The sequence below is a fragment of the Ochotona curzoniae genome, unplaced genomic scaffold, assembly GCF_017591425.1.
Source record: "Ochotona curzoniae isolate NIBS_2020 unplaced genomic scaffold, NIBS_Ocur_1.0 contig_3520, whole genome shotgun sequence".
Lineage (NCBI taxonomy): Eukaryota > Metazoa > Chordata > Mammalia > Lagomorpha > Ochotonidae > Ochotona > Ochotona curzoniae.
The window spans coordinates 9,309,862-9,594,950 of NW_024465894.1; the positions used below are offsets into that span (position 1 = coordinate 9,309,862).

At 46.3% G+C, this 285,089-nt stretch overlaps 3 protein-coding genes across 4 annotated transcripts; 2 read left to right on the plus strand and 1 right to left on the minus strand.

Annotated features, from left to right (window-relative positions):
• Positions 1 to 19,538: 19,538 nt before the first annotated feature.
• On the plus strand, positions 19,539 to 181,061 carry CHD6 (chromodomain helicase DNA binding protein 6). Of its 2 annotated transcripts, XM_040981460.1 has the most exons (37): positions 19,539 to 19,642; positions 67,743 to 67,798; positions 75,136 to 75,656; positions 83,227 to 83,374; positions 84,845 to 84,994; positions 96,973 to 97,035; positions 97,837 to 97,895; positions 98,561 to 98,678; positions 103,748 to 103,834; positions 104,005 to 104,139; positions 107,057 to 107,178; positions 109,852 to 110,095; positions 111,000 to 111,176; positions 111,793 to 111,936; positions 114,860 to 115,115; positions 115,929 to 116,139; positions 126,404 to 126,599; positions 137,441 to 137,605; positions 138,839 to 139,018; positions 140,041 to 140,151; positions 141,783 to 141,985; positions 142,645 to 142,844; positions 143,580 to 143,739; positions 145,079 to 145,168; positions 145,926 to 146,029; positions 147,663 to 147,792; positions 149,307 to 149,367; positions 157,367 to 157,427; positions 158,676 to 158,892; positions 160,216 to 160,424; positions 161,821 to 163,392; positions 165,431 to 165,582; positions 167,929 to 168,135; positions 169,201 to 169,653; positions 170,212 to 170,403; positions 171,347 to 171,466; positions 177,905 to 181,061. In XM_040981460.1, the coding sequence occupies exons 2-37, from the start codon at positions 67,766 to 67,768 to the stop codon at positions 178,799 to 178,801; spliced, it is 8,148 nt and encodes a 2,715-aa protein (XP_040837394.1). In that variant the 5' UTR covers positions 19,539 to 19,642; positions 67,743 to 67,765; the 3' UTR covers positions 178,802 to 181,061. The 2 variants fall into 2 exon arrangements, with proteins under 2 accessions (XP_040837394.1, XP_040837395.1); XM_040981461.1 differs by lacking the exon at positions 171,347 to 171,466 and having other exon boundaries at positions 19,573 to 19,642.
• A 27,993-nt stretch (positions 181,062 to 209,054) lies between these two features.
• EMILIN3 (elastin microfibril interfacer 3) lies at positions 209,055 to 213,418 on the plus strand. The gene is made up of 4 exons (XM_040981103.1): positions 209,055 to 209,221; positions 210,247 to 210,369; positions 211,106 to 211,329; positions 211,487 to 213,418. Exons 1-4 carry the CDS (start codon positions 209,055 to 209,057, stop codon positions 213,241 to 213,243), a joined length of 2,271 nt encoding a protein of 756 aa, XP_040837037.1. The 3' UTR covers positions 213,244 to 213,418.
• A 1,509-nt stretch (positions 213,419 to 214,927) lies between these two features.
• LPIN3 (lipin 3) lies at positions 214,928 to 225,693 on the minus strand. The gene is made up of 20 exons (XM_040981104.1): positions 225,678 to 225,693; positions 224,913 to 225,106; positions 223,889 to 223,984; positions 223,025 to 223,284; positions 222,745 to 222,828; positions 222,153 to 222,273; positions 221,622 to 221,967; positions 220,917 to 221,016; positions 220,662 to 220,810; positions 220,308 to 220,401; positions 220,149 to 220,218; positions 218,583 to 218,675; positions 218,457 to 218,500; positions 217,603 to 217,750; positions 216,499 to 216,647; positions 216,224 to 216,310; positions 215,686 to 215,838; positions 215,430 to 215,544; positions 215,245 to 215,348; positions 214,928 to 215,072 (listed from the first exon to the last, which is right to left on the minus strand). Exons 1-20 carry the CDS (start codon positions 225,691 to 225,693, stop codon positions 214,928 to 214,930), a joined length of 2,568 nt encoding a protein of 855 aa, XP_040837038.1.
• Between the last annotated feature and the right edge of the window lie 59,396 nt (positions 225,694 to 285,089).

Genomic DNA, 285,089 nt, shown 5'->3' on the forward strand with positions numbered 1-285,089 from the left:
AAAATTCTCATATGTAATTTATTTTATTACTTGAAAAAAAGAGAGACAAAGACAGAGAGACCCTCTCTTCAATTATTCACTCCCTAAATGCTCACACAGCTGGGGCTGAGCCAGGCTGCATCCAGAGTCAGGAACTCAACACAGGTCTCCAACAACAGTAGCAGAGACCCAAGTTCTTGGGTCATCATCTACTGACTCTCAGGGTGCACATTAGAAAGAAGCTGGAATAGGAACAGAACTGAGACCTGAATCCAGGTACTCTAATACGGGGTTCAGGAATCCCAAGTGGTACCTTGATCATGGTGCCAGATGCCTACATCATCCATTACTTTAAACTGAAATCAACTGTCCCAAGTCTCTGGCTAATGCACTGTCCTCTCAACCACACTTCACACAATAAAACTTTGTACTTTTCTTCCTCTTTTTATATTTCCTTCCTGTACAGTCTGAAATGTGCTAACATCTTCATCTACTAGACGATAAACCCTTTTGGAGCTAGAATGATGAGTCAGTCACCTCTAGGTGTATGAGGATTTCAAGAATAACTCAAGGACGAGTGCTGTAGGATGATGCCTACAGTACTGGCATTCCATACGGGCACAAGGTTAAGTCCTCGCTGTTCCACTTATGATCCAGCTCCCTGATGGTAAAACAGTGAAAGATGACCCAAGTCCTTGAGCCTTGCACCCACGTGGGAGAGCTGGAAGAACTTCCAGGCTCCTGACTTCAGGCAAGCCTAGCTCCAGCCTGCAGCCATTTGATGAATGAATGAGTCAATGGAAGATTGATATATATGTCTGCCTGTCTGTCTGTCTCTCTAACTTGACCTTTCAAATAGATAAATAAATAAGTGTATGTATGTATGCTGAGGAAAAGAATAATTCAGCGATAACCCTAAAACATTCTTCCCTTAGAGGTAGGACCTAGTCTTGTGTTACTTGCCTATCTTCCAGCCCAGCTACTTACTTCCAGGAGGTACACAAAATTGAGGATCCTAAATGCAGCTTGGTGGGGTCCCTCTCTCCCCTGTGATGGAGATTGCTCCGATGGGAATGGATTAGGTACTGCAAACATCTCTCTCTCTCTCCAAAAAATAGCAGTAGCTGACAGGCACTGTTATGACCTAGGTGGTCCTTGGCCTGACCTCCCAGGGGCTGTGAGCTGTCTGGTTGCTCAAAGCGCCTCTCTGTGGAATTAGCTAATTTATTCTTGCTATGTTGAGTTCTCTTGTGATGCTGTAGGACTCCTACTCCAGGAGTGATTCAGCTATTTTTGCTTTCTCTCGTGTCTGATGTGTTGCAGCAAGAGGGAGCAGAAAAACAGAGGGCCAATTTGGAACCAAGGTGTAAACCTTATGGTCATGAGGAGGCCTAGTCCCTTGCCCTTAAGGCCATGGAGGGGATTAAAAGGTTTAGGAGCAGACCCTGGACTCAGTCTGGAAGTGTGGCAGAGGCTGTGGGAATTCTGTTAGTTTGGAATGGAATTAAGAGGTTGCAGTGTTTTTGCTGCAGCCCAGGTTTCAGAAACCTCCAATCAGATCACCGGAATGAATGATGGGTGGTCCAGCTCAGAGGGAATACAATCAAGAAGTATATCAGGTCCATCAAAACAGGACTGAAATGAGAACCAATATTCATAGAAAGCTGAACAAGGAAGTATATGACTGGCCAATCAGAAATTCAAAGCAGAAAGTAACCCTGTGCATCTGAGAACAAGCTGGGTGGGGAAAAGAGACTACAGGTGCAGAAGCACCTCTTTCCTTCATTCTTGCATCTTTTCCTGCTGACCACCAGGGAGGCACAGGTCATGCTTCCTGTCCTGGAGGAAATCCATGCCTGAGGTTGGCGGTGAATCAAAAAATAACAAATAAATAAATGTCGTGGTAAAAGTCAGCACTGGGGCTAGGAAGCACACAGGATGAGGACTTAACTCTGCCATTTGGAAGAAGTTTCTGGAGGTGAGTGGAGGAGAGGATCTAGAGGTAAAGGTGACTTGGTATGAAGGATGTGAAAGCATTGCCAGGTGGAAAAGAGAAACCTCCGTGGGGAAGTGGAGTTAGAGCAGAGCCTGTTTGGAGTGCTGCAGCTGGCTAGGTGAGTCCCACTATACACTGGTGCCTATGAGCACATGGTAGCAAATGGCGTAGATCCTGACAAGAGACAGAAGCAAGGGCCATGATCCTGGTGACCCTGACAGTGACACCCATATGCATTATCTGCCCACACCCTGGCGTCGGATCCACTCAAATGACAGTCTTTTTTTTTTTTATTTTTTTTTTTATTTATTTATTTTTTTATTATTTTCTCATTGGAAAGGCGGATATACAGAGAGGAGAGACAGAGAGGAAGATCCTCCATCCGATGATTCACTCCCCAAGTGAGCGCAACGGGCCGATACTATGCCAATCCGAAGCCAGGAGCCTCTTCCGGGTCTCCCACGCAGGTGCAGGGTCCCAAAGCCTTGGGCCGTCCTCGACTGCTTTCCCGGGCCACAGGCAGGGAGCTGGAAGGGAAGCGGGGCTGCCGGGATTAGAACCGGCGCCCATATGGGATCCCGGGCGTGCTAGGCGAGGACCTTAACCACTTGCGCCACCGCGCCGGGCCCTCAAATGACAGTCTTGAGAAAGAGGGATGGGAGACAGCTAGCTTCTGTTTAGTATCAGTTTCTTCTTCCAAAGTGTAGGGGGTTGACTTGGCCCCCCCTCTGAGGAAATCCTGCCCAGTTGATGTTGGTTTAAGAATGAACCAGAATTAATGTGCAGCTGGATCCCTAGAAATTATAGTAGGGGAGATATTAGCTGATAGAAAAGTGGGAGACTTCAGGAAAGGTAGTTGCATGACTGAGAAGAAAGAGCACAGATTTAGGTTCCAAGTTTAAATACAACTTACTAGGTATCCTTGTGCAAGCAATTCAACCTCTAGCCACCGGGTCCTTAGCTGCAAAACAGGGACCACAACACCTGTGTCTATGATTGCTGAGCAGGCGAATGAAGTTGTCTGTATGAAAGAATTGGGTCTGTACCTAATGTGTAACTAAAGGGAATTCTCTCAGTCACAAGAAGCCCAGGGACGGGGCCAGCACCAGTTCACGTCCTGGCTGCTCCACGTCTCCTCTAGCTCTCTGCTTGTGACCTGGAGAAGCAAGCCAAGAGTAGCCCAAAGCTTTGGGACTCTGCATCCATGTGAGAGACCTGGAAGAAGCTCCTGGCTCCTAGATTTGGATTGGCTCAGCTGGGACCATTGTGGCCACTTGGGGAGTGAGCCAGCAGATGGACAATATTTCTTTCTGTCTCTCCTTCTCTCTGTAAATCTGTCTTTCCAATAATAATAATTTTTTAAAAATCCCAGCGAAGAGGGTATAGAAAAAAACTTACTCAACACATATAAAAGGCAAATACCCAAATATATAAAGAGCTCTTTTAGATCAAAAAAAGAAAAATTCCTCCCCCAAAATGTTCAAAATACAGAAGTAGCTAATAAAACTATATTTTAATAATTTTTAATTGTATACAAATGTACTGATATACATACAACTATATGCCCATATACACAAATATTTCATTCAAAAATTGTATTTTAAACGCTTGAAATTAATTGATTATGAAACAGTTTATACATTACTATAAATAATTTTGTTAGTGTGGGTCTGCAGTAGCTACGAAAAAAATTAAACTTCTGAGCTTTAAGTATGAGAATCAGACTCAGCTATGTTAATTCATTTAGATCATCAGACTTACCATCTTTTATTGAAAATAATCCCCAATATTTCCATGGTTCTACAAATACCTTTTTAAATAACAAGTAGTGAGAGTGAATGTGCCAGAACCCTCTTGTTAACAATTGAGAACTACATCTACCCTGTAACTAAGCACTTTCTGGGTGCCTTACACTGCTCTTGGCACATTTAATGGACACAATGAATCTATGGTGTAAACAATATTAGCTCTTAATTTACAGAAAAAGGAGGTCCAGGGCAGACATTTGACACAGCAATTAAGATAACACTTGGAGCATCTGTATCCCGTATGGGAGTGCCTGGGTTCAAGTTCTGGGTTCACTTCCAAATCCAGCTTCCCACTGATACACATCCTGGGAGGCAGAGCATCTTGTCAGGAGTTGGTTTCTTATCACTCATGTGAGAGATCCAGATTGAGTCCTGGGATCCTGGCTTCAGTCTGACTCAGCCTAGCTGTTGCAGGCATTTGGGAAAGCGCTCTCTCTATCTCTCCCCCTTTTCAAACAAACAAACAAACAAACAAATAGCATCCTTAAAAAATAAAAAGAAATAGAGGCCCAGGGGGGTGGTGTCGTTTGATCAAGTTTACCAAGTCAGTAACTCAGTGATCCCATCAGTAGTTGAAGCCTGAATCACACGCTTTCCTTGGCAATAATTGATTACGATCCTGTCTGGAAATCCTTTAGCTTAGGGAGGTTTATTGTTATTTCTTGTGCCACTAATTATTTCAATAGTAGGAAGATAACCTCCTTCCCAGTAACTTCTCCATTTCTGCCTGGATGTTCCAATGTTACGCCCTAAATTATGCACATGAACACCCTGTGGGTAGCACACAGAACTCTACTGCCATATCCACTTCCCAGAAAATGTAAGCTACATTCTTCTACCAGCTCCAAGGCTGCGGTGTCAAATTAAAAATATAAAGGGTTTTTTGTGTATTGTCTCCTCGCCAGCAGGATTTGCTATAGGCTGATGCATTCCATATAAGGTCTTAGGCCTCAAGGAAAACGTCTTTCCCTCTCCATGTTCCAAAGTATCGATTCAGCGCTTTATGTTCTAAATGTGAGTATAGAACTTTATTTACCAATTTCTGATGGTTTGGTATTGCTCAAATAACTGAAGTTGACCAGTCTAAAATTGAATGTTTGGAGGATATAAAAATCTACGCAATTTTGTTTTATGTGGTGCTATTTTTTATGAGAGCTAAAAAACATTCTGCAGCCAGAAACGTGCTGCAGGAAGAAGCAGAAAAGGAAAAACCTGGGCGAAAGAGGTTGAGTATTATTTACTGTTACCAGTCACTGTGCTAGATGCATTCTTATCATCTTGCTTAATCCCTTCAATCCCCACCCCCCCGGACATAGATTTATTATATTCACTTCATGATTAGGAAACTGCTCAGAAAGGTTAAGGGATTTGCTCAAGGACACCCAGCTAGTTCAGGCAGAGCTGGAATTCAAGTGCAGATTTCTCACACTTTTTGTGTGCTGGGTACAAAAACAAAGAATGCAATGTAGAATTCAGACTGAAGCCAAGCACATGCTAAAATGATCAAAGCAAAACTAATTATGAGAAAAGAGGATGACCAGAGCAACGGAAGAGATTCATACTCCAGTAAGAAGTATGCCTTTTCATTCTGCCAGCCTAGAGCAGGGCAGGTGCAGGTGTCTACAGCTGGTACTGATGGAAGCCAGGATGGGATACCACAAAAGGGTCTCAACAAGTCAGCGATGATGCTGGTTCAAGTACAGCTGAGTCAGGAGGATCTGAATGAAGACAAAGAACTGGTTGATCTGTTGGTGAGACAGGGCTCTGGACCATTCTGAAATAGAAAGAATTCTGAACAGAGAGAGTTCTAAGCTCACTGGTTGTTCTTACCTCTTTGAAGAACATTCCTCTTGTCAACGTCTTGCATCAGGAAAGCCAGACTTGATTGCTATGGTGTCCAAAATGCCCTAGCAATCCATCAGGATCTTTCCTGATGTGAATGGGAGTGCCACTGGAAGGTTTCCATTCATTCAAAAAAAGTACTTACTGGGAACTTTCTTATGTGCCAGGCATGACTTAAGTGGATAAAATTGCATCCCAAAATACTTGGGTTCCTGTTCTTTAGGATCCCATAGTGTAGTGAGAGGGACAACATGAATCTTGTGATAATGCAAATAAATGAGAGCTGAGTAGTTTCATAAATTTTCCAAGGAAAAGGTACACAGGACTACAAAAGCACGTTTCCTTAAGAAAGTAGTGCATGTGCCAAGAAGAAAGGGTAAGTGAATTATTTGAAGAGAGGGTCTTATAGTCCAGATTAAAAAAAAAAAATCACCAGTGCAAAACGTCACCTTATTTTAACTGATTTATTCTAAGGATGTAGAGTTAGTCCAGGACCAGGGCTTCACACACCTTTTCTAGTTTATCTGGAGGTCTCCCTTTCTAATTGAAAACTTTGCTGGCATTCAACAGGTGCACACTATAGGTGAAATATACTGCTTGCATCTTTAAGCATAAGAGATTTGAATTTATTCATATACACACTCAAGTACTCATTTCTCCAATTAGATTTTTCTACCAAGTATGCATTCATTTCTCTATTTATTAGTTACCTACTTATATCCATTTAGCCATCTCCTATAGCAATCAGCAGTTCATGTGTCTGTCTTCCCTTCCACTAGATAATCATTCTTCTTCCCATGTATCTATACACCTACCCTTATTTTTATCTCTCTGTGGTCTTATATAACCAGTTATCTATCCATGTTCCCGCCTATTAGTTCACTCACTTGTGTTTCCATTCAATCCTTTATCCATTCATCTATTCATTTATCTCTTCATCTAACCAATCCTTTACTCATAAATCCATGAACCCATCCTTATATGCATCCAGGCAGCCTCCTACCCAACTAAATTTTTCTGTCCATTCCTCACTCAGCCCTTTAATTAAACAAATTCATCTTCTATCATTTAGTTACTCATGGATGTATTCACCAATTTTCATTACTGCTGTGACAAATAACTGCAAATTTGGTGGTTTGAGACAACAAAGCCATATTATTCTAGCATTCTAAAAGTCAGAAGTCCAACTTAAGGAGCTAGAACCAAAGTGTTGGCAGAAGTGCAATCTTCTGGATGATCTAAGGGGAAATATGTTTCCCATGTTTTCCAGTTTGAGGTTATCTGTATCCTGTCTCATGGCCGTGAACCTCCACCTTCAAATGCCGAGAACATAACACTGCCAAATCTCTTCCTGACTCTGTCCCATCTGCTTTTCTCTTGTTTTTATAAAGACCCTTGTGATCATATCGGGCCCACCAAGATAGTCTTCCTTCTCCTCAAGGTCAACCACTTGACAATGTTCAGTCTTCTTTGCTATGCAATCTAACTTATTACTGTATTCTAAGAATGAAGTTGGGAACATTATTAAGAAATTTTTGTTCTGTCTTCCAAACCTTCCATCTGTTTCTGCCTTTTTCCATCCTATCTTTTTTTTTTTTTAAGATTCATTTATTTTTATTGGAAAGGCAAATATACAGAGAGAAGCAGAGACAGAGAGGAAGATCTTCCATGTGATGGTTCACTCTCCAAGCAGCCACAATGGCTGGAGCTGAGCCAATCCGAAGCTAAGAGCCTCCACCAAGTCTCCCGTGGGGGTGCAGGGTTCCAAGGCTTTGGGCCGTCCTCAACTGCTTTCTCAGGCCACAAGGAGGAAGCTGGATGGAAAGTGGGCCTGCCGGGATTAGAACCAGCAACCATATGGGATCCCGGTGCGTTCAAGGAGAGGAATTTAACCACTGTGCTATTGTGCCAGGCCCTCATTTGCCTATCTTTGTTTTCATTCATTAATCCATTCCTTTGGTCACCCATTTGCTCATCTATGTATTTGTGCACATATTTATATATTCATGCAGTAGCTCACTTATCCGTCTTATCCATTCACCCAACAATTCATTTACTCACTACCATTCCGTATCAGTCATCCATCCCAATTTCATTACATACATTTATCCATTCAATTGTCCATTCGCCCACCAATAATTCATAATTCAATTTATCCTTTTATTCTGTTCTAATCATTTGTGAGCTGTTCTAATTTGCCTTGCCTCTAACTGTTTAAGTAATCAAACAATGCCCTTTCAAGACCTTAAACACACACACACACACATTCCATTTTGAACCTGCTTACGAAAACAAGTGGTTCTCATTTGTTCTCAACCACCTCTTTTCCTGATCCTTGTTCCAAGTTCTCATTCCATTTTGCCTGTGGTGTTTTATGATGACAATATGGCAAAGGGTCTTCCTGGAATCAAACTTAGTTTACAGAGCCATACCCGTGTTGATTTTCTCTTTGTTGACTCTAACCTATCCTTTCCTAGTTCCAAAAGGTGCAAGTCAGTAAGTAACCATGCAACGTGAGTTTGTATGCATACCTGCCTGCATGCCTGCGTATGCATGCGTGTGTTTAGAAAGGTTCCAGACTACAACTACATGTCTCAGTGTGTCATTGCTACACTCTTCTCTCCAAATTCCACATAATAAAGAGGTATGGATAAAACCTGTACTATTCCCCAGGAAATGAGACAAATAGTATTGTTAAAAATGTTTGTAGTGCGATGGTCAGGAGAGCACTTTGCAAACACATGAAGAATGAAAAGACCCATTTAAACACAGCAAAAATGGTCATTATATAAGAAAAACCTAAATAAATATGACTAACTTTCTTTTTACCAACAAATGCTATTTTTACCCAAGATTTCCCTCCCTTATCCCCAAGGTACTATGAATAAGACGAGAAAACATATACTACTTTGAAGCAAAAACATAAATAGTGGCAATAAGCACAAAATCACCACACACAAACGCTACCATAATGCATACTTGTCAGGCCTGTTAGTGGTCACTCACCACAGACCGAGGCAGAGATAAGGTGGATTGTAGCCTGGGAGACATTCTCAACTAGTATGCCATCCCTGCCCCTCTGCTCAAGAAAACTCATCAGAATGCAAGTGAGTAGGAGTGATTTTATAAAAATAATTGCTCCCATTTATTTTTTCAAGAAAGTTAAACCATTCAGATGGCGGTATTTTATATAGGATTAGTGACAAATCACTAGCCACATACTTCATGACTGACCATGTCAAGACATGACCAATGAAAACTGTGGCTAAATGACTTAGTTTCCTATATAGTTTCAAGGTCATGAATCTACCCTGGGCACAAATTCAAACTGGAGTGAAGAGATTTGGCCAAGTCTGAGTAGTTCAGCTTCTCTGCAGATATCACTCATGTGTTGGGCAAGCAGAAATGTTGAGCTGTCAGCAAGTTCAAAACTGTTCCATGAGGGCATGGTTCATATTTCTTCTAAACCTTTCAAGAAATAGTTAATGGAAAAATGTCTTTTTATTAGAGCCTTGATCAAAAGAATATTTCAGAAATGAATGAGGAGGGGTAACTCCTGGTGACAGATCAGCAGTCTGATCTGGGATGGTGTCAGTCCTGAGCTGTGGGAAGATCCCAAGGTCCTGAGTCAAAGAGTTTTGAAGGCATTGACATTTCAACAATTTAAGGTCACTGGTTTGTAAGTACAGGCTCTGAATGACACTAAGATCTGTAAAAAGCATACTTAAAGGGCATGCACTTTGATGTTCCACACATGAGAAGCTACATTTTGAGGTAGGCATTGCGGTGTCAGAAGTTGCTTCTTTGCCTGTGGTGCTGGTATCTCATTTTAGGCACTATTTTGTGTTCTGGTGGCACCACTTCTGATCCAGCTCCCTGCTTATGGCAGTGGAGGACAGCTCAAGTTCTTGGGCCTCTGCTTCTGGCTCCTGGTTTCTGATTAGCTCAGCTCTGGTCATTGTGGTCATTTGAGTAGTTAGTCAGAAATGGAAGACCTCTCCATCTCCCCTCTCTGTAAAATCTGCCTTTCAAATAAGGGTAAATCGATATTTGATGAAGGATGCTATCTTTGAAATCTACATTAATAAACGCTTGGGTCTACACTAATGCTATTTCATAGTCAATATCTTAGTTTATACTTATAACAATGATTTTAAAAATTGCCTAGATAGGACTTAAACCCATTTTACAGATGAAATGACTACAGTCAGAAGGTCAATATCCAGCGATGTCAAATAGATTCCACACTGTGAGCCATTCCTAGTTCACTGATAATGTCTCTGTGGAACACTGACTTAATACGTTTTCTGGGACTGCATCCAAGATCAGCAAGAAGGAATGTAGTGAGCTATCTAGAATTTCTCCATAGGACAGGAAGGGAAAAGCAGAAATAGGTATGTCACATATTTCCCAGCACTTTTCCAGCATTTTCCCTCATTTGAACAACATTTCTGAGCATGGCAAGGTGCTTGTTACCTACTGAGAACACTGGTGAAAAGGAACAAAACATACTTTCTCTCTTTTAGGAACTGAGAGGCTCATCATTACACTCTGTCCCTAAATAAGAAATACCTTCTTATCTCTATCAAAATTCACTGCTTCTTCATCCTGGGCACACAGGTAGACTACATTATACAGCTTCCCTGTGGTTTGACATGGCCACGTATTTGAGTTCCACCCAATGACATGTAAGAAGCGATGTGCATCCTTGCGTCTAAGAAGGGGGCGTGTCCTCATCCTGATCACAATCTCGCTTCCTGCTCATTGGACATAGGTGGTAACAAAGCCTGGATCACCAGCTGGATGGGTGTCATGTGTCAGTAGAAATACTCTTCTTGAAATACTCGATGAACAAGAAATATACTTCTTTGTGTTGGAGCCATTATTCTTTTGTGGGAACACTTGTTATAGCAGTTAATAGATATAATACTACCTGATATCACTCTACTGTAACCAGGTCTCTTTCAGTCTCCTCTCAACATGGCTTCCATCTGCTGTCATGGACATCTATCCAATATTTTAAACTTTCATCCTAGCCCAGGAATCCATCTGTGATAGGGAGCACTCACAGCCTGTGGAGGAGCCCTGCTTGACTCCATGCCTGGGGAAGAAGGACGGCCACATTTCTTTTTTTGGCTAGGGCAAAATGCCTTTTATTGCTTTTGTTAAACTCCAAAATTGACACTGTAGTGACTATTCCTAGTTGTCCTGAGCTCTGGAATCACAGCCCAACTTTAGCGAGGCTGGTCCCCCAACTCAGTAGATTTCCAACTGTATAGCATGCATCTAAGCAGATTGCCAGCCTCATCCCCAGGTTTTCTGGTCCAGTTGATTTGAATCAGAGTGCGAGAATTAAGGTCCCAGGATGCTGCTGTTGGTCCAAGAACTACACTTTGAGAGTCATTGCCCTCAACTAAGCTAGTCAAGCTAAACTCTGTCTAGCTTCTGAAATTAGTATAAGACATGGGACCAGTACAATGATTCACCTGGTTAATCCTTCAGTATCCTATACGGGCACCAGTCAGTGGTCCCAGCTGCTCCACTTCCCATTCAGCTCCCTGCTTGTGGCCTGAGAAAGCGATGAAAGAGGGGCCAAGTTCTTGGGGCTCTATTTCTGTGTAGGAGACCCAGAAGTAACTCCTGACTCCTAGCTTTGGATCGGCTCAGCTCCAGCTGTTGTAGCCATTTGGGGAGTGAACCAGCAGATACTTCTTTTTTTTTTTTTTTTTTTTGCTATCTCTCATCTTTGTAAATCTGCCCTGCCAGTGAAAATAAATAAATAAATATTCTAAAAAATGAATAAAGACATCTGCATTAGTCACTGCTTTCCAGAGAAACAGAAGCAACACACACACACACACACACACATTGAATTTATTGTAAGAACTGGCATGTTTGATTATGAAGACTGAGAAGGTCCATTATCTGCCATCTGTAGAGTGGAGATCTAGGAAAACCGGTTGTGTAATTCATCTGAATCCAAAGGCCTGAGAAGCAGGGAAGCCTGGTTCTGAACACAAAGGGTGGGAGCTGCAGAGGGTGCAGGCCTAAGCCCCAGAGTCTAGAGATATGAGAATCAAGAGCTTCAAGGTACAAGGGCTGGAGATGACAGATATCCCAGCTCAAGGTGAGGGTGGGAGGAGGGAGAGAAAGAGAGGAAAAAAGGAGAGAATATGACATGAGATGAATTTACTGGTTACTCAGTACTGATTATTGCTGATACGAATCTTAATATCTTCAGAACATCTGTATATACACAGCCGGAAATAATGTCTTCCCAGTTGTTTGGACATCCCTTAGCCAATTCAAATAGACGCATAAAATGAACTACCACAACATCTGTGTTCTGCAAAATATACAGTCATAATTTAGCAGGCTCCTATTGGTGGATTTGAAGCAAGCAATTTTCAAAAAGGTACAGATTGATGAGCTATATGGCGGTGAATGTTATCAAACACCAGGTACTTCCTGAGGAGTGGTCTGCCTACATGACCTGCCGGGTGTCACATAGACTATCAGGCCTGAAGTTCACACAGCTCCCCGCCAAGCAATTAAGGCAGAAAACATCTAAGTTCTTCATAGCCAACACACGTCCCTTGAATGAAATGGAAGTCACGCTTTACATAAACACTGAGTTTGTGATGATCTCACTTCTGTCACCAAAGGAACACTGAGTATATGCATTATCCATGGCTGCATGACAGATTACCCCCCAAGTCTGGTTTAAAACCAACCATAAATATATATTATCTCACATAGTTTCTGCAGTTTGGAAATTTGAGGACCTTTAGTTGAGAGACAAAGGAATCTCTTGTGAGGTTATATTCAAGATGTTGGAATGGAGTGCAGTCTCATTTGAAAGCTTAACTACATGGAGAATTCACTTCCAAGGTGGAAATTCCTATGGTTGTTGGCAATAGGCTCAGATCCTTACCACATCGAGCTATCCATGAGACTGGTTGAATATCCTCACGCCACAGCAACTGACCTTTTCCATTTTAAATGATCTGAAAGAGCTACTAGGGACCTGCAATGTGGTTTGTGATCTGACCTTGGAAGTCACACTGTATCATCTCAGCAACATCCTACTGGTCACACAAATCCTCCCTATTCAGCATGGGAGGGGACAACAAACAGGTTAGAATCTCAGCAGATGGAGATCCTCTTGGAGGGTAGCTAATAAGTTTTATTTCAGCCCAAACATGGAAACTACTTAATTTTAAGAACTACAGTGTTTTGCCCCTAGAATATAAAATAGTATTGCTTCTTTTATTGTCAATTTGCAGATGGTAGCTTTCTAAATTGGTCAGTAATGTTGCTGGTAGAATTGCACACATAAGGGAAAATATTCCAAACAACTTGAAGCTTAGTAGAAAGCCTCAATTTAAGCAAGTTTTTATGGCAAAAATTGTGTTAACAGTCTGTAAGAAAGTACATTGCTGAGTGACAATGAAGGATTTATGGAACTGTTTCAAGGTAGGGTGACTGGTGTTTTTAAAAGTTCCTTCCCTAGAACATTTGAGATATGACTTTCCATGAATTATAGTAAGTGAGAGGGATCATAGTCATTTATATGAACAAACTCAGATTTTAAGAAATCAAAAAACTATTAACAGTGTTATACATGGGCGAGAATGAGTATCCTGCATCAATTTAAGAGTTCAATCAGATTAATGTATAAGGTTTGGCGGTCAGACACAGCAGAAGGCATTCTGAAGGACAGAAGATCCCTCAGGCCAAGGCAAGAACAGAGACAGACTTCAGTAAAATCCATGGAAGGAACATGGTTTAAAAAGACAAAGTCAATGAAGGGAAAAGTTCATACAGAACCTGAGGAAACCAGAGCCCTAGGAAAGGACATAATAACAGTGCAGTTGTGAGTAATTTGTTCAGCAGTTACCAGGTGTTAAGTACTGGGCATGAATCACTTCATCTGCACACCAACCCTATTATTAGAATCAATTGTCTCAAAGTGAAGTGACTTTTGTAAGGTCACTAACGAAAGGGTTGGGATTTGAACCACATCTGTGGGGCTTCAATGTCTACAGGCTTAATTATTTTTTTAATTCAGTTTTTCCTTGGGTCATGACGCTTACATGGGAGGATAGGGCAGACTCACCTGTATGGTGGAGATACAGGCATTGGAATGCTGTAGCATCCCTGGCTGGTAGTCTCAGCCTTAGTGCTGGGTTCTGGTTTCTCTTCCCATAGACAGAATACAAAGTTAGCATCCAACAAGACAGGCAGGGCTGCTTGGCACCTACGAATTTTCAAGAGAAGTAAAAATGTATTTTTTAAAAAGGTTCAATCATGAACTTTTGGGAAGGATTTATTTATTTTTAGTGGAAAGGTAGATTACAGAGAGAAGGATTCTCAAGAGTGGGGTCTTCTGTCCAGCAGGTCCCAAGGCCACAGAAGGATGAAGCAACAGTGGTCATCTGCATCAGAAACTCTGGAGACAAACCGGTGGTGAGGGGATGTCTGTTTATTTAAGAGAAGTCACAAGCTTATATATGGCAGGAGGAGGGGGAAGGCAGAAGGGTGGTCCCAACAGTATCTTCACCCAACGACCCTGCAACTGGCTAACAGATATGTCAGTCTCTCTGGACGCTCCAATTAAGTTAAAGGTCATGAAGCACAGGAAGCTGTGTCTCAGGGCAAACTTGTTACCTGTTGAAAAGCAGGATGAATGTAACATCTGACTTCTTAGAGTTGTTTATCAAGGGAATTCTAGCACAGTTGTTGAAGAGCAGAGAAGAGAGACTTGGGTGTAGCCTATTGCTTTTGCTGCACGCCCAGTGAACGTTGATGGGTCTCAGGACTCCTGTCAGGGGTCCCCCCTCCGGGGACACAGTGTGCTGTATGCCTGTGGAGTCCCACATGGGCTAGACAGGGAGAGATACAGGGGCAATTTTCCACAAAGAAGAGATGGAGAGAAAGATTTTCCATCTGCTGGTTTACTCCCCAGGTGACCATAATGGCTGAAGATGAGCCAATCTGAAGTCAGGAACCTGGATTTCTTCTGGGTCTCCCATGTAGGTGCAGAGTCTCAAGGCATTAGACCATCCTCCACTGCTTTCCCAGGCCACAAGCAGGAAGCCAGATGTGAAGTGGAGCATCTGGGTCATGAACCGGCATCCATATATAGGATCCCAGCACTTACAAGGAGAGGATTTGCCAGTTGAGCCATCACACAGATGCCTCAATTATATAATGTTACAGAAAATAAGAAAGGAGATTGCCAGAAGAGCTCCTGGAAAAAGAAAGGCAAAGTGGAAAACGTGGAGCTGAGGCCTACCCTAAATAGCCTTCCTGGAAATATGCCACATCAGTTTTACTTACATCTCATGTGGCAGAACTTGGTTCCATGACAATAACAAACTGCAAAGGAGACTGGGAAACACAGTGGTTCATTTTCCTTTTCTTTGTGCCAAGTTAAAAACTGGACCTGTCATGAAAGAGTTGCGACTCACTAGCAATCTCTGACAGCAATAACATTCCTCAAAACGTAAGTAGGGATAAAATGACTAAGTAAGGAAATTGATTTTTTTAAACATTCCTCGCAGCTTTACTGCAGTATAATTCATGTACCATGCAATTTGCTTCCTGCAAGTGTATCGTTTGAGGATGTTTGCTACCATCACCACAGTCCAGCTTTAACACGGGCCTCACCCCCATAAGTTCCCTTTTCCCCTTTGCATCACCTCCCACTTTCACTTCTGGGTCTAGGCAATCACTGATCTGCCTTCTTCTTCACATATTTGCCTTTTTTTTTTTTTTTAGAAATTTCAAATGCATGGAATGGTATAATATGTAGTTGCTATTATCTGACTTGTGTAAGATAATATTGTGTTTCATGCATAGTATAGCAGTTGCGTGGATTTATCAACATGCCATCTTTTATTTATCCACTCAGTCCAGTGATGGATTGTTGAGGAGAGCAAGAGAGATCACACTGGACCCAAGTGTCGGATGTTAGGAGGAGTCTTTATTTCCCAAGCGTGGTGACTGCAGCTCCCACTGCACGCCAGGAGCCACTGCAACGAGCCACCAAAGTTTTCTTGTAGTTCGCCTGATCTAGTACAATAGAAGGCAGGAGGGGCCAGGTGCGTGGAGTGACTGATAGTTAACTGATCAAGTTAACTGATAGTGACTTCTGCGCTATCAGTTGTTCTGAATGGTGTGGAAGGCAGGAGGGGCAGGGTGCACTTTTCGTGCCTTCAGTTAACTTGAATGGTGTGATGGACGATGGGGGCCATCAGTGGCTACACCCAATAACAAAAGGTGATGGATGCTACAAGGCCCTGGAGGGCTGCTGCGGGGGTGATACCAGTGCTGTGTGTATTTCTGTCCCATATAGGATGTCCCCATTTCTAAAGTGTCCCCAAAGAACAATCCTCAAGAGTCTGAAAGGAGCCACAGAAAGGCTTCCTGTGGTTCTAGAACTTTCTAAGAGCAAGTGTACAAATACAAGTTGCATCCTGCCTGACTATTCCTAGGGACAGGGGCTGGGCCTAGCACAATTCCTCCCTACCCTCGCCAGCCTCCCCAGAAGCAGATGCTGTCCTGCATTTATTCATTTGTTTCTTTCATTAGACTGTGAACTTGTTTATCATTCTTTTTTTAAAAAAAATTTATTTATTTTTATTACAAAGTCAGATATACATAGAGAGGAGGAGAGACAGAGAGGAAGATCTTCCATCTGATGATTCACTCCCCAAGTGACTGCAACAACCGGAGCTGAGCCAATCTGATGACAGGAGCCAGAAGCCGTGGCCTAGCAGCTAAAGTCCTTGCCTTGCACGCCAGGATCCCATATGGGCACCGGTTCTAATGCCGGTGGCCCTGCTTCTCATCCCTGCTTGTGGTCTGGGAAAGCAGTCAAGGACAGCCCAAAGCCTTGGGTCCCTGCACCTGTGTGGGAGACCTGGAAGAGCTCCTGTCTCCTGGCTTCGGATTGGTTCAGCTCCAGCCGTTGTGGTCATTTGAGGAGTGAACCATCAGACGGACGATCTTCCTCTCTGTCTCTCCTCCTCTCTGTATATCCGCCTTTCCAGTAAAAAGAAATAATTCTTAAAAAAAAAAAAAGAAGATGATCACTGAAGCTGAAGCAGTCAGCCACACTTAGTGGAGACCGTGTCCATGACCATCCTAGTACTGACACATCCTGCTCCTTTGGCTCTGCATTTGCCCCACACCGTCAGCCTCCGCTCCTGGAGAGTGCAGGCAAAGACATGACCATAAATGGCTCTGGCTGAACACAATGCAGCTGCTTCTCTCCCCTCGGGAGCCTCCCCCTCGGTCCCTGGGCACTCCGAGTCCACAAACCCCTCTTAATTCTGCAAATCTGACGTTGCCAAGGTCGGGCTGGTGCCTCCACCTAATGTGGCCTTCAGACGTCTTTGCCTTTTCTTCCGTCCCACTGACTTGTGAACCAATCATGGGCTCCTACCTAACATGGTTTCTGTGTGTATTTAACTTCGTAGGCGCTACTGACTTTGCTCGATGTTTGAACAGCAACTGCTGGCAAGCCTACCTTCCCCGACCATCTCTTGCCTCTCCGCTGTGTCACAGACATGCTTTTCCCTCATTCTAGAAGACCATTTCTCCCCATCTCGTAAGAGGACAGGTTTTCAAAAAGTTCACAGAAAAGGCAAGCTATGTAACAACTACATATGGATTTCTTTCTTTCTTTTATTTTTTATTTGAAAGGTAAGAAGAGAGAGAGATATGAAAATCTTTCACGTGCTGGTTTACTCTTCAAATGCCAGTAACATCCAGCGCTAGGCCCAGTGGAAGCCAGCGGTCAGGAACTTCACCCAGGTCTCCCATATACACGGCAGAGCTTTAATCACTTTAAAAAAAAAAAAAGATTTATTTATTTTTATTGGAAAGACAGATTTACAGAAAATTCCCCATCTGTTGGTTCACTCCCCAAGTGGCTGCAATGGCTGGAGCTGAGCTGATCCAAAGCCAGGAGCCAGGAACTTTCCTCTGGGTCTCCCACAGGGGTACAGGGTTCCAAGGACATGGGCCATCCCCACTGCTTTCCCAGGCTACTGCAGGGAGCTGGATGGGAACAGGAATAGGCAAGACCTGAATCTGCACCTATACGGGATCCTGGTGTGTGCAAGGTAAGGATTTAGCCTCTGAGTTATCACGACTGGGCGCCAAGATTTAATCACTTCAGCCACCACCTGCTCCTTCCCCAGGATCAGCCAAGCAATCAGATGGATTGGAACTGCAGTAACCAGGACTAGAAACAGCTCTCTGATGTAGAGTTTGGGTATCTCGAGCAGCAGTTTAATCCACTGCACCATAACCCCTGCCCCACGCACACAATTCAAAATGTTTTGCACCAATGTGAAATTACGCTTTTGTTCCATTTTCCATCTCAAAAGTACATATTACTTCAGTTTTTATGGGCAAGGGGACTTGATTATGCAAAGGGAGGGCCACTTCACACATAGGACCCATCAAATCTGTCTCTCACACGATTCTCATGGACTTTAGCCCCAGCAGGTGTGCAGAGAGCTGGGGCGACCTCGGTCCTGTCTTTAGTCCACAGAAGCCATGACCACCAGCTGCCTGTTGCTGCCTCAGCTGTTGCAGCAGCTGGTGTAAGGGGTCAGGTAAGCTGTCCTGAGGCAGTGGGACAGGAAAGAAAGCGCTCTGCTAAATCATGGTAGCTACATCGAGACAGTTAAACCAAGCTTATCTCACACGCACTGGACAACCCACGCATGGAATGACTGATCTCAGATTCTTCCTGCTTTAAATGAGCTAAAATGCACCTCTTCCGATGGAACCCACGCAGCTCTTTTTGATGAGCGCTAGGGCAGGGAGTGAGGTGGAGCAGGTGGTTGCCCTGTCTTGGGATGGAAGGAGGCCGTAACGAGAAGCCAGCCACACAGAGTATTCTGCCAGCAAGGGCAAACGTCCCATTCTTCCTTGTGCAATCGCTTCTTCCCATTTCTTGTCTAATTTCCCTCTCCTTCCTCCATCTATTTAGTTTATGGTATATCTGGAACTGCCCCAGGCATTTGCTATGATTATTTTTTCAACCTGTTGCAAAAGAACAAGGGCTTTGTCCTACGGACCCCTTGTTTTAGACGACTGCCTGGCTTTCAGTGGGCACTCAAAAAATTTGCTGCTAGAAGAACGCATGACAGAAGATACGAATAACAATCAGTTGAATCGCTGCCATAAGCTGGGCCCCGTCCTTGAGGAGGTTGCAAGGATAGCGCGGGAGATAGGCCCGGAAGCAAACACAGCACAGCTCGACACCTGATTTGACACGGGTCTTTCCAAGCGGCAGGGAAACTCCCGGTGCGGGGGTTGGGCGGTGCGAGGCCTGGGGAAGCAGCAGCGGATGCTCACCGGCTCCTCGTCTCGCCTCGGTCTAACAGCATCTGCTTTTCCTGACCTGTTAGGACGCTGGCCGCTCCTCGCCAGTGTCCGTGCGACCTCGCGCCCTAGCTGCAACCCCCTCTGCCGCAGGACCCACCCCCCCAGGCACCATCCGTTCCTGCACCGGCACGGCCCCCGGCTCTTGCAGAGAGCTAACCCGCTACCTGCGAGACCTCCAGCTGCGGGTTAAAGCCCCCCGGGGTGCGTCCGCGCCTCGTGCCCCCTGCGCCCGCGGGACCCCCGGCCCGGGATCGCCCCCGAGGCCCTGCCGCTCAGCCCCGGGGGGCGGGGCCGCGCGCCGCGGCGTCTCGGAGGCAGGGGGCGGGGCGTCTCCGCAGCCGACCAATCAGCGCCGCGATCACATCCATGCAAATACGAGCACAATGGAGCGAGCCCATCACTCGTCCCCGCAAGCAAGCTTGAAACGGGCTTCTTCCTGAGCGACAGCCAGAGGGACCAATGATGTCGTGTTTGGGGCCGGCCGAGCCCAATGGCGCGGCAAGGAAGGCGGGCCCGAGCAGGGTTAGGGTGTCCTTGCAGGGTGTCTGAGCTAAACTTCACCAAATAATAGCTGTTTGTATTTTGGCTGCTGCAGGAGCCATTTTAGGTAAGTTGTTCTCTTAACTTTTTTATTTTCCTCCCCGGCCTCGGCGGACCGGCTTCGTCCGCTGGGCCCCGACCCCGCCCCGCCAGACCGGCTGGAGTGCCCCTATGAATGGAGCCGGGCTGAGGGGCTGCGGCGGCTCCCGAGGCCCGGCCGGGCTGGGGTCCGAGCGGGGCCGGAGGGCGGCCTGGCGCAAGGGCAGACAGCGGCCTGGAGGCCTGAGGCGAGGGGCCGGCGCCCGGCGGGCCGCGTCCTTGGGAGTGCGCCGCTGCGGGCCGCGCGGAGGGGCGGGGGTCCGAGGGCCCCGGGGTCGCGGGCCTGGCGGGCGGAGGCGGGGCGTGCCGCCGAGGGACCCCCGGGGTGCCGAGCCGGACTCGGGGGGTGCGCGCCGGGCTTGTGGGGTGCTGTCTCGGCGTCCTGCGTCTGCTTGCAGGGGTGGAGGAGGGTGGGCTGGTGCGGGGTGCTGCGGGGGCCCGGCGCGTCCCGGGGCCGCGCGCCCCTCCGCCCCCTTTTTTACGCACTAGCGCGCACCCGCCTCGAAAATGGGAGCCCTGGAGGGGTCTAGCGACGCCACTGCCAAGTTTTCCTGCATTATTAGATTGCATGTTTTGAGCTTGGAGGGGAAGAGAGGAAAGAGAGAGAGAGGAGAGAGAAAGCATCTGTTCCCTCCAGGGTATTTGTTTTCTTTGCTGTTTTAAGAAGTAACGGGAGTAGGTTGCGCCCAGATTTTCAGGGACGTGTCTTGTCAGAGGTGTTGCAGCGTCGGCAGCTCCCTGGTTTTTAAAAAGGCGTTATTAGGAAATCCCCTCGTTGGTGAGATAATTGAAATTTGAGTTTGTTTGAGGCTTCGGTTTTATTTGATCCAATTAAAAATGCATAAGCGGGCACTTCATGTGTAGGTACAAGTATTCCTAGCGCCAGTTATGACTAAGGTGACTGTGGTTTCAGTACTGTGGGGTCTAATAAGACAGCATCATTCAATTGTGAGCATGTACGTCCATGTTCCCCAAATTAGGGTTTATGCACCATTAGTAATCTGGCCAGGGTTTCCAGTGAATCCTTGGCATCCCTCTGGCTGTCTTTCTCTGGGGCTGTGTGGGTGCCGTCTTCCTCCGCCTTCTGACACTGCTCATTTCTGTTGTAACAGACCCATAGGCAGAGAAAATATACCATTTTAAGTATTTGCAGCTTTCCAGGTGTCTGGAATATTGCCTGAGATGCGGATATCGCTTCCTAAATGATACGCAGTTTAAGCATGCGACCAGATAGGACATAGCCCGTGAGGTGAGGAGGCTGGTGGCTTTTGGAAAAATCCGGACAGCGATTGCTCTGCAGGCTTCCCAGGCTGATTGGGAGCTGTCTGACTTACTGGTGGGTATGTGTGTATCCCATGGGCTGCAGAGTAAGTCACACTGAAGGCCATGCTGACAACCTCAGAGTTTTGGGGCCCTCTGAAATGTTTGAGAAAAGGAGTAGGCCTGAATTGTTAAGTGAAACGGCCTCTGCCAAGCAGAGCAGGTGGTTTCTTGCAAATAGTGCAGGACTGCAGCCAAGGCTGGGGGAAACGTGGGGTGGGCAGAGGATGAATGTTGAAGGTCTCTCTGTCTCAGAGCAGATTTTATAGATGAATTGCGATTTTTGGTCTTTGAACTTTTAGTGAACTGTTCAAAGGTGATGCGAGCCTCACCACCACCCTGCTTTTGTCTGAGCTGGAACCCGCCGTGTGGTAACCAAATGGGAAGACTGTTGGTGTAGTCTTATGGACAAAGCCTGTGCAGGTCTGGGGTGAAATGCCAGTTGTTTCTTAGTGTTGTGTCACCGGCTCCCAGACTCGGGGTTTTTAATTCTGAAGTTTCTTTGCTTCTCATAGTGGACTGTTCTGTTACATAGCACCATTGCTATTTGGACAAGAGGCACTTCATCACAGCTTTTAAATAGTCCTTATCAATATATATATATTTACAAGAATATATATATATTTAGCGAGTTAACTCTTCTTATAACGATGTCAGATACCACCCCCTCCCCTCACAAAAATAAAATCCGAAACAGAGTGCTGTCCTTTGGAAAGCCCATCTTCTCCCTGATTTTGCTCCCGTATTGCAGAAAACTTAGCAGATTGAGCAGCTTCTGGGCTACTGTGTCTTGCAGGTCTCTTAGTTTGACAGAAGTCTCGAAGAAAGTGTGGCTTTGCTTTAAGAAGCTTGTAGTTAGGCCTGCTGCGTTAAACGGTGACGTTCCCAACCTCAGGGTTGCTTCTCACTCCAAGTGCCTGATTTTCAGTTTTTCACAGAAAGACTTTGTGTTGATAATGCCCAAATGGACCACACCTCTTTTTGCACCTATTTGCACAGGTTTAAGGTTCAAAAACTACCTGCACTTGTACCTTAAAATGTCATAGGATGGTGACTGGGTAAATCAGCCAAGACAGCCTTCCATCATCTCAGCCTCCTCCCCCGCCCCGCCCTATGCCCCTAGTACAGCAAGACTTGCGATAGTTTATTTTTTTAAATAAATATTTATTTGTTTTCCTCTTATACTTCGTTTCTCATACAAGGCTGTAGTTAAATTGAAGTGAAAAGCTACAGTGAATTTCATGGGACTGGCTGCATTCTTCTATACCAGGTTATGACTTTGAAAACTGCTTTTGAAATACAGGAATAATAGCTAGGGTTTAGGTATCTGTTCCCCAGAGAGCATTCTTGTTTGCAGTGGCAAAGGGATACCTAGGGTGCCTGGTACTGAGCCAAGGCACTAGGGGTATAGAGATGGAAAATTAGCTCTGCTCTTGTAGCCCCTTCCTGAGGCTGGGCCATAGATAGTTCAGAGAAGTCAAGAAGTGTGCCCGAGGCCAGGAAAGCCAGGAAATGCTGGAGCCAGGGGGGCCTTGTTCAGCTGGGTCTAAGGCACGTGGTCTTTTCATCAGCAACTTTGTAACGGAGTCCTTACAGGCTTACAGGTGCTGTCAGGTTTTCATGTCTGGTCCTAGGTTCTAGGTTACCAACATAGCCATCTGTGAGTGTCCATTTTTACTTTTCCACTTCAAAAATGTGTCTCTGAAGAGAGAGGTTGGACCCCGGCGAGGGCACTCTTTGCCTCCTGCCTCCCTGGGTGTAGGAGTGATCCTTCCCTGGGTGCTTGGGAGTGGAGGCACAGCCTGGCACGCACATGCACGCACATGCACGCACACACACACACACGGAGAATGCAGTCACTTTTTTTTTCCTTGCCAAAATGTTCTTTTCTTTGGTTCACATTGTGGAGGCGTTGATACCCTCATGAGAAACTCTGTTACTTCCTTATAAGTCCTGAAGGTAGTAAAATGGAGTTATTTTAAAATATCCATCCTTGTTCCCATTTCTGTACTAAGTTCTGTGCATAAAATCCAGAGGAAGAAAAATGCTTTTGCCGTGGTACCTGTGTGTGTTGGTTTTCCGTGGTCTTTGATAGTGATTCTGCACCTCCTCCTGCGTTTACTCTGTATGTCACTTGCTGTCATTGTTCTATTCCGGGACCCTTAGGATCCGTCATGGTGTTATGTGATAGAACTTAAATAGCTCCTGTTTTGTAGAAGCATTTTTTTTTCTTCCTGCATAATCCTATGGAAGTGCTTTAACTTTTTATCAAGGAAAACACCTGATTCTTTTTATTCTAGTAGATTCACATAGTGCTTTTGTCTGCTATTTCAGAACTTGATGTACTAAGGCAGTATTTGAAAACTTCAGGAAAACTAGGAAGTAGAATTTTTAATTTAAAAACTTTTTGTAGGTGTAAAGATTGTATATTTTTGTGGGGTAGTTAAGTGACATTTTGGTAGATGTAGTTTTTTTTTGTTGGTTTTTTTTTTTTTTTAAAGATTTATTTTTATTATTTTTTCATTGGAAAGGCAGATATACAGAGAGGAGAGACAGAGAGGAAGATCTTCCGTCCGATGATTCACTCCCCAAGTGAGCGCAACGGGCCGATACTATGCCGATCCGAAGCCAGGAGCCTCTTCCGGGTCTCCCACGCGGGTGCAGGTTCCCAAAGCTTTGGGCCGTCCTCGACTGCTTTCCCAGGCCACAGGCAGGGAGCTGGAAGGGAAGCGGGGCTGCCGGGATTAGAACCGGCGCCCATATGGGATCCCGGGCGTGCGAGGTGAGGACCTTTAACCACTTGCGCCACCGCGCCGGGCCCCTTTTTTTGTTGGTTTTTAAAGATTTATTTATTTTTACTTGAAAGGCATATATACAAGGAGGAGAAACAGAAAGATCTTCCATCTTCTGGTTCACTCCCCAAGTGGCTGCAGCGGCTGGAGCTGAGCGGATCCAAAGCCAGGAACCAGGAGATTCTTCTGGATCTCCCATGTGGATGTAGGATCCCAAGCACTTGGGCCATCCTTTTCTGCTTTCCTAGGCCGCAAGTAGGGAGCTGGAAGGGAAATAGAACAGCTAGTACGCAAGCTGGAACCGGATGGATGGGATGTCAGCACTTGAAGGTGGAGGGTTAGCCTGTTGAGCCATCATGCTGGCCCCAGAAAGGAGAATTTTAAGAAAACGTTAAGAAATGAACATAGAAACTGATGAATATGCATTTGAATGTTCTAAATACATAGAGGGGGATTTCTTTTAATTTTTTATAGACAGATTAAGAAAAAGATCCCTGTATTTCTGTTTGAAAGGCAAGATTATAGACGGAAGAAGGAAGAGAGAGACAAGCCAAGAGAATCTTCCCTCACCGGTGCACTTCCTAAGATGCTGGAGCTGAGCAGGTCAGAAGCCTGGAGGCTGGCTGGAGCTTCTTGCAGCTCTGCCACACAGGTGCAGGGTCCCCAGAACTTGGGCTGGCCTTTGCTGCTTTCCCAGGCACATTAGCAGGGAGCGGGATGGCAAGCGGAGCAGACAGGCACACCTATTGCTAGCCGTGCCACAGGCAGATTCTTGAAACACCACACCGTGACTTGAGCCCCCACACAGATTCTTGTAGGGGGTATTTACTGCTGACATTTGATGGATCAAATATATGGGTGTGTGGGTGTGTGTGTGTGTGTGTAGCAGCAGCAGCAGCAGCAGCAGTAGCAGTAATAGTTTTTAGTATATTTTGGATTTACTTACAAACTGTGTGACCAAGGAACTTGTCTTCAGAATCTGTCTCTCTCTCTCTTTTATTCTAAGATTGCCTTTATTTTAATGCACAGGCTTCTGGTTTAAAAAGGTTTTTACTGTTTTTGTAGCATTGGCTTTTGGTTTATACTTGCTGAGTTTGAGACTCCTTATCCTGTGTTTTCTGTGAACTTTCTAAAGTGGTATGCACAATTCTGTTTGTGTCTGCATTCTTATGCAAAGGGAGTCCACTGCTTGTTGTGACTCCTCTCCAACCTTCTCCTTGCCCCCTGCTCCCATCTCTTCCTACCTGCATGCCAAATAAAATAAAATAGAAATCTTAAAGGTCTTTGGTCAGGTCATCCCCAAACAGTTGCTTGGCGTGAGCAAAATTGTGTGTCTGAACACTGACTTTGAGGGGGTCCTCTTGATGCCCCTTGACGAGTCCTGCAGTCTTGGGCAGCTTGGGCCAGCTTGGGGCAGAAGCTGCTTGGTCTGCCTCTGGCATTCCTTGGGATGAGCCCCAGAATTCTTCCTCTCCTTGGTTGCTAGGGAAGCTGTTCCGGACTCTCTGAGCCTGAGGGAGGTAAAGGTTGCTGGGGGAGGGTGGGGGCGTCTGCGAGAGAGTCGTGGAGGGTCCCGAGCCTCTTGGTTTCAGCCTGCGGTCGGCCTGTGCAGGTGGGACCGGAAAGATGACTGGCACAAGTTCCTGACGTTTTGTTGCTATGAATACTACTACTTGCTCATTCTGTTCGCGCTCCATCCAACATGATAGGAGGAAAGCAGTTTTCTCTTTTACATTGAAGACCAATGGTGAAAAAGAATACCTCCATCTTTTTTTTTTTTTTTAATTCCCTAGACTTTTGTGAAATGCCTGGTAGCTTCTCTCAATGATAAATTTTTAAGTGGAGATTTTTCTTAAAATTATGTCTATTTGAACTTATACAGTTATTGTACAGAGGATGTGCATGTTTTATCAAGTTCTGTCAAACCAAGTGTTACTGTAGAAAATGGGCAGCTTATTGAAGTTCTTGGCCTTATTTTATGACTTATTTAAGTAAAAGTTAAGCAGATTGGCAAAAAATGGTCTAGAATAACAAAATATTCTAAGAACAGCTCTACAAAATAGTTGAACTTAAAGTTATCCTGGAGATTTTCTTTTCTTTTTAAAGATTTATTTATTTTTATTGCAAAGGCAGATTTACAGGGAAAAGGAGAGACACAGAGAAAGATCTTCCATCTGCTGGTTCACTCCGCAAGTGGCCGCAATGGCCAGAGCTGAGCTGATCCGAGCTCAGGAGCCAGGAGCAGCTTCTGGGTCTCTCATATGGGTACAGGGTCTCAGAGCTTTGCTCTCCACTGCTTTCCCAGGCCACAAGGAGGGAGCTGGATGGGAAATGGAGCAGCCAGAACACAAACTGGTGCCCATATGGGATCCTGGCACATACAAGGTGAGGGTTTAGCAGGACCCCTGGAGATTTTCTTATAATAGGTGCAGTTGTTGGGCCAAACCAGAAGTTGAATAGTAGAAAAATCAGTTTATTTGGTTTTATTTATGGATTAGGGAAATGACCCCAGCTCTCAGCGGTTTGATAAAGGGCATAGCAAGATTATATTTGAGTTGTTCATTCTTTATGTACATAGGACTGAAGATATGTACTTGGGTTGTTTACTCTGGGTTCAAGAAAACCATCAGTAGTCTAAGCAATCCTTTCAGTGATTGTGTCTGGCTAGCCACGTCTAGAGGATAGATTGTATTTCCTGAAAGCAATTTTAAATAATTAAACACAGAAACTTTATTATTGCTTATTGTGTATTGTGTAGTCTTCCCATTTTACATTCAATGGTTTTAACAACATCATTGTGGGTCACATGACAAGAGGATTGCATTGTAACTTACAATACCGTTGGATTGCTGTATGAGCAAATGCCGTGTGGAGTCACGTTAAGGAGTTTAGGGGTGTTCTACAGAAAGGAATGAACCATTATGTCTTGTGTTATAAACATACCCTGAGGAAATGAGTGAGAATGTGGCAGGGATTGTTAGTGGCCAACTCCAGACAGACACACCTGTGCAGATGCAAGAAGAGACTTGTCAGAGTCAGCTGCACTCACAGCTCTGGATGGTCACTTCTTCATGGCCAGAGAGGTCTCGGGCTTGGAAGGAAGCAAGTGGATGCTTTTAAAAATGATTGACTCATTTAAAGATGAATCTAATAATGCATGGAAATTTATATTATAGTTCTCAATTTTGTTTTTCCTCATCATTCATTTTTTCCAGTATTTTATTTACACAATATTGCCGTATGATGGGTTGGGAAAGAACAAAAAACTATAACTCATCCTTCACTATGCAGAGCAAAACAGGGCAGCATTACTGTTTCTTTGGAGTTGATTAGAAATACAAGTTTTCAGGCCTGGTCCGTAGCCTAGTGGCTAAGTCCTTAGCTTGCATGCACCAGATCGCATATGGGTGTTGGGCTCTGTCCCAGCTGCTCCACTTCCCATCTAGCTCCCTGCTTGTAGCCTAGGAAAGCAGTAGAGGATGGCTCAAAGCCTTGGGACCCTGCACCAGCATGGGAGACCCAGAAAGAGCTTCTGGCTCCTGGCTTTGGATTGGTTCAGCTCTGACCATTGCGGCCAGTTGGGGAGAGGAAGCAGCGGGCAGAAGATCTCTCTGTCTCTCCTTCTCTCTGTAGATCTGCCTCTCCAAGTTTTTGAGTCCCATTCCAGACCCGGGGACGCGGATTGCCTGGGTGGGGTTTAGGAAACTTTTCACAGGAAGCCTCCCAGAAGCCGTGTTAGTGATTTTTGTCCAGGTGACATTTGAGCACATCACTAGATCAACACCATGCGGTACGGCCTCCTGCTGTGCTGCTGAAGCCGTGTTCACCTGCAAGCTGCTGCCACGCAGGACTTCTGAGCCCTGAAAATGTGACCAGTGCGACCGTGGATAGTGTGAAAAGTTTTAATTTAGTAATTAATTCATTGTAACATAAGCAGCTGCCACCTGACTCTTGGTGGTGATTTTGGAGAGCACGGCTTTGGTGGTTTTTTTTTGTTTGTTTGTTCTGTCTTAGCTCTTGAATCCCCTCTGGAGCAAAAGTAGATTTTTTTTTTTTCTTAAACTGGAATGGAAATACAATAGGGAACAAGACTGTCCTGTAGCCTAAAATGAGAAGTCATGCAGTAAAACTTGGCACTACTTATCCATTTATATTTATCTACTTATTTTTGTGTTTAAGTTGATTTGAATTTGCTAAAAATTGTAGGATCAGAAAATAAACTTGGCCACGTTTCTGAGCAGACATTGGAGTAGCTGTGGAGTAGCTGTTGCCGTGAGGCCGTATGATGAATGCTGTGTCTTGAGTGAGTGTGCGTGATGCTTTCAGCGGAGTTTCTTTTTCCCATTCATACAGAGATTGAGGACCTGGCACTTTTTAATTGCGGTGGTAGAGTTCTCCAGTTCTCAGTAGAAATGCTGGTTGTAAGGGTTTGTATTACTTTACAGTAGTTCATAGAGGTTTTTACTATAAAGTATTTCATTTTATCAGCTAACCTGGAGGGTGATTTTTTTTTTTAATTTATAAAGGAAATTGTGTGTGTGTGTGTGTGTTTTCAATAATGTTGGGTCTCCCTTGAAAGACTGGATCTTATATCCTGTGTACTCTGCAGTAAATTTAAAAATTGGCTTATTAAAAGGCAAGAATTTATTTTGCTTATTCAGGGTTGCGTGTTCTTCTCCTGCTCCTCTATTCCCCTTCCTCATACTTCAAGTGTTAAGCTTCTAAAAATCAAGGATGGCATTGATTATTGCAGATTGGTCAGTATCCTTTGCATAATTGGAAATTATTTTGTGATTAACAAGTGGGAGGAATTTGGTTTATAGTAGAAAATGAAGGACTGAATGAAAGTCAAGGCTAGTCATAATAAAATAAGTCTAATTGTGCAGTACTTTTATTAAATATATTCACTAGATTTTTATACAGGCCATTGTTAGTCATTTAGATGGGGACCCTGGAAGTGAGAGGTGGTACAGGGTGCCCCTGTGGCTTACGGACTCAGGGAATAGAAGAACCAAAGGTTTCCTGTACATCCTGGATAGGCTGGCAGCGCAGCAGCGTGTGTGATGTGGAGTGAGCTGCATCGCGACTAGACTCTTCTAAGAAGTCAGAGCTCCCTTCTGGCTTCTCATGATTGGAGGAATAGTGTTTGAAGGTACTTGTCAGACACATAGTCCAGTTTCAGGATTTTATGCATGGTGGAGCAAGGTTGTAGTTATGCATTTTCTGAGGCCATAGATATCATGATTAGAATTCAGTTCTCATTGTAACTGCACAGGATCTGTTCCCTAACTCCTTAAAGGTCCCCAAAACACAGAGGAGTACTTTCCTTAAGACATCAGGGGTAGGGGGAAGGGTGGGCATGGTGGTGTAATGGGTTAACTCTGGGATCACACTGGGTGCCAGTGCAGGTCCCTGCCACTCCACCTCTGACCCAGGGCCCTGTCCCAACCTTGGACACCTGGTTGAAGTGCCTGGCTTTGGCTTGGCCTGGCCTCAGCCATTGCAGCCGATTGGCGAGGGAACCGGTTCATGGACAGTGTCTCTCTTTGTAACTCTGTCTTTCAAATAACAAATTTTTTTTGGGAAAAATATGAGGAAGGTTTGCTTTGAGGTTAGGAGTGACTCTGCAAGGTCTATGTAATTTTTAAATGTTACTTAAAACAGAAGAGTAAAGATACTATCAATGAAATTTCACATATCATGAATAAGAATGAATGGTGGTGTTTGGGTAACTCTTTCAGAACAATTGTGGTGTAATAGCAATGCTTGGGCATGTCCCTCTCCTGTTCCCAGTAAAGCACTATTTGTATTATTATGTTAACTCCTGCTTGCCTACTAGAAACTTCTTGGCATGTTACTCCTGTATGTCGTGGGGAAATAATTACAATAAGTTTACTTTGGTTTTATTGCACATAAGGTACATGATGAGATTGTTTTTTCACATGTGCATACTTCATCCAATTTTATGACTTAAGATTTGTTGAAATAGATTTCTGTTGGACCCATCAGCAGTCAGGATAATAGGGATAGGTATCAGTCCCTGAGCGCTTCCTGTGTGCTAGGCTTTTATGGTGTGGTAGATACTACTGCTTCACACCACTGGTCTGGTTCTCTCTCCTGGGCACAAGCAGGTTGGTACTTTTGTGTCACTTTGAAGTTGGGCACAGTTGTGTGAGTTGCTTTGCATTCTGAAATTTGGGTAGAAGTGGTATGTTGTTTCTCGCAGGTGCAAAGGGAGCAGGGGATGGTTATTTAGTATAGTCAGATAAACCTTTACTTTAAGGCCCAGCTCCCCCCCCCCCTGGAGTTTTTTGTGAATATAGCATAACTAAGTCCATCTTGATGAATACATGTAAATTATTATCCTGGATCCTCATGGATCAGGACCCACTAGTTCATTTTACAGTCGAGGAAACTGAGACAGAAGGGTTAGTTACTTGTCCCTCATCACAGAACTGGTAACCCAGGCAGTTACTGTGAGCTCTGCACCCTGAGGCTCTGCTGGTCGCTCTTGGCACCCACTATTGCATACAGGACAGAGGCTCTGATCACGCTAGCTTCGCTCCAGAGCTTATGTTCATCTCTTCAATCCTTCCCTTCTTAGACATTGTTTTTAAGGTTTGAGTCCAGGAGTGACTATCTCTTACAAAGTTTATCCTTCCCAGTGTTTTACTGCAGAAACCATTCCTTTTTTAGTCTTTTGTCAAATTTTACTGCCTCCTGAAACTCCACTTTTCATAACATGATAAGGTTTGTTGCTTGCCTTAAGTATTTTTGCATCTCTAATATTTTGGAATTAGATTTCTCAGAAGGCCATGATTACTTTACCACTAGGGTGGCTGCAGAGCCCTAATAAAGGCATTACACTTTGCCTCAGTTTCCTCATCTGTAAAGCAGTAACAACATATGGTTGTTTTGTGGAATAATTGAGTCAGTTTATGTACAGCCTTAGAACAGCGCCCGGGACACTGTAAGCTTGGAATAGCCTTGGCATTGTAATAGTGAAGAGGGCCAAACTCAGTAAAGAAAAACAATGACATGTCAGACTTTTTTTTTTTTTTTTTTTGGAAAGGCAGGGTTACATGAACAAGAAAGAGAAACAGAGAGACATTATATCCACTGGTTCATTCCTCAAATGGCCATGAGGTGGAACTGGGTTTGTCTGAAGCCAGGAGTCAGGAGTTTCTTCCAGATCTCTCACGTGGGTGCAGGGATTCAACCACTTGGACCATCCTCTGCTGTTTTCCCAGCCACCTTAGAGCAGAAACGGAGATGCCAGGATTTGAACAATTGCTTACTTAGGATGGTGACTCCACAGGTGGAGGCTTAGCCTGTTATGCCACAGCACATCCCCAGATATGATTCTGGTGTTAATATTAAGGTATTAAAGTTTTAGTATCACCTTTAATTTTTCTTTGACTCAACAGGGATTACAGAGCAAGACTCTACAAGGTACTACTGTACTTTGGGAAATGATGTAGGGTTTGCCTTTAAAGAATTTTCACTATACCTGGGAGATGAGATATTTATAAACACCTGACATAAGGTAAGAAAGATAGTCTTGAGTCAGACCTGACTTTGTAGCATTGAGGAGATAGGCGGAGTTTGGCTGTGTGGAGAGTGACAGAGGCAGGGAGGAGGTCTGTCGGTGGAAGGAAGAGTGGGATCAGAGCCTGCGATTAATACAGCGGATACCTTACCGAACATCAGCTGCGTGTCAGGTGCCGAGCTGAGCCTGGAGTTGAGTGCACGAGGTGAAGCTCCTGTTCCTGGGGAGCTTGTGTTCTGTGCAGTGAGTATTTGCACATGCACAGCCATAGTGTTTCAAGTGATGATAGCACTAGGAAGAAAAGTAGCGTAACAAGGCAGACTTACGCAACTAAGAAGTATGTGGCAGGCAATTTTCTAAAGATTTTAAGGGCATTTTAAAATAAAGATTTATTTACTTGAAAGGCAGAGAGAATTATAGAGAATTATACAGGAAAAAATGTCTTCCATTTGCTGGTTTGCTCCCCACATGGCCACAGTGAGCAGGACTGGGGCAGGCTCTCCCATGTCTCCCACATGGGTACCGGGGCTCAAGAGTTTGGGCCGTCCTCTACTGTCTTCCCAGGTGCATCAGCAGAGAGCTAGAGCAGAAGTGCAGCAGCCAGGACTGCCAGCTAGACCACTGGACTCAAACCCTGGCCACAGGGAAAATCATAATGTATATGGTCCAGATTGGGGTACATGTGTTGGGACTGGGCTTCCTCAGTTTCTGACGCCCGCACAGTGCACACGGGAGACGTGACAGCCAGCTCATCTAGGCCAGCAGAGGATGTCAGGTGCCTCGTCAGAGGAAGGAAAGCAGAAGAGCTTGGCCAGCTCTCCTGGCTAAGCTTTGCAGCAAGTGTCTGGGTCTGTCTGTGGATGCACTAAAGTGGACTTCGTCATTAATAGACCTTTGGAAAGATGTTCTCAACCCTGATGCAGCAAAGCTGACAACATATCAGAACTATCAAAACCACTCAAGTAACACCCTTGGAGCACAGCACTTTTCCCACATCAGGGAAGTTCCTGCCTCTCAGCTTTGGATCAGCTCAGCTCTGGCTGTTGTGCCTGTTAGGGAAGTGAACCAGCAGATAGAAGATCCCTGACTCTCCTTTCCTTTCTGTAAAATCTACCCTTCAAATAAAAACAAATAAATCGTTTATAATTTCTGCAGAAGAATTTTGAAATACCTGTATAGCCTTTAAATCATTTTCCTCGAACTTTTTGCAGACCGACATGTATCTGCTGAAGCGATCTCTGTCCCCACAGCACTCTCCGGTCGGATTTTGCCTGTGTCATTCATGTGTCTTTCCCTTTTCTTAGTACTGGTTAGCCATTGTTCCACAAGAACGTCAGGCTCCTTTGTTTAGTCAGCAGTTACTGAGTCATCGTGTTTCAGTTGTTCTTGGGCACCGGGAACTGAAGGGAAGTGCCCGGCAGGAGATGTCGAAAGGCAAGCTACCTGCTACAGGTTGAATAACCTGTACCCAAAATGCCGGGGACGGGAGGGCTTCAGACTCTGGAATATCTGTATAGACTTTACTGGGCGAGGATACTGAATCCAAAAATCTTAAATACAGGATGCTTCCAAATCCAGGCATCATTTTTGTCCTCCAGAAAATGCAGATTTGGGGATATTTTGGATTTTTGATCCAGGACTGCCTGTGTAGTTTATGCTCAGCCTAAATTACAAACGCCATGGTAGATGTCAGTGCTAGCTAGGAGGGAGCAGCCATCAACGCAGAGGACTTCTCTTGGGCTTTTGGAAGGTAGGCTTATTTTTATTTTTATATTTTTAATAATTTTTATTTCTTTTTATTTGAAAAGCAGAGGGAGAAAGAGATCGCTTGGTCCTCCATCTGCTGTTGCAGTCTCCAAATGATTGCATCTGAAGCCAGGACTGCAAGGACCTGGGCTGTCTTCCACTGCCCTCTGGGGCCATTAGCACTGAGCTGAGTCAGAAGTGGAGCAGCCTGACTGGGCGCTCACCACAGGTGGGAGCCTAACTCTATGCCTTTGCACTGGCCCCAAGGAAGGAACTTTCAAATTTTGTTTTTCTTCCTTTCTTCTCCATTTCCTTGCTTCCTTCCTTTGTTTCTCTCTGTTTAGGATTTTTTTTTTTTACTTGAAAGTCAGAGTCAGAAAAAGAGGAAGAGAGAGATCCTCTACCCACCATTTCACTCCTCAAGTGACTGCCATGGCCAGAGCTGGGTCTCTTTGTAGATAGGAGCTCGGAGAGCCTCCTATGGGTTTCCCACTTGGGTGCAGGCGCCCAGGGACTTGGACCGTCCTCTGCTGCTTTACCAGGCCACGGTCAGAGAGCTAGATCAAGAAGTGGAGCAGCAGGGGCTCAGATCAGCTCCCACATGGGATGTCAGCGACACTGGCAGATGCGAGACTCTCCATGCCTCTGCACCTGCCCCAAACAAGATACTTAAAAGAAGCTCACTAAAGTTGATTTGGAGTTTGATAATCAGAGATGGGAATTGGCATCCATGAAACTGGAAAGAGGAAATATCTTAGAGGGGCACAAAGGCCAACAGTGTGTTCCTGTGGCTAGAGTATTATGGAGATCTGCTGGTGGGCAGGGGGCTGTCGGGGCGGGTTGGAGATGTTGGGAAAGGCTTTCAGGATCGTGTCGGAAAGTTTGGGTTTGGTATTTAGGAATCAACAGAGATCTCAGCACAGGAGAGAGTGTGTTTTTGTATTCTGTGGCTTTTGACAGGTGAGGTTTGAGCAGACCTTGGGGGGGTGTACCAGCCCGTGGAAAATCTCCGACTCTCCCTTTCTAACACTCTGCCTTTCATATAAACAAAGTGTCTTGCAGATTTGGTTTATCGTACTGGTCTCAATATTGACAGAAATAAATTTGCCTTTAATTTTTGGCATTTGTGTGAAACCCATTAATCCATCTTTTAAAATGAAGGATTCAGATATGCTAACTAACAGCAGTTAGAAAGCGTTTCTTACAAATAACACCTGAATTCTGTTAATTCCTGCAGCGACGCAGTGTCTTTGCAGTGCAGTTTAAAGGCCGACTTGAATTCTGCACGTGAAATAATTTTTCTTTGCCAAGTAAGTGTGTTCCTTGTGAACAGGGCTAGTATTTGTTGAAATACAATGAAGGATATTTGTGTCAGCTCTTCATTCTCAACTATCATAGAAGGAAATTAAAGCATACATTAAAAACATTTCTAGTAATTGAAGGCGTTTATATTCTCTGCTTGTATTATCTTGAAAAACATCAAACCTGCAGAGAATGAGGGGCATGGTGCCATGGACACCCCTGTGCCCCTTCCCTCGACCCGGCCGGTGTTAAGTCGGAGAGTCAGGTTTACTGTGTGGCTTCCTGTCCCTGTGTGTGGGGAGCTGTTTTGGCTATGCCGTTTGAGAGGTACCTGAGGTACATGCAGACTTCGTTGTAATTCACCCCTAAAGACTTGTTCATATACTGATCCTGAGAAAGAAGCCGTTTTCCTGTATATCTACAGTGTGACACGGAAGCAGTACGCAGTCTGTGTTTAGAAGCATCCAGTTGGGGTTTATCCTGACCAAATCGTGTGTTTTATTAAGCTGTAAAGTGTCTTTACCTTTCAATATTCATCCATCTGGTAGTCATGGGACTTCAGAAAACTGGGAATCAGACTCCTCATGAGAACGGAATGGCACAACTTCTGCATCCTTCCTCCTTGTCTGTGTCTCTCCCAGCGCCCACCACATGGAGATGCCATCCGTGCGGGGCGTTCAGCCCCCTGCCACATGGAGATGCCATCCATGGGGGCATTCAGCCCCCCGCCATGGGCTGGGAGATGCCATGCATGCGGGGTGTTCAGCCCCCTGCCACATGGAGATGCCATCCATGGGGGCATTCAGCTCCCCGCCATGGGCTGGGAGATGCCATGCATGCGGGGTGTTCAGCCCCCTGCCACATGGAGATGCCATCCATGGGGGCATTCAGCCTCCTGCCACAGGCTGGGGGATGCCATCCATGCGGGTGTTCAGCCCCCCGCCACGGGCTGGGAGATGCCATCCGTGCGGGGTGTTCACTCACACCTCCCTGCTGCTGGGGAGGCTTTTTTTTTTTGTCTTTGCAGAGTTGCTTTTTTTTTTTTTTTTTTCCATTTAAGGATTAGAGCCATTCAGGTCACACACTTGTTTAATTAAGAAAGTGTGATGGTGTTAATGAGACTTTGGGAAAAGATTTTCATAACCGGCTTTTAATTCACCTGAAGCATTAAGAGTTAGGAGAATTGTACTACTTTAAAAAAGAGAGAGATATCTTTCATTCTGTGGTTTACTCCCCCAAATACCTGTAGCAATCAGGACTGGGCCTGGCTAAAACCAGGAACCCAGAACTCACTCTGGGCCTCCCACTCGGGTGGCAGAGCCGGGCACTGCTGCCCAGCTCACACAGCACATTTGGAGGAAGCCCGATCAGAAGCAAAGGCACTTAACCCATTCCTGCTACTTTCTAAAAAAAAAGGTTTATTTTTATTGGAAAGTCAACTTTGCAGAGAAAAGGTGATACACAGAGAAAGATTTTTCCGTGGGCAGAGCTGAGCCGATCCGAAGACAGGAACTGGGAGTCTCTTTGGTCTCCGACATGGGCACAGGGTCCCAAGGCTTTGGGCTGTCCTGCACTGCTTTGCTAGACCACAAGCAGGGAGCTGGAAGGCAAGTGGAGCAGCTGGGTTATAAACAGGCGCTCTTATGGGATCCCAGCACATGCAAGCGAGGACTTAGCCAGTAGGCTACTGCGTGGGGCTCCTCCCTGTAAAAATTATTGAAGACCTTTTTTTATTTTTCTTTAAGTATCATATTCTCAGGATTTTTTTTTTTTTTAGCATCATATTCCTTCCTGAGCAGACTCATCTTCTTTTAGAGCCACTGGCTCTAAAAATCTCTTTTTCTGTCCCTATTGTCTCTGGTCATTCGAACTTTAATTTCCAACCCTATCCTTGGCAAGTCTGACAATGCAGAACTGAACCCGGCATCTTTTCCCGGGAATGCCAGCACTGGTAGAGTCATGAGGAGCCTGCTGGGAGTGAGATCAGGGGTCCAGGAACGTAGGCTCACGTCCTTGGCCGGGCCTGCTCACCTCGACTTGTTCCCCTCCATGTGCATGCGCTGCAGCAGAAGGCAGGGAACCAGAATTAGGCCCTTGCTGACAAAGCCTTCCAGCTGGAGAGGGTGTCTTAAAAGTAAGGCTTCATAAGTGTTTTTTTTTTTTAAAGATTATTTATTTGAAAGGCAGAGCTACAGGAGTCGGGGTGAGGGTAGAGATAGAGAGAGAAATCTCTTCCATCCTGTGGCTTACTCCCCAGATGACTGGCCAGGTCTGAAACCGAGAGTTGGGAGCTTCTTCCAGGTCTCCCACATGGCTGCAGGGACCCAAGTACTTGGACCATCCTGCACTGCTTTCCTAGACACGTTAACAGGGAGCTGGATCAGAAGTGGGGCAGCTGGGACTTGGAACTGGAACCCACATGCAATGCCAATATTGCAGGAGGCAGTTTACCCCACTAGGCTGGAGCACCAGCCCCGAAGTGAATTATTTGGGCCGGGGGTTTCTCATGCTTTTATATTTTATAGTCACTTCCCAAAGGAGCCTTTTCAGCTCATTTTTAAAACCATTATCCTCCTCCTACCCATGAAAATTTAATGTCACAAATACACTGTGTGTCTATTTACATATTGTGTATATCTACTTAATGTATAAGCAAGGGAGATAATTTCACCAGCCAGGAACTAATATTTTCCCAGATGGGGCAATATTGTTCTATTGAGATGCCCGTTTTAAGCTAGCAGCAGCCCAATACCTAAAAACAGGTCGGCCCGAGAGCCTGCTGTCTCCTCCCTCAGTTTCTTAGCTCGCACCTGTCTGATTGCTGAAACTAGTCTTTTGTGGTGTTATGGCTTGACTCACAGTAATAGAATCACTATATGTGTGTGTAGTTGATTCAAGATTAATACTCAGTGTTTATTCTTACTTGGGATACACTCAGTTTTATTAGAGTACAATTTATGTATCATGAGATTCACCTGTTATTCCATGCCTTTTTTTTCCCCCTTTAAAAAAGAAATGCTTGCATGACCCACTGACCTGTATGAGGTTGCAGGGAGCAGCGCATAGGCATGGCTGATCCAGAGACCATGCGCAGGACAGGTGAGAGGAGGGTGAGGCTCTGGCCTTGAACCACTGGGCTCACTGCGGTCATTGGACTCTGTTTCAGTAAACACCCTTAAACTCTACTTCCCATCCAGCTCCCTGCTTGTGCCCTGGGAAAACAGTACAGGATGGCCTAAGGCCTTAGGACCCTGCACCTGCTGAAGAGACCCAGAGGAAACTCCTGGCTCCTGGTTTCAAATTGGCTCAGCCCCAGCCACTGTGGTCACTTAGGGAGTGAACCAGCAGATGGACGATCTTTGTTTCTCCTCTCTCTGTAAATCTTTCTAATAAAAATAAAACAAATAAATATTTTTAGGCAGCCCAGAGGTTTGCCTCACAGAAATGGGAAGTGGGCTCCTTCGCCCCGTGGGTTATGATACCAGTATCCCTCACCCCTCCTTGAAATAAAGAAGTTGCAGGAAGGGAAGGTTGAGCTCAAGTAAAAGCCTGCAATTCTTGGTGTTCTGATTATTTAACTAAACTTACTCAATTTCTGTTTGAAAATGCAGTTATAGGGACCTGTGTTATTTGATCAATTTGCTATTAGTAATCTTTTCAATAAAAGGGAGATAGAAAATGAAATTTAACAAGCCACCAAGTTTTCATCAGGAGTGCGGCTGTGCTTCATTGAAGATGTGTTTGTGGACGGGAGGAGGCTTTGTGTAGCTGGAGAAATGAGCCATGCAGGCAGAACAGCCAGTGGTGGAGACCAGAGAGCGGAGTGTGAGGGAGACATGGCCCCAGTGCCTGGGAGGACCAAATGAAACCCAGGCGTCCCTCTTCCGTCTCAGGGCAGAAGAGCTAACGTTCGTTGAGTGCTCAGCCAGGCTCGGGACAGTTTATTATGTTTGTCATCTCATTCAGTGCTTTAATAGAGTGAGGTGCAGATTCTCTTACTACGCCCGTTTTGCTAAGGAAGGAACGCGGCGGCAGGCAGTGTTCCATGTGGCATGGTCACTATTCTAAGGGTTTGTAAATGCAGGCATTGGACACCAGGCCTTGGAGTGAGCGAGATGCTCTTCCTGGGATCATGTTGGCTTTAGCATTACCTGTCTAAGGGGGAGGAGCCTAGCTGGCAAATTCCTCTGAACTTGTTTAGTCTGCAGGTTGTAACCCTGAAGTTGGCTCTTAGAGACCAGTGACCACAATACTATAAATAACATCGCCCTAGGGAATATTTATAGTTTTATTCACTCCCTCTTCGTGAGTACAGACTGTGCCTTCTCTGGGAGATACCACTTATTTTGGGACTGTAGAGTTGGGTATTTAAGTGGTGGTGCATGTCTGGTGGCAGTCATGTTTCAGGCCAGCTCTGCAGACGTGGCATGCTCCCTCAGTCTTGCCATGCTTGTTGGTACAGGGTGACAGACAGGATCACAGGGCAAATGTATACACAGTAGCAATAAATAAATGGCAAGGAGACAGTCAGTAGTACAGTAAAAGGAACCTAGAGGAGGTTGGGCAGATGAGAATGTCTGTGTTGGTTTTGTACGATGAGTCGTTTGCTGACAGACAACATGGAAAAATTCAGAGAATTGCTAGGAAGATGGACAGAGGCTTTCTTCTGATGTGATCACCAGTGCGTCTTGGTTTTTAATGTAGTAGAATGCTGGTTGCAGTACTCGCCTTTTTGCCTCTGGGATCTTAAAATATTCTTGGGCTTGTATGCGTCAGCCATGGGCTCGGATGCCTAGCTTGCAGCCAGTTGCAGGAGGGCAGAATGCTTGCCGGGTGGCACTGTGGACAACAGCAGCTCTTGGTGCCCGCACGTTTTCAGCTTTGTGAGGGAACGATGGTATTCCTTGTAGGATACCTGGAACCCAAGTGCTTGGCCTCCTGGGCTAAATTTTTCTTCTATGAAAGTAGCCGGTGGTGTTTGTTTTTCTGAGGGTATCCAGGCATTCATTCACAAATGTTTATTGAGCGCTTTTTGGGAGGGGAGTGAGGCGTGACAGAGTCAGGGATTTCAAGTTTGAGTCTTGGAAATACAAAATGCTTTGCAGTGAAGTCTGTTAAACTCAAGCTCAGTGCTCGGTGGGCTCTCCCATGGGAGGAACATTCCAGTTAACCTGTGAAGTTCTCATTCCTTTAAATGTGCAGTGAACTGTGGGGATCGAGAATAAAGCCGGGACTGCTCTATCCCAGTTGGGCTGTTGGTCATCACTGAGAGCAGGGAGGAGGAAGCCAGCAGAGCTGCGAGCCACTCAGGTCGTAGCTTTGTAGCCCAGAACCTGGCGTGGTCCCTGTGGGTGCCACTTGGCTTGGGCTTGTGCACATGCAAACTCTTTGGTGGCATATCTTAATTCCCTGTGGTTTTTCATAAATTAATGAAGTTTAAATGTAGAGACTTAGAAGAAACTGAACTATAAAGACCAGGTAAGCATTACTTTCATAATTTGTAATAATCTGTTTCAGTGTTGGACAAATCATATCCCTCCCTCTGTTTTGCCATTTAAACTCTTCTCAGTGGTTGGGCAGGGTTGAACAGCCTTGGCATTCTCCTTATCAAACTTTGGAATACCACAGAGTTGTTTTTAAAGCAGAGCTGTCTTTCTCCCGCTTAGTCGCAGCAAATTGTTTTCCTTAGAGGTATTATGTAGTATTTTGAATTTTCTTGCCACAAAGAGGGTACAGGGATGGGTAGCAATTTTCTTTCTGTTTTGAGCAAATGTTTTAGAATTGTTTTTGTGGAAATCAAGAGGAATCTCCTTAAGATGAGCTCCGGAAGGATTGTTTTGGTTTTGTGCTCATGGGAATTCCGTGGAAGCTTGTCTTAGGCACCTGAGAGCCGGCATCTTTGATTTTGTGTGTGATAGTGTTTTGTTAAAATGGTGTGTGTCCTGGAGTTGGTGTTATAAAGTACTTTTCCAGAATTAGAACATTAAGGCTTCTAGATTATTAAGAAAACTCTTATACAATCAGTATTATATTAATATGCATACTTTTGTCATCTTTGATTCTGCCTGGCTGTTTTATTTATTTGCTTTTTTATTTGTTTTTTTGAGGAATTTGGTTGTTTTAACAGATATCTCTGAGTCATTGCTAATTCCTTTCTTTTTAAATTTGATAGGGAAAGAACGGGGATGAGGGAGATGATGCCGTCCACTGGTTCACTTTCAGATGTGACAGCGGCCTGGGCTGAAGCTAGAAACTGGACACTTGGCCCAGGTCTCGCACGCAGGTTCAGGAGCATGAGCTTTTGACCAAGGCTGCCGGCTTGTCGGATCCACTTTAGCAGGAAACGAGGGTCAGGAGTGGGAGCCAGGTGTCAGACTCAGGCATTGCAGAATGGGATGCAAGAGTCTTAGTGGTGTGTTAACTGCCAGGTCAGACATGAATGCTCATTGATTCTTTTGTTGAGGTGAAAGTTAACTAAAATGGGTTATAATTCAAAAGCATTCCCTAAATTTTACCCACAAGATTTTTGTGTGTAAGACAGTAAACATTTCCCTGTCTCCCACGGCAGATTAAATGCCTTACCTTCCCAGATTGTCCCATTTGGTTTTCATTCTTTTTCCGACCATCGTGTTGACCTGTGTCTTAAATGAATGAATGAATGAGAGTGAATTTGTGTATATGTGGGGGGGGAGGAAGGGGTGAGAGAGACTAAGAGAAATTGATTCATGACTTTTTTTTTTTTTTGGTAAATATCAATCCTAAACAGAGAGTTTTGTTTTGCTTACCCGTGAGGAGCCGATTGTGCTCAGGAGCTTTAGGAATAGGGAGCTTTTAGGCTTGGGGCCACGAGAATCTGGTCCGAAATTCTGTGCATCTTGGCAACGTGGTCTGCATGTCATGGAGTGGTTGCTGCTGTATTAGGTCTCTTGGCTTAATAATTGAAATATTTCCACAAAATAATTCTGAGCATACATTAACCTCTTCAGGGAAGAAAGGGGAGATGAGGGACGTTGTCCATAGATGCAACGAATCAGAGTAAGAGTTAGTGTAGGATGCCTTGCTCAAAAGGATTTTTTTTTTCTTAAGAATTATTTATTTTTGTTGGAAAGTCAGATATACAAAGAGAAGGGGAGACAGAGAGGAAGGTCTTCCATCCGCTGGTTCACTCCCCAAGTGGCTGCAATGGCCGGAGCTGAGCTGATCTGAGGCTAGGAGGCGTAGGGGACTTAGCCACCCTATAGCGTCGCAGCGTGGGCGAGGAGACCTGCCAGTCACAATCAGTTGTAAGTTGTGCTTACTTAGAGTTGTCTCGAAGCATGTTTTCCATACTATTGTAAATAGTACTTAAAAAAAAAAGATATCAATTTGTACTGACACCTTCTAGTATATAGAGATAAAAGTGATTTTTCAGGATAGATCTTACACCCTGTGACCTTGTTTAAACTGATTTGCTAGTTCTGAAAGTTCTTTTTTGTTTGTTTTTAATTTTCTGTGTTAATACACCTTGTCTCTTCCTGTTAGTATTTATACCTTTGATCTTTTTCTTGTTTGCTGTGCCAAGAGCCCTCAGTGTGGCAGGGGGCAGATGGAATGAGGGTAGACCTGCTCACTGGGCTCACTTGCCGTCGGTGCCTGACTTCGGTTGAGGATGCTGCCTTCTGTTGCTGATTTGCTGAAAGTTTCCATCATAAATAGATGACTGAATTTCATCAGATATTTTTTCATGTATCGAGATGGTCAAAAAAGTTATTTTCATTGTGAATATGATGAATTACATGGATTGATTTTAAAGATTGAATCACTTCGCCTTGCCAACATAAGTCTTCATTGATGTTGCTGCATTCCACCTTTTATACACTGCCATATTTCAGTTTTCTTTTATTTTCTTAAAGAACTTAGTGCCATTCTTTTCTCTGCCTCACATCTCATACTACGACAGGAGAAGGCAGAGTGACATCAGCTTTTGCAGTTAAATTCTGTTGGGGTTTTAATGGGCCACAGGTTCACTGAAAGTTTATTTTGTTGTTTGTTTAAGAGTATTCAAAGTTGGACTTTATCACTGTGAGGCCCATGCTCATGTTTTTATATACTACAGATTCTCAAACTGGCAAATGAGAAAATTTAAGGGAATAGTTTTTGTTTTGAAAACACAAAAATGACATAATGTTGAGATTAGCACCTAAATAAAATCTGGGGCTGGGGCATAGAAAGTTTGCTCACATCCCATATCGGTGCCGGTTCATGCCCCAGATTTTCAACATCCCATCCAGCTCCCTGCCTGTGGCCTGGGAAAGCAGTGGAGGACGGCCCAAAGCCTTGGGACCCTGCACCCACATGGGAGACCCGAAAGAGGCTCCTGGCTTCGGATTGGCTCAGCTCTGGCTGTTGCTGCCTTTTGGGGAGTGAACCAGCAGATGAAAGATCTTTCTGTATCTCTTCTTCTGTAAATCTGCTCTTTCTGTAAAAATGAAATACATATGTATATTTTAAGAAGGGCTTTATTCTAAAGGGAAATTGGTATTGTCTGCTGCCTGGTCAATAGAGCTTTCACCCTCAGGCATTATGGATGTGGGAATCCAAGAGCCGGAAAAGTCTTGCAAAATAGTGTTTCTCCCCTGTGCTCTGGCATCATCTTGGAAACCACTCTCCTTAGGAGGATGATCTGTTTGGAGGTGGACTCACTTTTTTCCTGTACTTGCTGAAATCAGTGGAGGGAACCACAGAGGCAGCTTTGGCAAATTGGATGATTCTCAGTGGAAGCACAGCAACTCCACCACCCTGCGACCTGTGTCATGCCAGCAGCAGTCAGCACAGGCAGTTCCCCTGACTGCTGTCACATGGCCCATGGAGACAGACCTAGGTCTGTCTGTCAGTTCACATCGCGCCAGGGCTGGTGGGCAGCATGGGCTCAGGGCTCACACAGGTCCAGAACCAGGTGGGCAGGTTGCCAAGCCTTGGAGCCTTCGTTTCCTCAGTGTTAAATGAGAACAGAAGCAGCACCGTGCCTTAGCTTACCAGGACTGCTTTGCCTGGACTGTCATCTGTGTTTTCATATGTTGCCTTTGCTGGTTTTGGTGCCAGGGTAACACTGGTCCCATTAGATTAGAAGTGTTCCTCTTGTTTATTTTCGGCAAGAGTTTATGTAAAGCTGGTGTTATTTCTTTGTTAAATACTTGGTAACATTTACCAGTGAAGCCGTCTGGGCCTGGCGTTTATTGGAAGGTTTTAAACTACTACACATTTTCCATCTTTTGTAGTTATAGAACTTTTGAAGCTCTCTGTGAGCGAGCATTTGAGAATTTTGCCCAGTTAATGTAAGCTTTTCACATTTTAGGCACAAGATTGTTAGTGATGTGTGATTAGTTTTATTTTACTATTTTCTGTTCTCAATTTCACTGATTTTTTTTTTAATGTAGTGGATTATCTTCTCCTTTGGATTCAGTTTAGTCTTCATTTTTAGTTTACTAGGTGACTTGAGGCCTTTCTTCTCTGATAGAAACTTTAGTGCCATGAATTTGCCTCTAAGCAATGCCAGATTGCATTCAATAGATTTTCATATGATGAATTTTCATTTATTTGAAATTTTATTTAAAAGATGTATTGATTAGAGAGGCAGAGTAATAGGATAAAGAGATCTCGGGTTGGCTGGTTCACTGCCCAGATGGCAGCCATGGCTGGGGCTGGTCCACACAGGTGTCAGGGGAGCAGAGCAGTGAGGACTCCAGCCGGTGTGCTGGGATACGGGCTGCTGGCCTCACAGGTGGAGGCGTGGCCGACTGTGTCACAGTGCTGGTCCCGATTCAGAATATTTTCTCCCTTCCCATATTACTTCCTTTTTGGCTCCTGTTGTTTAGAAATGTTTTATTTCTAAATATTTATGGATTTTTTTTTCCAGATAGCTTTCTGTTAATGATTTCAGCTGTAATTTCTCTGTGGTCAAGTAATATACTTGGCTATAATTTCTAATATTTTTAATTTGTTGGGTTTTGCCATTTTGGCCAGTGATTCAGGCTGTGTTTATGAATGTTTTGTGCACACATTGGAAGGAATGTATTCTGCTCTTGCAGGTGAAATATTTTGTAAATTTTAATTTTATCAAATTGGTGGATAGTGTTCATGCCTCTCCTCTATAGCCTTAAGTTTTTGTTTTTTTGCTTTCTTGATAAATTAGCAAAAGAAAATGCTGAGGAGCTGGTACTGTGGCACAATGGGTTAAATGCTGCTTCTGGACCCCTGGCATTCCCTGTCGGTACCACCTTGAGTCCTGTGGCTGTTCTGCTTTCGATCCAGCTCCCTGACAAATGAACGTGAGAATAAAGTACTTGATCTCTTGCTTCCTGAGGATGGGGCTCTAGGCTTTGGTCCATCCCAGCCCAGCCATTGAAGCCATTTGGGAAATGAACCAGTGAATAAAACACATTTCTCTCTCTTAGCTTCTTTCTTTCCCTTTGCACCTTTTTTTTTTCTCTCTCTCTGACACTGTGCCTTTGAAATAAAATAAATAAATAAAATAAGTAAATAATAAATAAATATATATATTTATGTGTTTGTTTGGAAGGCAGAGTTAGGAGGAGCAGACAGAGATCTTCCATCCCCAGATGGCTGCAATGGCCAGAGCCGAACCAGGCTGAAGCCAGGAGCCAGGAGCTTCACCTAGGTATCCCTGGTGTAGGATCTCTACTTTTCCAGGGGCGCATTAGCAGGGATCTGCGTTGGAAGTGGAGCAGCTGGGATTCGAACTGACACCCATATGGGAGTGTGGGATAACTTGCTATGGCACTGTGCTGGCTCCAAATGAATCAATCTTCCTCTCTGTCTCTCCTCCTCTCTGTATATCTGACTTTCCAATAAAAATAAAATAAATCTTTTTAAAAAAAGTTTATCTCTCTGTCACTCTGACTTTCAAGTAAAAGCATAAACATAAAAGTTTCACAATCCACAATTATTTGAAATTTATTTTTATTGCAAAGTCAGATATAGAGAGAGGAGGAGAGACAAGAGAGAAAGATCTTCTGTCTGATGATTCACTTCCCAAGTGACCACAGCAGCTGGTGCTGCACCAATCCAAAACCAGGAGCCAGGAACTTCTTCCTGGTCTCCCACGCGGGTGCAGTTCCCAAGCCAAATTGGACTGTCCTTGACTGCTTTCCGAGGTTACAAACAGGGAGCTGGATGGGAAGCTGGGCAACAGGGATTAGAACTGGTGCCCATATGGGATTCAGGTGTGCAAGGCGAGGACTTTAATTGCTAGGCCACAGTGCCTGGCCCCTGAGAGGTAAACTTTGATCTGCTGGCTTGTTCCCCAAATCCCCAAATGGCTGCCCTGGCTAGAGCTGAGTGCGTCTAAAGCCAGGAGCCAGAAGCTTTGTCCACATCTCCCAAGCACTTGAGCCATCCTCTGCTGTTTTCCCAGGTCATAGGAAGGGAGCTGGATCAGAAGTGGAGCAATTAAGAACAAACGGACACCTATATGAGATGCTGGCAACACAGGCAAAACATTAACCTACTGTAGCACTGACATGTGAAGGTTTTGTTTTTTTCTTTCAGTACAGTAATGATGTATCTCTTTCATTGTCTTAGGGATTCAAAAATTCAGTTGCCTGAAATTTTCACTTTAGTTTTTTTCTGTGGAAGGTGATGTCATGCCCCCTCTGGCTGCATTTAGTAACACTCTCATTCCTGTTCTCAATTCATTCTCTTTCTCCCACAGTTCCTGAATGCCTTCTGTTCCCTCCTAAAACTCCCACCCCCAACGCTCTGGTTTGTTTTTTTTGGGGGGGATGTATTTATTTTATTTGAAAGGTAGATTTACAGTGAGGAGGAAAGATACAGAAAAATCTTCCATCCACTGGCTCAACTCCCAAATGGCCCCAACGTCCAGCGTTGAGGCAATCTGAAGCCAGAAGCCAGGAGATTCCTCCTAGTGTCCCACGTGGATCCAGGGGCTCAAGGACCTGGGCTATTCTCTGCTACCTTCCCAAGCTGTGAGCACAGAACTGGATCGGAAGTGGAGCGGCTGGGATATGAATCAGCACCTATATGGGATGCTGGCACCACAGACAGTAAATAAGCCTGTTAAACCACCTTTTCTTCTGTATTTATAATTAAGTTTGGAAGATTTTCAAGTGACCAATCTTTAATTCATTGATTTCTTCCTTGACTATGTCAAGTATTCTTATGAGCCCATTGAAGAATTTTTTGTTTGAAAAAAATTGTAGCATTTCCATTTGGCTCCTTCTTACATGTTTCGTCTTTCTGCTACAGATTCCCATCTGTTCATGCATGTTTTCTACTAGATTATTCAATATATTAATTGTTATTTTATAATATGTCTCATGATTTCAAAATTGGGTCATTTTTTTTCTCTCTGTTCTTTTGATAGTTGTGTGTGTGTGTAAATTTATTTTATTTGAAAGGTGGCGAGAGACAGAGATTTTCCATTTGCTAATTCACTCCCCAAATACCCAGGACTAGATCAGACCTAATCCTGGAGCCTGGAGCTCAATCTGTCTTCCCTGTAGGGAGCAGTAACCCAAGGACTCAAGCCATTACCTGCTGCCTCCTAATTTGTGCATCAGGGAAGAGTTGGAATCAGCAGCAGAATGAAAGGGAGTGGGGGGTTGTGTTTTAGTTTAGCAATGCCAGTATCCTATGTGGGTGCCAGTTCCAGTCCAGCACCCTGCTGATGGCCTGGGAAAGACAGCAGCGGATGGTCCCACATGGGAGACCAGGAGGAGGCTCCTGGCCCTTGTGGCCATGTGGGCGTGAACCAGCAGATGAAAGATCTCTATTTAATTCTGGCTTCCAAATAAATAGATAAATTTTAGGGAAGAAAAAGAAAGAAAAATAAGTGATGTCACACCCAGGCCCTCTGTGGGATGCAGGATTCTAAAGAGGCATCTGAACCAAGCACCTAACTTTGTCTTTGCCAGTCTCTTCCTTCCTTTTACTTGTGTGTGTCTTCTCTATCTATCTGTCTATCTATCTATCTATCTATCTATCTATCTATCTATAACAAACCCACTTTTTTTTTTTTTTTACTGTTCAGTAAAACATCCCATAGATTCTGGTCCCAGTGGTCTTCACAGGAAGGTAGCTTTGAAATTGAGCCATACCACTCTTTCCATGACCAGGAACTTCCTCCCTTCCACGCTCTGATTTTGTTAGGGTTTGCTGCCAGGAGTCTCTGGGCTGTTCTTTGTGTATGTAAGCACATCTCTTGCCTGAATAGAATTCAGTTTCATCTCAAGCATCAACACTTTCAATTGTAAGAAGTGCTGTGTGTGTTAGTTCCAGAGCTCGCTTACACGCCAGCAAGAATGGCCTCCCCGGCACCTCAGCCTTCCAGATGCACTTCCCTTGCAGAAGCCCCGTTCCTAGTAGGTCTTCCAGGTGCCAAGTTGATGGAAGAGGACCATCTGTCTAAGTAGTATGTGCTGGACATTGTTGTAGAACAGTAGGGACTGACAGCATCCAGTAGTGCTGTTGGGTTTACCACTGTACATTAGGGATCCCTAATCTAAAATCTGAAATGCCCCCAAGTCTGAAACTTTCTGAGTACTGATGGGATTGTGTGAATGGAAATTCCATACCTGACCTCACAATCAAACCACAGATGCATGAAAATAGCGTGTGAAACGTCCCCTGGCTGTGTTTGTACAGCGGATATGAAGCACGGACCTGGGTCCCCTTCCCCAGGACACCTCACTTGGCAGCCTCTCCACAGTCTGCACAAATCCCAAGTCGGAAGCACTTGTGGCTCTGAGCATTCCAGATTGGGAGTTTTCAGCCTGTCCTGTATCAGAGATGGATGTTCAGTGGGGTAGACAGCAGGCTTGTGTTTGTAAGATATTCAGGCCCTATGAGCACAATTTATAACAGAGCTTAATGATAAAATCTCACATCTGTGTCTTATTTTTCCTTTTTGGCATCTCTAGGAATCACTTTGTCAATCACCCGTTGCCCCTTTATTTCTGCGTTCACGTCACTAATGACCTTCTCGTTAGTTATAGCATCTCACACAGATGACATTTGCTGGCAAGTTTTTTTTTTTTTTCTTCAATAGGATAGTTTTTTAGAAGTAGTGTCTCATTTGGGGTTGGAGAAGTCATTTTTATCATTTAAAATCTTTACATAGTTTTATGGTTTTGAATTAGGATTGAGTTAAAATTACTCAGTGATTTTTTTTTTTAATTCCTTGGGCAGAAATCCACACTGCCCCATCCCTAGTATATGTGAGGAAATCCCCTGTCTGGCTTGAGGTCTCCACCCTGGCTGAGTGGGGAGAGCTAGCAGTGGGTGATTTTATGAGTCAGGAGCTTGCACACCGGGAAGACACTTGTTGCCTCTCCTGGTTTTGTGTTTTGTCTCTAACTACCTTAACCGATGACCAGGTCAGCTGATGACCAGCTCTGTTTCTTTGCAAGTTACTGTCGGTCAGTTTCTTCCTCTGTGATAGCAATGAGAGTCTCTATCACATGAGATTTCATGGTGATTTAGAAAAAAAATGTGGTGACGTTAGATGCTACATTCTAGGTTATTAAGAACAGTGAATGCTAGAAAGACGAATCAATTTTATGTTATTTGAGTAGGAAGACTTTCAATATCGGAAATTCCTACATCTTAGTATGGATGAATGTAACTACTGTATTAATTATGGAAGTAACCACCTTTCCTTGGAGTATTAACAGGAAGAAGGGAGCAGAGCCAACTGATTTCTGCTTCTCTAGCACTCATCTCTGTCTCCTTCCTTAGGAACAGCCTTCCCTGTTCCCAGGGGGCAAGATCAATGGAGAAATAGATTTCCCAGGTTGGCGTTTCCAGTGGTCAAACTGACTTTATCTAACAGCCCGTTTTCAATGATATGTTAAAACTGTATTCATCCTTGCCTTTGGGCTTCACTTACTGGTTGTATGAGGTTGTTTTCGTTTTGCTTTGTTTTTATAGTGTCTCTCTTCACCATTGTATAAAGCAGAGAGTCACCGAAAGGGAAAGGCAGCCTGGTGAGACTTACTCAAAATGTTTGGCAGACAGCTATTGGGAAAATATTGTTACAGCTGCTAAGGTGCAATATTTTGGACTCACTATTTTTCTTACCTAAGAAGAAGGATTATAAAATAGTAAGAGATCAAAATGCAGTGGCTATTCTTTGCATAACTATGGTACTTGTATTACTGAAGCCTTTAATTAGATCATAGTAGTTATAATGAGTGGTGCCCTCTTCCATAAATGCAGTACACTAATGTTATGTATATAAGAGTATAATACACACACATACATATAGTGTGTATAACACTACTGTTATATATCAAGTTTTGAAAGGAAACCGGTGATATATTTGACCTGTAAGTCAGTAATATACTCAGTTTTTCTTTTTTCTTTAAGATTTATTTGAAAAGCTGAGTTACAGAATGAACCATACATTGGCTCATTCTCCAAATGGCCACAGTGGCTGGAGGTGGCCTGATGGGGAGCCAGAAGCTTCCTCCAGGTCTCCCATGTGATAGAGCCAAGTGCTTTGGCCATTCTTAGTTGCTGTTCCTGGTGCAGGAACCTAGTGGCTAAAGTCCTCGCCTTACACATGCCTGAATCCCATATGGACACCAGTTCTAATCCTGGCGGCTCCACTTCCCATCCAGCTCCCTGCTTGTGGCCTGGGAAAGCAGTTGATGACGGCCCAATGCCTTGGGACCCTGCAGTTGCGTGGGAGCCCCAGAAGAGGTCCTGGTTCCTGGCTTCAGATTGGCTTGACTCTGGCCGTTGTGGTCACTTAGGGAGTGAATCATTGGTAGGAAGATCTTCCTCTCTGTCTCTCCTCTCTGTATATCTGACTTTGCAATAAAAATAAATAAATTTTTGAAAAAAAGCAGAACAGTGCCAGCTCCAGTTAATATTTTAGTGTTTCCTTTTGTGCTTTAAATTTTTTCTTCATTTTTAGAAGGGAAACCAATTTCATATAATTCATATATATAAATTTAAGAGGATAATGACATTCCCCACCCCTCCCTCTTCTTCTTTTCTTATTTTTCTTGTAATTTTTTACATGGTTAATGTTTTAACTGCACAGATACCAAATGTGAGGTGTTAATAGCCTGACCTCATTTGAGAATGATAGACGTGTAGAAGAGATTGATTTAAATTCACTTATGTTTTTTAATCAGAACTATTTTTTATTCTGCCAAAGATTAATTTTTTCAACTTGGAAAGTATGAGTATGAGAGAAACTTGAACAGCAGTACACAAAGGCAAGCTACTAATGACTTAGAAATGTGTACACTTCATTAGAAATACACGTTTTACGGCGGGCGTTCAGCCTCGTGGTTGGGACATGGACAGAGTCCGCCTGTGTCCCGGGGCCGGCAGCCTGCCTTCCGTAGCTTGTCCCAGCTCCTGCCTGTGGCTTCCTGCCCCATGAGGACAGCAGTGGTGATCGCCCCGGAGTCCTGAGTTGATACCCTGACCTGGGGACTGCTGAAGGCGTTGGGGGAGTGAACCGCCAGAAAGGAAAGGTCTGTCTGTCTGTCTCTCTCTCTGCCTCTCAAGTAAATAAGTAGAAAATATATTCTGATACTATTATATTGAGGCTCCAGACTTGCCCATGACTGAAACAAATAATGTTGATAAATGTTCCTGTTGTAACTTTGGCCAGGAAAGAGAGGCTAGGGCCGGGCAACGCTGGCGTCTTGGGATGCTTCACTTGCACTTTGGCCTTAGAGGTTGTGTGATGGAAAGCATGCTGCCACAGGAACGCAGCAGGGACAATGTCTGCTGACAGAGGAACCTGCCCAGAGCAGCTCCTCGGTCTGTGCCTTGTCTGTTTTATATGTGGAGACTATGTTATTTTCAATGCCTCATGAATGAATGGCAGCCACACTTAGGACTCGTTATGAATTCCAGTTTGCTTTTTCCCTTTACCTTTATGAAACTTTTAATGGAAAATTTCAAATATATGCAAAAGTAGAATAATATACCGAATCCTCATGCTACTTTTGGTTTTTTTTTTTTCTGTCCCTTGCTGCTCTCCACTTCCCCGGAATATTTTTTTACAGATAACACTATAGATAATAATGTGTCACTTCACCTACACACCTGAAAATTGTGTATTTAGGAGCTAGATGCAAGTGCTGGCGTTCCTGAGTGTGAGCAGCAGTTTGATTTCAGTCCACACCCTGCTCATGGCCTGGGAAGGAGCACGTGATAGCCTGAGTTCAGGAACCCCCGTCAGCCTCTGGGGAGAGCCTTCTCCTGGCTGCTAGCTTCCGTCGAGCCCAGCCCTAGCCACTGTGGCCAACTGTGGAGCAAACCAGCGGGTCAGACATTCTCATTCTCTCGCTCGCTCATTTTCATTCAGGCAAATTCAAGCAAATATTTTTTAATTTACTTGAAACTTTTGAATTTATTTGAAAGAGAACTGTCTCTCATGCATTGGCTCACTCTCCAGAGCTGGGACAGTTGGAAGCCCAGAGCCCGGGAGCTCAGGCTAGGTCTCCCGTGTGTGGAACAGGGACCAAGATACTTGAGCCGTCGTCTTTTGCCTCCCACAGTGCCCGTGAGCAGGAACCTGGGATCAGGAGCGGCGCTGAGACTTGAACCCAGGTGCTTGAGTATGGGATGCAGGCATCTCAAGTTTTCCTCATTGTTATCAGGTTTTCCCTGTAACCTTAGGTGGCTGTCACCTGCGTGTTCATGGTGGTGATGAGCCTGTGTCATGGTTCCTGCTGTCACCTGCCTGTCCATGGTGGTGATTAGCCTGTGTCGTGGTTCCTGTGTGGTCGAGTCTGTGCTTTGCATTCCGCAGGTGTTAATGTAATGATTATCATCCCTGTTTTTCAGGTGAGGAAACTGCTAAGGAACAAGTAGTCAGGGCCAGGAATTAGACCTTGACAGTTTGTAGAGCCCCACTGTCAAGAGAACAAGGGCTGATTACGCGGTCTCTTGTTACTAAAAAGCACCTCAGTTGTCATGCTAGCCTTGGAGGCTAATCTGTGCACACCATAATTTGACCTTAGGCAGTGGAAACAGAACTAGCACTGGCATGGTCGTTTCAGATCGGGAGAGATCTGTAAGGTCAGCATAGACCGAGCAGGTCAGGAGAAATGCAGCAGGTCATGGAGTCTCCCAGCTGCCACTCTGGCCTTTGAATCTGAATCTCATTTGCCTTCAAGTTAAAGCTGCTTATTCTCTAAATAGCCACCCGGATGGATCTTAGCAGCACCCTTTCAGTCTGTTTTTGGAGCACACAGCTATATGACAATTATCTAATACCGTAAAACCACTTAAAAAATGTAATAGTAGCCACAGATCTGTGATTACAGAACCCAAAGTTATATTATAGAGGCTGTTGTGTTCCAAGTTTATCTCTTTGCTGTCTTCGACTTTTCAGTTGAAGTAGTATGTCTCGTATCTTAGCAGACTGTCGGATAATTCTCTTCCCGTTTCCATCATTTCTGCCAAATATTAGGTCAGATGGGAATAGTAAGTAATTTGGGCAAGGCCTATTCGTTGACAGAAAGTCTGTTTTATCTGTGTTTCTGTGTGAGTTGTGTTTGCTGTATTTTGGTCTGATGAAGGGTTAATCTGTGTGGATCAATTGCTGAAGCCCCAGGAATCTGGACCTTAGCATCCCCAGATAGCTGAGCCACAGCTGGGTGTCAGAGACAGGGAAAGGCCTGCCAGAAGGAGAGGAGGCGTCCGTGCGTCTGGGGCTGACGGAGCCCGAGCCATCCACTGTGTCAGGTGTGTGCAGCTCCGGGCTGCGTGTGCCCGGAAGGGGGTTAACAGGAAGGGCCTCTAGGTGTGATGCTGGGCCTGGACTTAAAGACAGCCCGTTCTCTTAATTTCCTGTACAGATTCAAAGATTACACGGCATGCAGTCTTCACCGTTATTACTCTAGGGCCAACTGTTCTCCGAATGTAGAAAATTTCTTCACGGACTAGCATGTTTTGGTAAAGATGTTTATGGCAGAAACAGGCTTCCTGAATCATCTTCCTGATTCCAGTGCAACCTTATCTTTTTAGTTGGTTTTGCTTGAAGAACAAAATGATTTTGTTTTTGCCTCTGTATGTTAAAATACAGAATTCTTACCCAGAGAATGGGAGGATCCCTAAACAGAGAACATGTTACTGTTGTCGCGGAAGGATTTGTCCCCCACCCCCACTCCCCGTTATCCCTCCTCCCTGTGTGATCCGTAGTTTTAGGTACTGGAATCGTAGGATATTAGCATGCAGGGCCATGGAATCTTTGGGAACGCATCTTTTAATTTAAAAACAACAACAACAAAACCCTTACATCTTATGATAGAAAAATAGAACTGATGATCATTTGCGAATGCGTGCATGTCTCCTCATGTTGCTCAGTAAGGCGAGCAGCTCATCAGAGACTGGATAAGCCGTAACGTAGGAGCGTGGACTTTGAGAAATGGTGGTTTTTTATGTAATAGAAATCCAAGATGAATATTGTGTTGGTCATATAATAACATAATTCTGGGCATGCTATTGAAGGCAAGCCAAACAGGAGTTGCATTTGTGGGGCAGGGGGTTGTCCAGAGCATCAGTTCCTGTGTGTTGCCAAACTGTCCAGGAGCTTGGCTCACATCTGGCCCACGCAGGTGGGCCTGGCTGTCACAGCTGCAGTGGTAGGATTGACTGCTGCTGCTGTGCAGGGCTGACCCGCACCAGTTGCATGTATGTCCCAGGTTGGAGGTTTCTTTCCGTAAGTTAAGGATGTTTGTTATCAATGTGTTTTTGCTGGCCATCTGTAAATGCTTTTCTTGGTTCTCATGGTTTTCAGCTTGCTTCTTAAGACTTACAAGTCTAACAGCCAAGCCACTTCATATATAAATAACAACTGCGTATTTCTGTTTGTGTGTCTGAGAAGCTTGCTTCATATTCTATAGGAAGTTGAGAGCAGTGGTGACGATGGACATTCTTATTCTCAGTTTCAAAATGGAAATTCCAGGCCCAGCACTGATGGCTCAACAGCTAAATCCTCACCTTACAAGTTCCAGGATCCCACATGGGCTCCGGTTCACACCCCAGCTGCTCCACTTCCCATGCAACTCCCTGTTTATAGCCTGGGAAAGCAGTCAAGGATGGCCCAAAGCCCTTCGAATCCTGTAGGAGATTCAGGAAAAAGCTCCTGGCTCCTGGCTTTAGGTTGGCTCAGCTCTAGCCATCTTGGAAAATCTTTCTGTCTCTCCTTCTTTGTAAGTTTGATCTGTCTTCCCAATAAAAATAAATCAATCTTTTTTTTTTTTTTAATGGAGTGCCTTTAGCACTCACAGTAGAATCTGACTTGGTCTCAGGTGAGTATGGTGGGATTCATGCTACTTTAACCTGATGAAGTAACTTAATTCAGCTTGACTTTGCAAATTAAAGAGGATGCAGGTCAGTAGAAGATTCCAGAGAGTAGAAATCATGTGGATGACTGAGTGATATCTGGATGGCAAGTATTTGCCCTTGAGCAGAAACACTAGGTGATCATTTCATTGTCTGCAGGGATAGGTTGGATGTGTGCTGCAAATTTAAAGCTTCCACATCACCATTGAGTGGGGGCGGGGGAAAAGTGCAGCTTCCTTTCTGTGCAAACCATTTGTCCAACAACAGCAAAGGATTGTACCTGTCACTTTAAATTTAGGAGGAACGTTAGATCTGCTGTGAGATCTTCTGAGAGTTTTGCTTTACTCACGCGTGGATACAGATCAAACCCCACTTTTCTGCCTTTGTGTGACTGTCGGGTCTGGAGCCGGGAGCTAGCTGGCGGATCTGTGTTTTCCAGTAGCCGTGCCTCACCCGAGCTCCTTCGCTAAGGGCCGGGGCACCTTCCCTAGAACAGTGCAATGTGGTCAACTTCCCGGCTTTTCTTCCCTTTGCCTCCGGTCCTCGCTGACCTCTTGCTTCCTGTAACAGATTCTTCAAACGCTCACTAATGTAGGAGCATAGTCTCGCGTGTAGCTCTTAGGCTTTTTGTTTGTTTGTGTTTGGTTTTAAAGCTTAGCGTTTCATTAATTGGGTGTTTTGTTTTTACTTTTTGCATCTGCTGTCCATGGTGATCATCGATTCACAAATTTCATCCCTTGCACCTTAATTCCAATTTAAGACTGAGAGTTTAGCTCAGCCTTTCCACCTTGTCTGGGTATTCCTGTGCATGTCATCTTTTTCCTGGTTTTAAGGTTATAACATTCATAAAACAGGCTAAAAATGACTGAACTTGAGAACTTGGGTAGTCTGTCACTCGTTACATAGAGCACCGTCCACGTGTCAGGCACTGTGCAGAGAAATAGGATACCAAAGCAGGTGTGATGCTGTCACCATCTTCATATAATTTAGAATGTGCTGAAAAGTCTTTAACCATCTAGACTGATGGCTAAGGATCAGCGGAAGGATTTGTCCCTGAGGTGGTGCTCTAGAAAGTGGGTTGATATTGTTGGCTGAGGGATCACGTGTTCTGGCCGTGTGACAGGTGGAACACCAATCAGAAGTCCTTCCAGACCCACCAGCAACCTGAGGGGCAGGAGCAAGCCCAGGTTCCCTTCTGCTTGCTGTGACCCTCCAGCGCCCTCTACTGACCAAGCCTGGCATCGTGCTACCTGTGAATGAGTGTTTTCACAGAGCTGACTTTGAAAGATTGATTTGGAGTTGAAGGGCAATAAATCAATAAGTGGCACAGAAGCTGGACACAGTATGTGCTGTACAATTAAAAATTTTTTATTGGAAAAGAAGATTTACAGAGAGGGAGAGAGAAAGATCTTCTATCCACCGATTCATTCCCCAAGTGGCCACAGCAGGTTGGAGTTGAGCCAATCCGAAGCCAGGAGCCTGGAGCCTCTTCCAGGTCTCCTACGTGGGTGCAGGATCCCAGGGATTTGGGCCATCCTCAACTATTTTCCCAGACCACAAGGAGGGAGCTAGAAGGGAAGTGGAGCAGCACTGGGACTCAGACTGGTACCCATATGGGATCCTAGAGTGTGCAAGGAAAGGATTTAGCCAGTGGGCCGTTGTGCCAGGCCTGTGTGTACAATTCTACTTTTAGAAGGTTCTAGGTAAAACTGATCTCACTGTTGGCCAGCGGCTGCTTTGGGGGGAAGGAAGGAATAGTGGTGACTGGAAAGGAGCCTGAAACGGGCTTTCATTGTATGTATACTGCCCTCTTTCTGGGTGTGGGCGCTGCTGACACGGCCGCATGCAGCTTGAAGAGCTGTGCTTTTTAATGTATATTATGCTCAATAAAAGTGAGCATGGCATGATTGGACTCATAGGGATTCGGTGCAGTGTTCAAGTTGACGCTTGAGACACCCACAGTCTGTGTTGGAGTACCAAGGTCAAGCCCCTTGTGCTTGCAGTCCACCCTCAGGAGACAGCAGGCGAAGGCCCAAGTGTCTGCGATCCCGTCTCCCACGTGGGAGGCCACGACGGAGGGCCAGGCTTCTGGCGTCAGCCTGGCCCACACCTGTCTCAGCCAGTGATTGAATGAGCTGCCATGTGGAAGTTCTCTTTCTGCCTTTCAAATCAAAATGAAGATAATTATTTTTAAGTATTTTAAAGTTTTTTTCTTTATTTTTGACAATCTTTACATAGTTAATTAGGGCACAAAGATTCAAGGGCTACAGGAAAGTGGGCAAGACTATTATTTCCACATTATTTTTTTCCTGTATCTGGGGTAAAGGGGTAGATAAAGGGAGAAGCCCCACCCAGTCTCCCACCCACCCCAGGTCTCTGAAATGGGGCATGCTCCGAGGGTCCTGCTCAAATGGTTTGATAGTTCCACAGTTATGAATTGCTGCCAATCTCACCATTCCATGCACAATGAAGCTGCTGCATGATCCACTGATTGACATAGTCCACCTTAGAGTCTGTGTTGGCCCAGTTTTTCACTGCCAACATATGACTGGGTAGTTGATTAGTTCTGTCCTCTGTTGTGGTGCCAGGCATCCTCTGCAGGTTCTTATAGACTGCCATCTCCTCCATGCGCGCCTGATTGTGCTGTCCACTGCTCCGTCTGAGCCCTCTGAGGAGGCTCGGCTCTGGCATTTGCACTCCATGGCAGACCATGGGTTCTGAGTACAGCAGTTCGATTGGGGAGATCCCAAAAGAAACTTTGTCTGAGGTGATCCCAGACCATATTCTTGTGTGTACTTGCCAGTACAGGGTCCGGCACAGTCCATTGCCCCACTCAGCTGGTGGTTACATTTGCTGGGTCAGTTCTCTTTCTTTTTCCCTGTCTTCCACATGAACCAATGGGTGTTGCAGTTAAGCCTGATTCTGCCCAGCACACACTCAGCCCTCACATAAACCAGTGGGAGCTGCAGCCTAATCAGAGTGACCCACAAGGTTATTTTAAACTTAAAAACAGAATCTAGTTTAGCAAATAAGAAATAATACTGGAGTATCTCAACCATTTAAAAAAATATGTGTTTGAGAAGTAGTGAGATAGACACTCCAGGGGAATCCTGGCTCCCCAGCACATCTTAAACGCTGTATTCAGTGCACGCCCACTTAAAAACTTTTTAAAAAAGCATTTCAGAATTACCTAACAATGACCAAAAATATCAGTCATCATCTTTTGAAATCAAAGTATTCAGAGAGTTGATATGGAGCAGCTTGTACTTCTCTTAGCTTCTATTCTTACCAAGCCTTTGAGCAGCATCTTCTTAGATTTAATTGTTTAGCTTTAAAATGTTACTTCTTATTTATTTGAGACTCTCTCTCTCTCTCTCTCTCTCTCTCTCTCTCTCTCTCTCTCTCTCCTGTCTGCTGAGTCATCCCAGCAGTGTCTGCAGTGGCTTGGAACTAAAAAGCTGGATTCAGGATTCAGAGCCTGGGGATCAAACCCAGCTGCTCCTGTATGGAATTGCAGTATCTAACCAGTGTCTTAACTGCGGGGCCAAATCCTGCCCATGAAAGCTTTCCTACAGCTAACCAAATACCTTTTTTTTTTAGACATGTATTTTATTTTATTTTTATTGGAAAGTCAGATATACAGAGAGGAGGAAGGACAGAGGGGAAAATCTATCTGTTGGTTCACTCCCCAAGTGGTTGCAGTGCCTGGAGCCACACTGATCCGGAGCCAGGAGCCACTTCCAGGTCTCCCATGTGAGTACAGGGTCCCAAGGCTTTGGGCCGTCCTTAACTGCTTCCCCAGGCCCCAAGCAGGGAACTGAATGGGAAGCGGGGCCACCTGAATTAGATCCCAGATGGGATCCCAGTGCGTGCAAGACGAGGACTTTAGCTGCTAGGCTACTGCACCAGGCCCATACCTTTGTCCTTATGGTTCTTCTTTGTAAGCATTGTCTTTACCTATCTCCTTTTCAGAGCAGCCAGCAAAATCCCTTTTTCCTAAGACATTTGCGAGTCCTCACTAGCTCCCATAGAGGAGTTACTGGTAACAGGAACCATGGACTTTGGTTCATAAACTATTGGAGATAGGAGTGACTCGCTGCAAGGCTAGGGATTAGTCCAGGAGTGGGCAAGTCTGGTGGCAGAATCCTGCGTGTCTGCCCTGTATCAAGTGTGGGAGTGGATGTCAGACTCACAGAATGCCGAGATTATTGTGAAACTCCGGTGTTACTCTGTGGACAGTATTCAGGGTGAATTTCAAAGTGGAACCATTTGCTGAAAACTCAGTGTTCTTAAATGGAATTAAAGCAATTAACAGTAATGGAGTGCAATTACCTACTTGTGTGGACAGAGCTTGATATCTCAAAATAGGATATGTGGTTTATTTTGTGTGTTGAGTAGCTGGTGGAACGCTTAGATGACTTGTCCACTGCAGGTACCTGACTCAAAAGACTAAGCACCTGGGGTAATTCCCTTGTAAAAAATTGTTTCTTTTTTTAAAAATCCGGAGTCATTGGGGGTACCGAGTACAAGCCAACCAGTGGGCCTTTTCATTCCAGTTTGATTCTGCGTACTTGCCCAGTTCATGTATGTGCACCCAGTTTGTCCTCGGCCTGCCCTGGGTTTGGGGGACTCCAAGATGAGTTGAAATGCCATCCCTGAGCCCTCAGGGTGCGGTTTCGTGTTCCTCTCTCCCAGGGTTGCCTTGGTCACAAGTCTGTGACACCCAGCTCTGGCACTAACGCTGTAGGGGTCTGCTGAGCCTTTAAGAACTGATGCTTAGATTTTTATATCCAACCTGTTGAGAGAATTTGTTGATTTTTGTTGATTCCATTTTATTTCTAGCCTGGGCCTTTATGGCCACCAATAAAGAATTTCATCTTTTAACTTAGCATCTTGAGCACAGAGGACCAAGATCAGAGAAGAACCACCTTCTGCACTTGTATTCCAGAATGGCCATTTGGGAGTCGTCTGTGCTCCGGACTGAGTCTGCAAGAATAAGCACTTGCATGAACTTGTTGAAGATCCCTCATATATACCTCGAAAAATCCTCAATTTGCCACTGTGGTTGGTTCTCAGTGCTTGGTCTCATAGTAGAAGCAAGTATTGAAACAAGTAGTGAAACGATGACATAGTATAAATAAGGAATGATGTTTATTAAATTATGTTTATATTTTAAGTGATTGTCTTTTGATCTGAGAATTGACGCTATTGGTTCTATTTACTAAGAGTCTAACAGGCCCCTTTCTGTGTATCTTTTCATCATTCTGGGCATTTGTTGTCTCAGACCAGACCCTCTAGCGTAGTGCCCTACACTAATCTGAAAGCTTGCCAAGTTTAACTTCCAGGCAAGTAATAACTTAATGAGTTGGAAGTTAATAGTTGTAATGTAATTCATATTATTTACTAATAAAACATGAATTTAAAGTGGATGACCACATCCATACTAATTTGTAGGGCAATTCAACGGATTGCATGTAATGTAAATAATGTTTACAGATTTTGGTAGTTGCCTTAAATCTGCCTAAAACCATCTCTTAAACATTCTCTGCATCGCCTGCGGTTTCCGTGGTGTACCGTGTTTGGAGAACCAGCCTGTAACTAAATCCTTGCCTTCCATGCACTGGGATCCTGTCTGGGCACCAGGTCGTATCCTGGTGGCACCACTTCCCATCCAGCTTCCTGCTTGTGGCCTTGGGGAAAGCAGTAGAGGAATGCACAATGCCTTGGGACCCTGCACCTGCATGGGAGACCTGGAAGAAGCTCCTGGCTTCTGCTCGGCTCAGCATTCTGGCTGTTGTGACCATCTGGCATGTGAACCAGTGGATCGAAGATCTTTCTGTCTCTTTCTCTCCGTGAATCTATCTTTCCAATAAAAATAAATAAATATTTTAAAAACAAACAAACGGGGCCTGGCATGCTAACTAATGGCTGAAGTCCTCGCCTTACACATGGCGGGATCCCATACAGACACCAGTTCTGATCCTGGAGGCTCTACTTCCCATCTAGCTCATTGCCTGTGTCCTGGGAAAGCAGTCAAGGATGGCGTAAAACCTTGGGACCCTGCACCTGCGTGGGAGACCCAGAAGAATCTCTTGACTTTGGATTGGCTCGTCTCTGGCTGTTGTGGCTGCTTGCGGAGTGAACCAGCAGATCGAAAATCTTTCTCTCTGTGTTTCCTTTTCTCTGTAACTCTGCCTTTCCCATAAAAATTTAAAAATCTTAAACAAATGAAATCTTAGACGTTAATGCAGGAAGTGCCCAAGTTGAAGGATTTTAGGAGGCCAGAGTGAAGATGGAATCCACAGCACCCTGCTGGGCTTACAGAGATTTGCTGAAGATCTGGAAGTGAGGTTCAGCCTCTGCCTATAAAACCTTAATAAAAAGGCAATTTGTGTCAAATTAAAAATCCAGTATTATTTCTTTAAAAAAGAGGGAAAGGACTGAATCTTTAAAACAATTTTTTTTTTTTACTTTAATAAAGCTAAATAATAAAAAATGGGAGAAAGGTCATGTGTTAGTGCTAGGAGCTGGCAGGTTGCACCCGAGCTGGCCTGACTCTGCTGTGACCTGTGGAGTTGGAGAGTGCCAGGCCGGGGTCTGCGGGTGGGTGATTTTCCATTGCTCCGCAGATGGAGACCTTCCCTCTGCCCCTCTGCCCTGTGGACTCTTCCCCTTTCCTCGCTCTGTGTACGTTTCCTCAGAATAACGTGGATTTCCAGCTTTGTGAAATCACAGCTCTCTGTTTCTGTCTCCAAAATGTCCCACCGAGGAAGTCCCGCGGTTCCATTCCTCCCGTGTGGCTTCTCCACGTTGCCTGGCTAAGTCGTTCACGGCTGGCGACAACCGTGATTTGAAAAGACCTCCAGCAGTTGTGAGAATTTGTTTTGGTTTGGTATATGTTTTTTTTTTAAAAGATTTATTTTTATTATTTTTTCATTGGAAAGGCAGATATACAGAGAGGAGAGACAGAGAGGAAGATCTTCCGTCCGATGATTCACTCCCCAAGTGAGCGCAACGGGTCGATACTATGCCGATCCGAAGCCAGGAGCCTCTTCCGGGCATCCCACGCGGGTGCAGGTTCCCAAAGCTTTGGGCCATCCTCGACTGCCTTCCCAGGCCACAAGCAGGGAGCTGGAAGGGAAGCGGGGCTGCCGGGATTAGAACCGGTGCCTATATGGGATCCCGGGCGTGCAAGGCGAGGACCTTAACCACTTGCGCCACCGCGCCGGGCCCTGGTATATGTTTTATATGCTTTCTTGGAAAGCACAAAGAGAAGAGTCCCAGTTAATTTTTATTTTGTCCCAGACATATTTTTAAGTTGCGTTTGTGGATTGTACTCACTTTTGTTGACAGAATAGCTTATTTTTTTTTTTAACCCTGACACGTCTGGTTTTTGTATCCATTCTAGCAAAGATGAAGCAGAAACCGTGGGAGATTGAATGAATCTCCTAAGTTACACAGTCCTGGAGCTCTCAGCCTAGACTGCTTTGCCTCTGAGTTTATGGGAATTAACTGTTCTGGCATCAAAGGAATTACAGACTAATGAGTCAGAAGGTCTTGTGTCACGGATGCGGCCTCCTGAGGATGAACAAGAAGTGTGATCTGTGAACACTTTTGTCTTCCCATCTGACACTGTCAGAGTTTTCAGGGCCCTGAACCTTGAGTGGGCGTGGCCGGGTTAGAGACTGGTAACCCAGTACCGTGCTCACAGGTGGTGTTTGCTGGCATTGTGATTCAGCTGGTACCCTGACCACATTAGAGAGGAACCATCGGGCGTTGAGCTCTCCGTGTTGTGGGAAAGCTCTCGGTTGCCTGGACGTTTGCTTCCCTGCTGTCCTTATTAGCGATTATTACCAAACAGGTTGATTTCTAACAGCACATTGCGAGTTAGAAATTCTCTTAACTGAAGTGATGAGCTGGACTTTGGAGTTGATATTTTGCTTCATGAATTACGCAAAGTCTCATTTATTATTAAAGATCAGAGTATGTGGCCATGTGACTTCAAAGTCCCACTCAGCTCTGATTTTGTGAATGTGTAATTGTTGAAATGTTTCTGAACTATAGCGAGCTTCCTTAGGTCACAGTGTTACATCATCTTGGGTACAACGGATGGAAGTCAGTAGTAATTAAATAGCTGGAAAAGATTCGCTTCCTTAGTAAATCCTTGTTCTTCAACAGTTGGCCACCAGGCAGACTCTTTTTTTAGCCTTCTTGGTTCCAGAATAGGAGTTTATTGTGTTACTGTTGTTCCTACTGCTGATTCTGTCTTCTCGTTGGAATCATTGACAGGGATTAAAATCAGAAATACCCTTCTTGAAGCCTGGCATCCAGTCTCCTTGCTGGAGGTGTTGTTAGGTAGGTATTTGACTTCTGTGTTACTAGCAGCTGCTCGTGTGAGGGTGGCTGGAGGCTGTGTTTACACAGAAGCACCTGCTGCTTTTCCTGGAGCTCAGAAGTTGTACAAGTGATTTTCCCTTGTTGACAATTTTCCTGGTTTGCTCACACAGTTCAGGTTTTCTGCGTGTATTATGTTTCCAATTAAATGGCAGGACCCTGTAATTACTGTTTGATTTCTTTTTTTTTTTTATCAAGCCATTAGAATCTAATCACAACTCTTGAATGATGGCAGTACCACAACCGAAACTGGAAAACCATTTCTAGTGTTCAAAAGTACAGGCCTGGCGTGTCTCCATTCACCTATTACTTACTGGTACTTAGAATGTAGCCTTACAAAAAGATTATATACCGTTTGTACTTTTGAATGTATGTCATAAAAGAAGTTTGAGAAGTGTTCATAAATTATGGGGTGCTGTTTGGAGAAGTACATCAGCCAGTGTGTAGTGATTGCCGATTGATGTTTATGACACCTGTTGTTGGCAGGGTGACGGCATGCTAGTGTATAGTGGTCCACAGGGATGCTGGGAATTATTTGACAATAACTTGAAGTTTGCCAAAGATTGATTCAAGTTTACCCGAGCAGTTGTTTTTACAAGGATTGTTCTCATTCATTTGCGTTTTTCCTTCTGTCTGCCTGTCTCTCTCTCTCTCTCACACACACTAAAATAGGACTTTGAAAAGTTCATGGGAGTAAAGGATAATGTGCATTCCTATGAACTTACTGAAGTCCCATCATGTGTCAGGGGACAAAAAGAAGTCGGAAAAGATTTCATTCACTCTTTTTTTTTTTTTTAATGTTTTTACTCTTAAGAAAAAAAAAAAGATTTATTTGTTTTACTTGAAAGGGTTAGAGAGGGGCGGGGAGAGAGTGAGATGTACAGAGAGGTCTTCTATCTGCTGACTCACTCCCCAAAGGGCCACATATGGCCAGAGCTGGGCCAGCCACAAAGCAGGAGGAGCTTGTTCCAGGTGCTCCGTGGGTGCAGACGCCTAAGCAGTTACTGTTCTCCCAGGTCGTTAGGGAGCAGCTGGATTGGAAATGGAGCAGCTGGGACTAAAACCTGCACCTGTATATGCGGGGTTGGCACCACAGGCAGAGAATTAGCCTGTTATACCACAGTGCCGGCTCCAGTTTATACTACTGGCTCTTTCCCTCCAAGCTTTCAAGCTCAAGTTCTACTTGCTTCAGCCCCTTCTCCCACGCGGTCTCTCAGGCTTCCATTCATTTGCTGTCTCTGAGCTGAGCCAGTGACAGTGTGGGCCTAGGAAGAGAGAATCTTCTCCAGTGTCCAAGCCTGTGCTGTGAGGGAAATTGCCACATTCACCCTGTGTTTCCTTAAAGGCTCGTGTTTATTTCTACTGGCTGTTTCTTTGAGGTATACAGGCATTCACATGGAACTGACCAATAGATGGATTATAAGAGTTTATAGAGCTGATGGTAGGTTGCCTGGGTGTTCTTCTGAAAGCTAGAAACCGTTGAAAGTGCCATTTCTGGTGAGCAGGACCTGTTTCCCCACATTCCTGGCAGTTGGGGCCCTGAGTATCTGCATGCTAGGTTGTAGTATTGAACTGGAAATTGTGGCTGTCTGTATCTTCGCTGCATTTATACGTGCATCAGTTCTTTACAAAGGAATTTGCAGAATTTTTCTCTGTTTTAAAAATTTATTAATTGATTTCACTGTATTTACTTGAGAGAAATGAAAACAGAATTGCCATCTGCTGATTGACCCCCTAAATTCCCTCCACGGCCAGGGCTAGGTTAGGATGGGGCCAGGAGCCAGAACTCAGAGGTCCTTAAGCAGCACGTGCTGCATCCATGGCGCGCGTGAGCTGGAAACTGAGGTCAGGAGCCGAGCTGGTACGAGAACCCGGATGCTGATGCTGCAGTATAGGATGCTGGCATCCCAAATGGCTTCTCAGGGCCTAGGGCAAATGCTTGCTCCTATATTGTTTAATTTTGTTGAGCAGAGTTTTGAGTGCACACAACTTTTTATGGATAGTACCTTTTGTCAGTAGCTGGCACTTGTCTCCGGACTGTGAGAATTCATAGCAGTTTGTGATGTTGAGAATGTTGGCGGTGTGTGGTCAGAGAATCACCTGGAACTGACTCGTGCAGAATGAAGCTCAGGGGAGATTATTCTTTTAATGTTTAGTCGTTCTGATTCAGAGCAGTTACCATTTCTCTGGAATTTATACTTACCTGAGGTGAACTATTGCTCCGTCAAATGCTAATCCTTGTATGAATTCTTAACGGATCCTTTACTAACTGGACTTGGGCTGTCCTGATGTGGTCTTCTCTAGTCTCCTCGTCTTATCCTTGGTACGGCATCTGTACCCGGGCCTTCCAGCCTGTCCTACTGTTTTCTTGGTCACAGATAGAAGGACCTGGTAGTGTCCCTCTAGGGAAGAAACCCTGGCATGGTCTTAGAGAATGCCTCTAATTCTTAGAAGGAAAAATGTCAATTAAAAGACGTTAAAATGATAAGCTGTTATTGTGTTCCAGAGGTGATTATAATCATGTCTTTCGGCTTTCTGTTTACGTCAGATATGGCCATGAACTCACAGAGTTGGAACCATCTCACTCTTCATTTTTGTGAATTGACAAATTTTATTCTTGGGGTATAAAGTGTGTTATTATTTATTAATATATTGTAGAATAGTTGAGCTAGTCAACATAGTCTACCACCTTGAATATCTACCTATTTATTGCAGACACATCACAGTGGTTTGATATGAGAAAAAATTATGAAGCATACGGGTAATTAAGTGCCATAGAATGGCTTCCTACGCCAGTGGCTTTCTGGAGCTGTGTGGGGTGTTCAGTCAAGCAAAGCGAGCTTCGGGCCATACCTGCATCTGAGCCGTTACCAGAGCCAGTGTCCGCCAGCCCTCCGGTTTGTCGGTGGAAGGCGAGGGCTTGGCCTCAGGAGTGCTGCTTGCAGGGTTCTTTTTGGGGATGCCTTAGCACCTTGCTAGACCTGTAGAGGCAATTGCTCAACTTCTGTTGTGTTCATAGTCATTTATGAGAAAAAGTTGTATGTGTTGAAAGACACTATTACTGGAATGGGAAAGGGCCTTAAATCTCAGGTAGACTAAAATCAGTCATTTAAAAAATTTTTTTGTTGGGCCCGGCGCGGTGGCACAAGTGGTTAAAGGTCCTCGCCTTGCACGCCCGGGATCCCATATGGGCGCCGGTTCTAATCCCGGTGACCCCGCTTCCCTTCCAGCTCCCTGCCTGTGGCCTGGGAAAGCAGTCGAGGACGGCCCAAAGCTTTGGGAACCTGCACCCGCGTGGGAGACCCGGAAGAGGCTCCTGGCTTCGGATTGGCATAGTATCGACCCGTTGCGCTCACTTGGGGTGTGAATCATCGGACGGAAGACCTTCCTCTCTGTCTCTCCTCTCTGTATATCCGCCTTTCCAATGAAAAAATAATGAAAATAAATCTTTAAAAAAAAAATTGTTTTGTTTTGTCAAGTCACACATTGACGCCTGGGAGAGCTTATGAAGTACAGAAGTGGTATGTCCTACTTTATCCTGAGTCCTGTCTCACTCTTGAAATCACTTTGAATTCTTTTAGCTCTTTTTTATTGTCTGTGTTTCTATTTCTTGGATTTCTGCACTGTGGATATTATTTACTGATTTTCTTCTGAAAGGCTGAGTTCTTCCCTCATTTCCACAGATCTTTTCATTCTTCTTGAAAAAAATCATGTAATTTAGGTTCCTCTTTTAGTTACCTTTCTAATTTTCTTTCTTTTTTTTTTAATGTTTATTTCTTTTTATTGCAAAGTCAGATATATAGAGAGACAGGAGGAGAGACAGAGAGGAAGATCTTCCATCCAGTGATTCACTCCCCAAGTGACCACAATGGCTGGTGCTGAGCCAATCCAAAGCCAGGATCCAGGAGCTCTTCTGGGTGTCCCACACAGGTGCAGGGTTCCAAGGTGTTGGGCCATTCTTGACTGCTTTCCCAGGCCACAAGCAGGGAGCTGCATGGGAAGTGGAGCTGCTGGGATTAGAACTGGAGTCCATATGGGATCCTGGTGTATTCAAGGCAAGGACTTTAGCCACTAGGCCACGGCGCCGGGCCCCTAATTTTCTTTTCTTTCTTAATTTGAAAGGCGGAGAGAGAGAGACAACGATCTTCTATTCGTCCGTTCTTAAGATATCCACAAAAGCCAGGAGCCTGGAATTCAGTCCACGATTCCCATAAGGATGCCAGGGATCCAGCTACTTGAGCTGTCACTTTCTACCTCCCACAGTGGCTCGAACCTGGATTTGGATGTGGGACTTGAATCCAAGCACTCCTGCTATGGGCTGCTGCCATCGTAGGTGGCATCTTAAACGCTGTAGGCAGTGTGCACCCCACCCAACTTTAGTGCCCTCATCTTATTTGATCGTCAGAGGCAGCGTGTGTTTTATTCTGTCCTGACAAATGAGAGTCTAGGATATGTGCGATGAGAAAGGCCTAGGGCTGCACGTGGGGCGGTGGGAGTCACTGGACGTCAATGTTGTGTGGCAACAATCCTCTGTTTCATGGTTTCCTCGTGTCATTGTTAATCTGGAAATAATCTAAAGTGTTTTCTTTGGCATTTATCGTAATCTTCACGATTTTTATGTGTTACAGGTAAAACTACCTTCCTCCAACAGATGAAAATGAAAATACAAAAGAAAGAGAAGCAGGTAAGGGACTGCTTTTCTTTTAAGTGAGTGCATGCTGAGTGCTGTGCTGCTTTACTTACACAATGAGCCACTGTTAGTGTTGGTTCTGCTGTCTCTGCTTCTCGTTGTTCACAGGGAAGCCAGGGGCGCTCTCAGAAATGATTCCTCGTGCAAGTTTTTCCTTTTGCTGAAGTCATCTCCATATGGCAATGATGTTATAAAACTGTAAATCGGAATATTATTCACGGTTAACAATGCAGATTCTTTTTTTCTTTCTTGGAACAGCTTCTCACATTTCCCTAAAAGAGATGTAACCAATTCTTTACATGTTTATTATTTTAGGTTTTTGAGTTATGCTAAAGCCTTATATACAACATTCTTACAGTGATTCCTTCCCAGCTGTTCCAGGAGGGAATTGTGACCAAGCTGGAAGGATGTGAGCACTGCTTGGCCTTTGCTTTCACTTTTATTTTTCCTTCAAATATAGCTTGTTTGTTCATTTGTTTACTTACCTATATCTATTTATTCATTTATTTGGAAGGCAAAGTGACAGAGGCAGATTTTCTATCTGCTCATTCACTCCGCAACTGCTTACAGTAGCCAGGACTGGGCTAGGCCAAGCCAGGAGCTGAGAACTTCATCCCAGTCTCTCAGGTGGATGGGACCTAAATGCTTAGGTAATCATCCACTACATTTCCAAGTGCATTAACAGGTTCTAGATTAGGAAGTGGTACAGCCAGGACCGGAATCCCAAGTGGCAGCTTAACCCACTGTTCTGTAGTGCTGGTCCCTGGCCTTTGGTTTTTTTTTGAAAGGGGTGGAAGGAGGAAAGGGCCATGTGATTTATCCTGCCCTAGGTTGTTCTATATTCAAAAGAACTCTGAGACCCCACTTACTATGGCTCCATGAGAGGTGATGGGAGACCCTGTCTCTCCCTCTTTCTCTGCAATAGACTATGTCTGCTGGGCTGGATTTCCTTTAACAGGGTTGAATGACAGTCTGGTAAACTGGGAGAAACTCGGCATCTTTCTCTGGGACCTTGTGCAGAGTGCTTCGATCAGGCCAGGCGCTCTCTACTCCCCGTATGCTTCTGAGTAGCCCCAGTCAGAAGTGGTAACGAGGACTAACTTCTGACCCATCCCTAATAGATAGGTCAACTTGGCGAGATGGTTGACTGTTGCCAGTTTGTAAGAAGAAGAGCAGGTGCTAAATTATGTCCACACACTGGACCTGTCTGTCAGCTTGGTAGAGTTGTCAGCTGGTAGGTCCATGTGCTGGTAGGAAAAAAAGGAAATTTTTCCTTTGTGTATACAGAGGTAGGCACAAAGATTTGGTTTTCAGTTTCGTCTATGGCAGCAAAAATGAACAAGAACCCTCAACCTAGAAAAGCCACTGCTTTACGCGTTAGTGCATCTGCTTCCTGGAATGTTACATCTCTGTGACGAAGAACACGAGAACACGTTCTTGGAGGGTACTGCAAACCCTCGGAACTTTTGTGATACGTGGGCAGGTTTATGTATCTACTGCAGCAGTCTGCTCGTTTAATTTTTAAAATATGTTAAGATGCGCTTTTATTTAAATACAAACATTTTGTGGCAGTTAACCCTCAAGCACATTCTAATTTCTTTCCTTTGAGATAAAAGCTCATGTTATCCAGCTGCTGCATTGCCTCAGACAGACGGGTTTTCATCTTCGACCTCATAGTATTACTGGTGAGCAGAATGGGATTTTTATTTAAAGCTTTATGTTAGATATCGTAGAGAAGCAGGTTTAATAAGTAGAGCAGCTTTCAGGAACAGTTGCTCCTTTTCCTCTTAGAAATTCAGACTGATGACTGAATTGCAAGATGTTACAAGGTATGAAAATAGGAAATTATGTTTGCGCTAAAGCAGTCTGTGGACTCCAGGAGTGAACTAGAATAAGAGTTCAGTTCCCGTCAGAGAAGAGCATGTGTTTTGGAAAATACTTGAGCTTTGTTTTCAGTAAAACAGAATCAAAACTATCATTTAGTCAAGTAAGGCTGGACAAGTTGGATCTCATTTCCCTGTCTCTTGCATGGCAATAGTCAGACATGCCTCACATTGTGGATAGGATTAAAGGAGGTAATTTGTCAAATACTTGGGACTCAACATGTCAGGGCAAGAAGACCATTCAGTGTAACAGAAGTAATAGCCATCAAACTTCTCTTTTTCTCTGATTGTAAGGTGTCAAAAACAGCAGAAAATAAAGCATTGACTTTTTAAAAAAAACCCTTTTCCTATCTTTTTATCTTCTCTGGCAAAAAATGATGTGCAAATGCTATCAAGATATATTAAACAGGTTATAAATTTTGCAGATTGGTCAAAACTCTGTAATAAATAATCTTGCTTCTTGTTAACCAGAAGTAAATTAAGAGGCATGTTCCAAGAATACAAGATTTAGAGGTTGACTTTGTGTTGTCTAATGAAATGTTACAAGAAAAATAGAGTTTAATAAAACATTTAAAAATGAATCACTGGAAGTAGGGGAAGATGATAGTCGTTATCTATGTAAAAAAAAAAAAAAACTTCTAGGAGTGAGTATATGGTTTAATTTCCCAAGATGACTAAGCAGTATTAGGCAGGGAAAGAATTAGCTAGAGGAATATAACTTGAAATCTAACCGCCAAAAGCCTGTGTGCAGTATTGAAGTGCAGTGCAGCTGACAGTACTTCTTTGTAAGACAACATTCCTGACATTGGGAATGACGAGCCTGTGATAAAGGAATATTGATTTTTTTTTAAATCCATCTCAGCTCTTTGCTTGGAACTGAGAGTACAAGATATGAGAAATATTATGTAACATATGTTACTGTTTATAAGAATTTTAGTCTTCAGGGCTAGGAGGATTTTTTTCCTTGCATGTGTCCAATGTAGAAAGGTGTTTAGTAAGCAGTGAATACAGTCAAAATATAGACTATTAAAACTTAACACTACCACAGGAAGTAACCCAGATCTGGGAGAACCTTGCTTCCTGATCACCCCGTGACCAAGAGGCAGGTCCTACAGAAAACTCAACAGTGGGATGGAGAGGGTTATTTTTTGTGGATAAACGCTGGGAATCTTGAAGACCTTCACCTTATTGGGCCTTGTTTGCTGCCCCAAAGTGAATATGGACGTAATTTATTTTCCAAATACCTATCTGTTGAATGTTTTCAGTACTTATTCATCTAAGAAATGTTTTCTGAGTCCTTGAGGCCAGATCCAGCCATGCCTTAACAAGATTCTTCTTAAGGAATTCATGGTGTAGGTATAAACAGGCAGTTGAAGTGGGGGATTGTGTATCCCCAGAAGAGCCACGGTTTTAAATTGTGGGTAGAGTTTACGTTTTAAACTGGAGGATGTGGGGGCTCCAGACATTGAGTGTTTTCGGCAAGGTGGTGTCCCCTGCGGAGAGCCAGGTTTTATGCTGGGTGCTGCAGAGAATTCAGAAAGAAAGCTCTAGAGGGAAGAAAGTCCTGCATGGATTGGTTTCAGAGCACAAAGTTCTTGGTGATGAGGGAGAAAGAAAGACAAAGCCTGGTGGGGCTGCTGAGTTAGCAGTGATGACCAAGGGGGAGCCAGGACGAAGAGTGGTGGATTTAGCTGACTGCCAAGTTCTCAGAACAGGTCCTGGCAGTCCTCAGCAAGAGGAGTGTAAGGACTGAGAGATCTAGGAAGACATGGGATCCAATTCTAGCCCTAAATCACAATTCAACATAGAAGAAGAGGAACAATAACAAAGTTGACATTCTGAATGAGTGACTAATTCATTTCTGAGACTTTCCAACCACGCCCTTCACATGAACACAAGATTATGGCTCATCCTAGGCAAACCTTGAGTTTGGTATTCACTGAAAATCCCTTTCTAGCACGTGTGAAGTGGTTGGTAAATTGCTCAGTGGAACTAGGTTTCATAACAGCCTTACCCTGGAATCGTGTTTCAGAAGACGTAAAGTGGGCCTTATCCAGTTCATCTATCCCCCCACACCAAGAGGAAGATGGACAGCATCAATTCGTTTACTGTTACCATTACCTTAAAGTGTACTTTTCATCGTTCTAAATCATTTTATGTTCTGAAACATACATATTCAAGGCCAGAATAAAGTGACCAGGATGCTTAAACAAGACTGACTCACTTCACTTGAAGTGTGATGCATGAAGTGACAATGTCAGGGCATCCCATGGAAAAGAGGCTAAATGGACCTGGGGCTGGGCCTGTGGACCTCTGGGTACTCAGATTACTTATGATTAAATGTTCGCGATCCAGGAAAAGAACGATTCCTTATCCATGAAGACACATTTCTACTTAGGCCACAGTGTCGCCTGGTTTTGTCTGTGGCACTGATTATAGGCCAGAGTGGGTTTCTGTGGGAACCGTTGCCCCGAGCTGTAATATTTCCAGGGATTGAGTATTTCGAATCAAAGAAACGGTCTTTGTTAGAAACTGCAGTGTATGAGCTAGCATCCTTGTATCTGTTTTATTAGTCAGCACCTCTCCAGCTCACACTTGTTTTCCTAGATTTCCACCTTTTATTTTATACTTTTAAAGATGTGTTTATGTTGGAAAGGCATATATGCAAAGAGAAGGAGATACAGAGAGAAATATCTTCTACTCACTTGTTCACTCCCCAAGTGGCCATAACGGTTGGAACTGAGGCAGACAAGCCAGGAGCCAGGAACCTCTTCCAGATCTCCCACACAGGTGCAGGATCCCAAGGCTCTGGACTGTCCTCTACTGCTTTCCCAGGCCACAAGCAGGGGGCTGAACAGAAAATGGGGTTGCCAAGACTAGAACAGCCACAGCTGGTCCAGGATGAACCTAGCTGTCTTCCGTTTGGTGTTGGGGCCCAAGTACCTGGACAGTCTTGTGCTGCTTTTGCAGGTGCGTTAGCAGCAAGCTGCATCGGAAGTGGAGTGACTGGGACATGGCCCAGCACCTGTATGGGATGCTTGCATCAGACGTGGCTTAACCTCCTGCACCACAGCACGATCCATCTTACCACATTTGAATTCTTAGTGAATGCTATTCTCAGTTCTCAACAATGTGCTTTAAAAGTTAAAGAAAACATCTCTGGTAGATTATTGGGTTCTGAAGTTTAATTTTAAAAACGTTTTGTTCTTCATTTCTGCCTTTTGGGATACTTACCCCTTTTTCATCATTGATGAGTTGTCCAGCAATTCCTTTCTCCTCCTAGGACGTCCTTGCTATGCCACTTGCGAGGGAAATAATGTGAGCAAGTTGCTTTATGTCTCTGAACTGATAATCTTAGCTGGTGAGAAGGTGGAAAATCCCGAGGTATCAAATGGGTGTATGTTCTATTTCATGAAGAAGCTTCCCTTAGCTATGTGTACACTATCGAATTCAACGTTTTTTTAGAGTGCACAAAATGAGCACCTTTATACTGACCTTGTCGCAAAGAAGAGAACTCACATAGCTGCTGGTATATGTATGTGGTTGTGTAGTGTTAGCTGCTGCCCTTGTGGCTGCTGACTTAGTACTGACTACCACCTGTCCCCAGCCTCTTTAGGGAGCCTTATCATTCCGGAAAGACCTTGACATGGATTATGGATTGAAGGGAGGGTCTTGGTCTGACCTGCAGGAGAGCTGTCTTAGTGGATCCAAGTCTTTTCGGTGTGTTATTGTTGAAGACCTCTTTAAAAAACAAACCTGTTTCGTGTTTTTAGTGGATCCACCCTCGCTTGGTAAGCAAAAACTTGTTCCTGAAGGTTGATTGTTCCTGGCACAGAATTCAGTAACATCCTGGGGCTGGCTGTGTGCTCAGGGTCTGAATTTTTGGTGGACGCTTCTCACCCTCCTGCTGGGTTTCCTAGTGACTTCTGTTTCATTTAAAAACTTACTTTTAAAAAATGATGATAAAAACCACCACATAGTATAAAATTTATCATTCTACTATTTTACTTGATTTTAGGTTCACTTTAGATCTACCTAGTTCCTGCTTTCCATAAGTGCCCTTAAGTCCTGCTTCAGCAATGGTGAAGTCAACTGAATCATCTCTCCACCGCCCACCCACCTACCCCTTTTGTCTTGCGTAGTGAGTCCTGCCAGAATGACCAGTTCCCTCTGGATTTAGGCTTGTTTGTGTGTGGCTAGATTTTTATTTGTGATTAAAAAAAAAAATCCCAAGGAATCTTTCCCCTTTCTTTGATCTTTTTCTTCTGGGATTCTCAGTGTCTTCCCTCTGACTAGGGAAAGAAATGGGTAGAAACTGAAGGCTAGATAAGGCAGCTGAATTTTGCAGTCTCCATCACTCCCAGAGCGCAGATTGGATCAGCAGCACACCAGAGGAAAGCCACTTGCGTTTGCCTGTGCACTGGCCTGTTGTCACACAGCAGGCTATTCAGATGGTGCTGCTTCTGAGCCATCATCCAAAGGCTGTGGTAGCTGCAGTGGCTACGTAAGTCATTCCTTTTTTTAATTCTTCTTCTTCTTCATTTTTTTTTTTTAAATTCCAAATCAAGGGGAGAATACTTTTCCCTGAAGCTAGAACTTAACATTGTTACCTGCTGATTGCCAACATTAGCTTGATTATGAAATGCCATCTGTGTTTTGCAACACCAGACCTGAAAATATGAGGTGGAACTTCTGCTTGCAAAGGGAGGTTTCCATAAACGTGATGCTTTGGGAAGACTGCGCTTTTGTTTGGTGCTCGGCAGCAGTTTAGGACTACCTGATTCAGCATCTTTTTGAGTGGAGTCTAACGCAGTAAGGCCTCCTCCCACGTGGAGAATGTGTGTGATTTTCTGTTTGCTTGTTTTGTTTTGCTTGCAAGTGCTCAAAGGTTACTTAGTGCTAAACCAAACGATTATGCAGAGCAACATCCTTTGTAGTTAAAATAAAGGGCAAAACTTTAAGTGACTGTGATTTTCCTATTGAAAGTTAGCCAGCTGCTTGATGAGAGGCGAGAATGAAGATTTGGGGAAATAAAACAGTGTGCTGAGTTTGACCGTGCAACCCGGTGTTGGCACCTCAGTCTGTGATGGGAGTCTCAGAACACACTCAGCCATGTTCGTGTATTTGCGTGGTAAATGCCTTCTGTGTGTGCCTAGGGCTTTTGTTTTTGTTTGCATCTAAAGATACTTTGTAGAAGGCTGTAACAGCCAGTGTTTTAGACTTAAAGCCTTATAGGTGTTTCAGATTTCTGTATAGAATGTAGAGATCCTTTGGGATTTTATTTGGTCATCTTTGACATGGTTTTTAAGTAACACTTTGTATAGGTCCATAAGTGTTAAAGGGCATGTGCGTCCTCCAGCTTGGTAGGCACAATGTATTCAGACTGTATAGCACTGTTGTGTGAAGCATACAACAGAGGGTGACGGATTGCTTCTCTTTCTTTTACAGTTGTCAAGCTTAAAAGTTCTGAACCACTCCCCGATGTCTGATGCCTCTGTCAATTTTGACTTGAAATCCCCATCCCCATTTGACTGCAGCACTGATCAGGAAGAGAAGGTTGATGATGTTCCTAGGCACTGTCTGTCACAGAGGGACGTGTATACAGCCGAAGAAGATGCAGACACCCTTTTTCCTAGCAAAATGACGTCCCACAACGGGATGGAGGACAGTGGAGGAGGGGGGACCGGAGTTAAGAAGAAACGGAAGAAAAAAGAGTCAGGAGAGCAGGCCAGTGCAGCGAAAGGAGCTAAGGACAGGGAGCCCAAGCCAAAGAGGAAGCGAGAACCTAAAGAGCCCAAGGAGCCCCGGAAGGCCAAGGAGCCCCGGAAGGCCAAGGAGCCCAAGGAGCCGAAGCAGAAGGATGGAACCAGGAAGGCGCGGAAGCCCCGGGAGGCCTCGGGCACCAAGGAGGCCAAAGAGAAGAGGAACTGCTCCGACTCTACAGCCAGGACCAAGTCCAAGAAGGCCAGGTATGTACTGTCCACACCAGCCGCAGCCCCCAGCGGGACCTGAGTGAGGTCGCACGGGCCTGAGTTTGCACCTTTCCTCTGTGGTTTGGGGAGCAGGAGGCTGTCCGTGAAGGTCGCTGTGTTTTAATTGCATTCCTGGGTGTTTTTTTGTAAGTTTGTTTTCTTCAAAAACCACTTGTACTTTAGGACTCCAGACATTTTCCACCCCCTTCCCACCCCAGCCATCCTTTTCATACTTAGTATTTACTTAGCGTTCTTCAGCTGGTGACTGGTATCCTGCCCATGTGTAAATGTAACCCTAAATCCCAGGCTTATGTACTTATAATGTCCATCTTCATTCTCAACCAAAAATGAACCAGCTAATGAAGTGAAAACTTAGATTAAATGGTCATTTAGAGTGTTTATCAGCTTTCCATTATTTTAAGATGCCTCCAAAGAGCCATTTAAGAGGGAAGATTTGTTTCAGTTCATAGCTCTGGAGGTTCATAGACCAAGGTTAGAGAGCCCCATGGGTTTAGGCATCTGGTGAGGCTCAAGGATGATAGAGAAACTGTCCTGTAGTCAGCCAGGAAGCAGAAAGGAAGGACATACCTCACCTTCCCTCTGTGTGTTCTCCTTATGACACCATCGAGATTAGGTCATGGGCCCTGCCCCAGTGGTCTGATTCAATCTGTTCTCTTCCCACAGGTCTCCCTGTCAGGCACTGTAATTGATTCCGGCCTCCGCCCTCAGCATTAGTCAATTAATCATTAAGGCTTCGGGCTTAAATATTCAGTTGAGTTTAGGGAGTCAGATCTGTTCGGATTGTAACATTATTCCTTTGAGGTTAAGAAGAATTAAAATGTTAATAGACATGGAATTTAAGGATTGGGACATCCAGGTCTGTTATAGTGTCAGGATAGAGGGTCATCCATGAAGAAGGTGTGCCCTTATGGTAATCAAAGGCATAGACAGCCTGCCAAGTTCCAGATAGTAATGATTGATTGGCTTCCACGGGCTCTGAGCTCTGGCACAAGACATTCTTGACCTGTGTCTCTAATGAAGTTCCTTTCACAGTCCTGGCATATCAGTAGATACTATGAACGAAAGAGGCCACAGTGACTGGTGGAAAAAGGAAGGCATAGGTATTTACTATGGAGTGGGTGGTGTGAGGGACCTGCCTGTAAATTCTATCAACATGACGAATGTCCAATTTATGCAGAAAAATCCATATTTGTCATGTATATATAAAAGTAATGCTTTTGTGTTTTCTTCCTAAGTTCTTTGTGCAGAACAGTATTTTTTAAATTTTTGAAGAAAAAAAAAACATAGAACGCCTATGTTAAGGAATTCAAATTTTTTAAAGTTTAAATGCAAAAACCAGGATATTTGTATCTATCTTACCTATCTATCAGGCTAGTAGCATCGATAAAAACCTAGAAATTGGTGTGCATGCTAGCAGAACATAAAGTAATGAGGCCATCACACCTGAGCTGGGTCAAGCATACAAGATATATGTTTTAAAGAAATAAAGCATTTGAACATGTCTAAATTTATTTGAAAGGCACAGAGACAGAAACAAAGGGAGCTTCCATGCATTTCTCTCTCAGTCCCCAAATGCCTGCAATACCCAGGGCTTGGCCAGGCCAAAGACAGGAGCCCACAGATCTGTCCAGGTCATCCACAGGGGCAGCGTGTATTTGAGCCATCACCTGCTGTGGTCAGGGCATGCATCAGCAGGAATCTGAAGTCAGAGTGGCGTCAGGGTTTAAACTCAGGCACTCTGATATGTGATGCGAGCTTCTCAGACAGCATCTTAATCTTAACCGTAGCATCAAAGGCCCACCCCCAGGAGAAAGCATTTTAAGTGGTGTGTGCTACAACTTGGAGTTTACTTCAAAAGGACAGTGTGTTGGGACCAGATGGATAATACTCTCATCCAAATTTAAATTTTGCTCGTGATATTCATTTGTTTCTGCCTGGCATAGAGTTTACATCTTTAGTCTGTCAAACAGGCTTGGGTGAGTTCCTAGAAATATAGTTTACAGAGATTGGCCACTTTGAAGCTATTCCATCCTGAGCCATAATCTAGCAGAATTCTATTTAGCTCCACTAGGATTCTGAGCTAATAACCCTTTGCTTTTGATTCCTTTGTGTCTTTAGACCCATGTATTTCATGGTTCCTCCACATGTCAGCACAAACAGGTTTATAGAAAGAAATTAATTTAAAAAAAAATCTTCATAACTAAGCCTTAGCTTTCTATGCACTGTTCTTGCTGATTGACTCCATTTCATGTTTTGTTTTTTTAGTTTTCAAATTAATTTATATGACAGAGGAAGAAAGAAACTTAAGACAGCTACCATTTGCTGATTCATTCCTTCAATGCCCACGATGGCCAAGGCTAGGTTGAGGCTAAAATCAAAGCCAGGAACTCAGGCTGGATCTCCCCCATGGGTGGCAGGAACCCAAGAACTCGAGCCACCACCACTGACAGGAAGCTGGAATGAGAGGCTGAAACTGGGTGTGGAACCCAGACTTTCTGTTGTAGGATTCTCGGTACCTTAACTGCTGGGCTACAGGCACTGCCCACACATTTATTCTAATTTGAGCAGGTATTGGTTAGGCCCTGAATAGTTCTTGGTGCTTATAAAAAATCCACCAAATGCTTGCGATATAGTAGCAGCTCTACAGCCGACTTGGAGTTCCCGCCCTCTCTTCATGTGTCTTGCCAGATGTCACCCGGCCGGCCAATCTCTGAAGCACTGCTGTTACCTTATTTATTCGACAGTCAAGTGATGGTCAGTTCTAAATCAGTTAGGAAGTCATCAGCAGAGAAGGAGATCCAGGTGTTAGCTTTACTGTTGAGTAACTGGATGGAAAACCTTCCACTGGTTTATGGCTGGAAGCTGGCTTTTCATTGCACCCTTGCAATCACTGAAACAGGAGGGATGTTCCTCTGGGTAACCAAATTAAGCTGTTATTCCCCTGACCCTGAAATTAAGATTTCATTTAGTTTGGCTGTTTGCTTGTTCTATTTTTAAATTATAGAACCTCTTTCCAAAGACAGTCGAGGTCACTTGCATAAGACGATGCATAAAATTGTGTGTGTGTACATGCACCCACAAGCTGTGCACAGAGCTACATGTGTTCGTAGGCACACATGGCTGGTCTTGCTGCAGCAGGGGTCAGAAAGGCAGGTGTCAGATCATGAGGTCATGGATGTTGGTAAGGGCTTTGAAAAAATGCTTTAGTATTAGAAAAACAGTGTACATTTCTCGGGGAAGCTAAATCTTTACCACTTGGTATGGAAATTTCTCAGTAGGGAACATGATGTAACAGATACTGTCCTCAACAATAGTCTGTACCTAATGCCTTTGTGTCTGGATTGATGTTCCTCCTTGGAATAGCCTGAAGAAAAGTCAGCTGCATGACGTTGGAAGCACAGCTTGGTGAGTGGAAAGACGATCCATTCTGGTTGTGCCAGGGCCTTATTGTTCTTCTTCAGTATCCAGGGAATGAGTACTTGAGGAACAGGTTGATGGCCAGACCTTTATTATTACTATTACTATTCTTTTAATTTATTTGAATGGCAGAACAACAGAGACAGACATGTTGTGGGCATGTGGTTCCTTCCCCACATACACAACAGCCAAGGCTGGGCCAGGCTAACCCAAGCTAACCCAGGAACCCAGAACACAATCTGGGTTGCCCACAGTGGCAGCAGGGGCCTAAGTACTCCTGGCTCCCAGGGTGTATACCAGCACGAAACTGGATTGGAAATGGCGGAGGGACTCAGTCCCAGGTACTCTGACTTGGAATATAGGAATCCTAAGCAACGTCCCAATCCTTGGCAACAGCCTATCCCCAACCAACTCTGTAGCTTGCATCTGTTACATAGGGAGCAAAGGATTTTGACTAAGTTGGAAGTTACCCTTGGAATTCTATTGTTCATGTGAAGGGGTTAGCACACAGCTTAAGTTTTGGAATTTGCATGCATGTCAGTGTCAACTGCTTGTATTCTCTTGGAAGTCCAGAAGTTAGTGTGCTGACTTAGGCAGGAAGCTATCATTCTGAGTCTATGGTTCTCAGACTTTGGTGGGCCTAGAGTATCGTCTGGATCACTTGTTAGGAGAGCAGATTCTCTGATCTCTGTGGAGAGAATGACTTGCTGGGCATGGGCTGGAGCCCAGAAATCCACAGTCGAAATGCCTCTCAGACAGTTGGAGTAGAGCTGGTGCTTAGACCAGACTTTGAGAAGCACAAGTCCCAGAGAGATCATGGGCAAAATAGAGCATATACAGGTGATTCAAAAAGCTCATGAAAACTTTGTCTTATTTCCTAATTCAGTTTTTCTGTGAACTCTTTTTTCTTTGATTTTTGTTTATTTATTTAAAAGACAGAATGACATACCAAGATCTCTTGGTTCACTCCTCCAGATGCCGACAACTGGGGCTGGGAGCTAGGAAGTCCATCCAGGTATCCCACATGAATAATAGGATCCAAGCACTTGAGTTATCATCAGCTGTTTCCCAAGGTGCACATCTGCAAGAAGCTAAAATTGGAAGTAGTGGGACCCAAACCCAGATAATCCCATGTGGGATGTGGTGTCCCACGCCAGCCCACTTTTAACAGCACCTAGAGTACTTCTTGCATAATGATTAGGACTTAGTTAAGGTTTGGTATGTAGTAGAACTTTCCCAAATCTGCAAGGAAGCAATTAATGATCTTATTGTATACCTGTTCTTTTTATTTAGGGAGCATATCTTTTGTGCCTCTTGCATATTTATTCATGAGTGTTTTATTGGGAATGGAATAGTAAAGGCAAAAGTCCCAGAGAATCATCATCTATGAGTAGTTAAAAAACTTCACAAGTTAGAAAAACAGTCTTGGAAGTCTCCAAGAAACTGGCAAAAGTATAAATGAGTGAAGGAACTGCATGTAGAATAGCTAAAGGGATTTAGAAGATTAAGACTGTTTCAGTCCTGGTCTAGGGAGTCCCTTGGGGAAGGTGAGTATTGAGCTAGGAATTTAAGGAATTAGTAGATAGAGAAAGACTTAAAGTAAACAGACCACAGGACATTTACACAAATATTCCTTGAAGGGCTTCCAGTCTTCACATGGTAGACTCAGTACACTCTTATTTTTTTGTTTTCCAGATCTTAATGAAATGACAAAAAGAGTAGAGAGACAATTTATCTAAAGATGAGAGGTGTAGATGAATTTATGGGCAGGAAAGGCCAGTGGTTCTGTACCCACATCTAGCTCCTGGCTCCCAGTTTTCTGCTAATGAGGAGCCCTGGGAAGGTCAGCAATGATGGCTCTAGTGCGTGGGGTCCTGCTACTCACGTGGGAGACCTGGATCGTGGTACTGGTTGGGGGACTGAACTAGTAGGTGGAAGTCCTCTCTGTCTCTCGCCCCTGTTTTTCTTCCTTCTCTTCTCCCTTTTCTCTCTCTGCCTCTGAAATAAATAAATAAATAAAACCTCAACTTCCATTTTCTAGTGTGAAATAGAATTGCTGCCTCATGAGATTGTCTCTTTAGCAGCTGAATGAGAGAGCGTAAGAATGCCACAGAATGTAATTAAGTTTTCATAATTAGAAGTCATATAGCTTGAAATAAATGCTCCTGTAAAAATTTAGCATCTTATAAGACTATTTTTCACCTGAGTCTCCCATTCTGCTAAGAATTTGATAGAACTTTTTCATTTTATCCCCACTAAGCGTGGTACAAATTCATTATTAAATCTGTCATCTTCTAACTTGGTAAGATCCCCTTGGGTTTTACTTCCTCAGATTGGATTCAGCTCTCTTGTGAACTTTTCTGGGGAACAGGCAAATCAGTTCAGCCTGGAGTATTATAAGTGGAGTGAGTTTGCGCTGGCTTTCTTGGGAATGTGTGGAGAGTGAAGGGTGTGTAGGGAGGCAGTTCAGCACCAAGCCAGTGGCCAGCTCTGCTGGTATGCAAACTGAATTTACCCTCCAGCGGAGCAGTCCAGCTCTTCCCCTCCTCTGTCCACAACTCTGCTGAGGTTAAATACCAACCTGATTGGCTCTTTCCTCATCCTCTGCGTCATGGGCCTCTCCAAGCACTGTCACCCTTGAGTTGTCCTTGGTCTTATTTAGCTTAGCTCCAGTCCCTCTTGCCTGGACTTCTTCACAGCTCATTTCCCCCCAGAATGAAGTCTGAACTCTGTCCTCTTGGGTACCTTTATGACTTTTCCTTTCCAGTTCTATAACATGATGATTTTGTTGGCTTGCCCAGTTGTCCAGCCACACAGCTGTTTCTTTCTGAATACATCCCAGGGTTAAGGATGTAGATTCTGCCTGTTGTCTCCACTGTCTACCTAGGGCATTACCCTGGGAATCAAACTGAACCTCCCTGTACCTCAAATTCCTCATGATGAAAATGAGAAGGGGAGTATGGTCTGCCGTAGAGAGTGATCCGGAAGCACAAAGGAGATGAGCACATGGAGAATTCACCTGCATCTAGTCAGTGCCCTGCCGCAGTCATTGTGACTAGCTGTCATCATTATCTAACAGCTGTCAGCATTCTAGCTATATCTCAATTCAGTGTGCTTTTCTAAATTTCTCAAAACGAGAATAATTTTATCCAATTTATTAATTTATCCATCTAGCCATTCTCATGAAAAAGGTGTTTTGTTTTAACATTTGGTAAATATTTTGAGTGCTTCCTGTGTATATGGTCTAACCCTACTCAATGTGAGGAATGCAAAACTGAACAGAAACCTGTTGTCTGCCCTCTAGGAACTTTGAGTCTGTTTGGAGAGATAAGGGAAGTATAAAATATCCCTCCTTCCAACAGTCCTTACTGAGCAACTGCAGAGGACCAGACGCTGTATGTAGGAGCATCTTCTGAGCATCCTATGGTGAAAGGGCGTTTTGAGCTCCTTAGGGAGTGCACAGTGGAAGTGCTTTGGGAGTGCAGTGAAGAGACTTTTACGGGCTGGGAGGGTCAGGAAGGATCATGGCTAGAGGAAATGTTCTCATCTTGGGAGGGCCTTGGGTGGACTTTTCCTGGCTCTACCTCCCTGTGGTTATATTCCTTGAGCTGTGACAGTAAGTGGAGTGCAAGATTTTTGGAATTGTAAGCTTCTCCAGGACAGAAACAGTGTTGTATTCATTTTTTAGTTCCATAGTGCTCACTGTAGCTCTTACACATAGATTGTGTTCAGTAGATGATGTTGACAGATTAGGCCCGTGTTTCTTGCTATAGGCAATATAACTTAAAGGAAAATTGTAATTTGTTATATTTGAAATATCTCTGAACCAATTAAACATTCTAGTGTAAACCGAATGTTAGATTTTTAGAGATGTTCATAATTCGTTTTTACTAGGTTAGTCATAGCTGTAGTAGTCACTCAAGGGGATTAATAAAGTGAATTCTGTCTCAACCTGTGTAGATATTTCTTCTCATATTTCTGTATGTTTCTGGGAAGAATCTCACAGGTTCTTTGTTAGAGCCTGCCTTGCTGTAGAGTTTCCAGAATATGATTTCACGACTTTGATCCCATGAGAAACCTTAATTGTAAAAATTTGCCAACAGTTTTAATTCTGAATTTGTCCTTGCAGCAAGGAGCAAGGACCAACTCCTGTGGAGAAAAAGAAGAAAGGAAAAAGGAAAAGTGAAACCACAGTGGAGAGCTTAGAGCTGGATCAGAGCCTGCCGAACTCATCCCTGCGGAGTGCTGAGGAGTGCGCCGAGTCTGCAGACAACCAGGTATGGTTGTGACCGGGAACCTGGTGGAGGTCACAGCTGCCACATGGGCTTGTTGACACTGGTGTATTCTATGCCTCTTTCTATCTAGCCTGCTGCCCTTACACACAGATCTGGGCTGGGCTTTTGCAGTTTTGACTAGCAGATAGAATATAGACTTTTAAAAAAAGATTTATTTGTTTTTACTGGAAAGGCAGATATGCAGATAGGAGGAGAGAAAGAAAGAAAGATCTTCCGTCCGATGGTTCACTCCCCAGGTGGCTGCAGTGGCTGGAGTTGAGCCGATCCGAAGCCAGGAGCCAGGAGCTTCCTCCAGGGCTCCCATGCAGGTGCAGGGTCCCAAGGTTTGGGCTGTCCTCGACTGCTTTCTGAGGTTGCACGCAGGGAGCTGGATGGGAAGCAGGGCCACCAGGATTAGAACCAGCATTCAAATGGGATCCCAGTGCATTTAAGGCGAGGACTTTAGCTGCTAGACTACTTGCGCCAGGCCCAGAACATAGACTTTTTAAACTGCCTGATCTCTGCACTAATATTACACCAGCTTTTTTTTTTCCTTTCTTTTTTTTTGATTGTATTTTTCCTTCTTGGAAAGTAGCATACCAGGCTGGATGATCTTCACTGTAAGAAGGTATCATCTGGCATCAGACAGGAAAGCCTTCAGTGCCTGTGAACTGGGTCTGGTGATTCTCAGACTTCCAGATTGGCAGAGGAGCTAAAGATGACAAGACGTGACACAGCGGTCAGATGGTGATCTGTCTAGGGATGGGGAATAGGTTTCACTCAGAGTCACTCAAAGTGAAGAAGGGATGGGAACATGAAGGTGAGGTTACGCGTTTGTCTTTTCATTTTTACACTTTAAATATTTGAGAATGAGCTGGCTGGTGACCCTGCTGCTTGGATATAATTAGTTGAAATGTTTGCGAAACGCAAAACTCCACTACTTTGTTGATCAATGCTGTCTCTAAAAGGTACAAGATACGTAATTAGAAATGAGTTTGTAGATGACGACTCATAAAACTTGCTGTGTCACACTGGAGATGTCTCCCTACATTTCAGCAATGTTATGAGTCTCTCAGAGTGAGTCCTGATGAAATTGGTATTTGTTTTTCAAATTACATATGTAGGATTAACAAGTGTAGTGAATTTGAACACAACAAAATCTATCATCATGTCTTAAGAATATGAGCTTCCTGTAATCCTCGTTTTGCTGGCATAGAAGTGGTTCTAGAAAAGAGGGAAGGTTGCTGCTCCTGGGTTGCGCACACCCCGTCTGTGGTAGAACATGACAGCTTGGAGACTGGTTTCTTATTTGCCCCAACCGTGCCACAACTAGAACCCTTCTTGAGATGATTCAGTCCTTCAGGGAGTCGTGTTTACACTGAGAAGTTTTCCTCGTCATGTTCAAGGATGTTTTTGTTCCAGCTGTTGCCTTTGACTCACAGAGCTACTCTGACAGGTGTGTTTGCCCTGCAGAAACGACGCTCAGGACGTCAAGTGAAGCGCAGAAAATACAACGAGGACCTGGACTTCAAGGTGGTGGATGATGATGGGGAAACAATTGCTGTCCTTGGAGCTGGCCGGACATCTGCGCTCTCAGCCTCTACACTGGCTTGGCAGGCAGAGGTACGTGCTGCACATGAGACTGCTGACCATGGCTGGAGACATTTGGTCTTGGACGATGGAGCTGTTCTGTGGCCTCTTTGATAAAAAGCCTGTTAGATTGTTGTAAGTGCTATTCACTACCTTTCATGGGCTATGTGCTGGACTTAGAATAAAATTCAAATCCTTTCCTGTGCCCAGTAGGGCACAGGTTTATGTTGGTCACATACACTCATTTCGTCTTTTGTATCTTGGAAATTTTAAAAATTTGTTTTGAAAGTCAGTTATAGAGAGAGAGAGAGAGAGGAAGAGAGATCTTCCATCCAGTGATTCACTTTGTAAGTGTCTACAATGACCAGCATCGGAAGTGGCTGAAGCCAGGAGCGAGGAGGTTGATCTGTATCTCCCATTTGGGTCCAGACGCTTGGGCCATCTTCCACTGCATTTCCAAGGCCATCAACAGGGAGCTGAAAGCAGCCAGGACACAAAACAACATCTCTATGGCATATCAGCATCTCATGCTGTGGCTTTACCTGATATACCATGATGGCATCTCCATCCAGGCTTTTCCCTGTGTTAACATCCCAGCCGAATGACTTGCATTTTTTTTTTAAGATTTATTTTATTTTTGTTGGAAAGTCAGATATACAGAGAGGAGAGAGAGAGGAAGATCTTCTGTCCGCTGATTCACTCCCCAGGTGACCACAACAGCCGAAGCTGAGCCAGTCTCAAGCCAGGAGCCTCTTCTAGGTCTCCCTCACGGGTGCAAGGTCCCAAGGCTTTGGGCTGTCCTCGACTGCTTTCCCAGGCCACAAGCAGGGAGTTGGATGGGAAGTGGGGCTGCCGGGATTGGAACCAGCACCCATATGGGATCCCAGCACATTCAAAGCAAGGACTTTAGCCGCTAGGCCTGACTTCCATCTTTAAATGAACAGACAATCCTTCTCCACATCCAGATTTTTGCTGGTGCTATTCCTTCTGCTTGGGATGCTCTCTCCCACACCCTTTGCACAGGGGATCCCCTGCTGTTTATACTCCCCTAAGATGATGCCTGCTGAGAGCTATCTTTCTAACTCTTGAAATGCACCTTTGCCACTCATCTCAATCACATCGAATCAATCACAGTAGCATGTGTCCAGTGTTTAGATTTAAGTCTTTGTCTCTCTCATTAAAATGAACCAGTATCAAAAGAGTTGTTGAGTGAATAAAATCAGATGAACTGGTAATTACAGTTGGAAGTTGATTTCAACAAATGTGTGAGGAGCACCTGCTCCAAGGCCAGGTGCTTGAGGATCATGGCACAAACCCTGCCTCCCAGAAGTTTGTCTAGGAGAAAGGATACATGACTGCTAATGTTGTGACAAGTGTAGCCCTACAAGTGCGTGCTCAAGGAATGTGGGGATATTTCAGCGGATAAGATAGGAGTTGCATTCCAACCATGAACTAAAGCCCTGGTGCTGAACGGTGTACTAGGTGTGATATGCTAAATGGGCAAGCTTGGCTAGATGCCAAGGGATAATGGGTGATGAGGGCTGGGCAGTAGAAAGGGTTCCTGTTTTTCAGGGCCTTGTGTATCAGCGTAGGTGTTTGGCCTTTATATATGAATTGAGCAAGAGGTAGGATGGGTTGATGGGTTTAAGCAGAGGAGCAGAATGACTGGATTTGTGTTTTAGTGATTTCCATCAGCAGCAGGATGAAAGAGGATGGTGATGGGATTGGAACTTGACACCAGTGTGTGAGACAGGAAAGGGTTTCATGTTGAAAAGGAAGAGGTCTGTGCCACGGCACTTACAGAGATTTAGGCTGTGCCTGGAGGAGTATTGTCACCAGCAGTGTGTTCTGGGAGGTGAGCTGTCTGTTGTTGCAATTACAGCCGCTGACTTGGCAGAATTCACATCGCCAGTGTGCAGTGGCCACAGCATAGATTCCTGGCCTTCCTCCAGGAGGAAGCTAATGATATTTTATCTTCCTCAGCCACCTTGCCACCCAACTTCATTTAATTTCGCATATCCTCTCACTCCGTCTCTACATGGGTTATTGTCCCTGTTGTAACCATCACGAAACAGAGGAACAGGACAATCGAGGTCAGGGTTACTCACCAGCAGCTAATCAACAACTCACATGTGAGAGTTGATTTCATGTCTCTGGTAAGGGTTATCCAGCTAACGAATATAACACCAAATAGGAGTAATGATCTGATGTATTATCATTATATTTCTTCTTAGCTACCTAATGTTTAAATAGCTGATAGATGCTAGAATTGTGTTGCTTCATTGTGAGTTTTCCCTAGAGATTTTGTGGTTGTCTTGGTAGTTAGAATGATTTGTAGGATTTCATATTCTCCATTTAGTCTATACCGTTAACCACATTTCACAGTATTTGATCTTACAGATAAAATTCAGGAAATTTTATGTTATTTTATCAAGGATCTTTTCTTCCTGTAAAGGTAGAGCAAAGTGAGGGTTCATATAAGGGTAAACATTATATACAATCTGAATTTACTTTATTTATGTCTTTTTTTAAAGTATATTAAATTTATCAGGCAAAGAAGAGGCCTGACCTGGTTGTAGCTTTCATGTTCAGAGAGGCAGCCATGTGGTTCTGGCCTCTGAGCCAAAGGCCTAGCCTCGCTCACAGACAGGCCGTACGCATGCAAGGGCACTAGAGAGATGAGCTTATCAGGTATTTTTCAGATTCTGTGCCGTGTGGAGCCCTGGCTGCTACAGAACCAAAGCAACTCCACTTGCGTCTGTTTTGCACACTAGTCTTCCTGGTGAGGTTTGGATAAACATTTCCCAGGCTAACAGAAAGGGTAACAGCCCTGGGTCTCAACCATGGTCCCTAGCAATCCTCAGGGCATCTGTTAATGCAGATATCATTGAGGGCCTGGACTTTTTCTCAAGTCTGCTTCCCAGCCTCTGTAAGTTAACTTGCTAAGCCACCCAGCTACTTGCTGGCTTTATTCTGAGGCAGAGAAGTGGGTGTAGTGAGCATCCAAAAGGCCCCTGTGCCCTCTCTCTGCAGATCAGTGCCCAGCCCTGTTCTGTGGTGACAGGCCCCGGTGCCTGCCCCAGCATTCGTTTCCTAGTGTGGAGATGACGTCATGCATGAGTAATTCCAGCGCATCACAGGCACTTTCTCATGGCTTTGCTTTGGAATCCACTGACCATAGTGAGCTCCTGGCCTGGCCATGGGATTCAGGGGCTGACAATAAGTTTCCGTCTCCACTGACTCCACTTTTTATGCTTTGGCTCACTGATGCTGGTGCCTGGAACAAAAACAAATGTTACATTCCGAGGTCCGTTCATAATGTATAGACTTCTAGAAGGCTCTTAACTTGGACTTGAGAATTTGAATGATTTCTGTGATTTTTGTGTTTTGGGAGAAAAGGGTGTTGGTTTGAGTAAGACTTTGGCTCACTGCCCTCTGCTGTGCCTGGCGCTGTGTCTTTGTGCCTTTCCCTATGTTTGGCATGGAAGGGAGCATGCCCGTGCAGAACTGAGGGCCCACGCCCCCTCTGTGTGCCCTGACAGTGTTTCATTCTGTCATGGTCCTTTGAGTACGCTACTGTATTTGTTTGCTTCCTGTGTGTCAGGAGCTACTTTAAGGTGGGATTTGTGTCTTTTCTTCTTCTTTGTAGCTCAGGCTTGGGTTTCAGTAAGATAACATTTACGTTAGCTCCCAAGAACCATTGTGGTGACAGCCTGCTTGGAGCAATGTTCGTCTTCTATGACAACTGTTGTTGTTATGTTGTTTGTTTTTCAGAGTCAAGTCAGCTGGAAGCATGCTTGCTCAAAGCCTAGGACTCCTGATTTTCAGTCTGCCATCGGTTTTGATGGTCATTCTTGATTTTTCCCTTAAGCAGGTTATGCACAAATAGAAAATAGGCATTGCTTTTTAATTTTTCACAATATTTACTTAGCATAAGCAGAACTTTATGTTAGATAATAGGTAAAGACTCACACTTAGGGCTGCTTATTAAATGTTTAGTGAATAAATTGTTAAAAACCCATGCATGATGCAAATAGGTTGGTTTGTTTTAATTTCTAGATGAGGAAGAAAATGAAGATGGTTTTCTCTGCCCAGCCCTTATTTTCTCCATTCCCGTGTGTTGGCGTATTTCTTCTCCCCTGCATCCGCCCATTTCTTTCACTGTAAGCAGTCCTTCAGCTTGCAGACAGGTTTCCCCAGTACTTTTTGCTGCCACCGGTGTTGCTGTAACTTGGTCCAGCCTATGGGACTGCGGTTGTACCTGTGTGGGGCCCTTCCTCTCCAGCTCTGTCTCTGCCTGGTTGGTTGGTGTCTGCATCTTATTTCATCACGGGGAACAGCCCCCGTGCCCCAGGTTCTGTTTCTCTTCAGTTTGATTCCAGTGTTTGCATCCTCATGGGTTGGCCGACCCCCTCCCACCCCCCGTGCCAAGGACTGTATTCAGGGTACTGCACCACTCAACCTCTGCACTCTGCCACAAGCCTCCATCCTCCCTAGTCCCAACAGCAGAGCACCTTAAGAACTGTTGATGCTTTTCAGTCTCATGTAACTGAGATAGTTACTTAGATCCTGCATTAGGTCCAAACTCCTGTCTTTTTGTTTTGTTCTAATCACAATTCCTGAGAGCCCTAAAATCTCGCCTGTTCTGTAAAATATAAGCTACTTCCGCTTTCTTAACTCTCACTAGCATTTGCCTTAGGACATTTCTAAGACGTATGTTCTCTTTGTCTTCCTTGAATGAATGTAAGCCCTTTGAAATGGGTCATCAGGAGTGCTGCGATTTTGGTACCCACCATGGCGCTTGGTAAATACTGATTTGGACAGTGATTTGTGAGGCTTGCGTAGTGGCTCAGTGAGTTAAGCTACCATATGTAATGCCAACATCCCATATAAGCACGTTTCTGTGTCCTGGCTCCTCTTCTGATCTAAACCCTTACTAATGCACCTGGGCAAACAGTGGAGGATGACTCCAGTGACTGGACCCTTTCCACCCCTGTGGGAGACCTGGAATGAGTTCCTGGCGGTCTGCGTAGTGAACTAGTGAGTAGAAGATCTTTCTCTAACTCTGCCTTATGAATGGATGAGTAAATAAGTCTTTTTAAACAAGCACTTTGTTTTCATAAAATATTATGGTAGATTTCCTGCAAAAAAAAAAAAAGGTAAGAAAGTGATTTACTTGGATGGGAATTTGGCTATTGGATAGTCAGGTGGTTGAGATGCCTCTTGATGGGCCCATGTGCTTTCTTGGAGTTCCTCATTCAGGTTCCAGTTCCTATTCCTCTGCCTCTGATTCAGCTCCTTGCTAGTAAGTACCCTAGGACGTGGCATGTAACGGCTCAGGTACTTGGATAACTGCTGCCCCCACAAGACCTTCATTGAATTCTTGACTCCTGCCTTCAGTCTGGACCAACCTGGTTGTCACAGGATAAGGTGCCAGCAGATGAAGGATCTGTCTCTCAATTTCAAGTAAAATGAAAATAATTAATTTTAAGATTTTCTTAAAAAAGAAATGGTTTGTTTCTTGATAGGTTCCTTCCTATGGTTAGCTAAATAGAAGCAACTGAAAGGTTGGTTGAGGTTAGGGGTAAATAGAATTGAGGGTTTTGAAATTTTTCCTAAGAATAAAATTTTAAAAGTATATGAATCTGACATGTGAGTGAATTAAAATGGTCTTCTTTAAAGGATAATTTGAGAAAATTTCAAGCATTTGAGAACAGATGGTTGTTATGGAAGTGTGTTTGGCAAGCAGATTCAGTTTATATCTGTGTGTATCTGTATACACTTCATGTTTATACACAGATGATATGCACAATCTCTGTTTAAGGGGGAAAAAATCCCTTTGCAGTTTGCTTTCTTTGATGTGTATTTTGAAAACATTGCTCCTTTTATTTCATTATCAGGATAAAATTCTCAACATTTTGATGAACAGCACTGATTGTTTAGCACTAGCATTCACGCTCATTCTTTAAACTGTGCCAAAAAATAAATTAAAAATTTTATTTCAAACCACTTTATACTTGAAAATTTCCTGTACTGCAGAATGTTTTAACCTGTTCATCCTTTCAATGCTCATAGTCCTGTGCTTTCTGCTTTCATGTATTAAAATTTTCTCAGTTTTGGTCTTAGTCTAGTAATCGGAATCCTTTTCTCAGAAACCATCTTTAACTGTTGTTCACAGTAAGGTAGCAATACAGTGGTATCCAAAGCAGTCTGATGAGGAAGATGACAGTGTTCCTTTCCCTGTATATACACATCTGGATGCTTGATTGCTGTTCTGGGGTGCACAGGCTTGGGGACAAGTAGGGAGAGTAGTCAGCAGTTGTGAAAGTTCAGTACTGACCTGTGGATGTCATTTGCAGTCACTTCATTTCTGGACTTCTAGCTGCCTGAGGGCGCCGGCTTCCCATCCTATCAATATTTACTAATACTGACTGACATACTTTGTTGAAAAGGCTCTTTGATATTTTTTCTGTAGACCTATTTATTCAGCACCCACTACATGCCTAGCACTGTCTGGGTGCTGGAGGTACTGCCCAGGAGGAAAGCAGGCAAAAGTCCGTGCCTTCAAGAGGGCTGTATCAAACATCAGCCAGATTTTAAACATGCATGCAGTGCAAGGCTGAAGGCCCAGCCTCAAGACTTCCAAAGGGTGGAAGTAGATAATAAATCTGAAGAAATAAGAAAAGTATGTAAAATTTCAATAGTAATAAGTGCCTTACAGAATGAAAGTGATAACGAATTCCGTCTTAGGGTGCTCAGAGTTATTTGCCTTCGCTAAGAAGATAAAATCTGAGCAGAGACTTGAATGTGCAGGAAGGAAAGGAAGGGGTTAAGTAAGAAGAAGAGCATCTCAGGCAGGAGGAGCAACCTTTTCCAAGTTCAGTGATAGATAAGGTCGGGGGCGGGGCGGGTGCCTATAGATCCCATAGGTTTTATGGACAATCTGAAGATCCCTGGCGTTACTCCTAGTTAAAAGAGAAGCCCTGAAGCAGCGTAGTTTTGAGGGTCATTCTGAACCCTGACTTGAGAATAGACTGGAGGATCAAGGACAGAAAGGGGAAGACTACTTAGCACCTGGGAGAAATCGGGGTGAGAGAGGGCGGAATGTGGATTAGGGTAGAAGCAGGCTGCATTCTGGGCTGCTGACAAGATTTGCTGGTTTAAGGACCAGATGGGAGGGAGGTTTCCTTTAACCTAAGGTAGGAAAGGATTGTTAGTCATGGAATAGAAACGGGTGTTCATCAGGAGACCAGGAGTTGAGCGTGGAGAATTATTCTCCCCTCCCAGACTGGAGATATTTTAAATTTGAAATGCATGTAAATGCTCAGAGATGGCACGTCACAGAGGGACAGTGAGAGGGATCTGCGCTGCGTGTGTAAGCAACCGTAGCCAGGATTTATAGCCATGATGCTGGATGGAATCACCAAGAGAATGAGAATACATTTAAAAATAAAAAAAAAAAAAAGAAGGAACTCCCAAAGTAGACCCTAGGCCACTCCAGTAGTAAGAGTTAATGTTGGAGAATTTCTGCTGCCAAGCAAGGGGAACACGAGAGACAAATTATTCAGGTAACTGTGGAAGCGAAAAAATATGCAGATTAGCTGCAACTCTAAGCACCGAGTGCCGTTTGTGGATGAGCCAGCAGTCACTAGTATTACCTCTGGGTAACCGTTTCCCAGTCCTGGGAGCAGGCTGAGCATCAGGAGGGCCCAAACAAAGAGATAATTCTATTAAAGAGAGCCATCCTGGTCGAGCATTGTGGCACAGCAAGTTAGTGATACCAACATCCCACCTGGGAGCCCCTGGCAAGTGTCAGCTGCTCCACTTGCAATCCAGCTTCTTGCTAATGCATGTAGGAAAGCAGTGGAAAATGATCCCAAATGCCTGAGCCCCTGCCATCCATGTTGGAGACCCTATCGTACAGCTGCTGGCTGCTGGGTTCAGCCCGGCCCAGTCCCAGCTGTCGGGATCAATTGGGAAATGAACCAGCAGATGAAAAGTCAGTGTGTCTTTCATGCTGTGACACTGTGACTTTCAAATAAGTAAAATAAATCTGTACAAAAGGAAGGGAAAAATCATCTGACCATGCTGGTGAAATGGTCGTCAAGTAAATGGATTCCCAAAGCAAGGAGATGATCCTAAGACACATGCCTTGAATTCTAGAGTGCCTGGGAACTAGGAGGTCAGCCAGTAGGCGATTGACAGCACTAGGAGACAATTTTACTAAAGGGACAGGCCTGAAATAAAAAAGGTTCCATTCCCTTACAGTATTTATCAAACTTTTAACCTGCTTGAGATGAGAGACCAAAATGTTTAATCCATAAACTCCAAAGGCATATGTTTCAGGGTTCAAGAGAAAAATGATCTTCCGGTCAGTGACTTGAACATTTGTGCTGAAAGAACAAGGTAAAACAAGGGCTGGATTAAGTCTCAAAACTAATCTCACGCTGACCCACATCAGTTCCTTACTGGATGAAAGGTATCACCTTTTCTGCCTATTTGTCTAAGAAGAAAGAGGAAACATTTGTGGTAGAGAATAAATGCTTAGCTGCCCCAGTTGTTTCATCTGCAGTATCCATCATAAAATAAAATTATATTACATGTTTAAAGATCCTTTAGAAAATGTGGCTTAACAATCAAGAGATTTGGCATATAATAGAATCAGCCCCTATTTTTACTCCAGATATTGGCGTAAAAAAAAAAATCAGATTTCTGATTAGTTGGTCAAGAAAATAAAGGAAAAAAGAGACCCAAAGAATGTTGAAGTGAAGACTTAGACCAAGAACTGAATCTGTGGATAGATTTGCAAGCAGATTAGATAAAGTAGAAGATAAGGTTAATGAAGACAGATTGGTGTAAGATTCCTGAAGCAGAGAATTAAGAATGGGTAGAACAGAGTGAGACAAAAGCATAAAAAAGATACAAATGGGGTACAGTTAAAAGGTTTAATGTATTTGTAATTGGAATCCTCCTGAGCATAGAAACTTGAGACAGTCTTGAAAAGGAAGTTTAAAGGCTTACTGTAAATGAGCCTGTAATTGAGTTGCAAGAATGGACATAGGGTAAAATTGCCACGGAGCCACATGGGCACCAGCCACGCTTTGCTCTTAAGCAGTTGGTCACATATCCCTGGTCCAAACTGGGATAATTCAGTGAGTGTAAGATACACACTGTGTTTCTGAACACTTGGTTTGAAGAAAAGAATACAAAAATTTTGTGTTGAAATGATAATATTTTGGATATACTGGTTTAAATAAAAGTTTTATTGCAGTCACATTTGTTTCTACGTTTTTAACATGGCTACTAGAAAAATTTTATGCGGCTTTCATAAACTTGGTCGCAAAAAAAAACTTTCTTAAACTAGGCTGAGAAATACTAATCGTAAAAGATTGATAACATAGAATGTGTAGAACTTTTATTTTTCAAAAGACGCACAGAGAGACTGAGAAGGCAGTCCATAGGCTGTTAGGAAATGTTGTAATCTCTGCATGCGATTCTGATCGAAAAGTTTTTAACATCCTGGAAGTAGGTTTTTTTTTTTTAAGCGAACAATTTTTCTTAAATAGACAACTTCCATTAAAATTAGCATATTTATGCAGTTACCCAGCATTTTCACTCTTAGGTATTAAATGAAGAACAAATCAGTATATTCGTCTACCCAAACATGTACAGTTTATATTAACTTCATACATAATATAAAAATTGGAACCAACTCAAATATTCCTCAACAGTAGGATGGCTAAATAGTGCTATATTTATATAACAAAATGTTACTCTGGACTGTGAACAAATATGACTGGTTCTTCAGTAACGCACTTGTGAACTACACAGGTCCCACCCACCTGGGAGACCAGATGTAGAGACTAGCCTGGTCTAGCCCAAGCTATCATGGCCATTTAGGAGGTGAACCAGCAGATGAAAAATCTCTCTTTTCTCTGATGTCATTTTGCCCTTCAAATAAACTTTTAATAATAAATACATAAAGACCCATGCATGTACATGAAAGTTGCTCAGCAGATTGCTGTGGGTTTGAAATTAAGTAGGACGTTGGTCGATTCGTGCAGTTTCTCTTAACCTAGCACTGGACCCTTTACCCTGCATCCCTGGCAGCAGTCAGCTGTTTGTTGCCTGCAGCATTTATGATAGCAGTCATGAAAGTAGAAAAACGTGCTTGTCTAAGGACAAGGTAGGCAATAAACAGTAAATTGCATCCTTCTTTACTTACCTGTGCTTTTAAGGATCAAGTAGAAAAGATTATTGACCAGAAAAGCAAGTCTTACTTGTATCCCACCCTTTCCTTCTATTATCTGGTTTTGTGGCACCTAGTACAATGCTTTGCATCCAAATATCTGTAGCCTTTGAGAGCATCTGGCTGCCTACTTACTGGTTTCTATAATGCACCTTCCTCATCTTTCTTCTTTTTTAAACTATCAATGCTTTTCTCAGGCTTGATTTTAAGACCATAGGAAACTGGTATTTTCTGTCTTGGTTGGCTTTAGGATGGTTAGTCCTAGAACGGGGAGGCTGAGGGTGGTACACAGCACCGATCATCCTGGATGCTCTACACAGGAACCTAGGCTGTGAATTTGACAACCAGGGTTGTTTGAATGAGTGTTCTTTGCATATGCTAATTTAAACCTCATTGTGATAGGTCTGGAGAGGTTGTAATGTGTGAAGCCACTAAAATAAAGCTGCCCAGAGTTTCAGAAACAATGTTAAGATCAGGGTTTTCTAACTCACTACATCTCTTTTCAGTTTTTTAGTTTGAACTTTTTTTTTAAGATTTATTTATTTCTATTGGTTAGACAAACTCTACAGAAAAGAGTGACAGAGAAAAAGATCCTCCATTCGCTGGCCAATTGCCCAAACAGCTGCCATGGCCAGAGCTGAGCCAATCTGAAACCAGCAGCCAGGCACCTCCTCTGGGTTTCCTACACGGGCCCAGGGCCCCAAGGCCTGGGCCAGCTTCCACTGCTTTCCCAGGCCACAAACAGGGAGCTAGATGGGAAGTGGAGCAGCTGGGACATGAACCAGCACCCATACAAAACCCTAGTGCATGTAAGACAAGAGTTTAGCTACTAGGCCATCCATCACGCTGGGCCCTAGTTTGAACTTTTAAAAATCATAAATGCTGGGCAGAAAGATTTTATGGAGATTAGGAGCTTAGACATTTTGATGTTTTTCCAAGCTAGAAAAGAAGTTAATTTTTTTTCAGTTAAAATTTGCATTCCAAAGATGATCAATGAGACTGAAAGCCATTGTCAAGTACAGAGGTAACGGGTGCAGTTTAGTAGAGAATAATTATACTTTGTTTTCACACAGTGTTCACTGTTAAAAATATATTTGCATATACTGTTGTATGCTCCTGATAGCCCATTGGGGTATGTGTGTGTGTGTGTAAATCTTGTTGTGATATAATTGGAAGCCAAGAAGTGTCAGTTGACTTGTCCAAAGTTACTAGCTGATAGGTGTTAGAATTGGGACCATCTGATTCGAAGACCACCAGACTCTTCTGTTGGAGCTTTCTGATACTCTTAAGCAGCAACGGGTATATTCTGGGACCAACTTTAGTGATACTGGAGGCAAATCTAAAATCGAATCCAATCTCTGCTCTTGTGCTAGGGTGGTGTCCGGAGGTGTGAGCTGCCTCGTTGAGTTCTAGCTGAGCAAACTGCTGCTCATCCCGCTGGCGGGAGGGGATCGTCAGCAGTCAAAGGTGAACTTGTGACAGTACAAATCGAGCATCCCCAGTCCAAAACTGTGGATTGTTCCAAGATACAAAGCTTTAAGCACTGGTGGATTTTTTTGGAGCATGTCAGATTTTTTTTTTTTTTTTTTTTTGGATTAGAGAACCTCAAGCAGTAGTTTATACAGAAATGCCAAAATTTGAAAAGCAGAAACATTTCCAATCCAAGCATTTCAGATAAGGAATATTCAGTTTCTGTTTCTTGCTGAGTTATTCTTGTCAATTCTCTTGTTACAGTAATTTTTTTTTTCATCTCTGCCTACAGGAGCCTCCAGAAGATGATGCAAACATCATCGAGAAGATTCTGGCATCCAAGACTGTCCAGGAGGTTGGTGGCCTGTATTTCTAGTGTTCATGTGTCGCAAGCCCAGAATGTTCGTTCTTGACTGAGAACTGGGCAAGAATGTTGCCTGCCTAGTCAACAGTCAGCTTTCCTCCCACGGAGGATTTTACGACACGAAACTTTTCAATACCTAGAATGACTCAAACTGATCATTTTTGCCGTTGTGATCCTAGCAAAGGTACTTTTATCCCCTCAGTTTCAGTGGCTCATTAAAAGTTACTGTAAATCCAAGAACGTGGAAAGACTCCTGATGGAAACATTATGGGGTGTTTTTCCTTTAGACGTCTCGGGCCACTGTAGGCATCCACTAGAGAGAATCGTGCAGCTGGGAGCACGTGTCACTGCTGGTGAGACTGTAGTTCATCTTGACTTTGAGTGCTTACAGGAGCACAGTCCATCACCTGGCGAGCGAGTACCTCTGTTCTTGTGAGGGCGAAGGGCCTGGAGGACTGTAGAGATTGGTCCTGATGTGTCTCAGAGCCCTGGGCCACTGGTCACCCGTCAGCTCTGCACTGTGCCACGCCAAGCCTTGGAAAAACGCCTTCCTTCTCCCACCTTTTCTTTTTTCTTCTTTTCTTTTCTTTTTTTTTAAATTCAGTTTAGCTTTATAGCTAGGGAAAAGATGAGCAAAATCTATCAGGACAGGGTCTGGAAAAATGAAAAATATCCCCAAGAACTCCTTGCTGAAACCAGGCAGAGGTGTCAGGTTACCTGTTTCCGTGTGGCTCATGAGGGTGGTCTACCTGGGGGCCAGGCTGACAACTAACTGCCTCTTGTTGGTTACAGGTTCACCCAGGAGAACCCCCGTTCGACCTGGAGCTATTCTACGTGAAGTATAGAAATTTGTACGTCTATTTAATCGCATTATGTGTATTTGGATTTTATATGAATCAATCTTCTTTCCCCTTGTCACTTGATTTTCTTCTGTATTTCCAGAGACTGGCCCCTAAGGCCTGACCCGCAGATCTTGGCCAAGTCAGGTTCACCTTAAGCTGCATGTAGAATGACCTGGAGAGCTTTTAAAAACAGCCAAACCCCTTGACTCACATGTTGAATGGGTCCCAAAGTCCAGCATTTTTTGTTTTTGTGTTTTGTTTTGTTTTTAACACTCTCTAAGGAATTCTCATGTATATACAGTGTGGAAGAATCACCATCCTGTAACAGATACCCTTTTTCCCGTATGAATTCTTTTTCCTGTTCATTGCCAGCCCTTTCACTAATATGTATTAATGATAGTGTGTCCACACCTGCCCTTTCTCTGCTCTGAGCCAGTTTTTCTAGAACCTACAGAAAGATCACTTGCTCAGAAGGGCTTTATTTTGTTTTTTATTTATTTTTTCCTTGGTTGCTGCTAAGGGCAGGGCCTCTCCCTAAGCTGCATCTCCAGCAGTTTCCCAAGAAACCACTCTGCTGTTTCTGTGTCAGACGACCACCCTGTGTATCGAACACCTCACGGTTCAGTTGTTTGCTAGCTATGTGCTTGTCTGACTATTTGTGTGTTTTTGGGTAGTTCCTACTTACACTGTAAGTGGGCCACGATGGAAGAGCTCGAGAAGGATCCTCGCATCGCACAGAAGATCAAGCGATTTAGGAATAAACAAGCCCAGATGAAGCACATTTTTACTGAGGTGAAGCAATATTTCCTGACTTGTTTGCTGCTTTTCCTACAGCTCTCAATCCTGGGTTTAAGTTTCAAAGTTCTAGTTAAAGTAATGTACAGCTCTGTTGTTCAAGTTGGAGTTATAAAGTATGTGCTGCTGTGCAGCAAAGCTAACCTAGGTTTAAGCCAAAGAAAACAAGTCATCCACTGAGCTGTAGGGATCCAGCCGTTTATACTGACAGTTCCCCAAACCATGCATTTTGGGCACTTGACAGGTTAAGCTGCCACCTGGGACACATGCATCCCGTATCAGAATGCTGGGTCTTGTCCCAGCCGCTCCACTAACATACTGCAGCAGGCAGCATATGATGACTTAACTGCTTGGTCTCTGCCAGCCATGTGAGACTCAGACGGAGTTCTTGGTGCTCCTGGGCCCGAATGTGTGGGCATCTGGGTCGTGAACCAGCAAATGGAAGATTGATCTCTCTCCTCCCCCTTGTCTTTCACTCTGCCTTTCAGATAAATAATTCTTTACAATGGCAACATACCTCTTAGTCCCAGAAAATGTACAGCTCTTCTTAATTGAGAATACTAGGCAGTTTTTTCATATTTGCCCCAAAATGGTCATTCAAAAAAAAAAAGGCTTAAAATTTGAATATAAAAAACAAGAGACTAGAAATATTACAAAATAAACGATTACATTTTTTATAACTTGGCAATTTTTAAGTATAATAAGAGGAAAAACTGGTAGATTTAAATATAAAATGGATATGTCAAAATACTATAAATTTTAAGTAAATAATTAAGACATGTACATATAAACATGTCATTTTTATTAATTATGCATATGTATATACTTATGCCATGCATTCATTTTTATCCAGTAAGAATCTTTTCCTTTGTATTTATAGCACAAATTTAAATCACATGCATATACATAAATACATGACAGGTGGCTTTTATGATAAAAAAAAAATTTGATAGCTCAATAAGAATATATAGAATGTCAGATAGAAATGATAAAATTAGCCAGGAATTCAGAAAGAAGGAAATATTCATTAGCGATACAAAATTGTAGTCAGTTTTACTAGCAATCAAAGATACGCAAATTAAAATGAGAATATTCTGATTTATTTGTTTATTTGAAAGAGTGAGAGAGAATCTTCACCCACTGGTTCATTTTCCAGAAAGGCACCATGGCCTGTGCTGGACCAGGCCAGAGCCAGGAGCCCAGAGCTTGTTCAGCATCGCCTGTGTGGGTGGCAGAAGCCAAACTGCTCATGTTCCAGGCGTGTCAGTAAGGAGCCGCACGAGCTGCAGAGCCACTGGGACTCAAACCAGCACTCTGATCTGGGGTGCCTTACTCTTCCTCCCCTCCAGGCTCACCCCCATTCTCAGTTTCACTTGCCAGGTGGTTGAAGGTTTTCAGAACAGGCATTTTCCCCTTGCTGGTGAAGGTAAGGAAGGGACACTCTGAGAAGCCCTAGGGTGGGAGCTGGACCTGTCAGGAGAGCCGTATGGCAGCAGGCATTGATTGTCCCAGAATCTGTAGATGTTTCTGTTACTCCTGAATTCCTGCTATTGCATTTTAAATGTCCAAATTTACACAAAGGCTTGCTGATCAGTCATTGTTTGTATTGATGACAAACTTAAAAACAAAGAGTTAGCTAATAGATATTTTTAAGATACATCTCATAGAATGAAATATTGCACAGCTTGTAAAAAATACTGTTACAAAGTGGAAGTTACTGACAGTTTGGAAAAATGCCCGATGCTGTTACTGTAACTAGGTTCATTTTGAAGGGAGGTATACAAGAGTAAAAACGAACCATTGACAGTGCCTGGGGAGTATCTCACCTATATAACAGCAATACCGATGTCATTTCTTTGCTTAATGGGATTGTGGTAAATTCTCCTTTATTAAACATGCAAGTTTCAAATTGTATAAAAAAAAATCTCTGAAGAAAAGAATAGAAATTCTTACAGGCTGAAGTGTGTGGGGCTGCACCCCGAGAGTGCTGGCAAGTGCCGTGGGATCCTGCTGGCGGCAGTGCACACCCACCAGCCCGCTCTTCGTGTGGCAGAATTATTCTAGGAAAATGTCAGTGAGCATTCACCTTATTGCAATTTGGAGTCCTTCCATTTAGCCATAAAGTGTGGCCCCAGCCTTCCTAGCCAGTGTTTTGAAGCCTGTTAGAACGGTTCCCCAGGGCACCGAGCCTCTGAGAGAGTCAGGGAAAGGAAGGTGATGACTGGGATTGAGAGAACCATTCTTGAATCCTTGTTGGATGCTCTCCATATTTCTTGGAACATTTTATTCACACCTCTATTTTAGCAAGTATTTCCAGTGAAGTGACTTGTTTACACGTCTGGTTCTTCCATTTTAAGCTCTGTGAGACAGACAGCCCATATCTTCCTTCTGCTTCCATCACTGGTAGTAGGCACAGTGTCAGCGCTTGCTTAGCCATCATTTGGTTGTCCCCAGGAAGGAGAGAAAGGCTTGCTTGCTCCAGGCCCTTCTTTGAGACCCTTCAGCACATCCCATTTTCCTAGGATAAAGACCAGTTTCCTCATTGGAGTCTTTACAGTCCTGTATGTCTGTTTTCTGACGCCTTCCCATGGGAGTGATTTCCCCCACCCTTCACCTACCCCCACCTTGATTGAGGATAGAAAGTAGAAACTGTTAGGTTATACAGAAATAACAACAGTTCATTCTTTTGTTGGTAGGAATAAATAGCCTTGAAGAAGGTTAGAACACATCATGAAATGTGGAATAAGTTGTAGGAGTGGCCAACACCGTGGCATAGTCGATTAAGCCTCTGCCTGTGGTACTGGTATCCCAAATGAGTACTGGTTCAAGTCCTCGCTACACCACTTCTGATCCAGCTACTTGCTAATGGCCTGGAAAAGCAGCAAAGGATGTCCCAGCTTGGGGCACCGATTTGGGAGACCCAGAAGTAGCTGCAGACTTCCTGGCTTATAACCAGCCCATCTCTGTGTTTTTGTGTCAGTTTGTGGAGTGGACCAGCGGATGGGCGTTCTCTCTGTCTCTCTTTCTTTGTCTCTCCTCCTCCCTCTGTAAATCTACTTTTCAAATAAGAAGAAATCTTAAAAAATAATAATAATAAATGATAGGAGAGAACCGTTCCTATAGCATGATCTTTGGTCTTGGCCTACTCAGCGCTTTTATTAGTAATGTGGAGAAATAATAATGTGCTATAAAAAGTAAGTCTGGATAGACCAGCTGCCAGCTGCTCTGTGAGGTAATCAAGGCTTGTACAGAGGGGACTCGGGCTCCAGTGTCTGCAAGCCCTCCAGTCATAGAGGAGAGGCCTCTGTGCCCAATTCTTGACCCGCAGAAGGCCGGAGGAGTCATTGCCAAAGTCAACCCCAGGTTTAGCCATGTAGACTAAGGTGGGTAAGATGCAGACATCAACGTGGAATCCTGCTGTGGCATTTTAAGAATATTAACCATCTTGAAGTAGGGAAAAGGATTGAATGGTGATTCTGGGGAGAAAAGACACTGCCAGTTTAACGAGCTATGTTTTGCTGTGTGCCATGAGTGGGGTATGGTTTCTTGAAAAGTCGCACCAGTCCTAGACTACACCCCATCTCCTTTTTCTCCGTGTGAGGTCGTCTGGACACCAGCCTGGAGGGAGGAAGTTTGCAAAGCCTGAAGGCGGCTGTAGGAGCACAGTCAGGGTAGTGAAGGGGCAGAGGTGCAGTTGAATAATGGAGTGGCAGTGGGTAAACCTGCGGAATATTGAAGACCTGGGTGGCCCTGGCCCACTTGCATCAGCCTTTACACTCTGCATGTGCATGTGTGTAAAACTGGACTTCGTACTGTCAGCTTCACAGAATGCCTGCCAAGAAAAAAATAATATGGGGATATTATTTTCCACCTTTATTTAAGTACAGTTGATTAAAAAAAAATTGTATGTGTAAAATATACAACTTCATGTTCTAATATGCATATACAAGGCATAATGATCATTATAGCCAGGCTGTGGTTAGCGTGTCCATCACCTTGCATAGTTAGGATTTTTCTCTTTGTTCTCCCTAGTATGGTGTGATCTTCCCTCTTGCACATTTTAAATTTAAGGTCAGATGTTCATAACAGTACTGCAGATTTGGCTTCTGGAACTTGAATCAGTCATAAACTTGCAGGTTACAATGGCTGGTTGATCAAAAGGCACAAAGCTTGTTTTATATTGTACATATAAGAGAAATCATACAATATTTATATTTCCATGTCTGGCTTATTGTATTTAGCACAATGCCTTCCCAGGTGCATCCGTGTTTTCAAAAATGGCAAAATTTCATCTTTTAGTATATGTGCTGCCAAAGCGAACACAGCGTTTCTTCTTTCAACACTCGTGTGTGTGTGTGTGTGTGTGTGTGTGTGTGTGTGTGTGTGCGCACACGCACATGTATATGTTCACCCATATATGTATGCAGAGACTGTTTGAATATCTTGGTGGCTGTGAGTGAGAAGTGACAGTGTTCATAGAAGTGCACAGCACATTGCCTGGCTCACAGTCGCCATCCGTAAACATTAGCTGTCTGTTTCATTCATTAAGAGATCTGGAAGAAGTGAATATAAGAACAACAGATAAACAGAGGTCATTTAATCCGTATGAAGAGGTTGTTAAAGTGCCCAGGCAGAGAGGAGAGTATCAGATTCTTTTTAGTGCCTTTGAGCAGGATATGTACACCCTAATGACTGATAGTTCCAAGGAAGGAAGTCAGGCTGTAATTTACTCGTACTGATGAAGGTCATGACACCAGGACAGCGTGGAACAGGGAGCAGCAGAAGGAAAGGAACCCTTGAGTTGATCTGTGTACATTGCTGTAGTGGCCAACAGGAAAGTCTCACCCGGTGCAGATCCAACCGGATCCTTTGTTCAATCATGGAAAGCAAGTTTGGGGGCAGGGAAGAAGCATCTGTAAGCATGTGACCTCTACGCTCAAGTAAATCTTTTGTTGTTGTTGTTTTCCTGATAAGAACTAGACTAGGAATTCCTTTAAGAGAAACCTGGGTGCTGGTTTGGGGGCAGGGCCACATTCTTCTTAACTGCTCTTCTGTGTTCTCATTAGCCTGATGAAGACCTGTTCAATCCAGACTATGTGGAAGTTGATCGCATCTTGGAGGTGGCCCACACGAAGGATGCAGAAACAGGGGAGGTAGGTGTTCTGTCATCTTGCCTTTCCTGAAGCATCTTATCTCCACCCCACGTGTTTTGCCTTTGTTTTATTGGTATTCGTGTGTGGTCATGTAGGATGTTTTGCAGAGTGTGGTTAACTGCTTTAACCCAGTGGAAGGAACATTGAGTTTCTGTCCTGTGTCCCACCAGGAGGTGACGCATTACCTGGTGAAGTGGTGCTCCCTGCCATATGAAGAGAGCACCTGGGAACTAGAGGAAGATGTGGATCCTGCAAAAGTTAAAGAATTTGAATCTCTTCAAGTTCTCCCTGAAATTAAGCATGTGGTAATGCATCCATACGCTGTCTGCTGCCCTTGTAACATGTTGTTTCATGAACTTGGCGGTTGTGGGTGTCCATGGCACTGGGTTCTAAGTGGTTTCCATGGTATTCAAACCTTCCAGCCAAGTGAAACTTTGCCAACACCTGGCCAGCTATAGGTCTGGGCTCTGTTTTGATGTGTGTACCTGGAAATGGGTTTGGATTTCCTGCTGTGTGTTTCGCCTATGAAGTCAGTATTCCGCCGACATGTTCTTAAGGGGCAAGAACTGTCTGTTGTTTGTGGATTTCCTGGAGGTTTCCACAAAGGGCATAGGTTTTCAGTGTTCATTTGCCCTGTATTTCTGATTCTAGAGTCTTACCACTCAACCACAAAGATGCCATGGGATGTGTAAAAAGTAGTTGTACCTAGAAAATCAAAATTAAAGAAAGAATTTGTATCAGCCTTATTAAGGTGTAACTAGGAAAGAAAACTCTATTATTAAAGAATACAGCTACAGGCTGGAATCATTAATGTAAAAAAAAAAACTCCCATTGTTATATGATAAAGACTTAGGTAGCTCCTCATTAGTATCATTTGTTGCTCATATATCATGGTGAGTTTGGCCAGTGTACCTTAGCATTTAGTTAGATTCCTTCAGAGCCATTCCAAAGCAGTGTTTTGGTTTTGATTTTTAGGCTTTTGAAAGGTAAATAGAGATGTGGAGATTAGAAACTTAGATAATTTAAAGTGTTTTGTTTATGTAGTCATAATGCTATTAAATTCCTCTTTCAGTCCTTTCCTGTAATACTCTATTGCCTTTTGTTGTTGTTGTTAAAGATTATTTTATCTGAAAGGTAGAGTTATAGAAAGAGGAAAGAGAGAGAAGTCTTCCATCTGCTGTTTTATTCCCCAGTGGCTGCTATGGCCAGAGCTGGGCTGGTCAGAAGCTGCAAGCCAGAAGCATCTTTTGAGTCTCGCATGTGGGTGCAGGAACCCAATATTTGACCACTTTCCCAGGCCATTAGCAGAGAGCTGGATCAGAAGTAGAACAGCTGGGACATGAATTGATATTCTTATGGGAAGCAGGCACCACAGACAGAAGATTAGGCTTCTAAGCCACCGTGTTAGCCTCTTGTTCATAATTCAGTTTGTCAGTTATTCATTAAACATCTGGTGTAGGTTGATTTTTATATGAGATATTATTTTTTTTAAAAAAAGGAGCAGGTCCTGTCCCCAGGAGCTCACAGTCTAATGGAAGAAGTGTATATGTATAAATACAGCACCAGGTTCACTGTAATGTGAAGTTTAAATATAGCACAAGCTAGTGTGGGAGCAGAGTAGAGAAAATTTCATCCTGGGGTCAGTTTGAAGTTAGCGTCCTGAAGTGATCAGGATTCTCAGCCATTCCTTTCGCCTCATTCCCTCTAAGTTCCTTAACCCTGCCTGTGTGCACCTGGCAAGCACACGCATTCCCAAGTGTTCCCAGGCAGGCTCAGGGCTCCTTACATTGTTGTTATGATGCCACTGACCTCCTTACTGCTCAGTGGAACGTTATTTAATAATTGTCTTCTTTCCTAAGCTAATTCTTATGCAAAATGTACATATTGAAGCTTCACTTCAAACATAGCTCAAGGATGGAGCAAAGGGCAGGTTCTAGATCTTACACCTGCCAACTAACCAGTCTTTAAGTTTTAAGGGATCTTGTTCTGAATTTTGCTGCTCTTGAGGACTAGAACGTTTGTTACCCAGAGTCTTGGTGGTAAAAAATGGCTTACTCTTCATCAGTAAAACATGGATTTCAAGAAAAGAGAGCAGTGAGCATTAGTAATGGTTGTGCCAGAGAAGCGGGTGTTTATTATGCAAGGTCCTCACTAGGAATGCTGAAAACCAGATCTGCTCTTCTGGATTTGACTAAGCAGTTCCTGGAGTTTATTTCCTGTAGTCTGTACCGCTTAGGAGCCAGCAGGATAAGTGTCAGGAACATCGGCTAATTTCAGGGCCTGTGCTTAAGGCTGAAGTTTCTGACTGGCAGGTAATAAAACCAAAATCTGTAGCACTGGCAAAAGAGGGAGGCCGGTGGGATAACATGAGCAAGTCTCGTCTTTGTATCTCGCATGCTTTGGAGATAACAAAGTACAAACTGCAGGGAAATTAGACTACGCAGCGTCAGAGTGCTGAGACTGAGCCACTTGACATCTGCAGGGGGTGACGATGCTTCCAGAAAATGCTTCCACCGTATCTGGTAGCGGAGGATTACCCAGGGGGTGGGTTGCCTGAGCCTCAGGATTCTGTGCTGAATGGTTCCCACAGGCTACGAAGAGGCAGTACAGGAGAATGCATCTGCAAGAGTATAGCTGCAGAAATTTTAAAATGTGGTTCTACTGCAGTTACAGACATGGAACAGAATGAAAAATCCATATACAGCTCCGTGAACCTATGAAGAACAAGTAAAAGATAATCATACAATAGAGAAGTGATGAATTTTTTTTACAAACTAGTATGCCAAAAAGAAATAAATAATTAAACTGCTTCTGTGTTTTTCTAAGAGAAACTAAAAGCATGGCAGTTTTGGTTGTACATAGCTTTTGCCTTGTGTGATAACTTGAGAAACCAATCAGCTGTATTTTCCGGGTCTAATTCCCTATGGACAAAATAATAATAAATAGTCCTTGGCTCTATAAAAACTGAAAATAGTGACTGAGATTAGCTTTTAGAGAAATTATAGTAGAGGTCAGATTAAAACAGTGTGACACCAAGAATTTCAGGTCAGCCAGTTAAGCATCTTAATTTACTTGCAAATCTTAGAGGTGTGAATTTATTGAGATTTGGAAATTACTGCAGCTCCCCGAGAGACGAAGAGCTACAGTTTGAAGGTGGCCTTTGCACAGTGTTTGAGGCTGACCACCTTTCCCGTCACCATTCCTCTTGTCTTCCTGCCCCAGGAGCGGCCTGCTTCCGACTCGTGGCAGAAGCTTGAGAAGTCTCGCGAGTACAAGAACAGTAACCAGCTCCGGGAGTACCAGCTGGAGGGGATGAACTGGCTTCTCTTTAATTGGTACAACAGGTGAGGAACCAGAAGCAGTCCACATGTTTGTGTCTAAGCAGTATTGCTTCCTCCCCTGGCAGGCGGAGAGTGTTGGCGAGCAGTGCAGCCGCCACTTCCCTGGTGACCCTCACACGTTAGACATGCCGGAACTTACTCCGTGGCAGGTGTTTCTACAATCACTAGCAATGATCTTCAGACATCATCGACTTTGTATTTTTATCTTTTTCTGCCCGTATAACCAAAAGGTTAAGACCAGCCTAGATGAAACAAAATGCAATAAATACATTCTCTAAAACTGTTTGTCTTTTTCTTTTAAAGATTTATTTTTATTTTTATTGCAGAGTCAGATGTATATAGAGAGGAGGAGAGACAGAAAGATCTTCCGTCCGATGATTCATTCCCCAAATGAGCACAACAGCTGGTGCTGTGCTGATCCAAAGCCAGGAACCAGGAACTTCTTCCAGGTCTCCCATGCAGGTGCAGGGTCCCAAGGCTTTGGGCCATCTTCTAATGCTTTCCCAGGGCACAAGCAGGGAGTTGGATGGGAAGTGGAGCTGCCAGGATTAGAACTGACACCCATATGGGATCCCAGAGCGTTCATGGCAAGGATTTTAGCCACCAGGCTACTACCCCAGGTCCTGTTGCCAGTATTATAAGCCAAGGTTAAACTTGCACCACAACCTGGCCCCTACTTTTTTTTTTTTTTTTTAATGATGTTTACATAGTTGATTAGGATGGCAAGGGCCCAGGATTAGGGGAAAGTGAGTGAGACCATTGTGTTTCCAAATTTTCTGTTTTATTCTTCCTGTATCTGGGGAAAGGGGAGAGACAAAGAAATCACACCTAGCTTCCCCAACCACCTCATTTACCCTGGGAAGGGGGATGGCCACCTGATGTCATTCTAGGGTCCCCAATATGTAACATGTTCCAAGGGTTCTGCTCAAGTGGTTTCGGTAGTTCTGAAATGCTGTCAGTCTCATTCATCCAAGGATGAGGGAAATCCTTCCAAAGTCCGTTGGCTAACATAGTCCACTGTAGAGTCTCCATCCACCCAGATATTTGTTGTCAACAATTGACTGGGGTAGTTGACCAATTTGTTCTGCCCTCCTTCCTCTGCTATGGTACCATATGTTCTCTGCAGGCTCCAAAGGACTGCCATATCCTCCATGTGCATCTGGGCCTACCGTCCTCTCCTCCATCTTAGCCACAGAGTAGACCCAGTCTTTGGAAACCAAAAAGCTATAAAGAGAATGAAGGGTTGACTTAGTGACATAGCAGATAAAGCCACTGTATGTGATACCAGCATCCTTTATGGGCACCAGTTCGAATCCCGGCTGCTCCACTTCTGATCCAACTCTCTCCTAATAGCCTGAGAAAAGCAGCCAAAGACAGCCCAAGTGCTTGGGCCCCTGCCACACGTGTGGGGGACCTGGGAAGCTGCTGTTGCATCCATCAGGGGAGAGAAGCAGGGGGTGACCTTTCCCTCAGTCACCCCTCCATCCACCTCTTTGTACAGGTCTGACTTCCAGATAGATAAATCTTTATAAAAGAAGAGAGAATTAATCTAGATTCTAATTCTACTGCTTATTTGAGAGCCATGGGTGTAAATGACTTGTATTAGAACATTGTTTTGAACTCTGTACTGTGGTTCTTACCAGAATCTAGATGCAATGGGAAATTTGATGAAGATGGGTCGGGATCTTCTTACCGTTAAAGAATGGTCCCCATAGTAGTGATTTTTTTTTTCCCTTGAAGATTTAAACTCATATTTACAGAGAGAAAGATTCCCCATCTGCTGGTTCACTCCCAATGTGGCCACAGTGGCTGAAGCTGAGCCAATTTGAAGCCAAGAGCCAAAAACTTCTTCTGGGTCTCCCACATGAGTGCAGGCTCCCAAGGCTTTGGGCCATCCTCTGCTGCTTTTCCAGGGCACAAGCAGGGAACTGGATGGGAAGTGGAGCAGCCAGGATATGAACCGGAACACAAGCTGGTGCACACATGGGATCCCAGCCCATTCAAGATGAGGACTCATGCCACTAGGCTACCGCACTGGGTCCTATGATTTTTTTATTAAGATTTATTCATTTATTTGAGTGCATTTGTTTGTGTGTGTACATACAAACACACACATGCGTGGTTGATGTATGTTTGTTTTGGGAAAGCATATTTGCAAAGAGAAGGAGAGTCAGAATGATCTTCTATCCATTGGTTCACTCCCCAAATGGTCAGAATGGCCAGAGCCAAGTCAGCCAAAAGTCAGGACCCAGAAGTCTCTTCTGAGTTTCCTATGTGAGTGCAGGGTCCCTAGGCTTTGGGCCACGAGCAGTGAGCTGGATGGGAAATGGAGCAGCTGGAACACAAACCGGCACTCATGTGGGATATCACAGCTTTCAGGCAGAAGATTAGCCAGCTGAGTCATCACACCATCCCTCCATCCCCAAGTATATGTTTTAATAGACATATTTCCTACCGTTTCTCCCATATTAGCATAGTTCCTTTTTAGAAGGAAGTGGAGCATGAATAATAATTTTTTTAAGTGGCCTCAGATTCTTCTCCGTAGAATGATGGCAGAACTTTTCCTGGTGATGTTATAGGTCAAGGTATTTTTCTGAAGCCTCTTTTTAGTTATAACCAACCTCTACAAACTTCCCATATTGATAATGTATTACCTATATCTCACACTGTCTGCAGGAAGAACTGTATTTTGGCTGATGAAATGGGCCTAGGGAAAACCATCCAGTCGATCACATTCCTTTCAGAAATTTTCCTCAGAGGAATCCACGGCCCATTTCTCATCATCGCCCCTCTCTCCACAATCACGAACTGGGAGCGGGAGTTCAGGACGTGGACGGAGATGAATGCCATCGTCTACCACGGCAGCCAGATCAGCAGGCAGATGATCCAGCAGTACGAGATGGTGTACAGAGATGCACAGGTGAGCCTCGTGAGGTTCAGAGGCAGCCTTCTGCCAGGACAGGACTGGTACCCATCACCTTGGGCTCCTGGTGATGATAAGTACAGGATTGTAGAGCATGCTTTCCAAACCCTGCGGGTTATGCCAGCAGCCTTTTTTTTCAGACACCAAAGTGTTGCTTTATTAGTTAGCATATGAAATTTTTTTAATATACAGAAGTTATCAAAGTCACTCGATACAAAAATAAGCGGGATTAGTGTACAGTAGATGGGAGTTTGGAGAAGAAGTTGATAGATTTGAGAAAAGCATAAAAGGAAAAAAAAAAACAGGCTAAATGCACCTTTGGACCTTTGTTTTTTGTTTGTTTATTTTTGGATCTTTTTGTGAGATGTAATCACGTTGCTGAGTGTGGTTGTGTGGTTGTGCTGGGCACTCATTTTTATAACTAAGCAAGGAGAAAGTTGAATGATTCCGATCAGAGAAAGTCAGTGATGACTGCGGGGTTGTCCTAGGCAGCAGAAGATGACATGTGGAAGATATTTAGAACTTGCTCAAACAGACTGCAGCTGTCTTCTGGAAACATGGAAGACCAAGAAGCGTTCTGCCTGGTAACACTGGTCCCGAATGGATCAGGACCATTACTTTGACTCCACCTTAGGAGCTGAGTTACAGGGCAAATGAATTAAATTTAAAACACGGCACAGGGTCTCCTAGGGTAGACTGAGAATGTGTTCATCAATACCAATCCGGTCTCTTTATTGTGACAGTTAATAAATAAAAAGCTCCCTCGCCTCCATTCTCTTCTTTCTCACCCAGACCTCAGTCTTGACGCAGTCTTGTCTCTGAACCAGCAGGTAGCTCATTAGCAGCATGCTAGGGCCAAGGTGTCAGGGTGTGCCTCCAATCATAATCATGTCTTCTTCAGGGAAACCCCCTTTCAGGAGTGTTCAAGTTCCACGTCGTCATCACGACATTTGAGATGATCCTGGCCGACTGCCCAGAGCTGAAGAAGATCCACTGGAGCTGTGTGGTCATCGATGAGGCCCACAGACTGAAGAACAGGAACTGCAAACTTCTGGAGGGTCTGAAGCTCATGGCCCTGGTGAGAGTCTGCCAGCTCTGTCCAGGAACGAGCCCAGGCTCCCATGTATAGTTTATTTGTGCATAGTCCTTTTATTTTAGATGTGGGGGTGGTTCCTCCCCGCCCCCTTGCATAGTAGGAATCAGGTTTTTTCTGTTGCCAACTGGGTCAGTAATTCAACCTTTGCCACAAATTGATTCCCAGAGGGGACTTGGTACTTTTAAAAACCATAGAATTCTTGACCTGGAAATGTAAAGAGAATTGGCTTATTTCCAGGCCCCAGAATGAACTAGCTGCAAAAGCTGATGGCCTTTTAAAGTTACTACCTCAGCCCTGTCCCCATTATGGGGTGGCTAACCACGAAGCTGCACTGAGTGAAGGATGAATGAATAAATGGTTCAGGATCAATGAATAATGGGTTCAATTAACATGAAATTGTTGCTGGAATCAGTAATGTGAGTCAAAGGAGAGTGGGCCCATTTATACTCTTAGGAAGCGTTGGCACGCTTTTTATTAAGACGAAACGTAACTGCCCCAAATCAAGCACAAAATGCATATCCTGGCTTAATTTTCTCCACAAAAATGTACTGTTTGGGTGTCCCAATCACTGTTCATTGTGTGCTTTTAACTTGTGTAGGAACATAAAGTGCTTCTCACTGGAACACCGCTGCAGAACTCTGTGGAGGAGCTCTTCAGCTTGTTAAACTTTCTGGAGCCATCACAATTTCCTTCAGAGACAGCTTTCTTGGAGGAGTTTGGAGACCTGAAAACAGAGGAGCAGGTAATTGGGATCCTGAGGATGGCAGAGAGAGTGTGACAGTTCCCTTCACCGTCAGGGGGTGAACGAGTCACTGTGGGGCCGAGATTGAGCAGTTTCTCACACCCCTAGTAAGATGAGCCCTACCTTCTCTGTTTGATCTCCTTGTGTGTTGGGAAGAGTAAACTGACCGTCAGCAGTTCTTGCAGCTTCATGAGAAAAATGGGTCAGTATCTAAAATACCTGATGGTGGCTCGGGAGCAAAGTACTTTTTTCTGCCTCCTTCTTCCTTCATCTTTCCTCTTACTTTATCTGCATCATGTCCCCAGGCCCATCCCCCTGAGGACAGCACAACACCCAAGTCTTGAGGAAAAGAAGGGAGTCACGTGCCCAGAGTGGTTGCTAAGTCCAGTCTTGTCCATATCAACTTTAATGTCCTCAGTTCTCAAAGGCCCAGTCTCTAGTCTAGATTTTTGTGACTCAAAGCTGGTTCAAAACACCAGATATTAATGAAATTTTTACCTGTTATGGGTAGAAGTCTTTACTAGAGATTATAGAAATAAGTCAAACAAATTTACATGCCATGAGAACAACCAATAGCAGAGTTGGGGATCTCAAAGAAGAAAAAGTGAGGCCACATCGGTGTGTGAGTCTGGAAGGTCTTCAGGGCAGGTACAACTTGAAGGATAGGTAAGTTTTTAACAGTTGGAGAGAGGAAAGGGGGGAAAGCAGCGTAATCACAGCCACGGAATGTGGTAGAGCTGAAGACGGGCTGGATGAATCAAGGAGCGTGTGAAGCCAGAGGCATTTAGGATTGTGTAGTGGGAGGTCCTTGAAAGACAGATTGAAGAATTTCGTATATGAGAGAGAAACCATGTATGACATTTACTGCAGCACTGACACAATTAGTTCTGCTAAATTAATCTAGCAATGGTGTGAAAGGGGGTTGGGGCAGAGAATTTGGGGAACTGCAAAGGTTTGAGAATTTCACTAATATATGCCGAAAGGACACTCTGGTTCTAATCTGTTTCTTTCTACTTTTGGTGAAAAGTCAGACTTTTGAGAGCAGTGAAATTATCAAATTTAATTCCCCTTCTCCGCATAGGCAGTGTATGTACCGATCCTTCAGAAGTCAGCTCCAGCCATCTCTCCATTTTTGGACCATTAGCAAAAGCATCCTCTTCTCCCATTGCACTTAATTTGTGGTATGCGTTTTTTCTTCTTCCTAGACAACGACCTCCTTGAGGACAAGGCCCACCTCTCCTCCAAAGTTGTGTTTGTTGTATTGACCAGCACAGGGTCTGGCATGTAGTATACTCTAAGTGACTCAAGGTATGAAACAAGCAAAGGGCAGAAGCCGAACCCAGCATGTGGCAGATTGACAATTTCCTTATCTTTAACAATGAGCTAGTTGTATCTTTCCTCTTTGGGTTCTTGTATAGGAATTTCTTACCCTTTTGGTGATTAGATTCCTAAATATCTTTGGTTGGTTAAGGAAAAAAAAAAAAACAGTGTCTCCTAGAAGGGTTGAAGTTGGAATTAGTTAGGAGAAAAGCCCAACAATGATGTTGAATTCTATATTGTCTGTCTTTTAAAGAATTACCTTTTCTTTTAAATTGACAAATTGTATATAGTTATCATATATGACCTAGTGTTTTGAAATATATATGCATTGTGTAAACACGCATTACATCACGTACTTGCTGTTCGTGGTGGGAATACTGCCGGCAGTCTTCCAGAATGCAATACGTTGTCCATTATAAACACCATGTTGAACAGTATGTCTTTTGCGCCTATCTGTCCTAGCTAACTAAAATTTTGAATCTTGTGACCAGTGACGCCCCAAGCCTCCACTCCACCCTAACCCTGCAGTCCCTGGTAACCACCATTCTGCTTTCTGCTTCCATGAGACATTTGTATTTCAAAGTACAGCGAATAAAAGTTCTAGAAAGCATCTGTTTCCAAATTAGAGCATATTCATCATTGTCTTGAACCTGTTTTCAGTAACTAACTCTTCCAAGGCAGTCTTTATAAGTCACTTTATTTCCCTTGAGGAAGTATTACCATAGCACACAACTTATTAAGGTAGACTACCCATTTTTAAATTTTTGAACAGCTCTTTCTGACTTAAAACTTATTTTGCAATGTCATTTGCCTTTATTTTCCCATCAGGTTTAATCTTAGACCATATTTTAGCTCCAGGTTAACCGAAGTGCTTTGACTCTGAGTCCCTCCCTCCATCATTGTCTTCCTGGGAGAAGGAACAGGTCACCTTGCTGGTGCCGTCAAGTGAGTGGAGATCTTCTGTCTAGGCCTGGACAGTTAGGAGAACAGATGAATCATAGACAAGCACACTTTGAGGCTCAAGTGCCATGCTGTGACAGATTAGTTCTTTACACACTGCTACTTGCACATACGTAGGCTGCCATGGTTACTCAGAGTGCAGGCAGAATCTGTGTCCAGAATGCCTCTATTTCTAAACTCTGTTCTTTCAACATCTAAGTCTTCCCTTTGTAATATATCATTTGTAGCTCCTAACGTGACTTAAAGTAATTACTGCGTGTATGTGTGTGTACTTGTGTCCGTGTGTGTGTGTGTGTGTGTGTGTGTGTGTGTGTGTGTGTGTGTGTGTGTGTGTGTGTTAGGAAAAAGAGCAAGACAGTTTGTTTTCTCCAACCTAGAGCCTAGAGAACAGGTGCTACCTTTCGTGTCTTTCTCCCCTTTTATGTGCGAGGCTGCCACATAGGTTCTCGGTAATTACCCCTTATTCTCCTCTCAGTACTATTACAATGTCTCCATATCCAGGGAACCAATCATGAACTTTCTTCTAGTTTTCTACACCAGTATCATAATTAGATGTTCAAGAGATTGTAGTGAAGATTGGAAAACCCCAACAATCATTAAACCAGAACTGGGATAGGTAAATCCATCTCATTTCCCTGAACAGGTAAAGAAACTGCAGTCTATACTAAAACCAATGATGCTTCGACGGCTGAAGGATGACGTGGAGAAGAACCTGGCTCCCAAACAGGAAACTATCATTGAAGTGGAGCTGACTAATATCCAGAAGAAGTACTACCGTGCCATCCTGGAGAAGAACTTTTCATTTCTGACCAAGGGTGCAAATCAGCACAATATGCCCAATCTCATCAATACCATGATGGAGCTGAGAAAGTGCTGTAATCACCCCTACCTGATCAATGGTGAGTGGGGACAGTCAGGCACTGGCCTCTTTTGGAAGCTGGTGAGAAAATCAGAGATCTCGCATTGATTTTCAGCTTTTTACACACTACAATGTGAGGTTGGAGGGGATTGATAGATTTGCCTCAGCTATCTAATTCATAAGGACACAGAGCCAATTTAACCTCTTCATCCGTCTGTCTGCACAGCCCCATACTCTGCCTGGCAGACAATGATCTCCCAAATCAGTCGCTGCTCTACTCATAGTCAAGCCATCTGGGGACAGGGCACTTTGTCACTTGGTTAAGCAGTGATATTGTTGCAATAAAATTAACACTGCAGATAAAGTAACAGCTAACCATTACTAATTAGAGGTGTTGGAAGTTTTCTTAACAATAAAGCTGAGAAACTTTTAAATCAGTATGTGTTGTGGATTCCCTGACAGCTGGTCTTCGTGGTTTGTTTTGGGTTTTTTGTTTGTTTCAAAACTTCTTGGGGAGTTTTCCTTGCTTGGGTGAGCCAGTTTAGAATACGGTTTCTTAAATCCTGAGTGTACGTGGTGTGGCTTGACAGGAAAGCACAGCACCCACATCCACCACAGAGCTCTGCACAGAACAGGGCTGCACCCCCCAGCATCCCCTCTGCAGCTGCTGGTCCTTGTCACAGCACGGAGCGCTGTGGCACATCAGCTGACTGGGTGGCTGGCTGGGAGCTTGACTTGTTGCTGCTGCCCAGCGTCTCAAGAGACTATCAGAAAGGGTCAGAAGGCACGCCGAGCGTAAAGTTGCAAGGATTGTATTTTGTCCAAGAAATAGTGTTGCTCCCTTCCTTTTCAGGGGCAGAGGAAAAAATTCTGGAAGATTTCCGAAAAACCCACAGCCCTGATGCCCCTGACTTCCAGCTCCAGGCCATGATTCAGGCAGCAGGAAAGCTGGTGCTGATTGATAAACTGCTCCCTAAGCTGATCGCTGGCGGCCACAAAGTTCTCATCTTCTCCCAGATGGTGCGCTGCCTGGATATCCTGGAGGATTACCTTATCCAGAGAAGGTGAGGCTCGTGCCAGAGTTCTTCCCTCTAACCCTGCGTGCTTCCCTTCTGTTTTGTTTTGTTTTTAATATGCCCGATATGGGATGCTAGACAAGAATTTAACCACTGGGCTATCATGCCAGGCCCAAGGAACCTCTTAAAAGATCGACTAAAATTCAGGATTCGTTTTTATGACAAAATATACAGTATGTGTATGACATTCTACTTTATGTTCTTATTCGTACTCCCAGAATTCTTTGGCTCCAATGCCCCTAACTCACACGGGTAAAAAGGCCAATGGGTTATTTGCATTTTGTGTGCGAATTACAGTTGTTACTTCATGTGCTGTGCCTTATGTCATAACCTGAAAGGGACAATTGAGATTTTTAAGATTTACTCTTTAAGAGGCCTTGCTGTGGTGTAAGTCACTGTTGCCTTTGACACCAGCATTCTATATGGTCACCAGTTCTCCTGGCTGCTCTGCTGCCTGTCCAGCTCCCTGCTAATGCACCTAGGAAAGCACCATAAAATGACTCAGGTGCTTGGGCCTCTTGCCACGCGTAAGGGAGAGTGGGATGAAACTCCACCTGACCCAGCCCGAAGCAGCCTGGCCGTTTGGGAGTGAATCAGCTGATGAAAGATCCGTCGGAATCTCCTTTCTGCAACTCTGCCTTCAAATCATTATATCTTAAAATACTTTTTAAGATCACAGAAGCTAACAGCCTAGGCATTACTAAGTTTTTTTAAAAAATCTTTTGTCTTCAAATAGTAAAATCATAACAAACTTGGGTATCTTGTGCCTTTATTATTGTTTGCCCTTTGAACTACATGCATTTTATAGAGAGTTCTAAAGGAAAAGAATGTGCTGGCATTTCATATTGCATAAATAATTCTTCAGAGCCTAATTAGACAGTGAAAGAATTCCTTAGACCTCTATAGAAATTTGTAATAAATACTTGAAGTGGTTTTTTTTGTTTGTTTGTTTGCTTGCTTTTGTGGAAAGCCACTATGAATAAATTAAAACCGGTAAAGCAGTTGCTAGTTAACTATTGGATAGAATCGAGTAAAAGCCAATTGCCAGAGCATTTGCTGTTTGTAAATACATTATCTTAATCTTCAAATAATATACAACTATTACATACGTAACAGACTTGATAAACGTAAGACTCTTCTTATGCTATTTTCCTTTACCATTTTGTGTTCAGGTTACTTAAACTGTGGAGTTTCTCTACATGTGGAAACCACTGCACAAATATCTGCTTTTTTTTTTCTGTATTTATTTTTAGTTGTATTATTGTTTGTTTAAACTGTGAAAATATTCTGTAGTCTCCATTGTAACTCATGTTCAAATTTAACATATCATGAAATCTTTATGTCCTGCGACAGAATTTTGCTGGCCTGTGGTACAGGTAATTCCCAGGTTCACACACTGGGATTCTTGCATAGGTATTTCTCTGTAGCCGTCGTGATTGTTTCCAGTCACTGAGATCAGTTCTAACGTACATTTTCTAAAACATTTGCTGCATGTTTCTAAGACACCGTCTAAAGAGTGCTTTATTTATGCGCCTGTCAACACCATGTGAGAATGCTCCTGTCTGTATTCTGAGATACACTGCTTCTGCTCTGTGAGCGTTACTGATTCAGTAAGCTGGATTGCTGCCGCTTACTTTATTTCCTGTTTCTGACTACTGATGAGTTTTTAAATAATTATCAGCTATTCCTCTTGACTGCTTATTCTTGTCCTCCCTTCATTTTCAGTTGCCTTTTTTTTTTTTTTTGCTGTTGTTTACTTATGAAACTTACTTCTTGATTTGAGAATATTTTGCACATCCTTTGCCAAGTGCTTTTGCCTTTCAGCTTTGGGTGTGGTTTTTGTTTATTTTTAGAAGTTCTAAATGTTACAGTAATCAAATCTCTGTTTTAAAGCAACTTTATTTATGTTTGAATTTAAGCTTGAATCCCTTGAAAGACTTCCCTCTCCTATCATCTGTGGGATCACTTGAATATTCTGAAGTCTTTTTTTTTTTGCTTGTTCTTCTTCTGTGTCTTCGTCACTCTAGTTGACACATTCATTATGGGTCCTATGGCTTTAGTGTTGCAATTGCTTTCCTCCTTTTCATTTCACTTGCACTTTGTAAAGAGCAAAATACGTACAGCTATATATCTTACTAATAATGCTGTTAGCTGTAACTGCCTGGTGTTTTTCTGCTTAGGATGGTCACTGTTGTCACTGTGGAAGACATGTGTTTAGTCATGTCTCACTGACCCTGGAACCAGCACATACACACCGGCCTGTTCTCCTGTCTTTGCGCTGTGTTACGTAATGCTTAGATTAGGTTAATGCTAACTTACAGCTCAACCTTGTAAACATGAGGCTTATTTTTTTTTTTCTTGTACAATTTTTACTTTTCCTTTAGCTAAAAGTTAACCTTTTATTTTACCTCTTTATATATATGTGTGTGTGTATGTGTTTTATATGTTTATATGTTTTATATATAATTAAGTTTATATGTATATGTAATATATATACTATATTATTATATATAATGACATATAAATGCATAATAAGTAAACACACATGTGATATTATGTATCTTTATATCAGTATAGATATAGATGCTTATTACAATTCATCTGCCAACTTGACCTTGGTTGTCTTGGCTCTGCTCTTCTCAGAACCAGGACTGCTCACCCTTGCCTGTTGTTCTCCCCCCCTGGTTAGTACACAGCTGACCCCTGGGATCGGTCTGCGTTTCATCATGCTGCCGTCTTCTTTTCCTCTTCAGTCAGATCTGTTGATGCTGGATTGTATGCTAGCCTCTTCTGGTAACTTCTGAGAAAAGATGAATGATGGGTAAAATTTGAGACCTTGTCTGAAAATGTTTTTAGTGTATTCTCAAAAAAAATCTCACTGTGCTGAGTACAAAGTAGATCTTTCCCATTGAAAATATAAGCTCCTTCAGTTCTGGGGAATTTTTTTGAATTTATCTTTCATGATTTCTTTTGTTTATTTCTTGTGCTGCTCCTGTCAGACCTTCCAGTTTCATCATCTGATTTTTCCCTCTTCTCAGTTTTCTGTATCATGGTAGAAACCTTTTATCTTCCAACTTGAACCTCTTTAGTTTTATCTTTCTATAATTAGATTTCTAACTTCCTAAAATATTCTTATGTGATTTTTCAGGTTTTTTTTTTTATTCTATTTACTTTATTTCATGAAGAGAAGGTTCCATGCCTTCTCTAATCTCTGAGGTTAAAATCTGATAGAATTGTTTTTTTTAATCTATCTTCTATTTTATCAGTCGTTTTTCTCTGTGTGTTTATGTCTTTTTCATGTAAGGAATTCTAAGTTGACTTTATTTCTTTCAGCACTTTAAAATATTAGTCCATTGGGACCAGTGTGATAGCTCAACTGGCTGATCCTCTGTATTGCAATGCCAGAATCCCATATGGGCATCAGTTCACGTCTCAACTGCTCCACTTCTAATCCAGCTCCCTGCTTACGGCCTAAGAAAGTAGTCAAGGATGGCCCAAAGCCTTGGGACCCTGAACCCATATGGGAAGCCTGGAAGAGTCTCCTGGTTTCGGATTGGCTTAGCTACAGCCATTGCGGTCATTTAGAAACTGACCCAGTAGATGGAAGATCTTTGTCTCTCTGTCTGTCTCTCTCTCTCCTCTCTATAGATCTACTTTTCCAAATGTATATTTGGAAAAATATATACTTAGATAAGTGAATATGTCATGTATGCTATGTATTTCCAAATATCTTTATTTGGAAAATATACTCATACATATGTGAATTAATATATATCATATGTATCATATTTCCCAAACATATGTGTTCTATAAAATTATATGTTATCTATAATATGAATATATTATTTGGAAATTTTAAAATATGAGCCCACTGCATTCTTGTCCCCATAGTTTCTGATGGAGAGTCCCACCATTGTTCAGACCAGACTGTTATTCCTTGGGGTTTATCAAAGCCTGTCTCTGCCCACACTCAGAATCAGGTTTTATTTTGGTTTTCAGCAGCTTGAAAGTTGTCTGGAATCCATTCTGCTTGGAGTTCCTGGAGCTTATTGAATTGTCAGTGTGTGCCTTTCATCCAATATGGGAAGCATTTGGTCATTAACTTTTTAATTTCCCTTTTTCTTTTTGTCCTATTCTTCTTTCTTGTGAAATACTGACTGCCTTTGTATTTCAAGACCTTTCAATCATGTCCCACAGGAGTGTGGGTTCTGTTTTGTTTTTAATTGAGTCTCTTCTTTTTTTGTATTATCTATCTTCAGGCTCACTCTATTTCTTTCTTGCTTATTTAGCCAACTCAATTTTATATTTTTAGTTTATTTATTTATCTATTGAGATTTAAAGGATGGTGTTGCATTCCCTAAATGACTGCAATATCCAGGGCTATGCCAGGCCAAAGCCAGGGGCCTGGAAATCCCTCTGAGTCTTCTACATGGGTGGCAGGGAGGGGTCCAGCTCATAAGATGATATCCAGCGTTTTCCCAGGTGACTTAGCAGGGAGCTAGATCAGAAGTGGAGCAATTAGGACTTGAACCAGTACTTACATGGAATGCCAGCAAAGGTGGTGACTTAACCCACTGTGCCACAGCACTGACCCACAATTCATGTTTTAAAGATTGTGTTTTTTTGTTTTTTGATTCTAAGATTTCCATTAGATCCCTCATTTACTTGTGTTTGGTTTCTCTGTTGGGATTTTCTGTATGCTCCTTGCATTGCTGTACTTCTTGAACATAGTTGTAACATCTGCTCTAACATTCGTGCCTGAATTGTAACATGAGAAACGTGGCATTTGCTGAGCATCTCTTTCCTTGGAAATAGGTCACATTTTCTTATTTCTTTGCACGTGTTACATGAATTGGAGTTTTTCTTTGGACATTGTGAATATTATGTTTGTAGAGATTCAGAGATTTTTTTTTTTAATATTTATTTTTATTGTAAACTCAGATATACAGAGAGGAGGTACAGAGAGGAAGATCTTCCGTTTGTTGATTCACTCCCCGGGTGGACACCAAAGCCAAAGTTGAGCCGATCCAAAGCCAGGAGCCCAGAGCCTTCCAGGTCTCCCACACGAGGCTTTGGGCCATCCTCAACTGCTTTCCCAGGCCACGAGCAGGGAGCTGAATGGGAAGCAGGGCTGCCACGCATAGAACCAGCATCCATGTAGGATCCCGGCACATACAAGGCGAGGACTTGAGCTACTAGGCTACCACGCCAGGCTCAAGATTTCGTACTTTTATATTTCTCTGAAGATGTTGGTAGGTTTTTCAATATGCTAAATTATTTGTTCCTTTAATTATTTGAACAGCAGACAAACACGTAGAGATATCCCATCTCCTGATTCACTCCAGCCAAGGTAAGGCCAGACCAAATCCTGGAACCCAGAATTAAAACTCCCACATAGGAGATAAGGATTCAGCTGCTCGAGCACCCCCTGCTGCTCTGCACTGTGCTCCTTAGCAGGAAGGTGGGAGCACAGAGCCAGATGTGCACATCTGAAGCAACCTGCCACTGTGCCGAGCACATGTTCCTGTTGGTATTGAGCAGGTTAGGTTTAAGGTGCACATTAGTTCAGATAATTTACTGTCCACACCAAGGAAGTAGGAGTCAGAGCTCAGCTGGCTTTGAGCAAAAGTAGCCCCGGAGTTTTGGGCTCTCTGTCTTGAGCTCTTTGTTGTGTGAAGATTTCTCCCCACTCCCTGGCAATCCCAATTTCCCTGGGCTGCTTCTCCCGGTGCCTGTCAGAAAATGATTTTTTTAATGGAGTTGTTACTGCCCTGCACTTCTGCTGCTGTATCCGAGGCCTTCCCCTCCCCAGAGTTTCCCTGCTCTTGTTAACTCTTTGTACTTTTATGGCTGTTTCTTCCTGCAGGGTTGGTGTGTCAGGACGTTTCCCCATCTGTACCAGAAGCAGAGCCTGTGTGTTTGAGATTAGGCTTTCTTCCTAGGTCCAGTGTCCTGGGCCATCAGACCTGGGTACTGCCAAACCTATTAGAAGCTCTAGAAATGTGAACCAAGCTTATTGAGTGGGTTCCACTCTCCATGAGTGAGCACAGGCTGAATGACTAGACCATTTTTAAAAAAAAAAAGATTTTTTTAATTGAAAAGTCAGATATACAGAGAAGAGGAGAGACATAGGATAATTTAATGTCTGTTGATTCACTCCCCAAGCGGCTGCAATGACCAGAGCTGCACCAGTCAGAAGCCAGGAGCCCAGAACTTCTTCTGGGTCTTTCACGTGGGTGCAGGATGCCAAGGCTTTGGGCTGTCCTCAACTGCTTTCCCAGGCCACAAGCAGAGGGCTGGATGGGAAGCAGGGCCTCGGGGATTAGAACCGGCGCCTGATAGGATCCTGGTGCACCCAAAGCGAGGACATCAGCTGCTGGGGACCATGCTGGGCCCTGGCTGGACCATTTTATTGGAGATCTCACAACATCAGTCTATTGGCTGTTTTCTTTCTTTATTTCTGCCTGGAGAGTGGAACCTTGATGGTACTTGGAGCTGAGTGAGAAGGAGAGAAATGCTGTCTCAAAATCTTTCTTACCTTGTACGTCCAACTTCTTCAGAGCTGATTGGCGATCCAGGGTTTGGTGCTTCACCAGACGTTCTGCTGGTTCCCCGTGTTTAAATCCTTTGCATCGTTACTTGAAGGATGTCCGCCGCCACCAGGTTCTGACCCATCTACCTATTGTGTCTCTCCTGGGATTCTGCTTTCTTCAAATCAGATGCCAGTTGGCTTTCTTTACAACTTCCACAATTTTATCACTTCTTTGCTGTTTGTGCATTTAGTAGAAGATTGCGTTATATCTCTTTAAAAAAAAATTTTTACTAAAGATTTTAGGAGATCGTAGAATTAAATGTAGATATTAATTCTTAATCTTTCACTGAATTTCTTTGATTTTTTAAATTCAGTCTTTAGGCCTTGTGTAATTTTTTAACAGTATTAGTGAAAATCTTAAGTTTCTTTTAGGTAGTCCCAGGTTTTTACTTATAGATAGTCTATATTTTCTTCCATTCATATAAAATAGCTGTTTATGGAATATACTGAGTTATTGTATATGTGGATTTAGCTTTTATATTCTTTTGGTCAAATTTTCTACACCCTTGCTCATGTATTATTTTGATGAACTTCAGAATTATTCTTTAAACCATCTCTGACCATTCCAAGCCCATAACTCAAGAAAAATATATGTGTATGTTTATATATACACTTATGTGTGTATGTATATATGTAATATGTAGATGTGCTTGTATGTGCATTGTATATAAGCATGCATTTGCACTTATATACAATAAGATTGTTATTGACTTCGCATAATTGAAGAACATATTGTTGATTACATTTGGATCTTTTGTAAAGTGTCTGCCTGCTGCTAGAAACTCTTTAGTTGTTAGAGATGCCGGAGTGAACAAATACACCATGGCTGCTGGTCTCATGTGGCTTCTCCTGTGTATTTCATAGAGGACTTAAGCCTAAGGATTTTATATTTTTTGTAGATATTTTGAATGGATTTTTAAAAATCCTCTTTGTATTTTCCAGCTGGTTATTGCTGGGAGACAAAAAGGTTGTTCATTTTCCATCAGGCGTTCTGAGGTCAGTTTTTCTTCTGCCAAAAAATGTGTGGCCTCTTGCCTCGTGGCCAGTCACACGGGGTTTTCCAGAGCACCACCTGCTTCTCATTGATGCTTGACAGTGACTCTGAATTACAGCTTGATGAGCCACATCAACCCCTAGGGATCCTGTTCAAGGTATCCTTCTAGTCAGAGGGTTAATTGCTGTGCTGAAAGTCACTGTGGAAAATTTTACGATGTCAATTTTTTTTCCTTCCAGATCCACTCATTCTCAAGATTTTCTTTGTTCTTGAGCCTCTTTCTGGCTGTGCCTTTGGATTTGCTCTTGTTTAATTTCATGCTGGACTCATACAGGAATGAGCACAGCTGAGTGACCTGGCTCACAAGCGACGGGAGGAGCAAGGAGTGATGTGAAAGACCTAAAATAGTTCTAAGTTAGTTTCATGTTCTTTGGAAGCACTCTTTCAAAGCCCAACAAGCAATAGCAATGAAAATTATTGTCCCAGGCATCCTGCTTCACGTCCTAAAGGCTGTTGGATTAGAGCCGGCAAAGCGCTGTGATCTAATTTTACCGGATTTATTTTTCCCACTAGATGACACGGCTAAACTGTATCATCACTACTTATTGATTTCTTCCTTCCATTAAGGCCGTGCTGTTCCCCTGCCTCGCTGTGATGCATGGGCATGTAGCTCTTCTCTAATGACTCAGAGGAGCTTGCAGAGAGCATCCAGTCTTCTGTACTGAAGCATTAATGGTTCACAAGAGGATGGACGAGGGGGGGATGCAGTGGTTAGTGCTTGATAGAGTCTTGGCCCTGCCTTCTTGCTGCACATCCCATCTCTTCTGGGACGTGACAACACTGCTGAACTCTCACGAGGAACCAGATGCAGATCCTCAGAACACTGATCGAGCCAATCATTTTGGTGCCTGGTTATGGATACTCTTACAGTTTTTAGGGAAACCTTTCTGTCGTAATGCATTGAAATGTGTGGTACTCTGTGAAAATTATAAATCACATGAATCTAGATTCATTATTAGCTAATTGAGTGAGATATTTTGTGTGTCTTTGCAAATTTCCTCACTGCCTCATGAGATTGCTGTGAGAATTAGATGTCGTGGTGCACATTAAGCATGTACATGGTGCGTGTCACAGAACTGACACTAATGAGCTCATTACTAGTATTGTATGGTTACTAAAGATAATTATAACATCTGTAAAACACAGGTCTCTAATCCTTTCAGGGTGTTTCAATAAGCAAAATCACTGCCCATTTCACTGGACACTAATTTCCATATAACATTTTTTGAATAAGTTAAAAGAGAAAGCAGAAGAACCACAACTGTAATGCCATGTGTGGTTGCACCATGACTTTTTTAAAAAGTAGCATTTCCAGGTTCATTCCTTTGCTTGGTGCCTGCACCTTTTAGACCCAAGTTGGTCAGCCTTCTTAACAGCCGCATTGTCTTTACATGGATTCTCCCTTTTTCCAAGAAAGACAGGATTATAATGCCAAACTTGGGCTTCAGCGCCTCCCTTCACACTTTTTTACACCTTGAGCATCTGCCCCAGTCCCTTACCCTTCATTTGTCTCCTTTTAGATATCTGCGTTTCCAAATCCAAAGCTACTGGGACAGTATTGGGGTGGGATACCTGGTCTTGGGATGATCTGGTCCTTTTGTCACAAGGTTCCTACTACCTGTACTTAGCCAACCCATTTTTGTTTACGAGTTCAAACTGATCCCCGAGTAACTTCCCCTTGTTATTAATTTGCTTTCAGAAGGTTAAAAAAAGAAACTGTGCTACTGTTTGTTACCCCTGCGTTAACTGTGTTAAGCTCCATCGCAGAGCTCATCTCTGTTTTCTCCTGAAGGACATCAGTAATGGGCCCACAAAACACTTTCGTTTCTTACCCTTTCTTGCCTTGACCCTCACCATGCTGTCCTTCTTGTTTCTTCATTATCCGCATAGATGTGTGCCTTCCACACAACATTCAGCTCTATTTTCTCATTTGATTTTCCTGTAAATTGTATGCAGTACCACCAAAGCCCTTTAAAAACCCTTCTTGTGATTCATGCCGGCTTGGTTGACTTGGCAATGCACTGCCTAGAAGAGCTTGCTTTTTGTCTATAAACTTGGAGGTTTTGTCATGTACCTCAGAAAATTTAAGGAATTTTCAGGCTAGAAGTGCCCAGCCCAGGCATTTAAAAAAAAAAAAAAAGACTGCCCACAGTCTCGTCTCCTGTCACCCAGAAGCTGCTGGAAACTGCTGTGAACGTGGAACTGCTGTGTCTGCGGTTGGAAGTCTTATTTGCTTTTCCTGGTGTAAAGATTAGATTCAGTAGATTCAGTACAAAAACAATCAAGGAGATACTCGGACATAAATTTCTTGGGCAATAGCTGTGAATATTTTTTATTTATAATTCTTCTAGTCCTAGATTTTGGCTTTTATTTTTTTTTTTTTTAAGTTTTTAGTTTTTTGTTCCTTTTGGGAGGGTCATTTTTGCGGTGCAGTTTTAACTGTTTGCTCTATTGCATATGTAGGGGGCGGGGTGCCTTTACACTTTTATCGTTTGGAATTTAGCAGTTAGGGATTTAAGGCTGTTGGTCAACAGCTTCCTGCTTTGTGTGCTGTTCTCCACTGACATGATTAACACCTGGGCTTTCATTCGTTTGGGTCCCCTCAGATACACCTATGAGCGAATTGATGGGCGAGTACGGGGAAACCTGCGCCAGGCAGCCATCGACCGGTTCTGTAAGCCAGACTCAGACCGCTTTGTCTTTCTTCTGTGCACCAGAGCGGGAGGCCTGGGGATCAATCTCACAGCTGCTGATACCTGCATCATATTTGATTCTGACTGGAACCCACAAAATGACTTGCAGGTAACCATCGGGATAATTACTGTTTACGTTAGCCACTCCTAAATCCCACAACATCCTAGCAGGGCCTGTGCAAGTGTGTGCCATGCTGCAGGCCGTGGTGTCAGCCAGGTGACAAGCGTTGGGCCTCTGTGGAACCAAATGAAAAGTGAAAGTCAGCCCTTCTTATAGAGAAGAGTCACTCCTCTCGTTTTAAATTGAATGTGTCACATATTTCCAAATAAAGGATAAAGCTGCTATTTATTATTATCTTCAGACATGAGGAAAATATTAAGCAGGGCTAATTCTTAATATACAGATTGGTTCTGGTATTTTCATGTTTAGTGTTTGTTAGAGGGTCATTTGTCACACAGAGTACATAAGTAAACATGGAGAGGTGAGAGTTTCCTGGTTAGTGGGACAGCAGCCTCACTGTCCCCAGTCTGTTAGCCAGGGATGCAGTTTGTTAACAGCTTCTATGTGCCTGGCTAAGTGTGGCTACAGATTCTGTTTTCTCACTTGAAATAACAAGTGGCTTTAAAAGGTCACTGCAAAGATTGGCATTAATATGGTACAAAAATCTAGCATAACCAGCAAGAAAATAACACATCCCTTGTTTGGAGTCTTTCATCAACCTTGCTTCAGAGTTAAAAACAGTGCCATTCTACCCAGGTTGGACACTGAGTCAGCCAGAAAGACTCTAACTTGCCAAGAAGACTATTTAGAACATAGTTTATATCTGCTATTCATGACTAACTGCATAGTAAGTACTATATCTTGCATATTCCTTGACAGTAGGATTGTTTGTGGTTGGAAGGGGTGAGCAGATGGCTCCGGATCTTTCTCGTAATACAGGAGATCGATCACAAAAGACGTTTGGAGGCTGCTGTTGCACAAAATTCAAGAGGAACCCTAGGGGATATTATAAAGGAAAAGATGAGAGTAATGGAAGCCCAGCTGATGGGGATCTGGGCTTCTTCCCTTCTCCTTTATCTTGTTCCTTCAGTTTCTAAATAACCCTTGGTTTAAAGAAAGCAGTCCACTAGTTGAAAATCAGAACTTTAAATTGTTAGGTCAGTGACAGTTGGCTGAAACTTAGAGAAAATACAGTGAATCATCAGGAAGCAGATTGTGTGATACTGTGTTCACTATCCAACTTCAAAGAAAGTCACAGATCATGAACAGCTTACCATGAATCCTTTCTGCTAGTGTAGGGAACTTTGGGTCAAAGATGAGTTGCAAGATAGGATGAGTAGCCAGTTCTTAAAGGAGTAACATATACTCAACACTAAAAATAGATTAAACAAAACCTAGTATTTGGTCAGCTCATTGTCAACGTTCTGGTTAGAATAATGATGTAGATTACTTTTGGCCTACCACCTATTTCTTTATTTTTGTTGGAATATAGCACAACCTCAAATTTGTATCATCTGAGATTGCTTTCATGTTACAATGACGGAAGACCTGATTAAGAGACTGTATAACCTACAACATCTAAAATATTTACTGCCCTTTACAGATGTTTCCCAACCCCCAAAACATGATTTCTTAAGCTCTTGCCAGCTGTGAGGCTCTGTGCTGCTTTTGGTGCCTCCCTGACTGTGAACGTGGTATCAGAGAGAACAGTGCTCAAAGAAACCAGAGATGAAGCAACTGCTTTGAAGTGATGTGAGCTGGACATGACTGAGCGGGCATCAGGAGTGAAAAGGAAGGATGGGCTGGCATTCGGTGGCCAGTCAGGACCACAGTCAGAGCTTCAGAATCACCATGCTTTATCTGGCTAAAATCTTTAACATGACCCATTGAATAGGTACAATGCCCAGAAATGGAGAGGATGAGAATGTTGAATCCTGATTAATGATGAAACAGATGAAGTTACCTGAGGTGATTGAGTTAGATGTGTGGTGAGCAGGTTAGGTGGGAGAAGTGATGCAGGAAGCCTATGTGCTGCTGGGGAACTGGCAAGAGGTGAATTAAGGGATAGCTTCGAGGTCCACACTATAATTGGTTAGAAGTCAGTTTCTGAACTTTCTCAGATGTTCCTCCTGAGTGAAGTCAAGGACCAGCACTAGCGATGATCCAGGGTAGATGCTTCAAAGCATGGACACAGGAGAAGGTTATGAGCAAGGGAGTTGATGGTGATGGCAGCTCCAGGTCAGGACCAGTTTGCATTCTTCAACTCACAGTCTTGCTTTTCTGTTCTGATTTACTGACTTTCTGGGGTGGCCAGGTGAATGAGTTGGTTAATTATTAAAATGGTATAGCTGAGAGGGAATTACCCTTATTTTTCCAAATGTCAAACCAGACTGAGTAGAAATGAGAGAATTGGGAAATGTACAGTAATTTTAGAACATGGAGCCACATCAGTGCTTATTGGGGGATGGGAGGGGAAGGATCAAATTCTGAGCCTTCTACAGTGAAGCAAAATTGTTGCTTACTTGTTTAGTGTGGTAAGAGCACTAGCGAGCTGGAGACTGCACACAGACCAATCCACACTCAGCCCTTGGCATTTGCCCTTGCAGCAGGTCCTGCAAATATAAGGTAGGAGAGGAAATCTGGAGACTGGGACCTTGAGGCCATCCTGCAATTCTCAAGTCAGCAGGTAAATCAACCACAAAAACTGGTGAAGTAAGATCCTGACAAAGGAAACTCAACCAGATCCTTCCCCAATACTGTTCGTTGGAGGTTGGTCATGTTACTCACATACAATTACTCACGTATGTGCTTCTCTCTCTCTCTTTCTCTCTCTCTCTATCATTTAGTGGAAGTTCTCAGTCACCTACATTTCTTTAGGATTATTACTGTTGAGAGATGGGTTTAGTTGTTGGATATTTATCTAGGAGTGGACTGTGGCACTTACTGCCCAGTGGGGAAACATCTGGACCACATTATGAGGACAGTCTCTAGAAGTCTGAGGCAAGCTGGCAGGATCTGGGACAGGCTGTGCTTGTCCCCAGTGTCTGTTTCAGAACATCCTGATTCTCCACTGACCAACTCAAGAGTCTCGCGAGTGATTGCAGGGAGTCGGGCTCAGCTGGCATGGCCTGAGACCCAAGGTGGGTCTGTGACAAGCTAGCTTTGCTACTGAACTGCAGATCTCTGTCTTCTGAGAGTCAGAAGACAACATTACTTTCTGCTTTTTCGTTGTTAGCAAAGATCCATTCAGCCCTCTGTTGTGATCATTTTTGCTGTAGTTTCCATGCTTTGTGGATAGAATTGGAAGTTGGGGACCTGCTGGAGATGATTTATTTAAGCTTCATCAGTTAGTCACAGATGCTTGCTTACATTTTCTCCATGAAATCCGAGAAGTTTAGTAGTCTTCCTCTTTCATGGCTAGGTATAAACCAGTTATGAAACAAACTCAGAAATGCAATGCAGGCTTAAAAGCATCATCTTCAGTAAATTGTGAAAGCAAATTATCTGTTACAGTCCTGCTTCTGGTCAGGATCCCAAGCTTCCAGAGCCTCCTGCAAATGCATGCATATCCCTGTGTTAACCTCAGCCAACCAGAACTGCCCACAGCCACATGCAGAGCAGTGGCTGCCCTGGTGAGCCACCAGCAACAGAGGGAAGACTCTAGCGTGTCTCAGGAGACAAGGAGTAAGGGATCCAGCCTACGCTCATTCCTTGTCACATGTTGTGTTGGCCAAGTCCCTCCTATGGGATAGTGAAAGGAAAGGGGATAAAGGGATGTGGCTATATAGGTACTGCTTATCTACCCACCTCTTTCTGCCTGGCATCACTTTCCGCTTCCCAAAACCTCCAAAGGTACAAACTTATTAGGATCCAGGGTAGGAACAAGGCACTACTTAGGAATATTAAAAGATTAAAGTTACTACTTCAAGATCTCAGCAATATAATTATATTATCTTGCTGTAAGAGGGAAGGCAATTTCTTTGGTCCCCAGAGTAGGACGGTCTTACCAAGAGATAACAAATGTAAAAAATTCAAGGGTGTGAATTCATCTTTTGTACCTTCATTTAGAAGACAGAAGCTGCAATTTCATGCTGGTATTTCAGCAGCAGTAGGTGTTGTGTAGGTTTTATTTAAAAATTAGTAAAAATAGTGACAGCAGCCTGTGAGAGAAGACAAAAAGGAAGAACTGGTTTCCTCTCTGTCACTATTAGAAGGAAGCCGATTTGCTGCTAGTCCTGAGAGCAAACTGTGACCTGGGAATAGCAAGGGGTTGGGCCTCCCTCGGAGAGGCTGTCAGTGTCTGCCTGTTTCAGTACTTCATGATACCTCTGCTTCTTATTCTTGGAAGGGCTTTTTGCAACTTGAGGCTAGAGTTACTAGCATTGAACAGGGTTCAGGATAACAGCGACCCATGTAACAGTGCAGGCCCATGTCCTTCCTGTTGCTGGGTGTTTTAAGGCAGAATGCAGAAACTGTGGGAGCAGATATCCTAGCCAGGAGCATAGCCACAAGATAGCAGACCTGCTGGAAGGGAGGAGACAGTCCAGCCTGAGGAGAAAGAGCCCTCATCAAGCTTTCAGGGGCCTGCCATGCTGCTCCCAGGGCAGGGGGACTCTTCACCCCTTCCTCTGCTACCACCAAGTTGCTAGCACCACTGGCTTCCTAACAGTATGTCTGCATGAGCTGGGAAGATTGTACCTGTTGGGCTTTCTTTGCTATAACCAGTAAGAATTTGTAAAGGTATGCATATGTGCTCCAGTCTCCAGTCTGTATTCAGTGGAACATCTGTTGAACACCAAGATTTGCCAGGCATGATTTAAAGTACTGGAATTGTGGCACAGCAGGTTACATCCCCTATTGGAGTGTTAATTCCAGTTCCGAGTGCTTTGCCTCTAATCCAGCTTCCTGCTAATGTGCCTGGGAAGCTAGTGGAAGATGACCCAAATACCTGGACCCTGGGCACCCATGTGGGCAACCCTTGCCAGGAACCATTTGGGTAGTGAACTAGCAGGTGGAAGACCTGTCTCTGTGGGTCTCTTCCTTCTCCCTGTCACTCTGCCTTCCAAATAAGTAAATCCTTAAAGTTCTAGAGACACAACCAGTGAGCTAGACTGACAGCCATGAAGCGTTCATTTTCATGAGATAAGCAGCCAGTAAACAAGGAATAAATAAGATAGTTACACAAATACTTGTTTAAATGAAAGTTAGATGGGTTAAGAGTGATGGGAATTAGGTGCTCTGGTTTCAGTAGAACAGTCTGGGAGAGCTGCTTAAAACCACTGGTCCCAGATAAAAGGAGTTGAGTTTGAGGGCTCTCTTTGCAGTGTGTTCTTTTTTTAACTACCTTCTTCCTGCCTCCCAGAAAGCACTCTCTCCTCATTTACTGAATTCATCTCCTTCCCGTTTTCAGTCAGTTCTTAGCTGACCACTGGCTGGTTTATTGAACCCGATACACCGTGGTAGGTCCTGAGAAAACCGAAGTGTCCAATACTTCCATTTGGTCTGCTGGTCTAGTCACACAGTATAAACAGTACAATAGGAAGATCAGCTCACAAGTAGTATAGAGGAAGCAAGATTGTGATGGGCGTTGTGTACCATGAATTTAATTCTCACATGGTTATAACACAAGGATGTTTTCTTCGTCTTAAGGGGGGAAGTGCAGGTCCAGAGAACGGCCCTGTAGCATCACCAGAGTCCCAGGTTCTGCAGTCTTTGTGCTCTACCATCCTTTGATCCACCTCAGGCAGGAAAGAATAAGAGAGAGAGACCTTTTACAGGATGCCTGCTGCAGGAAGGCAGAAATCCCTGTACCCTGGTAAATTTCACTGCCCAGGACTGTTACCACTCTCAGATGGCTGGGAGTGGTTTCAGATGAACACGTTGCCATCATACACATAAGTCAAGTTTCTGGTAGTGAACAAGAAAAGGAATATGGATCCGTGAAGGCAATTATTAGTGACTGTTGTGCTCGTCCACCAGACTTTGCTCTGAACTCTTCTTCAGCTCTCTTTGAATCGTATGAGCCAGAAAAGAGATCAGTATCAGTACTTGACGGTCATGTATTGATACTGCCCTGTAGGTCCCATATAGTGTATTATGTATCTGGGTTATTTTCTCTATTTGCCAGTTATTCATCAGATCTTCCAAAAATAGAGTTGGCACCACTAAAGGTACTGAAAAAGGACCAGCAACTGATTGTAATAATGGAAGACTGATTGAATAAGCTATAATATATTCATCTTGAGAAAAATAATAAGGAATTATCTCCAGGATTGGAATCATCTCCTGCTTTGGAAGCATCCCCTGGATATGTATATAGTTCAGGGAGAAAATAAGATAGAAGAGCTGTGCAGTGTGCTAGCATCCACTCAGAATGGCTGTGTGTGTCTCCTTCCCTCTCCTCAACCAGGAGAAGATTAAAATCAAGACACCTGATTTAAAAATTATTATCTATAACATCAGGGACCTGGGATGGGTGGGAGACTGGGTGGGGCTTCTCCCTTTTTCCTCCCCCTTTTCCCCAGGTACGGGAAAAAAAAAATGTGGAAATAATACTCTTACCCACCTTCCTGGAGCCTTTGAACCTTTGTGCCCTAATTAACTATGTAAAGATTGTCAAAAATAAAAAAAATTATTACCTATAGAGAGAGAGCATGCCTTCTTACTTCTGTAGCCTTGCTCATGGGGTGAAGGTGATATCTTCCAGGTTTTTCTACCACAAAGTGGTCACTTTTACCTTAGAAATTAATGTATTTCTTTTGAGTAGGTACTTTGAGACTTTCTCTCTCATATATATATATATATATATATATATCCTGTTTTTCATCGTACTTTGACCTATTGATTTTAGCATGTCTCAGTGGTTCTTGCCCTCAGTAATCATTATCTTGATGTTTGGCTAATAGTAATTTCTGTCTCCATAATTTCTTCTGCATTTATTCATAGAAATTTTATGAAGAACATTTATATCAATGTGGGGTGGTAGAATATCTTATTATCCGTTATACTCATCATTTATTTTGTTTTCAGATTGTTGGAATGGTCATGGGTGGCTCCTGTGTCCATCCCACATGTTCTCATAGTTTGAGCACTACTTTGCTTCCTGGCTCCAGAAGCTGTTCCGTCCATGTTGCCTTTTTCCTGCCACAACCTTGGAATTCTTCTTCCAAGGATCCTTTTATTTCTTTTGTTCGATAGTGTCATGTTGAAACCAAGACGACTGCTACAGGAGTATAATAGCTCTTAGCCTTCTGTGTAGGCAGGACTGGGAAATAGGGATATGCAGAAACACTCACACCACATATCCATATTTTTCCTATACCTGCTGTCCATAGCGAGGTTTATGGTTTCAGTCGAACACCACAGGGTTCAATCCCAAGCACAGACAGACACACTTTATCATTTCTTCCAAGTTCCCGTAAATCAGTTATTCCCGCAATCCAGGATCATCCATTGTATTCAGCTGTCATCTCTTTAGTTTGCTTTACTGTACGTAGGTTCCTCAATCTTTTTTTTTTTTTTTTTTTAATTTCTTGAATGACTTTTAAAGTTTCTGAGAAGTAGCTGGTTGGGGCCGGCACTGAGGCAAAGTTGTTACATGCAATGTCAGCATTGAGTGTGAGCACCATTTCATGTCCCAGCTGCTCCACTTCACTTCAGCTCCTCGCTAAGAGCCTGGGAAAAGCAGCCAAAGATGGCCCACGTTTTTGGCCCCTGCTATCCACGTGGGAAACCTCAATGGATCTCTTGGTTCCTGGCTTCAACTTGGCACATCCCTGGCCATTGTGCCCCACCAGATGAAAAAAAAAATCTGTTTGCCCCCCGTAAGAAAAGAAACAAAATGAAGCAAAACTGGTCAGTAGTGCTATAGTTTGTCTTTTCCTTTGGGCTGACCGTGTGTCCTCAGGGTCGGGTTCACATTTAGTGCTGCCACAGAGTGGATGAATGTTCACTGTGATCATTAGTTAAGTGGTGCCTGTGATTTTTCTCTCATTTTTCTCTCATTTTTTCCCTTGATATTGACTGATTTTCTGAGAACTACATTGAGACTATGTGTCATCAGTCTTACCCACTAACTATAGTTTCCATTGATAATTTTTGCTTACGTAGTCATTATTTGCATTGCTATAAGGTGATGATTTGTCTAACTTATTACTTGTTAATGCATCTTTTTTTTTAAAGTTGACAAATGTTATAAGGAAGTGTTTTTCCTTTTCTCCTTTTTGCCATTATGAACTCCCAGGTCTTTTGTTCAGTGGTTTATATCGTATCTGTTACTATCTTTACTTTAATGCTTACATGAGATATTTTACAAAATTTACAGAAAACAAAATTAAAGGCCAAAATTATTATGGTGCAGAAAGCTTTGAAATCCATCTGTATTTTTTTTTTAATCTAATACGCACTTTTCTTGACTTCTTTGAAGTATCTTCATGCTTTCCTAGAATTAGCTAGTGAAAAAAGTATTCTGGTTATATTTTCCTGTATCTCTGTCCCTTTTTGAGGATATCCTTCCATTTGACGCAGTTTCAGTTGACGCTGTGCTTTCTCACCCTCAGCCCTGCCTGCGATCAGCGATTTCTCTAGCATACCTTGGCTCTGTTTTGAGGGGACTGATATTTAGAAACAAGATCTAGGAATTAGGTATGTTCATCACTGCCGTGATGACATTTCTTCCTCATTTCAAACTCTTTGTCAGTGGACATGGCTAGAATGCATGAATATGCACACAGAATCTAAATATACACAAATGCATACACCTGTGCATTTATTTGTGCAAGTGTACACACATGCGTGTGTAAGTATACATACCCATGTCTCTGTAACTGTCTGTGAGTGTGTGTTTATATACACATTCACACTTGGGCCTAGCCATGAATTACTGTTGATTCCTGCAGTGTACTCGTAACACCACAGGGTTCATTCTGATTCCCCCCTCTGCATATTTGTACTTCATTCTGTAGTGAAAGCCTTATTACCCCCAGTATTCATATGCATTTACTCAGCCCTAGATTACAAAGAAAGTAATTTTGGTATCACTGAATGCTGACACTGCAAAAAAGAAATTTACTTTCATGTATGTATTTAAAACTGTAATTTGATTATGCATGCTTAGTGAGGCATGTAATCCGAAATGGTGGCAGTGGTGAGACAAAAGTCTTAACTTGTTTCAGTAACTATGTCCCGGCTGGATTGCAGTGGAATTGTTTTTTCTGAGACTGTTATGTATATTCATGGTGAGCCCTCCTTATCTGAAAAGCTGAAGCACTCTGTGGAGGTGTTTGAGCATCAACACAGCACTCAAAATGTTTTAAAGTGGGAGGAGGGCACAGCGGATGGGGTCAGAGTAGTGATGCAGCTAGTTAAGCCACCGCTTACAACACTGACATCATGTATCAGAGAGGCTAGTTCAGTTTCTGGCAAGTTGGCTTTCAATCCAGCTTCCTGCCAATGTGCCTATAAGGCAGCAGGAGATGGCCCACCCATCCGTGTGGGAGGCCAGGTTTCTAGCTTCAGCCTAACCCAGACCTGGCTGTTGTAGCCACTTAAGGTAGTAAACCAAGAGATGGAAGCTATCTTCCCTTTCCTTTCCCTGCTGTCAGGCTGCCTTTCAAATAAACAGATAAATCTTTTAAAATAAAGTTTCAGATTTGAAAACATTTGTACTTCAAATTGGGAATACTAAAGTGGTACAATTTACACAAATCCTGAAGTCTGAAAAACTCATAAAGGTCTTAAATGTTTCCAGTGAGAGATAATCTGTAGTAAGGTACATATCAAATGAGAACAGTATCTATGTAATTGAGTTCTGAGCTTACATACAGTTAAGAGAAACACAGGTGTGAGGTTGATGGAGTTTTTAAAAAGCAAAAATACAATGTAACCTCATAATGTATTTATCCTATATATGCATGTAGTTGCATGCACTGTGTAACACAAACACTTATATTTGCTCACCAAGTGGTCTAAAGACAGTGGTCAGCCTGATTATAGCTGCAGTCATCCTTAGAGTATTCAGATGGTTGTCTGGGTACCATTTCCTTGTCCCTGCATGCTGTTCATTTAGCCAATCTGACTTGAAAGAGGAAGGTAGGGTGAGCTCTTGCCACACCATGAGGACCGTAGCTCTGGTCCTACCTACGACCTTACTACACAGGGAGCCCAGAGTCTGTTGCTGCCACTGCCTGGCAGCCTGACTCATGAGCTGCTTTGGGAAATGCCAACTTTCCATTGGATCTAAGAAAGTGAGAGTAGAACCCAGGTTCTCCTGGCCCTGAGAACCTGATGGTTTAAGATATGAAATTTTAGGGCACTTATTTCCAGCAAGGAAGTAACCCTGTTGTCCAGGTGACAAGCAGTGCTTGAGCCCAACCCAAGGAACTCAAGGAACTCCTCCTCTAGTCCCAGGCTTCTGCCCCTTTTCCCATCTGTTCTTTCCACTGGTTCCTCTTCTGTCTAGATACTACCAGGCCTCCCAGTCCTGGGATCACTGTACTGTGTTAGAGGAATTCTGGTGTGGTTTTCAGCTATGAGGTTAGGGAAGGATACAGGTAGGGCAGGGATAGAGACCTCTCTATCCAGTGATTGTCACACTAGATGGGTTCCTGGTAACAGGCTTAGCCTCGTCCTTTCTCTGGCTGCTTTCAAACCCATACCACTGTCCTCTGAGCCAGGGACCCCAGAACTTACTGTTCTGGACTCGAAGGTTACAGCAAGACTGTGATCACACTCCGTACTGTCCTCTGCCAGAAAGGTCCAGGTCTCCAACAGTACTTGCAGGCCTCCTGTACGTAGAGTGGCCATTGACATTTGGGTGGGTTCTGAAGTCAGTCCCCTGACTCGTAACTGTGAGAGCTGGCCGCTCCCCACAGAGCATTTAAACACTTGCCTATTCTCGAGTTGTTACTGTGTGACGTGATGACATGATGTGTGACCTTCCTGCTTCCCAGGCTCAGGCCCGCTGTCACCGTATAGGCCAGAGCAAAGCTGTGAAGGTGTATCGCCTCATCACCCGGAACTCCTATGAGCGGGAAATGTTTGACAAGGCCAGCCTAAAGCTGGGTCTGGACAAGGCTGTGCTCCAGGACATCAACCGAAAGGGCAGCACCAACGGAGTGAGTGTGAAGACCTGGGGATATCTGTGACACTGCCTGGCCCTCTTTGCATTCTTCCTCCTCACAGCTCACTCAGGGCTCATTTCGCCTTGTTGACTCACCCACACAGTAGAGGATAGTTCAGGGCTGGGTGTGCTGCACTTTGTAGAAGCTAGGGAAGGAAACTCTGAAGGAGCGGTTATGTAGTTAGATTGCCCAGAATGCAGTCACCTTTCCATAAATAAGGAGAATCCAGCAGATTGTAACACTCTAAACAGTGTAAAATTATGTATTGTTGTGTTTTGTTTTATGCTGCAGAGTTGGAGTTTCTCAGAGATTTCACTGGATCAATTTTATCTATGTGCTGCAAGGCCCCTAATCGTGCTTGGTGCATTAAAGATATTCAGTGCATAATGGTCAGTGAATAAATGATTAAGTTAACAGCTTGCAATATGAGCTGTTAAATTCTTTTTTTCCCTCTAGTGAGGGTAAAGAATGCAGCTGAAACTCTTTAATTCTTTTTAAAATATAGGCAAACGGAACAGGCGATCTCCTTAATCTCTGGGTTTACAACATCAAAGATTGAGAATTAAAGTTTCCTAAACGAGTTGTCTTTAGTCCAGATGTCCTGGATATTTAGCTATGCGTGTGTTGCTCAGTTGTTCTTCAAGTTACCCATGCTGGGAGTCATGAAATTCCTTCTTGCGGTTGATAATAAAGAGAACCAGATTCTTAATTTGAACCAGGAAAGGGTGTTTTGGACCTCATTTCCTGTTTTGAAAAAGCGGTTGAGAAGATCACAGTTGGCACAATATCCTTTTTGTAGTTTAGAAATTACATCATTTCCAATATTAATATATTTATCTAATAATAAATAAGACATTATTCTTCTACTTGTTTGGTACATCTGGAGGCTTTTAAATATACAGGCTCAAACTAAAATATAAAGAAAATGTCAAATATATCCGCTTCAGTGGTACAATTTTAATGGCTTGTGACACTTGATAATAACCAACATCTTAAAGAATGCTGGGGCCCTTGGAGCACATGCTGGGCCTTCTCCCAGGGCTCCCTGTGGAGGTCTGCCTGCTTCCCTTCCCCAGCATGCCTTTGGTTTCGCGGTCCATGCCGTTTGTTCTTCAGACATGTGCAGTCAGTGGAGAAACTGTGTGCTGAATCACGGAGGCCCGATTTGAGGCTGTTTTTCTCCTGTGCATTTTCCACTTTGTGAGTAGCCTTTGGTGACCTGTCCAGGTACAGCAGCTCTCAAAAATGGAGGTGGAAGACTTGCTCCGGAAAGGTGCTTATGGAGCTTTGATGGACGAGGAGGACGAAGGCTCCAAGTTCTGTGAGGAGGACATAGACCAGATCCTGCAAAGAAGAACTCACACTATCACCATCCAGTCTGAGGGGAAAGGGTCCACTTTTGCCAAGGTACAAGACTACCTCTCTAGACACACCATTGAGAGTGGGAGGAAAAATAAAATTATTCTTCTGTTCTCATCAGCAAGATTTCCCCAAATGATCTAGCTGCACATGACTTGAAAAATACAGGTCCTTGGAGAAAGTCTGCTCAGTAAGGCAGAGGCCGTAGGAAGTGCTTCCCCACAGCCCCAAAGCCAGCTTTAAAGAGGGGACCCAAGGCAGGCAGGATAAACTTCCTTTGCAGTTTGTTGCATTCACCATTCGCAAGGACTGCCCTGAAACCTCTGAATTTTGGTGAGATCTCTTGCATGTTGATTCACACTGTTTCTTCAGTAGAAGACCTTTTGCTCAACAGGGAGGATAGGGGCAGTGTACACCTCACGTGTTTGTGTTCTGCCCAGCCAGTGCGTTTTCTATAGCACAAATTTGGTAACCGTTGAACTGAAAGAAAAATTGAATCTAGAAAAGTTTTTGAGAAAAACTAGCCCTTTACAGAGAACTAGATACCTTATATAGCCTTTGTCTTGTATGGTTTGTTTTCCTGCTTCCAAATGTTTTAAAGATGTATTTGCTTATTTGAAAGGCATACTTATGGAAATATAGATAAATAAAGATATAAATAAAGATAGAGAGAAATCTTCTATCCCTGGATAATTCCTCAAATGGCCACAATGGCCAAAAAACCCTGGAATCCCTTGGGGTTATCTTCCACTGCTTTTCCCAGGTGCTAACAGAGAGCTAGATGAGAAGTGGAGCAGCCAGGACTTGAACTGGCACCCATATAGTGTGCCATGATCTCAGGCAGCAACTCAATCCACTGGACCAAAATGCTAGCCAACCCCCTCCTTCCAAGTCTCAAAACACAAGCCCGCGGGCCAGCGCTGTTACAGGGCAGAAACTCCGAGGGGTTTGAATTTGGAGTGTAGATGGTTAACGCACTTGGGTTTCTGGTGTGTATGGAGTTACAGGGTTGTTTTATTAGTTTGCACAGTGTTCAAGTACAGCTTACTGACTCTTTGTCTTTTTCACAGGCTAGCTTTGTAGCTTCAGGAAACAGAACAGACATTTCTTTAGATGATCCCAATTTTTGGCAGAAATGGGCTAAAATAGCTGAACTGGACACTGAAGCCAAGAATGAAAAGGTACCGCCTAAGACTATTTTATTCCACTGAACATTTCACTGGTATTTTAGACGCCTGGAAATTCCCACCTGGCTCATCTTGCTATTAACACCTGAGTCTTGGTTCTTGAATGAAATGGTGTTTGTGATACATGTTATATACGCCTGGCACATACACAGCATTTAGTGCATGTTAACTGTTGTCATTATTAAGTGACCTAATGATACATAAATGTGCTGGACACAAAGAAAATATAGTGAATGCGGTCAGAGCTTGAACAAGCCAGACAGGTCAAGTTGTCCTTCCTGAGCCAACATTCAATCCCTGGCAACCAACTACTTTACGTCTGTTTCAGCACTACCTGTGAAAGAAACTTCACCTGTCACTGATGATAGGAAGAGGCAAAGAGCATGTCAGGAAAGCTTGTTGGCTTTACCCCATTGTTTCAGTGTCTCAAGCTTTCCTGTTTCTGAACATTAAAAACAAACAGAAAAAAAAAAAAATACCAGTGGGCTTCGGGTAAAACTGGAGTGTGCCTTTGAGCAAGATGCCTGACCTCCCTGAGACAGGGAAAAGAACATGGACAAGGCTGCGCCAGAGGCTGCAAGGTGCCATTTGTGAATGACACTAGGACCAGTGCTAGCTCACTGCAGGCAGCCCTTCAAGGTGGGTCTGCACCGGGAAGAACTCAAGAGACAAGTTAAAGCCCAGCACCTGTGGCACCTCCAAATGTTGCTAAATCCAGCCTCTCTTGCCCAAGTAGCAGTGTTGTTTTTCCTGTTTTAAGAAGATTCTTGCAACACTCCCCTACCCCGCTTAGTAACCTGTCTTGAGTGTTTTAAAGCGTCACAGTCAAGAAGTCCTTCTGTGTGCCAGGCAGTGGGTGAGAGGCGGGGCATCGCGAGCTCTGGCTCTGCAGGCATTAAGCAGCAGCTGGAGCATTGCAAGGTGGGAAGCGAAGTAACTGCAGTAGGGATATCATTAGAAATCAGTTGTCTGGGCTCCGTGGGAGTAGTCGGGACTCTAGGGTGCCTTTTGAAGGAGGCATAAGGAGAAGGGATAAGAACACTAGAAAAGAAGCAGTGAATGTGGCCAGGGGAGCCGCTAGAATGAATAAGGTTACTGAGCAAGGGATTGTATTGTCAGCAAAAAGCAAAAGGTTGGTGGATAGTCCCAGCAGAAGGCAGATAATGAAGCAGCAGGCATGCATGTTTGTCTTCAGAAAGTTGCTGAGCAGATGGAATTTTCTGACCCATGTGGCCCCAGAGCAGACTGCTGCCTACATGCTGGGCAGAACAGCTGGGACTTCCCAACCCAGTCTTTCTTGGCAAGAGCAAATTGTCATTTGGGCATGGGGGGCTTTGCTTGACCATACTCCTGTTAGGGTGACTGCAGGAACAGCAGATGGTGGTAGGAGGCACTGGGGGTCAGGCAACATGCCAGCTTGAGCAAGTTCCAGAGAATCCCCCTGCTTGTCCTGTGGTCGCGGAGGCAGCACATAAGCTACATAGACCTTTCCTGCTGAAGGGTGAGACAGAGGTGTGGTTCTTTCCCGTCTGTGTCCTGGAGAGTGGCAACAGGGTGTGTTTGTACGCCGTGATGGGAGTGAAGAAAAGAGGTGCCTTCTCCTCAGCAGTCCTCTCCATTTGTAGGAAAGCTTAGTGATCGACCGCCCTCGTGTGAGAAAGCAGACCAAACACTACAACTCGTTTGAGGAGGATGAGCTCATGGAGTTCTCAGAGCTAGACAGTGACTCGGATGAAAGGCCAACGAGATCCAGGCGCCTCAATGACAAAGCCAGGCGCTACCTCCGAGCCGAGTGCTTCCGGGTGGAGAAGAACCTGCTCATCTTTGGGTGGGTATTAACTCCACTTGGTTCTGTGTTTTTCTCTGCCTCTTTGTTTTTCAGTTCCTGAGATTTGTCCAGTGTGTCTCTCCAATCCCCTCTAGAATTCCTGGCACTGGAGAGAACTGAGCACTCTGCCCAGAACCCCCTCAGCCATAGCAGACATGCCCTGGTTTCCTCATATGCTTGGTTACAGCAAATCTCTGGCATGAATTTGTTTCCTAGGACTGATTTCCTGCTTTTTCTCCCCTGTGAATATGTAAGGAGCCAGCACAACAGATGTTTCAGTCAAGGCATGATGCTTACACGGCTCTGGCTCTGGTAAAGACACAAGTTTCAACATTTGTTGAGCTCACCATCGCTTTTTTGAATCCTGCAACTGGATTCTGTTTTACTTCTAAATGTGTCCCTTGCTTCCAGTGGTTTAATCCCCCACTTTTGGTGTTCTAGCCACATGAAGCTCTTGCAATCCAGGGTCCGGGTCACCTTAGTGACATTTGTTGTTACGACAGTCATGTGGTCCTCAGAAGCCTTTCAGGACCAAGTCTCGGGGTTGATCCATAGACCCAAGAGAAGACAGGCTTCCCTGGGTCTGGTTGGGCCTACTGCTTGGAGAGTGCATTCCTGGCCCTTCTGCCTCCCAACACCCTCTGTATTTCCGCTGTCAGTTGGGGTCGTTGGAAGGACATCCTGACTCACGGGCGATTCAAGTGGCATCTGAACGAGAAGGACATGGAGATGATTTGCCGTGCCCTGCTGGTGTACTGTGTCAAGCATTATAAGGGGGACGAGAAGATCAAGAGTTTCATTTGGGAACTGATCACACCCACCAAAGATGGGCAGGCCCAGACCCTCCAGAACCACTCAGGTGAGAGGCGGAAGGGCCGTACGTGGGACGCACAGCTCTCGGGCACTTTTGTTCCCTCTTCCTGCATGAGTCCATGTGCTGTGCTTTGGGGGGATTCATTTCTCAGTGATTAGGGAACTTCAGGAATTTTCTGAAAAATGGAATTAAAAGATAAGTTTGTTTATGTGCAAATAATTGTTGAGATCCTTGTGTAAGTTTTTTCATAGTAGGCATTTTTCATGAACTTTTTTGAAAACCGGTCCTATATTCCAAAGCGTTAACTATGGAAAAGGGTGATGTTTTCAGTTCTCTTGCACAGTCCTGCAGGGTTATTTCTCATATATTAAGTACGGGTAGACCTTTCTGAAGTTTCCCACACACCAGGTTTGTCCACTACCCTGAATCGCATAGGAAATCTTGTTATGCATTGGGGAACTTAAACCTTGCGTTCTGTGACTTGCCTCTTGCGTTCACACTGTTCTGCTTCTGTCAGTGCCTCTTCTAGTGCTGTTGTTATTCCCGGGGTTTGGCCAGAGTTCCCCCTTCAGGTTGCAGGTCAAAGTATTCGATTTTTTTTTTCTCCAGCTAGATTGTAAGCCAGGCTTCATTATGCCTTTCATGGACACTGACCTGACTCTGTAGTCCTGGGGTGGGTGTGGTCTGACTGATCTTTACAACCCAGCCTAACTGTGTTCTAACACTGATGTTCAAACCCCTTGGACTCATCCATATGTCTTACACTGCTTTCTGTTTCAGGGTTGTCTGCCCCTGTCCCTAGAGGGAGGAAGGGGAAGAAGACAAAGAACCAGCTGCTGCTCCCAGAGCTGAAGAATGCAGACTGGCTGGCCACGTGCAACCCCGAGGTGGTCCTGCATGATGACGGCTACAAGAAACACCTCAAACAACACTGCAACAAGTGAGTGTGCCCATCCCAACCCATGGGGCCACCCCACTCAGGCTCTACAGACTCCTGGAAGTCCCACAAGGAGGCGGCTTCACGCTCCTGTTCTGCTTACTGTGCAGTCTTAGAAACCAGGCTGTGATCACAGCTGTGGCAGAATTCACTCACGTTAGAGATCCTCTGTCTCCATTAACACTGCCTGTCTGCCGCAGACCCTGTCCTTTCTGCCTCTGCCTTCTGTTCCTCTGAGGACTTTTCTAGTTCAGGTCACGTTAGCAAGGGCAGAACACTGGCCTCAGCAGCCTCTGCTTTCAGCTCCCTACACCATGGTACTTTTTCTTCCAATTTGCTGTTCCCATTCATGGCCTTCAGTTTTGTTTTGTTTTTTGTTTTTGTTTTTGTTATTGTTGTTGTTTTACTTTGGTGTGTGTGTGTGTGAAGCAGCCTCTCTGTGTGTCTACTCTTCCTTCACCCTGTTTTTGCACACATGAGCCTGCTAGGGTCCTCTTTTGTGGGCTCACTGTCTTCACAGGTGACCTTTCACAACCAGGTCATTATAAACTTCTCAAGAACAGAGCTGGATTTTGTACTTTGCTGTATACCTCAGAGCACCCAGCAAGGTGCAGAGCACATAACGATTACCCATCCAATACTTACCCTTCCAATACTGACTTAACTGCTCTGTCTTCAATGTTAATTGCACTCCAGTTAACATTGAGTATAACCCTGCAGGATCAAGTGAATTGAACACCCTGAGAGAGAGAGGACAGATTTTCATGAAAAGTTGATACTTGCCTTTTAAGTGAGGCAATTGGAAAGCTCCACCATTCCATGTTACTCATTCTTCAGCAGCTTGTAACCGACAGCCACGCCTCTTGAGCGTCCGTTCTGCCTGAGGTCACTGCGGCCGTGTGAGAAGCTCAGGGAGAGCACTGTCCATGGTTCACAGGATGATCTCGGGGGGGACGGAGGAGATGTGTGGCCGTGTTGTGCAAAATGCTGGGGATCACAACAATATCTACCATTGCTACATAGTGTTTTGTGTTTCTGGTGCTGTCTCAGGATCTTCAAAAGTTTTGTGGAAGAACTAGAATGAAATAGGAAATTTATTTCAGCCTAAAGTGTTTAATAAAATTACACACACAAAGGATCATGAAAAAAAAGCATGCAAGGATTTCAAAATATTTTTACACTAAAATAAACATCTCTTCATTTGCTGACCCACAAAGCGCACTCGTTGATTGCCTCAGCTCACTAACCTTGAGTGCCCAGATTTCTCTGTGCTAACTTGGGAATGCGGTTCAATCCCACGTGGGTTCTAATGTGCTTGTATCAATGTGTGCCCCATCTCTAGGGTACTCTTACGAGTGCGGATGCTCTACTACCTAAAAGCCGAAATACTGGGAGAAGCAGCTGATAAAGCATTTGAAGGAACTCCTGCCAGGTAACACCGATCAGGCTCAGCTGGCAGTGAGAAAGGACTGGCTCAGTGTGCTGCTCTGAGGAGCCAGACAAGCTTCACTGTCCTTGAGGCTCAGTCCCCTCCACCACCCCTGCGCCACGCCCAGCCGGAGCCAGTTACCAAATGGTAGAGCAGGCATGATGATGGTTCTTAGAAATACAGCTTTGGTCAGTTTTTTAGTTCAACCTTACCCTCCCTGCCAGGAGATGCCTCCTGTTGTAGCATTCTTTCTCTAAAAAGGCTGTCTTTATGTCTTCATGCCCCTGTCTGTACCAGTGCAGACTGTCTTCTTCTCCAGATAGTGCTGAGATGTGTGTGTTGAATCAAGACGATTTAGGCATTAGGAATTTAGCATTCAGTCATGAATGAATTCACCAGCCTGGGCCGGTGGGTAGGGAAAGTTCTACCTTCACATGACCCAACCCAAGGAACACATCAGAGCTGCCTTGTATGTGTAGATTCCAGAGCCCTACGCTGGACCAGCTGACAATGAGTTCTCCAAACAGTGCTTGAAGACTCAGCCGTCTGTGCAGTGTGTAGTTTAGGAATCGAGTGTGTGTGCTCAGAGCTCCCAAGTTGAGAAGCATTAGCCCACAGCTTTCTGAGTTATTTCATTGTTCCTTTAGCGTCTCTATATACGGTTGGGAATGCGGCATAGTACCCAGCTTGGGCCAGTGGTTTTTTATTTTGTTTTGTGTCTGTGCTGAAGGCTCCCTGAGTCCACGCCCTTCTTTCACAGGGAACTGGATGTGCTCCTGCCCGACATTGACTACATGGAGATCCCCGTGGACTGGTGGGACGCAGAGGCCGATAAATCTCTTCTCATCGGCGTATTCAAGCATGGTGCGTCTTTCAGTGAATGTTTTCCCTTTGGAACAGTTTCCCAGGAAACAAGAGCTGAGGCACTGGGGGGCAGCTCTGTGTATTCCTGCAAAATTCCAGAGTCCTCAGAAAGTGGAGCCTCACCTCCACCTCACATGCTGACCAGATGGATAAGTGAACATGGTGATACTGTGAACGTGTTATTGAGGAGTTGCTAAAGGGCAGCTCAGGCTATCAGGGACTCACCAATGTGTATCTTCTTCACTTATCTGCACACAGTGGTGTGTCTGGGTCTGTCCGTCTCATTCATTCTTGAAATCTCAATGTCTGGCCTACCGCCGGCTTGTAGTAGGCACCCCGTTTTTCCTGAGTGAAAGAATAAATGAACAACAGAACAAAGTTCTTTATTTGAGCATCTCACCTACATGTAGGATTCTGACATCGTTGTAGATCTGCCATGCTGCTGAGACTTCAGATGTACACCCGTTCCATCACACATCACCAAGCAGGGAGTTGCTCCAGTCTCTCCTCTCTGTAAATCTTTCTTTCCAATAAAAATAAATCAATCTAAAAAATTTTGCAAGGACCAATATGGAGGGCTTTGAGGATCATGAAATAGTTCTCCCCAAGCTCACTTAGTAGATAGATCATTTGTGAGCCAAATCCTATGTCATTGTAAGATTGCATCAGATTCAGTTAAAAAAAAATTATGCCAAATTCTCACACACAGAGTCACTCAAACTTAAAAGGAAAAAAAAAAATGTTATTTTGCTTCTCTTTCAAGGTCTCTCTTGTTTTTGAGGGCATAAAGCCCCGGGTAGTACGGGCCAGGCTTTGGCTGTAACTCTGAGGACAGAGGCAGCAGGGTCAGCTCGGTCTATAGGCAACCATAGTAACCCTCAGCCCTTGCAGCCACCACTTTTTCAACCTCTCTCTCTTTTTTTTTTTTTCTTAAAAGATTTGTTTATTTATTTGAAAGGCAAAGTAAGAGATGGAGAGAGACAGACATTGCAGCCACTAATTCACTCCACAAATCAACACAGTGTCCAGAGCTGGACTAGTCCATTGTCAGGAGCTGGGAAACTTTCTCCAGCTCTTCCACGTGGATACAGGAACCCAAAATGTTGAGCCAACTGCTGCTGCTTTCCCAGGCACATTAATGGGATCTGGATGGAGAGTGGAGCAGCTGCAATTTGAACTAACCTCCAGATAGGATAGCAACATCTCAGGTTGAAGATTAACCTACTGTGCCACGGCACCAACCACTTAAATTTCCTTTCTGCTGTCACATGGTGATATAGGACTATAGAATATTCTGTTCTGAACATTACAAGGGGTCCAGAGGCTGGGCTGGAAAGAAGTGAAAACCAGCTTGTTTAATTTCCTTTGGTCTCCAACTCAGAAAACTAGTAAGAATTACATTTGTTCTGTTTTTTTTTTTCCAGACACAGTATTTGCATTCACTTTCAGATTGACCCAATGCTGCTCAGGAGTCTGCCCTACAGGATCTGATTAATCTTAAAGAAAGGTTTTCTTTGCTTTGTTTTAGTTTGATTTTTACTTAACAAGGGAAGCAAGTGACAGCAGTCTGAGGCCTGAGGTACATTTCGTGAGCTCTGACGTGGCTTCTGTGTTTCTCATTACTGCTGGTCAGGTTATGAGAGGTACAATGCCATGCGGGCAGACCCAGCGCTCTGCTTTCTGGAGAAAGTCGGGATGCCAGATGAGAAGTCGCTTTCTGCAGAGCAGGGTGTCACAGATGGCCCCACAGACATCCCCGACAGGTGAGGTGCCACGCAGGTGACTCCACGTTATGTCATGCCACCTTCCTGTCTCTTCCTCAGTGTGTGGTCTCTCCCTTACCCCTGTCGTATGCCACTAACTTCCCTAATTGCTACTCTGGTTACACCCTCCTGGCTTCAGGCCTCTCCTTGCCTTCTTAGCACTTCAAACCAAATGCCAGTTCCTGGGATACCCAGGCGGCCCACCATCTACCCAGCTTTTTCACCAGGCTTGTCTCCTGTCTGGTCAAGGTTGCTTGAGTTCTGACCTCTCATGCCTGGCAGAAAGCTAGGCAGTGACACAGCAAGTACAGATGAAATTCCAGTTTTATTTCAGGATTGCCTGCTCTACAGTCAGCTGGATTTAGGAGCTGCTGCTTGATGGGCATTGGCATTTCCAGCCAAGCTCGGGTGTGTGCAGAAGCTTACGGAAGGATCAGCCCTTTGGGCTGAGTTTTGTTTACTGCCAGCATAGTCCCACAGGAAAAATAGATGAACTATAGTTCTCCACAATACATACATTTTTGGAAAATATGAAATCTATCTCAGCTTTTTGCTTAGTTCCCCTCCCTCCCTGACCCGAAATAGCAAATACTGTTTTTGTCTTTCCTGGGACTGTTACCAGGCTTGGATATGATTATGGCACTGCCAGGAGCCCCAGCCCATCTGCTGAGGCTGAGAAAGGCATAAGATGCACTTTCCATCTGTCCTTGAGCCGTAATACTCTGCGCCCCAGAGGTGTTTCCTGTGGACAGGTAATAAAGACGCATCAGATGACTGGTGATCCTGACCTGACATTCACCGATTCAAGGAAAACACTGCCTGGAGCAGGTGCCTGACCATGGCGTACAAAGCTGCTGCTTTTGCGAGTGGACAGCTCTTTCTGTGGCTAAGCAGTGAGGATAAGAAGCCATCACACCTCCAGGATCCGAGCAGCCAGAACAGGAATATTTCAGATTCTTGTTTTAATAGGAGTCATGAAGAACAGGCATCAGTAATAGTTAAGGTCGCAAGAGAGACCGTGAATATTAGGCAGCTAAACTAGCAGCAGGCATCCAGGGATATAGAGACCAGAATGCCCTTCTCAGCAGTGCTGGCCAAGATCCCTTACAGAGAGGTCACTGCTACCTTATCTAAGTGCTTATGGGGAGAACCCCTGAGGTCTGAGGTCTGGGGTTGGTGCATCAGTCCTCAATTCATGCAGCCTTCACTCTGGAGCCTGTTCTTTCATCAGCGCCACATACTCAGGCAACCCTGAATAGACAGTTACTACACTTGTTCTTGCAAGTGCTGTTCAGTAGCTGACCACTGAACCTGGCCCAAGGATGTCATGAAGGTGGAGCCCAAGCTGTGTCAGGGAGTGGGGTCCTTGCCTGTACAAGAAATGGCACTTTTTGGCAATAGTATCTCCCATTCTCAGTGTCTTCCTGAAACGGGACGGGAGGAAGGAGAAAAAGATTTTGAGTGACTCTTAAGCAGTATGTGATGTTCTTTTTTTTTTCTAAATTTTTATTTAGAGGCAACGTGGAGAAAGAAGAAAATACGGAGGACAAGTTAGATGGCCTCCAGAAACAAACGGTGAGTCACAGGTGCAGTTACACCGTGTTGCCTGTCCAGAGAGAGCTTGCCCTCTTAGTGGCTGTCTCAGGAACGCGTTTGCATTGCTGCACTTGCATTCCACAATTCCCCAGCAATCTATGAAAAATTCAAACACACACACTGTGCTGTATTTCTGTATGTTCCGTTAGTTTCACATTTAAGTCTGTGACCCATTTTTAACATAAGTGTAGAAAATTGGATCATGATTCTTTTATTTATTTATTTATTTATTTAAATCTATTGATATCCAAGTCCTTGTACACGTTGAGCAGCAAACATTTGTCGAAAAGTGAGGTGGGAATATCTGACTGCTTGTGGGTTCTCTGTCCCTGTCTGTTCCTCCGTCGAGAGCGCAGTCAGTGGCGTTCTGACTGCTTGTGCGTTCTGCACAGTGTGCAAAGCAGGATGGACGACCCCTGCTTTGTTCTTACTCAACATTGTTTTTTATTTTTTCTTGTTCCATGTAAATGTTAAAATACTATCCTGTTTATATCTACTAAACTCTAAACTCCTGCTTGAATTTTAATCAGAAATGTGTCACATCTTTAAATCACTTCAGGGAGAATTGACGTTCTCACTGTATTGAGTCATTGCCATATTAACTTACTGCGTATATCTATCTGTTCCTGCCTTATTTTATTCCAACAACATCTGTTTTCCGTGTGTAAGTACTGCGTGTGTTAGAGTCATACCTTAATGTTTCACATTATTTGGAGCAATTGTAAATGCAGTATTTTAGCTCTGTTTTCCACATGTTCATTGCTAGTATACAGAAATACGTTTTTAAAAATTATCTTGTATCCTCCAGACTTATCAGATTCACTGAAGGGTCTTGGGTTTCCCCACATTGACAGTCATGTCACATGCAAGGAGGCACATCTCTTCCCTCCTGACCTGTACGCGTCTGATGTCCACTTCTTGCTTTATTGCAGCAATTCAGACTTCTAGTTCTGAGTTGAAGCGAGATGAGAACAGACTTCCTTGCCTTGATCCTTCCATTATCAGGAACACATTAAGTCTTTCAAAATTAGCTATAATGTTGGCTATAGGTTTTTGTAACTCCTTATCAAAGATAAAAGTGTTCTATTATTTTGCTAGTTTTCTGAAAGCTTTTGTCGTGAATGAATATTGAATTTTTTGTCACACATTTTTGCGCAATTGGTATACCCATGTGACTTCTTATTTAGACCATTAATATGATACCTATGTTGACTCAAATATTAAACCAGGGCATGACTTACATACCCCTTGGTCATGATGTATAATTATTTTCATAGATTATCAAATTCTCTTTGCTAGTGTTTCTTGTTTCTGTATTCATAAGGAATACTGGTCTGTATTTGTCTTGCCTTTTTTGGTATCTTTGATTTTCATAAATCAATAAGATTTCTATTTGGTTCTTTGAGTCTTTCTCTTTGCTGGAATTTACTGTCTTTTCCTTTGTGGTAGGCAGGTTTGGATTGATGTTGGTTACTGCTTTCAATTTCTGTATCAGGTCGTTTATCTTTTCAACGTTGCCATGTATTGATTTTCTTTCTTCATTCAGTTTGCAGTCTTCCTGGTTCTTGATATACACGACTTTTGATTAAGACATATTGAGGTGTTAGGTTGTGAGACACTGGGTCTCATTAGGCATTCTGTTCTGCCTTTCTGAACTCCTCTGTGCCAATATAGCAGAGGGAGCAGAGGTTCAACTCCCAGTTTGTTCCTGTTAATGCCTGAAGATGTGTTTTTCATTACTCCTGGCCCTGCTGGTGTTTTCCACTGTGGCCAGGAGATGGCGTGCTCTGTTACCACCTGGATGCAGTTCTGGGTTCCCCATTTCTGCTGGCCTGTGGGCAGTGAGTCACAGGTTTTCTGTGTTGTTTGGGCTAGAGGAAAGTAGTGTCTTCACATTTTCTGGGTTCCTGTCCTGTCTTTTTCCCAGTCCTTTGCTAGAGAAAACAGGCGTTCCTTAAGACTTTTTTGGGGGGCGGGGGGGTCTGCCCCTTTTGGCATTTCCAGGTCGCTAATTTTTACCTCCAAATCTAGAACAAAGATGGTAGGGAAAAAAAGATGAATACTCCAGGGCAGTTGTGACCATAATGTTCCTTGGGTCCTGAGGCCCCTCATTTACTCATGTATCCTACCTCTCCTTGTCTTTTAGTTTTCTTATATTTGTTTCATGTATATGTCCAATGATTTGGGTGGTACTTAGAGGAATGAAAATTTGTACACATCCCAGAAGCAGAAGTCTGCATTGAAGAATGAGTTTTGGGGACTTTGCCTAAACAGACTGAAACTTCACCTGCGCTCTAGTACCATGGGAACAAATTTTCTGTAGCTTTGAGCAATAGAGTAAATGTGTCTGGCTACCGTGGATTCTGGACCACAAAGACTACTGTAGCATTGTCCCCAAACAGTTTCTTTACCAGCTCTCTTTTCCTGACCACCAGCATTTGCTGTTGATTCTAGCTCACGGAATGTGTAATATTACATTGACGTCTAGCCACTGATTCCTGTAGCAATAATGGTGGCACCAAAGTAGGAAACAATTGCTTTTCAGAGACAGGACTCCCTGTAAGCCCAAGTGGATTGAAGCAAAGTAGCATGAAGCCTCTGACCTTGACCCTGAAGGAACTGAATGCTGGTCTCAACAATTAAACCCAAGGTCTGCCTCTCCAGTCCCTGGTTTAAATGGTTGCTTCTTCTCTTCAGTCTATCCAGAGCTTGTTTTTAATGGAATTTGCTCCTCGCCTGCATGCCATGAAGTGTCAGATACCATTGTCCTCGTTTTGTCTACTGAGGAGTTTAGCTCACTGGACATTAAATTCTCGGAGCCAGTAGATAGCCAAGTTCAAACTAGAAATTATTTGCCCTTTTTTCTACTCCAGTGTTCTTTTCATAGTCAAGAAAACAGGAAATATTTCAGGGGCAGAAATATGTTCTTTGACCCCCCTTTCCGCAGCCCCTGTGGAAAGGCAGCCAGTGACCTGCTACATTCTTGGCTCTGGAAGCTGCTCACTTAATGTTCCACATTCTTAACCTGACAGTCACTGCAGCACCAAAGGAGTGACAATGGAATTGGGACCAATAGCATCAGTTTCCTTATAGTAAGATTACTGGGACTAATTTTGGTTTTATACACAATTCAAATATTTCTTATTTTTCTCCTTGAATGTTTAAAGCCTTGTCTATAGAATGTAATCAAAAGCAGATAGAATGGAGAGGGGCTTTTCCCAGATTTTGAGGTGGACAGATTAAAACCAGATTCATCTTGACTTGTAGTGTCCATGCTAAAGCAACATGTGTTAGTGGGGTGGCCACCATCTGAGCCAAGCCACTGCCTCACCCCTACTTCCCTCCTGTTCCTCCTGTGCAGAAGACACTGGCTGGGGCTTCCTTCTCGTAGCTGTGTTCTCAGTAGGCAGAGTTCAAGAAGCATGTGTCGAGGGCCTGTTGATAGGTTCCCCTGGATTAAACAGACCTGGGCGTAGAAAGGAGACCATCTAACAGAAAGCAGATTCGTAGTGTTTGTAGATCATAAACACACACTGGAGGGGAGTCTCGGGGGGCCATCCCATGTGCAGAAAGCACCAGCAGGGTTGTTCCAGGCGGGTTAGGGACTTTCATAGAGGCATGACACCTTGCAAGGGAGTCCGTTGCCTTGTTGAAATGGATGCTTCCTGATTCTGAACCAGAAATCTGCCTCCTAGCTGGGTGCAGGGAAAAGGAAAGGGAAATGAAGGAGGTGAGGGAGAGAGGAAAGAGAAGGGTCTTCCACTTACTGGGTTATGTTCTAAATACCTGCAACAGCCAGGACTGGGTGGGGCCTAAGCCAGGAGCTGGGAACTCGGTCCAGGACTCCCATAGGGTTGGCGGGAACCTGTTGCTTCTCAGGGTGTGCAGTTACAGGAAGCTGGACCTGAACTGTGTCTCCATTTCTCTCTCCCTTCCCTTCTTACGCTACTTATTTCCCTCCCCCTCCCCCTGCCGCCACTTTCAAATAAAATAGGTAATTTTAAGCCAGAGGATGCAAAAGCATTGTCTCCTTTGCTCGCATCTTTTTCTAAATCCTGCCACCTTTCCTTTGTAAAATTCTTGGATTTTGTGTGTATCTACTTCCTAAATGGAGGTTATGTAAGAGTGGGATGCTTGATTCTCCTGCAAAATGAAAGCCATAGTGCAGTGTCTTTTTACTCAGTTCTACTTTCGTACATCACGTTACCTCTGCATAGAGAGCCCTTGTGTTTTCCTCGAGGCAAACTCGAAGATGTCTCAGTATCTAGCCCTGAAGTCACCCCATGGATGTCTTCTCAATTTGGCTCTGGCAGAGTTAATAATTCTTGCTTGTTTTCCTGCTGTGTTTGAGACCGCGTAGCACACTGTGTGGCCACTGTTTCTCACCACCACCAGTCTGGGCCCCAGGAAGATGAGGATACCATCTATTGTGGCCTAGTAGAATTCTTAACCCTCAAGGGTTAAAATATAAGAAGACTGGCTAAATATAAGAAGACGACTCTTCTGTGGCATTGATTCTGCAGTTTTATAAAGACGTGGAAGAAATTCCCTGTGTCTGCAGGTCCAAACAAAGTCCATCCTGCCCCTGCCACAACCCCTTTCACTTCTAGGCCACTTAAGGAAAGCAGCCAGGCCTGGAGGACAGTCACAAGCAAGCTAACTAGACCTGATTTCACATAAGGAAGCGAATCCCCTGCCCCAGCCATGGGCACAGAGTCCGGTGGCTTTTGGTGACAGTGTTTTTGAGTCAGTGCAGTGTTTGCTCATCTACCATGGAAGGCTGCACAGCAGGTCAGGGCTCTGGGTCTGGATTCCATCTTCATCTTTTAACAAACTTTGAGTAATCATGGTCAACATTTTTAGTCTCCCTGTTCTGCAGTTCCCCCTATCTAAAATGGCTTGTGAGGATAACTAGATGAAGAAACACATATGTAGTACTCAGCGCCATGTCTGGCAGCTTACCTGTTCAAAAGACTTTGTTGTTCCTGCTGCCTGGGCACACATTTGAGCCTGAGGATAGAAGTGCAACAGGTGGAGATCTAGTAACTGGAGCTGACAGCATTTCCTGAGCTCCAGCTAATTCTGATTGGCACCTGCTTTGGTTATGTCCTTTACATACATCTGCTCATTTGTGTCCCACAATTACCCATTTCATGAACGAAGAAATGAGCTTGAGAGAGATGGAAACAAGTTGTCCAAGGCCAGAGAGCAGTCATCTCTCGGACTCCAAACTTCACGTGTCCCAAGGTGGAGGCACTGGATAATGCAAATGAGTTATGTGTCTTGTCCACCTTGTGTTGTCAGCGGTGTCTGGGACCTCACTGGACACGGTTGATTCATGAACCTCTTCTTAGGTGAGCATTTCTCTAGATTGATTCATCCTAAATGTTCAGCTGTGCCAGTTGAGATGCATGAACTTGTTGTGTCAAGGACCTTTCAAGTCTTGTGACCCAGAGCCATCACACATTCTCATTACTTGGACAGTTGATGAAAACTCCACCATCTGAGGAACAAGGTCTTCTGTATGCTGTCATCTCCAGAAAGCAGAGTGCTTCCGCGAGAGGGCAGAATACAGCAGAAGGCACTCCTCAACCCCAAACGTTTTCCCTACTTCAGGGTTTCAACTGTGGCTTTTTGTATCGACTAACTGAACACCAGCAGAGAGCAGCAGGTGAATGGAGGGGGAAGCTCACGCATGCTCTGCTTGCCTCATCCTGCCTGGGGACACGCACCTGTGGATTTGGGCAGTGATGATGCGCATGTCAGCAGTCAGCACATTGTACCGTTGCTTATACCTACAGTATCATGACACACGTGAGGAGCAGCAGGCTGGAGTCAAGACTAAATCTGCCGGACTCTGTCATTGTAAAATACACGGGACAGTAGGGGGGGAAAGGGGGAACCCTGTTCCTATAGAAGAAAAAAATGTGATAGCTGCAGGGCCCATCAGCCACGTCTAATGACCTGTGTTCACGTGAAATGTCTCTGTTCATAAATTTGAGCATTCAGATGATCTTCAGGTACTGCAGGGATTTTTCAGAAAACTGGGGAAATAATTTAAGGCATAGATTGGGTTTTGTTTGTTAGCTACCTGAATAGTGGGACAAGGTACAACGCATATTTAGATGTCACTTGAGGATAATGTAGATCAGCCTGGGCTTCCACTCTTGGTCGACATGTGGGGGCAGGGAAGTGTTTAAGGCCAGACAGAGAGAGGTTGATTACTGAGTGCTCCCCAGAACTGATTCTTGGTTTGTTTTTTGTTTTTATTTTGTTTTTTGATGGGAGAAGCCGCACCCAGCCTCCTAACCGTCCCAGGGTCCCTGATGGTGGGGCATGCTCTGAGGGTCCTGCCCAAGAGGTTTTTGTGTTTTGGTTTTTTTTAAGATTTTTTTTTTTTATTGCAAAGTCAGATATATACAGAGAGGAGGAAAGACAGAGAGGAAGATCTGTCCAATGATTCATTCCCAAGTAACTGCAATGGCTGGAGCTGAGCCAATCTGAAGCCAGGAGCCAGGAGCTCTTCCAGGTCTCCCACACGGATACAGGGTCCCAAGGCTTTGGGCTGTCCTTGACTGCTTTCCCAGGCCACAAGCAGGGAGCTGGATGGGAAGCAGGGCCATCGGGATTAGAACCAGCACCGATATGGGATCCCGGCATGTTCAAGGCAGGGACTTTAGCCACTAGGCTACCATACCGGAGCCGCCATCACTCAGGAAGCTCACATTCCTCTTTATGCTGTCAGAGTTTTCTGTGAGGCTCTCCAGTGGGATCGGGGGCCCAAGAGAGAGTTTGGAATTTTTCCTACTAGAAGCTGTATGTGTCTGCCTGCTCCTGTTTCCAGATTCTGGTCTCCTTTGTTACGTGTTCGAGGGCAGCATGCACTTTCTGTAAATGACCATACAGTCAGTATGTTGGACATGGGGCCACATGCAGTTACTATTATATATTGTTACTTTTCTCAGCCTCTAAGACTGGGAGCCCCATTCTCTTTCAGTGTGAGAGCAAAGTAGAAGCACCTGTAGGCACAGTATGGTGAGCCTTGTCTGCCTCTCTTCTAAATGGCAAGGTCTTAAAATCCCAAGATGGTTCTGGGCTGTCATTCAGAGAGCAAAAGGTGCACAATAAGTTTAAAAAGAAAAAAAAATGAAAGACTGGTGTGCAAATTAAAGAAGTAGCACAGCCTCTCCCTCCCCCAAATTCCCGCACGCATGGCGGAGAAGGCGCTCTCTGCTCCTGACACCAACAGAGGGTTTCTGAAGGAAGCCGTTAGAGCGGCTGACAGGTACTCCGACTGCAGAAGCTCCATGCCCATGACAGTTACTCCAGATTCACTTAGAGCCTCAAGTCATGATTTTAATTTTAAATTCCTGGGGCGTTGCACCATCAGGTCTCATGTCTGGAGCAGTCATGTTTTATGAAAATAGTGTCTGTTGCTTTGAAGGAAGCGAACCGTAAGAACATGAGTGTGACACTTGTTTATAACAAAACACACACGCACAGAAAAAAAAAAACGCAGAGACAACCTTGGTGAGATGACAGTGTTAAGATGTAAGTGGTGATGATAAAGCCAATATTTAAATTCACAGCTGAAGTGGTGTTTGTGAAATGTGATTGCCAGGGGAGGGGGCCATCACTCCTGGCTCTGCAAAGGCAGAGACAGTCTGTGCGAAACGAAACACTCACTTTAAAACAAACAGCTCCCCCACTCTCAGGATCCCTGAGCCGCTGTCCGCGTGCAAGGCGCTGCAGACCGGCCCTGGGGTGACTGCTGGGCAGCGTCTCCCGCGCAGGCCGGCCCTGGGGTGACGGCCTGGCAGTGTCTCCCATGCAGGCCGGCCCTGGGGTGACGGCCTGGCAGCGTCTCCCACGCAGGCCGGCCCTGGGGTGACGGCCGGGCAGCGTCTCCCGCGCAGGCCGGCCCCGGGGTGACGGCCGGGCTGCAGCTCTGCTGAAACGATGCTCCCTTTCTCCCCAGGAGAGTCCCGGTGACGGAGGTGACGTCATTTTCTGTGAAAAGAAGGATGACAGCCGGACAGGTGAGACTGTCCTTCTGAAGGCAAAGAAGAATAAGGTTCCCAGTGTGTAATTGTTCTGGAGTTCACATAGAATTAAAAAAAAAAAAAAAAGGCTGTTTTATTTTAAGGAGATTCTTCTTGAGAAGCTGAGTAAGTTGAGTTTCATCAGATTCTCCTAGCGTCACACATAGAGCTTTAACCTGTGATCACGGCCCTACGTGCTATGGGAATTCAAAAGAGAAAAAAACATGATAGTATCTTAGGATGGATTCTGGGAGATAAGAAAGAATTATATGCTTTCATTGATTTTTTTTAAAGATTTATTTTTTTATTGGACATTCAGATATACAGAGAGGATGAGAGACTGAGAGGAAGATCTTCCATCCACTGATTCACTCCCCAAGTGGCTGCAGTGGTCAGAGCTGAGCCAATTCAAAGCCAGGATCCAGGAACAACTTCTGGGTCTCCCACATGAGTGCAGGGGCGCAAAACGTTGGGCCATCCTCGACTGCTTTTCTGGGCCACAAGCCAGAAGCTGGATGGGAAGTGGAGCGGTTGGGATATGAAGCAGCCCCAAGTGAGATACAAGGTGGGGCTTTAGCCACTAGGCTATTGTGCAAGGCCCAAAAGCTTCTACTTATATAAGGAAAAGGCAGCCAAGGGGCCTGTTCCTTCCTATTCTTTAGATCTATGTTCCTCAGATTACTTCTGCCCCTACAAAAAGATGTGTCTGTATTTGAGATAGCAAGATACAGCAAATGCAACGCTTCCTATTATGCTGGGTAATTCTTAGACCAGTTGTTAAAATTACTACTTGATTGGGGCCCGGCGCGGTGGAGCAAGTGGTTAAAGGTCCTCGCCTTGCACGCCCGGGATCCCATATGGGCGCCGGTTCTAATCCCGGCAGCCCTGCTTCCCTTCCAGCTCCCTGCCTGTGGCCTGGGAAAGCAGTCGAGGACGGCCCAAAGCTTTGGGAACCTGCACCCGCGTGGGAGACCCCGAAGAGGCTCCTGGCTTCGGATCGGCATAGTATCGGCCCATTGCGCTCACTTGGGGAGTGAATCATCGGACGGAAGATCTTCCTCTCTGTCTCTCCTCTCTCTGTACATCCGCCTTTCCAATAAAAAAATAATAAAAATAAATCTTTAAAAAAAAAATTACTACTTGATTAAGTATTAGGTCAGCTTTGTTTGCAAATAAAGTCAAGGAAACAATCCCCCTTGTGTTCGCTCTGTTGGTAAATGCTAATATCCTCACTGATGTTTGAAGCCCAGGATGGCTCCGACCCAGACAAATCACCCTGGCCAGCCTCGTCCGCCCTCACAGCTCGTCTCCGACGTCTGGTCACCATTTACCAGCGCTGCAACCGCAAGGAACTCTGCCGACCTGAAATTATGGGACCAGGTAACCAAGGATACTGGGTTCAGGAAGAGATGTTCAGGAGAAGCTCAGAAATGGACCTCATCAACAAGGATGCCCAGAAGAGGTAAAAGCCACTGGCCAAAAGGGCACGCTGAGCTGCCCACTGGGTAGAGGTGACAAAGGTAAAGCTGACAGCTGGGGCAGCACATATGCTTGCATTCTCGTGCGAGGCTGGATTGCCACCTGAAGCCTTTAGGCCCAGCCTGTAGCCATGATAGCATCGTTCTCAGTTGCTAAACTGTCATGATTGTCCAACCTGACACTCTTCCCTCTGCCCCTGCAGTTTCTGGGCATAGGATTTTAAAATGCCATACTGGCATGTTTCAGCAACAAAGGGAATAGTGTGCATATGAAAGCTGCAAGTCTGTGTCAGCTTGTGAGGGCACTAAGTACCATAAACTGCAGGCTCAGAAGGAAGGCATGAATTATCAGGAGTTTCTGTGCTGTGACCATCGTAGGTTGGGGATGACAGCGCCAGGGAATAGCAGCAGAGGTGTGTCCTTTGAGCCTTTTTTTACGTTTCCGTCCTTCCTGACTAAACTTCTGTTAAATTAATAGCACATAGCAAATTCAGTTACTTTCTGGTTCTCCCTCTGAAGACTAATTCATGAAAAACATTTTGCCTGGCTTGCATAGCTCCAAAGAAAACTTAGAGTCCTTTCTGCCCCACTTCCCACCGTTCCGCTGCCTCTATCCCAACAGATAGAGGCATCCTTGCAGATGGAGCACATTGTACCAGGGGGCCCTCACCAGACTGTGGGGTGCATAATTGTCTAGCTGCCTGAGTCATCTTCATTTCATAGGATGCAAATACCAGGACCTTTGTCTCCCAGAAAAGATGATTGTGATGGGCAGGCCACCCACCTGTAAAGCAGGAACAAAGGCAGCCAGGCTGGGCAGCTAGGGTGTATGCCCCCAGGTGGTGGCTTTCCTCATCTTAAAAATAAAAAAGGTTGAATTTAATGATCTAGTTTAGGGCCCCCTAAAAATTCTGTTAGCTATTAATTTTGTCAACAAGAGGGATGAATAAGATAATACAAATTGTATTTTCAACAGCTTAATTTCGTCTCAGAGAAAGTAAATAGGTAATTTCTGAGAATATTGGTTCCAGAGATAACGTGACTTAGGAATAGGCATATACCAGCAGAAAGAACTGGAGAGTTGGAAATTCATTGCCTGTTTATAATATAGGTTGTGTTTGTTGTAAAAAATCTGTCAACCCAATTTAACTTAATCAAGAATCAACAATGAAATAGACAAACCAGCTCTGAATACTTTCTTGATCTTATGAGCTTTTATAGTATCTGCTCAATAAGCAGCTGTAAGCTTTATTTTTTTCTTAAACAAACAAATAAAAACTTACCTTCCCTGTCTCATCTATCTCCAGGTGGACTAGAAGAGAGCAAGCTGACTTTTACAGAACAGTATCTTCCTTTGGTGTTATTTACGATCAAGAAAAAAAAGCCTTTGACTGGACCCAGTTCCGCATGATTTCGCGCTTGGACAAGAAGTCCGATGAGAGCCTGGAGCACTATTTCTACAGTTTTGTGGCCATGTGCCGGAATGTCTGTCGACTGCCCGCGTGGAAAGATGGTGGTGAGGAAACTCAGTGGATACGCTGCCAGACATGGCCAGGGGAGAGCGGGCTGGTGCTCACATCGCACGATTACCTTAGACAGAACTGTACAGTAGAGTGCCTGATGCGAGAACTCAGGTCAAGGCAGTTGGCTTTTGAGAAGTTCCTGAACTTGTTTTCAGTTTTCTTTTTATTTACCTGAGAATCAGGGAGTTTTCAGGTCTCTTCCATTGGCTCACTGCCCAGCTACCTGCGATAGCTGAGACTAGGTTAGGCCAAAGGCAGGAGCTAGGAACCCAGCCCAGATCTCCCACTCTGGGTAGCAGGCATCCAACTGCGTGCGGTATCCCCGGTGCAGCCTCGGGTGTGCACTCCCAGGAAGCTGTAATTATGAGTGACACTAAGACTTGAACCCAAGCGTTCTTACGGGATTTGGGCATCCCAAGCAGCATCATGACCATTAGGGCAAAGGCCCACTCTAAAAAAAAAATTTTTTTTCAAGAACTTTTAAATTGAGTCCACCCTCAGAAAGTAAAATCTCTCTCCTGAAATGATATTTCTTCAATGAAAGTTAAAATTCAGAAATTCAGATTTAAAAAATACAAAATTGCTGGCTACCATTGACTACAATTTCCAAAGTGTAAGGTTTGTGCTTTTTGTAACTCATGTTGAGATTTGTCTTATTCTAAAATTTGTATCTCCCTAAAATTAAATGTTAATAACTTCAGAGGTTTTTTTTCTTCTTCTTCTCACATTTGCTTGTCACTAGTAACCAAGTACCTGTCATTTAAAAACCTGTTGGCCTACTAGAGAGCCTTGTGAAATGTCTTCCAGGTTGGAACTGGCAGGCTTCCTTCAGGCCCCCTTCAGCCACATATCTGTAGATAAACTGTTTGAGCCATATGACTGTATTTTAGGAGAGCTAAAACACTGAGCCTAGCTGACATGGGTTCAAAAACAATGGCAAATGCACTTGGGAGTGTTTTCCAATCAGATCTGGAAGCTGGGTCTGTTGCAAAGTTCTGGACCAGTAAGACCTGGATTCAAAACCAGGAAGTTTCTCTGAGCCTGTTTCCTTTTCCTAAATCAGGGAAAATTATGATGAAGTTCTTATAAGAACTAAATAACATGTAAGATGTACCTAACATGAAAGATATATAGTGTATACTCATTACATGGGAACAGGTATTATTTCCAGAATTGACATTTTTATGCTCTTCTTTCATCCACACTGGATCTATCCTTGTTGCATAAAAACCTCCATCCCCTTTTACTGTCCGTTAGCAGGGGCCCCCCACACCTGAAACTGCCATGCTGAAGAGCCAGGACGCCAAAGTGTAAGGTGCAGGGCTCAAATGAATGAGACCTATCCAGAGGCCACCGTCGGTGATGGGATCTGTCTCCCTGTCTCGCCAGGTTCCCCAGATGCCACCGTCTACGTTGAGCCCATCACTGAGGAACGGGCTGCACGGACGCTGTACCGCATCGAGCTGTTACGGAAGATCCGAGAGCAAGTGCTCAAGTGTCCTGAGCTGCATGAGCGCCTCCAGCTGTGCAGGCCCAGTCTCTACCTCCCCGTCTGGTGGGAGTGCGGGAAGCACGACCGTGACCTGCTCATCGGCACTGCCAGGCACGGGCTAAACCGCACTGACTATTACATCATGAATGACCCCCAGCTGTCCTTCTTGGACGCCTACAGAAACTATGCCCAGCATAAAAGAAACGACGCACAGGCCCCAGGGGGTCTCTGTTGTCTTTACCAGACCAACAGCAAACTGTATGAATCCCTTTCCTATACCCAAATGAGTAGGACTTCAGAATCCCTTGAAAATGAACCCGAGAATCTAGTGAAAATAGAAAGCAGAGATGATCCTCTCAGTCTGCCCCCGAACAGCTTACCTGATGTGACTTGTGAAAGCTTTCTCTCTAAAGTTCAGGATGTCATGTCCATCAACCATGGCGAAAGTCGGCTGCCCCAGTCCTTGTGCAGTAAGAAGATGCTCTGCCACGAGCCAGGCTCTTTTCAGGAAAGCCCAGGCCCCAGTATAGAACCCCGGAAAGATTCTGTTGCCATCTCAATGAGCGCAGATGGGAGCTGCCAGCCTGGCCGCCATGAGGCAGAACTAGCTTCCAGCCCCTCCGTGATGGGTAGCTTAGAAGCAAGAGTAGCCCAGATGAACATTAAAGATGGAAAACATCTGCTAATGCCTGTTTCAAAGGAAGGGGAGCTGTGCCGCAGCGAGGTGGGGCAGAGACCGGAAACCATCAGGCAGTTGGACACCACATGCTTAGCTTCCCCGTCTTCGGATCCCGGAAATGAAACTGGGCTTGTAGATGCGGGCACTCTCAGTGCCTGTGACTCCAAAGGAAACCTGTCCTCAGATCAGCAGCTGATTGACATCTTAGAAAGCAAAAATTTAGAAAGTAAATTAATTCTGGGTCAGAACCACAGTGATGAGGAGGAGGAAGAGGAAGACAATGAAGAGGAAAACTTGAACATGGTAGCAGGTATAAGGGAAATGCCACAGGTTTTGCAGCTCTCTGAGCCCACTCCAAATATCCTCCGCGAAAAAAATCGAGGCCTCCACGTGGATGAAGGCCAGAAAGGAAGCCTGGAGGCAGGAGGCCAAGCTTCTGGACCACAGAGGGTGTTTCCGCCAGCAGCCTGTCACTGTCAGTGCAAACACATGGAGCAGTGGGCACGGGGCCTTGACTGTGAAGAATTAGAAGGGGAGAAGCCAGAGGCTTATAACCCGGATCCCTACAACATCAAAATCAGTAACATTACTTCAGAGGGTGAGCCCATTGATTCTGCATCGGAGCCCTTCCAGGTGACACGTGGACTTTTGAAAGAACGTTGGAAGGAAAGTTCAGACGGTAAAAAAGGCTTCCCCACATACATTCCCGAAGCAAGCGAGCTCAAGTCAGAGGACCTGGATTTTGAAAATAAAGATGATTACGATAGAGATGCAACCTGCCATAGTCAAGGTATGATACAGGGGAGCTTGTGGAGTTTGGGGTAAGCCAGTCCTCACGTAGGGCTAAGGCACTGTTCCCACAGCCGTGCAGCCTCGGAAATGGACCTGTCCACCATGTGTTCAGAGCCAAAGTGCCAGGGCAGTCCTGGAAAGGAAAAGCGACTGTAACCAACCATAGTGCCTTTGCTGCGTCAACCATGGGATTTCAACAGGGGCTGGTGTGCTTTTATATGATAGATGCTAATGCAGCAAACACGGGAAGTCATCATTTTGTGTCCCAGACGAGGCACTTCAAATTGGTTCAGTGGAACAGGCTTGGGATCAGAAATCTGCAGTATAATAAATGCACGATTTTCAGGAGCATTTATATTTTACTTAAATATAAGTAAATTTTATATTTTACTTAAATATAAGTAAATTTTATATTTAAGGTGAACAGAGCAAAGTGTGATTTATTCACATCATTGTGCCTTTTTGCTAATTCAACATAAATAAAAAGCAGAGTCAGGCAGAGTGATTTGGATGCTATTGTCCCATGTTGAAGTACTTGGGTTCAAGTCCCGCCTCTGCTTCCGAAGTAGCTAACGTGTGCCCTGGGATTTTATCTTTTGTTATTCATATAACCCCCTCACTTGCTGTGTTCTCATTCACAGTTGGTCCCTTCAACCATGTCCAAGTATTACACTAATTCATTTCCCCTAATTCATTACAGCAAATGAGAAAGCCTCTTTGTGGTCATTAATTTCCTTTCTTGAATTCGTGAGAAAATTTCCTGTCATTTTGTTGTTGTATATTAGAGTGTGAATGCAAACACTTTTTTTTTTTTAAGCTTTTGGATCAACCAGTTTTTAAAAATACTTCACTGATTTCGGTAAGCAGAGTGAGAAACAGAAGCACAGATGCTTCTAGACAGTGGTTTGCTGCACCAGTGCCTGCAGCAGCCAGGGCTGAGCCAGAGCAATGCCAGCGTCTCCAGGATGGGAGCCATCGTCTGCTGCTTCTCAGGGTGCACACTAACAGGAAGCTGGGTCAGAAGAGAGAGTGGTCGGGACTCCCCAGGCAGGCCATGTAGAAGGCGGGTGGCCCAATGGACTTCCCTACCGTAGTGCAGGCCCACTCTAGATACAGAATCTTCTAGATGTCTCGCATTGCTTACCACAGAGCACAAGTATCCCTTTATGGCTTACCTAAAAGGATTTACTTGGAAAAAGAAGATACAGTAGTTAATAATCTCTTTAAAAGAGTAGAGAACAGACTAATTTTTTTTAATTGTTTTAGTTTGATAATCTTTATAGAGTTGATTAGGGCACAAAGGGTCAAGGGCTACAGGAAAGTGGGTCAGACCCTTGTTTTTACATTAATATATATTTTTTTTCTATACCTGGGGTAAGGGGAGAGATAAAGGGAGAGAGATTAAAGGGGAGAGATTAAAGCCTCTCCCAACCTCTCACCCATCCCAGGTCCCCGACATGACGCATGCTCCAAGGGTCCTGCTCACACAGTTTTGATAGTTCAACATTTCTGAATTGCTGCTAACCTTGCCACTCCAAGTGCAGTGAAATCTCTTCAGAATCCACTGGCTGACATAGTCTCTTCATGGTTAGGGTTCTGAGATCAGCAGTTCAGTTGGAGGGATCCCCGAAGAAACTTCATCTAAGGTGATCCCAGACCTCATTTTTGTGTATACTTGCCAGTACAGGGCACAGTCCATCACTCCGATCAGCTGGTGGCTTACATTTGCTGGGTCAGTTCTCTTTCCAGCCCTGTCTTCCACATGAACCAATGGGTGTTGCAGTCCAGCCCGATCCTGCCCACTTCATACTTGGCCCTCTTGCAAACCAGTGGGAGCTGCAGCCTAGTCGGGGCGACTCCCGGTAACCCCCACCAGGCCCGCCCCCTGTCCTAGTTCCCATGCTTGCCAGTATGTACAGCAGACTAGTCCAGAGAACAGACTAATCTTTAAAAAAAAAAATAGATTTTGCATTCTCTCTGACCATTTGTCTCACAAGTGTCTAATTTTCTTCTTTTTTTTAAACTTCTCTTCCCAGATTATCCAGGAAAATACTCTGAAGAGGAGAGCAAGAGTTCTGCCTCTGGCATTGCAGGAGACACGGGGGATGACGTGCAGGAGGTTCGCGCCCCCACCATTGCTCAGCTGCTGCAGGAGAAAACGCTTTATTCCTTCTCAGAGTGGCCAAAGGTACCTCCAGAGCCAGACGCGTTCAGCTAGGATCCGTTCGTCTAAGCCTTTTAGAGTGTTTGAGCAGATAGGCTCAAGAGAAATGCTTGGTATCTTGAAAGGTATCATTTCAGTAATATTTGAACATGAAAGAGATACGCACTTGGCTAATCAGACCATGTGGTGAAAGTGTAAATTTTCATCAGATTTATGGCACTGCGGCTTTAATTTTTGTCATCCAGACTGTGAAATGTGTTTGAAGGTTTTCTTGTTTGTTTTTAAAGGTGGGTTGTTTTTTTTTTTTCTTCCATTCGCTGGTTTACTCCCCAAGCGGCTGCAGTGGCAAGTACTGAGCCAATCCCAGAGCCAGGAGCTTCTTCCAGGTCTCCCACTTGGGTGCAAATCCCAAAACTTTAGGTCATCCTACACTGCTTTCTCAGGCAGTAAGCAGGGAGCTGAACGGGAAGTAGAGCAGGCGGGACACGAACTGGTGCCTGTTAGGAAACTGTTTGTGAACAGTTTGTTCATTTGACATGAACTGGTGTTTCGGGGAAGATTAGCCAACTGGCCCATCACCCTGGCCCTTGTCAGGTTTACAATGAAAATATGCTTGAATGTGTTCTTTTCTGATTAGCTTCTTTTTTTTTTTCTTTATTTTTGACAATCTTTACATGGTTAATTAGGGCACAAAGTTTTGAGGGCTACAGGAAAGTGGGTAAGACTATTATTTCCACATTCTCTTCTTTTTCTGTATGTGGGATAAATGGGGAGATAAAGGGAGAAGCCCCACTCAGCCTCCCACCCATCCCAGGTCCCCTGTGTGGAGCATGCTCCGAGGGTCCTGCTCAAGTGGTTTCCATTGTCTGTCACTGTGACTGTCTCCTTCTGCCTTTCAAATAAATAAAAATAACAAGGGCCCAGTGCAGTAGCCTACTGGCTATAAAGTCCTCACCTTGCATGTGCTAGGATCCCTTAGGGATACCGCTTTTGGTACCGGTTTTGGTAGTTCCACAGTTATGAATTGCTACCAGTCTCGCCATCCCAAGCACGATGAAGTCGCTGCAGAATCCACTGAGACAGACAGACTGGACTAGTCTGCTGTACATACTGGCAAGCACCGGAACTAGGGCAGGGGCGGGCCTGGTGGGGGTTATTGTGGGTCGCTCCTGCTAGGCTGCAGCTCCCACTGGTTTATGTAAGGGCTGAGTGTGTGCTGGGCAGAATCAGGCTTGACTGCAACACCCATTGGTTCATGTGGAAGACAGGGCTAGAAAGAGAACTGACCCAGCAAATGTAACCACCAGCTGATTGGGGTGATGAACTGTGCCGGACCCCGTACTGGCAAGTACACACAAGAGTAAGGTCTGGGATCACCTCAGACAAAGTTTCTTTTGGGATCTCCCCAATCGAACTGCTGTACTCAGAACCCATGGTCTGCCATGGAGTGCAAATGCCAGAGCCGAGCCTCCTCAGAGGGCTCAGACGGAGCAGTGGACAGCACAATCAGGCGCGCATGGAGGAGATGGCAGTCTATAAGAACCTGCAGAGGATGCCTGGCACCACAACAGAGGACAGAACTAATCAATCGGCTTCCTTTTTAAGAAGCAGGTGTTGGGGCACAGTGAGTTAAGCTACTACTTAGGTCTCCTATATCCTATATTGGAGTGTCTGATCCAGATTCTGGCTACTCCACTTCCAATCCAGCTTCCTGCTAATAATATATGTCCTGGGGAGGCAGCTGATGATGACTCAAAGAATTGAGTCCCTGCCACTTACATGGAAGACCCACTTGGAGTTCTGAGCTCCTGGTTTCCTCCTGGCCCAGCCCTGGCTGTTGCCGACATTTAGGGAACAAACCAGTGGATGCAAGAGATCTTCCATTGTTTGTCACTGTGACTGTCTCCCTCTGCCTTTCAAATAAATAAAAATAACAAGGGCCCAGTGCAGTAGCCTACTGGCTATAAAGTCCTCACCTTGCATGTGCTAGGATCCCTTAGGGATACCGCTTCATATCCCAACTGCTCCACTTCCCATCCAGCCTCTTGCTTGTAGCTTCGGAAAGCAATAGAGGACAGCTCAAAGCCTTGGGACCCTGCATGGGAAGCCAGGAGGCTCCTAGCTCCTGGCTTTGGGTCATCTCAGCTGTGGCCGTTGCAGCCACTTGGGAAATGAACCAGTGGAAGGAAGATCTTTCAGTCTATCCTCTCTGTAAATGATTTTCCAGTAGAAATAAGTTTTTAAAAATTGAAAAATAACAACAAAAAAAAAACCACAATCACCTTGATCAAGTGAGAAAACATTTTCTAAAGAGACTGAATTTAGATAACTTGGCACTGATCCTTCACAACTGTTGTTTTTGTTTCCTAGGATCGTGTGATAATTAACCGCCTAGACAACATCTGCCACGTGGTGTTAAAGGGGAAGTGGCCCTCCAGCCAGCAGTATGAGCCCTCAGGCACGTTGCCTAGCCCCATCTTAGCCAGCAGTACTGGTTCTCGAAACAGCCTCTCCGAACCAGAAGCAGCAGAACACAGCTTCAGCAATGGGGCGGCACTGGCATCCCAGATCCAGAAGGTGAGGCCTTGCGAATAGTGCTGACATGAAACAAAGCAGGACAGACACTCTCCACTGCTCCACAGAGTCGTTCATTCAGCAGATATTCACTAAATGGATAGGGTGGTGGGTTTGTTTGTTTGTTTTTGCTCAAGGATGAATGTTAACTGAGGAGTTTGGACAAATTCAGATCCTATCCTTAGTGGAAAGCTATTAAAAGTTGTGGGGCAGAGAAATATATAATAAAAGGAAAGTATGCAGTTCATCTGGAATGAGGTGCAATGAGTCAGATGAAGGTGACCGTAAGGAGGAAAGAGCCCTAAGACCGGGAGGCCAGTGGGGGAATGAATGGAAAAAGGAGTTTTTAAACTCTAGAATTACAGGCGGGGGCGGGGGGGAGTACAAAAGGAGAAAATTGGCAGGAATGATGCGACAATAAACGTGTATGATGGGGTCTTCAGAAAGTTCATGGAAAATCAGTGCTATGGGAAAACTGCACAGATCTCAATTTTATTTTTGCACCTAAATAAACCTATCTTTTAGTTTTTCCAGTTTTAAATCCCCATGTGAGGAAAGAGGCATGGGAGGATTCGGTAGTCAACCCGTGCTGGGCAGCTGACGGAAGTTAGGAAATCGAGGCAGAAGTGGACATTTCTGTATAAGCTGACGAGAGAAGTTATGACTGGCTTGAGTGCTTGTTGAAGTCCACTGAGGTTCTTGGCAAGTTGCTGATTGAGATTTACTGGTGTGGAGTGTGGCCTGGTTATTGGGATTTTTCTTTCAAACTTCTGAGATATATAGCTGGGCTCATAAATCCAGGAGTTCATAAACTTGGCAGTGTTAGTGGCGTCTGGAAACTTGTTTTAAAAAGAAATGCAGGTTATCAGGCTCTATTTCAGGTCCACAAAAATAGAATCTGCATCTTAACAAGCCATCCAGGTGACTGGGACTCAAGATTTGAGAAGAGTAGAACTTCTGAGAAGATGATTGGCAATACTAGAAAGCCTAAGGACATCAGGCAGTAGGAAGCACCACCTTCAGCCACTGAAGGGCCTTCAACCTCTCTTGCCATGTATGTGTTCACAGGAGAGCTTCTTGGCTCCGGTCTTCGCCAAGGACGAACACAAGCACAGGCGTCCCTACGAGTTTGAAGTGGACAGAGATGCCAAGGCCCGGGGCCTGGATCCGTTCTCTGTCGCCCACAGGCACCCCCCCGTTGTCCTCAATGGCTGGCATGGGGAGTCGGCGATAGACCTCTCCTGCTCGTCAGAGGGATCCCCAGGAGCCACATCTCCCTTCCCGGCAAGTGCCAGCACCCCTAAGATTGGGGCTATTGGTTCACTTCAGGGAGCCCTTGGCATGGACTTGTCTGGGATTCTGCAAGCTGGCCTGATCCACCCCGTGACTGGACAGATTGTCAATGGAAGCCTCAGAAGAGATGACGCTGCCTCGAGGAGGCGGAGGGGCAGGCGGAAACATGCTGAAGGAGGAATGGACCTCATCTTCCTGAAGGAGCAGACGCTGCAGGCAGGGATCTTGGTTGGTATTTGGAGCCATTAAATAAAACCCTCCTCAGTAAGAAACACTTCTTCTCAGGCACAACATCTTTCTGGTATCTGGGCATTTTATCTATACCTCCATTCTGTTGCTTGTTTTCTCTTATACCCTTCTTCCACACTTTCTGAAAATAGCCAGGTGCCAGGTACTGAGCTGTGCCTGGTGGGTAGCTTGCGTGTAGTCTGAAGAAACAAACCAGCAGGCCATGCCTTTCCAAGGTAGAAACAACCAGAATCCTCCGGAGTTCCAGAGGGCCACCGGTGACTGGGAACAAGGCAGAGAGAGGAGTGCTGAGGGCGAGCACCCAGCGGGTCAGTAGTGTGTGGTTCTTTTTTTTTTTTTTTTTAAGATTTAATTATTTTTATTGGGAAAGGAGATATATAGAGAGGAGGAAGATCTGATGCAAACATCCCGAGTGATAGTAGTGTGAAAATAGACGGAAGGGTTCCCAGACACTTTTTATTTTCCTCTTGGGAACCAATTTCTTTCCTTTCATGATTAACCACATATACTGATTTTTTTTCCTTCTTCTTCATCCAGGAAGTTCATGAAGACTCAGGGCCGGCTGCCCAGAGCACCGCACATCCTGAAGGGCCAGGACCCGCTGCCTCGGCGCCTGAGCCAGCCACAGCGACCAACAGCCAGGCCGAGAAGGCCATTCCCAGCAGGAGCCTGCTGGATTGGCTGAGGCAGCAGGCAGACTACTCCTTGGAGGCTTCTGGCTTTGGGGCAGTAAGTGTGGGGCCACCTGAGTGTGCCGGTAACCTCCAGCAGACTTGGGGCCGTTGTTAATAAGCATGCCGAGGGAAGCCAGAGGCTGGGAGCTGTCGGGGAGAAGTTTGTTGTTGAGTGACAGCACCATTTTTAAAGTATGCTGCTGCTGTTGCTCAAGTTTTGATTTAGGGCTAAATTCGTTAGTAACAAAAATGACAGCTCATGTCAGAATAGAGATACCAAGTAGATATGCAAAGCCTTCAGAGGCCAGAATTTGCCTCTCATCCCCACTTCCCAAATCTCCATGAGCCTAATGTCATGAGCCCACAGAGAAATGTGTAAGGTGTGCAAGCCCTGCCTCTTGATGGAAATCTTCCTCTTTTCAAGATAAAGTACTAACTACTTGAGGGAGGGCATCTGTTTGCAGTTACTGCTTTGGGACGTCTCTGGCGAATCATCTTACTGCCTTTATGCTAAGTTCTTTATGCTAAGAACATTTGTTAGGAAAAGGCTCCTGGGTGACTGATGTCTTAGTTTCCGTTTTCTCATTTGTTTGTCTACCCTGCCGCTGTCTTTGTCCTGGATACATCTCACTAATAAGACACACGGGTAGAGTGCCCAAACAAGAATAGGGTCGCAGATGCCCCCTCCGAAGGCAGACGCAAGACACCATGCAGGCAGCCGTGGGGACAACCCCAGAGCATCACTGAGCAGGCTGGGGATTGACCAGGGCCCGTCGGCTCCGTGGTTTTGGCCAGGCTAGCATCCCACACACACCGTTTCCACCTTGCTCCAGGCTTGCTGGTGCTTCAAGGAGAACGCGTAACTGAGTGCCGGGAAGGGACCAGGTCGTGTGTAGAAGGCAGTGCAGGAGAGAGCAGCAGGACCAGCTCACTGGCGCTGCCTTCGGCAGAACCCGTGCAGGAATGTTTCGTGATGTCGGTCTCCATTTGCCTCCTAGAACTTTTCAGACAAACCAAAGCAAAGGAGGCCTCGCTGTAAAGAACCTGCAACAGTAGACGGCAGCTCTCTGAGCAGGGAAGAGAGGGGTTCTGCTGTCCCCACCGACCCAGGACTGAGGGTAAGGAAGAGAGATGAGTGTGGGGCCCAGGGGGTGGGGCCAGCCCGGCCACGCTCGCACATGCGCACGCGCGCGCACACGCGCGCACACACGAAAGAAAGCCCCAGCTGGGAAGTGGGAGGATGGGTGACAGTTTTCAAGAGGAAAAGAAGCTGGTACAGGAAGTTGATAAATAGTGATAAGTGGTACTCGAGCATTTTTGAGCGACAGAATGACTTTGCATGTTCGTTTGTTTTCAACCTTCAAGTCTCCAAAACTGTTAAGCCACTCCCAAAACTCAAACTTTTTTTTTTCCTATGCACAGTTACCAGAAAACAGAAACCCTAACCCTCAAGGGCAGTCTGTTTCCAGTGTTTATTAGCAAACTTCACTGTTGGAAATTTCTATCTTCTAATCTGAGCTTTTCTGGCTACCTTTTAAGACATTTCTTCTTAGTCCCTCTTCCCTAGCAATGAAAAACAGCTGACTCCTAGCACTGCCATTTTCTTATTATAGAATCATGAGACTGGAAGGAACTTCAAAGCCATCTGCAGAATGCTTGCTGTGTAACGAATCCGAGTTAATTATAGTTTACAGATGAGTACAAGTTTGGAAACTCATGGCCTGTAGGGGGCAGTAGTAACCTTTGAACTTGAACACTTGGCCTGATTATATGCTTTCAGCCCAGATAGGGACATTGGCTCCTCCCAAGCTGTGTCCTAAGCTCATGTGGTCCTGAGCGTCTCCTTTGGACAGCTACATCTTTGCTTGAGGATAAGTTTCCTTCTTAGTGGGACTACCCCAGTGTGATTTCTCGTGAGCTTCAGTGGACAAACCCTGGTCATCGCCTCCTGGCGCAGAAAGTAGCTGCTATCCAGTGGTCAAGACTTGCTTATGCTACTCAAACTAATTCAGCATCCATTTCTTCTTTCTCAACCTTCTTGTGTCTTAGAATGTATTAAGGGCCTCAGGAAAGTTGTCAAGAGAAGACCTCTGATTGCCTTGTTATAACCGCCGATTCTTGGTGCTAAGAGACACGTGCAAAAACCAGCCTGGTCCCATCTCTACATCCCCACCCCCACCTCCAGCTCCCACCTTGGTTTCTCATTTCCTTGTAGATACCTGACAATTTTCCTTATGTTCCCTGGAAATTGATGTTCATCCTTCCCCTGCAGGCAATGACTCTCTTGCCAGAAAACCAATTTCCAAGCTCTTCTTGCAAGCCAGCGTCTTCCCAGAGATGCATTTCCCTCCTTTGTTGAATAAACACACTCCTTGCCTTGGAGGCCGGTTCTCTGCACCTGGTCCCCAGGCCTTCTCACCACTCCAGGCTGCTCTCCCTGGTCCCCACCACGCCGCTAGGACATGAGCGCCGGATGGCTGTTCTGCTCTCCTTCTTTCCCAGGAAGACTGTTAGACTGGGAGGCTTATAAACAACATAAAATGTATCACTCACAGTTTGGAGACAGGAAGTCCAAGAAGAAGGTGCCTGAGAGCCTGCTTTTCCTTGCAGCCATCTTGCTGCGTGCTCATGTGTCAGGGGATGCAAACGAACTCTCTGGGACTCCTGTGAGGGCGCTGGCCTCATGTAGGAAGCACCTACTCGGCGCCTAAAGGCCCCAGCTCGGGGCAAGATTTCAGTAAAAGTCTGAGGGGCACAGACATTCCTGTACCAGGAACCTATTAATGTCTTCTAGAAATAAATAAAAATCCCACGGCAAGCTCCTTCTTTCTCTAGTCCACACAGCCCTTCTGCTTGGTGTCTGTGGTATGGCTGAGCAAGATTCCTAAGACTTGGCACAATACACTCTGTGCCTAAGGCTGTGGGGTTCAGCAGTGCAGTGCCTTGGGGGCAGGGAGCATTGCTCACTGTGTACCTGTGAGTCAACCATGTGTCTGTTTTATATATAAATTGTTTTGGGTTTTCCTTTTTTTTCCGAGCCATTGGATCGAAGTTGAAAACATGACACATTACTCCTAAATACTTCTGCATGTGTCCTTTAAGTGCCTTTTCTCATGTAATTATATCTGTTATGACAACTATTGATGGTATCTAATGTCTAGTCTGTGTTCAGATGTTACTAGTTGCCCTGAGACTGCTTTAAAAACATACATGTTTCTTAGTATATATATATTCTTATATATATATGTATATATTTCTTTTTTTTTTTAATTCAGAAGACAGATTTACAGAGAGATGGAGGGGTAGAGAGATCTTCATGTGCTGGTTCATTTCCCAGATGGCTGCAGTGACCGGATCTGAGCCAATCTGAAGCCAGGAGCCAAGAGTTTCCTTTTTGTCTCCCACATGAATGCAAGGGCTCAAGAACTTGGGCCATCCTTGGCTGCCTTCCCTCATTATAAGCAGGGAGCTAAAGTGGAAGTAGAGCAGCCGGGGCACAAACCAGTGCCCATATTGGATGCCAATGCCACAGGTAGAGGTTTGGCCAGCTCCAGCACTGCACCCAGTGCCCTGAGACTGTTTTATGGTGTCAACTTTCTGTTGTATTTTGTCCTGGCTGTGAGGTTTGTAAATAAGAGGAAATATATTGCATTTGGCAGTGAGGTCTCATGTCACTCCAGAACATTTGTTGGATGAACCTGTCAGGCTTCCTGGGAGGAATAAGGAAACTCTGTCCACCCAGGATTCCGGAGTTGGAATGTCTGCCCCCATGCCCCGATGTGCCAGTGAGGCTGCCTTGCTAGAGAAGCAGAGGTGCCACCAGTGTTGCTGGAACAGACTGCGCTTTCCTTGTTCTCTGTGTCCTCTCCCCAGGCCTCCCCTGCAAGAGGAAGCCAGTTTGCTCCCAGGGTATAATTACCAGGAAGGAGAACTGCCAAAGCCTAATTTGGCCGCTGTGTGTGGTCGCCAAGCTGCTAGGAGGGGCACCTGCGTGGGGTGGGCAGCGACTGGGTGGTGGGAGCGTCTCACCACAGGAAGTGGTGGACGCCAGGCGTCCTCTGCCAGCCCTCCCCTTTGCTTCACAGTAAGTGAAAGCTGTTCGTTCCCCCAAGGACTTTGTTGCTGCTGCTGTCCACATGTGACAGCAGATCAGCCTGTTCCTGCATAGCCAGCTCTCTTTTCCAAAAGGGCCCAGCATTGTCCACATCCATGGATCTCTGCAAGGGCAAGGAGGCCACAAGTCCTGCAGGGTGTAAGCTGGTCCTGAGTTGTCTAGTCCCAGAGAACCTAGTGAAGAACTCAAGGAAATGTTGTAAAAGCTCTGATTAATAGCAGATTGTATGCAAATACAGTGGAGCTGGGATGGGTGTTCTGCATAGTGGTCAGTACTGCAGCACTGAATATCCGGCTCCACTCCTGGCTCCAGCTTCCTGCTGATGCAGACACTGGGAGGTGGTTGGCCCCCTGTCCTCCACTTGGTAGACCTGGATTGAGTTTCTGGCTTTTACTGTCAGCTTGGCCAGCCTCTTGGTCACTGCAGGCATTTGGAGAGTAAACCAGTGGATGAGAGTTCTCTTTCTCTGCTTATATCTTTGTCCCTATAGCAGATAAGTAATTTTAAAAAGATGGAGGCATTGCTTATCAATGCAACAAAAAGACATTCAGTTCAGCACACCTCTTCCATTAGAGAGGGGAGAGAATTCGGAGGGAATATTCATGGGTATAAATACAGACATCACCTGGCATCTTTCCCTGGCCCATTTTGGACCGATGAGCAGTGCCACCTATACCCGACACTGCCTGGTGCAGGCGGAGCTCAAGACAGACTAGTGAAAGATTGTCCTTGTACCTGGACCTGATCCAGCAGACTCTGTGTGTGTCTGTTGAAGCTCACCAGCCAGGAATTCCTGCCCTGAGATTGCCCCCAGAGCCAGAGCAGGCAGCTGCCTGGCACACTCCAAGACAGAGCTGTCTACACATCACAGGTGTTTGGTCACGCCGGAAATGGAGGGATATGGGCTTTTAGTATGTGGGAGAAGCCTTGGGTTGCATGCAAAGGGGTCTGGATTCTATCCTTCTCTGCCTCTGACCAGCTGTGTCCTTAGGTAAAACCCTGTCCCCTTTGTGACCATTGCAGGGGCTGAATCCAGTCCTTGGCTGTACTAAAGCAAGGTTTTTAGGAAGAATTTTCTCCCTAGATAAAGTTGCCATTGTAAAGTCTTTTTGTCCTCACAGAGCTGTGCTTTTTTTTTTTTTTTTTTAATTGTTCTTGGAAATTGAAGAACCTTCAGAAATAACTTGGGCACATTCAGATAGGTATATTTTCACATGACTGTGGGTCTGCAAATTCTCCACAAAGTGGGTGATGGTGCCCACTTCTAGGACTGATGTGATGGGCAGTGGAGATGGTGCCGACAGAGCCCTTCTTGTGCGCCTGACATGGGGTGAATGCTTCTTGACTGGTGGCTGGCCTTTCTCCTGCTGCTCTTGCTGTGCCACCATTGTCTCATGACCGCTGCCCCTAGCCAGTCTCCCTCACCACTGAGCATCCTTGCAACTCCCTGAGAACCCAGACCCAAGGTCACCAACTGCCTCTCCCACAAAAGTCTGTTGAGTTTCACAAGTACCTCACTTATTTTAATAGTCATGCAAGAAAGAGGCAGTTGAAAGAAATGACAGAGCTACCGAGAATTACAGTTCAGAAGGAAGCCCCCGGGAAGAAGTAACTGCTTTCTTAACTGCTGTCAGACCTGGTCCAGGGGGCCAGTCTCGGCTGTCGGCTGTCCTCGATTTCCCTGACTTCCTTATTTGCGTCCTCTGGTACTTCAGCCCCGATCAGGGCTGTCTGGCCCTTAGGAGGCCTGCCTCTGCTGAGGAGTACAGCCAAGCACAGCCTGTGGGTCTCAGTGGTTTGGGTCCTCGCTGCTTCTTGTCACATTCCCACTGCCCTCTCGCTGGACTCTGGCAGGGAGGGAAGGCAGCAGGCACTGCCGATGGAGACGTTGGGCTCCTCCAGTCCTGGCAGACAAGCAGCCTTCCGCTTGAACTGCTCTGCAGGCCCCGTGCAAGCCTCGAAGGTGAGCTGTGTTTCTAAACCCGTCAAGACAGGTGGCAAGTTAACACCGACTTTGTAACATGAACCCTAAGAAGGTGATTCCTTCCCTTCAGCAAGGCTGGGAAGGCTAGCGGACTTCTGAGGCACAGGCAGGGAGGACTTGGTCTTTATTCTTTTCTGCTTAAAAAAAGAAAGAAAGGAAGGAAGAACTTAGACTGCTGACAGTGTGAGTGTAACTCAGCTCAGCTTTTTCAACCCTCCAGACATTCATGACTTGATAAACCAACAGCCATGGAGAAGGAGGGTCAGTGGAGAGGGAAGGGGGTACAAAGTGAGCCAGAGGCAAGGACTCACATGTACCATGAAAGGAACTGCTCCCTTCCTGTGGAGAAAGCATTTATTTCTTTGTATGGGATCGTAGGTGTTGCCTTTGATACTAATCAAGCTACTTTGTAATTGCAATGGTTCCACGGTCCCTCAGCAGCCAGACTGTGTGCACCGCAGGGCCTATGTTCTCCGCCCAGTCCTCATGGCCCCACAGAGCTGCTGAAGCTCATCCTTAGAGAAGGAGACGCAGCCGCAGCCTACGCTGTCCTCACTGCCTCCCGCTCATTGCTACCAGTAAACAACCTGCTCTCCTCCATGATTCTGAGTGGCTTAACCCTCCTGGCACACCACGGGGAAGAATCCAAAGATATAGTGCCAGATGTCCCCGGGGGCAGGCACAGAGGAAGACCCGGGCTCGGTCGCAGCCCCCTGAGGCCCATGCAAACAGAAGTGCCTGCCTGTGGAGCTCCTTGCTAACTCAGGAAGTTGGAAAGTAAACTTCCCAGCAGGAACAATTGATGGTCTTCCATAAGGGAAACCAGAACCTCACTCACATGGATGGCATGTCCCTAGCATGTTCAGCGATTCCTCCATTGCTGCAAGAAACAGGTACCTCCCCCTCTTTGTGTGGAGGGGATCGGGACAGATGCTGCTTCCTGTGGGAGCAGTCACGTGTGACTGTGTGAAAGTGAGTTTGCAAGACAGCCATCCATGTCCTTCTCTCATAGCTGGGCTTGCACCACCAGGATTTAAACTGAGCTCTGCCCAGCCACGAAGCTCCAGCTTACGGGCTCTGCTCTGCTGCTTTAGCGAAAAACCTTGGCACGTCACAAGGAGACCAGTTGTTGGGCTTTGGGGCAGATCACAGCTGTAACAGTCATACCTCGATGTGTCAGTCCACAGCTCCCAGCTCTGCCAGTGACATGGACACCTGCTAGCCAGGGAGTGTGTGGAAGCACTGCATGGCAGCAGTGGGCACCCAGGCTGTCCTCACACGGACAGAAGCTCTCAGCCTGTGAGAAAGAACCCCTTCAGGTCAAGTTAGGCCAGCGAAGTGCAAAGCTGGGCCAGCACTTGGGATAGGCCAGCTCAGTGCAGACCCCCTGTCCTCCCCCAGCTGACCACTTGCCATCCGGTGACCTTCAGCATCTTGTGTTTCTTTGTCCTTTTTCAGGGGTTTCTCCCAGAAAACAAGTTCAATCACACCCTGGCTGAGCCTGTTCTTCGGGATGTGGGCCCCCGCAGGAGGGGGAGGCGGCCCCGCGGCGAGCTCCTGAAGGCTCCAGCCATCGTAGCGGACTCTGCCTCTGGAATGGGGCCACTGTTCATGAACGGGCTAATTGCAGGGATGGACCTGGTGGGCCTGCAGAATGTACGAAACGTGCCAGGCATCCCCCTCACTGGGCTCGTGGGGTTCCCAGCCGGCTTTGCCACCATGCCCACAGGCGAAGAAGTCAAAAGCACCCTGAGCATGCTGCCCATGATGCTGCCCGGCATGGCCACCGTGCCCCAGATGTTCGGTGTGGGGGGCCTCCTCAATGCACCCATGGCAACTCCCTGTGCGTCTCCTGCCCCAGCATCTCTGTCAAGCACAACGAACAGTGGTACGGCAGCTCCAGAAAAGACTGTGGAGGACAAGCCAAGCAGCCACGACATGAAAACAGACACCTTAGCTGAAGACAAGCCTGCTCCTAGTCCATTTTCTGACCAGTCAGAACCCGCAATAACTACCAGTAGTCCTGTGGCTTTTAACCCGTTTCTCATCCCGGGAGTCTCTCCTGGACTCATTTACCCATCCATGTTCCTGTCCCCTGGCATGGGCATGGCTCTGCCGGCCATGCAGCAAGCCAGACACACAGAAGCAGGGGCTCTGGAGAGCCAGAAGCGGAAGAAGAAGAAAACGAAGGCGGACAGCATGAACCCCAACCCAGACCCTGCTGCCGGGGCTGAGCGGGAGCCAGGCAGTGAGCAGAACTGCCCCGAGTCCAGTGCCCCTCTGCCCCCGGAGAGGGAACACGTGACACAGGCTGGGGGAGGGGGGCTCAAAGATTCCAACGACGACACCAATTAGAACTTTTTTCATTTCAGAAATTATTGTGACTTGTAAGTTTCTTATCCCATAAAGGTTTGTTACTTCCCTCACTTCACGGTCATTAAGAACCTGTGTTTCCATAAGTAATATTGCCTACCTAACTTCCCGTCAGAGGACTATGATAACAGATGTTGATAGTCGCAGGGTCTTGCCACTTTGTTAGCTGTCTTAGTCTCGGAGGCACAGAATTTTCATTCTGTTATCCAGTCGTTCATTCCAGCAGTCGTAGTTACTAAGTCACCACAGTACCTGGGGACGCGCCCTTACCCCTCCTTCCAAGGCTCCCACTCACACGGGCAGGAAAATGGCGAGAGGAAGCTGCGAGGGACTGAAGGACTGGAGACGAGGACAGTGGAGCTCCTTCACCCGGGAGTCAGGCCGAGCAGAAAGAATGTTACCGGGAACCAAAAAGCACAGGAAAAGGACACGCTGGTGTGTACTTTTGAGTTCAGATAATTTCCCTATTTTATCATGATTGCTAAGTGAGTAGAATAGACAGAAGTATATAACTAATGGTTAAAAAATGCATATTATATTGATTTCTTTATAAGAAACGAAAAATGTTACCTGTAGTAATATCATTTTCCCCTTCGTGGTTTGTCAGACACCTGCAGCAAGAAGAAATAGCAAGTGACTAGGCATTACTTTGTATTTGACATAGATAAGAATGCTCCCTCTCCCTGGCTAAAAGAGGCCTCCGGAAGTGTCACACTCACACGTGACAGCCCTGCTGAGGCTGTGACTGCCTCATGGCCACACCCCTGGCACTCTGCTCCCCCCACCTCCTGAGAATTCTAGCTTCTAATTGGCCACTGTGTTTAAAGAACACAGAAGCCTATTGAATTTCTTATTTTATGCTTTGCTTCACCAAGAAGAAGGCTCTTTTTGGAGCCCGTGAGAAAACAGCCACTCACGTTTCCACACTTACTAGGTCCTTCCATCAAGGTTAGTTGAGGTTGTCCGAGTATCTGCACTACCTTGTAGAGCGCAACTGTGAAAAGGTGGGAGATCTTCCTTTGTCGCCCTCTCCCCTGCTATTTCTTCCACATCGCCACTTAGCCAAGGCTGTGCTGCGCCAGCATGCTCTCCTCTGCTTCCGCAGCTTCCCAGAGGGCAGGCAGAGAACCTGCCTGTGCAGCACTGCCCTCTTCTCTTTGGCCTTTGCATGCCTTCGGAATGGTTCACACTCGGATTGAGCTGGAAGGGTCAGCGTTCCGAGGACACAGGGCCATCGGAAAGGTTGCGAGTGTTACTAGTACCAATTTCACTTTGTGTTGTCACAATTTCCTGTGTTTTTTTTTCTTTCTTTTTTTACTTTTTCTGTTACAATTTTGCTAATTTATCAGAAGGTCCAAAAGTTTGACATAACTATTTCAGTTTGCATTATTTATTTATGATGCTTTTGTCATTGTCTTTTATACGTTTGGAATTATAAATTATGTAAATGTTTAGATGAGCATCTTGAAAGAAGTCTGTTAAATTGTGATGAAAAAAAAAAATCAGACATTTTCAATAAGTGAAGTCCCATGTTTTAGAATCCGAGATACAAGCCAGAAATTCTGTACCTGATTGTGTAAGAAGAAATAACCAGATAACTGAACAGATCCTATTTAATGACATCTTTGTAGAATAGATGGTCTGTAATGCTGACGACAGATTTCCTAGAAATGCTGCTCTCTATTTAACTAACATTGTGTTCAGTTTTGCCTCCAGTGGAAGCAGAAATGGTTTTTTCAGCTGTTAAATCCTAAAAAAAAAAAAAAAACAAAAAAACAAAAAATATATATAATTTATTTATGTAAAAAAAAATCACTCAATCAATATATTTTTGAACCTTTTAAGTACTAATTTTCTTTTTATCAAGTAGGAAAAAAAAAAGTGTATTTGCCCTAAATCCTTAAAATACAAATGCTATAAAAAATCCTGTATCTTGAAAGCCTTACTGCAAATGCGTATCATAGACATCCAGCAGAGTCCGGTCCTCTCTGTTGTCACTGTGTTGTTGTTCTGTATGGAAACGCTGCTTTCCCCCCAGGTTCCACTTACAGCCTCCAGTAGGTCACAGGGTTCAATGTGGATCTGACTTAAAAACCCACCAGCATGTGCAATCCCTCGTTCTGTCTTCTCAAACCTGTATGTTATCTCTCTGGGTGTTCAGGCTTCTGTTTGACTGCTGTTGTGACCCTGTTTGCAAACAAATGAAAATGACACTCTGTGGATTATTTTCTCTGTAAGGCATTAAGTGCTTCTTATGTTTGACATTTCCAAAAGCAAAAGCCAAATTTAAACTCTTCTTCCGCAAACTTGAGCCTTTTCATCTAATTCCATGCCACTCACAGCCATAGTTTCCCTTGATCATTTCTTCACCCCTCTCCATGTCTTTACATAATAAATTGTCTGTGGTCTTGATCCTGGATTTGGACGGGGGGGGGGTGGGGAGGGAAGCTAAGTCAATTCTTGTATGGGAGGAATTCAGTAGTCCTGGATGTCTGCTGCTGCCTGGGTGTTTTGTGACACATCGTTAGCATGCTAGGAGTCCACCGGCTTCCCTAGGCCCCTGATTGGTGCTGGGCACCCTCTGGAAGCCTTTTGAATGTTTGTGCATGAGGGCTGACCTCAGCCATCCCCTGACCCTTCCATAACTCCTGGTTACATAAACATACGTCAGAAGGATGTCAGCCACGTGGCATCCCATTCCCCACCCAAGATTCAGGGCCTGAATTCTTAGGCCGATGCCACCAGTGTGAGCCACCTCCCTAGGCCCCACACCAGAAATCCCGCTTCAGCCACACACCTGGGATTCCTAGGGAAGCTAGACGGGCCTGTAACAGGAACACACCCACACTGGTGGCTGAGGCACTCTTGGCTTGTTGAGAACTCTGTGGTTCTTAGCTTTGGGAACCATGGCTCCCCATGCTGGAAGTTCTGTGTTGGAAGCCAGTGAGACTGCCAGAAAGGTGTTACAGGCCTGTTAAGGGGGGGTAGGATGCCTTGTGGGATCCCTCCTAAGCACCAGCAGATGGGTGTGAGAATGGCCTAACACTGACAGATGCAGTGGGACGTTGCAGCCAGGCCTTGGAGTCTGCTACTAGTTTTCAAATATGAATGTGTTACTACCAGCCCTGAAGACAAGGCTCAGCCCCCACCTTCCTACACAGAGTAATAGCTCATGCAGGATAAAGAACATAGTAGTCTTGGTTTTATTCTTTACCTCAAACCCAGTCCTGGTTAATAGCAGTTTCTTGTATGAGGGCGGTAGAGTACACTTGGCCCAGGATACCGGACATACCATGCTTTGTGTGTTTGCCGTAAGTGACCTCACTTGTCCTCCCAGCATCTTGGGAGTTGGGCCAGAGGGGTGCTGGCATCTGATCTGCCTGTTGAAAGCCCAGCTGAGAAGCTGCCAGTGCTGTTTCCTCAATCCTGAAGGACAGAGCTGGGGCCAGACCCCACGGTCCACCCACAAGCCAGAGGAGACTGTACCCCAATCATAGCTTTTTGTGCTACCAGTCTTGGATATCTCCACCTCAGAGGCCAGAACTGCTTTAAATTCTTTTTAAAAAAATGGCACTGGGAAAAATAGAACACTCAAATTTTAAGTGTCACACCCCTGGAAAACTATGCTTAATTCATTTACGCTGAATTCCTTTAGCTGGTTTCTTACAGGGGTGATTGTTCTCTAGCTTGCTCTGGAAACCACAGGATTCCTTGCTTGGGTCAGAAACAGGGCTTACCCAGCCCAAGACAAGGAGCTTGGTTCTAGGCTGCCCTGTGTTCTCTGCTTCTCCACATCGTAGGCCCTCGGGGTGCAGCCCAGCTGCCTGGCAACCCGCAGTGTGGCCACCCTCGTACTGCTAACCTGGCAAGGTGTCTACAAGAAAAGATGGCAAAGGGGGTGAATTGGGTGCTGGTTGCTCCCAGGAAGACACTCCATCAGATCAGGTTGGAAACGGAGACCAGGGACGGCTGTGACAAGTTGATGATGTCCACACAGCCCTGGTGTATCTTTGTTTCTGCTTAACCCTAGCCCAGGCCTTGGAGGACAAGAGAGGACTTAGAATTGAGGGGGAGAGGGTGAGGTTGGATAAAGCAGGTAACATGGACAGGGCTCCTATTGGAAGGGGGGTACCATGCCTTCACCTTCCCCGGGTCTGTGCTCATCTGTGAAGTGAGGGCAGTTACTGTTGCTGTCTGGAGTACTTTTAAAGGGAAGCTGGTTGCTCAGTGTCAGGTCCTTGTTCTGTCATGAATCATCTGCCTTTCTTCCTGTTTCTAAGCTCCACTAGAAAGATGAAGAAAGCAGGGGTAAGGAAGAGCTTGCTCCACGTCCCAAGGCAGGTTTGCAGTAGATCTCAGCTTGGATTCAAAAAAGCTTTCCAATCTGACTGCATCCCCAAGGCTTTGTACACACGTGCACCCCTTGGGCACACTGGAAAGGAGTTGACCCATGCTGAGGAGCAGGGAGGCTCTGGGGTTTGGAAGACCTCCCTTGGCATACTAATGCAAGATTTGGGAGGGGAGGCAGTGGACAGGAATATACCTGATTAAATTTGAATTTCAGGTTAAATTTTGTATAAATATTTGGTGTATATGTAAACAAAAAATTTTATTGTTCATCTATCTAGAACTCATTCAACCAGGCGTCCTGTGTTTCACCCCATCACCTTACTCAGTGGTAATAACACATGCTTACCAGGCATTTCCTTGGATGGGGTTTATTCCGAGTATCCCCTGGCCAGATTCCAAACCTCCACAATAACTGTGAGGCTTTCCCCTTATAGCCAAGGGCAGTGAAGCAATGAGGCCATTCCCACTGGTGAATGGCAAAGAAGGACTGTTTCAGAGCTACTCACAATAGGGCAACGATGTACATCTTCAATCTGAGATTTGGAGCAAACTGCCCCTCTGCAATTCAGCTTCCTAGAAGAGCACTAAGCATAAATGGTGAACAAGAGAAGGAGGGCTGTCCCCTGCACCACAGCCACCAGCCTCGAGGCCAACTGAACTGAGGCTTGGCCTAGGGAACACCCTTGGTGTGTATTTGAACTCTTCAGCCCTGGGGACCAACAGGGCACAAGAGGCTGTGTCCAGCCTTGGACAGTGACAAATAGAATGTCAGGGGACCTGGGTAGGAGGCAGCACATCTCCCCCACTGGTAGCCCATCTGACCTTCCTCTCAGCTGAGGTGCACTATACCCCATGTGCATTGTTTGGTTGGTAGCCACTCTGGGTCACAGTGCCACACACAAGCACATCTTAAAACAGGTTCTGCAGGTAAGGGACTGGTGTAGCTAGGTGGTCACTTACCCTCAGTGTTCCAGTAAATGAGTAGAACAGGGATGTAGACACGGGTCCTACTCCCACATCTAGTCCTTACTGGCCTGGCTTTGGCTGGCTCTGTGGACCGCAGACCCCACACTATTCCTCGAGTGGAATCAGCACACTACAGCTATGAGCCAAGAACACACTTGACATATACAAGTTATGCAAACACCAAAAGAATATTCATGAAGATTACACCAAGTCTCAGTGGCCATCAATAAGCTGTCATCAAAACTCAGATATACTCGTTCCCATCTGTATGGGCTGTGGCTGCTCTCATGTTAACAATCCCAATTGGCACAGAAACCGTATGACCTGCAGGCCTGAAATATTCACTACCTGGGCCTTTAGGGAAGAAAATTTCCCAACTGCTGCAGTAGTGCCATCAGTTTTTCTCACAGATTCAGTGTAAAAACAAAGTCATTCAAAATATTATTTTTGTATTAATTCAAGCATGCTTTTGTAGAAATCTGAGTCACCCCATAAAATTTAGGATTCACATCTACTTTTAACACAACACCAACCTTAAAGGAACACTGGACCCAGGCCAGGCCTCCAGGAGTCCAACTTCCAAAGCCCCAAGGCTTCATCCTTTCTATCTGAAGGGAAAACTAGAGCTGCCTTGTGCTCTTGGAGTCCTGCTTAGCAGCACAAAACAAGAGCAGGAGCAAGACAGGTTGGAAGGCCCTGGTGAGAGAGAGGAACCAGGAAGGGCAGGAGACCAGGAGGCAGCACAGGCCTCCATGTGACCAGGATTCAGGCAATGGCGAGGCCAGGCTGCATGGAGCTGAGTCTGAGTGAACCATCCACTGGTTCACTCTCCAGATAGCCACAGTGGCTTGTGCTGGGCCAAGCCAAAACCAGAAGTGAGGAGCCAGGAGCTCCTTCCTAGTCTCCCAGGGGGTGGCTGCTGCTTTTCTCTAGGCACATTAGCAGGGAGTTGGATCAAAAGTGGAGCAGCAAGGCGATGTTGGCAGTGCCACAGGCAGCAGACAACTTTAACCACTATGCCCCCAACACCAGCCCCTAAAGAACCTTGTCGTGAATTTGTGTTAGTCTTCTTGAGCTGCCATGATAAAACAGAGAGATGAAAGCAGTTGCCCGCCCCCCAGGGATCCAGAAGGCGGTTTGGTTCCCGGTGAGAACGCTCTGGCTGACCTGCAGGTGGCAGTCTTCTCCCTGGGTCCTTACACGCCCTCTCGGTGCATCAGTGTGGAGGGAGGAGTGAGCTGTTTCTTCTAGTGACACTAACCTCATCCGATCAGAATCCCCCACCTTTATGAGTTACTTTAATCACTTTTCTTGAGGCTCCACCCACAAGTGCAGTCACAAGAGGCGTTGGATGTACACTCAGAAGGTCAAGAAAATCCTGTCCAAAACACCATCCCCAGGGCTTACTACCACAGCACTGCGGGCATCTTCCCCTACCTGAACAGCTGTACTCAAAAGAGACTGAGAAACAGGTCTGTGCCTGTATGGGGAGAGCTGCATGGCTCATGGGCCCCTTTCTCCGCATACAGCACTTGGCAAGCTCACATGCCTGCCAAGCGAGGCAGGTGACATACACGACAGTCATCAGGTTTGAGGCAGTGGGAAGTAATGAGCACAATCGAAACACGGTCTTGGCCTGGGCAAAAGGGACAGGTGCCACCAACCATGCCAGCGGTCGTCATGCAGGCATTTGGGCTGGGTTGCCTGATTTTCAGTGGAGGGCTGAAGCCCAGATATTCATGTAAAATCCTCTGACTTTTGCATGTGTACAATTAGTTCGACTAACACACATACACACACACACAGAGGGCAGTTGAGCATCCATGGGTTGGATCTAACACACACAGCACAGGTTTGCTGCTTGAGTTAACAGCAGAGTGGTGGCCACTGATGGACTCCTCACAGAACCAGGAAGTGACTGTCCTGTCCCCCACTGGGGTGCCCAGATGGCATTTAAAAGTATTGCCAGGGAGGCTCAGGCATCCCAGCCTGTACCGTGCCCAGGTCAGCCTGCAACAGCTTTGCAGAAGTTCCATGATCCAAAGCGTCGTCAGCCCCCAGAACTCGGAGGTCCCTGCTGAGAGTGTGTGCAGGTTGTACCACTCACTCCAGGTGACCTGGGAGACTCACCCTTCTCTGTCCTCTGCACGTTTGGGCTCCATAGTCCTCGGGGACTTCTGAAGAGTGGGATCACCACAGCCTCCCCTGGACCCCTGAAAGCCCCTACAGATCTGAGCAGGGGGAAAACAAGCTTGGGGAGGGTCTGGGCCTCATGAGGCTGCAGAGGCAGTGGCTCAGTCTCACTGAGGTGTTAAGTCTGACCAACAAAGTTCCAGACACAGTAGACACCGCTCCCGCCCCCCAGTCACCCCATTCCCACTCCAGCTCTGACCCAGGCTTTTCCATTTACAGATCCCAGACTTTCCAGGCCAGCAACGAGCCAGAGGGCCAAGGTTTGGGTGAGTGCCTGGTAGGGGAGGGAGGAAGAGGGAGTCATAGGCCTAAGAAAATCTGCTAACCCCAGCCCCTGGAGACCCCTGGTATAAAGGACCCTCCTATCTTCCCTTATCAACTTTAGCCATCAAGGAGCAGAGCGAATGTGTACATAAGGGTGAAGGGCCCTTACCTCGCACATTCCTAATACTAGCCTGCATTTGACACAGAGTTGGAGGATGGTGGATAGGAGCAGGTATCCTTGCTGCCAAGCCCCCGAAGCCACTTCCTTTCCTCCCCCAGACAAGTTTGAGATCATTTGCTTCCATGGGGGAAGGGAACAGAGAGGCAACCCCCTCTTCTGGACTAGGGGTGCTGGGGGACTTGGAGTCCACTTCCACCAATACCCCAGCACCTTGAACAGGACAAACAGGAAGAGGTCGTATTCCACTGCTGATCCCATGGGTGCTGCCACCCTAGCCCTCTGTAAGAAGCAGAAGTTCCCAAGTAGAACTCACTGAGCATCACAGGCCTTTCCCGTCTCTAGTGTCTGCGTGTGCCTTGCATGCTTTGGCTCAGCTCTGTCCTTTGAGCTATGAAGTCCAGGCTCATTTCTCGGGGACAAGAAAAGACAGTAGGAGACAGGAGTGGTGGGGGAAGATTCCTCTGGAACCTTTTAGCAAAGAATCTACCCGGGAGCTGGAAATTTCTGGAAAGCCAAACCAAACTGTTCACAGCCATCTTTCTCCCCAAACAGAAAAGGGTCTAGTAGCAGAGGTAGGTCAAGGCGGGGATGGGAATAAGCGGCGGGCGGCCGGGGCAGTGGGGGTGGTGGGCATCCAGCTCTTCTGGGCAACCTTGCACACTGCAGAGCCCACAGCAGTAGCTAGAGGCAGAGAGGGGTAGGAAGACACAGCCAGAGGCAGCCGAGTAAGAGATCTGGCACTGGGTGTCTCATGTAGGCCCGCACTCAACCAAAAGCACCCAGGCACAGACACATGGGCACGCAAATGCCCACAGACACCTGAGGGTATATACAAGTAGGAACAATGCCAGCCCATACCCACAAGGCTGAGAAACAGCTGGAATTCCTGAGCCCAGGCCTGGAGTTCTGCACACACACACACACACACACACACACACACACACACACACCCAGGAGAGAACCACTTTCTTCATGGAAGCTTTTGGATGCAGGGCAACACGCAGTCAAGACCTTGAGCTGGGAAAGAAGGCGCCTTTGTCTGCTAGGACCAGGGCTGTGGGAACAGCTGTAGCCTCTTCCAGGATAAGGGCCAAGACGGTTTCTTTGCTCAGGGAAGAAGGTCAGGCAAGGCTCAGGATCAAGGGGAGAGAAGGAGCTGGGAGTTGGAGGCTCCAGCAGACCCTGCCTCCCAACCCCAGAAAGCTGCATCTGGCTGGTAGCACAAAGCCCAGGCCAGTCATCCCCATCATTGTCTCTGTCCCCGGAAGGGCAGCGGTTCTGACCCCAGACCCTAGTGCTACACCGCCCTGACTGAGGCCTGGCTCTGGCTCAGACTCTGCACCTGCCCCACAACTGTGGCTTTGCTTCCTTCTCCAACAGACACTGACCTTGGCATTAGAAAGATGTGAACCTGTGTCTTGGATCCAAAGTGGAATTGCCAGGACTCAAAGCAATGCCCATGTGGGATGCCAGCATGACATGTAGATGCCTGGCTTGCCGTATCACGACGCTGTCCCATTGATTCTTCCACAGCCGTCAGCTTTAGTTTGTCCTTGGAGCCCCGCCTGAATGACCTCATTTAATCTCAATTATCTCCTGAAGTCCCTGCCTCCAAGTTCCGTCAAAACGTAGCAATTTGGGATTAAGTGTCCACGCCAGTTTCAGAGGGGATATTCACACTCTGCTCAGGGACCTAAACAGGCAAGCAGAAATGACACATGGGTGTGGCGTGTATACAGCGGAATGATGGGCAGGGGCTGCAGGAGACCGTGGGGCGTTCCTTCCAGGGAGCTGGCAGCGTGGCTCAGAGGTGTTTGTGATGTTTCAACTGAACCTTGAGGCAGCAGTGGACTCTTCCTGGTACGTGTCAGCGGGAGCCCAGTACAGAAATGGGGAAATGCCCTACGGGTGACAGGGCACAGCAAAGCACTGGACAGCCCTGGCAGGGAGGGAGCCAGGCTGAGCTGGGAAAGCAGCTGGCACCAGATAGGGTTGTGAACGCCAGGGAGATGGGAACTCCTGCCACATGGGAGGCACCGGGCCTGGCCCTGCAGCTGGACCCAAACTGTCCTCCCCTCTTCCGCACGCTCTGGTTCAGCCCCACCCTTCCCAGGCTCCATCTTAAGAAACTGCTTTCATTGCGGTCAAATTCCCTCTCTGCTTGGCTTAGGGAAAAACAAAAATGTGGCAGGAACTCTTACAGGATCTTTTTATATATCAAAATTCTTGATCCTTTGCGAAACAGTCTTTCTCACTTTCTCTGATTCTGTCCATCTATCTCTCATTCTATTTTCTGCCTTGTTTTTTCTTTTTTTGCAGCTTAACCTTTATTTTATTCTGTTTTGTTGGAAAGAAACCTTGCAATTTAAGATAGGAACCTAACTTTATTTTTTCCAAGTTGTTAGCCAGTCATCCAGTGCCTTTCTTTAATAATCCATAATTTCTGAACTGTTTCGCTTGTACTTTTTTTTTTTCAAAATTTCTTTCCTTGTTCTCGTTAAAAAGTTATCTTCATTATCTAGAAAGAAAAAGGAGAGGAGGGAGGTAGATAGAAGAAGAGCGATTATGGAAATGCCTGGCTTAGGTAGAACCCCTCCTCTCACCTCACCAGGATAAGTGGTGGCAGTTTTTCTTGCATGCTTTTATTACCCTTAAACATCCCTTAGAGATGTGTGCAAAGGAAGAAACCCAAAAGAGACAAGCATCTCTAGCTCACGTACATTGACCTAAAAACATGCCAATTTTGTTTTTAAAAAAAAAATATGTACAATTGGGAAAATCAAACAGTCCTGAAAAATAGAAAATGCAAGATCCCCACTCCCTCTCACCACTGTCCCTTGCAACAGCCTTCCTCCGCAGAGGTAATCACCGTTATAGCTTCCTGTCTGCTAGGGAGACACGGCTTCCTGGGTCCCCTGGCACATCCCTGTCTGTGAGCAGGTCTAGTCCAGGACTCTCATTTTCTATTCATTTCTCCTCTCTCTCTCTCTCTCTCTCTCTCTCTCTCTCTTTCCCCTTCCCTCTCTCCCTCCTTCCTTCCTCTCCTTCTCTCTCCTTTTCCTCTCTCATTCTGTCGATCCAGTGCTAGACCAACGTCTTGCAATTTTGCCACACGTTTGAACTGCGGGAGGAGGTAAGTCCTGCTTATTGTCCTTCGTTTGCACAGATCTGATGCCTGTTCTCCACCTGCTCTCCATGTCTACTTTATATTGCACAGCCCCCCTGCCCTGCCCCTGGTTTTATTAGACTCTTGTTGCAGTTGCATCATCTGTAGAGATTAATCTGGAGGTGATGAGCTTCTCTGTGATAGTGGATGTCTGTCTCCCGCGACTGCCCTCCATTTTTCTTGTTTGGCATCTTAAACATCCCTTCCTGGGGCTTCTTAACCCTGGTCCATCTGCCGTTTTAGTTGCCCCCAAGAAAAAAAGGGGATGGGAGACTTGGTTCTGTCTTCCCACCTGCGAGGGCCATCAGGTAAAAGAGGGCACAGAACATACAGCCTAGCTCCCGAGAGTGGACCTCAGCCCTGTCGGGAGGTCACGCAGAGGCCACTTTTGGCACAGCTAGTGGAAGAATGTTTGCACTGTTGGAGCTGCAGGCTCGTGGAACAAGCGAGGGGCGGAGGTGGTGAGCTCGCCCCCACTGGCTCCTTTCCAGTGTTCCAGGGAAAATGTAGCCTGGGCTGCCCATGGCCTGCTGGGCTGGTGACAGGGAGCAGTCTTTCCACGCTGCTCCATTCTCATTCTGAGCCACTGCCCTTGTTTTGCTTTATTCTGTGACCTCTAATTCCATTTTATATCCAAAGACAGCAAGTCTGCAAGGCTAAGTGACTTCACCAAGGTCACAAGGCTGAAACCGGTAAAGCTGGGATTCCAAAGCTTGCCCTCCTTGAGCTGGCGTTCTGTGATGGGCCCCCAAGGGCCCCTGCTAAGAGTTGGCACCAGCAAACAGGAGGCTGCAGCACCCCACCAGCCCCTGAGTTCAGGGCCAGTTGCTGGGCATGGACAGCCCAGTGGGCAGCAGGAAGGCACCGCCAGCTCCTCTCCTGCCCCGATCTCACACATCCGTCCATCGTCTGCTCGGGCAGCTCTCGGCTTGACTCACAGGGTCCTCAGGGGGCCCATGGGCTTCTAGATTCCAGGCTGCACATCTGGAAGTTGACGCTGTTAAAACAAACCCCATTATATAACAAACGGCCATCTGGAACGTGTTAGCACTGAGTTTTTAGAAAAGAAATTGTTTTGGATGTGTGCTCTCTCCTGAATGTGGCAGAATGCCCTCCCCCTGGCTGTCCAGGAACCCAGGGACCAAGCGGCCTCTCCTGGGCCTATCCCTTGTGGTGTCTCAGGCCAGGCCAGTGGTGGACAAGGGCGGGAGGCAGCGGGAGGACACCACCCCCTCACACACACTGGACGGGCGACGTCATGGTCTCCTGCTGCCTTTGAAAGGCTCATATCCAGTATATTTCAGCTGTTTATTCAGCAAACCCTGGCATGCCCTCGGCACCCCCACTTGATCTAAGTACATAATTATGACTTGAGGAAAAGGACCCCAGGCTGCCCACATCCTAGACAGCCATGCTTAAATCACCCTGGGTCTTAGTTTCCCCAAACACCAAACCCGCACCTCACTCAGCTAGTCCCTACGTGAACCTGGCAAAATATGGCTTATGGGGGGTGGTGCTGGAGCCATAGGACTTGAACCCAGAGTGAAGGAATTGTCCCTTGGGTAGACCTTGCCCGGTAGTGAAGTTGAAAGAATTGGGCCTCAAATTCCCACCTACACCCCCCACCCAGATTTCACACTTGTTGCCGTGCCATGGCATGCTCCTGTGTTGCTCTTCCTGGTCCCCCCCGTTGACAGAAAACAGGCACTTTGTAGACATCAGTGTGCCTCACCCCTTAATAAGCAGACACACACAGCATTACCTAGGGCCCAGGGTTTGTTTCTGGCTCTCTCTGAAGCAAAGTTGAACGGTGATGAAGCACGCCAGTTTTCAGCAGACTTTGTACTGCCATGAATCTGACAGACGCCTGCATGATGCAACCCCCATGACCATATATGGGCATACATGACCACCTGCTCAGGAAGTCCCCAGGCCTCCTCCTGGCATGTCCCAAACCCCACACTCACTACTTGCAAGGGGAAGAAATGAAGAGCCGGCCACACACTTGTGAAGACACCATGTGAGGATGTCACTGGCTACCAGTGAGAGCGGACTCTGGGGAAGCTTGTCAAAGTCTGAGTCAGGCCCAGCACCTGTCCCCACTCCCTGGTTCACCACAGGAGCCTTCCTCCACGCACATCCTCTTGCCAGCCTCAGCAGAGCCAAATGAAAGCTCCTTGCTCCCTAAGAAGCCGGTGTGAGTGTTCAGGTGTAGTGACGAGCAGCTGCTGAATAGACATGTGCCATGAGCTTTTAGTGTTCGGTTTATCTTGCCCAGCATTAGGTGGGCTGGCATTCACCCCTGCTACTGTAGGAGCCAGTGCTTTGTTGCTCTTCATTGCTGAGTAGTCTTCCGCGATGTGTGCATGAACGCTCCACAGATGTGCAGCCAGGGCAACTTACTGTTAATAACAAAGGACTCATTAGTTGTCAACCTAGCAACAAAGAATGTTTTTTGCTTTTTTTTTTTTTTTTGGACAGGTGGAGTAGCAAAGAGAACAATCGTCCATCTACTGATTTGCTCCCCAGCAGCTGAAGCTGGTCCAGCCCCAAGCCAAGAGCTGAGAACTCCATCCAAGTCTCCCACGTGGGTGACAGGAACTTCACATCCTTGGGCGATCATCTCCTGCTTTCTCAGGTACATTAGATCCGAAGCAGCGCTCTGCAACAGGATGCATGCGCCCCGGAGTGGCCGGTCCACAGCCAGGCACGCTCATCAGGGAGCGTGATTGAGAACTATACTAATAACACCTGATCCCCTTGATAGATACATCAGACCTCCTGGAAGGAGAGGGTGCTGGAGATCCTGGCAGGCATCCCTCAAGCCAAGATGGCCCGCAGGCTGCAGAGAACGGAGGTTGGCTTTTGCTGGGTGACCTTAGCTACAAGCCAGCAGCCTCCCTGAGCCCCCACTTTCATTCCCTTTGACCCCCAGAAACAAGGGTGATGTTCCTGTTGCTTGAAGACTGAGTGAATTAAATGAGTTCAGGGTGTATAGAGGAGCAGGAAGAGTCTGATGGGATCGTTTCCATGCAGCAGCCAGCAGGGCAGAGCCTCTCCTTGCATCGAGCAGCCAGAGTGAGTTTCAAGGCCATGTGGGGTGGGAAGCCAGCTTTCTGCACCACTGTGTGTGCTGGCACTGTCTAGTATGGAAAGAGCCACAACCCAGCATCAGGGTGGCAAGGGTTGTGTTGAGTCCCCACGCTGCCAGGAGTCGTTAAGCAGATGCAATTCCAGATGGAGTGATTCTTTCAGAATCTCACCAAACACACCCCCAAATCACAAGATCCAAAGTGCTTCCAGTGCACAGGTTTAGCACCTGCATGACCGTTGCCACCCGTGGTCATGTTCATTTGAATGAGGCAGGACACTGGGAGCCCATCCTCTATCGTGCATATGAAATTAAACCTTTCCTACTGACAAAGTAGGCAGAACACTTAGTCCAAATGGTATTGTCTGGTCTAAGTTTCTTTCCTTATGATAGATATGGGTTTCGGCATCATCTATCCATTCCATCCCAGATGGCCTGACCATGTCCGCAAGAGCTGTGAAGCTCTTGAGGGAAAAAAAAAAATCCTGTGACATTTTGGTGGTAAAAGGAATTTACAACAAAAGACAAATATGAATAAAGGTGGAAGCAGTAATGGCAGGTGGGTGTCCCTGTCGCCATCACCCATGTCACTTGCATGTTGTTGTCAGGGAAGTTTGCTCCACCCAACATCCTGGGACCTACCCAGCATTGTCCATCAGAGCAGGAGGCTGATTCACTGCATTTTAAAGACCTCTCACTTGTCTTCACTTGCATCCAAAGACCTTTCCTTTATCCGTGCACCTGGAGGCACTGCCTAAGGTGCAATGCACCTTTATCCACTGGGTAATATCTGCGGGGGTGGGAGGGAATTGCTGATACATTTTTTTATCCCTGCATCAAACGGTTGATCTCTGCTCTCAGTCCTCTCTTGAACATCCATGAAACCTGCACATCTCTCTCTCATTAAACCTCCCAGATGCACTGCCCTCCACCGAACACGCTACTGCAGCTGAGCCTGCAAGGTCAGCCAGCAGCCAGGCATAGCAGCTCCCTCCCTGCGTGCTCGGAATGCTGGCTCAGGACTGGGTCTCCCTCAGGGCCAGACAGTAGGGGCCGGCTGTGGAGAGCGCGCTGAGTGAGAATCAGATTTCTGCAGTTGCCAGAGAGAGCTTGGCACGGGGATCCTCCCCAGGAGAGGCAGCCCCAGTGGCTTTGGGCTGTCCTGGGAAGATACCCTCCCCTGCCCCCTGCTTCCGCAGTTCCTGCCCCCAGGCTGAGGCAGGGAGACAGAAAACTCTCCCAGAAAGGGCAAGCTAGTCTGCTGGACCTGAGCCCTAGGGAATGAGCGGGGCTCCCAGAAGCCGAGGGAAGACAATAGGCCCCGAGGGAATCCACCAGCCAGGAAGGAAGAGCTGCCCGCACAACAGGAAAAACACAGAAATAACGGTGCTTAAAAAAATTGTAATATACTTTCCTCAACTAGGAAACATAGATTTAAACACTAAAACAGTTTGAAACGTGGATTGGACAAAGGCTGTAATCCTGAGGCAACCCAGTGCAAGAGACCATGCAAAATCCAAAGCAAAGAGGTAAGAGAAATAAGGCAGGAATAAAAAGCACAGCCTAGGAGGAGAGAGATCCAGGAGACATAATTCATGAATAATAAAAAAAGAAACATAAAACTCCTACGAGGGGGAAACAAAGAACAAACGGAGGAGACGCAGCCACTTCAAAATGAATTTTTTCCACAGTTTAAAGAATGCCATGGGTTTGCAGATTGAAAGGTTTGTTGAATTCCAGGCAGGAATGATGGAAAAAGACATACATCGAGGCAGAGCCTGTGACGATTCCAGAATTCCACGATTCAAAGGAAAACTCACGGAAGCTTCCCCAAGGGGAGGACAGACTGAATTCACCTGGGCTCAGACACCTCACTGTTCATGCCAGAAATCACACAGCAAGTACTCCAAGATCCACCTCGTGCCAGCCAGGGCGCCCCTCCACTTCCCAGGAGGAAGACACTGCAGAGATCGGGGAACTTCCCAAAATGGGGCAAAGAGGAGAGGAAGAAATTCAATCAGGCAGTAAAGGAACCAGGTGAGAGAGGGAGCTGGAAAAAATCGGAAGAGCCACAGTGAGCCAAGAAGCCCCCAACCCATAGATGATGGAAGATAGGGTGGCACTTGGGCTTGAATGCCCCCTGCCAACACATGTTGAAATGCAATTACTGTTGTGACAGCATCAATACGTGATCACGGAGCTGAGCAAAACTGCTGCCTGCTGCCAACACATCCTACATGGGCACCTGTTGGTGTCCCAGCTACTCCACTTCCGATGCAGCTTCCTGCTAAAGACCTGGGAAAGCAGCAAAAGATGGTCCCCTGTGCCCGTGTGGGACGCCTGGGAGAAGCTCCTGGCTTCAGTCTGATCAGTGCTGGCTATTGCAACCACCTGGGGAGTGAACCAGCAGATAGAAGAGCATGCTCATGAGCCTACCTCCTGTCTCTGGAACTGATTTTCAAATAAGTAAACCCAAAAAAGAGAAGGAGAGGCAGTTGGGTCATGGCAGCACCACCCTCATGAATGGACTTTAGCAATTATCCTGGGAGGGAAGGAAGAAAGGGTTTCCCAGGGGCTGGACCCCATCCCCCAGCCTCCTCTCCCTTGGCTCTGATTACTCTCTCCCCTTTTCCATCTCTCCCTGCAATGCCATCCACCACATCATGACGCCACCAGAAGGAACCTCACCAGATGTGGCCCCTCCAGCTCGCCTCCGGAGCCGTGAGCCAAGTCAACACAGATTGTTTATAATTTGCCGCAGCCTGTGTTATTCTGGTATAGCAGCAGAAAATGGACTAAGACAGATGGAATGTGAAATGTAAGCGCTAAATACGTATTTTCTTTTAAACAGAATAGAAGCACTAAGACGTATTGCCAGCCTGCAGCTAAAAAGCGCTAAACCGTTCGGGCAGAACATGGGAGTTGAGGAGGAAAAAGGGGGCCAGCAAAAACACCACCATCTTGCCCGCTGGCTGGAGGAGGAAATTGAGCCCTTCCCGGAGGGTGAAGGAATTAATTGATACCTACTTACACCAGGAAGGTGGCTTTGGTTGTTACAAAAAAAAAAAACAACAAAAAAGGCAAGATTAGCACTAGTAGAAGCCAGTCTATAATGATGTTCCAGAAATAAGAAGGGGGTAAGAGATAGCAGGCATGCTCATGAATTGTTCCATCCTTTGTAAAGAACCATCCCGGAATCTTGTTAGAGGGGCAGGCACTCAGCCTCATCCGCACAGAGTACCCGGGTTTGATTTCTCAGTCAAGCTGCTGACTCCAACTTCCTGCCGACCCTGAGAGCAGGGTGATGGGTCAAGCCACTGGGTTCCTGCCAGCCAGCTGGGATACCTGGATCACATTCTGGCTTGTCTCTTCCTGCCCCTGTCCAGGCCCAGCCGTCTCAGGAAGTTAGCTCTCTCGTGCATTCTCTCTCTCTCAAATTTAATAAGCATTAAAAAAAAAAAAAAAAGCTTTTGAAATATTTTAGTATGGAAAACTAAAGTGGTTAAGGGCTTTAACTTTTACTCTTTTTTAAGATTGGCTGATTTTTATTGGTAAGTCAGATGTACAGAGAGGAGGAGAGACAGAGAGGAAGATCTTCTGTTTGCTGATTCTCTCCCCAAGCGGCCTCAACGGCCAGAACTGAACTGATCCGAAGCCAGGAGCCAGGAGCTTCTTTGGGTCTCACACACTGGTGCAGGGTTCCAAGGCTTTGGGCTATCCCTGACTGCTTTTACATTTTACTATGTATTTGAAAAGCAGAGACAAGGGAGCGGGGAGTCTCCCATCTCCTGCTTCTCTCCCCCAATGTCAACTACAGCAAGGGCTGCGTTCGGCTGAAGCCCAGAGCCCAGGTTCCACCTGTGGCCTCCCATGTGGTGGCCGAGACCCAAGGGCACCAGCTGTTAGCTACTGTTCCCAGGGTGCATATCAGCAGGAGCTGGCATTAGAAAGGGAGGTGGGTCTCGAACCCAGCCCCCCTCTGCTAAGGGATACAGTCGTGACAGGCAGTAACTTCAGCACTGCACCAGACGCCCACGCTCACTGTACAAACTCGTTGTGCCTAGAGAGAGAGGGACCAGCATCAGGGATCTCTGCAGGCGTATTTCTGTTTAAACCTAGGAAAGCCTGTGCATTTCACTCTTCACTTACACCCCAAATTTTCTGTTAGAATTTGTACACTTATGTATGTATGTATGTGTGTATGTGTTTTGATGTTTACATAGTTGACCAGGACGAGACCATTTCTTCCAGATCTTTCCCTATCTTCCTCCTGTACCTGGGGATAGGGAGGAAATTCGGTGAGAAGCCACATCCAACCTCCCCATCACACCAGTATTCAGGGATGGGGATCGGCCACCCAGTGCCATCCCAGGATCTCCAATGTGGGACCTGTTCCAAGGGTTCCACCCAAATGGTTCCGATAGTTCTGAAATGCTATTGACCTCGCCCATCCAAGGAGATCCTTCCAAAGTCCAGCTGCTGACACAGTCCGCCCCCAGAATCTTCATTCTCCCAGATATTTGCTATCAACACTTGGCTGCAGTAGTTAAGTAATTTGTTCTGCTCTCTTTCCTCTGCTGTGGTACCAGATGTCTTCTGCAGGCCCCAGTGGCCTTCCATATCCTCCATGTGCATCTGGGCATGCTATCCACTTCTCCATCTTAGCCCATCAGGAGGTCCAGTTCTGACACACACTCCACAATCAGATCACAGGTCCTACGATTCTCCCTGTAGTTGGAGTTCTGAGTCCAGCAGTTCAGTTGTGAAGATCCCTACAAAAACCTCATCTGAAGGGATCCCAGACCTGACTTGTGCGTGATTGCCAGTACAGGGTCTGGCTCAGTGTCACCCGTGTCAGCCTAGTGTGTAGTTGAAATTGCTGGGTCAGTTCTATATCCAGCCTTGTCTTACATAAACCAATGGATGCTGTGGCCCAGCCCTGCCCTACCCACCACACACTCAGCCCTCACACAAGTGAGACCTACAGCCTAGTCAGAGTAACCCCAAGTAACCCCCACCAGGACCAGTCCCAGCCCTCATTCTTATGCTTACCAGTATATACAGTAGATTGGCCCCGTCTGTCCCACATCCCATTCAGCTCTCATATATATCAATGGCCGCTGAAGCTTAGCTCAAACTAACCAACCTGACTATTCAACTCACACACATGCCGATGGGTGCCATCATCTATCTAGCCAGACCTCCCCCAGCCCTGATTTTTATGCTCACCAGTGGAAGTCGAAGTCCATCAGAGAGGTGTCCACAGCTTCCCTAACAGGCCCACTCCCAGTTCTGGATCTTAACACTCCTCAGGTGGTTCTGCAATCTTGTCTGACAGGACTTGCCCCCCATCCCAGAGTTTGCCAGTGATGCTGTGGCAAATCCCACACCTACGTAGCCTGCACCTACTCTGGCTCATGCATGCACCAGTGGTACAGTCAGTTAGCCCTTCCCCTAGCCCAGCTCACATGCAGGCCAACAGGTATAGCCTTGCCTGGCTTGGTCTGCCCTGAGTTCCAGTTCTCATGCTAACCAGTGGGAACAGTGGCCCAGCAGGAGAGCCCGTGCTGCCCCCTAACAGGCTCACATCCCTCCCCACTCCAGTCTCACATGTACTGGTGGATACTGTGGCCCAGTCTAGCATGGCCTGCCTCACCTCAGCATTTGCCGGCAGGTGCCTTCGCCTGGCTTAGTCTGGCTTGCCCCCAGTTCCAGCTTATGCTGGTGGTGCCTCTGCCCAATTCAGCCCAGCCAGCCCCCAGTCCCAGCCCTAATGTGAGCTTGTTGGTGTTGCTGCCTGACCCAGCCTGTCCTGCACTCTGTCCTGGTTCTCAAATCTTCCAGTGGGTATTATGAACCAGCCCAGCCTGGCCTGCCCCCAGTCCTGACCCACACATACACTGGTGGGTACTGTAAACTGGCCTTGGTTCTTGTGCTCACAGAAGGCAGGTTCTTGTGCCTGCCTTCAGTCCCAACTCTAGCTGGTGGGTGCTACAGCCTAGCCCTGCCCAGTCTGCTTCCATCCCTGGCTCATGCAAACTGGTAGGTGTGATAACCTAGCCTGGCATGACACATCATCCTGACTCCTGCACATGCCAAAGAGCTTATGTTGGTATAACCCTTCCCAGCCCACGCCCCTCCAGAACCAATCCACACCTTACGAGTGGTGGAGCTACCTTGCCTGGCCTGACCAATACCCAGGCCTAAATCATATGCTCGCCAGCAGGAGCTATGACCCCACCAGGGAGTTTCCCAAATTCCCCCACTGGGCCCACTCCCAAACCCAAATCTCACATGAGGTCCCAGATACTAGGCCCTTACCTGGCATAGTCTGCCCCCTCCATCCTGGCCTTTTTATGAACTGCTAGATGTTGCAGCCTGGCCAGGCCTGCTTTACACCCTCTTATTTAGTATGCCTGTAGGTGCTACAGCCTGAGCCAGCTCAGCCTGTTCCCAATTTCAGTACCCATGAATGTCAGAGGGTTCCATGATCAGCCTAACTCAGCCTGTCACCACCCAAGCTCTCAAGCAAACCAGCAGAAACTCACAGAAGTGGGCTCACATATCCCCCCCACAGAATCTGTCCCTGGACCTGATTCTCTTGTGTGCTGGTTAGTGTCATGACCCAGCCTAACATTACCAGTCTGCTGTTCTGACTCTCATTGGTGGGTACTGCAATCTAGCCCTGTGAGGCAGGCCCCTCAGCCCTAGCTTAAGTGTGAGCCAGTGGGGGTGGTGGTTAGCTGTGATCCATGCTAACTAGCTCAATGAGATCTCCCGCATGAGTTTGTGCATCTGTTTGACCCATAGAAGTCTTGTGGCTTCTACCCTCAAAACCACAGTCTCAACCCCCTTGCTTACCTGCAAGTACAGTGGCTTTGTTGATGGGAGTCCCTCAGTAGTCACTCCAGCCTGCAACATGCTCCCTCAGCAGTCTTCCCTCCCACACATCTTCTTACCCCCCTCCCTGATCAATCCACAGACCACACACAAAAACAGATCTCCAGGCTCACTCCGCCTGTTTGGATGCTGAGCACCGGCTCTCCCCAACCCCCCACTGGCACCGTCTCCCTGGCCCCCTACAAGCCCGTGTCCCCAGACCCCCATGAACAGCCAGCTCTCATGGTGCCTGCTCGCCCAGAGTTTGTACACTTCTGCAGACGTCAGTCATGATCTTCATTGATCAGCACATTTCTCTCTTTCAGTTTTGATTCTGATTTTCAATAATTAAGAAAAAACACACTCTCGTAAAATGACTTACAAGTCGAATTCTTTGTCTCACAAACATCTTTCTGGCTTTCTTGTGGCTGACCTCATAAATGGCAGGTCACTGGCCAAAGTCACAAAATGCTAAATGCTTGTGATTACTGAGACTCATGAAAAGCCTGTGGCTCTCTGAGCACCAGCCACCATGGCAGTTGGCAAAAACAGGTGCTTTACAAAAGGTGGCAGAAAGGGAGCCAAGAAAAGAGCGGTTGATTCCTTGTCTGAGAAAGCTGGTACACGCGAAAGTACCTCTATAGTCAATATCAGGTTGGGAAAACCCTAGTCACGCTGCCCAAGGGACCCAAGTTGGATCCAATACTCTCAAGGGCGTGGGTTTGAAATGAGTCTTGCTGATCTGCAGAATAGTGAAGTTGAATTTAGAAATTCAAGCTGATGACTTGAGAAATGTCCAGGGCAAAACAAACAAAACAAATAAACAAAACCGGCAAGACAGCCTGGATGTTACTCGTGGCAAAACGTGCCCCATGGTCAACAACTCGCAGACCATAACCGAAGATCTGGTTGATGTCAAAACTGGTTGTTTGTTTAGTCTGTTCTGTGTTGGTCTTACAGATTCTTGGACTGGTGGCCCGTATTTCTTAGCTCATCCCACTTCAACACCTGTCTTATCCCCAATGGCTTTTTCAGGACGCCCATTTTCCCCCAGGGAGCACCACAAGTTCTCTTAATTCAAATCTGGCGTTCTGATGCAGTTTGACTTTGTTAGCACAGACATCCCAGAGAGGATGAAGAGATTGGCAAGTCTTTTCTGTGTCCTTTCCAGTGCTCTCTGGAATCCACTCACAGACCACTTCTTCCAAGTCACCGGCGCCTCCCCCGCATGATTCCTACCGTCCTCTTCGGGGTTCAGCGGACCTGTTCGTTGTAATTGTAGAAAATCTTCCATATCCGATTGTCACTTTTGTTCATACGAGCAACACACTTAGATGCTGTTACCTGTTAGACTCACTTGACTGCTCTCTCTCTCCCTCACCCCTTCCCTCAGTCACATCTCTCTGAGTTGCTAAACTGTTTGAAACTTCCTTTCTCCCCAGCTTTCTTACACCTAACAACCTTTAGAGATCCTGGCTCCCTTGGTCTTATGACTCTGCCAGTGAATTCTCTGCAACTACAGGTGAGTGAGTGAGATGGAGCAGGTTTGGAATATCCCACTTGTTTTTATCATGAAAACATTATTATTACTATTATTTAGTCTTTATTTAGCCCCTGCCTTAGGCACCATTCAGCCCATTCTTCTGCGGAGGGAGGTGAAGGGGGCACGCTGGCCAGGGTAAAGCACAGACACCCCCCCGCCCTTCACCAGGAATGCGAGCCTGCCTGGTAGCTGAGTGGCTGAAGGCAGAGCCCTCCATGGTGTGATGGGGGTTGGGTTGGGGAGGTAGAATGGGTAATTTGTACTTAGTCACAGCCCTTCCTGGTCATGGGAGAGGAGAACTTGGTGTGGGAAGGCACGGGAGGATGGTCTCTGGGCTTCTGCCCCAGGAAGAGCCAAGAAGGTGGTCCTGGGGAGAGGGGGACAGGACAGAGGACACACCTGGGACTTGAAATTGCAAGGCAGTCAGTGGGGGGCGGGGCGGCAGTGGGCCAGAAGGCACCAGGCCACAGGAAGAGGGGAGAAAGTTCCTAAGGGAAGCCGCCCTCTCTGCCCTGTAGACCTCCTATCATTGAGCAGTCAGCCGCTTTGGTGACAACAGTGAGACTGTAGTGGATCACTCCAAGCATATTCCAAACCCGTATTCCAGCCAGGAAGGGACGGGGACAGATGAGACATCCCAGTTAATGCTGCACACATCTTGCTATCTGCAACTTCCAGACTTCTCCAGGGTAGCCATAGGCTGCTCAGACTCAACATGAGCCCCATCTAGATCTCAGCTGCCCCTCTTTCCATATCTCGGCCAAAGAGACCACTGGGGGGCCCCTCTGAAGTCCTCTGGAACTTACTACCCAAAGGCCCAGGGCCTGGCACTTGTTGCTCCCTTCCATCCTTACCAGACATGGGCTGTCCCACCCTGCAGCTCAGCACCAGCACAGCCTTCCAAACGGTTCCTCTCTGTGTACCCTATCCTACCCAGAAACTTCAGGAGACCAGAGCTGGGAAGGAGGAGGAAGTAGGGGGAGGCGTGAGTTAGAGGAGACCAGCTGGAGTGGGATGGGGTGATATGGGAATGCTACACAACCAGGGAGGAAGATGGCTCCCATTGCCAGCTGGGGAGGGATGAGCTGCCACCATGAGAGCCTCCAGTCCTCTCTTTCCCAAAGGTGCTAGGGCTGTTGACCAGTGCAAGCATCACCAGGAAAGTGACCACCCTCTGCAGAGACAACCTGGGAACAGCCGTACAAGTCACACAGCAGGTGGTAAGAGCAGGTGCAGAGGACCAGGGTAAAAGGAAAAGACTGGACCCTGAGTGTGGGTGGCCAGGGTGACGAGACCGTGGCAGGGAGCTCTTCTGAACAGAAGCCAAATCTGTTATTCAGCCCTGAGCCTGAAACGGAGACCAGACGCCCTGCGGGGATAGGGGGCCAGGACCTACCTTAGCCCTGACCTGTCTCGTGCTTGAAACCTAGCAGTTCCCCCTCCAAAACACCACCCCGTTTCTCATCTCCAACAGCTCTGGCCTGGGTCCCAGCACCCTCCTCCTCACACTCACGGCCTATTATCCATTGAGTAAACACGAGCCAGAGCTGGCCCTGCACCCGGGACTGGCAGACAAGGGCAGGGCTGCGTGGGCAATGCACTCCATGCATTCACAGGGCCTAAAGTGTCCCCTACTCTGCCCCCTCGCTCAAGGGGAGCGATGCTCCCCACCAGGGACTCTCATGCCTCCCTCCCTGCCTGGGCCCTTTGTCGAACTCCTCCTGCAACTCCTCCCAGTTCTTATCCACTTCCCTTCCCAGTCTTGAGGTGCCTTGAGCTAGGGGCCAGCCCATCTGGGCTTCTGACAACCAAGCAAAGGGATGACCAGTTGTCCCAGCAAATTAAGGAATTACCACAGAGTGGCTCTGAGATAGGAACTGTGTCTGGGTGAAGGTCAGGTTCTGCCTGTCCAAGCATGAGTTCTCCATGGTGATGACCTGCCCTTCCCTCCCCCACCGTCCTGTGTTGGCCCTTTTCGACCCGCCCAGCACATGCCCATCACCAGCAGGGTAATCCAATGTGCTTTTTACTTGGGTGCCTGTGAATAAAAGAGTTAGAGGAGAGCATTGTGCCCCAGCCCCCATTCAGTGCCTCCCCATCCCAGCCCTAAGATAGGCATGGTTGCCGACCCCTCCAGTGGGGTGCAGCCCCAGCCCCTACTGGGATGGGACCAGCTGTGTCACATACCCCGTCAGCCACTTGTCCCCCAGTGGGTCCAAGGTTCACCCTGACTGTGGCTGGGGATGAGGGGAGCAGGCACAGAGCCCTGCTCCTTCCCCTACATGTGACCCCCCACCCAGCCCTGATGTTGGGGTCTCCTCTGTGCCTGGCACCTTCCAGTCTCCAATCTACACCCAGAAGCAGCCAGCAAGGCCCACCAGCAGTTTATCCTGGAAGCCTTCAGAGGCCAGCCCTGTTTTCCAGTTGGGACATTACAGACCCAGTGGCTGACACTGCTGCACCCTCCCATCCCTGCCCCTGCTGTTTACCCCCAACCCCTGTGTTGGTACACATTTCTCCTTGCAGCTTCAAGCAGCAGAAGCCCACAGCCGTGAAGACCAGGCTCTCTCCTGGGTGTTCAAGGAGCCCTGTGCCAGGCCCCTGCCCTGGAAGTCACATGGCTGGTCACAAGAGCAAGTGCACAGGACCCCCTCCTGGGGCTTGTGTCATCCAGAGCTCCACAGGGTGCTCCAAATGCCACAGGCTCCCTGCTTCCTATAGGCCCTGCCCAAGCCTTACCCCTCCCCTCCCCATAGAATGCTCCCCTGCCCCCTAGGTGCTGAACTCCTAGAGACCTGTTCTGTGCAGCACCCTGGCTCCTGCCTGCCCCCAGGCCCAGACACACTTTCACCTAATCTTCTGTGAAGCCCACCACCCTGGGGTGCCCCAGTTGCCCTCGTCAAAGGTCACATTCACTGTCCTTTGCTTGCTGGTCTGTCTCCCTGGCTTGGGTGGGAGGAGCTCAGAAACTGGGCCTGAGACAGGGATCCAGGGACAGGTGGTACATCAGGGCGTGGTGGGGGTTCCAAGGAAGGGGCATAAGTAGCAAAACTAGGGAAATGGGGAGGCAGGAGAGGAGCAGAGCAGGAATAGGTCTTAGGTGGGTCTGGATGGGGCCTGAGCCAAGGAGTTCTTGCACTGTTGAGCTGTCCCCCCCCCGGAGACAAGAAAGCTGCCTTTCATGGCCCTGTATCAGCCTGCCGTCGGCCGCGGCGTGGGAGGTTCAAAACTTCCCAGGGAAGGTGGCCGTCGGCCAAGGGCGATTCGTGGGAGAAGCAGCAGCTGTGAGTATTAACAGTCATTACGCCTACAGCAGGGCGGTGGGTGGGCGCCCGGGCCAGGTGAAGGGGGTCTGGGCAGGGCACCGGCAGTACCCACCACAAGTTCCTGTTGAGTGGGACGTCTGCACGGTTTTGGAGTGAGCAAAAACAAGTCATGGATTCTAGGCATGTCTAACATGGTGCCCACCAGGCCCCTGGCAGCTTGTTCTACTCCAGGGAAGCTCCCGCCTACAGCTCGAAGGGCACAGATGCTGTTGTTGGGACTAGAAAGGAATCCGGGCATCCAACCCAACCCTCCCCTGCCACCCCCAGGAAAGACCCTCTTCTGAACCCTGACATCCCCACTGAGCATCTTTTGTCTGCCTCACCATGCAATGCTTTTAGCCAGTGCTCTGATCCATTTCACAGATGGAAAAACAGAGGCTCAGAAGGGTGAAGTAACTCCTAGGAGGTCATGCAGCCTGAGCATGGGAAGAGGTTTGATACAAATACAAGTCCGACTGACTCCCTACCTGGTTCCTTCCATCACCGTGGGTGAACCACCTCCAAGCTCAGCCGTTCCTGCTCCCCACAAGACTGGTGAGTTGTTTCCTGACTCTACTTCACAACAGGGCTCAGCTGAAAACCCAGAGTCCCCAAGGACCACATCTGGCATTTGCAGTAGTTGAGAGGCCCATGCATATTTTGCATATCATTTGCATAATGCTTGCATCTGGTTTGCATATGTCCACGTGGAGAGCCCATCCAGCATGGTCCAAGTTTTAAGTTGTCTTGAAGCTACTCTCACTCAGTGGGAGCTCATCTGGGCTGCAGAATTCACCTCCCTTTGGAGGTGCCCGTCTATCCACCCACGCCAGTGCCCTGGACATGCTTCTACTCAGCCCAAAGTGGTCATTGCAAACCTCTGCCCCACAAGCTCATGTGGATTTGACATTAACCTTTTCTGAGGCTGCAGGTGTAACCAAAATGCCGATGGGAGGAAGTCATGCCAGGGAAAGAGCCTTCTGCATGGAATTTCCAAAGTGGGGCCACATGCAGGGTGCCTAGCTATGTACTGTCCCAAAAAGGAGACAAGGGAAGGGGACTGGTAAGGACAAGGGGCTGATGGGAGTTGGGAACCTGCAGCCTGGAGCTTTGTCCCTATTGGCTGACTTCGGGACTGAGCTATCTGGAGCAGCCAGTGGCTCATCTGTACCCAGCGCTTGTGCCAGAAACCCTGCAGCTTCAGCGCTTTCTATTTCTGTCTCTCTGAGGGGTCTGCGTTCTATGACTCGTGCGTGTGTGTGTGTGTGTGTGTGTGTGCATGCGTGTGCGTGCGTGTGTGTGTGTGTGGCTCTCCGTGAGGAAGGGGAGGCACATCCTGGGCCAGGTGGAAGGGGCTTGGTGAGGGGACAGGAATCTCCATTCCGAGAAGGGCTGAGAAGCAGAGAAAGGTCCCCAGGGAGGGGCCTGTCTCTGTGAGACAGGGTCACAGGGCAAATCCACCTCTTGTGGTTTCCTGGAAGCCATTCTCGCAGATTTTCTGCCCCGCCCCACCCCACGCCCAACCCTGGGGAGCCAGCGCTTGCCCTATGTTCTCAGAGGAAAGCAGGAGGCTCTAGTGGCCAGCATACATTCCAGCCGTGTCCCTCTCCCCATGCCACTGACAGACTCAAAATACAAGATTGCACCCATCTCAGATGCTCTTTTCATCCTGTGTGCTTCCTGTGTCCCCAGGTAATGGCAGGCAGAGCGCCTGTGTGTGGGAAGGTGGTATCTGGGCTGGGCTACATGTGCCTGCGTGTAGCTGCATATGTCCCTGGGAACAGAAACCGTGTCCTGCGAGGCCCCTCAGCCCGTCTGCAGCCAGGTGGAGGAAGTCCAGTGTCAGAATGTGCTTCCCTCCCCAGGCTTCCTGTCTGGCAGACACAAAGTGGCTGCACAGTCTATGGGGGAGACCCCAGCCTCAGGCTGTGGCCAGCCCCAGCCCTGAGCAGTCTGACGTCTTTCGTCCTCCCACTGGGATGGGGCCCAGGCCCTGGCTCCCCAAACCATTCCAATTAGAGTGTGCCTGGTGTTTGATGTCAGCCACCTGGGAAAGAGGGAAGGGGGGGACTCGGCTATCCTTTCAGTCCCCTATTCCATGGCCATTTCCAAGTTCAAACGCGGACGGCTCAGCCTCCTCCCACATCTGGGGCAGGGGGAGGGAAGGACAGGAAGGGGTGGGGTACCTTGGGAAAAGATCACAGCTCCTGGGGTCGGGGAGTTTTCTCCCAGGGCCAGCTGGGCAGCTCTGCCAGCCAGCCAGAGCTCTGGCCCGGGGCGCAGAGCTGAGTTCTATTGATTTCCTCCCCTGGGATGTCTCTCATTTAGACCAAGAGCACCGTCATGGATACTGTGTTTCCTGCCTCCAGCAAAATGGCTCCGACCATGCCCATGAAAGGCGTGACAGTGTAACACCTGCCCACTGTGTGGGGAGGGTGAGAGGCCAGCTTAGGCATCATGCTGGGCTCATGGCATTCATGCCAACTTGAGACAGTGACTGGGAGCAGAAAGGAGCAGCCCCAGCTTATCACCACACTTGTCTGTCAGCCCTTGTCTGTACACCACCTCTTCCCTGGCACACCCTCTTCCCCAGCACCCCCGCCCCATCTCACACAGAGCAATGACTACAACACGCCATGGTCCATTCCCTTCCGGCCACCAAAAAGCCCCTGCAGTGGAGGGAACAGCGAGTGCCCCTCCTCCCCCAAATTCTAGACTCTCAGAATGTAGCCTTGCCGGAGCACACTCTTGGCCGATGTAATTTTTATAGATGAGGTTAGATTGGGCCTGAAATCCAATGGCCAATGTCCTTTTAAAAGGAGAGCAGAGGACATGTGGAGACAGGCAGAGGTTACAGTGACACAGCTACAAGCCAAAGAATGCCAAGGGGCACTGGGAGCCACTGGAAGACGAAACACAGGCAAACAGGGACTCTTCCTGGAGCCCTCGGCAGGAGCGCAGCCCTGCTCATGCCTTCCTCCTGGCCCTTTAACCCCCAGAAGCTGTAGGCGAAGATGTTCCATAGTTTCAAGCCGCAGGCTTGTTGCAGCGGCCCTCCAGAGCTGGTAAATGCACACCTGGGAGCTGGAATCCCTTCCACCTGTGCTTTCAATGCCAAAGCCAGGGAGAAAGATCCATGAGCTGGCTTGGGTCAGGTGCATGCCTCACCGTGGCTGGGAGATGCCTGGAGCATGGACGGATGAGGGGAGTCACAACTACTCCTTCCAGTGGCCTTGACACCATAGCCCTGACAGGAAGGTGTTGGTGGTCACATCAAAGTCAGTGTGTGTGTGTGTGTGTGTGTGTGTGTGTGTGTGTGTGTGTGTGTGTGTGTGTTCTGCATACCTGCCAGTTCCTCAGGTAAAAGATGCAAAGCCGGGCAGAAGTTCCATTTGGCGGGGCCCACAGAATCAGGCTCCTACAGAGGTCTGACTGGATGAGGCCACTCTGAATGAGGAAGGTGGGAAAGGCCAACTCGGAACTCATCTCACAAGCAAAGTGTGGAGGGAGCTTTAGCTCAACCGCAGCTTGGTGCAGCAGAGGCAAAAAGGCTCAGAGACAACAAGATCCTGGGCAGAGGCTCTCCGCGTTCCCAGGCAGCCTGGTCACAAAGCTGGACGGCAGAGGCTAGTGGCAGGAGGATTCGGCAGAGACCCCGGGCGCCTCCCGACAGTGGTTCAGGAGGCAGAACTGGCTGGCGGGGACTGTTCCAAGGAGGTGGTTCGGAGGGCGGTGCTAGTGCACCCCAAAACCCAACCAGGTCGCCTCGGAACCCGTTCCTAGGCATGCTCAATTTTCTGAGACCGGCTAGCAGTGCGGGTGGCCGGCCTCGAGGGTCTGCCTCTCTGCTTCGGGGGAGTGTGTTCAGGGTTTGCCAGGGTGCAGCAGCCAGCACCCCTGCCACCTTGGGGCGTGCGGGCACGGCGAGGACTATTCCTTTCTAAACTTGGCGCGGGCTGGCGGCCCCTCAGGCGTCGGCTCCGAGCTGGGGCGGGGGGCTGGCGGCGGACGAGGGGGCCGGCGGCGGAGGAGGGGGCCGGCGGCAGAGAGCTGCGCGGGCCCCAACTTTATGCTAATCCGCGCAGAGCCCGCCTCCCGCCTCCCCTCTGCGGCCCCAGCCGCGAGCAGAGCCGGCCACTCGGCGGGACGCAGCCACCGCAAAGCACCGGGCGGCCCGTGGGGGAGCTCCAGCGGGGCACGAGCAGCGGCTGGACCCGGGCAGGCTAGCGGCTGGCGCGGTGGGCAGACACCCGGCGGAGGCCACCGCGCGGGGCCAGGTAGAGACGCGGGGGCCGCGATGGGCGGCCGCTGCCTGCCCGTCTGGCTGTGCGCCCTCGCGGCGCTGCTCTGGGGGACGCAGGCCAAGGGCATCCCACTCTTAGCACGGCCCGCGTTGCCCGGTGCTTCTCGCTACAACCTCTACACGACGGGATGGCGCCCCAGTCTGCGCCCGGGACCGCACAAGTAAGAGCGTGGTTCATGCAGTGGCGGGAAGAGAGAAGGAGGGACGGGGCCCACGCGGTGCAGTGCGCTGCGCTGCAGATCCCACCTGCCCCGAGCCAAGCCCCCGCCGGGACGGGCGCCCCACTCTCCAGGATGCTGGGGAGGGAAAAAAGAAGCCGAGGGGGCCTGGCACGGCAGCTGAGATCCTGGCAGTGCCCGCGGAAACCTCTCCAACGAAGTAACATTTTCCAGCTGCTCTGTGTGCAGGATCCTGGGGCAGCAGCCCAGGTGGAGGGAGTGGAGGGAGGGCGCCGGTCGGTGTGTTGAGCACAAGAGGCGGCCCAGCGCTGAGGCCTTGCATCTCATCTCTCCATGCCTTTCCACTCCTACTTCTACCATCAGTCTGGTCCCAGCAAACCCCTTAGGTGCCCCCAGCATGGCTGAGCCTCCAATTGGTGGGGGTTACTTGGAGCCTGAGCCCATGCTTTGGGACAGTCGTTCCCAGCTCGTGAGGGACACTGCTGCCCCCAGCTTTTGGTCAAAATTTAGGAACCAGTGGCTTGCCATCTGGCCTCTGCGAGGTGGGTTGGGGCCCTGTCTGGGCTTAGCTGAATTTGAGAGGTGCGATAGGAGGAGCATGGCCAGTCCATGGGCATGGCAGAGCAGGTTTCCTGCAGTGGGCAGTACAAGCACTGAGAGTGTGGAGTTGAGCAAAGGAAGGGGTTGGAAAACTACAAGGAAGGTGTGAGGCCCCAGAGAAGGGGAAGGATAGAAAGCCTGATCTAGAAGGAGCTGGAGAGTGAGCGCTGGGGCAAGGCCCTTGAGGCAGTGGCCAGCAGGGGCCTCTTCCCCGGCCCATTCCCCAGGGATGCCTGCTGGTCCTGGGGCCAGCCCAGAAGGTGATTCTGGAGTCTGAGTCAAAGGCCTTACTTCTCAGCAACAAGGAAAACGGGTGAAAGAGATTGGGATCTCCAGAGGAGCGAGGATGGGAGCCTCGGCACGCCTGGCTGAGGCCTGACAGTCCAGGGCACATTTTTCACCTGCAGAGCCCTCTGTGCCTACGTGGTGCACCAGAACGTGACCTGCATCCTGCAGGAGGGAGCCGAGAGCTATGTGAAGGCAGAGTACCGGCAGTGCGGGTGGGGACCCAAGTGCCCCAGGACAGTCACGTGAGTATGTCCCCATCCTGTGCACCTGGGGCTCCTGGATACAAACCCCAGTTACAGAAGGTGAGTCTGGAGTGAAGAGTGATGTGGGGCTTTGGCCAGGTAACTGGGAGCCTTGTGGCCATCACATCCAGTCTACCTGGAGAGGTTCTGGCGTGTCAGGAAGCAGATCTGTTGGCTGTGGCACGGCAGTAGGTGAACGGGCATGTGGCCAAGTATGAAGAGAAGGTCCCTGGCCTGCCCTGCCCTGTTTCTAAAGTGCCCTTTTATCAGTCTCTGTGGGCTGCAGCACCCCTGTTCTGCAGCAAAAAGAACCCAGCAGGGCTGATGGGAGCCAGGTGTGGCCTCCAGGGCAATGAGAGGAGCTGCCATCTGCAGCACCAGGGCAGGACCCCACCCACCTACCACGAAGGAAGTGGGCAAGGGTGGGCAGTTTGTTCAATACTGAGATACCACGGAAGCCGGTGGAATTCCTTAGGGCAGCATGAGCCTAAGGGGTCCCAGTTGTCTTGGGAGTCAATCACACAGTATGGGGTGGGCTTCCATTGGCATCTTCCCTTTACACAGCTCCAGGGGAGCCTTCCCCCACCCCACCCACACCCCCATCACCTTAACCACAGCAAAAGGACAATTGTAGGGGGCGTGAGGTACAGACACAATTGTCAGAAGATGCATGCTAGGGGCAGGTGTCTCAGCTCACAAATGAGGAGCCTGCCCTTTTGCCTGCCCTCTTCCCCAGGTACCATACTGTGCTCAGACCCAAATACAAGGTTGGTTATAAGACAGTAACTCAGCTTACCTGGCGCTGCTGCCCTGGCCTCACTGGAGAAAACTGCCCCGAGCACCTTACTGACCATGGGGCCACCCCACCCCAGGTGGAGCCTGAGCCGCAGACTCCCTCCGGACAGCTGGGCCCAGGACCCAGGCCCCCTCCACACAGCAGAGCAGCCCCAAGCCCCCACGGTATGTCCGCCTCTTGGGACTCTTGGGATCATCAGAGAGGGGTGGGGTCTGGCCCAGAGAGGGCTTGGAAGGATTGTTTTCATGCTGGGCATGAGGATGAGCCTGGTGGACCCCATCCTGCCCCCGCTGCAAAGCTGAGAGAGCTCTCTTTCCCCAGGAAGGAAAGGCCCAGGACTGTTTGGTGAGCGTCTAGAACGCCTGGAGGGAGATGTCCGACGCCTGGCACAAGCATATGGTACCCTCAGTGGCCTGGTGGCCAGCCAAGAAGACCCCAGTAGGACAATTGGTGGACCCGGGGCTCCTGCTGCCCCTGCAGGTTTTGGGGTTGTGGACTGGGGAGATGGAGTCGGAGGACCACTGACACCTCCCCTGGAGGAGATCCTGAGCAAGGTGACAGAGGTGAGCAACACGCTGCAGACCAAAGTGCAGCTGCTGGATGAGGTGCACGGGCTGGCCCTGGACCATGAGGCGCACCTGCAGAGGCTGCGGGACACTCCACCGTCTCCGCTCACCTCCCTAGCTCTGCTGGAAGAATACGTGGACCACAGGCTGCAGAAGCTCTGGGGGAGCCTGCTGGATGGCTTTGAGCAAAAGCTGCAAGGTATCCAGAGTGAGTGTGACCTGAGGGTGCAGGAGGTACAGAGGCAGTGTGAGCAGGGCCAGGCTGCCAGCAGGAGGCTACACCAGCGCCTTGATGGCAGGGAGCTGGCCCTGCGCCGGGAGCTCTCGCAGCTGGGCACCCGGCTACAGGGCCTGAGCGTGGCTGCCAGGGGCAATTGCTGTGGCCAACTGGCCTTGATCAGCGCCCGCATAGACAGCCTTGAGAGGAACCTGCAGATGGTCGCCGAGACGCAGCGGAGCCCAGGCATCCCGGCTGGGGATGAGCTTACCAGATTCTCTGCTGCCGTGCTTGAGGGAGGCATAGATGGGCTGCTTGAGGGTCTAGAGCCCCTCAATGGCACAGAGAGTAGCATGAGGGACTGCTGCCTGAGGATGGAGATAGGGGGCTTTGGAACCATGCTGGAAGACCGGGTGCAGAGCCTAGAGGAGCGCCTGACAAACCTGGCTGGCCAGCTAAGCCACGACAGCACCCCACCAGGCAGGTCAGCACGCCCCTTCGTGCAGACGGAGCTGGCTGTGCTAGAACAACGGCTGGTCTCCCTGGAGACCTCATGTACCCCCAGCACCACCTCTGGCACCCTGGACAACCTCGTGACAGAGGTGAAGGCCTGGCAGAGCCAGAGCAAGGCCCTGCTGCACCAGGTGGCCAGCCACGCAGCTCTGCTCCAGCAGCTCAACAGCACCATGGCCGAGGTGCAGGGGCAGCTGGCAGAAGGCATGGGCCGCACCCTCCAGGGCGAGATCACGCTACTCAAAGTCAACCTCAACTCAGTGAGCAAGTCACTCACAGGCCTCAGTGACTCTGTCAGCCAGTACTCGGATGCCTTCCTGGCCGCCAACTCATCCCTGGACGAGAGGGAACGCAAGGTGGAAGCTGAAGTCCACGCCATCCAGGAGCAGGTCAGCAGCCAAGGCTCGAGGCTTCAGGCCGGCCACAAGCAGGTCCTGACCCTGCGGGGAGAGCTGGAGCGACTCAAGGCCGGAGTGGCCAGTATGGCCGGCAGGCTGAGTCGCTGCCAGGACACAGCCCAGCAGCTCCAGCACGCAGTGGGTCACTTTGACCAGCGAGTGGCACAGATGGAGGGGGTGTGTGAGAGGCTGGGCCTGCTGGCTACAGGCCTGGACAGCTTGCCCACCAAACCACTGGGATCCAGGGAGGGCCTGTGGGGCCACATGGACCAGCTGAATCGCACGCTGGCCCAGCACACGCAAGACATTGCCCGCCTCCGGGATGACCTACTGGACTGCCGGGCCCAGCTGGCTGAGCAGGCCCGGCTGGGGCACACTGACTAGGCAGTTTGGACAGATCCCAGTCCTGGGAAGGTCACCCCAAAGCCCAGACATGGCCAGCAGCACCTCCCAGCATGTCTAACCTTGATGCCACTTTGGGAATGGCCTTGATCCACTTCCACACAATTGTCCTGGCTAGCAAAATCCATGCTCAGTACTACATAGCCTGGACAACTCTGGGGCGGAGGGGTCATGGTCAAAGCAAGGATGGCACACCCAAAGGCCAGGGCGTCGCATCCTCTGGTTTGCAAAGGTACAGGCCAGGGTGGAGAGAACCACAGGCCCAGTCTCAGGCCAGCAACCTATGCAAACCTCCCTTTGCCTGTGAGCAGTAGTCCTCAGCTCTTGGAGGCTTCTGGTCTCATTCCCTGACTTCTTATCCCCAGGCAAATGGGCTCCACTTCAGCAGGAGGGTGATAGCCCTGGAGCTGTGTTCACACCTGGCAGCTTTGGGACCCAGAGGCTTCCAGCTCCCCACATGGTTCCCAGCATAGAACGGCAGCACATGGGCTCACTGAGAATTCACTTTATTTCTTTGGTGCCTCCCTAAAGGGTGAGGACTCGGGCAGCTGTAGGACCCCAGAGGAAAGAACTGGACTCAGGCAATCCCACTGGAGACCCCACTACAATTTATCCTTCCCTTCCCTCCCAGATGTTTTCAAGGTGCTCCGGAACCTACACAGGTTCTCTCTTCCTAGAAGGCAGTGCTGGCGCGTCATTAAGGCGTGAACGAGGCCAGACCCTGAGAGGGAGGCCACAGCCACAGGGCAAGAGGCATAGGCCTTGCTTTTAACACCCTTGGGGAACTCCAACCCTGCCAGGATGTTCACCAAGTGGCAAGAAATTCAGGGACAACTTGAAAACGGTGCTCGTGAGGTCTGTGCCATGCCCAGAGACTGACGCCCGTCTTGACGAAGGTCCTGGCCTCAGTTTATCCCCCAGCAGCTCCTGTGCTGTTTGCAGGCCCTCCTGGCCTGACCTTCTGGTATCTGGACATTGGATATTCTGATCTCCACTTTGAAACTGCTGGGGGGCTGGGTGGGGGCAGGTTCTGGATTAAAGCTTTTAGCCAGTCTACAGCTACTTTATTCCCCAAAATTTGTGGGAGGGAAGGCGGCCAGGGTGGCAGCCCCACTTCCCATGCCTCCTCCATGTGAGAATTCATCCTGCAGCTGGTGGGCTGGGCTGACTCGCAGAGCCTAGGGGAGAACGGCCGGGAAACACCCACCTGCCTTGGGGTTTGAGCCCTCAGGGAAAGTGCCAGAAAAGCCAGCAGCGCCTGGGCTGGGGCTGGGGCTGGGGTGGCAGGAGCCATGTTCCCTCAGCCCTTGCATTGTGCCCAGACTCCCTGCTGTGTGAGGGGCATGGGAACACCCAAGGATCAAGGTCGAAAAACCACACACTAACAACCAAAAGCAAGGATGCCTGACTCGGGGGCTATGGACCAGGGCCAGGTGAGAGTCTGGCTTTGGAGGGAACTGTCTTAGAAGGCAGGTGAGAGAACAGAATTCTTTCCAAAAGAACAGAAGTTCTTTCCAGCTCAGCTCACCCTTGCTGCTGCCAAACCTTTCCTGTGTAAAGGGGCTGAAGCCTCAGTGGGGGTCTCCCTCTTGGCTCTCTGGTCAGGAGCTGGGATGACAGGGACACAGACCTCTGGCTGGTGGACCCTGTGACACCCAGAGCAGGCTCAGGCCAGGGCGTTAAGGTCTGCAGCAGGCAGTGGCTCCCGCCAGTAGCAGAAGCTGCTGTACTCGGGGTGGGCCAGGTCCATGCTGGGGCCCCGGGCCACCGGTGGGAAGAGAAACTCCACTGCCTCGCTAAGCCGCTGGTACCTGTGGGTGGGACAGGGCCAGCCCTGAGAACCTGAGTTGCCCAGCAGACCAGGCCTCTGCCATGCCTGCTGGAGATGCCACATCCCCTCATCCTGGGAGCCCTGAGCAAGGGACGGACCCCAGGGAGGAGAGGGGAGACCTTGGGGTGCAGGGGTGCAGGGTTTGGCCTCACGTGGATTTGTGATTCTTCAACAACTCCTGGATAAGCTCTCCCCGGGGGTTGACAGTAAAGATGCGTGCTTCTGGTAGGCCCACTTGGCGGTAGGCCAAGATATCCTGTGGGGGACAAGGAAGACCTGTGGGACAGAGGCAGGGGACAGAAGAGGAGGCTCGGTCCACAGGAGGGGACACACTCACATTGGGTCTGTTCCCAAAGGCAGCGTGGAAGGGCTGTGTTTGGGGCAGAAACAGCTGCTGGATGTCGCTCAGGCAGGCAATCTTGAATGTTTCTGGCTTCTTCTCAATTACCTCCCTGGGCAGCGGGGAGGGACAGAAATGGAAGGGAGGGCAGCCTCAGGTGACATGGGGGTTTGCCCCAGTCCCTGCTGCCACCAACAGCTAATGTAATGGGGGCTGGGCCAGCAGTGGGCATGTACAGAGCCAGGATGGTTACCTATGGAGGGCGGAGAACAGGCTGCTGGGAGACAGCAGGATGGGGCCCCTGGGGAGGCCACAGCCCCTCTCGTTCACCCACTGCAGGTAGCCCTTGGTGAGGTTAGCCATGCCGATGGCCCGTGCAGAGCAGTACAGGAACTTGTACCCGTTCCTGGGAGCAGGAGGCACAAGTCATCAGAAGCCAGACTAGCCCAAACCTAGGGTTCTGATTATTCAGCCCAGACATTGCACAGCAGGAGGACTTAGGGGAACGGCTAGACCAAGCCCAGGAAGTGGCTTCCGTGGCTGTCCCAGTTAGGAGATGTGTGGAGGACCAGGGGGAGGAAGCCTCCCCTCTAGCATGGGACTAGCAGAAAGACCCCCCCCACCCTGGAACATGGTTCCAGCAGGAGGGATTCCATGTGCCAGGGATCTGCCCAGGCTGCCTCCCGTGAGCCCTGCTGGCTGCCGAGCCTGGCTTGCAAGGGCAGAGGCCAGGGAAGGTCTAAGATGTCTTGCTCCTCCCTCCCTCAAGCCTGGCCCCGGCTGGCACTCACAGGTGGATTTTATGGTAGAGACTGGTGATGCCCTGGTGAGTCCAGTCCTTCCCTAGTTGAGGCAGGATGTGGCCCAGAGCATCCGACCTGCAGCCGGAGATGAGGGGTTCCTGGATGTCAGTGCCATGTAGACCACAGGCTCCATGAGTGTGACCCAAGCTCAGCCTCAGCACCACCCTCCCAGAAGAGAGGGGCCCCCACCCTGCCTCTGCTGATAGACACCTCCCAGCGCAAAGGGACGTGAGTCCCTGGGCTCAGAGGCAGCTGGACCTCACTTAGTGATGGTGCCGTCGATGTCGGAGATGACCACTTTGTCGTTCCATTTCCACAGGTAGATGGTGGCCTTGCAGCGGCAGGTGCCCTGGTACTGTGTGGTCACGCTGAACACCACATCATTGGCCCCTTCTTGCAGGTTCAGGCGCCGCTGGGGCCAGGCCAAGCAGAGGGGAGCTTGTGATGTGCCACAGCCAGGTGCTGCCCACTCCCCCTCTCCACTCCAAACTGGCTGGCAGTCCCCACAGACCTCGCCTTAGCTTCCTCCTCCCAACCCACCAGGCTTCCTGAGTTCAGCAGACACACTTGTGGGCAGCAGGAGCTCATGCTGCTCAGGACCCAAGTTCCCTTTCACCCCTCTTGGAAAGAAAACAAAGTGGTATTGTGATGCTCCTTTGTTTCAAGGTCAGCCCCAAGGCTGGGGCTACTCTTGGCACTGAGACACCCCAGACAATATGAAGACCATGGAGGTCTTCATAGGAAGCTTTGGGTTCAAGCTCCTTAGTTCTCATTCCCCCTTGTCCCTCTCTCCCCACCAGGCCAAGGAGAGAAGCCTAGCCATGCATGTGGCCAGAGATCAGGACTGGGGCAGTGCTGCACCAAAGCCAGGCGACCAAGGCTTCAAGACCCCAGCTGACCCCCGTAGTGGGTGTGACCCCAGGCAGGTGGCTGTGGCCCTAGAACAGGCTGGACAGACCCTGCCAGACATCTCCCTGGCCTCAGAGCCACACTCAGGAAGAAGATAAGATAACTTGTTGCAGGAGCCCAGGCAGCACAGAGGCTGGGAGGCCAGCAGGGGTGGAGCACTCTGGATGGGTGGCATCCACTTCCCCTCCAGTGGCCTCCAAGGGCCGGCCAAGAGCCCCCTGGTTCAGGATGCAGGACTCAGAACATCCCACATGGCAGACAGGTAGGTTATCATGTGCATGGGTAAGTGTCCTGCCTTTGCAGGTATTCAGGCGGAGGCCATCAGGGAAGCCCCAAGGGGATGGGCCCAGCTCTCCCATGAGCATGCAGTGCAGCCCTGCAAAGCCATTTCTCAGATGAGCTCAGCCCCCCTGCACACGCACACACACGCACACACACACACGTATGTGCACACTTACGATCTGAGAGGAAGAGAGGCGGAGGGACTTCTTGTAGGTGGGCATGTAGACAGGAGACCCCGGTGGTGGGGTGAGGGCCTCGAGGATCACAGGGCTGTCTGGGCGCCCGCCATCATCATCCTCACTGCTCAGGGCTTTGGTCGTCTCCCTTCAGGCAGTACTGGCTCTTAGGCTTGGCACACCCACCACAGGTGTGGAAAACCTGAAACTGCTCCCCTGCCCCCCAGGGACCACTGGGGAGGGGGTGGCATTGGCGACAGACATACAGGTGCACAGGTGCTGGCAGTTTCCACCCAAGCAGGTGGCAGGAGAGCTGGAGCTAAGGCCCAGCATGGACAGCCATTACACCCACATAGCCAGGCTGCTAGGTTCAGCCCTGAGTTGAGATACCTGGGGGTGCATCGGGGCGGGGGGCCTATTCCCAGCTGCACCTGCCTTGGCTTCCATGGACCCAGCCTTGCTCACCCTCCACTTCCCTGTGGGCAGCTGGGTCACTTTAGAGGTGAGAACAGGAAGCAAAGTCAGCACTGCTGGGACAGAGCCCTCACCCTCCTTCCTATGACAGCAGCCCCATGCCTGGGCCAGGAGTTTTGGCACCTGTTCTAGCTCTACCATTTCCCATCAGTGGTTGAAGGACACCTGATATGCCTCTGGGCCTCAGTTTCCCCATCTGCGAAGTGGGAATTTTTCTAGGGCATAAAAGTGCTTTGGGAGTGATGAGAACTTTGGCTGGGAAAATGGGTGCTGGCCCCACTCACTACCTTCCCCTCCTCCCCACCCAACGCACCTCGCCCTGCCCCACCCCAGGCCATCATTTCCAGAGCTAGCCACAGCCAGGAGGAAGTTCGACTCACCCCTCGGGCTCCTTGCCTGTGGTTCTCTCCCTCTGGGCACTGGGCTGTAGGAGGAACAGCCATCAGTGGAGCCTGCCTCCTGCCCTGCCTGGGGCCCTGCCCAGGCTCAAGCCCGTGAGCACCCACCTCCTCCACTGGGAAGTCCCTGCGTCGCCAGGAAAACCACCATCGCCCACCCTTGCGTGGCATCTTCTCCTTCTCGAGCTTGTCCACAGTGCTCTGCGGGCAGGTAAAGGCTGTGGCATTGTGTCCCATGCCATGTACACCTTACGTCAGACTCCCTCTGGGGTCCCTCCTGAGCCATGAATCCAGGCCAAACCCCAGGGGAGACCAGGAACCTTTCCTGTCCCCTAACCTTGACCTCAGACCTGCTCTAACCCAGCCTCAGCTTTGCCTCCCCAAATTCTGCAAGTCCCTCCCTCTACTAGAGCAGGACGGAAGCTGAAGGTGTTCAGCACCTACAAGATGGTACCAAGTGGCAATGGGAAGAACTGTCTCCAGCCAGGAGCACCCTTCAACCTCCAAAACCGTCACATATATCCTCCCGAAATCAGGGATCCAACCCATGAGCAGCCCCGCCTCCCCAGGGCTGTGTCACTGATTGAAGCCACATGACTTTGGGGGAAATGTGGATTAGATCTGTGCTAGATAGCTTATCTAGGAGACACAGAAGGGACAACCCAAGTCAGTAAGATGAGGGCTGAGGGTAGTTGGCCAGGTGCCCACCTGAGCTGGGAACAAGGCCTTGGGGGCTTCAAGTGGTTTGTCTCTCTGGGTAAACCAACCAGGGCAGTGGCCCTCTTCCTTCCTATTAGCCAGTGGGCCCACAGAGGTAGCCAGAGAATGGGGCCAGGTATCTCCAAAAAGGCAGGCACCAGCTAACAGCATTTAAGCAAGGCTAGCTAAGCCAAGAACTGGCCTCGTCTGCTGCCAGAGGAGCACAAAGTTGAGGTTGGCACAGGCTGGCCCTACCCAGCAGCACGGTGAACACCTGCAGGAGGTCCTGGGAAGGGGTGGAGAGGCTGGGTCCCTTCCTGCCTCTGGGCTTTTCTGCATGCTTTGTTCTGCCCACATCCTCTCATCCTCTCTCCTGGGGCACCTGCCCGGTGCTGCCTTCCCCCACTCCACCCCAACTCCACTACAGGCTCTCGGCATATCCCTCGTGTCCTTCCTTCCCAGCACTGAGGGTGAATATTTGATCAATTCAGTCTTCCCAGGAAGGCAGGGACTGCTTCTGCTTTGTTCTTGACTGTTCCCGACCTGGCCTGGCATGCAGCAGGTGCTCGAGCGCCTGCTCCCACAGGCAGCAAGCATCCCACAGCTAACCTGGAGGGGGAGTCTTAGAGGAAAGGGAAAGATGGCACTTCCATCTCCCAAGCCCCCTCTTTCAAATCAAAAAGGCTTGTCCCTGCTTGGGTCTCTGCTGGGTGTCTGTCCCCTCTGGCCTGTCCTGAGCTCCTTGGAAGTCAAATCACTAACAGTTCCAACCACAGCTAGGGAACCAGGGACAAGGGCGGGTCTTTGTCCACGCAGGAAGGGGCAAAGCTCCTGGGGGGCCCTGACCCCTCTCTGCAGACAAGCATTGTGGCCAATAAGCTGCAGGCTCCCAGGCCCATCTCAGTCCACTCTCCATTTGCTCACAGCTGAGGGCCTCCTGACCCTGATGGCCACCTTCTCCAGGGCAGCCATTACCTTGGGCAAATTCTTCTGGAAGGCTTGTAAGGAGAGAAGCATGGGGGCAGCCACAGCCCAGTTATAGTACCTGCAGGGACAGAACACAGCAGCTGCAGGAGCAGGGGAGGGGGCTCTACCCCATTCCTCACCCCCAGCCCCCCCAAACCCAGCACTTACTTCTCATTGACTTTCACCACCAGGTTCGGGTCCTCTAGAAGCCCAGGGTTTGTGACGAGGTCCTGGTAGGAGACGAGGTGCTGGTTGAACTTCTCTGGATACACAGGCACAAAGAGGGGTGAGTCTGGTATATACCCCATGACCCGCAGCCCCGACAAGACTACATGCTCTGCCAGCACATAGCTGACCCACAGGCTACCCACCATGTCTGTGCTTGTTCCTGCCCCAGGAGTGGGCAGGGCGTGTCCCTGCCTCATGGGAAATGCGGGAATGCCCAGCCCAGGTGCAAGCCTCTATTGTCCCTCCCGTATCTTGTGGGCCCAGTGCCAGTCTTCAGGCTGCAGTGGCACCTACCCGTGGAGATGTCTCGGCTATGAGCCAGGCCACCACAGAGGGACAGTGCTATGGTGTCTGCTGCATTGGCAGTGGGTTCAGGGATGGGGTCCCTCGGGAGCTTCTGGCTGCTGGGTTCACTCCATCTTCTCGCCCCCAGCTCACAGTCACTAGGGAGGGTGGGGGGCAAAAGGATCAGCAGTTACATGAATACCAGGGTGGTGAGGTGGGGAGCTCCACCCCTGTGGGGTCCTTGACCCTGAGACACCCAGGCACCTGTTGGGGAAGTAGAGGGCTGCATCCTCAGAGTCCAGGGAGGGCAAGTCGTCCAGGTAGATGTCGCTGGGGCCCAGGTGCTGGCTTTTCTTCAGGGAACCTGAAGGTGGATGGGGGAAGCCTCGCCCTGTAGACCTAGCATGTGCTCAGGAGCATGAGCCATATGTGCACCCCCCCTCCCTGCCCCGCACCCCGGCCTCTGAACCATCTGCGGTGACACAAACGTCCTGCATTTACACTGTCCCGTCAGGCAGCCACCAGCCGCACATGCCCTCTGCGCATGTGAAAGTGGGGTTAGTGTTAATGGAAATAGAATTTTAACTTGTGGTTTTCAATTATTGAGTGACTTCCCTGGAACGCAGAGTGACAGACACAGGTCTCCTATCCAGATGTCTGTAACAGCTGCAGCTGAGCCAGGACAAAGCCAGGAGCTTGGGATGTAACCCATGTCTCCCACACAATGGCCGGGACCCAAGTGCTTGAACCATCACCCATTGCTCCGGCCCCAGGATGCACAGAAGCTGGAAGTGGAAGTGGAGCTGGGACTCGAACCCAGGCCCTTGCATTGTGACCACTGCACCAAAGGCCTGCCCCTCGGTTTATTAATCTCGTTTACAGAGCTACACTGAGCTGGCAGGTACTGATTAGGACAGCAGGTGCTGGAAACATACCAGGTGTGCAAGGCATCACCCAGCTGTCACTCACCTGTCTCCCTGGAGCATCCTTCTGGCTGCCTGGTGACAACTGGCTTCTCCTGAGTGGTCCAGCTCCAGGATTTAGAGGCCACAGGGAGGGCTGCACCCCCAAAGCTCAGAGTCCCACTTTTCTCACTCTCTAGGATGGTGAGAGGGGGACCCAACACAGTCCCCCTCTCACGGGACTGTGTACCAGGCAAGTCAGCACCAGCCTCTGCTTGTGGGGTTGGGGGTCCTGGAGGGTCCTCCCCTGGCCCACAGGAGGAAGAGGGGCTGGTTCCTCTCTGAAGAGGAGAAGCTAGCTCCATGCCACCTTCCAGAATGATCGCAGACTCAGGCCGTTCTGCTTTGGCCACCTATGGACAAACACATGTAGGCAGGTGTGGGCTGGGGCTGGGCTGGTCTTTCAGGCTCGGTAGAACCTGGGGTGGCGGTGGGCAGTGGGGAACGGCCCCAGGCTCCCCAGTCACTCCAGCCTTAACCTGTGGAGGCTACAGAGCCACTCCAGGGCAGGAATTGGGGTGGACGAGCATGTACGCACCTTGGGCAGCCTCCCCCAGGCCCACTGCATGTACGACTCGGCTCGCAGGGAGCTGGGCTCCAGGGCTCGCAGTTCTAGCTCCGAGTCACTCTTAGGAGACTCTAGTCCCTCTGAAGCGAGGCTGCAGAAAATAAAACCCGGAGGCCACCAAGTCAGGCTGCTGCCCTGGCCACCCACCCCAGCCCAGAAAAAAAGAAAAGAGAGATTTGTGCACATATTTATGCCTGTGTTGTATCTAGAATATGGGAAGATATAAACAATATGTCAGGGCTTAAATAACTCCACAAATCAATACTAAGAAAGCAATCCAGCAGAAGTGGGGGAAGAGGGTACGGGTTGCTCACACAGCAGGGGCTCCACCTGTGATGACGGGAAAGTTCTGGACCCCAGTGGGGGTGATGACAGTGAATGCCACCGGGTTGATCCAGTGGTGGGTGTTAGGTTATGGTGGCCTTTACCACCATGGAGAAGGAGCAAGCAAGAAGATCTGAAGACTTTACACAGGAGAAAGATGTTATACTCTGTGTTGCCAGAAAACCCACACAGGGGTGAGAGCCTGGGGTCCCCTCCTGCAGCCAGCCTGGTCTCTCACCTGGCCTGTGGGGCCCACTCGCCATCCGAGTAGGGGTAGATGTCTCCAGGCTGTGGCGAGGACTCCCCTTCCGAGCAGACACTGCTGAGGGGCACAGGGAAGTGGTCACTGACTGGGCTGGATGGCCACGGCATGGCCACGGCGGACATCAGGGGACTTGGTGGTAGGAGGGGAGGGGTTGAAGCAGCCCAAGTGCAGAGGTCAAGGTGTTCCCCAGGGTCACTAATCAACGCCCCGGTGGGTGTCCCCCCACCCCAGCTCCCATGTCAGTGTCACATACCCTGCAGGCTCTGGCCGGGGCGCTGCCAGCACAGCCGGCTCACTCTCTGCACCCGCCTCTACTTCTTCCGAGCTCGAATTCACCGCTGCATCCTCCTTCCGCCTGGCTTTCCTCCTGCGCCGCCGCCTCCTCCGCCCCACTGAGGCCGCACCCGCCACCAGGAGGCCCTCAGGCTTGCCAGCTGTGCCAGGCTGGGAGTCCCAGTCAGAAAGGGTCCCCCACGGGAGGGGTGAGGTACACAGGCGGGGAGGCACATCTTCCTGCGGAACAGGCCCCAGGGTGAGGATAAAAGAGGGAGGAATAGAGCTGAGTGGCTGGAACCAGGGGCTGCTCCCCGCGCCTGGGCATCCTTAGCCCTGCCTGGGGCTCCTCGGAGCTGGACAGAGATGGCAGCCACTGCTGACCACAGGGCTCCCAGAAGCCGTGATGCCCTCACGGGTCAGGCAGAGGTCCAGGATTTCGCCTCTTGTTTCCACTGAGGTCTACCACAGTGGACGCCTACTTCTCCTTTAAGACTCAGCCCGCCTGCTCTATGACGTTTTCCCTGACTGCCCCCAGCCCCAGTTCCAACCCCCTTCACTGCAATGACCAAAGAGGCCCATCGTCCATCTCTCAAGACCAATCTGCAATGCTCTGTGAAGGCAGGGATCAACCCTCAGCGGAGTCCTACGCACAGTGTCCAGCATACACCTTGACTTTGATCAGGTTCAACTGGTTTAAATGCCTCCACTGGCCTGGGCTGGACCCTGCCTTCTGCAAACACGCTCTCTCTTCACTGCCTGCCTACACACTTCTATGTGACAAACCTAGGGAGGAACCCAGTGAGAGGGTAGGGCAGATGCTGTCAGGGATGGCCACGCTCACCTCATCACTGTCCAGCTCCTGAACAAAGAAGGCCTCGCCACTGTCCCCCAGCTTCATGTGCAAGTCCACCGGCTCCCCATTGATCTCGATGTCCACCTGCAATGGTGACTCGTGGGCCTTGCATCCATGCTATGAGCCATTGAGCCACACCTGGTCCAGGACACTCTGGCTGCTAACTGCCCAGGGCACTGCACTTGCAGGGCCATGGCCCACCTGGCTGCCTGTTTACTGCTTGCTGTCCATGTCCCTGTGTTTCTCCAGCCCATAGGAATGGGGACATGACCTGTGTGGCCTGTCTTGTCACCACTGGGTCCCAAGCCACCAGGTTGTTCACTGCATGAACAATAGGAAGAAACACCATTTACCAGGCACCACCCTTGCAGCAGCTACTATCATTATCCCCATGTTACAGATGTGGAAACAGAAGCTTGGAGGCGTGGTGGTTTGAGAGCAAGTGGCTTCACAGCCAGTGAATCTATAAATCCAGAAGGGCTGAGTCTGTAACCCAGTGTTCAGTGTCTTAGATGTTACTCTCTCTGCCACAGGTACACTTCCCTAAAGGATTCTAGGATGTTCACCATTGCCTTTGGGTGAAGCAGATGCAGGCCCAGAGCAGACACACGCAGCAGATCCAGGGGAGACAAGCAGCTTTACCAAGGGAATGGGGACAGGCCTTTGGGTGCTGGCCCTGCAACAGTGTTATCCGTTCCTGTGTACTTCTTCCAAACCAGCCCTTCACTGCCACCACCCTGCCCAGCAGGTAAGGTCACACCCACACGGACAGATGACAGGGCTGGGTTTGGTGACCAGGAATAATCAGGCGAGGTCTAGGGAAGCCTGGGCCAGGTCCAACATTCCCAGAACTATGGCCCTGTCTCCATGGGGAAATGAGAGCCTTCCTGGACCCAAACCCCTAGCCAACCCAAAAGCATATCAGGAAAATACAAAAGTCCTGGGACTGCAGAGGCTGCCTGGGGCTTTGAAAGCCCACCCCACCCGCGGCAGAGGCCGCCGGAGCACTCACCACCTTCTCCCGGGACCGCAGCACACCCAGCTTGCCGAAGCGCACGTGGAAAGGTGAACACCGGAAGGAACCATCGGCCTGTTTCACCACCAGCACATCGATGCCCCCACTCAGCGTGGCTGGGTTCAGTCCCCGGTACAGCTCTTTCACCGTCCCAAATACCGTCTCCGCCAGCTGCCCCACGTAGTTCATGGCTGGTGCATGCAGAGAGCCTGTCCAGCTCCCTCTGAGGCTGGCCAATCACCAGCCCACGCCAACTCTCACGTCCCGCCTCTGCACACGAGGCAGCTGCTGTGGGATGGACGTGCACCTGTGGATGGGGGTCCGGCCCCCGTGTGCCCAGTGGCCTGTTGTAGGAGTTCTGGACAGCAGTCACTGTCCTTCAGTGGCCGGTCCTCACATCTGTCCAGCAAAGGCACCAAGTAAGACAACACAGCATTGCCCGTGCCCCTAGATGCCATGACTCACAGTAATGACCATGGACACAGCTCACTCATCCGCACATCAAGCCTGTAGGGCTGGCCAGGTCAGTGTCATTATTTCTGTTTACAGATGAGCCATTCGACGCTCGGGGATGAGGAACTTGCCCAGGGTCCCCCAAAGAGCAGTACCTGGGATTCTAGCCTGCCTCGGGCTATTGCTGTGAACCCTGGGACGGTGCACAGGAGGGTGGGGAATGGGGCAGCTTCCCGGGGCCCCACTGGACAATGGGCTGCGGCCCTGAACAGTGCTCTTCTCTAGGACGTAGGGGGAAGCAGTGCTCACCTTCCATCTGAGACATGGGTTCAAGTGCCTGGCTCCCTCCTAGGAGCTGGAAGGAAAGGGTCACTGTGCCTTATTTAGGGGGATCAAAGGTGGGAGCACCCCAAGCATTCAGGTTTGCTCAGTCCACTTCCTGGAGTCAGATACTGAAGGCAGGGTATCCCCTAAAGCTGGGGGGTTGAGGTCCAGTTTCCCTGGTGAAAGACCTGCCCACAGCCTGATCCCCCAGAGTCAGGATTGGGGTTATGGTCAGGGTGGGGGTTAGGGTCAGGGTTAGGATTAGGGCTTTGGGTTTAGAGTTTCGAGTTAGATTTTAGGGTCAGAATTAGGATTATGGTTGAGTGTAGGGTTAGGGTTAGGGTTTAGAGGTAGTGTTGGTTTAGGGGTTTGGTCAGGGTTAGGGTTAGGTTTGAGGTTAGTTTTAGGGTTAGAATCTCCAGAACATAATCCAACCCATAGCTCTAGCCTTGGCCTTGGTGCTCAGCTGGAGTTGAGATTTGGATATTAGCTTGGGTGTCCCCTGAAGACCCATGTGTTAAAATCACCAAGATCTTGTGTTAGTTATACTGAGTGGAAACTTAACCCACTGCAACACTTAGAAGTGGGACAGGTGGGTAATGATCGGGTTGGATTAAGTTGTCAGGATGGAGCGCCTTTATGGGTGGCTTAATGAGGGGGACACAAGGACAGGTGCCTTCTCTGTGTGCTGCCTGGGGACTCTGCCAGCAAGAACACCACCATCGCCAAACCATGGGACACCCCGATCTTGCTCTGTGAACCCCCAAAACCACAAGCTGAAGTACGCCTCCTTCCTCCCTCAACAACCTGTCTTAGGTATCACTTTGTGGTGCTGGCATGTCAACTCCTACGGGCAGTCAGGCCCTCGGATCCACATTCAGGCCCACTGAATCTGCCAGCTCCTGCCAGACTGGTCCCTCCAGCACTGCCACACCAACAGGGCGGGTGAGGCAGATGCAGGAGGTGGTAAGAACCATGAAGGAAGCTACAGCAGCAATGAGAATGCTTCCGAGTGGCCCTGCCAGCTCCTGTGCCACCCATCTCCCTTGCCCTGCCAGCTAGGCCCAGGGCCTGCTGTTCAGCCACCTGCCAGGACTTGAACCACCGCACCTTCACAGGAAACTTGTCTGTCTCTGATCCTGCATCCAGACCCCTGAAGCCCAGAAGCTAAGGGCCCAGCCAAGGTCAGGCCACCTTCTTCCCAACTTCCCTGCCCCACACTCCCGGCCCTGCCTGGCTCCCCTATATCACCCTCGCTCCCCTCCCTAACAAGTCTAGAATCAGTCACTTCCTCTCCCCTGTCCCCATCCCACCAAGAGGCTGGTGTGGTCCAAACCCTCCATGCCTGCCTCCCTTCCCACCCACCCTTCCTCCTGCTGCCTAGGTCATGGCCTTGCAGCTGGATGCCCACATCGCAGACGGCAGAGGGGTGGGTGAGGACACAGGCCTCTGGGTGCTAATCCCCACCATGCCCCTTAGCAGCTGTGGCCTTGGACCACTTGGTGTCTCCGTGCCTCAGCCTCCACCTCTGACACGGGGCTAGCACAGGCCTAATGGGATTTTTGCAGTGATCTGTGTGTCACGTGCAAGAGGCATGACTGCCCCTCTACCCAGGCTAGTGCCCCAGGCCCAGTGTGTCAGTATTGGTGCACTGATTCTGTCCCCGATTGCGTTCACATTTGACAGTCAAGGCCCTGCAAAAGCCTGCTTCCCCAAGCCTCAGCCCTAAGCCTTCCAGGCCAATCTGCAACTCCTCCATAGGAAATCCAGAACAGGCCAAACTGGGGTCCTAACCCTCTTCCCTCTTCATTCCTAGGCTCCCCGATTTCCTGGGAGGTGGTGGTGGGGAATGTGTGTGGCTCTCCATCCTGGGCTAGAGGGAGCAGGAGCTGCAGGCTTCTCTGGGACAGTTCTCTGGGACAGTTCGCCCTTCCCAGCTCCCCAAACTAAGGGTCCAGTCTCAGATCAAGCAGGGCAAGGGAGCAGACCCCATTCAGCAACTGAGGCACTGTCTGAGAAAAGCTGGCCATCTCTTCTCGGGATCCCACCTTCTGGGTATGGGGGTCTGCAACCCTAGGCTGGGAGAGGCACCGAGGAAGGCCAGCCCCTCCAGCTCTGCGTTCCCACTGGACGCCGGCTGGTGGACTCAGGCCCACAAGCAAGGAGGAAGTTCAGAGGGCAGTACGCAAGAGGACAGGGACACCTCCTCCCTGCCCGGATTGGGTCCTACCTGGTGAGCTGCCCGCTGGACTGCCTGGACGCGGAGCCGCCGCCTCCCCTGTATGTACACCAGCACAATTGTTGGGCGCTTCGGGCTTCTGTGGGCCCGGGTGAGATTCCAGCTCCACGCCCCCTTCCCCCGAGCCAGGTGCAGCCTCCGCAGGCCACCGTCCGCCGGGGCTCCACCCCCAAGAAGAGCCTGCCCCGCCTTCACGTTCAAGGCCGTCTCTGCACCTGTCGGGGCTGGGGCGGGACTAGGTCTCAGGCTCCACCCCGGTCCTGCCCCGAGCCCTGCGCCCGAGAGCGGCAGGAGAGAGGGTCCCGGAGATCCCGGGGGTCCCTGTCCCCCACCGGCCGGAAAACGCGACTTTAAGAATCCAAACGAGATCAGGTAAATTCTTTTCCCCGACCTGTTTCCTTCTTTGGCCAAAGAGAGCGGGACGTGGTGAAGATTTTCGGGATTATCAGAAACGACTTCGCGAGGCGCCAGGTTATCACAGCGCTTCTCTCAGGGCCAGTTTTGCTAGACCCCTCCTCTCCCCTTGGCTTCCCCTATCCCTCACTGGACAGGGCCCACGTGTCCTGTGCGCCCACCAGCCACGGTTGTAAGTTCATCTTCACTTGAGTACCTGTTTCATGTCGTCTCGTCACTTGAATCTGATCTCCGACAGGGCAGGTCATGTTCATCTTCAGTGCAGTGCAGTATAGCAAGGGCTTAGTAAATACCGACTCCCATCCACCCATCCTTCGTGCTGGTCACGGAGCAGCGGGCTCAGTACCACCATTGGGCAGCAGAGGGCAGGCGATGACCAGCCTTCTTACAGGCCCACCCTCCCCTCTGCCAGGAGGAGCCCGGGGTAGGGGAACAGCTAAGCCAGGGGTGAGCCACAGTCAGGGCCTGAGGCCAGAAAGCCCCGGAAAGGGCTTTTCCCTTTGGGGCTGTGATTCAGGGCTTTTTCTGCATCAAAACCCGACAGTTTGTAAGGATGTGCCACCGCGGGAACATTCAGTAGAGGGGAGGGACACCGAGGAAGGGCTTGGGAAAGTCAGGCTTAGAAAATACGGGGCCTTTGGGGAATGAGAGGTACTTAAGATGACAGACTTCCGTTGTCCTCCTTTGCAGAAGTCCTTGAATGTCTGAATCCTGAACAACCAGCCCCACCCCCCCCCCGCCCCCAGGCAGCACGGGCTGCCATCCTGCTGTGAGCATGCCACCGCTGGCAGCATTGTATAGATGGCAGTGAGATGCTGCCAACATCAGGAGGTGGAGGAAAGGAGAGGTTGCAGGCTGAGAACCCACAGGTGCCCGTCTTTGACTCTGCTTAGCTTGCTGAGCTGTGTCATAGCTGGAGATCCCCCCTCCCTGGAAAAAGTGGAACACCCAGGGTACTGGGGGCTTACAGACCCCCACTCAGATGGTTGCCGTGTGCACTTCGAGACAGAATGCGGGCACGCAGCACAAGCGGCATTCCACAGGGCCAGTCTCAGTTTTCCATGATGGAGTGCCTGCCATTTGCCTTGCCTTTTGCCAGAGCAGAACCAAGAAAAAAGGTGACATACGTTTTCTAACAGAAACTTGGATTTCCAGCAGGTTTGTTTCAGGAACTGAATCCTTTGGGATTCAGGGATCCTGGAGAGGGCAGGAAGGGGGAAGAGGCAGGCCCTGGAGTCCCCTGGCTTTGCCAGCACTCGGCTGAGATGACGAGGCAGGGCCGGAGCCCTGCTGCCCCGGTTTGCAGTTTGCACACAGGCAGCTGGGCCTCCCTGGGTTAAGAGGGGGAAGCACCTCCTAGGCAGGCACGTTCCCAGGGGATGTTTCTCAGTGAAGCGAGGAGCACAGAGGCCCTTCCCTTGGTGAGGCATTTGGGAGCCCAATGCTTCATCAACACGCAGATCCAGTGTTCATATGCCATGCAGCTTTGCTGCTCCAGGCCTGCGGCTGTGACTGTGTGTCCTTAGCGGGAACAGCCACTGCTTGGAGCAGCTCCTCGGCCACTCCTAATGGCCTCATGGAAAGTAGCAGAAGGAGAGTGGGGGACCCAGAAGGCAGACTTCATGAGTGAGGTGCAGGCACTTGGTATCTAGCTAGCATTGCCAGACTTTGAAAATACAACTAAAGGGCACCCAGTGAAATTTGAATTTCACACGATTTTTTTTTCTTTTTTAACATAACTGTCTTCCATGCAATATTTGAGACATACTAAAATTTGAACTTCAAGTTGGATAGTCTTCACTTTTGCTTGCTCGTGACCTGGCTGAACAGCCAAGTCCCCAGCACACTGGTCTTGCTGCTGGCCTCTGGTGACAGGTGCCCGATGCTGCCACATCCGTTTGGCTTCTTACCTGTAGAACTATGTGTGACTCCCAGCTGCACTGGACCTTGATGGAAAGGTGCCTGCTGAACTGGGCCTTGGCATTTCCATTAGCCCAGCTGATCTCCCACTTCTGTTCCTGGTCATGTTTTCCCTGCCTGGCAAGTTTCTCTACTACTTCCAAGAGAAATTGTTAACACATATTGAGCACCTTCTGGTTGCAGGCACCATGTGGAGCTGTTTATTTGCATGGTCTCATTGGACTCTCACAACCCCCACCCCCCTGAGGGTCACTGGGTCTATTATTTATTTTAACCAATGATGAAACTGATGCCTTAAGACCATGGTTCTTAAGTGTGGTCCCTGGACTAACAAGTGCTTGGGCTCCACCATGGCACTGTTGAAGCAGAAACCCTCTGGGTAAGGCCCAGAAATTCATGTTTAAATATAAGGCCCCATCTGTCCCACCCAACCCAGGTTTGGTACCTGCTGCTCTGATCCCATCCAGGCAGACAAGCAGGAAGTTTTCTTTACTTTTCTTCTTTTTCTTCATTTCTTCCTTTTTAAAAAAGATTTATTCATTTTCATTGGAAAGGCATATTTACAGAGGAGAGAAAGATATTTAATCCGCTGGTTCATTCCCCAAATGCCTACAGCATCTGGAGCTGAGCTGATCCAAAGCTAGGAGCCAGGAGCTTCTTCTGGGTCTCCAACATGGGTGCAGGGTTCCAAGGCTTTGTCGCACCCTCCTCTGCTTTCCCAGGCCACACACTGGGAGCTAGATGGGAAGTGGAGCAGGTGGGACTTTAATAGACACCTCTATGGGATGCCAAAGCTGGCAGGCCAAGGCTTAGCCAACTGAGCCATCACATGGGCCCCATGATGTCTGTTCTCAATGTTTACCGTACTTATGCCAGGTACTGGAGCTCCCCATTCTGGGGGTGGATGTGGGGCCATGAGGCAGCTGTGACATGAGCTGATGAAGAATAGGGTGGGAGGAGACTGCAGCTCACAGCTGAGTTGAAGCAACCCCAGAAAGTCCTCCTGGGGGGACTTCCCAGCCTGAGAAAGAAGGTGCAATTAGACGCAGACGGGTGGGGACCGGGCTCCAGGTATAGTGACCAGTTTGTATACAAAGGCCACACCGTGCCACCTGGGGTTGGCTCAACCTTGTAGGTGGGAGGATTGGAGAATGGCTGTTTGCAAACTTCTGCCAGAGAGAAGCTGTACTGGGTTTTGAAAGGAAGGTCTCCCTGGCCTGCAGCTGGAGGGAGCGGCTAGAGGGGCGGGTCAATAAGAGACCCAGGGTGTGCCAGCTCTCCTCTCTCTCTCTCTTAGATCCTCAGCTTGTGCCTTTGAAGGCACCTGTGGAGACTCAGCCCTCAAAGGCAGCAGGTGCCAGAACCATTCCAAAGCCGCAGCCCCAGGGTCCTTCCTGGGCTAGGGCAGAGGCGGGGCTGGGAAAGGAGCCCCACCCTTGCCGCAGGCTACGCCTTCTAGCTATGCCCCTCAGCCTTCTGAGGGGCAGCCTTCTGAGGACTGCCAGCCTGGATTATTTTTCTCTTCCAAATTGGGATGTGACCAAGGCTGGGGAGTGGGGAGCAGGCCTCTTGTCTCCAGCCTTTCCCAGCTTTGGGTAAGATCCGGGATCCCAGGCTGGAGCACAACATGCTTCCCTTGTCGCTTCCTGCTCTTGCCCAAGAAGCCTTTGGTGCCAGCCAAGTTGTCTGGCCGTGTGGGCGGCAGCTGGGCAGTTCCCGGAAAGACGTCAGAATCCCTTTGTGATTTCCAACTTGGAGAGGAATCCTGAAAAGAGCATGTGAAGGGGGCGCTGTATGAAGGGGAATTTTTACCACGTTTAAAGTCCGTCAGGACCTACAGACTGCCCCCTGTTCTTGAAGCTGGGCAGGGGTCCTGCTAGTCTTGCTTGTCTGCACGTTCCCTCTGCCCAGGCTTCTCCATCTGCCATAGACACATGCCTCATTGTGCTTTGCAAGTCACTTGAATGGATATTCAGGACTATTGTTTTGGGAAGACCTATTTATGCTGGACCCTGAGCTACATAGGAATGGGTCTGTATGCAGACGGAGGACATACAGGTGAAAACTGTGCTTATCTGTGAAGGAACTGGGCAGTGGGCATGGGTAGGGTGAATAAGGAATGGAGGCTGGGAAGGAAAAGGTGATGCAAGGATGTAGCCTTTCTGGCCTCAAGCACAAGAGAAAGTCTTTAGTAGCTATTGAGCAGGACAGAGATACAGGATTGCTGGTTACAGACCCATCATAGGAGCCATGTGCACTGCTCTTCCCTGCTCCTCCATGCCTGGACAGTTCTTCCCTCCATCTGGCCATGTGATTGAGGCCAACTTGTTGTTGATGGCCATAGCAACAGAGCTGAGGATGAGCCCCTGGATTCCTCCCATCTGCCAGTCAACTCATCCCTAGAAGAGTGGGTGGGATGCATGACTTGCTTTGATCTGATATAAAATAGCAGAGGCCTGCGGTTGTGTCACACCTCAGGCTTGCTAGCAGACCAGTGCTAAGGCTTGTCTGGCTGCCTCAAGGAGGCTATGAAGAAGCCTACAGGGCAAGGGGCTCCTGCAGGTAGCCAGCAAGGAGCTAGAGCCAGTCCTGCAGCCATGGGGACAGGAGTCCTGCCATACTCCGAGTGATCGAGGTATCGTGGGAGTGATTCTTCCTCCAACCACGCCTCCGAATGGGGATGGCTCCTTGACTGAGCGTCGTAGCACGCTGTACCCAAACTCTGACTCACAGCAACCGACACATGGGTGTTCAAAGCGTCAGAGTTTTGTAGTGATTTCTTTTGCAGTGATGACTAATTAATTACCTGTTGACTAGGTTACATCTTCCTGTGTCTTTTCATCTTAGTGTTTTATGTGATACTTTTTTTTTTAAAGCTTTTCTTATTTATCTAAAAGACATACAGAGAGAAAGAGGGAGAAACCGAGAGATCTTCGATCTGCTGGTTCACTCCCCAGATGGCTGCAATGGCTAGCTCTGGGCCAGGCCAAGGGCAGGAGCCAGGAGTTTCAGCCAGGTCTGCCATGGGTGTGGCAGGGGTACAAACACATGAACTGTCTCCTGCTGCGCTTCCCAGGTCATTAGCAAGGTGTTGGATTGGAATTTGGGCAGCCAGAATATGAATCAGTGCCTGTTTGGGATGCCTGCTTTGCAGGTGGCGGTTTTACCCAATACCCCACAGTGTTGGCCCGACACTTTCCGTATGTTATCTGTTCAATGCTGTGCCTTTTTACTCATGGCTGTACCTTCAGCACCTCACACAGTGCCTGACACACAGATGGAAGCAAGCCATGATGAGTGGCATGCATCTGTGAATGTTCTTGTTGAATCTACAGCAACCTGCTGAAGGGATAAGTAACCCTTCTTACAGATGAGGTAAAGGAAACCAATGATTAACTCTGATTTACCAAAAATGTGCTTAACAAAATGTTGGTTATATGTACCCCTCGTTACAGCTTGAACAGGATTTGGTTTTCCAACTTGTGCGGATGTTTAAACCATGAAGTCTTCAGTTAATGGTTAATGGATAAATGTTAATGGTTGGTGGATTAAAGTTGGAGGTTTGATTCAATTATGGTGTCTGGGTAATGAACCTGGTGGGAGGTCCTTAGTTCCTGCGGGGCATAAACTTGAAGCGAACTTCTTGTGAGAGGCTCTGCAAGGTAAGTGTGTTCTCTCTCTCTCTGGCTCCTGGCTTGTCTGGGATCCTCCCTCTGCATGCATTCTGACATCCTCCATTCTCCTCCAACACCGGGGTGGTAGGCAGCCCAATTTTGAATGTGAGTCTCCCAACCCATGAGTCGGAGTAAGCACCTCCCTTCCTCTGTTGCCTCTCTCAAGTATGTGTTACGTAGCAACAAAAAAGCGAATACATTACCGTGCTCTAACTTTTAGTGTAACTGAAGGATAATTGAATAACTTAGGAACAGGTGGGAAATTTCACATTTGCATGGTATGACATCTTCATGTAATATTGTATTTTCCAAAAAACACAACTGTCTTTCCAAAAATCTTTCTGCACTCCTTGGATGTTCTTTTCTAAATCCTTCCTTAAATCACGTTTAAGCTCCTGCCCCGTTACCATCCTTTTCTCCGCATTTTTGCCAGATCCTCACCTGTCCCTGCTGAGTGTGATTCCTCCTGTTCTCCAACTTCACAGAGCCAACATCTGCAGCAAAATGTACAGTTTCGCTCTGCACTACACTTACGTTGGACTGTAAGAGACATCTGAAAACGGGATGCTGTTAAAACCAAAGTCAGTTCCCATTAAACCTCTGCTCAAGACCTCCTGGTGGCTCCCAGTTCCCCACCCCTTCTCTGTCGTCTTCCTTCTCTGGGCTTCCCCTCATTCACTCTGCAGTTACCCTTCTCTTTCTTATGGGTCCTTGAGCATGTCACACCCCACCCGCCGCTACCTTTGCACTTGGTTGGCTAGAACGAGCAAGGGATAAGGTAGGGTTGAGTGTCGTTTTTCTTATGTAGCTATCCAGTGGAATCAATGCCATTATGCTGATTCCGTCATCGCACGAAATAGCTGACTCAGTCACCAACATTAAGGCCACGCAGTGTCACCTTCCCAACTCCACCATTTCTTGCTTATGTCACTTCCTTCTGTGGTAGATAATTTATGTCTGGCTTTTGTCTCTCTCCCTTCTCAAGAATTACGCTCTACAAGGTTAAGACATTAGATCTTCACAGATACATCCCAAGAAGAGTGTCTGGCACACAGTAGGTCTCCAGCAAAGACCGGTGAGGGCATGTCTGTGCCTTTGATGGATCTTACTTCCATGCAGTAGTCTTGTTCCTTGCTAAGGCCCCTGGCCTCTTTCCCCAGTGCTCTTGACCTTGTCCCAGCTGATATGACTTATTGCCCAGTCTCTGCTTGACTTACTGCAGCCTTCATATCACATGCCAGTATTTTATCCTCATGGATTCCCTGCCAAATTACCAGCATGTGTAAAATCTATCTTCCTTCCTCCCTCCCTCCCTCCCCCCTTCCTTCCCTCCCTTCCTTCCTTCCTTCCTTCCTTCCTTCCTTCCTTCCTTCCTTCCTTCCTTCCTTCCTTCCTTCTTCCCTTCTTTTTTGGAGGGTAAGAGGGTTGAAGAAGAAAGAGCAAGAAGGGAGCTGATGACAGAATTAAAAGTCAGAGTGAAAGAGAGAGAAGGTAGCCATGGATTGTCCTGGGTTCTTACCCCAGAGCTTTTCAAGCAGCTCAGAAGACAGGCTGTAAGCCACATACCCGAGCTGGGAGCCACGTGGCAGAAACAGCCCTGTTGAGTCATGGGTCGCGCAGCCGCACTGCCTTGCAGAGTTTGGTGCGGAGAGTAAGTTTTGTTTTTCACAGCCCAGCTGTCTGTGTAATGACTTCCTTCCCGTGGCCTTGTTCATCGAGGTGTCCCCGAGTGACTAGTGACTCACCGCATTCCTCTCTGGTTCAGACACGGACCGTAGCGCCAAGGCCCGGTTCCTTCATGAAGGGGGACCTTAAGAGATGCCAAGAAGAGTCCAGGGACGAAAGGGTGGAGGGTTCCCGTCTCTAACTGCACCCTTTCCCAAAAACATGATTTTAAAAAAAAGATGTTTCATCAGTTCCATCATTAAGGCATGACCACAGCCCTGTGCCACGGCCAAAACAATTATTTGTCAGCAACCATGAGGTCGATACCAAACAGAAGTGGGGCATTGAGGAGCAACGCCCATCCCCTCTGCCTTTCTGCAAGGACGAAGGATCAGAAATCCAAAGGAAAAGGCTGGAAACTTCCAAGCCAAGCTGGTGGGAATAAAAACTTGCTTAGTCCGTTCTGTCAAATTAGTAGGCTCCTGGCCCAGCGGTCTCAGTTTTGGAGATGTGTTTTGAAGAAAGTCTGCTCAGAGCTGTAAGAAAACAAGCAGGAGACTGTGTCACAGTGTGCCTCTAGTATGGGCAATTGGAGACAAGGGAAGCGTTGGGAAATAAATGGACAAAATAGGAATGCACACCTTAGAGTTCTACGAGGTGATAGAAAGTGATGAATTAGATATATCTGTATCATAGGTGCTATGTCCAATGTTAAATGGGGAAAACAGAAACAGTAATTTTTCACTTTTATGGAGGTACCATTGACATATACTAAGCCACAACTATTTTTTAAAATGTTTATTTATTTTTATTGGAAAGTCAGATTTACAGAGAGGAGAGACAGGAAGATCTTCCTTCTGCTGTTGCAATAGCCAAAGCTGAGCCGATCCGAAGCCAGGAACCAGGAGCTTCCCCTGGGTCTCCCAGATGGATGCAGGGTCCAAGGCTTTTGACTACTTTTCCCAGGCCACAAGCAGCAGGGAGCAGCCAGGATACAGTGCATACAAGGCAAGGACATTAGATAGTAGGCTACTGTGCTGGGCCCTAAACCACACCTTTTTAAAGTATACAATCTGAGTTTTGACCTGTGTATGTATCCTTGAAACCACAATTAACGTGATGATTGTACATCACCCCCAAAAGTATCAAGTCAATCTCTACACATGTGTGTTAAAATGGACTGATGTTTAACATCTACTCTTAGGTTGAAAAGTTCAATAGTAAGTGTCATTCTTATATACTTCTATATTTATAATAAAAAATGATGTTTTGATACCTTGAAAAAAATCCTGAGAAAGATGCACCAAACTTACTGATGTTCATGTTGGGAATTATTCCAAAGCTACCTGTCCCTGTTTTACTAATGTGCCTGGGGACCTCAGGCATTGCTTGTACCTGTTGACCTGCCATGGTCTTCAAGGTCTGATGAAGGTTTAGCATAACAAACCGTGGCCATCCCAGTCCCTTGCCTTGGCTTCTTTCATTCCCCATTCATTTCCCTCATCTACTGATTTAGTCCTCAAATGCCTGCAACAGTAAGGGGCTGGGCTGGGCTGAAGCCAGGAGCTGGGAACTGAACACGGGTCTTTCACATGAGTGGCAAGGGATTCCACCACATGAGCCAGCATCTGTTGCCTCTCAGGCTGTACATTAGAAATTAGAATGAAGAGCAGAACCTGGACTTGAACCCTAGCACTTTAGTGTGGGACATGGGTGTTCCAAGCAACCTCTTAACCATTGTGCCAAATGCCTGGCTCTTACTCCATTTTCTTTTTAAGGGTCTTCCATGTTGTTGTGTGTTCATTGCTTTGATTGTTGTAGATGGCATTCCACTGAGTCATGATACCAAAACATACTTAGGCTTTCTGCTGGTGAGCATTTGAATTATTTCCAGTTTGGAAAGCTTCTAAATAATGCAGCTCTGAACATTCTTGTAAATGCCTAGGGCTGGATCTGGACACACACTTCTTATGGACTTTGGAGCAGAATCTCCGGGTCATGAGTTATGTCTCTGCTGCTCAACTTCATAACACAATTCCAAAATGATTGTACAAGTACAAATACAAATCTTACTATCTGCCTCTGGGGCCAGCGTGTTGGCTCTACTAGCTAATCTTCTACCTCCCAAGCTTCCCATATGGGTGCTGGTTCTTGTCCCAGCTGCTCCACTTCCCATCCAGCTCCCTGCTTGTAGCCTGGGAAAGCAGTCGAGGATGGCCCAAAGCTTTGGGACCCTGCACCCATGTGGGAGACCCTGAAGAAGCTTCTGGCTTCAGTTTTGCTCAGCTCTGGTCGTTGCGGCCATTTGGAGAGTAAACCAGTACACAGAAGAGCTTTCTCTTTTTCTTCTTCTCTCTGTAAATCTGCCTTTCTAATGAAAATGAATAAATAACTCTTTTAAAAATTCTGATATAGGACACAGGCATCTTAAATGTGAAGCCAAATGCATGCCTCCATTAATCTGTTTTGGAACTCTCTGTTGGGTCCATTTGCTTTTTGTCTGCTCTTACACTAACGCCCTACTGCTTTAGTTATTAAAATTGTATCATAAATTTTATTAGTTCATTAATTCCTCCCATCTTGTGTAGGACTTCTTCAGGAGTATCTTGATTATTCCTGACCTTATTTTAATGTAAGTTTTACATTAAAGTCATCCTGGGGATGGCATTGCGTTAGAATATATTAAGCCACTGCCTATGATAGCAGACATGCGGTGTGAGCAGCTGTTGGAGTTTTGGCTGCTTTACTTCTGATCCAGTTCCTGCTAATGTGCCTGGGAAAGATGGCCCAACTACTTGGGCCTTTGCTACCCATGTGGGAGACCCTGGCTCTTGGCTTCGATTGTTGCAATCACTTGGGTAATGAACCTGCAGGTGGAAGATCTTTCTTTGTGTCTCCCTGTCTGTAACTCTGCCTTTCAAGTAAATAAAACAGACTTTAAGACATAATCATCTTGTAAAATTTCATATGATAATCAAGTGGACTTGAGTGGTGAAAATGATAGATAATATTGAGATAAACTGAGAGGCCAGTTAGAGATAATGATAGTTTGACAATTCTGAGTTTTCCAATCTACTAATACTTATTAAAATGTTAAGTTTCCTCTACAATGGTCTTAACTTGTCTTATTAGATCCATCTTATAGATAGCTGCCCTTTTTTAAATTATTATTATCTCAAAAAGTATCTTTTAAAAAACATGTTTCTGATGTTTACTAGACTATAGAAAGATGTAGTATACATGAATTTTACTACAATAATGTCTGCAAAACATCTTTGTTCTTCTCTAATCTCTTCTATTGCTTTATTGTTCTTGTATCTCTGAGCCAGTGCACACCTCTGGGACAATGTGGCATTGAGTGGTGACATGTCTGTCTGGTCTCATTTGCAATCTCCAGGGACGACGTTTAACTTCTCACCACTAACTTGTTATGTTTACCATTATTTGGGGGTATTTGTCTCTTTTTGGCTTAGGAAATTCCCTTTTCTCATGAATTAATGTTGAATTTGATCAAATGGCGCATTTACATCTGATAAGATGATCATGTAATGGTTCCCTCTTCATTTTGGTAACAGGGTGAATTACTTTTTATATAAGGCTACTGTTTCCTCTCTGGAATAAGGTGCTAGACTTGGTTTGTTTTCAGTTTTTGGATGTACATATATTCATGAATGACACAAGTCTCTAGTTTTTATATTTCATGCTGTCGTATCAATTGCTCATGTATTTGCCAATATTTGTTAATAGTGTTTTATTTGTGGCAGTTATTTTATATTTATACTTTAAATTTATACTTTGGAAAAACCCTGCTAAGTTATGGCTGGATTTGATCTGTTAACATTTGCTAAGGAGTATTGCAGTTATAGTTATTAGGGATATATTCTGGATTGTGGTTTTTTTTTTCTTGTCATATTCCTGTCTGAGTTTCAATTTGGAATTATATTGATTCCAAATTGGGAGGGGACAGCATCGTGGCATAGCTGATTATCATGTATATGGTTTCACTTCTGACCCAGCTCCCTGTCAGTGCACCTGAGAAAAAAAAACAGCAAAGTGCTGGCCAAGTGCTGGGGTCCCTGTGCTCACACGGGAGACCTGGGAAAAGCTCCTGGCTCCATGTTCTGCCATTGCAACCATTTGGAGAGAAAACAGCAGATGGAAGATTTCTCTCTCCCTCTCTTTCTCAGTAGCTCTGCTTTACAGATAAATAAATCTTTAAAAAATAAACTTTATTATTTTCTGAGAGTACTTATGTAATACAGATTTTTATAATTGAAGTATTTGCTGGAATATGTTCATTTGTCTTTTCCATCTATATTTCCATGCAGCTTGTCTCCAAAAATACCAAGGAGACTGAGTTTTTTGTTTAAATTCAGTCTTTAGTATTTTTCCTGTCATTTGAACATTTAACCCATTCATGTTTAAAGTAATTACAGATATGGTTCCAAACTACTTTATAATCTTGTTATTTGTTTTCTATTTGGCCTACCTGGATTTTTGTTTCTATTTCCTTCTTTTTTTTCTTTCTTTTGGACAAGTTTTTATTCATTACCCATTTTATATTTGTTGAAGTTTTAAAAAATTGTGGACCATAATCATTATTTTAAGTGTCCAGTTTACTGGTGTTAGGTACATACACAGTGTTGGGCAGAATGGTTTTCATCTGGTAAAACAAGCTCTACACCCACTGAACAAATTCTTATTCTCCCCTCCCCCAGCTCCTGGCAGCTGGCACCATACTTTCTGAACCCATGAAGTTGGCTACTGCTGGTACTATTTGAGTGGAATCCTCTGTTCTTTGCCTTTTCTTAATTGGTAGATTTAAAAATATCAGTTACCAGGAAAAGTCCTTTAGGTCAATTAAATCTCATAGAATTTATTTGAGCAAGTTCAGAGAGCTTGTCAACAATGTGATCAGGCAGCATTTATAGGAAGAGAGGTTATACCCAACACATTAATTGGTTGCAATCCAGTGCAGGGACTAAAGCTGGTTATAGGTTAACTAGTTAGTTGAGTAGCTTACCACTCATCAGCTACAGGGCCTTCTACAATCAGATCACTGTGAACAAACTCTTCGATAGTTTGGTCTGTCTGGTGTGTACGCTCACTCCAACTCCTACAAAATTGTATTTGGCAGAGCATAATGTCCCTCAAGATTCATCTTTGTTGTAACATCTGTCACAATTTCATCTCCGTTAATGCTGTTATTTCACAGTGTATCTGTGTAGTATATTTTGTTTTTCTGCTCTTCCTTTGAAAGGCACTGGGTTGTTTCAGTCTTGGCTGCAGTGAATTATCCTGGTATGAAACATGAGCATACAAATACCTCATTGAGACCCGCTTTTGGACCTGGAAGTGATGGAATTCTACTCGTACTTTACTGACCAATGCCAAGTTACATGGTCACTCTTCACTCCAAGGTGTATATAAGGAAGTACAATCCTAACATGTGTTTACTGAGAGCTCATGGGACGAGCTCCAGGCTTTGTCCACGGGTTTTTCGGGAAGAGTAGCTTCCTGTTTTGATTTCTACCTTAGAAAGGGCCTTTTCACTGTGCTTAATCAGGAACTCAAAAAAATCATTTCCTGTGTTACCCTTATATGTCTCCTACGCGTCTCCAGTGGTTCTCTGGGGTAACTTACATTAAGATGGCTCTCCTACAGAAAGTTCTCCCCTTGACCCACAGAGGTAGTTTTCTAGTGAATTCCATGACCAGTAAGCTGGCGATGATGGGGCAGGAACCTTACTCAATTTCACACACACACACACACACACACACACACACACACACACACACACACACACACACACACAAAGCCTCTACTCTGGGATTTTGAAATTGGAATATTTGGGGGGCTTTAACCTCTTTCTGGATATCTGGAGCTGTATCATGTATGTGAGACTGGCTAAGTAGATATTCTTTACTGGAATAACTGGAAGGAGACAAAACTGAAGTTTGCAGGGTAAGTTTCTCCGGCTCTCACCCGTATGCTTCTAGTCCGTCCCCGAGTGCAGCTGAGGTTTGGCCTCTCAGGGTGGGTGTTAGTGGGTCTCCCCCTAAAAAGCCTAAAGATAAAGCGTTTTTGTATTTTCCTTAAATTGGTCTGATAGGTTATTGGTACTTGCAGCCAGAAAATTCTCCATGTGTTTTCTGTTTTGGCTTTCAAGGCCCCGACAAAAACGCTCACCGGTGTCGACCATTCCAATAAAATTGCAGCCAGGTTGTATTTTTTTTTTTGCATCAACTCTGACAGTTTCCTGCTGGAAACAAACAAACAAACAAACAAACAAACCCACCACAATGGGAAGGCAGGTGGTGGTATTATAGGGATCACCTGAAATCTGCTTAACTTTTTACGGGGAAAAAAATCTGCCGCCTTTGGCATGCATTATTTGTGACATAACCGCCAACACTGGTATTAAGTGCCTTTTTTTTTTTTTTTTACCTAGAATCTCTTTACTGACTCTGCAGTCTCCTCTGGAAAACCTTCCTCCATACATGTACTCTGTGTATACAAAGTAGTTGTCATACACCCCCTGTCCCCATGTCACATACCCAGAAGTGCAGAGGTCTTCAAGAAGCTCGTGGAAAAGGCAGATTATGCACAGGTTTCAGATTTCTTTGCACGAAAAGAAATTTAGAATTCTACTCTCCGCGAACCTTTGGAAATACCTTTGTGTGTCTGTACATGTCTATCCCCTCTGAATCTCTAAGTCCCTCTTGGCTTTTCTCTGCGTGCCACGAGATCTGAGTCAGAGTAGATGCTTAAAAAACGTTGTTGAACACATGACATTTCATTGGAGCAATACTTCCCTTACAGTTCTCAAGAGATAATTGTTGAGAACTTGAATATGTCAGCCCAGGCTTCAGGTGCTGGATATGAGCAAAAAACAAGTTCCTGCTCTGGGCGACTACTTCACAGCTGACACGCAGGCCACGGGGCTACGAGGAAAATAGAACAGGCACTCTGGAGAAAGGTTTCTACGCGTTCTCATTGAATCCCTTGACTCATTTTATTGCCTTAGTTACTAATATTTCATTGTCCCTTTTGGGATGAGAGATTCACATGGCCAAAGTCACCCGGCCAAACAAAATCTGCCACATGAATGCAGACCTGGAATTCCAGCAGTATTGGATACCAGGCGGCTGACTGGAGCTTGCCGGCTCAAGTGTCTGAAGATGATGTTAAACAGCGATCAGAAGTTTTGTTTGTATTTCAAACCTGCAGGGAAGCCTTGGTGGAATGAAAGAAAAACCAACTCTCAGTGGCCTTCATCCTTTTGAAAAGTCTAGCCTGGCGTGGCCTTCCTTGGCTAGGATATCGAGTTCAGAAGCCAGGGACCTGTGGGACCGCAGCATCCCTTCCCACTCCCTGCTCCTCGGGCGCCCAGCCGGAGCTCGCGCATGCGCCCGGGGCGAGGTTCGCTCCACGCGACGTCAGGGGGCTCGCGCCCGCTCTGAAGCCCCGCCCCCAGGGCGCCGGCGGCGACCTGGGCGGGGGGCCGCGGGCCACGCCCCCAGCCGAGCCGAGAAAGGCCGAGTGAGCCCGAGTGGCTCCGAGCGCGGCCGAGCTAAGCCGAGCGGCCCGGAGTCGGTTGGTGCAGCTGCGTCCCGGCCGCTCAGCAGTCCGCGGCTCCGGCGTCGACGCCGCCTGCGCGGGGCCTGCGCCGGCCGGCCGCCCGCCGGGAGGGAGGCCCGCAGCGCGGGGAGAGCGGCCCGGCCGCCCGCTGCCAGGTGAGCGCCCGCCGCGGCCCGCAGCCCCGAGTGCCCCGCGGCTGTCAGCCCCCCGCCCGCTGTCCGTGTGTCTCTCCGCCTGTCAGCCCCCGGGTCGGCGCGAGCGCCTGCCCGCCACGCCCGGCGCGCGGCCCCCGTCAGCCCCGGCCCGCGGTGTCCCGCGGTGTCTTTTTCTGTCAGCCGCCAGCCGGCACCCCCCCACCACCGCCACCCCAAGACGCCGGGAGGCTCCGCCCCTTCCCCTCGGAGCCCCGCCCCCGCCCATCTGTCATCACCTCAGCTCGAGGCAGGCGGCGAGCTGGGGGTCCCCCGGGGCCGGCGGAGCTCGGAGGGAGCGGAGAGGGGGGCTGCCGCGGTGCCTCTGGGTGTAAAAAAAGAGCGTCGGCTCGACCCCGGGGGAGGGGGGAGGGCAGAAAGGCAGCCTCGTCGGGACTCGAACCACCACCACTCGGGGGTACGGTCGTCCTGGATCCCGGGACCCTTGCCCGCCCGCCCCGTCGCGGAAACGCGGCACGTGGACCCCGGGTTCCCCGGTGCTCCGAATGGCGCGGCAGCGGGCTGTGGAGTTTGCCTTCAAGGAAAGCTGTTGGGAAGGGATGGAGTGGGTGGGACGCGGGCTCAGGTGAGGCGAGTCGAGTCCACTGGAGGTGCCTGGTTCGCGTGATCGAGCCGCGATCTTCCCCCTGAGCTCGTCAGGTAGGGGAGCAGGGAGGACGGGCCGCAGCGTGCTTGGAGCTCTTTCAGCTGTGTCGCGTGAACACCTAGTGTGTGTTTAGTTTGGGTACGTTCATGAGCCCGTGCACACATCTCCGCTTGATGAAAGGAGGACAGCGCTCTCGGTTCTTACGCTGCTTCCTTGCTGTTAGTGTGATGGTTCCTTACTGGCGCTTGGTGTTGCAATGTTTCAAAACCAAGAGAGAAGGTCATCCTGAAACAATTGGTGTTTTTGCCGAATCCTTCTCCACCAGGGAGACAGGGCCAAAAGCGCACTTGGTTAGCTGGAGCAACTTCTTCGGCTTAATGCGTTTCTATGAGGCAGACAGTGGAAAAACCCAGAAGCGGGCAAGGTAGTATCAGAGAGACTTAAGAAATGAATGAAAAGGGCCCTTCTCTGGCTGCTTTGCAAAGATGGTATCCAAGTTGCTGTAGAGGACTATGTAATGATAAACGTATTAACCAAGCTGCTCGGTGACCTTGATACACCGAGCAGGCGTTTGATTTGTGCGGCGGTTCATGGCAGGCAAACATTGCATGGGAAGTGTGGTCATTTTTGGAAAAAATGTTCCCCATGTTTTTCGTTTTTGGTTTTTCCGTATTGAAGTAATATTTCTGACTGGGGCTGTCTCATAATACAGTGGATTTTTTTTTCAAGATGACATTAAGAATTTTCTAAAAAATTCTTGTCTAAGGTGGAAAACTTGGAAGATTTTAAAAAAAGACCCACAGTTCTACAATTCAGTTTGGTATTTATCCTTTCAGTGCTGTGTTGCCGGTATACGTGTTTTTCCTTACAAAGTAAGCTGCCAGACCCTAAGACTGTTGTTTTTTTTTTTTCTTTCACTTACAGACTATGAGAGACACGTCTTGGTTTTATGAGTAGGAACTCCTGTTCCTTTTGTGATCCTTTAAAAAAGTGAGTCCGGAGCAGACATTTTGTCTGTCGGGGTACCTGCACCCCCAGAGCAGTGTGCTTCCTAGCTCCTGCCAGTGCCCACCTGGAAGGTGGTGGTTGACGGCTCCCGTGCCCAGACCCCTGCCATCTGTGTGGGAAACCTGGCTTGAGGGATGGGCTCCGAGCTGCAGCTGGACCCGGCCTGGCGGTGGCAGGAATGTGGGAAATGAACCAGTGGATGAGACGTGTGTCTGTCTCCCTCCCACCTTCATTCTGTGTCTGCCTTTCAAATGAAGAGACACTCTTCTTGAAAAACTGAGCAGGATCTTGTCAGCCCTGTGCTTAGAGCCACCCAGTCAGTGGCTTGTCCTCTTAAGCCTTTGCTGTGGCACCCAGCTCCCTCCCTGTTCGCACTTGCAGCTTTTTCAGAGGAGTCTCTGTTATTCCTTAAACACTTGAGGCAAACTCCAGCCTCAGTGCCTCTGCACTTGCTGTTCCCTTCACCGGGAACTCTTGTCCCTGGATGTTACCATGGTTAACTCTTGCTTCTTCGGGCCTCTGCTCAGTTGTCACCTAGCCAGGTGTTCTGTGACCATTCTATGGAATGCACACCAGCCTTGTGTGTTCCTTACCTTGTGTTGCTTCCTGCACCACTTGGAGTGTTTATTTGATGTGTTCTAAGACTAAACATAAGGTTTTTTTCATGGGATGCCCAGGGCCCAGAATGGCACCTGACCCTTGGTAGGTCCTTAACAGGTGTCAGCTGAGTGAACAAACACACGCCGGCTGGGATTCATTCACGTGATCTTGCTGGTAGCCTTCTAGGTCTTTAAGTATATTATGAAGTAGAGTAACGATCAGTAATCACCACAAGTCAGGATGTTCCTGTCCACTCCACGTGTGAGAGGGGTAATTTTACTAATGAGGCTTAATGATCTGAAAAAGACTTGCAGTCTTAATTTAACTCGAACAAATAAGGGAAGGAACATTTTTGAATAATGTTGCTGGCTTGCTTTCTTCTGCATGATCCGTCTGTCACACTGCAAGTCTTTGAGACGTGTAAGACGTCCCGGTTACATTTTGCAGCTGTGGTTTCGGTGTGGTGGTTCTTGGTGATAGTGCTTGCGTGAGCCTCGTGCGCGTCGGGGGGGAGTTTTGGCGTGTTGCCCCCAGACACCAGCGGTGTAATAGCTTGAACGTGTGTTCACCTGGATTCATCTGGGGAGGTGCTGTTGCACTGATGATTCTCCTGGCAGTTTTATTCTTTTCATCTCTCTGCTTACCAGCTCTTGCGTGGCATGGCGGGTACACTTAAGGTGGTTTCTTTTGTTTGTTTGTTTTATTATTTAAATCCTTGATCTCTGAGCATTTCACATCTCTCATGCGGCTCTTGAACTGTTTGAAAGCGTCAGTTTCATCTTTTTAAGGATGAAATCTCTAATAAAGTGAATAATTGCACTGTGGTTCGTAGGAATGGAGAAAAAGTGGGGAAGAAGTTTTACAGAGAAGATACAGTGTGAGTTAAGCTGTAACAGGTTTGAATTTTAAGAAAGATACTTTTGATTTTCATGAATTTATTTTTAAAAAAGACTGACTTTTAAGGAAAAGGATCTCTTTGAACATAGTCCAAAGACCTTCAAAAGGCCTGTTTTTCTTATGTTTCAGATATACAAGGACTTGGAGTGAATGTGTGTGTGGCGGGGGGGGGGGGTCATAAATAAAAATTTTATCCCTTTTTAGACCTAAAGAGAATGTTTTAAGAATGTGTTCTTATTTGTTCCATGGGCGTTTACTGAGCATGTATTTGAAGCAGGTCTGTGTGTTTTTGCGTGGACTACACTGCCACATTGAGTTTTAGGTTACCAGCCTGATTTCTTCTTCTTTCTTTCTTTTCTTTCCTCCCTGAGCTACACCTCTTCCCATGTCACATCCTCTGCCTCACGGATCCATTTCCAGGGCTTTCATAGGCCCGGATGCAGGTGGCACCCTCAGCTATGCCGTCTGCCCTTTTCTCTGGTTCCAGACCTGTGTTTTCAGCTATAGCCGTCCTGCGCTCTCAGCTTTGCTACCTCACACGATCTCAGCCTCAGACTTCCCGTGTCCCTCTCAGACTTCCAAATCTGCAGTCCTCCGTCTCCACTGCTCCCTTTTCTCCCAGCCTTCAGTCTTCCCTTAGTGCCATTACTCTCCTCTCACTTGTCAGGACAGACACCTGAAAGTCATTCATGTTCTTCTGGTTTCCTCACGCAGCATTCAGTCCTCAGCGTGGCTGCCTGGTTGGGTCTCCGGAATGTCTGGAGCCTGCCCTCCCTCCATCTTTTTGATCCAGCCATCCTCTCAACTGAACAACTGCCTCTACCTCCTAGCTGGCCTCCCAGCCTTCTTCCAGCACATTCTCCCAATAGCAGTCAGATCGTTCTGCTGAAAAGAGTATCCCACTGCCTTCTAGCAGCTTCCTGCTGCGTTGAGATTCTGAGCACTTACACTGATATGCCTGGCCTCTGCCCCCTTCGCCTCTGCTCCTTGCTTACCATTCTTGCCATGCTAAGTGCATCACTTCCTCAGACATGCCACAAACTCCTGCTCTTCTGTACAGGCGCTTGAAACGGCCTTCTCTGAGTGCCCCTTCTGTAGCAATTTCCTCCCCATTGTCCCATGCCTCAGTCCATGTGCCTTTCCTGTTTGGCACTTTGCCACAAACCCAAGTATTTAATTTATATGTTTGTTTGCTTCTTTACTGCTCCCCCAATAGACTGCAAGATCTGTGATGGCTGGGACAGTTCTAGCATCCAGTGCTCTGCCTCAGAGTCAGTAGGTACAGGGCCGTAAAGTCAGATATGCAGAGATTAGAGACAGAGAGGAAAGATTGTCTGCGGATTCACTCCCCAGGTGGCTCCAATGGCCAGAGCTGAGCTGACCCGGAGCCAGGAGCCAGGAGCCAGGAGCTTCTTGGGAGCAGGGTCCCGAGGCCTTGGTCCTCGACTGCTTTCTCAGGCCACAGACAGGGAGTTGGATGGGAAGCAGGGCTGCTGGGACATGAACTGGGGCCCATGTGGGATCCTGGCATGTGTAAGTTGAGGACTTTAGCCACCAGGCTACTGCGCTTGGCCCAAAACATTTTGAGTAATAATTATTACAACACCCAACATCATCTGCTACTAATGTACACTCATAGTTTTATATTTTTCTTTTTTGGAGAGTTAAGTAAAGTGGTAATGATAATTACATTACTATTTCTGCATTTTTAAAAAAAGATGTGTTTATTTTTATTTGAAAGGCAGAACTATAGAGAGAAGAAAAAACAGAAAGCTCTTCCATCTACTGGTTCACTCCCCGAGTGGCCCGAGTGGCCAGAGCTGAGCCCATCTGAAGCCAGGCGCTTCTTCTTGGTCTCCAAGTTGGGTGCAGGCTCCCAAGCCATTGGGCATTCTCGGCTGCTTCCCCAGAACACCAACAGGGGGCTGGATGGGAACCAGTTCACATCTAGGACATGAACCAGTGCCCATGTGGGATGCTGTAGCTTGGAGATGGAGGATTGGCCAGGTGAGTAATTGTGCTGGCATCCATTTTTGTTTTTTAGTTGAGAAAACTGAGTTTGTAGAAATTAAGTCATTTTGGAATTTTTCATTCCTTAAATGCCTATACCAGCTAAAGTTGGGCCAGAATGAGTCCAGAACTGGATCTGGCTCTCCCATGTGGCTGGTAGGGACTCAGCTGAGTCATCATCTGCTGCCTCCTAAGGTAGACAGTATCAGTAAGCTGTGATAAGGAGTGGAGCTGGAGTTTGAACTCAGGCACTCCTGTGTGGGATATGGGTATCCCAAGATGCATCTCAACCTCAACCACCACACCAAACATCTACCTCATATCATAACTTTTTCAAAGTACCATTTTAAATCTATTTGAAAGGCAAAGAGAAGAAAGAAATCTTCCATACTGTGGTTTATTGCTCCTGAAGCCAGGAGTGCAGAACTCCATCTGTAACTGCTACCTGGGTGCAGGGACCTGCACCCTGCCATCATCTGCTGCCTCACAAGGTGGAAGTGAGCAGGCAGATAGGCTGGGGTGCTCAGGAATGGAACTCTCACACTTGGTTTTGGGATCTGGTGTGCCAAATGACAGTTTTACTGCTGTGTCAAATGCTCACCACCACTCATGGCTTTTTTTTTTTTTTTTTGAGATTTGTTTGAAAGTCAGTCAGTCATACCTGCAGACTCGCACACAGAGACTGATTGATGATTGATTATCTGTCGTTTTACTCTCCAAATGTCTGCAATAGCCAGGACTAAGACAGGTCAAAGCCAGGAATTGGAAATCCATCTGGGTTTCCTAGCTGGATGCAGGAACTGAGATACCCAGACCTTCATCTGCCACCTTCTAGACCAACTCAGAGCAATGCAGCCAAGACTCAGACCAGACGCTCCTGTGTGGGATGTGGGGATCGCAATACCCACCCTTGTGGACCTTAGTAAGTCAACTTTCTAGATACACCTGTTACAGACAGCAGTGAATTAGGAAATGACAGCAGCAGGGACAGACAGCTGCTAAAGACAGAAAGTATCCTAACCAAATATGGCAATTTGAGGGATATTCTTTTTAGAGGAAAGCAGTTCTGTTTACGTAAATGGCCTCTGACTATATTAGTTAATAATAATTATTAAACTTGCTCAATACAAGTAGGTCATAGTATTACTTGGTATGTCTGGAAAGATTGGGAAGTAAGTAATGAAATTTAGCAAGCTTTCCCTAAAACTAACAAGTCTTGATGCTTTAGCTATTCATAAAATTGTGCTGCAGTGCTGTTTCTGAATAGATATTTAAATAAGACTTACCCAGTGGGAAGTCAAAGACAAAAGCAGTTATCCCCGAAGAGGCCGTATATATGATTAGATAACTAATATAATACCAGCAGTTCTCCCACTCCATTTTTTGTATATTCACTAAAAAATGATTTCTTTTATGTGACAAGGAAGAGAAATCCTGCAAAAGGAGTTGATGTTAGGAGCAGGGGTGTGGAATTTGACCAGCTGCCTGCTTAGAACCCTCTGTTACTGGGGTTTAAGTGTGAGTTGCAGTGTTTAAAATGTCTGAGACTGTACCTGCCAGCTGCTCTATCACACCCAAACACTAAAACTTTAGGGGGAGAATGTTGTTAGTATTCAAGTGGTTGCTATGGACCTTGAGCTTAAAACTTGATTTGCTGTCATATGTTCCATTCCTTCTTTCCTCTTAGCAGTTCTAGACTGAAAAGCCTGGCTTTGAAAATGCTGAACCAGGTAGCATCTTAGTTACCCTCCTGGTGTCTACTGCATCCATCCACTTTCTCCTCTCCTTGGTGAAATGAGTATCATGAGTTCTGCAAAATGTGTAACAATAGCAGCTCAAGCAGAGGTTGAAAGTTGAGATTACACTAAGAAAAGTGATTTCATTTAGAAAAAGGAATTCAAGCTATTTTTCCTTTTTTAGAAGAACAGTTTCTAAAGCTGAGGAATATTGCACAGAGCCAGTAGGTGATTTGATGATAGTAGCATGCGTTTGAATGTCACAGCTTTCCTCCCTACAGAGTTCAGGAACCCTTGAAGGCTGCACTGAATTATGATGGTCTTTATACTGTTTGAAATGCTAAGAGTATTTTGTTTGTGAAGTGTTTGTATGACTTATGAAAGAAATATCCTGGGGTTAAAAGAGAAGGTCCCTGGGCTCAAGGAATTTGTTTAAAAATGATTCAAGGTAGAGTTAGCTCTCTGACTTTGGAGCAGACATTTGACGTAGCAGTTAGGTCACTGATCAGGATCGTGCATCCCGTATGACTGCGTGGCGCAGGTCCTTCTCTGCCTCCCAGCCAGCTTGCGCCTGGTACGTGTTCTGGGAAGCAGCAGATGATGACTCAGGGGCCTGAGTTCCTGCTACTGACATGGGAGATCCAGATGGAATTCTGGGCTCCTGACTTTGGCCTGGCCCTTCCCCAGTCATTGTAGGCGCATGGAGAATAAACCAGCAGATGGAAAAATCTCTCTGCCTTTCAAATAAAATGAAAAGTCAGATTTTGTTTTTAACTTAAGTGACAGAGTTATAAAGAAGGGGAGAGAGAGATCTTCATTTGCTGTTCACTCCCCAAATGGCTGCAACAGCCAGAGCTGGGCTGCTCTGAAACCAGAAGCCAGGTGTCCCACATAGATTCTGGAGCCCAGGCACTTGGTCCATCTTCTGCTGTTTTTACCAACACATTGGCAGGAAGCTGGACTGGAAGTGAGGTGGCTGGGACTTGAACTGGCACCCATATGGGATACTGACACCACAGGGGAGGCTTAGCCTACTATGTCACAGTGCTGGCCCCTGAAAATTAGTTTTAAAATAATAATAAAAATATATATATATATGTAAAACTGTAAACAGGCCATACTGTGTGTTGCAAAAGAGGTATCATCAGATTGCAGGAGCATAGCTGAAAGAGGGTATTTCTGGCAACAGGTGGGATAGCGAGAGGATTTGAGAATCATTTAAGGAGGTGTTTGTATTCTGATGATCTTGAAGAATGGATAGAATTTTGAACTGTTAAACCATATTTGGTATTTTATGCCGACTGAGGCATCGCTTATTTTAGAAAGACTGTAGACATGTTTTAATTAGTTAGCTTTCAGTTTTCTAAAATGATTCAGTCATCTAGAATGCCCCATCCTTAATTGTTTTGGATAACTTTTTTTCCTATAATTAAGATATGAAGTATCAAACTATCATAGAGAAGGAAATGTAGATGAAAAGGTGGCACCGTGGTGTGGCCTTCATAGGGGAAGGAATTGTCTGCCAATTTAGCAGGCCTCTTGGACACCTAGCATCTCTTGTCAGAGTGATTTCTCAGGCAGAATTGGTAAAGGTGGTCAGGGGAGCCCCATGGAGTGGGCCACTCCAGTCTGGAAAAGGACAGCTGTTCCAGCATAATTGGACACAGAGGGTATTTTACAAAGGTGATTGTGTGCTCAGAGTGAGAGTACCAGCTCCAGGCCTCTACCTGGTTCTGGATGTGACCTGCTTCAAAGCTACATCTTCCACAACCAACCACTCTGTCACTGATGTGTGCCCCTGTGGAAACCCTTCATTCATGTTTTTAAGGTTGCCTCTTGCCATTGTAGTGTATCTGTGGCTTCACCAGTTGCTAGCCTTGCACCCGAGACACTGTCTCTATCATGGTAGGTCTCTGTGTTTTCACTCTATTTTTCAAGGAAGCTGAAAAACCTACTGCTTGATATATATATCTGAAACACGATCCTGGTCCAGAATTCTCACCTGCTTGTATGTCAACATATTTAGTTCATAAAAGATAGTATTTTCTTTCTGTTTCTTGATGATTGGCAATAGCATTCAAAACAACAAGATATTTGGAAAATTGGTATACCCCATTTTACCAGAAAATGAATTCACTAATTCATCAAATAATGTACTTACTGTGTGTCTTCTATGTGAGAGGTACTCTTTCTAGACACCGACAGAGTCTAAAGGATTTTTCCTCATTTGTTAAGATTTTTTTTTGAATATTTATTTATTTCTATTGGAAAGGCAGGTATGCAAAGAGAAGAGAGACGGAGGTCTTTCATCCACTGACTCACTTCCCAAATGGCCACAATGTCTGGAACTGGAGCCAGGAGCCAGGAGCTTCTTTTGGGTTACCCTTGTGGGTGCAAGATCCCAAGGCTTTGGGCCATTGTTCACTGCTTTCCTAGATTAGAAGCAGGGAGCTGGATGGGAAATGGAGCCTCTGAGTCATGAACCGGCTTTCGGAGGATTAGCCAACTGAGCCGTCATGCTGGTTTCTATTAACATTTTTATAATAAATGAGACTTCATGGGAAGGAGCTTTAAAAATGTCCAGATACTATATGTACAAGCATAAGTAGAAACAGGCTGCCCTGCCTTTAATATTCTAGAGATCTGGAGAATACCATGGTGTCTCCAGATATGATACTTGGGTGAAATTTTACTAATATGTCTCAAATCCAGATGCTTACTAATAAATAACAAAACAGTCATTTTGGGATACCTAAGATCACATAGTCATCTCTAAAAAGCTGTAGATTTAGTACATTCTGATATTATTACAGAAAACCATCTTAGATATTTACTATATATCCAGAAGTTTAAGATTATAATAATGAAAATATGATAATCCTTATAATTTTATATTCTGTGATTTTATAGCAAATTAATCTGAACAATGATTATAATTCAAAGTATCCTTCATAAATAGTTGATAATGTTTTTACAAAGTTTGATAAGGAATTTTGAACTGCTGTTTTCTTTTTGATTGTGACCTTCTGTTTTACGGTTCATCTTACCTGCATATCCCGTGAAAAACTAAGATATTTATTGCAGGTCTTTTCTCTAGAAACTTAGACGAGACTCACAGTTTTCTCAATCTCAGTTCACTTATAAAATGTGGCCTTTTCTTTGCCTTGCCGACTTCCCAGGGCTATTGGGACGTTCGGGTGAAGTGCTGGAGTGGATGTGCTTTTCTCTGAGTGGTGGTCTTCATGCAGTCCTAGTGATCCAGTAATTCTGGCAAATGTGTTCCCCAGAAGAGTTGGGTTAAAGTAGCTCTGATTCAAATCCCGGTTCTTCCCCATCATGATTCAGTACTTTCTACATCCTGTTGTCTTTGCTTAGTAGTTTCTTACTTTATGCTCAGTTGGCCAATAGCTAATAACTTACTGGACTTCTGTGTTTCTAGCCCTGCAAGGTGTTTGTGATACAGAAGTGAGAGATCCAGAATCGTCCCCGGGGCACCTGTTTGAGTAGCGGAATTAGCCAAAGTCTGTAGTGTTAATTCTTGCCTGAATTCCAGCCAGTTGGTTTCAGACTTTTAGCCCCTACAGCTTCATGGCTCATTTCTTAAAATGAATTTCTTTGTGTGTATCTGTGAGTGTATAAGTGTGTTTGTACACATTTGAGAATATTTGAAAGTGTTCATGGAAACATGGAATTTAAAAAGGCTATGTGCATTTTCGTTGAATCTTTTGAAGACCCCCACATGTGCATTCACACGCATATTCTGTTTTTCTGAAGGTCCCTGAGCTGATATAGTATTCTCATGGTTAATGCGGAAAGGAGTGTGATGAACAAGAGGCTTATTGTGGTTTTAACCGTATTGAGTTTTGGGTACCCATTAAATTCAACTATAGGTATCAACAGTAGTAGCAGGAACTCGGGATGTAGAGTGCTGACACAAGTGACCTAGACTGGAAATACGGAACTGTGGGAATATGCAGATGTCAGTGGGAACAGTTGTCTGTGGATTATTCCAAAGGCAGCAGAGGGGCAGGCATTGTGGCATAGCAGGTTAAGCTACAGCTTGGGATGCATACATCCCATATTTGCCTAGTTCAAGTTTCAGCTACTCCACTTTGGATTTAGCTCCCTACATATGACTTGGGAAACAGAAGATTATGGCTGAAACGCTTGGCTCCCTGCCACTCTCATGGGAGACCTGGATGAAGTTGCTGGCTTTGGCCTGACTCAGCCCTGGCTGTTGAAGCTGTTTGGGAAGTTGAACTAGTGTTTGAGAATTCTTTGTTTCTCCCTTTCTAGCATTTTGTGTTTTAATAACTTTCAAAAGCAGTAGGATGTGTAAGAAAAGGTGTGAAGATAAGCTGAAAGTACCATCCAGTAGGGAGGCAGAAAATGAAGAGCTGAGGAAAAAACCAGGAAGGACAGTCAGAGGTACCCTGGGATTAGGGCAAAGGAAATCTCAGGAGGAGAGAGCTAGGGGTGGTGCTGAGGTGCGGTTGCTGAAACCACCACCTGCAGTTCAGGCATCCCACTTGGGCAGCACTGATTTGTGTCCCAGTGGCTCCCTACAAATGCACCAGGGAGAACAGTGGGAGAGGGCCTGAGTCCTTGAGCTCTGCTCCAAGGTAGGAGACGGAATGAAGCCCCTGGCACCATTTGGGCAGTGAATCAGCATGTGGAAGATTCTTTCTCTGTCTCTCCCTCCCTCCCTCTTTCTGCCCCTTCTTCCATCTCCCTCCCCATCCCTTCCTCTCCTTTTGTCTCAAGCTCTGTAACTCTGCCTTAAAAAAAAAAAAACACCTTTTAAAGGTGAGAACACCAGCAGTGTCAAGTGCCATAAAAAGGTCAAGTGAGAGAAATGTTGGAGAATTTTCACTGACTTTAGTTACTAAGATGTGTTGCCTGCAGAGCCTGCTTCAATCCCACCTGCACTTCACAGCGGATGGAAGGAAACTGCGGTGATGGAATGAAGAGGTGTGTTGGCTGCTGCTGCTTCCTGCTCTGCGGCTGTGAATGTAAGCGGGGCTTGCAGGCTCCCTGAGGAAGGAATGATTTTGAGATGAGAGCAACTTTAGTATGCTCAGAGACCATGGGAAGGAACAGTCGAGGGGAAGAAAGAAGGCAACACTGAAGGAAGAGAACGGATCAATGAGCGAGCAGGGGCTCCTCCACCGATGGAGAAAATGCACAGGGGATGGTCAGCGGTGTTACTGAGTAGGAATGCCTTGTCCATGTTACAGTGTGGATAGAGAAAGGCCTTTTGGAAATGTAGAGGAGTCCAGAGGAGATAGGGAGCCAGAGTCTGGCGCTTGTAAAAGCTTCTGTTCTTTGTGAAAGAGACCTTTGACATCAGCTGATGGTTAAGGGAGATGAAGCAGTAAGAGATGTGAAGAAAGAGAAGGTATAAAATTACTGCTGTTGATCTCAGTGGGAGTTGCTTATTGCTCCCCATTGTCTGCTGAATGAAAGTTGCACTTCACTGTCCGACTATAAAGACCTTCACTGTCTGCCATTAATCACTTCTACCAGGCTACCTATCCTTTTGTTTTATTCCAGTGTTCAGGTACTGCGGTCAGGATTGTCTGTGCGGGAACGCTAGAGTGTCAGATTTGAGAAAGTGGATGTTCTGTGAAAATGCCATTAGACTACAAGTTGTGTGTCCTGTGGTCCAGTGTCAGCTTCTTTTACTGACTACTTACAACTCTGTTTCAAATGAAGTAGTAAACTGAACAGTAGCAGTAAGTGTTGATTATGTCAGATAGGAAAACGTTTCAAAGTATTTTGAGGAGGATGTGTAATTGGAGGTGATGTTATGCCGTGCCTGATTCTTGCCCGTTAGGTTCCTTCAACTTTCCTCCAAGTGTCTGAACACAGACTATATTGCATAGAGAAATGCCAGCTATTGAAACCTCAGTGGTTTCTAATAATGAACATTTTTATGCTCATTTAAAATCCAGTCAGCCATAATGGATCTGGACTGACAGATGCTCTGCCGTCTCCAGACCGAGGTATGAGAGGGTGCTCGGAGTATCAGCGGCCAGCAGGATGAGAGTAGGTGACGGGAGAGTTTCATGCACCAAACCCAGGGTGGGGATCGGTGAGAAAGGCCAGGGGAGGGGTGGCCAGAGCATGAATTTTGGGGCTGAGGGTGTTAGCACGGGCCAGTGGAGGGGGCTCTGGACAGCCTCGGAGAGAACGAAGAGGCTGTTTCTGCTGTCTTGATAGCTGGGACCTGTGAAGCGTCTGGTGGCCCAGGGCTGGCTCCTCGTGAAGGAAATTGATGCAGAAGTGGGGGAGATTGCCTGGGTCAGGGGAGTTGTGAGAACTGGGCTATTTATAGCTTGACATGAGTTTCCTAATAAATGGGGAGGCAGATTCCATTTTTAAGATGAGTGAAACTGATGTGGCAGTGCCTTGAGAAAGGATGCTCAATAAATAGGCAGCAGAGATGTGAGCAAGGGCCTGGGTCTTGACATGAAAGACCTGAGTGCCAAAGCCAGGACATACCCCACCCCGGGGGGCTGAAGAACCTGGACCCTGAAGGAGCTGGTTGGAGGTGGACCTTGGTGGTGGCTTGTTAGTTTCTTAGCCTTTGAAGCGGGGCGGGGCAAAAGAGAATCAGGCAAAGTGAGCAGTCTGCATAAAGATCCTGGAGCAAGAAGGGGCTGAGCAGCCTTGGAGCTCTCTGGAAGGAGGCCAGGTTAACACATGACAGGCAGGAGGGGGAGGTTATGAGAACATACAAGACAGGGAAGCAGGGCCTAGAACTCTTGAGAACTGCTGGATAAGAGAGATTTAAGATTTTTATTACTATTTTTTAAAACATTTATTAATTTATTTTTATTGGAAAGGCAGATATACAGAGAAGAGGAGAGATGGGAAGATCTTCTGTCTGTTGATTCACTCCCTGAGTGGCCATAATGACCAGAGCTGCGCCAATCCAAAGCCAGGAGCCCAGAGCCTCTTTTGGGTCTCCCACGCGGGTGAAGGGTCCCAAGGTTTTCTGTCGTCCTCAACTGTCTTCCCAAGCCATAAACAGGGAGCTAGATGAGAAGAGGGGCAACTGGGACACAAACGGGATCCCATATGGGATCCCAGAGTGTGCAAGGCAAGGACTTCAGCCACTAGGCTACTGTACCAGGCCCTATTACTATTTTTAAAAAACATTATTTACTTGAAAGGCAGACTTGGAGAGAAATAGACTGCCCAAATATGTGCGACAGTCAAAGCTGGAATGGATAAAAGCCTGGAATCTGAAACTCTGTCTGCCACATGCATGACAGGGACACAGATACTTGGGCCATCATTGACTGCCCATCCCCCGCCCCCAGTATCTGCTGGAATCTAGAGAGAGCCAGAACTCAAGATTCAGGCAATGCAGTATGAGATGCCAGCATGCTGATCACTGGGCCAAAACCACCACCATGAGATTTTACTCTAAGATAGTGACAAGCTCTTGCTTTATCCACATGCCTACTTTTTCATCTCCTATGATTAAACACTTTGTGCCCTGCCTCCGCCATTGCTATTTCTCTGAAATGTCTGGGCAGAGGGCACCTAAAGCCCTTTGTGATTAGCTAAATCTGGGCCTTTAGCCCTTGCCTGACTTGAGTTGCGTCCATCCACACTGTGAGCCGTTCTTGCCTTGATATGCGCTCCCCCTTACTCTTCTGCCTCTCTGGCCCATTTCTGCTTCCCAAGTCTAGAAATTTCCCAGGCTGCTGGTCTTGCTCTTTCTGCGTGTCCTCGCTGCCGCCCCTCTGCATAGAATGGTCCCTCGTTTTATCAGTACAACACCCACTTGCCTTCCCAGTTTCGTCTCAGCTCCAGAAATTCTTTCTTGAAGCCTCGGACTGGATTAGGTGCCATACTTCTTCTTTTTCCGTTTCTCTGTGATAGCTCTGAGCACCTGTGTACCTCTTTGTTGTTCCAGTTTAATAGTGCTTGAAGGATAGGGTTACAACAAAATACTCCTGTGATCTAGGACAAAGATTACTCTCTCCAGTTCAGGTGAAAGCCGCACTTTATAATGAAAGCATCTACAGCTTATTGTGTGTCCTTTGATACAGTATCCATTTTAGTCTGAAGTTTGACATTAGTCTGTCAACACAAGAAATTAATTTAGCTCAGAGTCATCAGTAATTGTCCCCATCTTCAGAAAGGGAGAAAATGACAGTGTAACTTGCTTCAGAGGAGCTGCAGACCAGCATTTCTTGCTCTAATTTGGATCGCCAAGGTCTTACTTCCACCTGGAGACCTGCTGCATGTGCCTTGACATTGCAGGTGCCTCCGTGGTGATGAGCACTAATGGTATCCTGTGCTCAACTGTGACAGTTGTCAAAGGCAGTAAGGAGTTGGGTTAAAGGGGGAAGGGTTTTCCAGGGCCCCTGTTGATGAGACGCCATAGTTCCTTCTTGTTAGCTCAGGAGCATTTCTTCCTCACAGGATGCCACATGTCTGAGTCTCAGGCCTTTCATGTGCTGGAACTCGGTCTTTCCCACCATCGGTGACCGTGTGCAGTGCGACAAAGTGTTTCACATGTCTGAAGAAGCCACCATCTCCCATTTAACCCTCCAGTCCTTCCTCTTCAGACTCTGAAGGATCCCTGTCTTCTTCAGATGCAACCCCCTTCCTTGTTTTGCATATTATGATCTTTTTTTTTTAGATTTTTATTTATTTATTATTATTTATTTATTTTTTATTGGAAAGGCGGATATACAGAGAGGAGAGACAGAGAGGAAGATCTTCCGTCCAATGAGTCACTCTCCAAGTGAGCGCAACGGCCGATGCTGATGCTATGCCGATCCGAAGCCAGGAGCCTCTTCTGGGTCTCCCACGCAGGTGCAGGATCCCAAGGCTTTGGGCTGTCCTCGACTGCTTTCCCGGGCCACAGGCAGGGAGCTGGAAGGGAAGCGGGGCTGCCGGGATAGAACTGGCGCCCATATGGGATCCTGGGCGTGCAAGGCGAGGACCTTAACCACTTGTGCCACTGCGCCAGGCCCTATGTATGTATTTTAAACTGGGGACATCTGAAGAACACTATATACATGGTGGCTGACAGCTAGAAAGAAGCCATTACCTGCTTTTAAACCCAATAAGTAAATCTGTGTGAGTTCTTCAGTCTTGGGATCACTAAGGCTGCTCCAGACTGCATAAGTCCATCTTAAACCAGTAAAAATTGGCTGCACTGCAGTGGGCCATGACTAAAGTGGGGAGATTATTCTCTTGGACTTGCCTGTGGGAAACTGAACACAGATAGAGAATATGGCCATTGTAGTTAAAGTGGAACTGTTAGCCGGTTCCGGTTCTGACTCTTGTACTGCACTTACCTTCTGTGAGCCTCCTTTTCCTCCCTTCCTCTGAAGCTGGGGGAGAGGGCAAAGTGCGGGTGGTGATGGCTCTACATTCTTTCTAGTATGTCAGATTCCAACAGTCGTTTTGGAATCTGTTTTTGTGCTGGAAATAGTGGCACACCTGGCATGAGGAGATCTTTAGGAGACCTCTGTGTTCCCCCTACCTGGGTCCCTAAGAGATTGGCAAGTTGGACACCATTATTAACTGAAGATAAAGCTAAGACCTGCTGACTTCACAGGGCTCTGGGGGTTAGAAACTGATGTTAATTCCCTGAGGAAAGTGACTCAGCAGTGGAACTACTTGTGTCCTGTTAGGGGAGCACAGGCTAATATTGGGAGTCTGGTCCTTTAGAATCATCAGGTCTGCATGTGCCTTTCATTCTGAGAAGAACCCAGAACTTGGCATTCTCCCATGTTGATTCTAGAAACAAAGGATTCTGAAAAGCTCTAGATAGGCCTTTATTTATCAGAGTTCCAATAAAAAATATTGTCATGCTCAATTTAGGATATTTCCAGGAGAGTTTACTCCAAGAGGGTAGGATATAGCAGACACCATAAGGGACCTTGGATTGTGGTGATGAAGACAGCACTGTCACCCGGGCTCCAAAGGAGTGGTGGGTAAAATAGGTTTTTCAGAATCCAAAAGAAATGGTGTAGAAGGATGTAGTTAAGAAACCGCATCTTCCTGTCAGCATACTATTAATCAATGTCATGTCAATTGATGCCATGAGGTTGTAAATGGCTGTTGAGGTCATGTCGGCGCCTTTAATCGTTTGGGATGATGCTTAGCTGGATTTACCTTCCGACCAGAGATGGTCTCACCAAGAAATCGTTGAACCCACTAGGATAATAAGACACTGGACTTTATGCTTGGTAAATATTTCCAATGAAAGAACCACAACTGAATTTGAACTGTGGTAATGCAACAAGGTGGAGAAATCCACCATGGGGAGAGGGTTTGGGGAGGGGGAATCCCAGTGCCCATAACACTGTATCACATAATGCAATGCAATTAATAAAATTTAAAAAAGAAAGAAAGAAATGGTGTAGAGGACAAGGTAGAGAGGGGGAGAGTGCATCTGAACAGACATTATTGAAATCAGTGCAGTTTCATAAGAGGCAGGATTCATATGTGTGTTCACAATGAAAGGCACGATGAGTGGATGAGACCAGCATTTCTTGAGTTGATGCATCTTTTGTGTGTCATTACCTTTGGAGTAAGTGGTATTATCTCCATGTGAGAGCTGTGGATAAACTGAACCTAGATTTCTTGGCCCTAAGTCCACTCAGTCCTGCTGATCTGTACGCTGACACGAGTTAGGTATTCCTTGCGTCCCATTCTTTATGAATCCCATTCCAAAAAGCCGTATTCGTGGCATTCCTGGGAGAACAGGAAAATCCTAACACAATTGGTATGTGTTTTTTTTATTTCACATCTATAAACTTGAGGAGAAGGGAAAGAGGAGGAAAAATACTCAACTTGGCATGAATGATACTAAGTGAGATCAAATAAGGTGAAAAGCAAAATAAAATCCAGAAACTTAGTTTTGCTTTTACCCAAAGTTCATGGGCAGCTACTGTATAAAGTCCTTTTTACTTTCCACAGATGTTAAACACTTTTCATAACATGAATCTCATTATCTTTAGTTTTGGTTGCTTGTGAACTTAAAAAGTTTTATAAAGGAACATAAAACTTAAACTATTTTACCTCAACGGCTTCATTTCTTACTAATGTACAAATCATACACTTATAATGAATTATTACTTTGGTTTCTGGTACATTTATTGTAGAAGTACATCTGGTAAAATAATGTTCTGATGGCTGAGTTATTGATCTAGTTATTAATCTAGTGCTTTCATATACCAGAGAGTAATCCCAAGAGACATTAAACAGTTAATAAAAATAGTGGATAGAAAATAAAGTGTTACTGATAAAATCCTTTCAGGAGAGATGTTACGGAGCATTCGGTTTTTATTTTATTTGGTGAAAGGGATGCATCATTGGAGTAGCATTCATAACCAGAAAGATAACTTGTGCAGATGGCAGTCGTGGAATAGCAGATGAGCAGGCGAGTCTGTGGATCACAGGGTTAGGAGGCCAGTAGCACCTGATACCTCCTTTTGCCATATTTTTACTTTTTTAATTTAGAGGAGGGGGGCTTTTATTTTGCCCTTTGTACAAGGCCAGTAGCACTGTGACTAGGATTTTTTTTGATCATTTCAAAAATATGTCAAAATTTAGACAACTAAACATTCATGCTTGTTTATTTTGTAGAGTTCATTATAATTTAGTCAATGGAGACAGTTTTTTAAAAATTTGGAGACTTTCTTTGTGATAGGTTTTCCTTATCTTTTTATGAGATGAGCTCCTATTTACTCAGATTTTTAGGAGGAATAGGAAAAAGTATTTGGCTAAAGTCTTTGAAAAACAGGTTTTGCTTTGAATCATTTCCAACCTTAGCAGTGGGGGCCTCCTGAGGTCAGAGCCTGTACTCAGAAGCTGACCAGCCTGCTCCCTTCCTGGCAGGGCCTCTGGTGAGCAGGCCCTTTGGGGAAGGCTGGGGCGGATAACGTCACTTTCAAAGTGAACTTAGCCTGGTGCACTCAAGGCAATTGATAGCCCACTGGCTGCAGTTATCACAACACACACACAGTCTTTTTAATTTTACTTTTTTTTTGGATGTGGTAGATGTGACCCATACCGTGGGAAGCTGTTCTCCCCGCTGAAAATCAAGAAAGCCTCGCTAACCCTCCCCTTCCCCCCAACCCTTAAGTGCTGAGTTGCTCATCTTAGGATGTGGGAGACAGGGAAGGAGTGACAGACATGGTACTTCTAAAGTTTGCCATCTCTTTGATGATGGCTTTCTGCAGTCATCCAGATGGGTGTCTCCTTTGTTCTTTCAGCTGCTGACATGCAAGCACGGTTGTAGCTGCAACCAAGCTGTCCTTTTACCTGTTGTTTTCATGAATTCACCCCATAGCCTCCAATAACTTCAGCATCTTGCTAATATAGTTTCATTTAGTTTCCGCCTTATTTCATCCTTTTGTCCACCACCACCACAGATACCTTTTCCATTCTATTGAAGTCTTTAGAACAAATCTCAGATGGGCCAGCATTTCGTGTGAAACACTTCAGCATGTAACAAAGGGAGATTTCTGTAACTTTCTAATTGGAATAAAATACACATAAAAAATGAGCAGAGTACAGAGCCCGGTGAATTTTCACAGAACAAATGGACCCATGTAAGCAGCAGCCAGATGAGGAAGCAGAGCATCACCAGCATCAGGCAGTGGACTTCTCGGGATGAATTCAGTGTCATCCTCCAGTTTGTCCTTCACCTAACGTCCCCCAAAGCCATGAAGGTAAATAATTAACGATTTTGTGATATGTCTTCAATTTAATTAGTACATTTTCATTGTAAATCTGTAAAATATAATTTGACCCCCAACCCTGTATAGAAAAAATAAAAGGCCAACTAAAGCCTACAGAGTTAGAGAGAGGGAAAGAGGGAGGAGAAGAAAATGAGAACAGAGAGAAAGAGAGGAGAGAGACCTTTCGTTTACTGATTCACTCCCCAAATGCTGCAGCATGTGGGAACAGGCTAGGCTGAAACCAGGAACCAGGAGTTTCTTCTAGGTCCCCCATGTGGGTGCAGGTTCTCTAGGACTTGGGCCATCTTTGACTGCTTTGCCAGACATATTAACAGAGAACTGGATCAAAAGTGGAGCAGCCAGGACTCAAACTGGGGCCGATGTGGGATGCTGGTCCTGTAAGCCATGGCTTAATCTGTTGTGCCACTATGCCAGTCTCAGGATTAGGAAAGCAGTAGAGGATGGCCTAAACCCTTGGGAACCTGCACCTGTGTGGGAGACCCAGAGGAGGCTTCTGGCTCTTGCTTTGGATTGGCACAGCTCTGGCTTTGGTGACCACTTGGGGAGTGAACCGTTGGACAGAAGCTCTTCCTCTGTCTTTCCTCTTCTCTGTATATCTGCCTTTCCAATAAAAATAAATAAATCTTAAAACAAAACTTGGGCCAGTAGTGTGGTATAGCAGATAGTCACATCTTGGGATGCCAGCTTCCCTTATGGACGCTGTTTTATGTCCCAGCTGCTCTGTTTCTCATCCATCTCTCTGCCAAAGGCCTGGGAAAAAGAGCAAATGATTGGGGTGTTTGGAATCCTGGCATTCTGGCTTCAGTCTAGCCTAGTCCCGGCTGTTGCAGCCAGTGTGGGAGTGAACCAGCAAAAGGAAGATACCTCTCTGTCTTTTTTTGCCCCCACAGCCTTCTCTGTAATTAACTTTCAAGTAAAATAAATGAATCTTTAAAAACAAACTGATCCGGCTTCTCCCAGATCCGTGCTAACTTGGTTAGGTATGATGCCCACTCACGAGTGTTATGTAATCTGTATCTCTATAGCCACTTGTATTCTCTTGCATTTGTGTTTCTCTGACAGTGCTTTCCGATTTTTCCAGATTCTTAAATTTGGAGAGATTTCTGTTCTTTGATCTTTTCTTTCTTTGTGCGGATCACTGACTTTGAGGTGATGAGTCTCTCATTTCAATAGTAGAAGGTACACCATACAGCGGGATAAGGGAAGAACAGGAGTTCAAACCTCAGCTCCAGCTTTTAGTAGCTGTATGACCTGAGGCAGTGTATTTAACATCCCTATTTACTTTTGAGTACCATGTTTGGTTCCATTCACTGGCCTGTATAAACAATACTACGGATTGTTGAAAACATCCTAAAGATCCCCAAACTTCTATAAGGGAGGAGGCGAGTCATTGGGTCACTACTTGTCATCTCAGGTTGCGACATAGCATTGCGTAAGGGGGCAGGATAGCAATCTCTCTAGATGACTGTGGCAGAGGAGATGTGGGAAGGGAGATGGCACATGATGTTTACTGAGTGCCTGTAGATCCTCTTCTGCATGTGTGTTTACACCTGATGGCTACCCTGGAGATTGTCTGGTTGGAGAAACTTTGGCTCGGCCAGTGGAACCAAGTGATTAAGAACTACCACTAGGTTAGAAATCTCTGGCTTGCCACCCACCGTGTGATGAGCTGTGTTACTTGAGGCAAATTTCTCCGGCTCTGAGTCTCTTCGCTCCTCGAACAGCACTAAACTCGCATCTGCCTCATTAGGGTATTGTGAGGATTAGATGAAATAAGTATGTAGAGGTGCCGTGCAGGGTGCCTGGCAGTAATCAGCAGTCAATACAGCAAATTGTTATTCATTCCTTACTTTTTTGTAGACTTAGGTTTTTTTTTTTAAGGAAGTTTCTGATTTTAATAACTTGTAATAACAATCAAAATTGTGACGATAGAGTAAGCAAGCTTTCTAATAATCGTAACTTTGTCAAATATGTCTATTTTCAGTTGGGTCAGCTTGAAAACTTATTCTAGCTGTTGCTCGAAATGTTTTGACTTGCCATTATTAATTCTGTTCTGTATCTGCCTTTTTGTTAAAACTGCAGCCAGGACAGAGTTGAACACTTCCATAATTAAAAATAGCTGTCCAGTTGTTCAGCATTTTATTTACACCTTAGTATTTGTCAGGCATGCTGTGAGGCACTTGGGTATAACAGTGAACAAGCAAGATAGGGTCATTTCTTTGTGGCATTTATAGCCTAGGGTACAAAAATCTTTCAGCACCTGGATTGTGTAAAGATATGACAGTCTTAAATAACATTGTTAAAACTGCTGAAGGGAAAAGGGCAAACTTAGGAATATTCAGTAGGCATATCCAAATCTTCCATTGGCACAACAACAGCATATACTTGGCCTGTTACCCAAAAGAGGGAGAGATGCCTTCTTTATGAGTAAAATGGCATGTGCCAAAGGAATCACTACTCTATCTAGTGCAAACATGGAACCAGTCCTTTAAATTCAAATGAGAGTAAAACAAGGAGTTTTTATTCTTTCTGTGTGTGACTTAGGGATCACAACATTTATGAACTTGAAATTGGAGGCATAGTTATAGTAAATAACATAATTGAAAGTAAATTGTAATTTACCAGTGATCTAGTAATGATTGAAAATGGTTGTATACTTAGCAGTGTATTGGATTCTGTTAACTAGCATGTTAAAAGTGTGCTGACTTCTAAAACATTTTTAACATATGCATTTATCACTGAGTTTAACCTTTTAGCTAAATTAACATTCAAATTAGTATTTTAGTGTTAAATAATCTAAAGACACATATAATTGACTAAAAACTATGAGTACAGAAATCCAAAGGATCTGTAAAGATTATGCAGGACAGTCACCCTTACAGGGTGAAAATGCCCTTAGTCTTATGTTTTGATACTTCTGGTGATGGAAAATGTCTGAGCATAGCCAAGGGGTCACTGGCATCTTATAGAAAGGTGGGAATTTGTTGGAAGACTGAAATGCTAGCACTTAATACAGACTTTTGGGTCCTGTTAGTATAGTTTTTTTTCCCCCCCAAATGTCATTCTGACTGCCTAAGACTTATCTTTTACACAATGGCTTCTATATATGAACCAGTTATATTGTTTATCCTGCAAATTTTTGGCATTGGGTAGGAAAATAGCCTAAGATGTTTTTGGTTTTATAAAATGATAATTTTATGAGTCTTATTTAGTTATATTAGGCAAATTTACAAAGTTATATTAGGCAAATCTAAAGAGGAGGAGAAGATCTTCCACCACCTGGTTCACTCCCCAGATGGCTATAGTGGGCAGAGCTGAGCCGATCTGAGGCCAGGAGCCAGGAGCTTCCTCCAGGTCTCCTATGTGGGTGCAGGTACCAAGAACCTCTGCTGCTTTCCCAGGTCATGAGCAGGGAACTGGGTGGGAAGTGGAGCAACTACGACTTGAACCAGTGGCATGTGGAATGCTGGAGTGTGAAGGTGGAGGAATAGCTTGTTGAGCCCTAAACTGATCATTTTCTTTTTAAAGTCTGATTTACAGAGAAAGGGACAGACTGAAAGAGCTTCTGTCTACTGATTCACTCCCCAAATGGCCGCAATGGCCAGAGCTGCGCCAGTCTGAAGCCAGGAGCCAGGAGCTTCTTCAGAGTCTCCCACATGAGTGAAGGGCCCCAAGGCTTTAGACCATCCTTGATTGCTGTCTCAGGCCACAAGCAGAAAAGTGGAGGCAGCTGAACCAGCACCCATATGGGATCCTGGTGCATGCAAGTTGAGGACTTTAACGCTGTGCTACCATGCTGGGCACTAAACTGATATTTTTTTAAAAAAAGATTTATTTATTTGAAAGGCAGAACAGCACAGAGAAGCAGATGTACTGAGAGGAGATGTATCTTCCATCTACTGGTTCACTCCCCAGTGGCTACAACAGCGAGATGTAGACTAGGCTGATGCCAAGAACTCCATCCTGGTGTCTGGGACTGGGGCTTAAGCAGTTGGGCCATTCTCTGCTGCTTTCCCAGGTACATTAGTAAGAAACTACATAGGAACCAAATTAACTGGGTCTAGAGCCAACATAGTGCAATATGGGATGCTAGTGTTGGAAGCAGTAGCTTTATCCGCCATGCTACAGTGTTGGTCCCAGATAGTATGTAATCTTTTTTTTTTTTTAAGATTTATTTTTTTATTGGAAAGTTAGATATACAGAGAGGAGGAGAGACAGGAAGATCTTCCATCTGATGATTCACTCCCCCAAGCAGCTGCAACATCTGGAGCTGAGTCGATTTGCAGCCAGGAGCCAGGAGCTTCTTCTGGATCTCCCAAGTGAGTGCAGGGTCCTAAGGCTTTGGGCCATCCTCTACTGCTTTCCCAGGCCACAAGCAGGGAGCTGGATGGGAAGCAGGGCTTCTGGAATTAGAACTCATGCCCATATGGGATCCCGGCGCATGGAAGGTGAGGACTTTAGCCGCTAGGCTACTGTGCTGGGCCCTAGCATGTAATCTTAACCATGTGTTTACTTAGTAAATATTTATTGACTGTTGTGTGCCAGTCATGTTTATAGGCAAAAACAATGATAGCACTGAGCAAAAAGCCACTAACATGACATAAAGTGATCTTTGCTTTATACCAAATATTAAAGAGCTGGGTATATGCTCACAGTGGATGCATCATAGTGATTCTCTTGTGATACTTCATGATATTTTATATCTTACTTTATGCATAGCAATGTGTAAATTATCTGCTGCCCTAGAGGTTAGCTCATGTGCGCACACACAAAACCCATTTACTACCCTATGGGAATGAGTTGAGAACCTAGACAGAACTTCACCTCTGTTGACAATGTCTCGGGAAGTTGTAATCAAGCATGGGTTAGGGATTGTCTCTTCTGCCAGATGAGGGGCGTATCCACTTTAAGTTCAACTGTGGGTGTTGCCGGTCCTCACTTGTCCTCATCATATACCCTTTCTCGTGACTTGACACAGATTCCTGTAAGTGGTTTCATCCAGGAGAGGGGAAGAGAGAATACCATTCAGGAAAAGCAGGATGAGTAGTGAGTGAAAGGCCTCCGGGAGCATGGTAAGTGTGCTCGAGAAACAGCAGAGAGACATGATACTGGGTGTGGAGGAGCGGCAGGAGGCAAGCAGAGTGTGGACGTGGGAAGACAGACAATGCAGAGCTTTGAGCCAGTGAAGTTTGCTTTTTCTACTCTGAGAAAGAAAGACATTGGAGGATTTTGACCAGAGATTAAAAAAAGACTATTGAGGAAGGAAAAGGAGCAATATTCAGAGAGGATTGAGTGTTTTTCCAAACTCGTGAAATGCATGAATTCTTTTAAGAATTATAAGGAATATTAAATGTAAATAAAAAGAAATCTTCACCTATATACTGTTCACTAAGTCTGTAGAATCCCAAAGACCACGAGAATTTCTTAGAAGCCAGAAAGAAGGACCCAGTGTGGTAGCCTAGTGGCTAAAGTCCGTACCTTGCATGTGCTGGGATCAGTTATGGGTGCTGATTCTAATTCCTGAGGCCCTGCTTTCCATCCAGCTCCCTGCTTGTGGCCTGGGAAAGCAGTAAAGGATGATGGCCTAAAGCCTTAGGACCTTGCACCCTCATGGGAGACCTGGAGGAAGCTCCTGGCTCCTGGCTTCGGGTTGGTGCAGCTCTGACTATTGCAGCCACTGGGGAATAAATCAACGGATGGAAGATCATCCTCTTTCTCTCTTCCTCTCTGTATATCTAACTTTACAATACAATAAAATAAATGTTAAAAAATAAAATAATAATAATAAAAAACAAAAAAGAAGAAGCCAGGAAGAAAAGAACATCATTTTGACTGACAGTGGACTTTTCAACAGGAACAATAGAGGCTAAAAGGCAATGGAACAAAGTGAGATGAAAAATTTACTAAGAATATTAAATTATCCAAGCTGAGCTGTCATGAGATATCAGGCTAAGTATTTTTCAAGAATGTGGATGAAACTGACAAACATTGAGAAGATTATCATGCACATTGATCATTGCAAAGGAACCATTGAAAAGTAGAAAAAATGACTATAGAAGGCAGGTTTGGGATGCCAGAAGCAAAATTAGAATCTGTAGTTCAACATTTACCATCTTCCCAAAGGTTTTTTTTTTAAATGTTATCAATTTTAAGTGGCTAATTTTGGGTAATGGAAATGGTTCAGCATGTTTTCTATTTGTCTTTGTATATTTTTCTTTTAATTTTTGAAGGAAACTTAAAGACAGTACATTTTAATCAATGACTGTTACTGTGATGCTACTGTAAATTTTCTGAACCATTGTCAGTGCAAGAACTGTAGTAGCAAATAGCTTAAAATAATGACAATAATTAGCATGTGTTGAGATTTTAAATCTTGTTCCAGAAATACTATACTAAATATTTTACATGAGTTATCTTATTTAGTCCTCAGTTATGTGAGATGGGTGCTGTTGTTAATTCTGCTTTGGAAATGAGATAAACTTGATGCTACAAACGTTGAGTAAATGTGATGGTAAAGCACTGATTGCAGCGCAGCCAGGATAACACCAGACAGGGAGCAGCACAGCTGAAATGAGAATTGGGCAAGGTGTGACTTCAGAGCTCGTGATATTAACTGCCACCCCTGCTCTCTTCTTCTACCTAATTTTTATTTATCTTGGCAAAATTACTGGAGGTTAAACTGGTATCTCCTAAAAATTTGGTGTCACTTCACAAACTTTTATAAATGGAAGGATCTTAATGAACTAGTTTAACTTCCTCATTTTATTTGTGTCAAAACATAGACGAGGCAGGTTAACTTAATTGGCCAAGATTACACAATGGAAACATCAACATACCAATGTTAGGATTATTTCCTCTAGAATGCAAGCTTTTAACATAAAAATTATTGTATTGGAACAGCTTAGTATTTTGTCCAGAGATGCTTATTCTTGAAAACTGGCATTTATATAACCAAAATTGATTCAAATAAATGCTTCCATGGAGAGGAGCAGCAAACATGACCCTTGGCCTCAGTGCTTAGTCCTTTGAGGATACAGAAGAGTACGGAGAAATTGTAGTTCAACATCTTAGATTCTGTGAGAAGAGTGAAAACCAAGTGGGCATCAAAAGGGCAGTTAACCCAGTGTTGGGAGGAGAAGCAAGTTGTCAGGAAACATCCTCAGAGAAGTAACTATCTAGGTGGAAACCTAAAAGACCAGTATGAAATTTAGAACTAGAGAGGGATGAAGAAATATATGGAGGTGGCAGTAAGAGGAAAAACTGTGGCAGGATATCCAGTACCTGCGGAGTGGAGGGTGAGAGAGCCTGTGAGTGTTTAGTTTGGTAGAAGAGTCTAGAGAATGGAGAAAGGCTCAGGCCCAGGTCACAGTGTGCCTACACTTGTTGCTGAGGGTTTGAGAAAAGGCTTCTGAAAAGTCTGCATTTTCAGTGAGGAAGATTAAGCCTCAAGTAGTATTAGCTTGGAGGGTGGAGTCTTGGAGGGCAGGGCTGTTCCTTTGAACAAATAAAGAATGGAACTGTGCCAAGCTGTAGATAGCTTGAAAAAAGATTTGAGTTCGACAACTGGGAAGTGTTGGCTACTACTGGGAGGGGAGAGACAAGAGAAAAAGGGGTTAGGTTATGTACGGAGGTGAGAAACGCAGGAGACCTGACCCATCGGGTCTGAAGGAGATGCTGATTCTGGTTTGGGATGTGATGAACTTGATATTCCTTGGGTAGCTGGTTCTGCGATGAGCTTTCAGGGCTGCTGGTATGGAGGTAGTTCTTAAAGCTATTAGAGCAGAGGAAATCAGCAAGGAGAAACAAGTGACCCAAGAGGAGGAGACAGTCTAGGGTAGCATGTAGCATGATACCTTTTAAGTAAGTACCCAATAAATTATTATAAGCTCAGGGCCCAGCGTGGTAGCCTAATAGCTTAAGTCCTCACCTTGCATGCACCAGGATCCCATATGGACACTAGTTCTGATTTCCGGCACCTCACTTCCCATCCTGCTCCCTGTTTGTGGCCTGGGAAATCAGTTGAGGATATCCCAGTGTCTTGAAACCCTGCACCTGTAAGGGAGGCCCTGGAAGAGACTCCTGGCTTCTGATTGGCTCAGCTCCAGCCATTGCAGCCACTTGGGGGGTGAATCAATGGAGAGATCTTCCTCTCCATCTCTCCTCCTCTCTGTATATCTTTCCAATAAAAAGAAATATTTAAAAAATGATTATAAGCTCTTTTGTTTGAGCAAAAGCTATATTCCCTTTCAAGGAATTATGTAATAAACATTTCTTCAGTAATTGAAACATTATGAAACAAAGGCAGTTTTCTTATAATCCTGGGGAAGCAGGAAGCCAGCTCTTTTTAAAGGCTTTGGGCTGTTCTCAACTGCTTTCCCAAGCCACAAGCAGGGAGCTGGGAGGGAAGTAGGACTGCTGGGATCAGAATTGGTGTCCATATGGGATCCTGGCGCCTGAAAGGCGAGGAGCTTGAACCACTGTGCCGCCGCACCAGGCCCAGGAAGCCAACTCTTTGAGATTTCTGTGAGTAGCCTTACTATTCCTTCCCTCCTCTTTTAAAAAATTCTATAATACTCAGATCCATGTGCTCATGCCGTTAAAAATATGGGCAAGTATTCAGAGTTAAATGTCTTTTTTTACTTTCCTCTTGATCCCCTCAGCTCTCAAAGCCCTTTGAAGGTGACTTTACATGTTCTTAAGATTCTGGGAAGAGCCTAGATTGAAAATGGAAAAATGTGATTCCTCATGTTTGTCAGTGCACAGTGACTATAGGTAGGTTATGCTAATTAATGTCAGTTAATGCACATGGAGTTACGCTTGCCTTTGCCCTCGCTGCTGAGCTGCTTGGCTTTTATAGGGAGTTACTCAACTGCATAATAAGTGAACAGCTGATGCCATGTCCCGCATTATCAGTTTTGGAAAACTACCACAGCTGGACCAATGCAATGTGTTCTCATTTCTAAGATCTAGAAAATCACCCATAGGGTTAGCATTGTGGCACATGGTGTTAAGCCACAGCCTGCAGTATTAGCATCTCACATGGGTACCACTGCAAGTCCTGGCTGTTCTACTTCTGATTCAGCTTCGTCCTAATGGGAAAGCTGCAGAAGATGGCCCAAGCACTTGGCAGACCCATTGAAGCTACTTCTCTTTGGTCTAGCTCAGCCCTGACTACTGCAGCCATTTGGGGAGTGAACCAGTGCATGGAAGATCTCTATTTCTCTTCAACACATGCTTGCTTGTATGCACATACACGAACACAACATACACAGAAAGGAAGAGCGATCTTACACCTGCTGGTTCACTCCATAAATAGTCGCAACAAGCCAGGGCTGAACCAGGCTGGAGCTAGGAACTGGGGCTTCATCTGGGTCTCCCGAGTGGGGGCAGAGACCCAGACATTTGGACCATCTTCTACTACTTTTCCCAGGACATTATCAGTGAGCTGGATCAGAAATGGAACAGCGAGGGCTCAAAAATCACATGAAATGCCAGTATTGCAAGTGCTGGCCCCGTATTTGCTCAGTTACACTGCATACACTAGAATTAGTTTTCTGAGTGATATTTGGCCATCATTTAGAGGTAGGCTTAATTAAAGGCACCAGAAAACCCAATTGTGCCTGTGGAAATCTGAGGTATTGCTTTTACACTGTTGGAAGTGAATAAAATTATGTGCTTAGGGAGATTGTTGCTTGGTAGAGAGGATGAGAAAGGAAATTGCGTAATGCTTTTGGTGTTTGCAGTGAGCTACTGAATGTACAATTTAAAAGAAACTAGTCCCAAGCAAAAGCACCTAAAGAGTGCTGAATTCGATACTTGCTGATTGGTTTCTTTTCTAGACTTGTGCATTGTTACAGAATGTTACCTTTGTGGGATTACTTGTTAAAGCTAGAAGCCTGTCCCTCATGCTCAGTTTACCAAGGCATACACAAATACAGCAAGCATCTGTATGTACTCCCACTGCTAGCACCCTAATGTGGGTCACTCTCACTGTGGCCAAGACTTGTGCAACAGCTTTATGCTTTTCTTTCTGCTGTTAATCTCACCACATTCCCATTCATTTTGCATTTCAACTAAAGTGATGTTTTTGGAAACTCCGAATTAGATTCCCTTAGTACTTAGGATAAAATGTTTAAACCCCTAGCTCTGTCTGATGTGTCGTAGGGATTTGGATTCATTAGTCTGTTTTCAGCCATCTCATGTCCATGTGGTATAGCTACGCTGTTTGACTTACCCTTTTGTGTTAACCCAAGTTTCTCTGTCAGAATCAACATGTCAGTAGCATCTACATTTACTCAACAAATAGAAGCATTTCCCTATGTCGCCTTTTTTCCTAACCTTGGGCTCCCTTGTAGTATTTCTATTCTGTTCCATCATATTCTGTTTCTGTACCAATATCAGACTGTTTTGATAACCACTGCCCTGTAGTATGTCTTGAGGTCTGGAATTGTGATTCCTCCAGTTTGATTTCTATTTTTCAGGATAGCTTTGGCTATTCATGGTCTTTTGTGATTCCAGATGAACTTTCGTATCATTTTTTCTGTTTCTGAAAAGAATGTTGTTGGGATTTTGAAAAGGATTGCGTTGAATCTGTACATTACTTTGGGTAATATGGTCATTTTGATGATGTTGATCCTGCCAATTCAGGAACATGGAAATTTTCTCCATTTTTCAAGGTCTTCTGCTATTTCCTTTTTTAATGTTTTATTGTTTTCGTCATAGAGGTCTTCCACATATGTAGTCTGCTTAATCCATAGGTATTTAAGATTCCTCTCCTCTACTTTAAGGGGACTGTACTTAAACTTTCTTTGACATCCATGGAATCATTTGTGTACGCTAGTGCCATTGACTTGTTAATTTTGTATCCTGATAACCCTGCCAAAGTCTCTTATGAGTTCTAATAGTCTCTTGACTGAGTCTTTTGGTTCTATGTAGAGAATCATGTTGTCTGCAAACAGGGATAATTTCATTTCCTCTTTTCCAATTTGGACTTATTTAATTCTTTTTTCTTGCCTAACAGATCTGGCAAGGGCTTCTAATACTATAGTGAAGAGTAGTGGTGACAGTGGACATTCATGTCTAGTTCCAGATCTTAGTGGGAAGGCTTCCAGTTTTTCTCCTTTTAATATGATGCAGGTACTGGATTTTGTAAATTGCTTTGATTGTGCTATAGAATGTTCCTTCTATGTCTATCTTGCTTAGGGCTTTCAGCATGAAGTGGTGTTGGATTTTATCAGATGCCTTCTCTGCATCTATTGAGAGGATCATACAGTTTTTATTTTTCAATTTGTTGATATGTGTATCACATTTATTGATTTGCAAATGTTGAACCATTTCTGCATTCCTGGGATGAATCTCACCTGGTCCGGGTGAATGATCTGCCTGATGTGTTGTTGGATCCTGTTGGCTAATATTTTGTTGAGGATCTTTACATCTGTGTTCATCAAGGACATCGGTCTGTAGTTCTTTCTTCCTGTTGTGCCTCTATCTGGATTTGTATTAAGGTGATATTGGCTTCATAGAACGAATTTGGAAGGATCGCCTGTCTTTGTATCATTTGGAATAGTGTGTGGGTAAGTTCTTTTTGAAACATTTGGTAGAAGCCATCTGGTCCAGGGCTTTTTTTTTTTTTTTTTGGTTGGGGAAGGAATTTAATTCCTGGTTCAATCTCAGTCCTTGTTAAAGGTCCATTTGGATTATTAATTGCCTTAAGATTCAATTTTGGTAGATTGTATGTGTCCAAAAATCTGTCCTTTTCTTCTAGGCTTTCTGATTTGTTGGCAATGGTTGTAATAGTACCTAATAATTCTCTCTATATCTGAAGTGTCCTTTGTTCTGTTTCCTTTTTCATCTCAGATCCTATTTATTTGCAGTTTCTCCCTCCCCCCCTTTTGTTTTTTGTGTTTTGTCAAATTAGTTGGGCTAGTGGGGAATCTCTCTTGTGGATTTTCTCAAGGAACCAGCTCTCTGATTCATTGATCTTATGCATTGTTATTTTGGCCTCTGTTAGGTTTATTTCCTCCCTGACTGTGGTTTTTTCTGTTTTTCCTGCTAATCTTGGGATTGCATTGCTGCTGTTTTTCTAGCTCCTTCAACTATAAGGTTAGCTCATTTACTTGTTGCTTTTCTAATTTCTTAAGATAGGCATTGAGATGAATTTTCCTCTTAACACTGCCTTGATTGTGTCCCATAAATTTTGGTATGTTGTGGTGATGCCCTTCATTGGTTTCAAGAAATTTTTAAATTTCCCCTTTGATTTCTTCTCTACTCCATTGTTTATTTAATAGCAGAGTATTCACCCTCAGATATTAGTATGCCTTCTGTGGTATTTTGATTCACTGGTCTCTAGTTTTACTGAGAAGATGCATGGCGTAATTTTAATTTTTAAACATTTGCTGAGGCTTGTTTTGTGACTTATAATATTGTCAACCCTGGAGAAAGTTCCAGGTGATGAAAAAAAAGTGTATTCTCTAATTTTTGGATGAAAGGTTAGATATCAATTAAGTCCATCTGTCAAGTGTCGGGTGAGTTCTGTTGTTTCCTTGCTGAGATTCAGTCCCATCAATCTGTCCATTAATGTTAATGTGGTATTAAGTTTCCCCACTGTTCCTGTATTGGAGTCTATTTCTCCCTTTAAATCCATTAATATTTGTTTCACATAGCTAGGTGCCCTGTCATTTGGTGCATATACATTTATTATGGTTATCTCTTCCTGCTGAATAGAAAGTTTAATCATTATGTGGTGTCCTTATTCATCTCTTCTAGTGTTTTTCACAACAAAGTGTATATTATATGATATCAAAATGTCTACATCAGCTCATTTTTCTTTTCCACTAGTATGCCTTATCTTTTTCCATCCTTTCAGTTTCCACCAATCTTTGTTGGTGAGATGTATCTGCTGTAGGCAGCACATAGATGGGTTTTGTTTTTGGATCCAGTCTGCTAATGTCTGACATTTGATTGATGCATTTAAACCATTTACATCAGGGTTAATACAGAAAGGTAGTAATTTGGTCCTGCCATTTTAGGAGTGATTTATTCATGATTTTGACTTACTGAAAGTAATATACAGATTCCACACAATCCCTTTCAGAAGTCAACAACATTCTTTTCAGAAATAGAGAATACAAAAGTTCATCTGGAAACTCAACAGATCATGAATAGCCAAAGCTATCCTGAAGAATAAACATCAAGCTGGAGGAATCACAATTCCAGACCTTAAGACAAACTACAGAGCAGTGGTCATCAAAGCAGTCTGGTACTGGTAGAGAAACAGATAAGATCAAGTGAACAGAATAAAACACCAGAAGGGAGCCCATCCTTGTATAGCCAACTAATCTTCAACAAGACAATGGAAAATAATTCAGGGGAAAAGTCTGGTCTCCAAACAAATGCTATTAGGACAACTGGATAGCAGTCTGTAAAAGAAGCAAGACCTCCATCTGTCACCTTATACAAAAATCTGCTCTAAATGGATCAGAGACCTAAATCTACACCCAAAACCCATCCAACTCTTGGAGGAAAATATAGGAAACACTCTTCAAGATCTGGAAATGGGGAAAGACTTGATAGAAAAGTCACCAAAAGTGCAGGCAGTCAAAGCCAAAATAAACAAATGGGACTACATCAAACTAAAAAGCTTTTGGGCCCAGAGCAGTGGCCTAGCGCTAAAGTCCTCAACTTGAACACGCCAGGATCCCATATGGGCGCCGGTTCTAATCCTGTCAGCTCCACTTTCCATCCAGCTCCCTGCCTGTGACCTGGGAAAACAGTTGAGGATGGCCCAAAGCCTTGGGACCCTGCACCCACATGGGAAACCTGGAAGAGGCTCCTGACTTCAGATCGGTGCAGCTCCAGGCATTGTGGTACTTGGGGAGTGAATCTTCGGATGGAAAATCTTCCTCTCTGTCTCTCCTCCTCTCGGTATATCTGACTTTCCAATAAATAAATAAATCTTAAAAAAAAACCTAAAAAGCTTTTGTACAGCAAAGGAGATGACCAAAGTGAAGAAGCAAAAAAGCTTCACACACTACATAAGTGATAGGGGACTAATATCCGGGATTAAAAAGAACTTCAGAAACTCAGTGACAGGAAAACAAACAACCCTGTGGAGAATTGGGTAAAGGAAATTAATAGACATTTTTCAAAAGAACCAATGCAAATGTCTAATGGACATATGAAAAAAATGCTCAGGCTTTCTAGCTGTCACAGAAATACAAAATGAAAATCACACTGAAGTTTCACCTACTCTCATGAGATTGGCCTATAATCCAAACTCTACTAACAACACATGCTGGTGTGAATGTGGAGAGAAAGGTACCCTCCTTCACTGCCAGTGGGAGTGCAGGCTAGTACAACCGCTATGGAAGTCAGTATGGACAGTGCTTAAAGAACTGAAACTTGACCTGCTTTTAGACCCAGCTATCCCAGTTCTGGGAATATATCCAAAGGGCGTGAGAAAGTTATCTATAATCCTATACTCACAGCAGCTCAACCTACAATAGCAAAGACATGGAAACAACCCAGATGTCCTTCTAAAGTGGAGTGTATAAAGAAGCTGTGATATGTCTATTCCACAGAATACTACTCAGCCATGAGAAAAGAACAGAACTTTACCATTTGCAACCACGTTGTCCCTGCAACTGGACTGCTGGATTAAGTGATAGTTCTACTTTTAGTTTTTTCTTTTAGGAAATTGTGTGCTGTTTTCCACAGTGGCTTTTCTAAAGATACCAACAGTGATTTGTTTTTCTCCACATCTGTGTTAGCACTTTTACCTTTTGACTTGTGTAAGTCATTTTTACTGCAGCGAGGAGATATTTTATGGCTTTTGTATTTCTAAGAATCCTTTCTTCTTCTTCTTCTTCTTTTTTTTTAGTTTGAAAGAGTTTTGTATAGACAGGTGGGGAGTGGGGAGCTTGATTGACTTATGTTAAGTGACCGCAAGGCCAGGCCGAGCTGAAGCCACGAGCCTGGATTCTGTCGAGGTCTCCCAAATGAACACAGGGGCTCAGCAAGCATGCAGGCCATCTTTCAGTGCTTTCCCTAGCACATTATCAGGTGGCTGGACTGGAAGTGGAGCATCTGGAACTTGAACTGGTACCTGTGTGGGATGTCAGTGTCACAGGCGGCAGCTTCACCTGCTAGTTCATACCATTGGCCCCAATTGGTATTTTCCTGATGGGTTAGTGATCAATTTTTCTTTGTGCCTGTCATCTGTCTGTCTTTAAGAAATGTCTGGTTAGGTCATCTTCCCATGTAAAAATTATTTTTTTTCTGTTAAATTGCTTGAATTCTTAATATATTCTTGTTTTTAACTTCTTGTCAGATATGCAGCCTGCAGATGATTTCCCTCATTTCATAGGTTGTCTACACTCTGTTGCTTGTCTTCTTTGCTGTGCAGAAATTCTTTAGTTTGTTAAAATCCCATTTGCCTATTTTTGCTTTTGTTTCCTGTGCTTTGGGGTGTGATCCAAAAAATCTTTGCCCATTCCAGTGCCCTAAGTTAAACTTATCTTTTCCCATGAACATTTTGAAAATGTTTCAAAATAGATTTGAAGGGCAGAGTTACAGAGAGAGTGGGAGAGATAGAGAATCTTCCATGTGCTGGTTCATTCCCCACATGATTTTACATGCTATATGACAGTGGTGGCCCTTGCCCTTCCTTTATATTTCCTTTCTCTTAGTTTGGGATACTTGTTTAGTTCAGCCTGGCAGGTCACTACTAAAGACTGATCATGCTCCTTTTGCTAATCCCTTTTCTGTTGAGGGTTTTTTTTTTTTTTTTTGAGTTTTGCTTTATTTCCCATGGATTTTTTTCTTTTTCTTTCTTTTGTTTTTTTTTTGTTTGTTTGTTTTTGTTTTTGTATTGCTCTCCTCCTCTTATCTCTTGGTATACATTGATCTTCATTAAAAAAAAAAGTTAGGGACCAGTGCCATGCCATGGTGTAGCAGATTAAGTCTCTGCCTCTGGCATTAACCCCTATATAGGTTTGAATCTGGCTGCTCCATTTGCTATCCACCTCCCTGTTAATGACCCGGGAGAGTAGTGGAGAATGACTCAAGTGCTTAGAGCCTGGATCCACTTTGGAGGCCAGGAGGAAGCTCCTGACTCCTAGCTTTGGATTGGCCCAACTCTGACCTTTGAATCCATTTGGGGAGTGAACCAAAGGTTGGAATATCTTTATCTCCTTCTCTCTGTGCAACTGTGACTTTCAATAAAACAAATAAATGAATCTTAAAAAAAAATTGGAGGCCAGTGTTGTGGCATGGTTATAAATTTCCCACATGGGCACTGGTTTGTGTCATAGCTGTTCCACTTCCGATCCAGCTCCCTGCTAACGCCCAAGAAAAATAATGAAAAATGCCCCAGTGGTTGAGCCCTTGGCCTCCACGTGGGAGACTCAGGGGAAGCTCCTGGTTCCTAAATTTGGTCTAGTTCCACCATTGCTGTTTCAGCCAGCAGGGGATTGAACCAGTGGATGATATACTCTTTCTCACTATGCTCTTTGTAACTCTTTCTAAAAAGGTTAAGTCATTTATAAATACTATTTATTTGAGAGATACAGTTCCTGTCTGCTGGTTCACTCCCCAAATACCAGCAGCAGTCAGGGCTTGCCCAGGCTGATGCTAGGAACCAAAACCTCAGTTCATGTCTCCCTCATGAGTGGCAGGAACCCAGTTATTTGAAGCGACGCTGCTGCCTCTGTGGTCTGTGTTTCTAGGAAGCTGGAGGCAGGAGCCAGATCTAGGAATTGAACCCAGGTACTCTAATGGACAACGCAGGCATCTTAGGTGCTGGGCTTCATGTTTCTGAAAAGATGTTATCTTAAATCTTGCAGGGAATACCAAGATTATTTTGTTTCCTTTGTTAGCTCTATTTCCTCTGGACTTGGTCTCTGTCTGATTGTCACTTTTGTTATTTTCTTAGTTGGGTTTTTGTTCACATTTATAAATGAGGATCCAGGCCATTGGTTTACAATCCTAAGAGTACATTGCATTATCCAGAGAGCATTTAAATGCAAATGCCTGGATCTCTATTCTCTGAATAAATGTTGATTCAATTGGATTCTGGTAGGGCTTAAACAACAGTTATTTTCTAGAACTCCCCAGATAATTCTGATGTGTAGGATTGAGTTGTGGTTGTATGATCCGAATGGTAAGTAGGGTTCTCTCAGCGCAAGTGGGAATTACTATTTTTTTCATAAGTATTTTCAGAGAGCAGGAACTCTGGTCCTGCTAGATACTGCTGACACTGCCTCTTGAGTGAGTACGCACCTTGTCACATGTGCTGTTGTCCTGGCCCCTACGTGGGTGACTGCCCACAACTGGTTGTCTGTTTCGTGGCAGAGAACTGTTCTCACAGTTTCACCTTGCTAAAAAAAAAAAAAAAAAAAAAACACTGGAAAATGCAGTTGCGGTTAATCATCACTCTAGTGCTCGCTTCAGCAGCACAGACACTAGCATCATTCCTCTGACAGTGCCTGGTCAGTCACTTCTGCTTCCAGCCTCTGAATTTGGGTTGTCCCCCTGGGGTTCGCTGGGTATATTCACATGTTTTCACTTGGTTCAAACAGAAGCTTGGTTGAGGTGCCTAGGGCACTGCTGTCACTCAGTGTTGGTGACTTTCCCTATTCCTCTCCCTCCCCTGCACATGTGAGCTCTTCCAGTGGGAAAATCTGTATTGTTAAAAAGCTGTGCATAGGCTGTACTTTTAATTCTACTTTTCCATGAACTTTTTTTTTTTTAAAGATTTATGTATTAAAAAGTCAGATATACAGAAAGGAGGAAAGAGAGAGGAAGATCTTCTGTCCGATGATTCACTCCCCAAGTGAGCACAATGGCCGGTGCTGTGCCCATCTGAAGCTGGGAACCAGGAACTTCCTCCAGGTCTCCCACACAGGTGCAGGGTCCCAAAACTTTGGGCCATCCTCAACTGCTTTTCCAGGCCACAAGCAGGGAGCTGGATGGGAAGTGGAGCTGCTGGGGTTAGAACCAGCGCCCATATGGGATCCTGGGGTGTTCAAGGTGAGGACTTTAGCCACTAGGCCACGCAGCCGATTTTCCATGAACTTTTAAAAGCACCTTTTAAGTCCTCACACTGTTGTCTTGATGCCCTCTTTGCTGTTTATCCCATGCTGCTACTGACTTCTTCTTTTATATTTTTGTGATGTCTATTCTTAGTCTTTTAAAAATATTTTATTGCTAAGTCAGATATACAAAGAGGAGGAGAGTCAGAAAGGAAGATCTTCCATCCTCTGATTCACTCCCCAAGTAACTGCAACAGCTGGAGCTGTGCCGATCCAAAGCCAGGAGCCTGGAGCCTCTTCTGGGTCTCCCGTGCAGGTGCAGGGTCCCAATCAATCCTTGATTGATTTCCCAGGCCTTAGGCAGGGAGTTGGATGGGAAGTGGGGCCACCGGGATTAGAACTGACACCCATGTGGGATCCCAGCCTGTACAAGGTAAGAACTTCAGCCATTAGGCTACCACGCCGAGCCCCAGATAATTAGTCTTTTTTGTAGGTCCTCTTAGGAGCAGTGAAAAGTTATCTTCAACTGGTCCATTTATGATGAACAAGACACTGTTCAGTTCCTCTGAAAATTGTTAGATGGCTAAGGAATTTGGTAAATTATTCACAGGAGTTATAGATTTCACCAAATGAAAGACTAAATTCTTTCAATAAAAAATGCATGTGAAATTTTAAGATAACATTTTTACATATAAAATTAGCCACTGGGTTTTTGTATGTACGCATATGGAGACTATGCTGGAGAGTGTGTAGAGGTCCCTTCCTGTGTACTTCTTGAGGAATGCAGAGTGGTATGGTTCTCGATGCAGTTTGGCAAAGTGGGCCCTGACGTGTACGCTGGCCCAGGAATTCAGATTCTGGCAGTCTGTCCTAAGAAACTAATCTAATCATGGGTGAAGGCAATAGTTTTTTGTTTTAAGATTTATTTTTATTATTTTTTTATTGGAAAGGCAGATATACAGAGAGGAGAGACAGAGGAAGATCTTCCGTCTGATGATTCACTCCCCAAATGAGCATAACGGCCGATACTATACCGATCCAAAGCCAGGAGCCTCTTCTGGGTCTCCCGTGCGGGTGCAGGGTCCCAAAGCTTTGGGCCGTCCTCGACTGCTTTCCCAGGCCACAGGCAGGGAGCTGGAAGGAAAGTAGGGCTGCCGGGATAGAACCGGTGCCCATATGGGATCCCGGGCGTGCAAGGCGGGGACCTTAACCACTGCGCCACTGCGCCACCGCGCCGGGCCCGGCAATAGTTTTTAAAAATTTTATTTCCATTTTATTTGAAAGGCAAAAATACCCAGAGGAAAACATAAATGGACCCTCCGTCTGCTGGTTCCCCCCGGTGTCTGCAGCAGTTCTTATTTATTCTGCTATAGAACTGTTTTTATTCCTTACATATCACATTTGAGGTGAATTAAGTCTGTAATAATAGGATGTAAATTACAAGCTTAGTAAAAATTAAAGAATGAAAAGGAAGGAAGGAGGGAAGTGAGGGAGAGAGGGTGAGAAATATAGCTATCTTCTTAGAACTGTACTTATAAAATCTGTTATTTTAATAAAAACATTTAATAAAAATGTATTTATTTGAAAGGCAGAGTTTGAAGAGAGGAATGGAGGGAGAGGGGGAGGTGGAGAGCAAGAGAGAATTTGCATTTGCTCGTTCACTCCCCAGAGGGCTGCAACGTCTTCGGGCCTGCCAGGCCGAAGCCAGGAGCTTCCAGTAAGCCTCTCACACAGGTGCAGGGGCCCAAGTGCCTGGGCCCTCTTCCCCTGCATCTCTAAGTGCATTAACAGGGAGCTGGATTGAATGTGTAGCATCTGGGACTCAAACTGGTTCCTGTGTGTGATTCTGGGACTGCAGGTAGTGGCTTAACACACTATGCTATAATATCGGCCCCGATTGAAAATTTTTGTGAATTTTTTTTGTGTTATTTGAAAGGCAGAAAGGGATCTTCTGTATGCTGCTATTGATTGGAGCAGATATATGCCAGGAGCCTGGAACTTTATTCAAGTCTTCCACTTGGGTCGGAGGGAGCCCGGTACTTGAGCCATAATCTGTCCCTCCCTCCAACCAGTATGTGCCTAAGCAGGAAGCTGAATAAGCAATAGAACCAAGACTCTGGCCAGCCATTCTGATATGGGGTGCAGTTACTCCAGGTTGTATTCTGTCTGTCTGTACCAAATGTCCCCCCAAGACAATAATTTATAACCAAAGATGTTAGTAAGTAAATAAAAGCAAAAAAGCATGCATAAATTCCTGATACTGTGTAATGTCTAAATTTTGATAATTCCATGCAGATACCAAAAATTAAGCAAAATGATGCCAAGTGTTTACAAAGATTTTAATGGCATAAGTGTTCATGTAATCATGCTAAATGGAAATAATATGCAGAAAAAGCAGTTTTTATCGAAAATATTAGTTTTAAAAGATGTGTTGGGCTTGGCACGATGGCTCAACCCTCACCTTGCCAGTACTGGGATCCTATATAGGCACCAGTTTGTATCCCAGCTGCTCCACTTCCACTGCCTGTATGTCATATAAAGAAGCTTTGTTGAATCTTTTTACTTAAAAAAAAATTGAGGTATAATTTACATGAAATAAAATGTGTTGTTTCAAGATTATAGTTTGATACGTTTTGAGCAGTGTTTATGCCCTGTGTAGCACCACCTCAGGCACATCAGAACATTTTTGCCACTTCAGAAGCATTCCCTTATGTTTTCTCCTATCAGTCTTCATCATTAAGAAATAATCTCTGTATTACTTTTGTTCCCTACAGACTGATTTTTTATTTTGCGAAACTCCGAAAGAGTCTCACATAGCACATTTTAGTTCTGGCTTATTTTGCTTAGCGTGATTTGAAATTCACCCAGTTATGTGCATCAGGCACTTGTTCTTTATTGCTGAGCAGTAGTCCATTGTGTGAATACCATAGTTTCTTTATCCATTCACAGGTGGACAGACTTGTGTCCGGGTTTCTGCTATTTTAAAATCAAGGCTAGTTAGTTTGCAGCTGCATTATAGGTTTCAGCATGCCATCTGCTTCCTCTTTCCTGTCTAGCAGAGCTTGCAAACCAGGCATTTGCCCTGCAGTAAGGGCTGGTTTCCAGGAGCTTGTAACTAAGACCACCACAAAGAGAGCAGAGAATAAAACAGAAACAGGCCTGCCAAGTCCCAGCCCAGTACCTCAGGAGTTCAGCTCTTGAGCACAGGATGGCAGGCCTGCAAGTGAACTGAAAGCACACTTTGCGGAGAGCAAAGAAGGAACTAACATTGAGAGAGCTCAGGGAACCCCGTCTGGGGCCAGCAGAGCCACTAGCACATTGGATCAAATCACAGCAGTTGTTTTGAGACAGAGGGCTTACTCAGCGTGCTGAGCCTAGACTAGATACACCAGCAGTTGCAGCTCTGGAACAAGTGTCCCTGGAGGACCTGAGCTGGGGGCCCTTCTGCTGGAGCTTCTGGGAAGAGGAATACCAGGATGTTCTTGAAGCATTTGTGAGGTTGCACCTGTCAGCTCTTCTGACATGACCTACATTAAAAAAAAAATAAATTAGTCTTGTTGGATCGGGGGCACACGTTAATAACTGTAGACTTCAAGTATCATACATCTGGGTGTTCAGCATTCTCACCCAAGAGCAAGAGTCCTGAGTCCTAGGTGGGAGAGGCCACAGTGCCCCGAGCACCCCCATCTCATTCCTTGTACACTTCATTTCCCTTTGTTTTTTTTTTTTTTAATTTTATTTTGGCAATCTTTACATAGGTACACTTCATTTCCCTTTGTGCCACCACCAGCCAAAATTGTTGGATTTTATCCTGTTTGCGCAGATTATCTCGCCTCTAATGCCAAGTTCAGGTGAGCTGAGCACAATTAGAAGTGAGGAAATACAGAGGGATAAGCACAAATATTCAATTAGGTTAATGAAAACATTTTTAAAGAATGGCGAGTTGTACAGGCCATAAGCAAGAGAGAGGAAGTCCTCTCCACCTGAAAGTCTGGAAGGGATTTTCAGTTACGAATGAGTTTATGGCAAAGCTCATGCCGTGAGAGGGAGTCTGATGGCTGTTACTAGCCTGAAGGATTCTCG

Bases quoted from the DNA above. Each gene is read 5' to 3' on its own strand.
- CHD6 (XM_040981460.1), top strand. From the start codon at position 67,766: ATGAAAATGAAAATACAAAAGAAAGAGAAGCAG. The intron at 126,600-137,440 runs GTAACCATCGGG...CCTGCTTCCCAG, and splicing joins ACCCACAAAATGACTTGCAG to GCTCAGGCCCGCTGTCACCG. The intron at 146,030-147,662 runs GTGCGTCTTTCA...ACTGCTGGTCAG, and splicing joins CATCGGCGTATTCAAGCATG to GTTATGAGAGGTACAATGCC.
- EMILIN3 (XM_040981103.1), top strand. From the start codon at position 209,055: ATGGGCGGCCGCTGCCTGCCCGTCTGGCTGTGCGCCCTCGCGGCGCTG. The intron at 210,370-211,105 runs GTGAGTATGTCC...CCTCTTCCCCAG, and splicing joins AAGTGCCCCAGGACAGTCAC to GTACCATACTGTGCTCAGAC. The intron at 211,330-211,486 runs GTATGTCCGCCT...CTCTTTCCCCAG, and splicing joins AGCAGCCCCAAGCCCCCACG to GAAGGAAAGGCCCAGGACTG.
- LPIN3 (XM_040981104.1), bottom strand. The intron at 222,829-223,024 runs GTATGTGACACT...TGTGCCCCTCAG, and splicing joins CCCCGGCCAGAGCCTGCAGG to CAGTGTCTGCTCGGAAGGGG. The intron at 222,274-222,744 runs GTGAGAGACCAG...TATTTTCTGCAG, and splicing joins GAGTGGGCCCCACAGGCCAG to CCTCGCTTCAGAGGGACTAG.